Here is a 231,005-nt window from a genome sequence, read left to right as displayed (position 1 = left end):
GGCAATTGGAAAACAAATGATTTCTAACAAATGCAGGTGTACAGGTAGGATAGTGCCGCTAGTAAGGCAACACATTCAGCTTCTGTGTTCTCACACAACTCCTATACCACCTTTTTTGTAGAGCTTTCCAGTGCTCAAGGGTACTCCTAAACATGGGAGGCAACTGCACGTGTCTTCAGACCGGTTGAGAGCAGACAAGGAATAATCTGTGCTTTGTCTTGTGGCAGGCGGACATCTGAGTCTAAATATTTCTTTCATGAGAACCTAAAGAGTACATTGCCTTCCCCTGGAAATTCACAGGAACTGGCAAAGTGATTCAGGGCTTTAGGGTTGAGTAAGCTTTGTATAGATTGGAACAACTTTTCAGTTCTGATTGAATTGCTTTTTATATCATCTGCAACGGTTGTTATACAGGCAAAACTGGAATTATCGTGTGCTTCTTCCAGTTTACTTTGAAGTAATGCTCTTAAGACGTCCTTGAGTCTTAGGAGAAGAACACAGTGTCCAAGGAGTGAAGGGAACACTGTGCCGTTCCCTTGTTTCTGAAAAATAGTGTGGCTACATCTGTAATGTAGAGAGCTCTTTCTTCAGTGAAGACAAAGTTTTAACTCTTCAGTGTAAGAATGCATATGCTTATTGCAGTCCAAACTCTTACGAAGGCAAACTTATTAACCTGTACTGAAAGCTTAGTCACAATATTTTAAATATCTTAAATTCTCTGCCAGATGTTAGAGGTAGAACGGGAAGGGTTGTTTCCCTCATTTTCATGAGGATCAGAAACTTCTAGGTTTTCCCCGCAAATGTTTCAGAAACTAAATGTAATTTCAGTCTAGGTCAATATTGCTTTTTCTTGGCATCAGTAGATAATGTTGACTAATACTGCTTTAAAAAGCTGTACCTAAAAAAAACCTTGAGACTAGTTTTGGTATTACAAAGGTTTCCACTTGATCTCGAATTACATAAAAAAACTACGTAATTAGAACTTTCAGAAACCTGAAAATCTGCGCTGCTAGTTATATGCAGTTCTGTTGGACGTAGCAAATACAATAACCACTGCAGTTATTAACTTCTAATTATCCAGTGTATAAACACGATGTACTGTGATGATCACTAAGCAGAGAGATATTGCGGACTCAAAATGATCTGTAGATGCACTCCACATATACCAGAAAAAACTAAGTAGTTACAGCATTCCAGTGTCCATCTCTCTCCCTCTCTCTTGTTCTTGCTTTGGTTGGGGCCAAGTCTCTATACCAGTATTACAGCAGCAGTTTTGGACTTCATGTCCTATCGAGTTATGCCTACATTCAAGTATTGTCATGAAAACCTTCATATTAAGTAGAGCTTTATTTAATCTTCACAAAAATCTCTTAGCCTGGTTGCAAAATCAATTTTCCTGGGTGAGTTACTAGGAGGAAGGATTTTTTTTTTGGCCTGTCCAGGGCATTTCATGCACCTTCTTAAAAACAAACATCCCCACCCCTGCCCCTGTGCTTGTCTCTACTGAATTGGTAAGTATACTTTAGAAGGACTCAAGATGATAACTCTACCTGATGGAGCAGGGATTAGGACGCAGACTTCATTCTGGCTGGAGCAGGAAAAGTTAATGTCAGAAAACAATTTCTATAGTCATCACCTAGTACAGTCTAACTTAATGTTTTTTCCTACTCGGAAATAATGAAGACACTACTACAGCTACTAATACAGTTTATCAACTACTTGGTGCTACATTTCTCAAATATTTTTGCAGATAATATTTTTTATGCCTGCATGAAAGCATGTAAACTTTACTGTCACTATAAAAAGCACTTGTCTGACCTATTCTAAAGTACCAGAAAAGGGATAAATAACTGCAGCACTTTTTCTGTTACAATGCCAGAGTCTTAATTAAATCTGGTCTTCAGGTTATGAGATATTTTAAATGTACAATCTAGGATCATGAACGGCTTTTCAGGTCAGATCACAAGTTCTCTTGGGATACTAATCTGTCTTTTAAAGACTAGTACAACAAAATATTCTGAAGTTCAGGCAGGGGATGTATATATACATGCCTGGTATTTTTAACTAATCATTTCAATAGGCCATTTCAGGGCTTGACATTTGGAATCTGGGATGATGGGTAGGGAAAAGGAAGTTTCCCAAACTGAAAAATCATTTTGGACCATTGTTTAATGTTCAGTTCGAAAACTATATCACAAGAAAAATGGGTAGGGATTCTTTCTCCCTTACGCCTTCAGGGAATGAGTAGTATTTAGAATCTCTGGCTGAAATTCAAGCCTTTTTACCATGTAAATTTTTAATATAAACTCATTGACATGCTTTTTACATCTGAGGACTGAAAATGGATCTTAATGTTTAAGTTGTGGAATGGTATATTTCTTAAATGAAGGGGGAACATTTAAAAAAAAATAGATTAGAATACCAGCATTAGTGAGCTTAAGGAATTTTAGTATGTAATAGCAAAGTATAGCAAAGTATTTGATTAAAAAAATTAATCTTGAATTGCTAGTCTGTAACTAGGTGCATTCTAATTTAGCAGGTGAATATTCTTTACTTATCGATATATGATGGGCTTTTTGCAAATAGAAACCTTTATCTGAGTCCCATGTGTTGCTTGTACTGATGGGATGTATGCTTACAGCAGCTTACTGCTGCTTTAAAATGTATAAAATATGTTTTGAGTGTTTGCTCATAACTCTTTCTAACCTCCACTTGTTAAATTGTCAGACATTGGTATTTTATCAGTCCGCAATGTAAGTTTAAACTAATGTTCTTAGGAATCCAACTTGTACACACACTGTTTAAAAACCCTCAGGGACAGTTTACACACTATCCTCACTCAATTCAGGTACTTGTACTCTCTTCTTAAACCTAGCAGTGACTTGTATTTTGTTTTGCTTTTCTTTTGACGTGCTGATAGCACATCCTTGATGAATGTCAACTTAAAACTCAGTTCAGGTATCCAGGTATAACTCAGCCAAACGGATTTTAAAGCTGCATATTTACTCTCCAGCACACAGTGCCTCAGACACTTATAGTGGCATTCTGTATATTCAGTTATTACTACTGAGCAGATCGCGTGGGGGTTCCTGGTTATGTATTGTAAGAAATTCCTATGTATATTATATAATATGTATTATATTATATACATATATAGTATATATGTTATCTTAAACTTATATATTTTAAAATGCCACTACTAGCCAGCGCAGCTAAAAATGAAATACATTCCCAGCTGCTTCTGCGAACAGCAGAGGCAGCTTCTTAACGTGGCTCTTGCTTCTCTCTCACCATAACTACTTCTAACCTCAAGCACGGGTCCTTGGCTGTCTGACCTCTACACTCTAGTTATGCAATGTCCTTAGAGAATTCTGTGCACTGGCCACTGTGATGGAAACCAATGGGCCGGGAGTGCTTTGAGTTTATTAGTAATTGTTCTGCCAAAGTTGGTGTTTGTATGACAAGCGTGTAAACCCGTCAGGTAATCAGCAGAGGTCCAAGTCGGAAACCGTGTACGTAGTCGCGTCCACCTAACTGGTCGGACCAGAGGCTCAGCAGGTGTCTCCTCCGTAACGCTGAGCACCAATGCAGAATGCGTTGGCACTTAACATCTGTCGTGACGGGCCTCCGTGCTGCGCTCGCGGGGAGGCGAAACTTTAAAGTAAAATCTGCTGTTCTGCTCTCGCAGTGATCTGTTGGCAGTCGCAAGTCAGCAACACCTCTGCTTTATTATTTGACACTTTACATCTAAAAAGTCTTCTCTTTCTATTTATGTAACCCATAGTCTTTGAAGAGTATGGAAAAATGGCATTTCTCTCTGACCTCTAGAAGTTCAAGTGTCATGGGAAAAAAAAAAAAACAGGAACCCCCCCTTTACTCTTATGGACCTCATTTCAATATACTGTTTACAGTTTGACGGAATTGTATAATTTAATATTTCTCTTGTACTGTAGTTTATATTTATTTACAGATTTTTTTTGTACTGTGTGATTTGAATTTTTTGTTCCTTGCTATGATCAATGTTTTATGTAGTAGAGCACTTATGATCACAAATTAAGGTTTTTGGTTTGATTGCACTACATTAATTTTTTTAATGCAGTTCTGATTTTTTGACTGGACTAAATAAGCTGTGTCTTAATGTATGTGATAAGTACTTTTAAATTTTTATTTCATGTGGTCCATTTATTTTTTGCATTGTATGTCAAAGCGCTAATTCTCTTGTTGTGCATGTGTAAGATTTAATGGCTCCATTGTATTATTTGACCATGTCATTTTGGAAACACATTCCCAGCTGTAACGTTGTGTATGGTAGTTTTCACTGGATGCTAGACTTTTCAAAACCACTATTCTTCTAATAAATTTTGTTGTGAAAAACTTTAAGGGGTTCCAATTCTGTTGTTTCTAGTGTGCTTTCTAAATACCCGCACTGATCACCCGAGGTTATGAAATGCAAACTATCACAAATCGAGAGAAGCAGGGGAGGAAGTGAAAATAGAAGGTAAAGCAAATTCTGGCCGAAGGATCGAGCTTTGGAGTCTCCGTTCTCCCTTTGTTTCTTGTCCTAAATAGGATTGGCGATAAAGCTGCTTTAGCAGCTGGGTAGGGAATACGCGTGAAAGCTGAATCGCTGTCTCGTAGCAGCCTGGTCTCATGAACTCCTGTACTCTAATTTGCTCTTCCCTACTGGCCACCTGTATTTCTTTAATGGTAAATAATTTATCCGGTGAAGAACAAACAGTCTCTCGGGGTGGTGGGGGGGAAGTGGTGTAGGCTTGTTCGTTGAGCACTTAGTAATGAGTCAAGGTAGGAGCGGAGGTAATAAAAGCCGAGCTGGGGGCCCTGGCCGTTGCCTTGTGCGGTTCAGTTTGGCTTGCGTGCGCGGTCTTGTGCGTGCGTTGGGTTCGGTAGCAGGGCAGCGCGCCGTTCGGAGCGCGGGGCTGTGCGCCAGAGGAGCGGGGCCAGGCTGAGGGAGGTTCCGTAGCTGCCTGCGTGCACCAGTAGGCACTGGTGTTGCTTTCATTCTCTCTGCGGCCACCAGCTCTCTCTCTGCAGAGGGGCAGGTCCCCAGCTCCCGATTAACATACGGAAAGCTCCAGTGACAGTCTTGCTGTCCTCCTGCACAGGAGCACAAGGCAAACTCGGCAGTGACACCAGGCTTCAGCTGGTCCTTGTTTGAGACCCATGTTTGCTTTCTCACGCCCGTACTTCGGGTTGAACTACTTTTGACGTTATGCATTATTGATACAGAAATGCTGAATACTAAAAAGTAGGTTACAGTAAGTGATGTATAATGGAACCCACATGAGTGTAGGCATTTCTGCTAACCTTTGTGTTCAGTCCTAGGATGATTTTTGAGAGTGATGCATAGGGATTTCCTAGCTTTAGGAAAGTTTATAGTGCTGCACACTGTCTAGCCCAGGTTTCTTTTCTCCTGAGAAATTGCCTTTCTCAGCTTGTGCTATTGAAAAGTAGGTAATTTAGGGTTTGCATTTGCTAACATGATTTTTCAGTGCATTTTTTTTTAAGATCCTTAAATAACTGTTACATTGCAAACTAACTATTGTATTCCTTGTGTACTAATACTGGTATTAAAAACAAAAAGCAAAATGGAAAGGTAGCTGGGTGTTGTCATTGGTTTAGCTTTACTGGGCAAATCTCTTAAATAAAAAACTTGGTTTGACTAGAGACTACATCTTACACTTATGCGGGAATAGTAAGTCTTTACGTGTAAATAGCTTGAAAGCCTTGTGCTGTAAACTAGCATTTATCGTTTTTTTTTTCTGTATGTCTGAATACATCTGTCAAATTTATGAAAATAGCCTTTGAAAGTGATGAACCATATTCCCATCTGCCATTCTTTAGGATGTATTACACTCTGCAAGCTTTTCCCAGAACATTTTAAATCGACACTTTTAGTCCTGCGATTATCAGAAATACCAAGTTTTTCTGGTTTTCCTGGAGGACTTGCTGATGGTCTTGCACTGTTAAGCTGAAGTTGTTCAGACTTAAAGGAACACAGTTTCGAATTCTTCTTTTAAAGCTGTTTTCTGTAATACAAATGTGTATCATGATGAGAGTGCAGAATACGTTGCACCCAGTCCCAGAAAGAAGCATCCATGCTGTGTTGTAGAAGTAGAAAAGAAACATAATTAGCTCTGTTAGGCAGCTTAAAAAGTCTTCTAATTTGCCTCAGCTCCTTTTGACTCAGGATGGGTTTTGAGCTGCTCCAGTTTGTTACTGGAAGAGGCAGCTGCCTCTTCTGAACCTGCAGGAGCATATCTGGTCACCTTCTGAAGTAAAAGATCCTTTGTGGAGTAGCAGTGGACTGTATCCCCACATACACTTGGGTCACGTTCTGCAATCCAGATGCTCTAGCAGATGTGAAATGAGAGGCCCTGCTAATTGCTCTTCTGTGGGAACGTGTGCTGCTGTGAAGGGAAGGGCAGAAAGCTCCAGGTCGTACCTGCAAGTGTTGGGATTAATGCTAGACCTGAAAGTAGGCGACTCCCTGACCTCAGCGGGAGGGATCTGAAATGCTCTTGTGTTGGAAATCAACTGAAGTTTTGTGAATGGAACTGATTTAATTAAGGAAATTCCTGAGTATCACAATTTCATCTTCTTGTGCAACCAAAACCGAGTCCTCATTCCGTGGCTGCTCGGAGTCAAACAGCAGCAATGCAGAGCTTGCTCTGGTGTCCTCGCTGAGGCGGGTCACCTCGCTCAGGCTTTCCTGCCTGAGCCTGCTGAGCTCTCTAATTTCCTAGAGGCCCGACAAAAGTGGGTCTGGGGAGAGGGGGAGGATTTAAATCCCAATTCAGGAAGATACTTCAGCAAATCACTAATTTCTTAATCTGCAAACTCTGCTCTGGCAGATGCCCAGCCATGGGTACTTGCTGAATTGTGGTTTTAACTGGAAGTGAGTAGCAGGTTCTTGGACCTGTTTAGGAATGTGATTCATGTAGCAAGTAACAGGTACAGACCAGCAGCAATTTCAAAAACAGAGCTTGAAGTGTTAGGGGCAAATCCAGGAATAAGGAGTTTGATACAATGGAGATGGCAAAGAGATTAAAATAAAAGTTGATCTTTTTAATACAGTTATTCTCAAGACACTTTAATAGATGTTGCAGTGCTGGAAGGATCCCATATAACACCGTTCGTGGGAGTAATGTTTCCCCTGATCTGGTTCCTTTGATGCAGCCTCTGTGACTTAAAATCCAAGATGTTCTCAATTGTCAAGTAGGAAATTCAAGTAGGAAATTGTCAAGTAGTCAAGAAGAAATCTGAATGAGTTCACACTTGGGAACTATGAATTAATTAAGTTCCTTCTTGCCCGCCTCCCCAAAAACCCCAGACAACACAACCTTTAAAAGCTCTCTTTTAGTATCATGAAGAGGGAGTGCAAAACAAATGCATCTTATTTTTACAGGTTACTTTTAAAGTATCAGAATTTACAGGTTGTGTTTGAAGGAAAACTTCTGAAGTCTTCTCTTGCCTCCTCCTCCTCTGCAGGTGTCATGCAGCTCTGCAGGAGGTCTACTGAGTACACACTTGACTAAAAGGCAGATTTTTGTATGAGATGGCTACAGCTCAGATCTCCAGGCATTGTTTAAAAGCTCAGCTAAAATTAGGAGTGCTTAAAGTATATTTCAGAGCGTAGAAATATAAGCGCTGCTGCCTAAAAACGCAAAGGTCGCCTGTATGAAAATACAGCTGCATCTCCCCAGGGGACCGACCAGAGTCTCGGGCTGTAACCTACCGAGCGCCCGCAGTAACGCAGCGAAGGACAGGGCAGAGGCTTCAGCTGCAGCCTGTGCGAGCCTGCTGTGGATCCAGCAACTCGCTTCCCCCAGCCCGCCGAGGCTCCCGCCTTATCTCCCTTGCTGCTGCTGCCTCGTCAAAGCTTGCAAGCCTACCTTTGCTGGACTCCCGCCTCCAGGTGCAGATCAGACTGACTTGTGCTGACAGGAGTGGTTTGTCTGTGCAGGGTTATCAGCAAACTGTCTGTAAAGACTGTAGTGCTAAATAGGCGGTTTTGTTACACCTGCTAAGCTTGGTGGTTTTTTGTTTTGTTTTGTTTTGTTTTTTCTGACGTGCACCAAGATCCCATCATTGCGTGTCCCAGATCCCTCCTGCCCAGCTAACAAGGTGTAGGGCTTGCTTAACTCGTTTTAGAATGACATTCCTAACTTTGAAAGGGGCTTTTATGGTTTCCTTTCTTAAAGCCGAGCCTTTGACTGTGCTTTTCTTCTCGCTGAGCTTTAGAGGAAGGCTCTGACACTAATTTTGAAAGTTACTCTGGTTCTGCAGGGGAAAAACTGACGCTAGGAGAAGCTGAACAGCTTCCCCACACGTGAAGTGGTTTTCATACACACATCGGATGCCTGTGCTGGGACCCTTGCTGTAATCTAAGCCTGAGGTGCTTACTTGGAGAATCCAGTAGTTTCCACCATGTTCCCCTTTTAGGTGGTATATTTTTGGGTTTGTTTTTTTTTTTCCCCCAGATGATACGCTGTGGTCATATCTTCCTGAGATTCCTTTCAGGTCTTTAAAGCAAGTAGCTGTGTTTGAGGTCCTAACAGTGGTTTAAAACAACTCTTTGGTTTTGAAAGGAGACTAAAATAAGACACTCTAGGATTCTGGTTTTGCCTAAGAAGCTTTCATAACAAATGTGCTCTGCTTGTATGGAAATACAAGTGTTCTTCTGATGTCCAGCTATCAAACAGACCAAGATGTGAAAGCTAAACCAGCTTGCTCCACGGCTGAAGTGTGTTCGCCAAAAACAAAGTTCTCGTCGGACTGTGGTGGCAGCTACCCAACCTCACTGCTCGCTAGAGGTCTGCCAGGCTGTAATTCAGTGAGCTTTTCTGCTGATGCGTTAAAAAAAGTAGATTTTTGCTCCTGTTTCAGGACCTGTGTTGGCCTTTCTCTGATAGACACAAGTGTGTATGGTCAGGGTGACTGCTCGACTGCTCTTTAATTCTAGCCTTCTTGCCTATACCTGTCCTTATGTTGGTGCCTTTACTTTTGTGTGAGTGTAGACTGGATTGCTGATTGATAACAGCAAAAAGAACATAACCCTGGATTTAAAAGAAATACACCTTGCAGCTCCTTTAATGATCTTATTATTAAATTAGGAATAATAATTAGTAACAAAGCTTAAAGTCAGTGTAACCTAGCACCAAGTGACAAAGGTAGTGACTTAGTGCTGGCAAAGAGCAGGTTGGTGAGATTTGGGTATTGGCTATTTGGTCTGTTCTTTTATAGCTCCTGAGTGAAAAAAAGGACTTTCCGTGCGAGATTAATGAGAGTAGCGAGGCCTCAGCAGGACAAGAGGGAATCTGGCACTCAGCCTTTCGTGGGTCAAAAACCCCCACGGCATACATGGTTTGGGCTCTGGCATCGCTGTCTGAATGCGCGAGTCTCTGCGAGAAGGATTTTTCAGAGGTGGTTTTGCTGCGATTTCTGGGGATGGTGCCATTCTGTATTTCTCTGGTCATGTAAAGCACAGTAAAAATGCCAAGATCCCGTTAGTGCTGTGGTCCTGTTACCACCGCGTGGTTAAGCGTGAGTTCATTTCTCTGAGCTTTCAGGGTTTGCGTCGTGCACTTACTGTTAATACGATAAAAAACGTCTGCGGTAGAGGAGATCTGTGAGTGCTTGATGGGCAGCATGTGCTAATGGGTCATCATCGCTTCGGTTTCCTCTGCGGAGGTTAGGACTCATTTTCCTGCTGGTGGGAGCAGTGGGACCAGGGAGGTGCAGAAGTCAGAGGGAGGCAATCTGTGAAGGCATCTCGGGAGGGATCTGCCTGGCTGTGGGTGAGGAGTGATGAGTCACTTCTGCATTTTCCAAAGGATCTGTTCCTTTGCAGGCATAAGCTGTTGTTGATAATTTTTTTTCTTTTATTTTTCCCTTTATGGCAAACCAGCAATTGATGGGTTTTGTCCCCAGTATAAAGAAACAAACAATACCTATCATTATGCTGCAGGAAGGAAAATGGCACAGAGATAAAGTACATTTTAACTGCGGCATCCAATTATAAAGGGTAAACTGCCAAAATCGAGGAGGCTTTAAATATGGTAAATAACCCTAAAGAAAACTGGGTGAATTAGTGATGATGGCATGTTACATGCTAAGCAAGGTGTAGTTCCCTGCCGCAGTTTGCCACATAGCTGGACAAATACTTGATGCGTGGGGGAGATGGGACCTTTTTTAGTGGACATTAGCCGTGGTCAGATGAGGTTTGTATTTGTTAGTCTTCCTGTAGCATTGAGATGTGTGACAGTATAAACAAAGGAGAAAAATAATTGTAAGCCAGGATACCAAGGTGAATTTTTGAAAGGAGAATAGACTCTCTTAAGAGGGGGAGGAAGGACAATAGTGTGTAATGACAAGGGTTAAAAAAAAAAAAGAGATGATGTGAGGGATGTGCAGAAATGGAAGGATGAGAGGTTTGAGCTGAAGGGGAGGGCTGTGCATTAGTGCAGAGGAAACCTCTCCCCACTGGCACGCATAGAGACATTTCCTGCCTTATGTTTTGGTTTCTTAATAGTTATCTGACTATAAAATTAACCTACATCATTTAATGGTAGTTGAATGGCAGTTAAATTAACCCACTTTCAAAATAGAGCTTACCTAGCCCGTCAGCTCTGAGACAGCCTCGTCCCCAGGCATCCGGGGCTGCAATCCGCTTCTCTGCCTTAACCTATTTCCCAAGCAGCCAGCCAAAGCGGTGCATCAGGAACAGGCTTGCTGCTCAGCCTGGCAGTAGACAGAGAATACGGACACGTGTCAAACTGCTAATTCATATTTCACTAGGCATTTTCGTGCAAGGAGGTATAGCATCGGCACGTGGGGAACGCTGCCGTTAGGAGTTGTGATACTGTTTCTATTAACAGCATGGCCTTGATTATCTGAGGCCCAATTATCTGAATCTCCAGGTTATCTGAAATGGGGTCATATCCCCCAACGTCTGTTAATTACACCCAAGATACCCTCTGCTCTCCAAATGTCTTCCACTGGCCTCTCCCAAGCTTTGGCGATGGGGTTGTGCTGAGTGTGTTTAGCTCTAGCGAGCGCTCTACCTAATTGCTGCATTTGGTTTTTCATATCCGTGTTGGAAAAAAAAAAATCCAGGATGTTCGTAGGCTTTAAAATCCTTGAAGACTTCTAGAAGTAGACAGTGGCTGTGCGTGGCAATGTGCCTTTTGGAGCTGGGACCAGCAATGTCTGCAGAGAGGGCATCCGACGCATTTGGGTTCCCCCCCCCGCAGGTGCAGCCCTGCAGTGTAGGTGCAGCGTAGGAGGGGAAGGTGGGATTTATCACAGCGCAGCACATCCTGCTCACAAGCCTTAATTTACTGGAGACGAGTGCACCTTCCGTGGGGGGTTCGCCTGTTGTTGAACCTCTGCAGCTGTAGTGGCTCCATGCCCGTGTGCGTGCCCGAGGGCTGGGTAGGGAGGGGTTTGTCCCCAGTTTCCTGCAGGACAGACGGGGAGCCGACAGTGATGGGCTCGGGAGCGGGGAAGAGGCCATACACCTGCCTCCCCTCGGGTCCCGAGCCAGTGTGCGTTCCCAGCTCGTACCTGGGATAAAGATACTCAGGGCATCCCCCCCTACTCCATAGGACTGGTCCCTGTGGTTCGTTCTCCCTTGCCTTAACTGGGTGCTGCTTTTTTTAAAACATACGCAAAGCTGTGAAAATCATTGTAAGAACTTTTTTTTTTTGCTCTGAACGCTTTTGTTATCTGTCTTCTGGTGCTATCTGTTTTTCTATCTATTCTGGTCTTCTGGTACCATCTATTCTTTTGGAGCACCTAGCTCAGGGAAGATGCTGAGTACTGCCTCATAGAGAAACACTCATGGTAATTTATTTTTTTTTTTCCTTAAAGGGAAGATCCCAGATGTCCTTGATAATGAGAAAAATTAGCAAGGACAATTCTGGAAAGGCTTTGAAAGCTAATATGTAGAATAATGTTTCCAACGTGATAAATTTCCCTTGGTTTTAAAGGAATAGCTCAGTGGTAAGATTTTTAATTAGTCATTAAATATTGTATTAGAAGTATCACAAGTGATGATAAACTGCTGTAGAATACGGTTGGGTTAGTTACTTGGGGAAGGTGGGAGTGGAGGAAGCTATGACAGGAATATAAAAAAGATAAACTTATTTGAGGTTGCTATTGTTTTTTTTAATGTGAAACCAACTTTGGTTTGTTTGATTTTTATTTGGCTACAGGTGGGGAGAAGGTGATTTTTAATGTTTAAGTACTTTAAAAATAAATAAACAAATAAAAGACACTACTCTGAAGGGTTAAAAGCCTGAATCTGTAATGGATGTCTGTTGTTTATCCAGTCAGTTGGTTTATTGTACAACCTGGATACCTTGACAAATACATGCAGCTGACAAAAACCCCAACCAAACAAAACCCATCTATAACTTGTTTCTTCCTGCTTTTCAGTTGAAATGCAAGCTCAATCCATCCCCACGCGCGTCACCAAGGACGGCGTAAATTCAGGGGCCTTGAGAACCCAGCAGCAATATTTCCATAGTGATTTTGGCTGTGCTTTGCACAACTTCAGCTTTTAATTTAGAGAAGAAAAATGCTTCTTCTCCTTCCTAGCTGTTGTGTGGAGTCTCACTCTTTCTGTGCCGCTTTTCTATTTTTTGTCAGTGCAGCAAGAGAGAATTACTGTAGCACCCACAGAGGTGTGAAGGGACTCATTCATCTGTGTGGGGAGCGTTAGGTGCCAGGCATATTTCTGAGGATTGAAATACAGGCATTTAAACTGGTACATCCAGTGTCAGCCTTTAACTGGGGCTTTGAGAGATGAGCTCCAGAAAATCTTGCTGCAGTGGCTTACTTGGCTGTTTTGCCCATCCCCTGCAAGGGATCGCCGCATCCCAGAGCGGTGCGAGCAGAAGAAAACGTGTCCCCCCACCGCCACCTCTCAAAGCACGAGGTCTTTGCTGCAGCTGTGAGTGAAGATGGGTTTGAGCACGATACCGTGTGTCAAATGGGGCAGGGAAGACGGAACATGGGTTGCCTTTTGCTGCCCTAGGATAATAATTTCTGGTGGAGAACTGGCAGTAGCCATGGCTCTGGGTCCGCTGCAGTGACGTTGGTGTGGGCTGCTGCTGAAAGACGCGGTGCCACCTCCTGCCTCGGCCCGGTGCCTTTCCCCGCCGGTGTTTGCTTTCGCAGAGCCACTCCAGCAAGCCAAACTAGGGCTGGCAGAGAACTCCTTTCCTCCTTCCGCTGGGCGAGAGCCTCGTGTGGCTCTGCATGCAGCCCCCCTGGCACTGGGGAGAGCGAGCCCACCTTGGGCAACCCGCAGCCACAGCCGCTTTCAAGCGCACATTTAGCACGCAGGATTCACAACGCCCCCGGGGCTGGGGTCAGCTCACCTGACTGCCAGCAGTGAGCGAGCTCCTTTTAAGAGGCTCCTCCTTTGCAATCCCTCAAAATGACATTTCCACTCACCCTGAAAAATAAATGAAGTGGCTGAAGCCAGCAGGGCTGGAGCTACCACCCAAGGGCAGCGAAACGCGCTGCCTTGGACCTTGCGTCAAAGTGGGCATGGTCAATGCTTTGAGTTCAGCTGATGGAGAGCATCGCTCACCAGTTAGGCTTTCTCCTTAGTCATCCACGTTTCTCAAATCTCTGCTTTTAGCCAGGTTTCCAAGGCACCCTTTGCCTTGGTGGGGTACTCCAGTGGTACCTCTGGTTTTGGGTGGTGCGAGGCAGCGCTCCACCAACTGGCACGGAATCAGCTGTGTGGCAGCAGGAGAGGGAGGGGAGAGGTCATCCCCATAAAAATACTAAATTGGATTTTATAAGTTTATAGCTATGTGTTGTTTCTTTTACAGAACTATAATCCTGGTGCTTAGAGTGGTCTGAAAGGAACAGAAACACTTAGCCTTGAACTTTGGTTCTGCTGCTGCTTCTTGTGCCTCTGAGGTACAAAACATACCTGTAAACTTATAATCAATCAAACCAATGTTCAAGGGCTAGAAAAAGAAACCCAAAAAGGGCACAGGCTTCATGTTCAATAGTGAGAAACTTGGGGTGGGCAAACCAGAGGATTGCAGTTGGCAATCGGCAGGTTTTCGGAGACCAGTGTCCCAGGTAGGTTGGTATGAACCAGCTGATTTCTTTCTCCCTCTCTTTCTTCTCCCCCTTGCTCCCCCCGAAAATACACTCTTGAATCACAGGCAGGCTGGGCTGCCCGTAAAGCTCTGTTTCTGGCATTCACAAGCAGAACAAGCGCAGTGTCACCCCAGTTCATCTGGAAAAGGGGAGATGTGGCAACCCTACCAGCAGGTCAGGGGCACGGCAGGAGCTGGCTCCGCAAGGTGGGCAAAGCTCCTCGGGCTGCACAGGATGAAATCCAGATAACTCGTCCTTTCCCCCCATACTGTAAATCCTATACCTGTGCAGTCTATAGGTGTTACGAACAGACAAACCCCTGCCTTCCCCCAGCCCCATCATCCCCAACCGCGTGGCCTTTGTTGGAGGCCCCGGGTCCCCCCCCCAGCAAGAGCTGGGGGAGGGTTGACTTCAAACTCCACTAAACAGTAGAGGCACAATGCAAACAAATGTATTGCAGCACGCAGCTATGCAAATAGCTTTAGAGCACAGCACGTTTTCCCCAGCGTTAATTGCTGCACCGCCAGGGTTGCGTAGCAACAGCTCCGTTTGTGTCTCTGACAGCTCCTGCCCCTTGATGCCTCTGACACCTTCTGCGGCAGGCGGGGAAGGAGGAGAGAACAGGGCTGCCCTGGAAAAGCTAGAAGGGCCAGGAGGTAGCGAGGTGATAAGATTTGCTTGGGACGCCGGGGTGTCTTCTGCTGGCAGGGGACAGCATGTGCAGCGGGGCTGGAAGCGGGGCGCTGCGGTGCAGGGGCAGAGGAGCCCCCAGAGCCGCAGCCTTGCGTAGGCAGCTTTCCAGGCTGGTGGCCAGAAAGGGCAGACGTGCCATCTCCCAGGCTCTGCAGGAAAGCTCACTGGCAGGTGGGTTGTCTCTCCCATCGCAGTGAACCCATTCGGGTTTGTGTCCGTGCTTGCAGCTTGGCTGTAGGCAGAGTGTCCCCAGTAAGTCTCCTCTCCCAGCCACGGAGCTGCAGTAGGCTTGTGGCTTCTCCAGCCCTTGAGAGAGGTGACACGTTCCGCACGCACACCCGAAGCTAAGAGAGCCTCGGACCAAGCCCCGTGGGAAGGGGTGAGCACAGGTGCCGAGGAGAAGGCTGCAGATGGTTGGGGCGGCCCTGGGCTCCCTCACTTGTCTGCTGAGCCCAGAGGCTTCTGCAGGGCTGACCTGTGCCTCCCGAAAGGCAGGCTCTTCAGAAGACAGGGGTGTCTGCCTCCTGAGAACAATTTTTCCTCCTGTTTAAAACCGTGTTCCCAATTCCCATCCTCTGCATTTGCCAGTAGCTCTTCAGCTCCCGCTGCGCCTTTGCCAGCAGGGCCGAGGAACCTGTTAGTAGCCGACACCTCCCCCCAGCTCTGCGATCAGCTCTCCTCTCCTCTCTGATAAGCCACGTAAATAAATAGTTTCTCTGCAACGGTTTACACAGTCCATAAGCAACCCTGCCTGAAGCCACGCGGCACTTGAAATAAACTCTTCTAATACACCTGAGCATGAAACAAGCTCTTCTCCAAAACTGCCTTAAGTAGGAAGGATGCAGGCAACCCTGCGTCCATCGGCTGCCGGGCAAGAGAATGGCCATGGGCATGTTTTATTTAGTAGTAATAGCCAGAACAGACAGGAGTGGTGGGAAGCGCTGAGCAGCTACCAAGGCGCACAGATTAGCAGGTCCCAGGGAGCACAGGGCTGTGTCTGGGGATGGAGAGGCACGGGCTGCGGTTCAGCGCCCCGGGGAGACGGGGAGAGGAAGGACCGAGGTGGGATCCAGCCATGCTCAGAGCCTGGCTACAGGTGGCGGGGAGAGTTCTGCCTCAAGGTTATCCTTCAAAACTGAGAAAAAGGGGATACTGCCTGCAGCACCCGAACAGGAGCGGGCTGGGGAAGGAGCAGGTGAGCTCAAGGCGAGAAGTTGCAGCCTGTCTTTGAGCCAAAGTGATGTGAAAGCAGAGGACCCTGAACGCAACGCGCCCGCAGAAGCAGCGGAACTGTTTCGCTGAGTGTGAGATGGGTCTTCTAAGGACAAAGGGCATTGAGGCTGAATGGATTTATTTCCTTCGTCAAGCAGGAAAAATATTTATCTGGTTTTTAAATTTACAGCTTGACAAGCTGTGTGTATCTCAGATTGACTCCTTGGAGTACAGTGGGGCAAATAAGGTGAAGATGAGCACCATGGCCTCAGTCACACTTCAGAGGAAGAAACTAGGTGAAAGCAAGGCAGAAATGCCACCTGGAGCCTTTAGGACCAGGGAACCCGGGTCCCCTCTGCCATACGAGCAGGACATGGGTCTTTTCCAGCCCCGCACGCCCGTGCAAAGCAGGCGTGACCTGCGACTGGCTGCGTTCAGCTTCGCTACTGCAAGGCAAGGCAGGACCGTGCCCGGCCACTTTGGTCCCTTCTCTCAAAGTAGGGACTCGGTACACAGACCCACAATCTCCTCCCTCGCCAGGCATCGCCCAGCCGGTATCTCGTCTTTTCTTCCTCGCCACCCACCCGAACAACCACTTCGCCTATGCCATGGGCTCTTCCTTCACAACCGTTTGCGTGTAGCACCCGAAGGCTCCCCGACAAGAAGGCGTTTGGCTGCTTTGCCACCGTAACGGCTTCCCGAGGCTGCCTGGGGAGTGTGGTGGCCGGGTGGGCCGGGGCAGGGCCACACCTCTGCTGCCGCCGTTATAAATTCAGGCTCGCTGGGGGAAGATGGCTGCCGCTCTTACGAGCTGGGCTTGCGAGCAGGTAAGAAGAAAGCAACCGTCCTCTTTGCAAAGGTGGAAAAAAAGTTGTGCTGAGCTCTGCCTCTTCGCAAAGTCCCCCGCTCCAAGCCTTCCTCTTGCAGGGGGAGGCGAAAGGTTTTTTTATCCTCTTTGTTATTCAGCAGGGCAAGGGGAGGAGCTGGGCTGTGTAAGAGACCCTGGCTGACATAACTCTTCCCATGCAGGGCTCTGGAGAGGGGCCAGGTTGTACCTGAGCATTTTTATTTAAACTGATCCCAGGCATTGCAAATTGAAAGGTAGAACCAGTCGAGACGGTTGCTGGAGGGCGTTTTTCTTGCCCAGGTGTAGTAAAGCAGTCTCGAGGTATGTTGTTTATCGCTAACCCTGGGAGTATGTTCTGGAGGTGCTGGAGCGCATTCGGCGAGCCGAGCTCGCTCAGCCTTTCCGGGGGGTTTTGGGAAAACGTTGCCCGAGAAGCCTTTAAGGAAACTGAGTGGCTGTGATTGAGAGGTGAAGCCTTGTCATGCTTAAAAATTTGGGCAAACTGGAAAGCAAAGGGCTGGCTAGCAGATGCTCAGGGCAGGCTTGGCTGCAGCCTAGCACTTCTGGGTGAAGAGGAGACCAGGTGCCACCTGGGCAGCCTGGAGCCCAAAGCGGCCCCTGGGCGCCTTTCCCTGCCCTTTGCCGAGTTTGGGAGCAGACCCCATGAGCTGGGGGAAGCGGGTTGCTGGAGGTGCCTCCCCGGTGCTTGTCAGTTCAAAGAGAGCAGCAGCAAGCAGTGAGCAGCAGGCGGGGGCTGCCCGGGGCCGGCTCCGGCACGCCGGCTGCCACCAAGCACGGCCGGCTCCGGTCCCTGGCTTTCCCTCCTCCTCCTCTCCGCCGACGGCTCCTCCGAGCCGGGGCTCTTCCTCCCTGACTGCCTGTCGAGTCCTGCACCTGGCAGCGTGGGAAGGGAAAACCCACTCTAGATAAAGCTGCTTTTCCCCACCCTGGCCCCGAACCCTGCGAACCCCTGAACCCCATTGCCCCCCTTGACCCAGCCGAGCGAGCGAGGTCGGTGTCCGATGCTGAGGGGGGAGAGCAAGGCTGCAGCGGGGGGAAATGACTTTCACTCCTCTGGTACAAGGCCAGGAGGTGCAAAGTGCAACTGTTACTGCAAAGCAACCCGGCGTTGCTGGCAAAGATCCCGTGCCAAACAGCGTGGGTGCCAAGGCGCGCGGCCCCCTCGGCGTGGCAGGGACTGGGTGGGAATCGCCCACGCTGCCGTTGGGAACAGATACGGTCTCCATAACAGCGCCTGGCGTTGCACTGCTAACGAGTTCATGCAAACACTGGGTAATTACCCCTGAACCTCTCCACCAGTAAGTCCTTATTAATTGCCTCTGCCAAGCAGGTAAATGATAATCGCCTTGGTTTGCGAGCTAGCTAGTGGCAGTGATCCTGTGCTGCGAAGCACACCTTTCTGAGCGACCGCTGCACGTTGACAGTCAGCCCATCAGCTGCAGAGCCACTTTATTAAATGGCAGTAAATCAAAGGTCAGTGCGGTGCAAAAGGCAAGGCACCGCACCACGCAAGGGTGCATTGCTGCCTGCACCTCCTGCCAAAATGGATGGGAACTCACCAAAATTTCTGCACCCATTACAGAGGAGGCTCGGATCTGCTCAGTTTGCTCTAGACCCATCTTCTGCCACCAAGATGTAAGCAGAATGTGAAGACTTACAGTAGTTCAAGATTTCTGGCATCTGGCTGCCTAGCTGGGCCGCTGCTCTGCTCCCACCCAGCCTGGCTGTGCAGATCGAGCACGCAGAGGTGTGCAACCGTCCTGGTGGGTCCCAGAAGTGCTGGGCCTTCTACACCGGGCACCGTGCAGATACTAAATGTGACTCTTACTGGGAAATTTAGGTTTGCTTTGAACATGTCACATGGTGCTTACACAGGCAGAAGCGTAATTATGGGTGCTCTGGCAGTGGGAGACAAACAAAAGTGCAGTCCGTGTCCTGCCAGCAATATGCATATGTAAGTGTGCACGCTGGGGACTGACGGGATACCTGCCAGCCGCGGGACAGCAGGATGCTTGGTCTCACCTGGAGGTCAGGCAAGCGATTCGCCTGAGTGGGAGGAGAAGGGTTATTCCAGTTTTGCAGCATAAACTTTTATTCCCTGGGACATTCCCTGGTTACTGATTGCTTCTCTCTTTGTCTCTCTAGTGAGGATGCAGCAGAGACAATAGCAATAGACTCTAACAATCAGCCGAAGTCTCCACTGGAAAAGTTTATGGTCAGACTGTGTACACATCACCAGAAGCAATTCATTCGTGTGCTAAACGACATATACACTGAAGTACAACCAGACTCTGAAGGCCAGCAGTTGTCTGAATCCGAGAGCATGGAGGCCTCTACTTGTGGCTCTGGTTGTAGCCAGCGAAGCACTGAAAATCAGGATAAGGGTGCTACTTGTACTGAATCAAAGCCCCCTTCTTCCTCGGACCCAGGACAGTCGGGGTGCGATGGCCCCCTGCATGTTACAGGACAAGCCCCGAAGCAGCCGGTGGAGCTGAAGTCTCTGGACAGAGCAGAGAGCTCCAGCCCTGCTGTGAGAAGGGACTTCTCCGAGCTCCCCGTCACCAGGCTTCGTTCTGCTAGTCCAAAGGATAGCTCCACCCAAGGATACCTCAGCACATTGAACTCTTCCTCTTTGAATTTCCATCATGCCGCAAAGAGCCTGGAAGGGCAGCAAGCTGCTGGACACGAGCAAGAAGCCGATGTCAGAAAGTGTGAGGACAATAAAGAGCAGCTAGCAGGTAAGACTCTCATGGAAGGTTATATCTCGGTCAAAGTGGCAAATGTGAATGGCAGCGAGGACAGCTTAGACGGCTGTCTGGGGTCCCAAAAGAGCTCTTTCAGAGCTCTGCCGGAAGACTCCTGGGATCCTGGCTTTGCGGTGACCCCCCCTCGCAGAGCCGACAAAGAGAACACTTTGCAATGCAGCTCGAAAGCATCTTTGCACCAGGACTTCGACGCAAAAGAACAAGATGCGAGACCAAAGCAAGAAAACCACCTGCACGCCATGGCCAAGGGCAAGGCAGGCTGCCACCTGCACCCGGCCGACAAGGGCCCGCTCGACAAGTCCAAAGAGGGCTGGCTGCCCGCCGGCGCTGCGCCAGCCGCCCATCGGACCCCCGGCGGGCACCCCCGCGCCAAGGCAGCCTCCCTCAGATCCACTCGGAAGAGCAAGAAGGCATCGGGGCTTAGGATCAACGACTACGACAACCAGTGCGACGTGGTCTACATCAGCCAGCCCATCACCGAGTGCCATTTCGAGAGTCAGCGGTCGGTGTCGTCCCGCAAGACGGCGAGGAAGAGCACGCGGGGGTACTACTTCAACGGGGAGTGCTGCGAGCTCCCGACTGTCCGCACGCTGGTTAAGAGCTCCCGGGCGGAGGAGAGGGGGAGCAGCCCGGCACTACGAACAGAGACCCTCGTAAGCGCTAAGCCGCCCCTGGTGCTCTCGGTGGGGGGGTCTGTGGGGGCAGGACGGGAAGGTGAGAAGAGGGTTTCCCTGAGGCTCCTGGCTAAAGGGGCACCAACCAGCCGAGAAACGAAAGAGAGAGCTGAGCTGGGCTCCGTGCAGCCCCGGGATACCCGGGCGCTGCGGTCGAGGGAAGCCACTGTGGCCGTGCCCTTCTTCTCCCTCTCTGCTCCACCCAGCCCCCAGAAAGAGGACAGCTCGGCCGGCTCGCCACCCCCCCGCTCCCCTCCCGCCGAAGGTGGGGGGATGAGAGTGGGGGATACCGTCCCCTGGGAGGCTGGCAGCAGCCTGGGCTCCTCTGGGGATGGCGGTGGGCAGGCTGCTGATTTTGCTGCCCTTCCCATCTCAGAAGCACCAGACGGGGAGAAAGGTTGCCCAGGCTCTGACGTACAGACTGATCTGGACCTCTCCACCAGCCTGGAGCCAAAGTCCCCCTTGCAGCCCTCCGCCGCCGTGGACACAGAACCCCTGGCCCATGATGGTGCCAGGGATCCTGCCCAGCTTCCAGGCGCGGGAGACGCGGAGCCCTGCGGGCTGTGTCCGGCAGAGCCCTCCCCACGCTCTCCAGGCTGGCAGGCTCCTGATGAGCCCCTTGCCACCGTGGACGGGGGGAGCCCCCCAGAGCCCCCTGCCATCTTGCAGTGTGTGGATGTGAACAAAAGCATCGATGCTGAACCAGAAGCCGAATTATCAGGCATGGCGGGTGACGGCTCCCTTGAGCAAGAGGAGGCTGTGCTGGCCAGCACAGCCCTCCCCAAAATCTCAGAAGGGGAGGCAGAGCCGAATAACAGCCCAGCAGGTGAAAAAGAGCCCACTGAAGGGGAAACGCCACCTGAACCCGACGGCTCAGACACTGCAGAGAAAGACTCTGTCTCTTCCAAAGACAGTCTAGACAAGAAGCGAAAGAAGGGCAGGAGAGCGCTTGTGGCATCGGACCGGTGTCTCCGAAGCCAGCAATCCCAGTCACCCGCCGAGGGCAGTGCTGAAGACGCTGGCTCTTCCAGCTCTGTGCAGCTTCCTTGCCTTCAGATCAAACTCTCCAAGGGCCCTGGCGCTAAGCGATTCAAGAGAGAAGTGCACCTGGATGAGGCAGCATCCACGCACTTCCCAAACGACTGCTTCCCCAACGCGCTGCTCAAAACCAGCGAGGGGCTGGGCACCGGCCAGGCTCCAGAGAGCATCGCTGAGCAGCGGCCAGGCGAGGAGAATGGTGTCACTACCAGACAAACCTATAAAAGCATCTTGGCGAAAGAGACTGCGGCAGCGGGAGAAAATTCCTCTAAAGATGACCCCTCTGCTAACAGCAGCCAAAGTCAATCGGGTGAGGTGCTGGAAACCAGTGTCCAGGCTGATTCTGAGAAGCGAAGCATTCTCCTCCCTCTGGAGAGCAGCATGCCTGCAAATGATGCCGAGCAAGTGGATGTGAAACCAGGCGATGCCAGTGCAAAGGACGAGGAGAGCTCTGACAGTGCCATGGACAGGGGCAAGCTGGAGAGCTATGAGCCGGTGGCCAATTCGCCTCCGTGTCCCAGCAGCAGAGGTGGAAGCAAGCATCTTCCAGCAAAGGCTGCGAAGCATAAAAAGGTCGCCCTGCAGTTTTATAACTTAAGACACGCACACGCACCTGTAGACACCGCAAAAAAGAGCACACCAGGGAAGGAGTCTATGCAAGCGATCCCCAAACCGAGGGACGAATGCAGTTCAGGGAATGACGACTCCCCGGCGTTGGAGGACATAGACACGGCTGACAGCAAACCAAAGTTCATGGAGTGGTGTGCTGAAGAGGAGAACCAGGAACTCATTGCCGAGTTCAACACCCAGTACATGAAAGTTCAGAAGGGCTGGATTCAGCTGGAGAAGGAGGTGCAGCCAACCCCCAAGGTAAAGAACAAAGCCGACAAACTGAAAGAGATTTGGAAAAGCAAGAAAAGGACACGGAAAAGTAGAGGCTCGCTGGAAGTGCAGAAGCTTTCTCCTGTTCAGATGCTGTTTATGAAGGCCTTTAAGCTGTCCGACATCTGCCAGTGGTTTCTGGAGACGACTGAAACCAGGTCTCTAGTGATCGTGAAGAAACTCAACACCCGTCTCCCGGGGGAGATCCCCCCCATCAAAGTCCCTATGCAGAAATATTCCTCTTCCAGTCTCTACCCCAGCTCACTGCAAGCCGAACGTTTGAAAAAACACCTCAAGAAGTTCGCTGCCACTACCCCGGCTCGGAATAACCTGAAGAACCAAAAGCTTTGGGCCAAAATTCGGGAGAATGCTGATAAAGCGGAGGCTGAAGAAGCCACCACTCCCAGCCAGACGTCTCCCACCGACGCCGGCACCGAGGACCTGAGCGAAGACAAAACCATCCAGCCTGCCCCCAGCTTACCCACGCAGGCCAGCACCAGGATCCTGCGCAAGTACTCCAACCTGCGGGGCAAGCTGCGAGCCCAGCACCGCGTGGTGAGGGCAGAGAAGAAGAGCGATGGCCCGGGGGACCACCCGTCCCTGGAGAGCAAGCAGAGTCGGAAAAGTGTGTGCATCAACCCGCTGATGTCTCCAAAGTTGGCCTTGCAGATCAAAGCAGATGCCTTTCCTGCTAAATCTCCATCAGTGGATGGGACGGGGAAGGGGCGGAAGGGGAAGAGCAGGTCCCACGAGGACCCCTCGCCCAAAGCTGATCTCCAGCTCAGCAGGAAGAAGAGGACGCTGAAGGAGAGCGGGAGCACCCAGGAGCGGTCAGGCTCCTCCACCAAGGACAAGCTGCCTGCCAAGAAGGCCAGTAAAATAAAGCATTCGGAGGTCAGCGCGAAAGCTCCCGCCACCCGAAAGCAGGCTGCCATGGAGAGGAGCAATAAGCTGGCTAGAAAAATGTCTTTGAAAGAGAAGAGAGCTCCGAAAAGGCAGCTGGAGAAGGTGCGGCTCCCCATGCGGAAGGGCAAGGAGAACACAAGCAGACGGGCCGTGCTGCCCCCCGGCCACGAAGAGCTGGCCAAGTCCCCAAAGCAGAAGCCCCTGGGGGAGTCCTCCACACGGTCACAGAAGATGGCCAACAAGAAGCCCAGCGGTGGGAAGACCCTGACGAGGTCCATGAAGAAGATGCAGGAGAGCAGCGGGTCGCAGGGCAAGAGGAAGCTGAGGGCAAAAGTGGACTGTTCGCACAGCAAGCGCTCGCGACTGGATCCGAAATAGCGAAGAACCAGTAGCCATGTACAAAACTGATGTATAGTAGTAACCCTTTACCATGCATTAACTAAAGCTGCTTTTATAAGCTGTAGCAAGCCTTTAAAAATCCGCAGTTAAAGGATAACGCCCGTGATTTTAGGCATCGGCAGATGTGTCTTGGACAGAGAAGAGGTCGGCCTGTCTGGCTCTGCTGTTCAGAAGGAAGTTTCTGCAGTTTGAACGTTCCTTGGGTTTTTTTTTAAACTTGGAACCAGGCAGTTTTAGTTAAAAGTACAGTGCCTTATTTATCACTTTAAAAATAAAAATAAGAAGCTCGTCTGTGTGATTTGGAGGCTTGCGTTTTATACTTGAGGCACAAGCACTTGTACTGTAGCAGAAAGAAAACCACCTTCGTGCACATGAAGTAGCTTTCGGCAGCCTTTGGGTGCACGCAAACATTTCCCTTTCCTTCGGAGTGCTCCTCCTGTCTGTCTTCTTAGTGGCATTTAAAGCAAAACCAAAACCATTTCCCATCACTGAGGGAGAGAAAGGCGAATCTGTCCTTTGTCGGTTCGTTAGTAGCAGCTGCTGGTGTCCCATACTGTTACCTGCATGAAAGTATTAATTAGCTACTGGTGTGTGTACTGCTGATGGCTGCCTCGCTCCCCCGTTGCACAGCCCGTGGGGTGGGAGGTCCCGCTCAGGTGGAGGCAGTGGAGGAGATGCTGTGGGTACCAGGCTGCCGCATCCACTGCTGCCGGGCGGGCGCGCTGGGCTGTATCCGTCTTTATTTCTTGCTGGCTTCAGGGATGAATCGGTCCTGCTGTGCCCTGCTTTTGGACAGACCTCCTTCTCCCATTTTGCTGCACTCGTGGTGATTTCTGTAGTCTCTGCTGGCAAAGCAGTTTCTGCAGCACTTTTTGCTGAAGGTTGAATCTCTCCTTTTTTATGGGCTTGAGCTCCTTCTGATGTTGGTGGTCTGCAGCAGGGGAGACCTGGCCCTCACCCTGTGCTCTTGTGCACATCTTGCCTGGCACCCCCTAAGCCGGGATTTGCAGTTGGAATAGGGTTGGGATAAGGGACTGACTTAAGTTTATTTTTTACCGTAATTTGCATTTCATCCTTTTACTAGCAAGGTGCGGTTGGCTTGTCCTTGCTTGTGTCTGTGGAGTCTGAAAGCGGCCAAGCCTCTGCCCTGTCCTGCCCGACACCTTTGCAGGGCTCCTCTGCAAGCCTCTGCAGCACGTTAAAAAGCTGGCTGGGGGTCTGCAGCGGCAGAACAGGGTCACAGTGCCCAGCACCTCTGAGAAAAACCTGTTAGAAGTGCACAGAGCGTGTGGCTGTGCTGGCTCTGCCGGGCAGAGATGATCAGTGGCTGAGAAGTGGCTGCTGTGGTCTGTGCTGGGGGAGAGGACCCTGCTCAGCCATTGCATCTCCACGGCTTCACTTTCGCATTGCTGCGCAAAGTCCATTTGCATGAATGCAAGCCTCCTCCTGCGCAGAAAGCAGCAACGCCCGAGAGGGCACCGCGCGGGCTCTGGGGTCGCCCGACCTTTAACAGCCGCTTGCTGGTCCTTGCGCAGCTCCTTGTCCCTGCTGAGAGCCAGGCTCTGGTGCAGGCCACGCATTCAAGAGACGCCTGCCCCGGGGCAGAGGCTAGAGAGGGCTCGGCGGCAATGGGAATCGCTTTTCACGGTTGGCATTGAACCCTAGGTCCCAAAGCCCGTGGACCGGAGGTGGAAGGCAGATAGTCGCCTTTAAATCTTTCATTGTACCCGTCTAGAGGATGAAACAAGGCGTTTGAGATTTGCACGCCCCTTGCAGAGCACCTCTGGCTCTCCTGCAGGTATTCCCTTCCCCCAGCGCTGACGCACACGAGGCTGCGGCACATTTTTCTCTTACTATGAAATGGCTGATTTAAAAAAAATAAATCCTGTACCTTTCCTTTGAATCATGCTAGAATAAGTTAACTCTCTGAACAGCTAGGAAGTGATTAAATCTAGCCTGTCAGTCCCTGTACAGATTAATACGAAGTTATCTATAACTTTAATTTTTACCGCATGCATTAAATATGTCAAACATTCCATCAGAAAAGAATTTAAAACGTTTCAGGAGAGGTGTGAGGCAGGAGGGCACTGATGGCAGTTAAATGACTGATCTGTACCTTTCTTACAGGTTGCCTTTCCCTCTTGCTTCTCCACCCGTACTTAGGGTCCTCCTCTTCCCTCCGCCTGGGGCAGCCTCTCCGCAGGCACCTGGGCCCGGGATTTCCCCTCCTTCCCCTGGGCCAGGCGTGCGTGTGAGCACCCCTCTTACCTCCGCTCCTCGCCCCGCTCCCCTGCAGCAAACCCCCCTTTCCCCATCCTTCACCATCGCTCCTGAGGCGCCGGCGCCGGGCTGCGCGTGCAGAGCCATGCCGGGCGCCGGGCTGCGCGTGCAGAGCCATGCCGGGCGCCGGGCTGCACATGCAGAGCCATGCCGGGCACCGGGCTGCGCGTGCAGAGCCATGCCGGGCGCCGGGCTGCGCGTGCAGAGCCATGCCGGGCGCCGGGCTGCGCCTGCAGAGCCATGCCAGGCACCACGCGCCGAGCGCTCCTCGGGGCTTTCCCTCTCCTTGCTCTCTCTCATTTTTTAGCTGCTGGTAAAGGCAGGCTGTCCTGCTCCCCATCGTCTCTGCTTCCGGGACTGGGAACCTCATTAGGATAAAAACCTCGACAAAGCAAGTGGGGAGAGGTTTTCTAGATGGAGCCTGCGCCCTGGGGCTTCACCAGCACCAGTTGGCTCGAGCGTGGCAAGGCTGGGAGATGACAGGCGTCACACTGGTGCGGGAGCGTCTGTCCCGGTTCGGTGTGCGCTGCTTGGCTTAGGCGGTGGTGGGGTCAGCGCACCGAGCTTCCCGGCAGCGTCCCTGCCAGGAGTTGGCTCTGGAGAGGAATGGCCAGGACCTTTTGCATGGAGAAATCAGGGATGCCAAAAGGAAAACGGCATTCCTCCCACCCCTTTGAACTTCCAGTCTTGGTCTGTAGTCTTCTGTTGTATTGCTGTGTTTCGGCTTGGTTGGATGGAGATTTCGCATGCCGAGGGCAGGGAGTCACAGGACTCTGGGGGGGAGCGAGGTGGGCTTGGCTGGGCTGGGCAGCGTGCAGGCAACGTGGCCCGAGGCCCAAAGCGCCTGCAGCTTGTCCCAGGCTCCCATCGCCTTCAACCAGCAGCTCTGTCCATCCCTGGGGGATGCCAGGGCCGTTCAGCAAGCCCTGGCTTTCCCATGTCAGATCCAGCATGTCCTGCACAAAGAGTAACATTCATGAAATCTGTGCAAAGATCCTACTGACTTTTAACAGGAGCTGGGCTGTGCCTCGTAGGTGTAAATCTGAATTTCTCTCCCTTTAATGAGGAAAGGTAGAGGGTGTGTTTTGTGTCAGGATGGGGCTGAAAAGAGGGTCCTGGGCTGGGCTGTGGATTGTTATTCTTGTCTTCAGAAAATGAATTCAGAGAAAGCAAATAATTCTGAGTTTTTACAAAGAAAACCATTTTTAAATACAATTGCCCCAGCCTGCTGCTGGGGACCAGCCCAGCCCGGGCGTGCGCTGCATGTCCCTCGTGGGCACCTGGCTCAGGTGGGCAGACGGCAGAGCAGCACCTTGGGCATCTGCAGGGACAGGGAGCAGCGGGTCTGCAGGACGTGCCGAGCCGCGCTGTCCCGGGGGGTGAGAGGGTCTGGGGGCTTGTCAGCAGGGACCCCCGTGGCTCCCTGCTCCACTGCCCTTGGGTCCGATCCCTGGCGCCGCAACCTCTGCAGCGGTCGGGCGCATAAACCCTGCTCGGAGCTGCTCTGCTCTCTGCCTCCTCCTTTCCTCCCGACAACTCCCCCTTATTTAAAAATTACAATTTTGAGGAAAACTGGAGTGATTCTTCTCTACATCGTGCTGTTTGTGAGGAGCAGGAGCGTTTCCTCCCACAGCTGCTGCGCTGGGTGGTGGGTTTAACAGCCCGTGCAGGTAATTTTTACGGAGAGCAGGCTTGTTTGCCAAGGGATGGGTAGGGTGAAGCCATCGCCTGTGGCTGAGTTATCGCAGCAAGCACTTGGGGCGTATTCCCACCTCGAGGTGGGAATATTGGTGCTTTAGTACAAGTTCTCCGAATTACAGATTTGTGCAATCCTTTGGGTTACCCCAGGGGAGGGTGCCCCAGGTAGGCCAGGGCTGGGCATCATCTCTAGAAAAGCATCAAGGCTTTCTGCTCTGATGAAGCCCCCAGCTCCTTGCCGGCCTCCTTTCCTTGCTGCCAGTGCTCCGGGAGATGCCGTCTTTGGCCCCTCTGCCTCTTCTCTGTGCGTTCCCCACGTGACACCAGCAGTAGCTTCCAGGTCTTGCTGACTACAAGATCTGCTTTTAATGTGCTTCGCACTTGCTTTTGTGAGTGCTTTATTTTGGGGCAGGAAGGAAGAATGATGTAATTTGCTAGAAAATAAGATCTCATTTTAATTTGCTAGCAAATTAAAGGGTCTGCATGTGAGGTGACTGCCTGGCAGGGTGGCATTGGTTGGGTAGCTCCATTTTCTTTATCAATGCTCAGGTGTTTGAATTTTTTTCTCCTTTTCTTTTTTCCTGATCAGTCCTTGCGTTGCATTTTTCTCTTCCCAATTTACTTCCTGATTTCCTTTCTCCACGCAGCCATGTTTCAGCTATAATGGTGCACAGGAGAGAAAAAAATAAGTAGAAGTAATACCATATATATAACCTGTTGCTCTTTGTTAATGACTTGGGACATGCACTACGCGTTTCTCTTCGTTCTGCAGCGAGGCGGCGGTGGTGCGCTGCTGAGGCACGGCCCCTGCTTTAGAGCAGCCTGTTTCCAATAAATGCAGCTTCTACACAATGCAAGGGATGCACAGGGAGCTGCAGACGATCTTAATGAATGGAAGGAGATAAGCAACATGATTTATTGCCTTATTCCACACAGGCATCGAGTGCGTTTCCGTTTGCTGCGGTGCAGAGCTGCCCACTGGCACTACCACAGTGCCATCCTCAGCTCCGCAGCCTCATTGCGCTCCTCCTCCTCTGGGCCACCCCGCAGCTCCCTCCTCTGCGTCCGCAGCCCCGATTTCGGCACAAGTGCTGTGTCCCACAAAACAGATCCCTCCTCTTTCTGTTACTTTGGCTTTCCTCGCTGGCCACTTTCTCATCCTAGTCTTGAAACTAGTCTCCATCCCAGCTCCCCAGTCCATGTAGCAGGAGCAGCGTCATCTTAGCTCTGCGCCCCCACAGATGTCCCTGCTGTCCCTCTGCTGCCAGCCCCCCTCTCTCATTTGTGTGGTACCTTTTCCTCTCGCCTTGTCGTCGGCATCTCCGGGTCTTCACACTTCACATAGTCAGGAACTCACCATCCTCCGGGAGGGGCTGGGTTTGCCAAGCTCAGAGTCAAAATTTATCTGTCGGGGGGTTGAGGGCTGCATCAAGAGCAGTTTGAGCCCAGGATGGCTCCTTCTATCTGTAGCTGTTAGGGTATTGTCTAGCAATGCTAGCCCTGGAATGGGTTTCTCTGCTGCCGGGGTGTGTGCAGTATATCCAAGGCGTGCACATGTTTATATTCATCGCTAATTCATCACTAATGAGGTCCTTTTTGCTCGTGTTTGCTGCCTGCAGTGATGTTTCTGTGTTTGACTGCCAACATGTCAGTGAGACGCATTTGCAGCAAACCTTCTCCAAAGAGCTGTTTAGCCGGCGCCGGTGCTTTCAGCAAACTTTCCGCCGCGTTGCTGGTCATCCTCTGTGAGCTGGGAGAGGGGGATGAACTCGTCCCCGCTGCTCTCCGCGTCCCCGTCCCCCCCGAGCCGGGGGGAGCCGCGCGGTGCTGGACGGAGCGGGCAGGCGGGCTGCTGAGCCGCTTTTTACCGGCGTGCGGATGAGCGAAGCTGCAGCCCAGCTCGTGTCCCAGCCGCTCGCGTGGCACCTCTGGAAATAGCGGTGTTTCCAAAAGCTCTGCCAGCCCCTAGTGACCCCCTGGGAAATAGAGGCGCAATCTCAGAAGGACACGGATGTACTGCTGCCCTACTTTAACTGATGGACAGTTTCTCTCTCCAGCTCGTATTCTTTCAGCCTGACAACTGCATTCCCAGTTGAAGGTGACCAGGAAAGCCGCGGTTCCCAGCCTCCCGTAGGCACGGGCAGTGCCTGGGCAGCAGGGAGGTGCGTGCTGCCGTCCAGCTCGGGCTCTCGCCCTTCCACCGCCGGCAGTCGTGCTGGGGGAAGAGGGCTGAGCCCCAGCCAAGGCATCCTCGGGTCCGCATCCTGGGGCTGTACGCCTGGACGGCCCGGGAGCAAGGCGGGGGTAGGCTCCCCCTGGCCAGGGAACGCAGCTTTTCTTGTAGCAGAAGGTTTTTTGAGAAAACCACGAGGCTACAATGTCCCCGCATCGCGCGCGTCCCCCCCCCGTGTGTCGTAGCGTCCGTTCGGCCCATCCTTTAGCTTGGTGGTTGTGAAATGAATCCATCTGTTCTAAGATGTTCTCAGGAGTTCTTGTTTGTATTAAGCTCGCCCCTAGGCTTAGCAGAAATCACAGTCCCCATCCTTCCTCCTCCCCTCCCCGCGGACAAGCCCTCTCCTTCGCGAGCACTTCCACCCCTCCCCGAGGGGCGGCAGGGGGGCAGCTGGCGGTTTTGATTCAGGGCACGTTGGCAGCTTGGGGGCAGCCGGGGGAGCTGGGATGCAGCCGGCCGGCGTTCGCCTCATGGGTCTGGAGGCCGGGTGGTCCCTCGGGCTGTGTTGCTAGCCAATGTTTTCTAAGTCTGTTTGTAAGAGTACCTAATTTTAAAATGAAATGTGAATATATATTATGTGTAGGTGCCATGTAAGATAGTGTTGTGCTAGACGGCAGGATGCTAACCTACTTTTTAAGCTTTTTTGGGGCAGGAAAAAGCATTTTTCTCTCACTTCATGCTCACAGATCTAATATTGTAAATAGTTTTTTTTAATATTTATTTCATGGGCTTTCCACAGGTTCTTGTTCTGACTGGTGTGTCGGTTGGTGGGGCTGTATCGCCCAGCGTGCCGCAACCAAAGGGCTGGCTATTGCGTGGGGGGACGGGACGGGACGGGGTGGGGTGGGTGGTGGTGGTGTTTGGTTTGGTTTTTTTTATGTCACATCAAAGTTGAAGCATTAACTCTTTCTCTTCATCTCGTTTTGATGATGTCAGACCTGGTCAATGGCCACGGTCCCTGGCGGGGGTGGTGAGCTCCCGTGGCCGGCTGGGATGGCCGTTCCCCGGGTTGGGGGGCACCGCAAGCAATAAGATTTGTAGTAATAATGTCTGCTTCGATGGCAGGGGCTCTCGGGGCTCAGGGCCGGGTGGGAAGAACCCCGCTCCCCGCAGGGGCTCGGTCCAGCGCGGGATTGGGGGGGGTCTCTTGGCCTGGGGATGCCCAAGGACGTGTCCACAGGGATGCGGGAGGTGGGGGATGCCGTCACCCCCAGGCAACCCCCCCCAGAAGGGTTTGGGTAGGGTAGGTAGCTACCGATAGCAAACTCCCGCTAGCGAATTACTGCAGTGAGCAGCTGCCTTTGGGGCTCCTGCGCTTTCTGCGGGTATGGGTGACCCAAGGGAGCGCACCGCTGTCGCCGTTACAATCCCAGTGCCGGCTCCAGAAGGTCATTTGCTTATTTGCTTGCCATTCTGCATTTTTTATTCTCCTTCTAGGGGGTTCCAGGTCATTTGGTTGTTTTTTCCTAAGTGGGTTTGGATTTTCCTTCTTTTTTTTTTTTTTTCTAACCCCTTTTTGCTTGGAAGTGTTTGCTGGCTGCGCCCCCCAGCCCGGCTGTCCATGTGGGGCAGCGTCAGCAGGATCCTTGTTGCTTTCATGGTGATGGGTCCCTGACTTCGGAGGGTGGAGCGGGGAGTGCTGCCGGGTCCTGTCCCTGCAGGACCCCTCACCAGCCCCACGCTTCCTTCGACTTTGGAACAGGTGTGTATAAAAAAAGAAAAAAGAAAGAAAAGGCAAAAAAGGCAACAACAACCCAGTAATTTTTTTCTTAAGATACTCAATGTTTAAATATTATCTCCACCCTGATGGCAAATGTTTTTCCTTCATCTGCGTCTGCTTCCCTGGGAGAGAGTTTTGTTTCTCTGTTTGTTTCTATATGAATTTTAGACACTGAGCTGAAAAGTCCTCCTGTCCGGTACTGTATGTTTGAGCCTAAGCAATGTGAACTGTACAGACCAGCGGTGGGAAATGGGAGCCGGTGACTGTGCCTGGGAGAGCCGTGGCTTGGGATGGCATTCCCGGTTGCTCTGGGGAGCGGGAAATACTGTGTTGGGAAAATGAACTGTCTGCTGTGAATTCTCGGTTGGAAATGTGGAGAGGGGTTTCCATTAGATAATGTTTACATACCTCACCTGACGAACCTTTGAAAGTGTATATAAAAAAAAAGAAAATAAAATTATATTAAGTTGCTTTAAATCAATATGTATAGCTGTAAGAGCTGGGTCATTTGAACTTTGACTATGTATCGACTTCTAAATGTTGACATTTTGTGAACTCTGTGCTCCTGTCTTTTATTTCATCCTAGCCTATGGAAGAAGTTGTGTTCTTGTTCCAGGTAAAAGGTCCCTGACTCAGATCTGAACTCCTCAAGGATTCCCACCACCTTGTTTTCTTTTCTTCCTCCATTGTCGATATTCACCCTATGAGCTTTCTAAAGGTCCGTATTTTATTGCAGCTTATTAAACGTTTCTTTGATATCAATGTTTGTTTGGTGTGATAACTGAGGAAGGGTGAAGGTGAGTGAGTGCACAGGGTGGCAGCAGCCTGGCACCCTCCGGATGGGACCCCCCTCTCTGGAGGCGGGGTATAAATGCCCGGGTGGGATTTGAGTGCTCCCACGCGGGTATCCGAGCTGGTGGTGCCGCTTTCTGCGGCAGATTTGTGTTTGTAGCACGAACGGTGCAACCCCTCGGTGCTCCCAGGGACTGCTGCCCAGGCCCCCTCTCCCCTTCCCCAAAGAGTTACAGGTGCCCAGTTTCCCCCGCAGCCCCTCCATCCCCGCAGCAGGCACCGGGCCCTTCGGCTTCTCACGCTGCCCCACGCACGACCCAGGCAGTGATGGCTCCTTTTGCAAGGCGTTGAACCCTGGCTCTCCCCAGCGATGAGCCCTCAGCCCGGGGCTGCATGTCCCTGCACCATGTGGGTGATGCTCCGGCCAGAAGAGGTGGCCAGGGCTGCTCCAGGAGTAGCAAATCATCACCCGTGGCAGGACCAACTCTCCCCAGCCTGTGCCACCTCCTCGTGCGCCCAGCAGCTCCCGAGCACCAGCTGCCCGCTTCGCCCCTCCAGGAAAGAAGAGGCCAAGCCTCTGGATGAATAAATGTCATGTTCACATGGAAGACAACATAGACAATACCAAACATCTCCTAAAACAATACAGCCTCTGCCAGCGGAAGGATGCTCAGCGCCTCCATCGCCAGCCTAGTACAAACCAGCGTCTTCAACAGTGACACACACAAACCCCACGGGCCAAACAAAGCCACCGTCATTTTCCTGCCCAGTAGCATCTGTAAACAAAAAGAAAACATCATTTGTTGACCCCGAACATATAAAAATACTATAACAAAATGAAATACAAATATATATTAGAATCTGTAAGTATTCTGTATAAAGAGATACTTTAGCGGTTAGCTTACAGCAAGAACAGAAACACAACACAACCAAGCCCTGGCCGGGCCATGGGCAAAATGAGACGTGTCCCGGCTCCTCTGTGGGGCAGAGGGGGCTCCCGCGGAGAGGGCGTTTGTGGCAGAAACACGTCCCTGTGGTGGTGGGAACGTCCTGGATGCCGGTGATGAGCAGGGATGGTGACGGTGCCCACGGAGCTGGCTGCACCCAGTGGAGATGCCCAGGGCCCGGCCGCAGGCGGTGGTGCAGACCTGAAGCCGATGTGCTGGAGCGGTGCCATGGAGGGACCCGGGGCTGCAGCGCTGGGATGGGTTTGTTCACCCGGGTGATGTGGTGATGCAGTGTCCAGCCGCGTGCGGTGTCCCAGGTCAGGCCCCCACCGTTCTTCGCCCCCATGGGCGTAGAAGCAATGCTGCTGCGGAGGTCGGGTGCGCGTGGTACCCCGGCACAGGCGCCCCGTGCTGCACTGGCAGCAGCGCTGCCCCTGCTCCCATGCCAGCCCAGCACATCCCCCGGCACTGCGGGCTTTGGAGAGGCTGCCCGGGCACCGGTGCCCCTGCGTCCAGGAGCTGGTGGGACCTGCCTTAGCAGCGGTGTTAGCTCACAGGCTTGGGCATCTTCAGCCTCTTCAACCGGCCCTGGCACCTGCAAGACTGAAGCCCCGGTGATGGGCATGGCAAACCCGCACCCTGGCTGTCCCAGCAGCTTCCTGCCCTGGCTGGCTGGGCCAGTGGGACATGGGGCACCTCTGCCCAGCTGCAGAGCCCCTCTAGGGCTGAGCCTGGAGGAAAGGGCTTCCCGTGCTGCCCCACACAGCTCCCACCTCTGAGCAGAGCCGCCTGGCTCGGCCGGGGGTATCTGGGGCCCCCTCTGCATTAACGGCACAGTGCTGGCCCCGCGGCACAGGGCAGGGCTGGTGCTGGGACCCTCACAGACATCTGCACCCTGCTGCCCGTGACCCACTCAGCGTGCCTGGGACCACCCTGGTCCTGCTCTACCCAGCATGGCCCCAATGCCACTGCAATGGGCTGGAGCTGTGTCCCATCTCTGGGCACCGTGGGGTGCACCCCAGAGCCCGGCCAGCAAGCACAGCCCGGGGGTGCCACCAGCGGGTCAGGCTACGGCCATGGAGCTGGTGACATTATTTGGGGCACTTTGGGCTCCAGCACCCCAGCCACAGCACCAAGGAGCTGCTCGCTGCAGCTGCCACCGGGGCGATGGCAAGTCCTCAGCAGGGAGCCCGGGGCTGGCGGAGGAGAGGATGGGGAGCTGGGCTCCAGGCTCACTGGGACCATGGGATGCCGGCTGCACCACGCAGCCCTCTGCCAGCTTGCCACAGCCCATGAGGGTCTACCATGTCAGGCCCTTCTGCTCCAGCCTCAGGTGATGGAAAAGCCCCTGGCTCACCCAGCTGGATGGAAGGAACAGGGCTGCTGGGGAGGGGACAGACGGGGGACATAGGTGCTGCCCTCCGGGGCTGGGGGGCTGCGCTGGGGGGAGGCAGAGCACCGCAGGGAGCAGACAGGGAGCAGCTGGGCAGAGCGCCCACCCCGTATCCACACATCTGTGTAGCTGCAGTTCTTAAAAAAATCTCTATCTACACATTTGCTTTGTTTGTGGGGTTTTGTTTTTTTTTTTTTTTCTTTTCTTTTTTTTCCCCCCAACCCTCTAGATGCAACAGCTCTACCCTCCGCCGGGCTGCTCCGATGCAGCTGCAGTTCAGGAGCGCTTGGATGGCAGTGCCGCGGCCGCAGGGCAAAGCGAGGTCCTTGGCTCGAGGGGGAGTTCCCTGCTGGCCCCCCGGCCCTCCGGGGCCGGTGGCCGCTCACAGGCACTGGCTGCAGCCGCACTTGCTGGGCTTCTCCACCTCTTCCACAAAGGTCGCGCCATTGCTGCACTCGAAGGCATATTTCCTGCGCCGGAGCCTCAGTCCGGTGCAGCAGCCGGCACCGGGACCGCCGCAGGTCCCCCGGCACTCCACCCAGGCCACCGGCCGTGTTGTCTGGCAGATGGCGTAGCCCCGCTGCACCTGGTGGTAGTCCCGCACTGGCTCCCCGTGGCACTCCGGCTCTGCGGGACAGGGATGCTCAGCCCGGCGTCCCGGCGTGGGGCTGCCCCGCCAGGCATCCACTTCCCCGGTGCCTACCTTGGTCGCAGAGGGCTCCAGCATAGCCGCTGTGGCACTCGCAGGCGGGCTGGCCGCCCGGGGTAAGGCGGCAGTGGCCGTGGACGCAGGGCTGGCGGCGGCAGGGGTCGGGTGGCTCGGTGGGCTGGTTGCAGAGGGCGCCCTGGTAGCCCTCGCGGCACTGGCAGCTGTAGGAGAGGGCGTCGAGGGGCAGGCACAGCCCGTGCACGCACCTGCGGGCAGCCGGCGCCGTCAGGCACCTGCTGGCACGGGACGGCACGGCACCAGCATGCATGGCCCACCAGCACAGAGCATGGCATGGCTCAGCACCGGCATGGCACTAGCACCAGCACAGTATCGCACAGGGAATGACACGGCACTGCCACGGCACGGCACTGGTATGGCACAGGCATTGTGGCACGGCACTGCCACAGCACTGGTGTGGCTCTGGCACGGCACCACCGGCACAGTAGAGCCCTGGCACGACTCAGTGCTAGCGGCACGGCACGGCACCGCCACGGCACGGCACCGCCACGGCACGGCACCGCCACGGCACGGCACCGCCACGGCACGGCACCACGCGCACGACCCAGTCCCAGGGGAGGGCGACCGGCAGCCAATGGGAGGCGTGGGCAGGGCAGGCAGTGAGGAGGGACAGCCAATGGAGAGGGCAGGGATGAGAGGGGTGGCTATTGAAGGGCAGCCAATGACAAGGCAGCAATGAGGAAGGGGCAGCCAATGAGCCAATGGGGTGGGGCAGTTGTGGTGGGACAGCCAACGAAGCGGAGTGGCCAAAGACCCAATAGGGCAGGCGGGTCACTGGGGGGCAGCCAATGGGGCAGAGCCATCGCTGTGGGGCAGCCAATGGGGCGGGGGCACTCACTTGTGCCCCTGGCAGGGGCCGCCGCGGGGCTGGTCGCAGTGGGGCCCGTCCCAGCCGGGCTCGCAGTGGCAGACGGGGCCCTGGGCGCCGGCGGGCTGGCAGATGCCGTGCAGGCAGTAGAGCTTGCGGCAGGGCTCGCAGCCCGGCACCACCCCCGGCGTCATCCGCGTCTTGGTGAAGTCCTGCAGCTCGTTGTTGATGTAGAGGTTGCGGATGCACCCGTGGAAGCTGGTGCCGTTGAGGAGCTGCCAGAGGCGGAAGGCGGCCGAGTTGACGTCCACGGGCATCCCTGGGGAGAACAGGGCTGTCAACATGCCTGGCTGCCCCCCACCGCCCCCCAGCCCCTCTCCTACCTCCCACGTAGAGGGGGGCCTCGCTGTTCAGCGTGTAGTGCTTGCCCGAGTTGTCCATGGTCATGGGGCTGCCACCGTCGATGGAGAGGTTCACCATCTGGTCGAAGGTTACCAGCTCCACGGTGTGGAACTGCCCATCATTGATGGTCTCGGCGCTGGCAGGGAGGGCTGGGTCACCGGGGACGCCCCCAGGCCTGTGCAATGGGGGTGGTGGTCCCCGGCGAGCAGGGAAGGGGTGGCAGGTACCTGTAGATGGCCGAGCTGGGGTGGGTGCCGGGGTCGTAGCTGACCCTGACGTGGCCCTGGTACAGCTCCACGGCCATGTGGTCGCTGTCGCCATTGTACAGCAGGATGCCGTTGCCTTCAGCCGTGGAGACCTGGCAGGGTGAGAGGTGGGAGCCGACATCCCTGGGACAGCACCCCCAATGCCACCCCCCGATGTCCCCGCGTCCCCCCCAGCCCTCACCTGCAGGGTGATGTTGGCCCGGGGCCAGTCCTGCAGGTCGGTGAACTGCAGGTACGTGTCGCGGTCCACAAAGTTGACGCTCAGCAGCTTCTCGCATTTGGGGCCGCCGAAGCCGGGCAGGCACTGGCAGAGGGCACGGGCGCCCCGCTCCACGCATGGGGCCCCATTCTGGCACTCGGCTCGCTCGCAGAGGCCGGGCTGGCCGGCGGCGTGGGGCGGCATCTCACAGAGCTGGCCGCTGCGGGGCCAAGGGTGCTGCTGGGCACAGGGCTGGGAAAGCGCCCTACCCCCTGCCCACCGCCCCATGGGGCTCTGACAGCACCCCCCTATTTTGGGGTCCTCGAGGAAGCTCTCCATCCAGTGGCGTCAGAGGGATGCCTGGATGCTGAGCCCTGCCCAAGGGTCTCTGCCCAGGGACGCTGGCTCCCTTCAGCCTCCATCCATGGGGACCCACACCCCCAGCCCCGCTCCTTCTTCATGAAGGAACCTCATAAGGTTCAACAAGGCCAACTGCAAGGTCCTGCACCTGGGTCGGGGCAACCCCCGGTGTCAATACAGGCTGGGGGATGAAGAGATTGAGAGCAGCCCTGCAGAGAAGGACTTGGGGGTACTAGTGGATGAAAAGCTGGACATGAGCCGACAATGTGCGCTCACAGCCCAGAAGGCCAACTGTATCCTGGGCTGCATCACAAGAAGCGTGGCCAGCAGGTTGAGGGAGGTGATCCTGCCCCTCTACTCTGCTCTGGTGAGACCCCACCTGCAGTTCTGCATCCAGCTCTGGAGCCCTCAGCACAGGAAAGACGTGGACCTGTTGGAGCAGGTCCAGAGGAGGGCCACGAAAATGATCGGGGTGGGGGAATGCCTCTCCAATGAAAAAAGGCTGAGAGTTGGGGTTATTCAGCCCGGAGAAGAGAAGGCTTCGGGGAGACCTTATTGCGGCCTTTGAGTACATAAAGGGGGCTTATAAGAAAGATGGGGACAAACTTTTTAGCAGGGCCTGTTGCAACAGGACAAGGGGGAATGGTTTTAAACTAAAAGAGGGTAGATTCAGACTAGATATAAGGAAGAAATTTTTTATGATGAGGGTGGTGGAACACTGGAACAGGTTGCCCAGAGGTGGTAGATACCCCATCCCTGGAAACATTGAAGGTCAGGTTGGACGGGGCTCTGAGCAACCTGATCCAGTTGAAGATGTCCCTGTCCACCGCAGGAGGGTTGGACTAGATGACCTTTAAAGGTCCTTTCCGATCCAAACTATTCTATGATTCTATGATTCTTGCACTGGGATGGATGGATGGATATGGTAGCCAGGACCCGTCCCTCCTGCGCAGTGATACGTAACCATCCCCGTTATCCCCCAGTGCCCCCCCGTCTCCCCAGCAGTACCTGTAGCCCTCGGTGCAGAGGCAGGAGTAGCCGTTCACCTCGTCCAGGCAGCGGGCATTGTTCTGGCACCGGTGGTCCTGGCAGTCGTCGAAGTCCTCGCTGCAGTTGCTCCCCACATAGCCGGGCGCGCACTCGCACCTGGGGCAGGCGGGGGGCTCACGGCCGCCCCTTCCTTCCCCCCTGTGCCAGTGGGCTCCTGCTGCTCCTGGCATCCCCTTCCCCATGTCCCCTCGCCAGCCCACGAGCTGCAGTCCCCCAAAAATTCATCTCCCCCGCCAGGCACCTGGGAGAAAGCAGTTTGGGGAGGGGGGGCTCACCTGGGTCCCTGGCTGGTGGAAACACAGGTGGAGCCGTGCTGGCACGGGCTGAGCTCGGCTGAGCAGAAATCTGGCGGCTGCTCACAGAAATCCCCTGCCGGGCAGAAGAGGGGGTGTCACGGGGTGCCCAGCAGCTCCAGGACTGGAGGGGCAGCCCCAGACCCCACAGGGCAGGGGGAGCCCACGGGGGGCTCAGCTCAAGGCAAGGAGCTGCCGAGCCCGCAGCTCGCACCGCCACGGGTGCAGGGCTCTGCTCTGCCGGAGGCAGCTCTCGCCCCAGCCAGGGCATCCCAGGGTATGGGGGCTCAGCAGGGCATACCCAAATTTGAGGTGGCTGGGCTTGGGCCCAGAGGAGCCCAGAGACCATGGTGATGGGCACTGGGACAGCAGGCAGAGGAGCTATTAGCCCTTGTTGGTGGGAAGGGAGAAGCACTGGGCACATCCCCCTGCCAGGCCCGTGAGGTTTGGGGCCAGCCAGCCCTTATGCCGGGTACCTGTGTAGCGAGCAGGGCACAGGCAGGTGTAGTTGGTGGCACTGGGCACGCAGGAGCCCCCATTCTCGCAGCTGTGCTCCTTGCAGGGGTCACTGGCGGTGCGGCAGCTCGGGCCCTCCAAGCCCACCGGGCACAGGCACCTGCCATGGGGCACGGGGCAGCATCAGGGGGCAGGAAACAGAGTGTTTTGGGGTGTTCCCCCAGAAACACCAGCACTGGATCTCGGCCGCGGAGCACGCATGCACGCCAAGAGGCTCCAGGGAGCCGGGTTCAGTGCCCCCCTGCCGAACACCGGGCGCAGGGGAGCGTGGCAGCAGGAGCGCACAGCGAGGATGCTGAGTTGCCACGACAACGGGCTGAGAGGCCACTCAGCGCGGGGGGGCCGGGCGGCTGCGCAGCTCACCTCCTCGCCCCCGGCCTGCCATCTATTTTCAGCCGCTAATTGCACCCCAGTTCCTGGAATGGCCTGAAGCGTTCGGGGTAGCGAGGGTTGCGCAGGGGCACAGCAGCTCTGCAGGGAGCAGCAGCGACCCCAGGGCCGCATCCTGCCCCATCCCACAGTCAGCCCTGCTGTAGCAGCCGGACCCCAGCCCCAAATCCCGCTGCCCTTTGCCTCCCCATACCTCCCGTGGTGGCGGGACGCCCTCTCCCCCTCCATGCCCTCAGTCCAGGAGCCTGCAAGGGCTGGGGGGCACGGGGAAGCGGCACCAGCGCTCAAGCCCTGCTGGTGCTGTGCTGGCAGGAGGCACAGGCAGGGCTGCAGAGGAAGGCAGCATGGGCTGGAGCTGCTGCGTGAGTGCAATATCCCAGCTATAAGCCCAAGGGAGTACGCAGGAGGGGAAGGAAGCATCAGACTTTATCTCCGTGGGATGTCGGAGCTCCATGCCGCTGCCCAAACACCCATCTTTTGTGGGTCCTTGTCCAGCACTCACCTGAACCCGGCTCCTTCCCCCTCCTGAGGCTGGCAGGTCCCCCCATTGGCGCAGGGGTTGGAGGAGCAGCCGCCGAGTGCCACCTCGCAGTCCCTGCCCTGGGAAAGGAGAGAGAGGTGGGAGCGAGGAGGGTGCCACAGCACCGTGCCCAGCTCTCCCTGCCCCATCCCACTCGGCAGGGCACTGCCGTGTGCAGAGAAGGGGAACGGTCCTGCAGGCAGTGAGCCCTGGGGGCACAGCAGAGCCCCCACGCTGCCCTCTTTCCCTCTGCAGGGACATGTCCCCCTGCGCTGGGACCCCCGTGACCAGCATACCTTGTAGCCGCTGGGACAGGCGCAGCGGTAAAAGCCGAGGGGGTCATTGTGGCAGGTGCCCTGGTTACGGCAGGGGCTGGAGATGCAGGGGTTGCACTTGGCCTGGACGCTTAGGGCAGGCGGGCCTGCGGGATGGGAGACATGGAGATGACCGTCAGTGCGGGGAGTGATGGGGAGGTGTCTGTGGGCACCCACGTGGCGGGCAGAGTCCCAGCAATGGGACAGCCACGTGCTTGCTCGGTCACCAGAGACGTGCCACCAGTCAGGTCAGGGGACAGAAGCATCCTGGTCCCCCTCCTCCTCCACCAGGCAGATCAACAGATGAAATGCTGGAGTCTCCCAGACTCACAGAGCATCACTCTGCCGGGCGCGGGGCAGAGGCAGCCCGTCTCCCCGTGACGCCTGCTGTCCTGCCTGCGGATGGCATGGATGGACAGACGGATGACGCGGGCACCTCTCACCTTGGCACTCGAACTTCTTGGCAGGGGTGGTGAGCAGCAGCTTGCCTTCCATGTCAGGGGGCCCAGCGCAGCGGGCGATGCCTGGCTCCTTGTACCCCGTCTTGACCCAGCTGGAGAGCCAGCGCAGGTTGCAGCTGCAGTACAGGGGGTTGGCCCCAATGGCTCTGCAGGGGGAGGAAGAGCAAAACTGCACCCACTGCCCTCGGCAAGGAACTGGGCTCAGAGACCTTGGGACGGGACAGGACTTGGTCGCTTGGCTGGGCTGCCACGTGATGGGGAGACCCAGTGCTCCTCCATTTCCAGACCAACCAGAGATACTGCCCGCAGTGGGAGGACTGGGGCGCACGCTCAGCCCCGCACTGCTGCCCAGGTAGGTGACCCTCCTGCCACCCCCACAGCCCACACAGTGCCCCATGGCTCCGTGCTGGGGCTCTCCTCTGGCTGCCCACACAGAAATCCTCGGGGATCCCTCTCCAGCACTCAGGCAAAGCTGCCTGGGCCCAGCACAAACCGGGCAAAGCATCTTGAGGCTGTGCAGAAACAACAGGACGCTTGCACTGGAGCTGCAGGACCAGCCTGGGCTCTGCCGCACAAGCCTGCGGGGCAGGGACACGGGAGCGGGCTGCTGGGGACAAGCAGTGGGTCACGGTCGGAGCTCGTGGGGACAGCATCGGAGGAGAGCAAGGAATTGCTCTGAGAGAGGAGGAGGAGGAGTGAGGGTTGCTCTGCTCCACAGCAGAGTAGGGCAGGGAGCAGCAGATGACGTGGGAGGCTCCTTCACTGCAAAGGTCAGCGGTGATGGAGGGCCGGTGCGACCAACACCTGTGACAAAGGAAGGAGACGGCAGCCCAGAAGGCAGGCGGTAGGGACAGCAGATCCGCTGGGGCTGACAAACCTGATCCTACAGCACCGACAGCGCCGGCTGGTGACAACAGTTCAGCCCTGCGGGAACCGGCAGCACCGGCTGGCAAAGGCAGCGCTGTGCTTCAGCATGGGAAATCGGTGAAGAGCCAGGGAAGACCAGACCAAGCAGCGCTGCTGCTCCCAAAAAACACAGGGAGGCCAGGATTGGAAATCAAGATGCTCTCCACAGGCTGAAGGAACAGCCTGAGACCCCCAGTATGCCAGGAGCAGGACTGGCCACTGGCAGGTGGGTGGGAATGGTTTAGCAGGGACAGGGAAGGGACCGAAAAGTCACCATGAGCAAAGCTGAACCCCTGCCCCAGGTGGTGGGTATAGAACTGTGCTCTCCTGGGGTACAGGCTCCCCAAAGAGGGGCTGAAACACTGCCACAGGCAGGAGGATGTTCGATGACAGATTTGGGGGGCTGCTGCAGGGAAGCACCCGGGCAGGAGGCTAACAACACGCTGGCATGGGTCAGAGCAGCCCCCCCCAACCCACAGCCATGCCAGCACCTTGCATGGCTTGACCTGCGTGTTAGGGGACCCTGGGGACCTCCAGCAAGGACCATAGGGCCATCCCAGCAGCACTGGGAGGCTCAGCTGCACACCCAGACCTGGGGGCTGAGCGTGAGGAGGGCAGGCACCGCACAGCACTGCCCCACAAATGCTGTCCCAAGTACCAGCCCAGAGAAGAGGAGAGGAGGCAGCTCAGCCCCCAGAGAAGCTGGGCTCAGCCCCCAGAGAAGCTGGGCTCAGCCCCCAGAGAAGCTGGGCTCAGCCCCGTGGTTTTTAAAGGTCTCCTGAGCCTGCGTCCAGCCCTGCACCCTGTGGAGCGGGAGATACTCACAGGTGGGACAGGGAGGTGACATCTGCGAAGATTCCCTCAGGGAGGCTGGAGATGTCATTGCCGTGGAGAGACCTGCAGAGAACAGAGGGTCCTACGATCCCCGCGGCTCCAGGGTGGGCAGCAAGGACTGTGGGGCTGCCCCCACCCCACAGGTCCAGGCGTGGGTGGCAGAGCCGGACCCCACCACACTGTCACTGTTGCAAATCCAGCATCTGCTCCGAGAGGCTGATGCATCTCCCCTTGCTCCTCCTGCAGCCTGTACCCTGCCCGCCTGCCTACACCCACCTCCAAGCGGGCACAGGGGACATGGGGACAGGGCCAGCAGCAAAGGAGCTGAGCGGGGCTGTGAGCAGGGCTATGGGCAGGTACTTACAGCAGCCGGAGGGAGCGGAGGCCCTCGAAGGCCAGCGGAGGGATGCACTGCAGGGAGTTGTAGCTGAGGATCCTGCGGAAGGGAAGGAGGAGGTAACGCAGCACCGTGGGCATCACTGCATGCTCCCCCCAGCCACCCCACATGTCAGCTCCAGCTCAAACCATGGCTTCACCCAGGCGGAGGGGGGAGACCCTGGTGTCCCCAGCAACCCCCATCTTCAGGGTCCCCTAGGAACAACACCGCAGGGACCGCACTTACAGGGTGGTGAGCTGGCTCATGTTGGTGAAGGAGGAGTTGCCCAGGGAGCTGATCTTGTTGTTGCTCAGATCGCTGGAAAACAGAAGCCCCAGGGGTTGGAGCCAGCTGGGTCCCGTCCCCCCTCACTGCTCCCCCACCTGCTCAGCTGCAATGGGGTGCAAACAGCAGCACGGCACGGCCTCCAAGGGAGCAGCAGGGCTGTCACACAGGGTGCTGGCAGCAATGCTGCTGTCACCCCTCTGCCCCATGCCCAGCCCCAGCAGAGGCTGTGAGCACCCAGGGGCTGAGCATCGCTGCCAGCCAGCTGTGTCCCAGGGCAGAGGGGGGACACAGAGGGCTGTTGGGGGTCCCTGCACACCGCCAGGCCCCTCCTCAGGATCACGCACCATAGGGACAGCCCCTGTCCTCGCCCACAGGTCCCAGCAGTGGGACTGGCTGCCTGGGCTCCTGCTCCTGGCTACTTACACAAGCTGCAGGTACTTGAAGGTGGAGAGCTGCCCCGGAACCTGAGTGAACTGGTTTCCATCCAGGTAGCTGCAGAAGAGAACAAAAGCACCTCGGAGTGGTGAAGAAGCAGGAGGTCCTTCTCTCCACCCTCCCGTTTCTCCTGTGCAGATACCCCTAGGGACTTAGGGCTGCGAGGAGCATCTCCAGCGCCACCTCCCACCTTGGCAGCCCCGCGGGGCTCTCGGGGTACCCCTGGGCTGGCGGTGGAGATGGCGTGCGAGCACATTAGCGTCTGCACGCGGGTCCCCGGGGGCAGCCTCCCAGCAGCCTGCGTGTGCAAGCACAGCCAGCCATGTGCTGCATTTACACATCCGATGTGAGCGTGGGCGGCCGAAACTGTTCCCAAGGCATGTGTGAGAGAGAGCGGAGGATGGGGACGGAGAAGGGATGTGCGAGACAGCGCCAGGGTGTGAGGGGGTGGTATACATATGCATGTGCACAACCAGCGCCTACACCCCCCATACGCAGGACTTGCTGCATCCTAGATGGGTACAGAGCCCAGGTGCAATGAGCATCACGATCCCTGCACACCCAGACCTGGCACGGCTGCCTGGGTATCTCCCTGACACCCACGCTGATGGGTGGCTGGCCCCAGGCAAACCGCATCCCTGTGTGTTTGGAGCTGGTGTTGCCAAGAGCATCACAGGGAGAGGTGACGGCAGAGAGGGACCGGGGAGCTGGCAGAGGCAGGGTGGCCCCATCCCTGTCGCTGATGGCAGGCTGCTGGGGACCGCAGAGCCCTGGGCTTCACGGCTGCAGGGGGTGGCTGTCCCACGCTGCCCCCTCCCAAGGGCCAAATAGCAGGGACCTGGCTGCTGTGACAACACCTCTTGCACATCACCTTTGGTAGCCCTGAGTCAGCAGAGAGGCTGAGCCCCTCACTGGGGTTGGGGCTGGACAGGGTTCCTTGGCTGGGTGGGGGTCCTGCTCCCACTACTGGGCCAGGATGGGGATGTGGGAGGGAGCATCTCTGCCCCAACACCTACAACCCCACAGCAGAGACCCCCCCCACCCAGAGCCACAAAGTCACTGAAGGTCGGGGGGAGAGCCTGGGCACTCGCCCACCACTCACAGCTCCGTGACGTTCTTGGGGATCCCCTTGGGCAGGGCCTTGAGGTGCTTGTTGCTGCAGCGGACGACGGTGTCGAGGCAGGTGCACTCCTGTGGGCACTGGGGCCGGGGGATGCAGCTGGTCTCCTCCTGACCTGCACCGGGCACAGAGAGCCGCAAAGTCACCGGGGCCCAGCCTTCGGGCACCGCGTGAGGCTGGACTTGGTGCCTTGTGCCTGCCTAGGACTGCTCCCCTGCCGTGCCCCATCTCCCCTTGCCCCCAAAGCAGGGTGCTGCAGGCAGCCTCCTTGCGGGGAATAGCCCCAGCCCGGCTGAGAGGCAGTGGCACAGGAATCGCTCCTGCGCCCAGAAACCACCTGCCCCACCAGGATGGATGCAACCAGCCAGCTCAAAGCTGTTCTGATTTTCACCATTTTCAGGCAAAAATGCAATCTCAGAAACAGCAGAGAGGAGGGCACAGAGGAAGGCCCTACAAATCCTCATGAAATAACCTTCACCATCTCCCAGACGCAGGCTAGAGGGAGAGGTGCCTGCACCGAGCAGCCGGAGTTGCTGGCATTGCTCCCCCTTCCCCGCGGCGGCGCTGGGCTCCTGCGGGAGAGGCATCCCCAGGACAACCGTATGTTATCTCACACCACTAGGAAAGGCGCAGGATGCAACCACTCAGTCTTTGACGTGGTGGAGGAGGGAAAGCAGAAGAAATGATGATTTGTTTGTAAATATTTTCCAGAGGGCTCAAAAAGCTGTTCTAAATTTAAAAAATAAATTAGAAAAGGCTTTTCTGTCGACATGCACCCTCTCCGCCTGCTCTGTCTGCCCGGCTCCGGCATGTGTGCACGGCTGGGAGAGGAAGGAGCAGGATGAATCCCGCTGGACTTCGCCTACGCATCTGCTCCTGCCAGCACCCAGAGCACAGCATTTGCCAGCACGGACCTGCCTACGGGCAAGGGCCACGTGGTTCAGGGGGTGCAAACTCCTCTCTGGCTTCAGAGCAGCCCATGGGTATTTGAGTGCAGCCCTAAGGGCTGGGCACCAGGGAGGGAAACGCGTGCATCATTAGGGGAGGGTGTTAACGGGCTGAGGGACCCCTCAAGCTACCAGCTTGCCACGGGGCACTGCCGGACATCCCGGGAGCAGGGACGGTGCTGGGACGGGGAGTGTGGTGCCAGCCCGGGAGGAGCAGCCCGGTCCCCCCTCTCCCCCAGCGCCGCGGGGCCCGTGAGTTACCTTCCTCACACCTGAAGTCGGGGAAAGCCACGTCCTGGAGCGGGATCTGCCGGAGGAAGTCGGGGTTTTGGCACCGCGGGTTCCCCGTCACGATCTTCCTCTTGCGCAGCCAGTCCCCCAGCCAGGCCAGCTGGCAGTTGCAGTTGAAGGGGTTGGCGAGCAGGTTCCTGCACACGGGAGGGAGCGCGAGGGCATCACCTGAGCAGCCGCCAGGCAAGGGGACCCGCTGCAGCCCCCTGCTACAATGGGGACAGCCTGGGAGCATCCTCCCGGGGCCCGAGACGTACAGCGTGGAGAGGGACTGCAGCGTGTCGAAGGCGCCCGGCGCAATGGTGCTGATCTGGTTGTCATACAGGGAGAGCAGGCGGACGTTGCGCAGCCCCGTGAAGCTGTCGTTGTGGATGCAGCTGATCCGGTTGTTCCTCAGCATCCTGCGGAGGGAAGGGGATGAGGGCACCTAACGAACCGGGCGGGTGCCACGGGGGAAACCCACCTCGGCAGTGCCCAGGCTGTGCCCACCTCGCTGCCAGGGAGCAGGACGAGCCTGGGCCAGTCCCTGAGCAGCAAAAACCTGGATACGGCCAGAGGATGGGTAAGGTGCTCCTGAGCTGGCCTCGCAGTGATGCGGGCAGCACCAGCCCGGCAGCGTGGGCAGGGCAAGGGAGCAAGGAGCAGGGACGTCCCCATCCCTGTGCCCACGGTGAAAGGGGGACTCACAGGGTCCTCAGCCCGTCCAGGCCCCTGAACATGCCGCTCCGCACCGACTCCAGCTGGTTGACGGTGAGGTGCAGCTCACTGACAGAAGATGCCCCCTCGAACGCCCCATCCTCAATCTCCGACACCTTGTTGTTGCTGAGGTTGCTGCAGAGAGGGGAAAGCAGGCTGGGACGGGGGGCTCTGCCCCGTCCTCATCCTGAACCTGCCTCCCCCAGGTCCCACCAAGCACCACGTGATGCCCAGACCCTTGGGGGACTCTTGGGTCGGGACGTGCCCCCCATTTCATGCCCCAGGCTGCCCTGGCAACACAACCCAATGGTGCTGTGCCTGCCCAAATCTCACATTTTCTTCAGATGTGGGAGTTTCTTGAAGATGCCGGTGGCCTCCAGGACGGAGATTTCGTTGTTGTTCAGGCGCCTGGGGTGGGTGGCAGGGAAAAGAGCTCAGGAGATGGCTGCAAAGGGCCTGGCACAAACCAAACCCTGAGCCAAACACCGGCACCAGCAATGCTCCAGTTGCAGGAGGGAAAGCGGGGTGGGAGGGAGGAGGCTCTTACAGCTCGGCCGTGGACTGTGGGATGCGCTCCGGGATCTTGGTGAGCTTCAGGTTGGAGCACTCAACCACGCTGGATTCACAGCGGCACTTTGGGGGGCAGATCACGTCGCTGTTGCACTCGCTGTTCAGCTGGTAATCCTCCGTCCCTGCATGCCGGCGAGGGCAGCGTGGGGTCCCACAGGCAGAGGTACGGGGGGCTGTGCCTGCCCTCCCCTCCTCTGATCCTCCCACACCCCTAGCTGGTCTCGGTCTCTTCCTCACCTACCCTCATCCCAGCCGCATTACCCCTCTGGGTACCCAAAGCAGCTTATCTGCAGGGATATTTATCCTTGGTACACGGGGCACTGCGCTGCCCTCCACCCTCTCCCCTCCTACAACCAGAGCTGGACCCCAGGGACGCCTCTGTGCCCATCCGGATGACGGCACGATGGGAGATGCTGCAACACATCCCGGTACCCAGCGCTTTTGTTACTGCAGCACCTGGGAACTCAGCAACCAGAAATGATGGGAAATGCAGCGTGGTCCTGCCGGGGTCTGGCACCACCACACCCGCAGGCAGCCTGGCCAGAAAGGCACCGCGCACGCACCCACGCACACATGCGTATGGCTCTTCCTCTTACCTGGGATGAAATACTGCTCTTTGGCTGCGGAGACAAAAGCACATCAGCACCCTAAGCACATGGACACCAGGCTGGGGCAGGGCTGAGGACAGCTGTGCCGCAGGGCACCTGTGGCGGGGACGGGGACAGCTCTCACCCGAGCAGCGAAACTTCTTGCTCTTGATCTGGCCGATGCGCTTGTTGGCCAGGCGCCGGGGGCTGGCGCAGCGGGCACCGCTGGTCTCGATGGGGTTGGCGCGGAGGAAGTCTGCCAGCCACTTCAGGTTGCAGTCGCAGACAAAGGGGTTCTGGGCCAGGTGCCTAGGCCGGGGACAGCGGGTGACCGGCAGCTCCAGCCCCGGCTACCCGCTGAGATGCTTCCCCCCAGGTGCCCGCCCGCCCAGGCATCGGAGCTGGCGCAGGCACTCACAGGGTCTGGATGGCCCGCAGGGAGATGAAGGTGCCCTTGGCCAGGCTCTGGATCTTGTTGTCGTAGAGCGAGAGCAGCGAGAGGTTCTGCAGGTCCTGGAAGGCGTCTGCCCGCACGCAGTTGATCTTGTTGGCATTGAGGAGCCTGGCAGGGAGGGAGGGAGGTGAGGCTGGGGATCGCCTTCACTGCACCACGGGCATTGGGGACGTCAGCCCCGCTTCCCGGTGTCCCCACAGAGCATCCCACCCAGCCACCAGTGCCTTACAGCAGCTGCAGGGTGAAAAGTCCCCCGAAAACGCCCTTGGGGAGGTCTGTGATCTTGTTGCCGTACAGCACCCTGGGAGAGGAAGGCTGGTGTGAGAGGGATGGGGGAGCGGTGTGGGGCACGGTTCAGCGGGCACAGCATCGCCCCACCTCACCCCACACACCCCGGTGCGGGCACTTACAGGGAGTTCAGTGAGCGCAGGCCCTGGAAGGCGTCGGGGGCGATCTCTGAGATCTGGTTGTTGCTCAGGTCTCTGAAACCCAAAGGGAGAAGGTGGCCTGGACCCCTCTTCTCTTGCCCCATGCCCCCATTCTCCTGCTGGGTCCAGAGGACCACCCTCAGCACCCTATATACAGAGCTGGGGGTATCCCAGTGCTGCCATGTGGGGCACTCATGTCACGGCAAGTGCCCCATGCCCATCGGAGTGAGGGGCTGCGGGCTCACGGCAGCAGACAGCGGGGCGAAGGGTGCTGGGTTTCCCAGTGAGCTGGGAGAGGCTGCACACTTACATCCTCCGCAGCTTCTTGTAGGGGGAGAAGGCGCCTGGGGGGATGGACTTGATGCCGTTGAGCTCCAGGCGTCTGCAAAGAGAAGGGGGAGAGATGAGGGCTGTAGGGCTGGCCGAGCCCCAGCACCCCATTGACAGGGTGGGGGGGCTGCAAGACCCTCAGGCTTGCAGCAAGTTACCCCACCGGAGTGGCACCATTCAACCCAGGGACAACTTGCAGCCTGTGGTCGGGGCTTTCTCCCTCAGGGAGGGGTACTATGGGTGGGGGGACCGTGCTGGCTGGGGTGGGGGGAGCACCTCCTCCCCCCCAGCACCCTGGGTCTGGGGGCACCTGCTGCCTCCCATGTGCTTTGTGCGCCGTCCCAGCAGGGGCTTTGCACTATAATTGGATCCCCCTAAGGAGATTATTTCTTTATTTACATTTTAAATGCAGCTAAATCCAGGGCTAAATCTGGGCAGCATGGGAGAAGGGCAAGGAAGGCCTGCTGCCCCGTGGGGTGGCTGAGCCGTAGGGCTTGCCCCCGTGTCCCCGCTGCCTCGAGCCACCCAGAGCCCGGCAGTGTCGGTGTGGGGCCATACTCACATCTCCGTCATGGTCTCGGGCAGGTTGGCAGGGATGGCCGTCAGCCCCTTGCCCCGACAGTCCACAATGCCGTTGCTGCAAGTGCACATGGCTGGGCAGGAGCCAGAGGACAAGCTGCAGAGCTGGGCACGTGCCGGGTCCGTTTGTCCTGCCAGGGAAGCAGCCAGCATGGGAGTCGCAAAGAGCTGGGCCAGGTGGGTGGATGGCAGCACCCCGAGGAAGGGACCCTGGTGACAGCTTGGTGTGCTGGGACAGCTCATGGCACCCTTGAGTGGGTGCACAAGGTCCTGGTGCACCCCAACACCATGCAAAAGGCACGCAGCTCCAAGGGCAGACACTGATGCACCCTTTGTCACACTGATAGGGTGGCATTGTCCCCATGTTGTCCCTGCACCAGGGTCAGTGCTGGCCTGAGCCGAGCCCATGGGGCACACGGCAGGGAGCAGAGGTGGGGTGCATCAACGGGACGGGCTTTGTCCCCCCAAACTGTGTTCCTGCCCTGGCACCCACTGCCTCCCCTGTCCGCTCACCGGAGCAGCTGAACTCGTTCTTCTGGATCTCGGCCACGTTGAGGCCGCGGAGCTGGGCCGGAGCGGCACACTGGGTGAAGAGCCCGATGGTGGGGCGCTGGCGCAGCCACTGCGAGAGCCAGGCCAGGTGGCAGTCACAGAAGAGGTGGTTGGAGTGCAGGCGGCTGCGGGCGGACAGGGCGGTCAGCGGCCACGAGACAGCTCCTGCCCACCACCCCCTGCTCTCCGGCTGCTCCCACGTGGCTCACCCCAAAGGTCAGGGGCATACAGAGGGGGACAGGGAGGAGCCTGAGAGCATTTGCACCTTGCTTGGCAGTGCTCGGGGACGCACTGCAGGGGTGTCTCCTCCATCCCCTCCCCACGGTGCTGTCCCGGCACTGCTGAGCTGCCGGCACCGGCAGCAGAGCTGGGGACATCCCGCTCTAGCCCAGGGGGTCTCTCCCACCCCCACAGCCCCGGCACTCACAACGTCCGCAGCTTGGGCATGTGGTTGAAGCTGGACACAGGAATGGAAGTGATATTGTTGTTATTCAGGGTCCTGCGGGAAGGCAGAGGGGGGCAGGTCAGGGCAGCCAGGCCGTAAATGGGAACGTGAGAGGGTCCAGGTGGCACCAAACCCCTGGAAGCAACAGCACCCACCCACCCCCCAGCACAGGGTGGATGGACAGAGAGGCGAGGGATGGGGTCAGCCCAAACCCCCGGCAGGGCTTGCTGCCATTTCCAGGCTTCTCCCCTCCACAGCCAGCTGCAGGCAGGTGGACCCCCTGGGGCAGGATCAGGCCCTGGAGCACAACTCCACAGCAGCGGTACCAGACCCCTGCTCAGCCCCTCCTCGGGGCCAGGAGAGATGGCACCCTGGGGATGTCCATGCAGTGCCTTGGTGAGCAGGGAGCACCAAGGGACACCCTCACCCCGCATGGGGCTTGTGGGCTGGAGGCTCCAGCCGGCCCCTGGCCACTTACAGGACCTCTAGCCCCCGCAGGGCACGGAAAGCCCCATCCTCGATGCAGCTGATCTGGTTCTTGTCCAGTTGCCTATGGGAGAAAGACGGAGGGAGCGTTGCTGGGACAGCCCAGGCAGAGAGTGACCAGCAGCTCCTGATGCCTCCTGCCACCAGACCCGACCCCAAACCCCCCGTGCCCCGCCGGGACTCACAGATTCTTGAGGTCAGTGGCCCCGCGGAAAGCTTTCCTGGGGATGGCCTGGATGAAGTTCTCGCTCAGGTCCCTGCAGAAGAAAGAGGCAGGAAGGAAAATGAGCAGTGCCTGCAAAGCACGATGCCCTGTGGGACCAGGGCGTCCACAGGCGGGGGCACGCCCCGGCACTCAGTGATCCCCGAGGGGCTCTGGGAAGCTGTAATTTGGCAACCAGGGACTTGCAGCCCACTGCCCTGCTGGCTGTTCCAAGGGAGTCTGGCTCCATCCATGGTGGCAGCAAGTGGCTGGGGCTCCCTAGGCACCGGCATCCCCGGCTCTGATAAGCAGAGCAGCAGGGCACAGCTCTGGGAAAACCCTCTGTACTTAAATACCTTGTGACTGCTATAATTACAGGTCCCTGCTGATTAACTGCTAATTACACTTAGTGGCTCCAGCAGGCATTCCCATGGAGCCTGCCCTGCACTTTAGAGGGCACAAATAATCGGGTCATTAATTACTTCATCACTACACAGCCCTGTCCGTGTAATCACCCACTCTGCATTGCCGGGGCGTGCCGGGCCGGCACGGGCTCTGTGTTTGCAGGGTTGGCAGCGGGTCGGATCCCCCGCAGTGCCTGGGCTGGCTTTTAACAACCATGAAGACCAAAAATCTCACTGCAAAGTAGGGTCTGGGTGGACCGGCTCAGCTCACCCCATCCTTGGGGGACCTGCCTATTGTATTTGTGCCTCACAGCTCCCATGCTGCCATTCCCTCTCTCACCCCAAAGGCCAGGAGCTCCTCCAAGCTCGGCAGGCGCCTGCATTGCCTGCCCCCAGCCCCATGCCAGCACAGCCCCGCTCCAGCCATCCATGGGGCAGGAGGCCGAGTCCCCAGCTCCCTCCTGGCACAGGGAAACTGAGGCACAGCACAGCATTTGTCCTATGCAGCAAGTCCATGGGTGAGTGAGGAGCAGGACCAGGGCAACCCGCATGGATTAAGCAACCCGCAGCATCACATAGGCCACGTAGACACCTCCATCCCAGCCCCGAGAGGTGGTTCGGGGTGTCCCTGGATGCCAAGTATTTCACACTCCAGTGCTCACCAGCTCTGCTTCAACATAACGAAGCCTGTTCACTACTGATATCCCAGGGCAGTTGGGCTGGGTCAGGATGGAGGCACAGCATCCACACTCCTCCCCGTGCCACCATTTCCTCCAGAAAATGGGCTCAGCATGGCCCACAAGCTGCTTGCAGAAGACATGGAGGTCTCCAAATCGGGACTTCACCCCAGCCAAAAGCTTCACTGCCACAATGGGGAAACGTTCCCAGAGGGAAGCACCAGCATCGCTTGCACAGATGCACGAGAAGGAAAACCCAAGGACAGTGGGCTTGCCCAGCCCTCCGGTGAGATGCCCAGTCACCAAGAAGCTGCCATACGGTGCCAGAGCGATGCACCAGCCCCTGCCCCCTGCACACTTTGTGCTGGTGCATCGCTCTGGCACCATACGCAGGGCGCAGGGGCTGGTGCATCACTCTGGGTCGTTCCTGGGGAACCAAACCCGGCTGGCAAGGCACCATTGCTGGGGCAGAGGAAGAGAGATGCCACCCCTGAAAGGTTGCAGGCTCCTGTGGAGTGTAAATCCCAGCTCCCCCGCCAGCAGCCGGGTGCGCAGTAGGCGCAGTTTCACCGCTACCCGCGCGGCGGCACTGCCAGGCTGCCCTGCCCGGGCTGCCTGCGCTGCCTGCGCTGCCTGCGCTGCCTGCGCTGCCTCGCCCCGCTCAGGCTGCTCCAGCCCTTCCCAGGGCTCTGGGCTGAGCCCTCCCGGAGGGATCGGGGTCGCCTCGCACTCTCCAAAGAGGAAGGACCCGATACCTGCAGCAACACCCGACACAACCTTCAGAGGCAAATGCCTTCTTCCCATCCTCTGCTGGGGACACGATGAGCCCGGGGACTCAGGAACTGCAATGACCTTTCAGAAAAATGCAGCATTGCCCCAAATCCCCTTTTCCCCTTTGGCTCCTAGAAGAAGGAATCCTCTGGAAACCCCCAAACAAAGTTCACCGCTCTTCCTAGCAATGCATTCGATGCATCGCACTCCCTCTTGGCAGCTGCCCGTCCTCCAACATTAAACTGGTTGCAGCGGGGCCAAGCATGGGAGCACCCACCACGCTTCCATGCTCTCCCAGCTCCAGCGCTGCCTGCCCAGGCAGCCCCTGCCTGCAGTTTGTTTGGTTCCCCCATGGAAACCTTGCGCATATTCCTCTGCTTACAGCACATGGGAGTCCCAGCGCACCCGGGGAGTAAACCCAAGCATCTGTCTGCAAGCTGCTCACTTACAGCTCGCGAGGGAAACGCTGCTAGAAGGTTGCAACTGACTTTGCGAGGCTTCTCCCCTTCAACAGCTTTTTGTGACAGTCACCAATGAAGTGCTGCCTTTGGGGGTACCAAAGCCAAGAGGGACAGATGCTGGATGCGAGGGTTTCAGCAAGGCCCCGGCGCCGGGCTTACATTGCCGGTTTGGTCACACAGTTGACGACACCAGGACAAACACATGCTTTCCCCGTGGGATCCTCGGGCCCCGGCGTTGGAACAAGGCACGGCCCCTTCCCTCCTGGTGTTTCATAGCTCCCAGCTATGTTTGCTTTACACTTTAGCGCCGAAGAAACAGCAGATGGCACGGCTTCTCCTCGCTCCGCCGCATGGCTTGCGGCACTCTCGGTGGCTGTGCTGGTGCCACCTTGCACCCCGCCAAATACTAGTGTGTCGCTGTCATCACGTGCAGCATGCCAGCAGCAACCACGAGTGCCGACATGTCCGACAGCTCCGACGGGCACTGGCCGGCGGATGGGCACAGACAGAGAAGGGGGGAAGGAAGCAGCCCCCGCCCATTGTCACAGCCGCCCTTTCTGCCTTTTCTTGTTGCACTTCCAGATATTTTCCTAAAGCTCCAAGTTTAAGGGTTCCTGGTTATTGAATCCAGAGGATGCCCAAGCCACCGGCCCATCCACAGCGCCGCTGTGCTCCCATCCCCGCGCCGCGGGGACCATGCAGCTGGAGTTTCTCCCGGCACGGCACAGGGTGCAGAGGGCTCCAGTAATCCGGGGGGTGCAAAGGAGGAAGGATGATGAGGGGTGAGCAGGTGATGGGGGACACCCAGCCTCCACCCTGTGAGTGCCGGAGGACGGAGTCAGACGTCTGCACTCGGGCAGACCCTGCGGGGAGGCTGTAGCACACGTGCATGCCCCAATGGGAAGCTCTCAGCAGCCTGTCTGCAAGCAGGGCCCCCGCTTGCTCCCCGGGAACCCACTGTATTTCCACCCCTTCCCAGCCCAGCCCCATCCCAGACCCCTTCTGTCCCCAGGCTCACCTCCCACAGGGGCTTCTGACCCAGCAGATGCCTGTTAATCAGCAGCAGCCAGCCCCAGCCCATGGCTGGGCCATGGGGAGAAGGAGGGCGCCCGCTTTGCTTCCACGGCCCCAACAACCTTACGGCCAAGCTACGTCCACACAATCCCCCCTGGCTGGGCAGGGTGGAGGATGGCGGTGGTCACTGGGATTTTGGAGACTTCCCTGCTCAGATCGTATACCCCGCCGCCCTGCCCCACTGTGTGCACGATGGTTGCCGGTGCAATAGGGGCGGCGGGTCAGGAGGTGTCCCCGGCGCTGGCTGTCCCGGCAGCCAGCAGCCCCTGCCCCACCGCCGCTGGTCCCTGAGGAGCCTCGGCAAGGAGCCAGGCGCGGGGGCACGGCTCCCTCGGGGCTGGCAGGGGCTCGGCGGCGGGAGCCAACCCCCCAGCGCGCCGCCCTGCCCAGCACTTAGCGGGGCACCCGAGCAAAACTGTTCGACATCGCTTCCCAGTGGGGAGCCCACTCAGGCAAACAAACCCCGGCAGCCTTAATCTCCCCGGCAAGAGCCCGGCGGGCCGGAGGGCGGGCGGGAGGGAGGGGGCCGCAGCGGGGCTGCGGCGGCCAGGCGGGGAGGCCGGGGCTATTACCACGCTCTCATTCTTTCGGTTAATCCTGACTTCACACTTTAACCTGATTGAGCCTTGTTTGGCGAGCCGGCTCTTCGCGCGCCGTGTGAGGGGATTAGGGCCGGACGCAGCGGGGAGGTAATTGCTTCCCAGCAGCACTGGCCCCGCGTCCTCCGAGCCCCCCGCTGCCTGCCAAGAGCGCTGGGGCGGCCTGGCAGCCCTCTGGCATGGCGCTCCCCTCGCCAGGCAGCCCGGCTTGGCAGCGTCCGCCGGGGCTGGCTCTGCCCATGGAGGTCCATCTCGCCTGGCGCCAGCAGCCACTGGGGCACCTCCGTCCAGGCGAAAGTTCCAGCCCGCGTCGTGTCCCAGCCATGCCGGAGAGGGCTGCGGAGACACGCCGCGGCAGGCGAGCAGCTTTCTGCCCCGGCAGCACCCACACACCCAGAACTGGCTGCTGGCTCCAGGCAGGTGAAGCGCAGGGGGTTGCTCTTCTCTTTAATTTGTTTCCTCTCCAGCTTCCACACTGGAAATTCGTTAGCATCCAGCGGTCTCCCAGACCCTCTCTGGCTCACTGGGGCAGATCAAAGGCATTAACCCTTCAGCTGCTGCCAGGCTGCTGCTCCCACGATGAAAATGCATGACAAGTCCCTGCTGACGGGCCGGGCGCTTCCCCCAGCAGCTCCGCTCCACCAGCACTGGGACCAGCCACTGCAGGCACCAGCTTGGCCACAGCAACCGTTCACCAAGTCTTGAGCAGACAAGGCAGCTGCCCTCGCAACCAAAGCCACGCAGCCCTCGGTGGCACCAGCATTTCGGGATAGGTGCTCCCCGGATCCCAGCCTCGCCTCGCTGGCGCTGTGCCGGAGGAGGCTGTGCCAGGGTGCAGCCGGCATTTCCCCAAGCGAAAGGGCCTGCCAGGGACTAACCAGCAAGGACCACGGCACCAGCAGCTATTAAGCAGCCCGGTGTCCCTCGGGTCACCCCACACATGCTGTTTGTCCCAGCACAGCCTGCCCGGGGCAGAGGGACGGGCAGAGCCAGGGCTGCCCCGCCGGCACGGCTGTTTACACCAGCCTCCACCACCTGACAGGTGACAAGGGCGAGCGTGAAGGGACAGAAAGACTCCCGCATTACGCAAGATCGATAGACTAATCAGCGCTCCCATTAGTGCCCGACAGCCCAGAGTCCCCCCGGGGGTTTTGCACTCCCATTTCTTGCTGCAGCGGAGGAGCGGCTGCACCCGCTGCTTGTGACGGCATCAGCACCCACAGCCCCGCGCTGGGGGAAACAAGTGTCACCCACGTGTCCCAGCTGCACAACCCACTCGAGGTGATGGACACGAGTCCCCAGTGCTGCAAGGACCCAGCGCCCAAGGAGGGGTGTCCCAGGGAGGAGCTGCTTGCTGGAGGTTGGGGGCAGCTGCCCCGCTGCTGCATTAGCAGGGTGCCGGGGTAACAAGGAAGGGTTTTGTTCACCGTGTCACCTGCCCCGGTCCCCAGCACCGGTGTGAGCGGTGGCCCGCAGCCCCGTCTCAGGTTCAGGCTCCCACGGCGTGCCCCCAGCATTACGTCAGGCTGTTTGATTTTTAATGGGCTCCGCTGGCCCAGCTGCCGGCACCGCTCCATCCTGGCTGAGGGGGACGAGACAGACCTCCCACCCCCTCCACCCCTGCCTCCCTCCGCCATCCCCAAGGTCACGGGGAGCCTGCGCGCTGCCTGCTGCTGCCTGCTACCCGCTGCGACCCCGGCCCCTGCGGCTGATGGTGTTTGCACAGGACAAAGTGGGATGGCAGAGCCTGATGCATGGGTGCCAACAAGCCAGGGTGCAGCATGGTGGGCTCAGCATGAGCCCCTGCCACTCAGGAAAGAGATCGTGGGGTCTCTGGAAAAGGCACCTTGATAGGGGCCAGAAAAAGAAATGGGAGGGGATGGGACAGGGTCCAGCACAGCACGGCGAGGGGGAAAGGGAACATCATTTGCTGCTTTTCACAACACCAGAACAAGGCATGACCGGCACAATCACAAAGCCAGGCTTAAAATCACAGCTAAGAGTGACTCCTCCAAAGCAGGCGTTGTTAGTCCCTGGGACTCCCAGCCACAACCAGCTCGAAAGGGAAACGAATCAAAGAAAAGTGCAGAGATGCACCTGCAATGCCGTGCTGCCGCGAGGAACACCTGCAGGTGGATGCTCAGGAGCTGGCTTCTGCTGCCAGGAGACCAGCTGGGCACACCTCTGGTGGGCACCACATTGCCCGGTGCAGGTTGCCAGGCACGGCCGATGGCTCAGCCGCCGCTCAGCTGGCAGGGACTGTCACCCGGCAGGAGTCACTTCTCCTGTCTGCCTGTTTTCGTGGGAGGCGGAGATGTACAACCCTTCTGCTCCCCAGAGCAGCGTGGGGGACGTCAACCTGGGGTCAGCCCGATGCTGGCACCCCCCGTCCAGCCAGGGCAGGGTGCCAGGGTCCCTGCTCCAGTCTCTGCCTGTCACTCTTGTCCCTGCCCCTCCTGGAGGGGGGCAGCGAGGCGGGGGGGGCTGCTCCTACGGCAGTTCAAGGGGGAACAGCTGGTTGCTGCGAGGAGCATCGCAGGCTGGGCAGCGCGGCACAGCCCTCCCCGCTGGCAGCCGGAGCGAGTGCTTCATCAGGCAGCCCCAGCCGCCAACAATTACGTGCTGAGTAAATCGATGGGATATAATTGGACTATTAAGATCTCATTATCCTCCTGGCTCCCGGTGCCGCAGCCCTCAGCGTGCTGGGGGAGGCCGCAACCTGCAGCCACAGAAACTGCCTCCTGACCCAGACAGCCTTAATGGGTACTGGGGACAGGGTGCACGAAGCAGGGACGGTACAGCCAGAGGGGACAAGGGTGGCGGCAGCAACCTGTATTCAGCACAGAAGACATCTCTGTGGCACAGAGAAGCACTGTGCAAAGGCAGGGAGGTGTCCCTACAGGGGCCCTGGAGATGAGGAGGTCCAGGCATCCTTCTTCTAGCCACCACAGCAGCCTGAAAGCCACCGCTGGCCTGTCCTGCCCTGTGCAGGGCTCACTTCTCCTGGGTTGCATGGGGAGTTTGGTCCCTATATGCATTCATGCGTGCCTCTACCCCAGCCCAGCTGGAAAGCGGGGCTCATGTCCCCACCTGTGTGTTGCAGGGTCCCTGGTGTCGCACAGGCTGCCCGGCCCTGGGGGCCCCCTCCCCTGTGCAAGGGCCACGTACCTGTCATGTCCATCACCTGCACACACATCACCTGTGGGCCGTGGGACGGTCCTCCCAAAGGGACCAGAGCCCAGCCTTCTCGGCGGGCAGGATGACACACCAGGTCACATCCACCAAGCTCCAAGCAACAATAAATAATCACTTCCCTTAGGAGAGCTGCCCCCATCCCCACCTGAGGTTTTTTGCAGTAATATTTCTTGTTATCTCAGCACCAGCGAAAGCAATGGATCAGAGCTCATCCTTACCAGGCCCATATGTATAAGGACAAAACAATACTTTGCTGGAGCAAGGCAACACACTGCTAGACATCATGATGTCATGCTGAGCGTCTCAGACCACAGACCTCAGCGACATGAGCCCAATCAACAAATTTTGCCTGTCCACCACAAACACACAGCAAAGAGTAAAGGTGAACGCTGCCAGACTGGGGAGCAATGCTTCACGCCGCTCCCCTGCCAGGAAAGGCTTCCCAAAGTGCCATGCTGACCCCAGCCCCTTCCCTCTCGGGAGATGTAGATGCTTCCCAAAACATTAAAGCTGGAGAGGTTTGTTGCTTGGACAGCCGAGCAGAGCATGTGTAAAATGCAACATATGCTTATGGCAACAGTTAGTGAGAAGAGTCCCAGCCCCAGCGCAGTGGTGCTGATTTAGCAAAACACGTCAGGGCGTGCATAAATCTCAGTGGCTTCAAAGGGACACTGCTGACCCGTACCATGACCCGGGCCGCTGTCCTTACCGGAGCACCAGCGACTGACACCAGCTGCTATCACCCGGCGGTGCCGCCACAGTGTCTGTGTATGCCGAGGGGGTGCACCGGGGATGCCGAGGTGCGTCGTGCATGCACTGCGGGTGACACCAGCAGCCCTGTGTTTGAGCACAGGGGAAGTCGGGGACATGCAATGTCCATCGTGAGCGGGATGATCTGCACAGGGAAGGCATTTGCGTGAGCCAGGCTTTGCCGAGCAGCTCTCTGCGCAGGGCAGTGCCTGTGCGGTGGTTCCGGTCCAGCTCTGGCAAGGAGCGGCTCCCGCGTGGGCTGCGCTGCAAAGCCAGAGCCGCGGGACTCGGCCTCCACGGGGAGGGGGATGCTATGGGAACAAGGGGAGCTGGCCAAGGAAAAGAGGGGAGGGCGGGAGGGAGGGGGAATAAAGCATCTGCCACCCACCCTGGAGCCTCTTCAGAGATTGAAACAAGTTAAAAGCAGCAGCTTTAATGGAAACACAAGTGAAATAACAAGCTGCAAACCCTGCGTGCCTGTCACCGCCCCCTCCCCACACTGTCCCTTTGTTCCTGCAACCTCGTTATCTGCGGGAACGGGAGCCAACGCGAGGCTAAGGCATGGCCACCAACTCCCCGGCATCCCGAAGTGCCTCAAGAGAGCCACAGCACCCACTGTGCCCAGTGCCCCGTGGTCTGGCAGAAGCCAGGGTGGGCAGGGGGGTGCCCTGCAGCACACACCCAGGAGCAGCCAACCTGCCGCTGTCTGCAAAGGGACCTGCTGTGTGGCTGACGCGTCTCCCCTGGCTCCCACTGACCACTGGATGAGGGCTCATCCCCTCCAGCAAGTGTCTGGCTGGACACCGGGTGTTAAAACTGCACCTGCCCGGCTCACAGCCTCCATGTCCCACTGCCACCGGGAGCCGAGGCACCCAGCCGCACCCAGCCGGTGGCCCCATCGCTGCATGGCCTCCTGCTTCTCTCCACCCCTGCTTTTTACCACTTCCAAGTCCCCTCTGCCCTGGTGTTCAGCAAGCTTGTTTTCTCCCTCCTTTCATTTTTTGCTTCTGTCTCACCCTCTAGTAGCGGGAAATCCCTGTGGAACCCTCCACCAAAGTGTGTTTTCTTTCCAGCTCCCATGCTACCCTCCAGCCTGCACACCTACCTGCTTCACATTTGCATCGTCCAGCTCATTTCCAGCATGTTCCCAACACGCTGCAAATCAAAGGCACGGAGCCGTCCCTTTCCCCGGGGCTGCATGGCCCCACCAGCCTCCCCCCGAACCCGCCCTTGGCTCACCGCCCCACTGCTCTTCTGTTGCAGAGGGAAACCACTGCCCGTGACAGAGCATCATCCCAGCGCTCACGGACCCAGCACGTCCCGGGGTGCCCGGCAAATCAGGGAACCGCAGCCCAGCAGCTCCAGAGCTTGGGGCAGAGCGAGCTGGGGGTTAGTGGTGGGGATTTGCTGGACCACATATGGCTCTACCTCCAGCAGACGGCAGCGTGCTACAGCGAGACCCTCCATGACCCCATGCACGGAGTGCCCTGCTGGGTGACGGTGCTGTGCCATGCCAGGAGAGGTGCCAGGCTCCAGCCCTGCGCGCTGGGAAACCTTGCACCTTCCAGCACGCAGTGTGTGCTCCCTGCCTGGCAGCTCGCGCCCAAGAAGAAACCCCGAACTCCACGCAGCAACACTCATCTAAGGTGTAAATGAAAAAGCAAATAGCTCTTCTGGTGAGCCAGCCCCGAGCCCTGTGGGGAGCTGGCTGTGGCTCTCGTTAGCAGGCTCATCCCCTGGGTTTGCAGCACTGCTGAGCTCAGAGCTAATTGACTCCCAGGCTCTGAGGCTTTTAATTGCTAATAAGTGTGAAGCCAGCCCTGCCGGCCCTCCTGGATTCCTCCGAGGTGTGAATGAGGCTGAGCCAAGCTGAGAATTGCATCCCGGCTGTCCCAGATCTGGTGCAGGCTGGTGAAGCCGAGGAGTGATGCTGCGGATCTGCAGTGCTGCTCCTCAGCTTTGCAGGTCCTGGGATAGCAACTCTAAACCCTGGTCCCAGCTTTGAGAAGGGCTAAAGCAAACTCCCTCTGGCCTGGAGCATGCTCTGAAACTGATGCTGAACCTTGCAAGACCCAGCTGGAGTTACTTGGCGAGATGCCCTGGCATGACCAAGGGTCCTTCAGGCTCCTCACGCTCAGCCCTGGCACTAAGACAGGCAAAACTCTTGCCCCAGCAGCGGCTGCATCTCATAGCCTGGCTTCCTGAAAGCACCTGGGAGCGACCACAGAGCCGGCGGTGGGATGTGAGGTGGGAGATGCATTGCAGGGTGAAAAGCATCAGCCCCCGTTGGCAGCCAGGGTGGAGCCAGCGGGACATCTCAAATCCGGCCCAGCAGCTGGAAAAAGAGATGTGATTTTACACAGGGCTGGGAGGAAACAGTCCTGATAGGAGAAGGGTCCGACGGGAAAGGAGGGTGGGAAACGGGGCAGAGCGAGCACGAGGCTGCGAGAGGGCCTGAGCATGGGAACCAAGCGCAGGGGCACACAGCAGGGAAAACCCAACAGGCAAATAAAGAGACTCCATCCCGTGTGGCACACATCAAAGCCAGGATAAAAACTGCTGGCAGGGCAGCAAAGCCAGCAGCACCCTTGCCCCAGTGACATCGCTCCCGAGAGGCTTTGGGAGAGCAGCACCCAGTCATGGCCATGCCACAGGGGACAGGGAGCTGCAGCCCAGCCCACGGGGCTTCCCTCCACGGAGCAGCTCTTTGAAGAGCCCCCGGCACAAAACCACACCGCGAGTCGGGGGAAGCCTCTGCCTGCAGGCAGGCAGTACAGCTGCGGGCCCCCGGTCGTAAAACACTGCCGCCCACGGACCTCGCCTGTGCTGGGGATCAACAGCTCCTCCTTGTTTTGGGGAGGCAGAAATGAGTTGCCGGAGGCACATCTGGGTGCTCCTCCTGCCTTTCCCCGATCCACGCATGCATGGAGCCTCGGAGGAGCGGCGAGCCTGGCAGCAGCGCCCGACCGCAAGGCACAGACTGGGGAGCCCCGGCCCCGAGCCTGCAGGTGGCTGGGGGTCTCGCACAGACCTTCAGCCTCCACATTAAAGCTTAAGTGATGGAGCAGCCCCACATCCCTTTGCAAGCTGCCCCGAGGTTAATTATCTTTGAGGTTAACAATGCAACTCCTGTCTCTGCTCCAAGCCCATCTCACTTCAGGTGGGGACACCGGCTCTGTGACCCCAAGAGCCCACAGCTGACTCTGCCCTGCGGACGTGCTTGAATAGCTGGGGGCTGTGTTACCTGCGTGTCCACATCTCCCGCCACAGCCCGACTGAGCGGGGAAGGGAAGGCTGTGCGTTTCCAGGAGGCAGCTACAGTCAGAGGTGTTTTCACAAAGGTTGAGCATCTCACCGCCATCACACATGCTACTCCAGAGCACGCAGCTCGTGGGGATCCCTAAGAAAAAACACGCACGCCAGGAGCAGCTCACCTCCGTGCCCCTCTCTCACGCTACACTCTTCCATTTAAAACTCAGCTCAAGCCCAGCTGGGATTGCAGTGGGGATTCCCGCTAAGGGGAGAGCCAGGGTGCGTCCGGGGAGAGGGGATGGGACCCTGCGCCCCGGCCGGCTCCTCCAAGGGAGCTGCTGGCCGGGGCTGGATCTGCCAACGTTGCAGCCAGCCTCCAGCGCGGCTGCTCGGGTGGCCCGGCACCGCTCGGTACGGCTGCGGCTTGTGCTCCAGGACCCGGGGAGAGGAGCCGCCGAGGCTGATTACCGCTGCCGCAGCAGGCCTGGCTGGTTTCCTGCTGACATTTACACTCCTTCATCATTATCAGCTCCCCGGCTTCCAACCGCCAAGATTAAAGGGGGGATGAAATCTCCCGAACAAGTGGGGTCCTGGCTGCAAACCCCGCAGAGGGGGAGAGACCCACGCTGGCGCAGCAGGGCAGATATCAGCCCCCTCAGAGGGAGGTGGGTGGCCAGGGAGCCCCGTCTCACAGTGGGGGCATCGTGGGCTGGGACCCCACCACAGGATGCAGCGGGAACCATCTCAGGGAGCCTGGGGAAGGATACGGGCCGTCCGTCGCCAGCATGTGTGCAAGGACACACAGCATGGCCGGGCTAGAGGGGCAACTTTGGCTGCTGGTGTCCCCAGAGACACCCACGCTCCTGGGAGTGCCCCAGCCGTGACCAGCTCCAGGTGTTGCTACACCGAGCCACGGCTGCTGGCCTGGGCCAGCAGAAGGGCAAGCAGCCAACCCCCGGTTGCGTGCATGTGCCCATGCCAGCGCCCCTGAGCTCCCGGCAGTGGGCATAGGGCAGGGCTCGGACCCCCAGTGCGGTCCTTTGCGATGCGAGAGGCGAGCGGGGGCTGTGCAGCACAGCCTGACCCTCGTCCTCCTTCCCACGCTGCCATAAACCTTTATTTGCAAGGCTGGCAGTGCAATGCGGGGCCGGTAGCAGGGCTCCCAGCACGGCCAGCGCTAGGCACTCAGATCTGATTTTTTTCCTTAAGAAACAGTCAAATTCCAACACGTGTGGGCTAAAAATACACCCCAGTCTGCCAGGGACTCTGCCCGCTCTTACATCTCTTGGATGATTCATATTTTGTCAGATTCCAGCTCGTTTCAAAATTAAAAATACCAGGTTTGGGAGACAAGCACGTCACGGGCCCAAGAAGGTGTCAGAGCCCTGCCGGAGGGGGCTGGAGACCCGACCGTGGTGGGAGATGTCCTGCCCCACGGAGGGGGACAGCCCAGCAGCAGCCCTGCATGGGTACACACCGCTCTGAGGCCAGACAACCAGCATCGACCCCGCTGCATCCCAGAGCAGCCCCAAAATGGGGCGGATGCGTGCAGGGGAGCTTGCCTCCAGCTTTTACTTAACTTAATTACCTTCACGGGTATGAAATCGCCAATAACTAATTAGACAGCCCTGTTCCTGCCTAATACGCCAAAAGCTGCCTCCTAATTAAATATTATAGGGATTTAAAAGCATTTCTGACAACATATTAGATATGTAAAATACTGCAAATTAGCCGGCTCCCCCACTGAAATCCTGCCTGGGAACAATGCAGGGTCCTGGCTAGGGAGAAATCCGGGACATCTTTTCAAGTAAATTGGGAGAAGGGCCCATTCTTCTGGCAAAGAGGGTTTTTTTCCTGAGGGTTGGAGATTCCCAGAACACAAAGAAGACAGCCCAGAAATGCCTCTGCTGGTCCTGCCGCCCCCACGAGCTGTGTGAGCCTCCCCAGCAAAGGCAGTTGGGATGTAAGAGGGCTCCCGGTTAGTTAAGTAAACATTAATGCAAATTGTCAGCGAGCCTGGGGATGAGATCCCAGCCACTACGGCTTGGAGGGGAGCAGGCGCTTCCTCACGTTATCAGCCCATCCACCCGCCGAGGGGGGAGCAGGAGCGGGGAGCTGCTCGGTGCCAGAAGAAAGGAGCTCCCAGAGCCAATTTCCATCTGACTGCAGCGCATTTGATGTCTTGTGAAGTCGAGTTCACACGCACCGTCTTGCCTCTGCAAGGGGAAGGGGCTGGATCTTCCCCACGCACGCACAGCCCCAGCTCCAGCCGAGCACGCGAGCATCCTGCAGCACCCTGGGATCCAGCATGGGATGAGCCATCCCCATTGCACCCCTCTAGCCAGAAAGCAGCTGGAGAGAAAAGGGCTTGGGTTTGGTCTCGTCCTCGTGTGTCAGCTCTGAATGAGGCCAAAGCACCTCTGCCTTGCTTAGCTCCCTGCACAGAAAGCTTCTGTGCCTTGATCCTCAACGCCGGCTCCGTGTGAGCCCAATTCAGCACTGAGGTGGAGCTGTGGGGACCATGGGATGGGACACAGGAGGGCTGCAGCATCCCCCACCGTGACCTGCAGGCAGGAGCCCAGCCCGATGCAGCTCGTATCTGCTCTGGTGCCAGGCTCTTCCCCTAAAAGCAAAGCAGAGAGCAGGCGGTTTGCAAGGAAAAAGGCCGGGAGGGAAGGCAGGGAACACCACTGGATAATTGCCTGCAAACTTAACTCAGCTTGCAAGTGGGAGCCGCAGTGCCAGGCTTTGAACGGGGCTGTTTCATGTGCCTGGTGCTCCTGCCGCTCTCCGCGCCTCCCATCAGACACCAGAGAGGGGGTGAGGACGGAGGGAGCGTTTGAAATCCACTCTTCAAAGTTGATATCCGAGTGGCCTGGCCTGTATTTGCTGCACGACTGGAGGCAAGTCAGGGAGCAGGAGGGTGAGCGGGGAGACGAGGGCTCACGCTCCCAGAGCCTTTAATGCTGGGATCAATCACCTTCTCGGGGATGCTCTGCCGCAGCAGGAGCGAGGAGCCGTACTCGGCCCCTTCCTTGCTACAGCTCCCATGCTGCAGCTTGTACTCAGGGGAACAAGCCTGATGCTGGAGCACCCTTGGACCAGGGGCTTTCTGCACACTCCATCACGCCCACACACCCACCAGCATGCAGACAGGCTGTACACGCATGTGCTCTCTTAATCACTCCTTAATTATCCCTTTCAAGCCTTTGCCCCAGCAGTGTCATTTTTCACCCACCCTTGCACCAGCACACCTGGAAAAGCAGCACCCTGGGGAGCAGAGGGGGGGACATGGCCCCTCCAGGAGTCCAGCCCATCTTTTGAGGCTGGTGGAAAGACCAGTGCAACGCTCCTCACCCAGAAATGCTTTCTGGGGCACACAACCCAAGGAGCACTCTGGGGAGGTTAGGCAGGGAGGAAGACAGAAACTGGAGGCTGGGAGCAATTCTGCTACTGCAGTGTGCAATTAAAAGCAGTACCCAAACCATTCAGGCCAGACAGAAAGGGACAGTGGCAGTGCCAATGCTGAGGAACAGCATGAGACATCCACCTCCCCCCACAGCGCTCCCAAGCACCCCACACCTCCACCTTCCCCCAGGAGACCCAGCGAGGGAGCCACAGAGGCGGGCGGCTCATGGGAATCCTCCCAGCCCCATAGCCACTACTGGGAGCTACAAATGGGGCAGGGGGTGAGGAGCAGTGCTGCCCGGGTGGCCCCCGGCTGCGGCCCAGGCTGCGGCAGGTGATGGGCAGGGGCTGCTCTGCCTCCCAGGCACTCCTGCATCTTCAGAAATAACAGCACATCCTGCACCCCTGGAGTCCGGGACACCGGATTCAGACACATTCCTGGGAAAGCAACACCTGATGTCGGTGCACGGCAGGTCTGGGCAGCCCCTTCCTGGGCAGGGGGGGTGCTGCCGGAGCGCGGCGGGGGGCTCTGTGCAGGGGAAGAGGGTGCCTCATCTCCGCTGTGCTCCCCCCAGACCCTCATTGTCCCTGGGGTGGGTGCAGCACCCTGATGCCCCGTCACCCAGCCCAGGGACGCAGATGTGTGACCCCAGATCAGGCCAGGCTCTGCACGCTAATGCCCTGACTCTCCTGCTAATGCTCTCCCTGCAAAACGCAGCAGGATTGAGGGTCTAAGTACATCAAAGCCAGGCTTTGAACTGGCTTAAAGAGGCACCCTGATTTTAATCGGACTGCCCACACCACCGACGACAAGATCCCCCTGAGCCATCTGCACCCTCCCACGTGGCACCCCAGAGCCTCGCAAAGCGCAGGGAAGCCCAGACCTGCCAGAGCTGGTGGACCCGGGAGGTCTCCGGAACAGGCTCTCACCTCCACAGCTCAGGGGACAGATGTGCTGAGTTCAGCTCCCAGCTACAGGAGAGCCCTAAGCTGGGGAACCCCCTTCCAGGGCTGCCACCTGCTTTCCAGGGACTCAGCAGCCCCATTCCCCTTTTCCAGGGACAGATTATGGCTCAGGGACAGCGCACATCGGTGGCCATAAAGCCAAGGACCGAGGACCGTTCTCCCTCCTCCAACCCCTGGAGACCTCCCAAGTCCTCCAGCCCTGCCAGCTGAAAGGCTCTCCCAGGCTAAACCCCATCTGCTCGCTGGAGCCACGGCATCTGCGGGGCCGGGCGATACCTGCCCCTTCCCCGCCGAGGCATCGCAGGGCGGGCAGCCGACCCGCGGAGCTGGGACATCCCCACTCACCTCCGCGACCCGCAGGCAGCTGCCTGAGCGAGCATCCCCCAGCTCGCGGGAGGCTGCAGGCAGCGTGGGGCTGGGGAGGTCGGGCAGCTGCCCACCTCCCCCGGGGAAGGCAGCGGGCAGGCAGGAGGGGACAGGCGCCAGCCAGACCCACGCCGAGAGAGGAGCCGCCGTGCACAAAGGCAGCCCGGTGCCGGCTGCACGCTGCTAAGGGCCGGCACGGTCAGCTGGCGGACGGGGCCCGGCAGGAATGGGGTCCCACCGCCCATTTTGCCCCCGGAGAAGAGGGTTTGCAGCAGTGCCGGCCCCGCCAGGCTGCAAGCAGTCTCTCCCCCTCGTTATTTTTTCACCGCAAGAACTATCTTATACCTTATCAATAATTCACAGGTACAAACGATAACGTTCGCTGTCATGGTCTGGGAGCCACATGTTCCTGGTGAGGGGGAAGGGGCCGGTTGCGATCGCTATTGTTAATGCCTGCGGAGTCGGGGGGAGGCGGGGAGGATAAATATTTAACACTGTGTCTCTGAGCAAATGTCCATGACCGAGGGCTGAACATGGGTTTTACACAGAGCTGCTCCTGCCCTTGAGAGGGTCATTAGCATGTTAAAAGCCGTCAGAGCGGGGCTGATGGAAGGGCTCTGCTGGAGGGACTCCCCCAGTGCTCTGCCCAGGGGCTGGTGGGGATGCGAGGGGGCTTTATGCTGCTGCGGGAACATGGCGATCTCCACCCTGCCCAAATTTCCCCTCTCCCGAGCACAAAGGCTGTGCTCTCGGCCACCCGGCGAGGAGCATCCCCAGCTCTGCCCGCTGCCGCATCGAAGGGGCACGGCGGACGGGGCACCTGGGGGTACCCCTGGGCTGGTGGGTGGCCGGGGCAGTTCATTGTGCAGAGGAATTACAAAGGGGACACAAAGAGCCACACACCGCATTTTGTGTGAGCTTCCTCTCCCGGGCCGCCCGGGCCTTTCTTTTGCTGTGTTGAGGGTGAGCTTTCTGTGTAAATCCCCAGGGCGCGGGGGGAGAATAGGTGTCTTTGTGAAAGGGGCTGGAAAAAAAAGGAAAAAAAAGAAGCAAAAGCATAAAACCCAGGCCAGGCAGTGGCAGGCTGCAAGGACAGGAGCACAAAGATTCCCAGAGCATGTAAAGACATTCCTACAACCGGGGGATCAGGGGTCGGCAGGCTGCGAGGGCACACGGGCGTTTGCACACCCCGCCCTGCTCACGGGGGGCACCGATGGCTCCCCGCTGCATCCCGCCACTCTGCACGCCCCGGTGGCACTTTCCCAGAGTCACATCCCCAGCTACAGCCAGCTTTCGCCTTCTCACTGTCCCAGGCACAATTTTGGGGGACCGGCAGCCAGGAAAACCCCACAGCCGGACAACCCGGGAGCGCTCCGTTTTGGCCTCACTGTCATGGTCACCGCTGGCATCTCTCTGCAAAGGGATGGGAAGAGGAGAGGAGCAGATCCTGCCCGGCTCTGCGGAGGTGGGGGCACTGGAGGAAGACCAGTTGTGAAGGGCAAGGGAGCGGCGTAGGGGAGAGACGGCATCTTCAACCACCGCCGCTATTTGCCCTGTGAACTCCGAGCCAGAGCCCACGCAAAGCTCAGCCAGTACCTAACCAGGCAAGGTACTTTGTAGCTCATAAAATTAAAGCAAAGCTGTCTTTCCCTTTTATCGTGCTGGTAAAATATAACTCCGCCTAAGATGCTCAGACAGGATTGCAGCGCAGGGGTCAGGAAGGCCGCGGCTGAGCATCCCCCGGGGAGAGCGTGGGAAGACTGGCGCCAGCGGATCTCCCCTGGCCCGGCTGAGAGCAGGGGGGGCGGCCTGGGAGCACCCCCCCAGCAGCCCCCCGGCTGCGGCAGCCCGGTCCCTACCAGCAGATGTGCCCGCTCAGTCGTCACTTCACATTGTCCCTGACGGAGAAGAGCCGTCACAGCCGGCTTTGCTCAACCAGCCTGGCAAAGCAGGGATGCTCGGGGGCTTTGCGAGCAACTAAGGTCCTGGCCTGGGATGGAGGCGCTGGATTGATGTTCCCACAGCCCAGAAAAGGACAGCGGATGGGGTGCCATCCATCACCCAGAAGGGGACATTTTATCACTGGGATGCCTCCGTGCACCCAGCCCAGACGCAGAGCTCTTCCTGGGATTCCTGCTCCAACCCTGTCCCTTCCCATTTTCACCACCGGCGAAAGAAGTATGGTCTCCTTTGCAACTTTAAAGGACATCCAATTCACCGCGTCCCAGCTGAGCGTTCAATGGTTAACTGCTCTCCGTGGTGAAAAAGCCAAATTTAATTCTAGTCTGAATTTGTCTGGTTTCAGCCCCTAGCTATTGAATGATTTTATGCTTTTTCTCTTTTTCTTTTTCTTTTTTTACAAAATTAATGAGGTGCCTACAACCAGGCTTCTCCCCATGCAGGTACGCAGAGACAGGGATAAAATCCCCTCCTAACCTCTTCTTGCATACACTAAATAGGCTGAGCTTTTTAATTCTTTTCACTGAAAGGCAGGTTTTCCAGACCTCCAATTATCCTGCACTTCATCTCTGAGCACTTTCTAATTTCCCAACATCTCTCTAAACCGTGGGCCCCGAAGCAGGAATGATGCTCAGCGAAGGCCTCCCCGCTGCCCCCCAAAACGGCACCCACCCCCAGCCCCCGGTACCCAGAGCTGCTCTGCTCATCCATCACTCCCCACTGCAGCGCTGGAAGCCCGCATCCCAAAGCAGGCTGCCGCGACGACTGCTAAGTCCTTTTCAGTGTAACCACGTCCCCAGACACTGTTCCCCATCTTGTAGCTGTGACCTACATTTTTTTTTTCCCCAGCTGCGTAACCTTGCACGAGGATGTTTTCCAGCGCAGGAGTTTCAGGCGGAGCATCCCGCCGGATCGGCATCCCTCCGGCAGCACCAGCCCTGCTGCTTTCACCTATCAGTTCGTGTTTCCTTCCAAACCAAGCTCCACAATGCTGCAGGTGGCTTTTTCCCCAGCTACATCACCTACTGCCCAGCTCACCCTCGGCTGGCGCCGGGCAGGAGGAGGACGCAACGAGAGGCCAGGAGACGCAGGCGGAGGTTGGCAAAAGTCAGTGTTGCCACCGAAGATCCCAAGACCACCGCAGCTCTGCAGAGATGGTGAACATCAGGTCATCATCACCAGAGCCCCGCTGCACCCTGCCAGAAAGGCGATCGCTGCAATTCCCCTGGGAAGTCTACTAGTGAAGCACATTGTCAGAAATGCTACACTGATTTTTGCAGAATATTAATGTTTTCATCGCAATATCCTCCAGGCAAGAGTAAAATGACTTGCAGAAGTCTCGGTATATCATGTCAGCACAGTCGCTACTTATCAACCCAATTTGTCAGCTCATCAAAAAAAATGATATCAGGTTTGTTTGACGAGAGCAATTTTCCATGTGGATTGGCATTAATTATCCTTTAATTCCTCCCTGATTGCCGCCCTTATCATTATTGTAGCGGGGATCAGTGTCAAGCTGGAGGCAGAGCAGCCGGCTGCTACCCGGGCGGAGGCGTCGCAGGGATGCTCTATCATCCCTCCCCATGCCTCGGCCCAACCAGTGCCGTGGGGGCTAACGACCTCGCGGTCACTCTCGAGGTGGCAAAGTGACTGATGCATGGAAAGTGTCACATCCCTCCCTGCACAGCCCGGGTCCTGGCCAGGGGCAGCTGCTAAGAGACAAGACCGGGATGGAGGGAGTGAAGAAGGATGGGGGAGAAGGAGGATACGCTTTGCTGGATCCCACCGAGGCCAGATCCTGCCCCGGGGAGCAGGGGGCTTGCAAAGACTCCTGGCATCAACATGGGTCCCATGCTTCATGGAGCAACCCTTGAGCCACAAAACCATGCACACGGCCGAAGGGTGACAGGAGGCGCCAGCCGAGAGGGGCAGGCAGTGGCAGTGGGAGCTCGCAGCGCTGGGCTCGTGCTAGCGGCACTGCACGCACGAGCTCCCCGCGGGGCGGCCGCAAGTCTTTTCCAGTCGCGTGCCTTCAATTCCCGAGGCACAGAAGCACGTCCCGGGTGCAGATGCCGCGATAGGCAGAGGGGCAGGCAGCCCTGGCAGCACACCAGCCATGCACCCAGCCCACTGCAGCCAGTGCCTGGCACAGGCTGACCCTCCAGCTCGTCACCCACATGGCTTCGCCAGTCCCCGCCGTGCCGGGGCACCTCCTGCCCCGAGGAGTGGGCTCAGACCACGGCGGGGACCTCGCGCTACCCAGATGAAGAGCCAGGTTTATGCAACCACCCCTGCCAGGGATGGGGACCTGTCCGCTCCGCGAGACTCCTTCCTCAGGCAAGAGGCAGCCCTGGCCACGGGCACGGGCTGGGGCGGCCCCTGGAGAAGCCAATATTTGCTTTCTCTCCAGTTAACCCTTGGGCCGAGGAATGCGGGGTCACCACCTGCGTGGCTCCCTGGGGAGGCGGTTGTGTGCGGAGGGACGCGGGGACGTCCCCTTTCGGCCACGCTATTTATTTTCTCAATATTTGTGGAAGGAAATGAAAGCCGGGGGCAAACATGGGGCCAAGGAGGGCCAGGAGGGCTGGCAGACAGCGCGTCAGCCGAGGGTCAGCTGGTGAGGGAGGCCGGCCAGCGCTCCCCAACTGCCCCGCGTGCCCCCCTGCCACCCTGCCTGGTCCCTCCTCAGCCCCCATCTTCTGCCGCAGCCCTTCTGGATCTGGAGCACTGCCATGGGGCTCCTCTCCTGTGCCTTGCCTCATCCCCCAGCTCGGCCATCTGCTTGAATGCAGCCGGACACACCGGAGCAAACCTTCACAAAAAGCCATTGCAGGGTGAGTGGGCTCCTTCCCCCCAGGAACAGGGCTTTTCCAGCTTTCAATGGCAAAAGGTACCACTGGATGCTCCCTCCCATTAAACCTGATGGGCTCTTCTGCAGCCCGCTCCCCTAAGAAGCTTAAATCCCCCGCGAAATGATGAGCCGTCCTACAGCACGGTTGATATTCCCAGCAGCCAGCCAGCTCACAGCTGATGTCCCGCTCTCAGCCATTAATAAAACTCAAAAGCAATGACCCTGCAGTCCCCGCCAGGGTCACCGCTCCCCAGCAGCCCTTCACTCCTGCACACTTCATCTTGCTTGGGACTGACGTGCTTCCAAGCTAGGCACTGCCACCGGGCAGGCTGTGAACACGCAGCCCTGGCACCATGTAGTGCGTCTGGAGGAGAAATCTGGCCATGGGTGGGAGGCACAGCCCTTGGAGAGCCGGGGAGGGCTGTCACCATGTCTCTAAATCCTACAGGTCTGGGAAATGCAACTGGCAGGGCCACGCAAGCCGTTTTGCTCCTATCTCTGGGACTCAGTTTTCCATCTATAAATAAGAAAAAATACGCTGATGTCTGCAGCGGCAGGATCGTCAGACTGAGCGAGCGCCCCGAGGTACCCTAGAGCCCAGGGGGAAGGCGTCAAAGACTAAATATTATCATTCCTCACATTGCAACCAAGACTGCTGAGCAGAAACGGCTGCTCCAGTGGTGCTGCCGCGGCAGGCTGTATTTGCAATGTCAGCTAACGATGGAGCTGAGGCACCTCCGAAAGCCGGACTCGCACGCAGCGGCTGTCCCCAGCCCCACGTCCTCAGAGCCCGCAGCAGGGAGAACAGAGCCTGCTGCACCCCGTGCTCCGGGCCAGCCAGGGAAGGTGCCTCCTGCGGTGCATCTGCCTGCTTGCCCCAGGCACAGCTGGGCAGCACAGAGGTAGCCAGCACCCTGAGAGCCTCAGGGCACCCTGGTCCCGTGGGCACACGCTCGGAGCAGCTGCCCTGCTGCGGAAAAGCCAGGCAGCCACCCGCTGTAGCATCCCAGCTCCCAGCCCCGAGCTCCTTGCCAGCAGCCCCTGGCTGGGGTTGGGGTTGTGGGGGTGTTTCCCAGTCCGGGATGCCCATCTGGAACCCATTAGGCACCTTTAATCCCCCTCATCCATTCTGGTGCTGTCTGAGCTCCCCCCCACCAACACACACAAACGCTGCCATTCAAGCAGTTAATTTAAACAAATTCTGCCCAGCCGCCACGTCGAGAAGCGATGAAAAAGCCAAACGAAGCAGCTCAAAGCCAAGGGGGGAGTAAAAAAAAAAAAAGAAAGAAAGAAAAGAAAAGAAAGAAAACCACTCAGCACGGCGGGACCGATACCCAGAGAGACCAGCTGCATCCTCCCATCCCAGCCAGCCCCAGTCCTCCCCTCTCGCAGGCAATCAGATACCATGCGGGCTGTGTAATTGGATGGCAAAGGATAGAGAGAGACATCTTAAAGCTTGGGTCTAATCTCATTAACACCCGGCTGCGGGGATGCTGTGAAATTGTAGGATGCAGGAATGAGCAACACGCTGCGCCCGTGGGGAAGAGAACAAGCGAGCTGGAGCGGGACGGCAACGCCGGGAGGTAGAAATGCCTCTGGTCGGACAGCAAGAGCTGGAAACGCCACCGAGTCCCGGGAATGCAGCCAGCCCCCCTGTTTGCTCCTCGCTTGCTTGCTCCCGTTTACCGCACACGGACAGATCCCCTCCCCACTACACCGCCTTGACTTTGTCCCCATGATTAGTAATTAATAGCGCCGGCGGTAATTGCCGGGCAGTAATAGCCTGGCTGTGCAATGGAGAGGAGCTGCAATGGAGCATCCCTGGGGTGAAACCCCAATGCCAGGTACCTGCACCCTGACCCTGCACGCACCAGCACTGCGTGCAGTGATTTTGCATTTCCACCATGCTTGCCACGGACCGGCACGTACCCAGCAAAACGCACGGCCGTGCGTTTTGCTGGGTACGTGCCGGTCCGCGGCAAGCAGGAACACCAGCTCCCAGGCAAACATCCCAAAAGGGTCCCATGATGGGGTCGACCCCCAACCCGCATCCCCAGGCTCCCGTTGCCGAGGTGACCCGCAAGCCTGCGTCGCGTAGCGACGGGCCAAAGGCGGCCCCTGGGAAAAAGCATCCCAGCCCAGGGGTAAAAGGGGGGGATGAAGCGCCCACCCACCTGTGGGGCTCGGAGCTGGACAAAAGCGCCTTTGAGTGCCGTACCGGGGATGGGAAGGCGGGGGGGATGCAGGGCCAGGACTCCTGGGTCCCCTTCCCAGTTCTGCCATGGGAGGCGTCTGGGGCTGGAGGACTTCCCAGCTCCAGGGTGAGGGGCACTTTTTGGGAGCTCTTCCTGTGCTTTCCACATTTAATACTCTGTCCATGCAACGGGGCTAACACCTCTCATTCCTCCTCCGTAGGATCCCAAAATTATAATTTCCCAAACACTCAAGAGGATAGTCGAGCTCTTCCCACCTGCACCTCCCGGAGAAACCTCTCTCCTCCAGCCCCAGGGCCTGCAAAAAGTCTGAGCGACTTTATTTCTCTCCAAGCAGCTCTGCCCCAAACGCCATCCCCCATCGGAGGGGCGGCGAGGGCCAGACAGGGAGAAGGGGGCTGGGGGGCGAGGAAACTATTTTAAACCATCCCTACGGTTTCCTGCCTCCCGGTTTACAGAAAACAAGACAGCGAGGCGTCTTTGGTTACCAACAGCTCCCTTGGGAGCGCTAAAAATTAATCCAGCTTTTCCTGTCCAGAAGGGAAATACAGACACAAATGGGGACCAAAGCCTCCGCGGGCAAAGGGGGGTGCAAGAACCACGGAGGGGCCGGGGGAGGCAGCCGGTAAGACTCCCTAATCCATATGCTGCTTAGCTCTGGCGGGGCGGTGGGGGTCCCAACCACAGACGTCTGCGTCTTGCTGGTTAAGTGAGGATAAGCCTGGGATGATAATTAATTTAACACAGATGAGAATCTGGGAGATGAATCCCCACCTCCCCAAACCCACCCCCAACACACTGCCGGCGGGGTTCCTTGGCGCAGGCAGCTGCCCTGCGCTTGTGCCTGGATCCCGATCGGCACGCACGGGGAAACGGGCTCTCCAAACCGGGATGCCCCCAGCCCATCCCTGCAGGCGGGGGACAGCTTCCCCCTGGCAATGCCTACAAGCCCTCCTGCACCAGGAAACCCCCCGGGCGTGAGAAGGGGCATCTTCCCCACTCATTCATGTTTGGTCTTTACGGCACTTTAGCTCAGGGAAAATGACTCACCTACCGCAGTGGGTAAAGCATGCCGGTGGCCCAGGCAGCCTGCTTGGGCAAGAAGCTGGTGCCGGTGACCACCAAGCCGAGCTGCTGGGGTCAGGGCTGCGTGGTCCAGCACCGATGCCGACAGCACCACGGGCCCCTGGGGAGCAGCAGAGAAGGGACGCGGCACAGGCACCCTTGCAGGCAGCTGTCGGAAGCAGTGCTGGAAGCTGCTGACGGCTTATTTGCATGGCATTCCCAGCAGGAGAGACAAGGGGGTCCAGCACCCACCCGCGGGAGAATCAACCAGCAAACGAGGGTTAATTATCTGGCTCTGCACATTAACACGTCTGTGGGATACACGTGCAGGGGTACCAAGTTATAACTTACCCTAAAATCACCGCATAAGACTTTTTACTTCCACATCCTGGAAGTCAAATTACCAGAGGCTAATTCTGCTCATGATTCTTTAAAATTACTTTGAACCTTTCTACTATCTGAGCTGTGAAAACTGGGGGAAGGAAAAGCCTTTATTCTGCTCCCAAAACATATGGACAAAGGGATCAGCTCCTCTGAGTGCTCTTTTAACTCTTTCAGGGGACCAAAGGTGGCCGAGGCGTGTATGGGGCACAATGCAGGCGATGAGCTGCGAGGTGGGGAGGAAATAAATAATTCCCCTGTGTTTTAATAGCTGTGTAATTAGCACTGCTGCCCAGCATTAGGAAGACTTGATTTTCCATCATTTTTTTCCTGCGGGTTGCAAATTCTCGTTTGCCGGCGTGGTAGGGATCACCAAGAGGTGGGCAGGGATGCTCCACACAGGGTGATAGCACGTGGAGGGGGACTCTTTGCCGAAAGGGGCAGGGGGTTGGAAGCTGCATCTCACTACAGACCCAGACCTCTTTGCTTTCATAATGTTAAGAAAGCCAAACCCGAGCCTGCACCCAAAGCAAGACCGAGGGTGCGCCCGGTGGAGCCAGCGGCTCAAGGAGGGAGCCCTGGGAGCAGGGCTCGACCCCGCGCATTGCCAGGGAAACCTTGGAAGCAGCTCAACACCCCGAAATCCAGAGTTGGCCACGAGTCAGGAGCACAACGGGGTGCATGGAGGGAGGGGGCAGATTATCTCCAGGCAGCCGGCTGGCAATGCCTGCTCCTGGCAGCCCCGTCTCGCCGGCAAGGTAATGGCACAGAAAAGAGTCGGGGGCCAGGGCACCCCTGAGCAGGGTCTGCACCATCACCCCGGTGGGAGGAGGCCCAGGCTGGTGGGAAGCGAAGGAGGAGGCTGCTCGGCGGCAGGTCAGGGCATGGCAGTGACCCTCACCCTGGCACTCCTGTACCTCCACAGACCGTGAATCAGGTCCCAAAAAGCTTATGGAAGCGCTTAAATATAAAAAGGTCTTAAACAAGTGTTTAATTCGTGAGGCTTTGAGGCTTGGCTGTACTCAGGATCCCCCAGGGAGTCTTTCTGGGGCCCCAAAAAAAAGCTGAGGTCTGTGGCACGTTAACGATGGAGGAAGAAGGGGGAGAGCAAACAGGCAGCGAGCAGCTCCCTGCACAACGGTGCCGCTTCTCCAGCAGGGACACCCAGCACAAAAACCCAGAGATGTCCTTACTGCGCCCCTAAGGATGCTGTCCCCAAGGGGACAGCAGCACGAGGACACATTGCGCCAGGCATGGACCACAAACCTGCCTTGGCTTGGCCCCACTGCAGCCCCCCAAACGCCCCTGAGCCCGGGGGTGCCAGCCCCAGCCCCTTGCTGCCTGCCAGCCCACCGGGGAGGGGGCTGGCCGCCCGCCCGCCTGGCAGCATCTTTTCCTAGGTAACCTCCCCACCTATTAGTGACACATTTGTTTCCCCGCGTTTCCTTAGAGCTGTCACAAGCCACACTGACTCTTTGTTCCCAGGGGCTGTGGCGAGGCCTCCCTTCCCCCTCCCCGTCCCCCCGGCTGGTGCGGGGGTCTTGCAGCCGCCCCCCAGCTACCAGTGTAAACACGCTCCCCCTCCTGATTGGTATTCGGGGGGACACATCCCAGCCCGGCCCCCCCAGCCCCGCTCTGTCCCCGACAGAAGGGGCTTTGTTGGGGAGCGCAAGGGGGTACAGCACCCGGAGTCGAGGGGACAACGGCTGAAACGTGGGCACGGTGACAGTGGGGACGCTTGGCCCTCAGCCGGTGAGGGGAGGGGGATGCTGCCGGGGGGGGGAGCTGGGACAGAAACAGGGGATGCTGGGGAAGGGGAGGTTTGCTCCGGGGGGAGCTGCTCTCTGCTCCCGACCTCGGCACCTTGCTCTTGGACCACGGACCTCTGCGCAGAGACACCAAGCAGCAGCATGCACTCATCTGCGCAAAGAGCAAGGCAGCAAAGGAGCACGCACCCGGGGAGCCGAAGCGACTGCGCTCCGGCACGGAAAGATGAAAACACAACGCCGTGCCCGCAGGCCCCTTCCCACGCAGCGGCTGCAGGCTCCCAGGCGCACGCCGAGCTCACCGGCTGCACAACGAGCACAAAACCTCGCTGGAGGTAGCGAACCTCAGCCAAAACCCCCACAGGAGCGGCCGTGGGAGGACGGGGCGGGTGTCTGGCACAGGAGAGCCAGCGTGCAGCCAGAGCCAGCCCACCCCCGCGGCAGGATTTCCAGGGAGCCAACACACAGGCAGGCACCGAAAATCCCCCGCCAGATCGAAACCGGGGCTCAGGCAGGCGAGTCCCCCTGGCTGGGAGGGGAGCAGAGCTGCAGCACCCACATCCCCTGGCCAGCATCCCCCCAACACCCACCAGCACCGGCACGGCCACCCGCCACGGGGGCACAGAACCACTCCTCTACCCAGCCGCCACCAAGCACGCGGTTTTTGTCCCGACGTTTCTCCATCTCTCTCTTTCCTATCCGGGGGTTTTCCCGGTGCAGCGCCAAGAGGAACGGTCACTGGTACAGTCTCGCAAGCAACACCTCCCACGCGCAGCCAGCCCCATCCGAGCGGGGCCTGTTTTGTTATTCCTTTCTCCGACAGCTCCTTTTTCACTTGTCACCCTGTTTTGCTACTACTCAGCTCACAGCTTCCTCCCGCGTGGTTGTGGTCCTCTCCTTCTTGAAGGATGTCATTTGCATTTTCTCAAGTTATTTAGCACCGCTCCATTTTTCTCTGCCTGCTTTTCTAAAGGCAGTTAGGGCTGGGTTTGGCCAGATGCAGGGATGGTGTGAGGAACCTGCCCCAGAGCTCGCCAGAATGTAACCTCTCCTGCCCGGGCAGTGCATCCAGCTGCGGTGCTCTCTGCGACTCAGCTCCCTCGTCACCCAGATCTTTAAATACCCCTGGTCCAGAGGGGGTCTGGATCAGCCCCCAGTCTCTGTCTCAGCTCCCAGACAGAAGCAAGTGTAGAGCATCGCTACTCCTCTGCCGGCTCCGGCCGCATGAGGAGAGTCTCACAGGAGTGTGACAATCCCCCCAGCTCCTACAGCATTTCACATGTCCCCGGCTCAGAAAGCCACCGGTCCCGACTGAGATGTTAATGCTGTTTCCAGGGAGGCCCTGCCCTTAGACGGGAGAGCAGCACCGCCAGCCCTTACCCCTGGGCTTGGCTGCCAGCTCGGACGCGGCACCATCCCCTCCACCGTTTTTCCTGGCATGGGTCCGACAGGAACCGATGGGCCACAGCCCATGTCCTAAATCTTCCTCCTTCTGGAGACAAGACCTTTTTTCCCTATTCTCTGCTCATCCCCTCTCAGCTCCCACTCTATCGAGCGCAGAGTGGCTGCTGCGGCTTTCGGCAAGGGAAACCGCTGGGCAGCCGCTCCCGGGGAATACATCCAGCCGGGACTGCGGCTCCCCTGCGGGAGCATCTCCCCAGAGCTCCCCACGGTTGAGCACCCACTTCCCTTGCGCCAGCTCAGCCTCCCTTGGAGAAAACCATTTATTTATAGCCATCCTGGCTGCCTTTAGCACATTTCGACAGCCCACGTCTTTGCCTCCCTGACGATGCACCCGCAGCGTTTCTGTTCTCACCCTGCTGCTATGGCCATCCCAGCCTCCTCTCTCCTCCTCACATCCCCCACCCAGGACCCCCAAAGGGGCTTAGAAAGAGCTTCAGGGCTACAAAACTCCTCTCCCATCCTTCCCCCATCCCTCCCAAGGGAGCAGAGAGAAACTCGGTCCCCCCTCCCAAGGGAATCCAAGGGGAAAAAAAACCTCCTGCCAGCTCAGGAGAGATGCTGAAGTGAGGTCTGCTGGCACCGGTGCTGAGCCAAGATGTGCACGGCTGCGGGGCACCGGGAACCAGCACTGGGCAGTGCAATAGCAGAGGTCACCTTCTTGCATGGGCAATTTTCCTCGATGGAAGGAAAGACCCATTTTTTATCAGCTCTCCAGCTCGCAGGAGACCCGCTCTTCCCCAGCTGTGGGGGGGACCCCAGCCCCCCCAAGCCCACGACGCTTTGTTCTTCCGTCCAGTGCTGACAGTTTAATTAAACCCAGTTTGAGATGGGGTCGCTGGGGTCAGGCGCTCTCCAGCGAAACCTCAGATCAGCACCATTTCCAGCCACCGGGACTGCTTAATGAGTTATCCGCTCATTGCGGCGGATATAAATAAGGGAGGCCATGCGGAGAGTCCTCCTGCCTCCCGGCCCTGCTGCCGAAGCGCTGGCACAGCCCCCCCACCCCACCATCTCAGACTGAGACGGGCTCCGGGCAGGCGTCAGCTCAATATTCCCAAGTACGGAGGGGAAAACATTCCTCTCCAGGCGTCTCACCTCCCCCATGCCCTCATTTGAGGTTTGCTTTCCGCTGGCCCTTTCCTGCCATTCCCCAGTTTATTTAAGCCCTGACGGATCAGGTTTAACTCGAACCCATTCCATTATCCCGATGCACAAATGCTCTTTATAGCCCAGCTCTGAGTAACTAATTGCGGCTCAAGCCGGGCTTGGAGACCACAAAGCACCACCGACATGGATTAGGCTTTGACACTCAGACCCAGGAGGCGGACGAACAGCTCTCCACGCCGACCCGAGCCTCAGGTCCCCCTATCTGTGTTTGTGAGATACTTCCATGAGGTGTGAAGTACAGTGGAAAACTGCTCTATGGGTATCACATACCCCACATTCAACAGACTTGCCTTAGCCTGCTGCCGTGTTACTGCTGTGTTGCTGAAGATGCATCAAGACTAAGGCTAGAAGAGGCTGGACCATCCAGGCCAGCACCCAGGTACCCATCTAAGCAACTCCCACTGGTTCCTGCATCCACCCCTGCCCTTCTACCTTAGCTGCCACCTTCCTGGCAACCTCATTTCCCAGCTAAACAGATCTCAGCCCGACTCGTTCAGCCAGTTTCTGCCAATTCAAGACCCTCCAGTACCAAGGTGCGAGGACATGATGAGCTACAGGTACCCGGGAGCTTGAGGAGCACGTCGTGGATGGCCACAGCAGGCAGGGCATGGGGAAACCTGCACAGGCACTGTTTGCTGGAAATGGTCTGGAGACCAGGATCTGCAAGAGCACAGTGCTGGTAAGAGCCCTCTCTTCCCGTCCCATCTCATCCCATCCTGACCAGCACGGGTCCCAGCCTGCCTCCAGGGCAGCGAGGGGACACTGAGCCGCAGGGCCACCCCAGATCCATTTCAACAGTTAAATAAGCGCAAAGCCTGGTGGAGAGGCTCCGGTTTCAGTTCAAGGTGAGCTGATTTCAATTTAGCTTAAATCTGCTCCCCAACGACTCATATGCCTGTAGCCTGAGCCAGGTTTGCCGCAATTTAAGAGTGTCCTTATGACCTCCCGCACTGGCCAGACTAGCACCAGTCCAGATCCCACCTCCTGCTAAGCCAGCAGTGACGGTGTGTCTAGACAAGCTCTGCCCGGGGTCCCCCGCAAACCATCCTTGGGCATCTCAGCAATGGGCAGCCACAAGGAGAGGGAGCAGCAGGTTCTCCGGCACGCAGGGTTTTGCTGCCCAAATGCAACACTCGAGGCTCTTCCAGGGCAGCAGCTCCTGATGCGCTCCCCGGGCAGACCCCAGCACTGCATCCCTGCCCTCGCTAACGTGGCAGCGTGTGGGGTAACATGCTGCAGAGAGGAACAGCAGGCGGCTCAGCGCATCGCCCCTCCCTGATCCCGCAGCACCTCACGGGAACCCTCTGCTCCGAGTGTGCATCAAAGCTCCCCAAGACATGGCACTGCCTATAGCTGAGGGGCTCTAAAAATCTGAGCCCACTCACACAGCCCCAGATTGCACAAGAAAAGCTCCGGGTGCTGGTGTCCAGGCAGCGGTTGTCACAGCAGAGATGGTCAGAAAACAGCTTCAAGGCAGGCAGGAGGGAATAGGTTCGAAAAAACCATCACATCATGGGAAGCAACAGTAAAGCAACAGGCAGAGGCTGTTGCACATGGGGTGGCTGCAAGGAGCATCTTGCACACCCCTCCTCACCCATGGCAGTGCGTACAGCCTCGTGCACACCGTGCGAGGGTGCGTACAGCCCCATGCACACCGTGGCATAGCCCCGGCTCCACGCGAGCCTGGGGGCCATGGCGGGGCACACCGCACAGCCCGCCTGGGAGGCTGCCCTTCTGCATCTCCCCAATGAATTGTTGGGGTTTGCTTTTTGAAAGAGCCTGGTATTAAAATCTAGAGAAGATTAAAAGGGAAACATTAATGTTTGTAAAACAATTCTCTCGACCGTGTTTTTGTTATGCAATGGGCGGCTGGAGGAGGATGGGCCCTTGCTGGCGCCACGATACGGCACAGCTGAGCTCAACAAATGCCATTTGATAATTAATTGAACGCCTGTGCTATCAGCTGCCATTACCTAGGCCCATCTTTGGCACAGGTCCACCATTTCACACATCCCACGCTGGCAATGCACACGGCGTTTTAACCCTTCATTACACTGCCTCCGGCTGGACTCCGGGACTGACTCCCTGGCACTGTTGGAAGAAATCGGCATCGCCGCTGAGCAAAACGGCTCAGCTGCAGCCTGCCTGCGCCGGCAGGGCTGCCTGGCTCTGGACGCAGCCGTGCCTGTCCTGGCAATGTCTCAGCCCATTCAGATATTTCATCCACTCCTACCTTGCCCCGGCAGGGACCTGGCATCCTCATTTCACAGCTGAGAAATGGAGATACAAGATGCAGTAAGCAGAGAGCTCATGTCCCAGCCATAACTGCCCTGCTCCTACGCACTGCAAATCAGCCACGGGGTGTAAGCATCTTCTCCAAGTGATGGAGAGCACCCAGCCCCAGTTTGGCATGCACCCTCTCCTCCTCACAGCCCCCTTCCCAATGTACATGGTGCCTGACATCGCTGAGAGCTGGTAAATGCTTTGTTAAGACGATTTCCTGCAGTTTGAACAATGCTGGCACTGCGGAGGGCACCGTTGCCCAAGCAAAACAGCCCTAGGCAAGGGAAAGCCCATATGGAAAAGAGAATATTTATCAAAACCCCAGCAGCCCTCCCCAGGCAGCCTGCTGCTGCACGGAGGGAGGAGGAACAGAGGGGTCTGCAGAGCTGGGTCTTGCCCGACAAGAGACAGTCCCTGGGGGTGTTCCTGCAGGTGCAGAGGGACAGGCAGGGATGGGGGCAGGCAGGGCTGTGCGGGGAGGGGGCAGCAGGCACGAGGGGCTGGATCTGCCCCGGGCAGGGCTTCCCCTTCCTTCCCCAGGCTGCTCCGGACACCAGCAGAAAGGCAGCTCTTGAGCAGGGCTGTGGGGCTCTCTGTGCTCTCTGGAGGTCTCTGGGCAGGATGCAACCCCCTTGGGGACATCTTCTTTCACCCTCCCTTCATGACAACCCGGTCTAGGACGTAAGGGCACCCCACTCCAGAGCCTGTGATCCGCACCCAGAGAAGAGGCTGCAGGGCTCGCAGCACCTCTGCAACTGGCACAGCCCAGCTCGGTGATGCCAGCCCGAACTGCCAGCATCTCCTTCCACATCTCCATGCACTGCAAGGACGTTTAATGCAGTCTTTAACAGGTCTCAGGTGTTCTGCAAGGCAAAGCCGATTCCCTGCCATGCAGCATGCTCGGGTCACTCAGAAACAGGGTGCATTCCCCTGCCACGCGCTGGGCACTCACTGGGACAAGACACCAGTAACCACCAGCACAACCCCCCAGAAGCAGCACCCTCTTGGGACATCAATGCCGCTCCAAACCCCACGGCAGCCCCGAGCAGCCCCGCAAGCGAGCCTATACCATGGTCGGGCAGAGGAGCCCCACCGGCATGGAGGGTACTTACAGCCGCGACAGCGCCTGGTTGTTCTGGAAGAGGAGCTCGGGCAGGGTGTGCAGCTGGTTGCGGTTCAGCCGTCTGGAGGGGAGGAGGAAAGGGTCAAAGTTTCGGGGGCAAAACAATCACCCCCCCTGCAACCCAGCTGGCAGCTCCGGGCACAGCTGGGGTGCTTTGGTTCATTCAGAGGGGCCATTAGAGCAGAGCATCCCACCTGGCGAGGACACCCCCGTCCCACTCATGGCACTCCCAGACGGGGGCAACCAACGGGGCATTAATAGCTTACTCACAATATTGTAATTACATGCAGACAGGACTCCAAGCTGTTAACTGCTGATTGCTGCTTAACTGCACTGTTAACCTGCTGCTTGCTCAGCTCCTCATATTCGCTCGAGCAGCTCAGGATTTTTAAACTGCTGAGCTATTTTACTGAGTACTGGACTGGAACTTACGGCTCCCTCACTAACACACAGGACACAGCTGATAACAGTGAGAGTGATTTGTGTTTAACCTGCCCCTCACCTCAAAAGTGTCAGAAAGGACTTTAAGATCTATAGAAACAGAAACAGGTTTGCTTCCCACACTGTAAAATACCGCCGCCACGCAGCAGAGAAGCTGTTTGAAGTCAGGTGGCACTGATATATTATGGTTTAAGGCAAAAAGGAAAGGATGCTCTCTGCGACTAAACCCAGCGGCCCCTCGCCGACCCGCCTCCGCGCCTGGGCACTCACAGCCGCTCCAGCTCCTTCATGTCATCGAATGCCCCACGCTCCACCGTGCTGATCTGGTTTTCCATCAGCTGCCTGCGGAGAGAAAGGGTCGGCTTTCCAGAAAGGTGGTCCCACCAGCGGGGTCCCCGATGCTCCTCCGGACCCAGGGCCACCTCGCTCCCACCATCCCTTCAACACAACCCGGCCTCTCTCTCCCCACTCCCTCCTGGCTGGAAGCCCACCATGCTCAGCCCAACACGGACACCCTCCAGCCCCGCCAGCAGATGCCCACGAAAGGGCTCAGCATCATCTCTACCAGCCCCAGGAGGGGTCACAAGCCAAGCACGGCACCCACCAAGGCCGGCACAGCCGGCCCCTCGACAGGAACTCACAGGACACGGAGCTGCTTCAGCCCAGCAAAGTCATTCTTGTTGATCCGTGTGATGTTGTTGCCGTTGAGCTCCCTGTGGAGAGAAGAGGCAGAGGTCAGCAGGGAAGCACTCAGGAGGCGGCCAGGCACTGGGACTCCCCAGTGGCTCCCCAAAAAGGGCAGGGAAGACCCAAAGGACAGCAGTGGCCGCTGCATTTATGTGCTTCCTGCTGGGAATGGCAGGGCTGGCCACTGGCTCCAGAGAGGACCCTCATCCTCATCGGCCAGCAGTGCTGGGCGCACAGATGCCTGGCTGGCCAGGAGTGTGTAAGCTTGCATCTTTCATAAAGCAGCAATGGGCAGGGGCTGTCCAGCTCCCCCCACCTCCCTGTCCCCACACTGGATGCCCCCCTTGGGACAGAAGCCCCAGAGCCATCAGCAATGCAATAAGCAGCCCAATAACGCCAGCAGCCACCTGGCTGGATGTACATCACCCCACTATGGAAATATAGCAAACACCTGGTAGGGTCATCCCAAACACACAGAGTGGCTTAGAGAGGGCAGGAGTAATAACGAAGTGAACAACCGTCCCCCAGAAAAGCAGGACCCCTCCAAATATCCAGCTGCAGGTCACCCACATGCATCACAACTGGTGCAGTGCTCAACACCTCACACCTTCCTCTGCCCTGTGCCATCTCTGAAAGATCTGCCCAGAGAATAAGCCACACTTCAGGTGTCAACTGCCAAGAGATACTTGCAAGGGATGGCTGCTTCTCCTGGCATCGCTCCCTTGTGCAAAAGCCCTGGGTGAGCGCAGGGACAGACACCCCAGCCAGAGGGGAGACACTATCCTGGCTTCCTCGCCCTGCTGGTGGAAAAAAGGGGAGGGGGTGGCCCGTGGGGTGCCTGCACCCACCCCATGGCTCCTGCCCTACCCAGGCTCTGCTCAGCACACGGGCAAGGTATGCCCCACTGCCAGACCCACACGTGGCAGGGCTCTGCTCCCAGACTGCCAGCTACACCTCCCCAGTTCTCCCCTGCCACGCTCTCCAGTTGCCCCTGCTATCATTATTCTGCTTTAAAATATATTGAGCCTGGAACTGCAGAGTTTTGTGCCTCGCAGTCTTAGCTTTGCAGTGTGTTTTTGCATTACGGGCTGTGAGCACTGCAGGGAGAGACAGGGACTGCCACCCCTGGGACCCACAGCCTGCAGAGCTGGGGGTCCCTGTGCAGCACCCCAAGGGCAGGAGAGAGCCTCCCCCCTCGGCAGCGCAGAGCACGGCAGTGTTTGCTCCTCACCAGGAGGCCGATCCGCCCATGGCATGCCCTGGGGACGGAGGATACCCACGCGAACACACGGCTCGGGGAGGGCTCCCACGCTGGAGATCCACTGCCTGCACTGAATACAGACGTGGAAATAAAGAGGAAACAAATAAACTACAAGAGGGCGAGGCAGTCAAGGGAAGGGCGAGCTGCTGGAGCCAGGGCAGGGGAGAGGCAGGAGGGTGCCACCCCAGAGCAGGTTGCAGTGCCCCGGACAGGACCCCAGGACCCAGGGCTCTATAACCCCCCAGCCCCGGCAGCGGGACCAGGGAGCAGGGATGCTCTATGCCACACGAGGAGCTGAATACAAAGTCCATCATTTCCATCCAGAGCCAAAGCCTCCCTCCACCGGGCTCTGCGGCCATGCGAGGGGCCGAGGTCAGCGCCGGGCTGGCCCCGGAGCCGCCGAGCAGCGTGTACGGCCGCCGGGTACAGCCAGCGCAGCCGCGCACCCCGGGGTGCTGCCATTGTCCTGCTGAAACGGCTGATAATGGCTAATGAGTTCCAGCTCGCCATTATAGCCTCATAATTACACCGCTATTCAGCGCCCGAGATTGCCGGGCTCCTGCCATTATCCAGCCGTGTGTGCCTGTGTTGGGAAGGAGGTGGGGAGAGCACGTTACTAGGACACAGATGAATGCAAGCGGGGAATGAATAGAGGTTTCCCAGCCCCGGCGATTAAACCGAAACCCACGCTCGGGCCGTGCAGCCCCCCGGCTCGCCCGGCTCCCCTCCGGCCAGCGCACAGCACGCATATCTGGCTCCCCGGGACCGGGTCCAACCCGCGAGGCTGCACCCTGCAGGGCTCAGTCTTGCCCCTCTCCCAGAAGCAAAACCCACGGACAGGCTGTAAGTCCCAGGCACGAGGCGCTGGGGTGGGTCATGCGATTTAGGGACATCTGTCACCGCAGGAGGGGTGGCTCGGTACGTGCAGATGTGTGTGCCCACCTCCTGAAGGACTCAGCTTTGGGACCAGCTAAGGGCAGGGAGAAACCCGGGCTTCAGGAGTGGTTTTCTCCAGTGTCCTAAAGGGTCCTTGCCAAAGCAGATTGCCTGGGAAGCTCCCTGGGCCAGGCTGGACGCCAAGCTGAAGGTAACGGCACCCGTCCAAGCTCCTGGTGAGGGAGGGTCCCCGGCAGCACTCCCGTGTCACCTTCTTTTAAACATACCTAACATTACTCTGGCTGCAATGCGTAAGTGGAAGTTAGAAAATCTCCAGTACAGCAGAGAGAGCAGAGAGGCTTGATTTTAAAACTGCTCAATCTGAAAGCCAAGACTTACACCTCAGCCTGCAAAGACCAAGGAGGGCTTGGACACCGCTGGGGTCCTCTGAGCACCAGCACCCCAGAGCCTTAGCCAGAGGCAGAGCACAGGCAGAGCAGCGCGGAGACATGCAGAAACACCAAAGAGCCAAGGACTGGACACGGCCAGTCCCTCCGCATGCCCAAACCAGGCTCTGCCCTTTCACCCAGGCACTTTCTGGGATAGCGCAGCCTGAACCCAAAGACTTTTCAACACAAGGAGACAGAGGCAGGATGCACTGCCCTGTGGCAGTGCCTGGGGACGGGCCACCCTGGGGGGCAACTGTGCTGCCCACCCAGCCCACACCAGCCTCCGCTCCCTGCGTGCTCGCTGAGCATTCTCAGGGTGCTCCAGGACTGGGGCTGGTGGCGGTCCCTGAGCAGGGCAGTGTCCCAGGGCCCCTTCATAGCCCTGCTCTGTCGGGGACTGGCCCTGTGTGCTCCCTGACAACTGTTCTCAGCATCCCCCCTTGCCTTTGTTCGGGTAAATGATGGCCTTTGCAAGCAAGATGGGAACGAACAGCAGGTAAAGCTTATTTGTAAGGACGCCGAGGCAACACTGCTATTTAACTTCATGCCATTTTTTCCCCTCTAAATCCCCTTCAGTTCCTCATGGAGATAAATTACAGTCTGCTGTGCCCAGAAAGCCGGATCCCCGCTGCTCAGCTGCTCACCCGCTGCCTCCATGCCCTTTCCTAGTGAAGCGAAACACCCTGCCCTGCCCCGTGCAGCAGAGCTTCGATAAGGACTGATGTGTCTGGGGAGCTGCCTGGCAGATTGGTTGCATTTCTGGACTGTGATTTGAAAGCAGAGATGCAGGGCGTGTTCTTTTGCAATTAATCCATAGGGTTTAATGCCAGAAAGCATTATCACGTTCATCCAGGCTGCTCTCCTCTGCCTCCCAGCACCCCAAATCTCACACTGCCATGAGAGGCAGCAAATTTTTATTTGCAACCTTCAAGTTACAGAACCCCCTTCTCATTTCTCCCTGGGAAGAGGAAAGTCATTAAAACAAGCAGTCCCTTTGCTATGTTGCTTGTGGATCATCCCACTCCCAGATGGGATGTCTGTGTTGCAGCAGGGTTCCTTAGACTGGATTTGCATAGTCTGGGTTTATATTTGGTTTCTAGCTTTGGATGGCTTATTCCACTCCCAGGGGGTTTGATGCGTCTTTTCCCTTTTGCAGGGTTTGGAGCTACACTAACTCAGTAACAACCTCAGAGAGTGCAAATGCTGAGAGGTAATTTATTAAATACAGCCAACATGAGTGATATTTCCCTGGGCACTGATTTATCAGGAGCGGGAAGGGGAAGGAGCAGACAGCGCAATCCCACTATCCATACTCCACTGCAAAGTGTCAGCTATTCGGCACACATGTGACTCCTGTCCTTGTGCTCAGCTCAGCTCTGCTTTCCCACCGAGGCAGAAATCCTAACTGCTGCACTCCCCAGACTCCCGCTTTTAAGAAGGCAGAGGGAAAACCTGCGACACGAAACCCTGCATTTGTACCCCCAAGCGGAGAAATGTGTCCCAGCCCTGTCGGTGCCAGCACAGAGTGGGCACGCACAGTGCCCGGGCGGTGACTGCAGGGGCTGGCAGAGAGGGGTCCGTGCCAGCAACGCCTGCAGCCAGCTGTGCTCCTGCGGTCCCCGCTCCGAGGGCCACCACTGCCCCGCTGCCCGGTGGGGCCAGCAGTTGCTTCGTTGGTGTGATGCATCCGTGGTCCTCATCGCCTGCCATTTCTGCCCTGAGGGACTCGGCTCCCCTCCCAGCAGCTCCGTAGCCCTCATCCCAGAGCCCTGACCCCAGCTGGAGTCAGCAGTGCCAGATAATAATCAGGGAAGCGCAGAAGCAAAGGCTGCAAGGTCATGCACCCCACAGCAGTATCTCTACAGCCCTCCATCAATCCTGACAGACGTGTACGCGGCTCCTTCAGGGACGGGGACTGACGCTCCCCAGTGCCCTATTCCAGCAAGTCACCACTCCTGCCTCAAGGACCATTTCCAAAACTCTGACCTGAACCCCTCTCGCTGCAGATGAACCCCATCCCTGCCTGCCCCAGCCACCACGGTGCGGAGCCCAGGCCACTCCCTTGCCCATGCAGGTCCCCGCTCCCAGCCCCATTCCTCCCAACAAGCCCCCAGCCCCAGCCCTCCCTCAGGGCCTCTCTGCCTTGCAGGGACAGGACCCGCTCAGCTCGTGCTCCCATCCCATATCTCTGCTGTTGGTGATTCCCTCCCACCAAACACCTTCCTTGAGTCACCAGGCAACAGCGTCCTTTTTGTCAGCCCATTCCTCCTGTTCACCAAGCCCACTTGGAAATCTCAGCCTGCCCTCCAGCCCTCCTGCATCTCTCCCAGCCCAGTGGCACCTGCAAATGTCATAAGCAGCTCATGTCCCATCACGCAGACTGCTAATGGAAACACGGACGAGGCTCAGACCCTGGACTGACCCCTGCGCTCAGCTCTGCAGGACAGAGCAGCTGCAACCTTTCATCCTATACTTTTATTGCATTTTTCAAGTCTCAAGATTTCACCCAGCTGCTTGAATGTAATTGAGTCCCAGCACAGGTTCGCTGAGCTGCCCAAGCCACGAAAGGCAGGGCAGAGCCTTCCCAATCCTGGGAGAGCTGGAGGGATGGAGGGATCCCATGGAGGGATGCTCACTGCATCTGCCAGCTCCCTGCGGCCCATGGGGGCATGGCTGGGTGCTAACCCCATCCCCTCCAAGGTGCAAGAGGGGTTCGGGGTGCTGCTGCCTGCTGCTCAGGGAGGGGCCACGGGACACCCACGCCCTGGGCTGACACAGCTATACAAGGGGCTCAGCACCTTCTCCTCACTTTCCTTTCCATCCCTGCCCTGACCAGACCCCTCAAGGAAGAACAAGGGTGCCCACAGGGTTCATCAAAGTCCCTTTAAGGGTACCATACACCCCAGGGCGAACGCCTTGCCCACCCCCCTCTACCAGATTCCTGGGTGATGTGCTCAAGAGCAGCTATGTGCTATTTGGGCTCATCTCAGAATAACTGCCCTTAGCTGAAAGGGAACCCAACCCCAAGCACGGTGTTGGCCCCCAGATTACAGGAGGTTCTGTAAGCTTTTACGAGATATTAAAGCAGGTTAGCATCACAATAAATTTTTAAGTGTTACAAACAGCATCGATTGTGCGAGTAACGGTGAGGATCCGGAAGGCTTTCTGCTATTCCTAACTTCTCTCTGGGGTTTTCATGCCACAGCCATTAGCTGCTCACAGTCAGGGAGTGCTTTACACTCGCGCAGCATCGTGGTGTGTCACCTCCAGGTTAAAAATAAATAAATAACCTCGCTCAATCCCAGTGTGAGAGAGAAAAGGCAGCAGGTCGGTTTTGTTTCATAAACGGGGAAACTGAGGCTCAGATTTACCTGTGTACCCTCAAAATTGGGCTTTTTGTGCCGTGCTGACTAGCCTGGTGAGGAGCATTGCTGCTCCCATGGCTCCTCTGCTTCCCAGGGCAGGGGAGGCAGCCCAGCCCTCAGGCTCCGTCCTGCCACTCAGCAGATCAAGGTCCAATCCACCCTGCATCTTCCTCTGGAAACCCCCTTTGCTCATCCCTCCTGCAGCAGCTCACAGCAGGGACAGGAGGACAAGTGCACCCACAGGGACAGGAGGACAAGTGCACCCAAACTGCTTGGTTATGGGTGCCTGCTCAACCCCAGACCAGCTGGGTCTCCTGGAGCATCCCAGTTTGGAGCTGGGGCTTCCTCCTACTAAGAAATATCCAGGGCCAGGAGCTTGCATCTCTCCCACTCTTGGTGCCCAGGGCTGCTCCTCGGCTGCATCGCTTGAAAAATTAATCTTCTCTTTTTTCTGATCTTCCTCCTCCTAGCAGCCTCTCTCCCCCACAGGACACTTGCCTCTGCTATTTTGAGCAGCAAACGCATCCAAAATGCACGCCAGGAAAGCAGACACTCAGCACAGCTTCAGAGCCTGGATGTGGCCGGGAGGCCTGAGACGGTCCTGGAGGGGACAGCCTGGCACCGACCCTGCACCAACGCCACGGAGAGGTTGCCCCCGTCCCACTTCATTCCCTTCCAGCTTCCAGCAGCGCCACGACCCTAATGACCAGGATGCAAACCATCCCCTCTCGCTGTCCACATTGCTAATTGCAGCCTGGCGCTGTACAGCAGGAAAACCTCCCCTCGCTGCTGCTGCCACTGCAGCCGTCCCTGGCTGTCCCCCGAGCGGGGACAGAGGACAGGGGCCAGCCACTGGAGCTGGCCTTGGAGCTACTCGTGCTGGAAGCCTGCTGGGGAGCAGTGATCTGGGTCTGACATCCCCCGGGATGGGGCCATTTGCTAACGCATAACTGGTTTTTACTGCGTTTCAGAAAAACACACACAGAAACATCGTTTTGCCTTTCAGGTTTTATGAAAGGTTATTTCGGTAGCAATAAAGATAAAGGGGATGCGTTCGCGGCACTAAGTACCTCTGGAGCGGGCAGGGAACCATGAAGGACTCAGATGCGAGACAAAGACAGGCTCCTTGGTTGCCCACCTCACCCTCCTGTGCATGCACACACGCACTCGTCCTGCTCCAGCGCTCGCCTCACCCGCCCACACCGGCTCCCTGGGGAGCAAACCAGAGCAAGGACGGAGGAAAAGCCCCTCTTAACATCGGCTCATGGGCTCGTACACCTTCTCCCGGATGGGACACCCTTTCCCTGCCCGCACCATCTTGGTGGCACCCCAAATCCCCTCTGTTCCCCCGGGCTGCGGGCTCTGCTCCCCTGCAGGGGTCTCTCGAGCATCCTTTGCATTTTATAGCTGCCTCGCTCTTCTGCTGGCCGGAGGTTCGGTAGGAAACAATGAAGTAGGGGAGCATGAAACTCAAAGCAAATGCACATCCCGTAATGAGCCAGCTAGATGGTTTCTGTGCGTGCGTGTGCACGGGGTGTTACCCTGCACCGGCACCGCTGCCGCCGTGCCGAGCACACAGCAGCAGCAGCAACGGCGTTTGAAGGTGCACACAAGAGACCCACAATTAAAGCCAGGAACAATTCCCCCTCCTTGCTCCCACCTCAAGCAGCGAGGAATTGCCAGCGGCACAATGCATCACCCCGGAGGAGCAGAGTGGCAGCACATTTAAGGCAAAAATATCTATTTTAAAGGATGCAATAAAACAGAGCCAGGGAAAGGTTTATAGGGAAGCAATTGCCGTGCGGGGTGAGAAGTGGCCACCAGAGGCCAATCAGCCTGGCTTTATTGCCTGTTACCAGTGACTTTTCCCAACCAGGGGACAATAGATCCTCCACTATCAGCCTCAGCTCCAGTCAATACAAACACGACATAGTTTTTTAAACTAATATTTTTCCAGCATGCAATTCCATGGAGAGCGAGAACGCAGCGTTACCATGGTGATATATAGACAGCATCTGCCTTGGACGTAGCTGAAGGGAGAAATTGGAATAGAATTGCAAATTTCCTCTGTCCGGGAAGGCTCCCAAGGAAGCCACCACAGCGGGCTGAGCGGGCTGAACAGGCTGCCTTCTCCAGCCAGCCCGCATCCTCCCCGTGCCCAGCACTGGCTCTCCCGAGAGCCGAGGGCAGCAAGGCCGGCCGAGCACTGCCCTGGCTGGAAATCGGTCCTGCATCCCACCCCCAAGCTCTGCAGAGCCTGCGCCCTCCCTCGCTGCCCCTGCAACCAGCCTGCTCAGCTGCAACACCAAAAACTTGCGCGGGCACCCCAGGAAAGGGAGCGGTTGACCCCCCCAAGGTGCTACCTAAGAATTAACGTTCCCCAAAGCACCCCAAGGAGACACAGCACAACGACTGGTGTCGAATACCCGAGCGCTGCTGCGATACACCGGCCTTGCCGCTGCAAGACATTTTGATTAACCGGCTAGAGGGAGGCGCGCGTGCGTGAATTAAACACGCACTGAACAAGAGCTCGTGCTGTGATTTTGGCAGGGGATGGTTAGGCAGTGTACGAGCGTGCCTCAGGTGTGGCCGCCCTGGCATCAAGCTCCTGTAGCCAAGGGCTGGAGCTCAGCACCCCTCCCTGCCGCCAACAAGCTGGGTGGAAGAGCCCGCAGACAGGGGAGACGGCAGCGCTGGCTGCAGTCTGGATGGGGCCCATTTCAGCACAGGCGAATCCCAAGTTGGGGATCAAGGCAAATGGGAGCCCCATGCAATGCTGAGGCCAGGGATCCTGGGAGGGAGAAGAGGGAGCCAAGGGGAAGCAGTGATGGGGACCCCCAAACCCAGCTCTGCTGCCCCCCACATTGGGGGAGAGGGGCACAGCACAGCCGACAGTGAGATGGGGTGCATTCAGCCCATCAGAGAGGAGGCGAAAGGGGTGAGTGGGGCAATTCTCAGCTGTCAGCTGAAAACTTCAAAAGCAGGAGCGAGTGCAACGCCATGAGGCTCAATTCAAACCCCACGAGCAAAGAGCTGGGCTGGAAGCAGCCATTTGACAGCAGCAAATTTGCACTGATCCTGCTGGCACAGGGAGAGTGACCCAGCTCCCCCACAGGGCAGTCGCTTCTTCAGAGGCGCTTTCAAGGCAAGAAAGAAAGAAAAGCAAGCAAACGGGGAAGGGAACCGTGCCCTTCTCCCACAGCTCTCCTCTGGCAGTTGAGACCTGAGGGACTCCTGGGAGCAGATAATACGGTAGTGCTGGAGGATTATCGCCCCGTCCAGCCTATGATGCTTCCTGCTCTATCATGCTTGCCAGCGGCGTAGACAGGAGCACAGGCAGCCGTGCAAAGCACCCAGAGATTTTGTTGCTTCCCCCCTTGTTGCAGCATAAGCCTCCCCGCTCGGTGCCTGCTCCAGGCGGGGTGAGAGGGAGGCACCGCTTGACGGTTACATCGGGTTGCAGACTAGAAGGCCACTTAGGGAGCAATGTGCTGTGCCCTGGTGCAAGAAAAGAAGGGTCCTGTGTCCCCCCATGCAGCCACCACTCATGCTCCTTCCTGGACACGACTCCAGCCCTTACCCTGCACCAACAGCATGGCACTGCCACTGGGCAGACATCACGGGAAACCTTCAAGCAGCAGACAAGACTATTTCTCCCCAGCCCGTGATTCCCCAAAGTTGCAGTGACTCTGTGAGGCAAATTCCCTCTTCTTCAAAGGAAAAGGGTGTGTTTCAAAAGCGAAGGAGCTCAGACTTTACCACAGGACACTGCTGTTTGAGTCCCCATGACGGCTTTGGCAGTGCCAGCACACATGGCTGCAGTAGCAGCACTACCCTGTCCAGAGGTTTGACCCGTGCCACCATGGGTCTTAGCCAGTTGGGAGGCTGGAAAAAGCCTGGAGCCTCCAAACACCACGCTGGGCTGCCCTGCAAGGCTGTGGGCATGCAACAGGCAGGCAACACAACAGCAGAGACACCACTGCTCAGCAGCACTGTAGGACGCATGGCGAGGTCGGCATGGCTCACGCTGCGTGCCCCGGGGTTTGGGAAAAGAAGCAGGCAGTGGAGGGCACCAGTAAGGAGTTGCTGGCTTCCCAAAGAAAACTAGCCCTTGGAGACAGCGAGTCCCGAGCACAGACCCTGCCGTTGCTAGCTGACCCCGCTCCATCAAGCGGTGAGAAGTTGGAGCCTGTGAGGTTGCAGCCTCTTTACAGGGAACTCGAACTCACTTATGATCTGTAACAGCAGGAATTCACTGCTCGGAGATAGACCTGCTCTGCACAGACACCCTCAAGCACCTGCAAGGGCGTGCAACAGAGTGGGAAGTAGTTATCCAGCAGACAACACCCACGAGAGAGCAGCATGTCTAGCGCAACCCAGCCAGCTGATCCAGCACCAGCAGCTGCATGAATATACAGAAAACCCAATGTTGCCGAGCAGCGACTGCCACGGAGGACTGGGTCAGTGGAGGCAGAACAGGACACAGCAAGCAGGACCCGCTGCCAGAGCGGAGGCGAGATGCCCTGCAGGGCAGGAGCAAGACACCCACCCAAGGGCATCCTCCGTCGGCCCACTCCAGCATTGTCTTGTCTGAGTGGTAGAGGCAGGGGCTCGCTGCCTGGTGGGTAGAGGCAGGGGCTCGCTGCCTGCATTCCTCCAGCACCCTGCACCCGGGTGCGTGGAGAGCAGATGCTGCGGAGCCCACTGAGCTCCCCGAGGGGCGGAAAGGGCTGGTGCAGGCAGGAGCGGCTGTGCGCAAACCTTCCCCTCCGCGCTGGGCACGAAGGAAAGGAGGATCCTGCCTCGGAGCTCACAAACTGGCTTTATGGGACTGCAGCTCACAGCAGCCTGGTTGCTGTGCTGGGTAATAATCATTTGTATGAGGGTAATTACGGTGGGAGAAGAGAAAACTCCACTGAAGCAGCGTCCCGCAGAGCTCCCAGCGCCGCACGCTGGGTGCAGCCCTGGCGGCTGCCAGGCTGCCTGCAGTCCTGCCTGCGGGGTCTCTCCCCAGCTGCAGGCAAAGGGCACATTCACACTCCAGTAACCGGAGGCAGCACAGCACAGGGGCAGGAGGAGCCCCGGGTGCGTGGCTGTCCCGGGACGCATCCTGCCCTGAGGAGGCGGCAGCCCGACGCTTCCCTGCGCTGCAAGGGGGATGTCGGGGCAGGCTGGCCCCACGGCTGGAGCTGTGGGGAGGGCTCCTGTACTACCAGGCTTCACCGCAGCCCCTGGAACGGGGCACCCGCTGCCCCCAGTGGAGGGGAGAGGCTGGGGACAGCCCTGCTCTCCTGCCGAGACTGGGGACACCTTCACGCTGGGAACCTGCCACCAGCAGCGGGTTGGACACATTCAGCTCATGTCCCGCTCCCCGGAGCGGGGACCCGCTGCAGCCGCACAGAGACCTGCCCAGCCGGGCGCAGCGGCCAAGGGACTGCTCAGGGGAGCTCAGCGGGCGCTGCAGGATCCCCGCAGCCGGCTGGACTGTGACTATGCTCCATGGAAGAAAAGCGTCCCTTATGGGGTCCAGCCGAGAGAGACAGGGACCGGCCCCGGCGCCCCTGGGGATGTGGCAGGGGCTTTGATGAGCAGGGAGATGCGGACACAGGGGACTGGCAGGGCTGGGTGAGCTGTGTGCACGGCTGTAGGCTGGTCACTCCACGGGGGCCCAAGAGGAGATCAGGGGAACGGGGCTGATCCGCAGCACAACTTCCCCAGGAGGGCTCCCCGGGGACAAAGCGGTGCCCAGCACGGGTGGGAGCTCGGGGTAGAGGGGACCTGCAGGCAACCCCTCCGGCTGTGTGGGTGCCTCATGACAAGTCACAGCAGGAGCGGCCACACGCCTGCATGTGGGTGCCATGGGGCGTGTAGCCCCACACATGCAGCCCATTCCAGGCTGCCCCAGTGCAAATGTCCCCCTGGAGCAACTCACCCCCTCAGGCACAGCTGTAATTCCAACCCCGCTCTGCGTGCTTGCATACACACTGGCACACGCAGGCTCTTGCACATGCAGGACCCCTTGCACATCCCTCCCATAGACGAAGGGTTGCACACGCACCCTACCCCAGCAGGCTCTTGCACACACATCGTTCCCCACCTCGACAGGCTATTGCACCCCCCTCATGGAGGGGATGATGCACATGCACCCACCCGACAGGCTCTTGCACACGCATCCCCCGGACAGGCACTTTTACACACAGACCACCCCCCCGCTGAACGGGACGCTGCGCCCACCCCACCAGGTTCTTGCACACGCACCTTTTGGGCAGGCGTTTGCACGTGCCCCCCCGGGCATTTGCACAAGTACTCCCCTTAACAGACATATGCACCCCCCTTATATAGGCACTTGCGCACCCCCCCCCAGGCAGGCTGTTGCACACACACCCCACGGACAGAATCCTGCACATGCATCCCCCGACGGGCTCCTGCACACACTCCTGACAGGCTCTTAAACGTGTATCCCCCCCACTGGGCTCTAGCACGCACTCCCCACACGCTTTTGAACGCGCACCTCCCCAGGACAAGCACTTGGCCCCAGCACCCTGCCGGGCTCTCACGAACGCCCGCACCCCGACACGGGCCGTTGCGCACCCACCCGCGACGGCCGCTCCCACCCGCGCCGGGCCGGACAAAGCCCGGCGGTACTCACAGGCGCTCGGTGCCGCGGGGGATGCTCTTGGGCACGGCGCGCAGGGCCGTGCCGTGGCAGTCCACCGTGGTGCCGCTGCAGGCGCAGAGCGGCGGGCAGGCGGCGGCGCGGCCCCGGCACAGCGCGGCGAACGCCAGCAGCCAGGCGGCGGCCCGCAGCCCCGCCGGGACCCCCGCCGCCTCCCCGGGGGTCGGGGCCGCCATGGCAGCGGGCAGCGGGGTTAAGCGGCGGGGCCGCTGCGCATCACCGGGGAGCGGGGTTAGGCTGGGCTCGGCACGGCTTGGCACGGCTCGGCTCCGGGGCGAGAGCCCCCGTCGGCGCACACCCGCCCGCCCTCACTGCCGCCCCATCCCGCAGCCCAGGCACAGCCTCCGCGCTGGCTCCTCCCTCCCGCCCTGCCCGCCCCGACGGGCCCCCCCGCCGCCGCCCCTCCCCGCGCCCCGGCACCGGCGGGGGTGGGAGCGGTTCCTGGCCAGGCAGGGCACCGGCACCCGCAGCCGTCGGGGCTCTGCACCGCCCCGGCCGTGCAGCAAGGTGGGCTCCGGCTCGGTCCCCCCACCCGGGACAGCGGGATTGGCCCGCGGGGCAGCCGACCTCCCCGTGAGATGCTGCGGGATGCCGGGGTGCAGCAAGGCGAGCGGGCAGAGGCACCTCGGGGGCTGGCAGAGACCGGAGAAGCAGCCTGCGAACCGAGCGGCGGCACGCAGGGCATTCCCACCTCCCCTGTGGGGGTGCCAAAAGCTTTCGCATCCCCCGGTGTGCTCCAGGCACCCCTGGCCTGTCTCCCACCCGGCAGCCCGGAGCCCCATCCCCATCATCCAGAGCCCATGTGAGGCGCAGGGACCCGGCAGCCCACGGGGACCACACGGCAGGCTGGTGCTCATCAGCCAGGATGGGACCCGCTCTGCTCGTGGGAACCCAGTGGCCAAGGACCCCAGCACGCAGGGGGGACTTGGGCATGCATCTCCACTTTGCTCTTGGCCCCACACACAGACAGCAAATCTTAAAGTCCTGGCTGTGGCATTATCTATGTCCTTTCCCACTCCAGGGGGAAATCTTAAGAAATAAAGTAACCGCAATATCTTTGTGGCCAATCCACCAGGAAGAAAGAGGCAATATATACCTCTTTCAATGCAAAAAGAAGTGAAGCTGAGAAATCCTATGAGCTTGGCCCCAAATGGTTGACACCTCAGAAATAGGAGCATTGCATTCAATTTATTACCTTCCATTTTCTTCCCTGAGGTCTGCAAATGCAAAGCAGGAGGGTGTAACCAGGAGGGCTGGTCACCTGTTTTATTAATGACACCTGAAAGACTTGTAACCCCATGGCTCCAAGAGCTGAGTCCTTAAGAAAAACAACAGGCATTTTGAGATGCCCAACAGAGCCCTGGCTGCTGGCAGCAACCACTGCATATGTCCTCCTCGGAGAGGAAACCCATGGAAGGAGGGGAGGTGGGAGCCTGTCACGTTGCTCCAGCAGCTGGAGGAGAGGTGTGTGAGAATGGACACCTCACCACACACTCCCCAGTCAGCAGGATATTTGCAGGGACTGTGGCAGGTCCCAGGGGCAGGAGTGCCTCTTAAATCAATGCTTTCTGCATATGGAGCTCCACAACCTCCTTAATCAGGGCGAGAGGGAGGTGTCTGCACGGGGTCTCACTCCAGTGAGGGCCACCTCACACACACACAGGGTTGCACCAGCTTGGCCCAGATGAGCAGCCCTTTCCCATCCCGAATGCAGGCTCCCATCATCTGTCTGCATTTTCGTGACATCTCCTTCCTCTGGCCCCAATCCCGGGAGGAAGCTGTGCCTGAGATGGATGAAAGGGGTTTGTTCCTCGTTGCTACCCAGCAGCCCTGACTGCGAGGAAGATGAGCTGCTTCCCAGGACTCTGGGAGCCGACCCCTCGCTGGCACGGTTTCAGCAGAGGTGGCCCTGCAGCCCGCCCTGGGGCTCCCGGGGACACCCTGGTGGCAGTGGCACCACAGAGCATCTGAAGGGGCCCAGTGCCGAACACTTCAGCTGGATTTCTGGGGGTGAAGGTTGTTTCCTAGCGGCTCGGCGCTCCCCAAAGCTGGCTGCTACTGGTGTGATGCCGGTGACCCCCTTCTTTCCCTCCCGAACTCCCCCTCACCCCTTGGCCGGCAAAGCAGAGCCGGGTCTTCCTAACCTGCCCTTTACCTCTGACGCTGGCAGGAAGGCAGGAGCGGGAGAGGGATCTTGTTTCTTCCCTTTTGCAGGCACTTGCCCCAGGCAAATCCTCGTGATCTGCAGAATAAATAGGCTCCCTCCGTCTCTGTGTCCAGCTGCAGCAACACTGGGTCGCTTTACAGCCGGGCCGTGGTCTCGGCAGACGGAGTAGCTGGCGGGGGCCTGCCTGGAGGCCACCATCACCTGCCCCAGTTCCAGTGGGAGTATGGGGCTGGGATGCTGAAAACGCCATTTCAGGCCAACATCCACATTTTCTCCTGTGGATACTTCAACTCCTGCTCTCCTGTGGGAGCTTATTGCCACCGCCTGCCACGCAGCCAGCGCCCCATGCCCCGGCACCACGGAGCATCCCACTGAGCTGGGCTGCCAGCCGTGGCCGACCCCTCTGCAAAAGCAACCCCCTTCCAGGGCTGCCAACATGGCAAGGACCGAGCGAGCCTGGCGAGGCGGGAGGGCAAGGTGGGGGGACGGGCTGTGCACTGAGACCCCACCTCCCACACCTCTGCCCCTGGTGCATTTGGGTGATCCCAAATTGCCCAGGCACCCTGTATGGGGCGGCGTGAGACTCAGAGAGCAGCAGCTGCCCGGGAAAGGCCCAGGATGCCTCTGAATATGGATGAGGAGCAGGGAGAAAAATAAAACCCAAACTTTTCTTTATCGGGGGAGGCCTGGTCCTGCCGTCTGCCACTGGGATTTGGGCCAAACTGCATGATAGAGAGAGAGACCATCTGGATTGTCTGATGGGCTCTGGGTTTGGTTAAAATGAAGCAGAAGCTTTTTTTGCAGGAGAGGAGTTTTCATAGGAAGATCCAGGGAAGGATTCCAGGGTACGCGCCAGACCTGTCGTGCAAAGAAATGCGAAGCAGCTACAAAGCTTCAAACAAAAATTGCTGCCAGTTTTAAGCCAAGCCCCCCAAGGCAGCATCCGGGCACTTCCACCCACCCCGGGACAGGCTGCAGCCCGCCCCCGTTAGCTCTCCCGCGGTCTGGGCTGGTGCTGGGTCCCTGCCGGAGCCACCGGCGGCCGTTAGCACCTTCCAGCACGCCTGGGCTTCAAGGCAGCCATGCTGCACCGCTGCACCCTGCGTCTCGGCACGCAGGGGAGGAGGCGGCATGTCCCAGCCCGTGCTTTCTGCAGCATTTATGCTATGCTTCGAAGCCATGCCACGGCTGTCACTAGCGCACAGCAGTGCTCAGCCCTTCTCAGGGTAGGACCAAGCACTGGTGCAGAGCAGAAGCGTTTAAAAAGCAGGCAATAGCGTGCATGCACGGTGCCCGCTCCAACTCCCCTGCCGAGGAGCATTGCCAACAGCAGGATCCGGCTCCCCTTGCACCAGGGCTGTGCTTCGAACCCTTCCTCCCACCAGCAACACCGCTAAAACACACCTGGTTTGGGAGCGGTGGCCACAAGACCCAGCTGGAGATGTGCCAGGGCAGAGTGGCCGTGACCTCCAGCTGCCCGGCATCCCCCAGAGACCCTGCGTGGGGTGGGCTGCCGGGCTGCCCCTTCACTTGCTGGGGCCACATCTGTCACGCCTGGCCGGCTCGGCTCGTGCTGGGAGGCCAGGCTGCCTTTGTCCCGCCGGACACGCTCAGCTTCTGAGAGTGAGGCATTGTGTGGGAGCGGGCCGGCGTGTCGGCCCCGTTAGGGCACCTGTTGGGCTTGTGCAGCACGACAATGCCCTTGATGGGTCTATTATGGAGTGGTGCGGGCAGCCGGGGGCCGTCTGGGATCACAGTAAATCTCGCCCAGTTAGCAGCAGCGGCAGGCAGGGCTGGGATGCGCTCTTTCTGGCATCTCTCCAGGGACAAGCCCTACCTCACTGGCAAACAGCAAAAGCATCGCCCTGCAAATGTGGCCAGCATCGCACTGTGAACGTGGCCAGCATCGCCCTGCAGACTGCCAGCATCGCCCTGCAAACGCTGCCAGTGTTGCCCTGCGAACATGGCCAGCATCACTCTCTAGACACCGCCAACATTGCCCTGCAAACGCTGCCAGCATTGCCCTGTGAACACAGCCAGCATCACCCTCTGAATACTGCCAGCATCGCCCTGCAAACGCTGCCAGTGTTGCTCTGCGAACACCGCCAGCATCACCCTCTGAACATGGCCAGCATCATCCTGTGCCAGCACCACCCTGCAAACACAGCCTGCGTCGCTCTGTGAACGTGGCCCCACTGACTGCAGGAAAGGGGGGCAGCTCTGCTGCCTGGGGACCTCCCCACTGGGGACCGAGTGAAGGGAACAGCATCCATCGGGTCCTCTGGGATGATGTGGGAGATGCTGAGGCTCCCAAGCAGGTGGATTTGGCCCCAGCCTCACACAACAGGGACTGTCCGAGCAGGGGGGAGCCCAGCCTGTCCCGCTGCCTTGAACAATTGCAGAACAGCAGGAGGGGGACAGCCTGCAAGGCACCACGTCCCTGCTTCACGGCGTGGCTGAGCAGAGGGGCTGAGCCCGGCACCCTGGGTTCCCAAAACCAGCTCTAGTCCACAAGGAAAACATTTGCGCTGAGCAGCCCAGATGCAGATGGAGAGATGCTGTTCCCAGCGCGGCTGGACACACCAACTGCCTGGGAGCTCTGCGGCACAGCACAAGCTGGTTTGAATAAACCACATGCGAGGAGGTGTTTGTGAAGCGCCTCGCACATGGAAACGCTATTGTTGGTGCAGCGTGGGATCGGGGACTTGGGGGTCCCCAGATGTAGCAATTGTTCCACATCCGTGCTGCGCGTACACACACACACTTTTCCCCGCTCGCTCTGCCTGGAGCCACTCATTAACCCTCCTCAATGAAGATGCATTGGAGGGATAATTTACTGTTTAATAGACTAACTTTCCATTTGCTGTTGCCAAGCGCATCCAACATATTTCTCCACGGTGCCATAAACTGCAGCTCCTCTGCTATAAAACCCTGCCTCCCAGTAGGAGCAGGTGGGTTTTCAGGATTCAGCTGATGACCTTGGCCATGGGGCGAGCAGAGACACTGGGCTTTGTTTTTGGAGGAACAGGGCTTGTTCCCACCAACCCCTTCTGCCTTATTGCAATCCCTGTTGCACTGACATCCCTGAGCTGGGAAGCCATCTAACCTGAGAAATAAGGAGCGTCTCAGCCTGATGAATGAGGGAGGCAGCGGCTCTGTCCTGATTTTATTAGTGAAGATGCTCTGGGTGCAGACGAGCTTGCCTCTGCTCCATATTCATGGCTAGCTGGCAGCCGATCCCACGCTGGGCTGTAATCAATAAGCTGCATGCCCGCTTGGGCTCATTGTGCTTCCACAGTCACGGGCAGCTTTTCTGCGCCTTGCCGGTCCCACAGTTGTGAGTGCGTGTCTCCGCAGCCTCGCTCCTCCTCCCCCAGCCCTTAGAGAGCTACAAGCTACTGCTGGCTGGAAGAAAGTCAGATCCTGCGCAACGTGGGATGGGGGACCTGGTGCCAGCCCCACTTTTCTTCCATTACCCAAATTCCCACAGTAGAGAGGAGGCACTTTCAGGATGCAGGTGCTGCAGAAAGGAGAAACAGCCCTAGAGGCATGAGCCCGAGTGACTGGCTACCAAGGTCTGGCTCTGAAAGAGGGTGCCAGTAGCCAAAAATAACCTGAAAAGGAGAGGGAAAGGGTTTAGCTTGCCTTGTGACAGCTCTGCTTAGCCCCATATGTGGGCAGGGACTCTCACTGGAGCTGGAAGACCATGCTAGGAGCTACCTGCAGAGCTGATTTTTGTCCTCTGTAAGAGGGCATCCCACCCCAGCCCCTTCCAAGGGGCACAGCCTTCTCTGTGCTCTTGTTCACCTTATTTATAACCCCAGCTTCCCACCCCTTCCATTCCCCAAATGCAGCCAGGGAGGAAGAACCAGGCATCGCCAAGCCTGGCCCCCCCGGCACATCTGGCCCCCCCAGCACTGAGGGATGGGCAGGGGGTCCGGTCCCAGAGCACGTGCTGCCAGCCCCCTCTTGCGCTGCTGCTGCAGAACGACCTTGGCGAGGCACAATGGAATCGGAGGCTTTTGTGCAAGAGGTTGCTGAGATCCTGCTCCCCTGGGGCCGCCTGCCTGTCCTCCTGCCCCAGGAGAGCAAGGCTTAAGCTTTGTAAACGAAAAGCTTGGAAGAAACAAACCCTAAAACAACCTCAGGCCAACACAGACACTCCCACATCATAGACCTGTGCATCCACCCAGTTACACACAGCCACGATGGCTAAGGCGGGTTTGCACCTCCATTCATCCCAATTCTCAGCCCCAGCAGCACAGGAACTTCAGCCAGAAGCAGAGGATGAAGTGGGACCCAGTCCTCTTCTCTGGTGCAGAAGGAGCCAGGCTTAAAATCATGTAAGGCACCCCACGGGAGGGCTGGGTGTGCATTTGTCAATCCTTCCCAGCAGCAAAGCAGGGGAGGCTGGTTTAGCCTGGGAGAGGAGCCTGGTTTAATCCGGGAGAGGTGGGACTGAGGAGGAGAGCACAGTAATGCCCACTCCAGCTGGGACTCAGCAGGGAAAGAAAAGCTCTGTTCCTCCCAACCCAGAATGAAATCAGCATCTCAAAGATTGGTGCTGGGAAGTATCTGAACCTCTCCCCGTGATGTAGAGCTGGGGACAGCTTCTCCTTGCATCAAGACACAGGAGCCCAGAAACAACCCCATCGCATACCTCATGCGTGGGCACTTCTCAGGAACAAAGCTGCTCTGGAGCAGGATGGGGCTGGAGAGCTGGTGCCAGTGGTGATCCCACCCTGGTCCACTGCACAAGCGGGAGGTCAGTGTGGGACCCAGCACAGAGATCTTGGCATCTACGTGCCTGCACAATTTATGAGCTACAGCATGAAACCCTCGCTGAAGGGATGAGCAAACAGAACTAAACATGGTAATTTATTCACTCCATGAAAAAATATTAGTTAATCCAAGCCAATGAGATTGTAAAGCATGATAACTGGTCTGGCTGGTGCCAACATCTATCGCTAGCAGTACTCATGTTTTTTGTCTACGCTGTTGCCCTAGGCAGTGAGATGCAGCAGCAGCATGACAGCTCACAGCCACACATGATAATTTAAGAGAGAAAAAATATCTTATTTCAACTCCGAACCAGGGCAGAACAGTTTAAAAAAAAAAATCAAGACAACTTGCAAAAATTGATTTAGATAGCAGTGACACTCTGCAGAACTTATTTGCAAGTCTGTGCTATGCAATTTGAGATAAAAACTGTTTAATGAAATGAAGGATGAGCGCTGCTTGTTTGCTTTGTAACGCCACTGCTGCGCAGGAATACCAACAGGCCAAAGCAAACACGCTGAAAGCTGAGCGATCCCCCTCTAAATATGTACCTTCACCCAGTGTTTGGTCCCAATGACTGCTGCCCCTTCACTTGCAGCCAAGCGTTAAGTGCTTGAGTTGTAGCTTCAGGGACTAAAAGCTATTCATTTTTTAAAATATGTAAACCATATAAAGCTGTCACTTTGAATCACAGCTTATCAGGGAGGTGATATTTGGGTTTGCAGTATTCAAAATAGCTATTGTGAGTTTTTGCATTTCTTTGTTCAACATTTTCAAGAACAGAAACGTCTCTCTGGACTCCCATGCCCACTTTCAAGTGCACAGAGGCCCATCCCCTCCCGCTCCCGGAGCTCCGGGGAGATGGGGCGCTCCAGTCCCATGACACCCGACTGACACCCGCTTGAAGCTCACCCTGCAGGAAGGCAGCTCTGGTTTCAAACGTACTGTGCCGCTTGCTTCTCCTGCTTGTTTTTCAATTGCATGGCGAGGATGTTAATGAGTGTCTGAGCCACGGCAGGCAAGCCCAGGGCATTTCAAACGTGGAAGAACTTCACAGAGAAATAATCTGCATAAAATCTGAGACGCCATTATTAAGGAGGAAAAGAAAATGCAAGCAGAAACCATCCTCCCTCGGCAGCCAAGAGTGGCAAGAGAAGAATGGCTCTACAGAAAAAATGTATTCATTTGATCCATTATTTATATAAAGTGCTCTTTGTAAACCTGATTTCCCATCACCCTGGATGACAGCAGGGGGAAGACAGGAAAAGAAGAGGTCCAACTTCATACCTCCAAGGGAAAGACAGCCTGTCTGGGCACCCTGCATCACACCAGAATCCAGAAAAGGAACAAGCAAGCCCTAGTGCCATGGGAGGCCGGTGCCGTCCCTGCAGGTGGGCAGCACCTCACCAAGCACCCTGCACTTAAGGGTAGGAGCTCTGGGGTTCTGAGCAGACGTTTCCTTCCTTTTGAAGGTGGATGCACCACCAAGTCCTTGGTGTCCCAATGAAACTGCTTAAGCCACTGAGCAAAACCACTAAAAATAAAAGCATTTAATATGGGGTTTTCACATGAACACACAGAAAGGCAACAGTCTGAAACAGTACATACATAGCATATATAAATAAGGACAAAGATTAAAAATACTTTGGAAACGACAGACTCTGGGAACAGTTAGTGGCTGCTCTGGGAGGAAGCATGCTTGTGAGTCATTGCACAGGGCAAACAAATGAGACACATCCAAGCATGACTAAAACTCCCCCTCGCCTGTGAGACAGTGTGAACACACTGGGACTGCAATAGCCAAGGGTCCTAGTGGCCGAATCTGTTAGCCACCACCATCCTCAGCACAGGGAGGACAGCACCATGGGCACCGAACCCCTCCTGGGACTGCCCTATTTGGAGACTGCACCCACCCCTTTGGCAGGGAAGGCATCTGAGACATGCAGAACACTAGGCTGATGCCCCATAGATAATTTTTCTTAGAGCTAAGCAAATCTCAGCTGTGCCAAAAGCCAGACAGAGTCCCTGAGCTAGAGCCATCAGTAAGGAGAGACAGTGGAGAGAAGAGTTACGTTCCTCTCATCCTAAGACTAAATAGGAACAAGACTGCCTTGCCAAGCAGACACCCATACAGAGATGTTGCCCAAGTAAGCTAGGGGCAATGAGGAGAGGAGGGGTGGGACAAACAAATGCTTCACCCAGCAACCGCCCCCGATGCAAGTAAGAGCAGACGTAGCAGGACCAGACCCAGCTCTCCGTGTGCTGCTGCTGCTTGACCTTCGGCTCTGCCTCATCTCTGTTCAGAGGCAAAGTCAAGATCCCCAGGTCTCCACTAACAGTGGACTGCAGGGGCAGGGTAAAAGTGCAGTCAGCAAAACACACCGTGCCCTTCAGAGAAGAGCACATAGACAGCTTCAGCCTCCAGAGAGAATGATTATAGACACATCCAAAAAGCACATACTACTACTACAGCAAACAGCCTCTGCCCTTCCTCACAGCATCCTTGCCCGCCCTGTCCCTGAAGAACCAGAGCTCTCTTTGCTGTGACAGAGGCTCCTAACACCAGCAACTCCCAACTCACACATCTACAGTCCCACTACCCCCTACATTTTCAAGGCAGTTCCTCCAGTTTTGGGTCAGACTGGGGACAGGCACCCCCGATAAAGTACCAGGAACATCCCTTTAGACAGAGCAGCATGAGGCACATAGCTTTGTATCCCCCCCAAAAAAAATCACAGTAAAACAGTGACAAATTCCAGCTAAGCTGCACAGGGCTCCAATGCCCTGTTTTGACAGCTCTAGCCAGACCCTGCTCACATCCCGATATTCACACCTCCTGCCACAAGTTGTCTCAGAAAGCTGTCAAGGACAGAGCTCTAACTCCTCCCAGCTGCTGGTTCTTAAAGATTAGAAGACAATTTTAATTGGATTCCAGAGATTATTTTCTTCACTGAGAAGGGCTGAGAAGTGTTTAGATGGTTCCCCAGCTGATTAAATCTTTATTTCACAGTAGCGACCCTGTGTGTTTCCTACCCCAGAGTGCTTGCAGACAGGTACTTGGCAAGATTGGCTTATTGGAGCACTTTAGCTTAACAAGGCAGCTGACACTGGCCAGCTGCAATGGGAGTTTATCCTGTATCTAGATGGTTTCATCTCATTTCTGCAGCTCAGGCCAAAGAGCTGAACCCAGCTCCAGTCCTTTCCCCCCAGCTTAATGACTAATCAGCCAGTTGCCTGACCAGCCATCCAGATATTGAGCCAAAGCCTTTGGCGCCATTTGCAGCAGATCACAAATGGCTGGAGCCCTCCCTCATCTCTCACTCTGCTGATGCTGTTCCTATGCTGCACACACAGCTGCCAGGCTCTGCCTGCCCCAAACACTCTAGCTTCCAAAGACTGGGCTGTCCTGCCCCAGACAGCCTTTGCCAGCCTCCTGCCCCACTCAGCTTAGCCTCCCTGGGGGAATACAAAGCAGAGGCACTTCTTGCTCACCAGGCAGAGCTGTGCCACGGAAACATGAAGGCAGTGAGCAAGGGCTGCCTCCAGCTCAAGCTGAAACAGAGGGATGAGTTTATTGGGGAAGCTGCTTTCCCCTGGCCCTACTTGAAATGATGGCACCCAGAACCTCTCTTCTTCTCCCAGGCCCATCCTGTGCTCTGTACCGTTTGTGCACTCCAGCCCTCAGGGACAGCAGAGGAAGCAGAGGAGCGCATGGCTCCAGAGGAGGCCTGGAGGTAAGGTTAGCTGTCAGGATGCGGGTGAAGTCCATCGTTCTCGCTGCTAACAGAGGGGAGGGAGCAAAAACAAGCCAAGGCGTTAAAAACTCAGAGCAGAAAAGCAAAAAAAATACAGCTTAGCAACATTGCAGAGAAAGCTGGGAGTGCACAGAGGGCCCCGCAATGCACAGGGCTCTCCTTGTAAGCAAGCACTCCAGCTCTTCCCAGAGCCAGCAGGTCAGACATGCTGCACAAGTTTTGGTTAGATAGTGGTTTGCCCCATAGTAGAATTAATTATAATTTATATACAGAAAGAAACAAGTCCCTGCAGTCTTTGCAAAGGTCCAGTTTCAAGAGCGCTGCCATGTTGGTGAGGGTTGCCGTGAGCCTGCAGCACTCCCCTCTCAGTGCAGCACATTATTCACAGCTTGCGAGGCTGGGCATTCCCCACCCATGGTTGGTGCGAGGTGATTCAGAGGGATGACGAATCCTTGGAAAGCAGATGGGCTCGCATGCGTCTACAGGATTCCTGGAACAGAGAATTAGAGCAATTGAATGCTTGAGACACAGAATGCCATGCAAGAGAAGGTTGACGTGCTGTCCTCCCCCTGCAAGGACTCCCCCCCGGAGTCTGCCTCCCACGCCTTTTACCAAAGCAGAGCACTAGACAAGAGGCAGTGGGCAGACGGGGACAAACACAGCAGCCGGCCGTGGGCTGTACCAACCTCTGGTCCCACTGCCACCCTGACAGGCTGTTAGCACTACCCCGTGCTGCCAGCTTCCCCCTGCTTCCTCTGACAGCCGGCCTGCCAGCTCACAGGTAGAAGGGCTGTACACACCTGCTTGGCCCGGCTTCCAGCGTGCCAACTACCTGCAGCTCGGCGTGGAGCAGGCTGCTACAAGCCAGGGGGTCGCAGCTGTCACAGAGCCTTGCCTGCACGCCATCACCTCTGCAGGTGTCAGAGCCCAGCAGGCCAGGTTCCCCACGGGAAGGAGAATGAGCGTGTGTGTGTGTCTTACCTCCTTCCGGCCCTCCAAAGATTTCAGCTTCGCTTGGGACATGTGAGCTGGAGATCCACATTTCTGTAACTGGACAAGAGAGGGGAATAGGAGTAGAGAGCTGGGGAATGAAGTGGCATCTACAGCCTTCCCTGGGAGCAGCCTGTACCACCAGAGAGCAGCTACCACCCAAATCCACTCTGGGTCTGTCTGGGCCATGGGACGGCCCTACTACCCATAGGCAGGCTCTGTACAACTTGTGGAGGATGGGAGAGAGGGAAGGGGGCACAAGCCAATGCCCCAGGGCAGGAACACAGCCAGAGGGACAAGACGGGAGTGGAGGCCCAGTGCAGCCACCCCTGTCCCGATGCTGCCCTCGCCATCTGCTCTGCTCTCCTCACAGCAGCTTCCTAAGACCTTATTTGATCATATAGAAGAAACTTGGAAACCTTCTCCTGGGCAGAGAACAGCAAGCAGACCCTCAAGGATCGCTGAAATGAGTGCCCAAGTTGCACTCAAACTCCCCTCACACGCTCCCCCACCAGCAGCTTCAGCGGTGCTGGGAGCAGCTCTTACCAGGTGGACATTCTCTTTGCTGACTCGCTCAGGCTCCGGCGTGGCATCCCTGCTCTTCCTCTCCAGGATAACAGGGGTTCCCAAAACTTTCCGCTGCCATAAGAAGAGAGGGCTGTTGGCTAGTGCTTAGAGTGCAAAGTGAAAAAGAAAGGGAAGGAGCAGGATGCATTGCTGGTAAGCAGTTGGATGCTGGGAAAGAAAAAAGGAAGCCAAGCTGGGACAAAGATTGCAAAGCAGAACCACCTGAAATACTATGCCACTAGGCTGACCCTGCCTGATTGTAAAGGGTTTAGGAGCTGACCTGAGGCCCGGCCAGGAGCCCAGCCTGTCAGAAGCAGGTACATGCTGCTGTGGGGCAGCCTACAGGGTGCTAATACCTGTGCTAACAGGCTAGACTACATGACCAGCTCCCTGTCAGTCCTCATCTCATCCTGGGAAGCAAACAATCCTTCAGAAAGAGGCATAGATCCTACAGCCATGCATTTCACAGATAATTACACTTTATACTAACAAAGCTTATTGTCATTGTGCTGCCTTTTCTGTCCTCAGTGGATCTGCGTTCTTTGGCAGCCAATACTTTGAACAGCCCCTACCCTTTGAGGGCCTCATTCAAGCCAGGGCAAGGCAGAAGCAGACAGCAATATCAGAAACTCACAGCAGAGAGCATAGGTCAGAGGCTGCCTTTACCTTAATGAGGCCGCTGAAGGAGCGCGAACGGGTACGTCGCGGTGCTGGGGATGTGGGTACATCAGAGCCAGGAGTGAGAGCTGTAGGATGCTTATTAAACTAGGAAGAAACATGAGGGCAGTACATTAGCACAGTTACTGTTACAGTTACACCAGTCCCTTGCTGCTGTGTGCTGCTCTACCTGCTGCCCTCTGCCTAGAACTCAGTTTGTCTCTTCTGCACCCCAAACTGGAGGAGCAGCTCAGACCTGCAGGGATAAGAAAGCAGAGGAAGGCCACATCTCCCACCCAGGATTACAAGGATCTTGGATGTGAGGTTGCTTTGTGCTGGCTACCAGGTTAGCCAAAAGCAACAGCTGTTGGACCAGAAATGGGTTTGGGCAGCAGCTGGAGGTTGGCAGGCAGGACTGGTGCTGACTGTGCCGCCCAGTCTCTCTGGAGCAGCAGGTTGGCTGGGAACGCTCACTGGGCTGAGAGGAGACCAGTTTGTCCACTCTCCGCAGGCAAGAGGGGACAGGACTTTTCTCTTTCTGTGGGAGGAAGCTCAACAAGGCCATGATCAGGACTGGGGCACTGCTGGCTGGCAAGTCCCTTGGAAAACTTGGAAAACAGAGAGCTCAAAGCACAGCTTGGTACAGCAAGCTCCACCATCAGCCACATCCAGGACAGGCCTCCTCCTCCCCTGCCTTCTTACAATTCTGCCCCTTACACAGCCCAAAGCCCACTCTCCCCAGCCTGCCCGGGACTAGGAGCAGCTCACAAGCAGGCCCTGCCTTTAGCCCTGTGCACAGCATTGTGCTGAAAAGCATGCCCCAAAGATATCTTTTCTCCCCACACTACCTGCCGGATAAGCTTCTTTTTCTTTGCAGAGTCAGGCATATTGTGGACGTGGCGGAAGAGCTCCTTCAGTGCCTCCTCCGTGCGCTGCTGGGTCTCCTCCTGATGGCAAGTGTCCAGCCGGCTTCGCTTCTGAGACTTGAGGGGCTGCAGCTCCTTGGAGCCAGGAGACGTCAGCAAATCCAGGTCGTCCTGGGAAAGTGGAGACAGCAGTCGCTTGCCATGCTTTAATCCAAACGAGCCACCCATCTGAGCCAGGCTGGGAAGAATCTCGTGAGCTGCCTCAACCCCAGTGAATGCACAGGGCTGTGTTTTCCCTACCCCTCTGCAGCAGCACTGCACCAGCAGGCCCTGTGCCAGGAAGAGGAGACAGCAATACAAAGGTGACCCCATTGCTTCTTCCTTCCCCTCCTGGATGGCAGCTGCAGAAGCCCTTCCAGGCTTGAGAAGGGTCAGTGCAGCTCCTTGCAATGCATCTTCCCTCTTCTGCAGCTATACGATGCAGGGAAGCATTTGCTGGCAAGACAGACAAATCTTGTCCCAGTGGCAGCAAGTAGCCTTTATCCCAGCCCCTCTTCCAAGCAGCCTGGCCATGGCAGCAGGCGCGTCTGTCTGTTTGGAAGGCACAACCCCATGAAGGAGCAGGTGCTGCATGTATTGGGCCCAGGGAGCAGGTTTGCTGCTAAACAGGGGCTGGTAGCTTTCCCTGTGCTTTTGATTAACAGATGCTTCAACTCTGCCCAATTTCCCTAATGCAGCCGCCTGCACTACCACACCATATGGTCCCTCACTCCTGCTCTCTGACAGATCCTCTTTCATGACTTGGTTTGTTTTCAGCTTCTTTCACTCACAAGGATCCCTTCATAGTACCACAGCCTCTGCCCTTTCACGCAGGGCAGGCGCTGCATTCGCTGGCCTTACCTTTGATGTGTGGGCTCTGGATCCCAGGTAGTGCAGCCTGGCACACTCCCGGATGTACGCTGGGGCCTGTGACAATGAGCAGAGAAAAGGCCAAACCTATGTTTAGTATTTTTGGCCCTGGGGCAAGAGTGGCCCCAGCAAGAGCTGCTCTTCAACAAGGCACTTCCTTCAAGACTCAGCCATTTAGGGCAGACAAAGCAATGGGATTTCATGTCCCCAGCGCAGTCCCTGTTCCCAGTTTCCTTTCGATGCAGGCAACCAGCACAAGTGGAACGCAGAGTAAGAGCAGGGTTCCACAGGAACTTTTTCCAAGCAATTCCCCCAGCTCTGAGCTGGGCAAACAGGGGCCTGACAAAGAGGGGAGAAGGGGAGCTTTCTATGGGAGGACTCTTTGCAGAGAGCAGATGCCTGCAGTGACCAGGAAGATCCTGAGAAGTCAAGAGATTGCCTGTTGCAGAAACACTTCCTTGGAGGAACCTGCAGACAGCCCCACACTCCTGACAGCACCCCACTCTGAGCTAGACGGAGGCCCAAGACAGCGGGCTGTGCTTGTAACAGCCATGGGTTGACTACCACTTGCAGAGAAGTTCACAATAAAACGACCCGCTGTATTAGGGATTCAGCTTTTGGCAGCACTCATCCAGGAGAAGCCCCTTCAGCTTCCTTACCCTGCCAGAACCTGAGAGGAGCCCGCTCGCTACCTGCCCCCAGGAACCAGGTCTCCCAGCCGGGCAGCGGGTGCTGGGTGTCCAGCAGAGGGTGGTATTACACTGCACCGTGCTTCTGACCTGCCCAGGCACAAAGCCACCTCCGGGGCTGTCTTCCTCCTCCTGGGCTGCCTGCCCAGCAAAGACCTCCTCCCTAGTCACTAAAGGAACGGTTTCTTGTAGAAATCCTCCTTCTCCTACCGCAGAAGGGAGCGCCCAGAATATACACTTGACACCTGGGATCTGTCTGGACAAGGGGCATTCAGTCTCCTGCTGAAGGGCCAGGGAGAGCAAGACCCCAAAGCGCACTTACCTTGAAGAGTTTCTGAGAGTGTTTGATCATGAAGGTCACGCCATTGTTTAGCTTCGTGATATTCTCCTGAAGGTCATTTGCTGTCACCTGGCAAGGGGACACAGCCAAAGGCACAGCAGTTAGAAGGGGAAGGGGAAGAGGAAGGGTCTCTGCTGCCCTTGCTGTTTCTGGGACATAGGCACACACAGTGCCTCAGCAGGAGACCTGCTCTGAGGACATCGGCAGGCAGGGCTCACAGCACACCAACAAGCAGAGCTCACAGAGCCAAAGCTGCTCTGAGAGGAGGAGAACTAGACAACTCTGGAGCCAAACAGTTCACCAGCAGCACAAGAAACCTTGCAGAGAGATCTGCAAGGTTTGTTTAGAGTTGTCATTCTTAAAAGAAGCAGGACTGTGCTCTGCTTTCAATTTTACTGAAAAAGATGAAGCATCAGTTGCAAACGAGACCTACTGCAGGTCGGGACTGAACACGAGGACTGAGTCCTGCCAGGAAGCTCTACCTCACCATCCCAGCCTCCAACCCTCACATCACTGTATTGATACTTAATCTTCTCATCCTGGTTCTTCCCCTGTAGCCCTGCCAAGCCTCTGCTTTCTACTTTGCAATATCCCACCCGCAGATACTGAGGCATTGCTCACATTTCTGGGCCATAGGATGTGGGGTGCAAACATGAGGGCAAGATTGTGGGCAGACATCTTGTTCTTGTCCTGCTTCTTGGCGGTCTGGTAGAGCAAGTCCAGCAGCAGTTTGAGCAGACTGCGGTTGGGTGCGGGAAGGATCAAAAACAGCAGCTGAAGGGCTTCAATTTGGCGTTCTTTGTCTGGAGTGCTGGTCTTATTCCCCTTCTCATCAAACAGCGTCAAGTCTGCCAAATCACAAGGCAGAACATGAAGGACATCACATTACCTTCCCTAACAGCAGGCCTATTGCAACCGCTTACCCTTCCCTCTTCACATGCAGATCTCCTCCATCCTCCTGCACAGTTCTTTGCCCTCCGTCTCTCTCCCCCCAGCTCCCAAGCTCCCCACCTGATGTGTTAATCTGTGGTACTCCTCCACAGGACCATACAGTTGCTAAGAGTTGTGATGGGTTGAAGGCAAGATGGAGGAAGTTCACATAAGGTAGTTTGATAACAGTTATTAAGTACATAGAAAGCACACCTTGCTTAGGAGACCCCCAGACTTAAAACAGATGGAGACCCAGATTACCAATGTGGGCTCTGCTACGGTAGAGTATCTGTTTACTGCTGGAGAGAGAAGACTGGGCTAGATAGACTTGGTCTGATTCCTTAGGATTTTCAGTTCCAGTCTTTCCACCATTAGGCTGAGATGGCAGGAAGATTTCTTCTTACCCTGCCTTTAAGGATTACACTTCCGCAGCCTAGTGTGCAGCTCTGTAGCATTACCAGCTTTCTAGGAGGCTGGCTCCATTCCCTCTGCTCATCATTGCCTCTTGTTGCTCACTCACCGGCGATTTTGAGATGGGCATGGAAGTGCTTGTGTGTCAGCAGCGGCTCTGGTAATTCACCCAGGAACATCTTAAGCAGGGTGGCCACATCGTTGGAATGAAACTCCCCAGAGTCCAGGTCAATATCTGTACCACTGTTCAGAGCATCCTTTAGGATCTGTTGCCTGATGCTGTTGCCTGGCACCCGAAACAAGCCTTCTGCTCTTAAATCTGCTCAGCAGAGGGGAGAAAAAAGGCCACTGATTAATCAGAGGCTGACTTCCATCTTCTTACTAAAGCAGTTCCCTCCCCTTTCCAGAGCTGGACAGCAAACCTCAGTGAGCTGCATTCAGAGACATGACTTCAAGCTGCCTCCCATCAGTAGAAAAAGTCCGTGCACAGAGGGAAAGAGATTAACATATCTGCTAGGCAATTCTGGGGAACAGTCATCTAGTCCAGTCCCAAACTCCTGCTGCTGCAGAGCTCAGAGCTTTTCTCTCTGTCTGCACCAGAGACCTGAGGTGGGCCAGACAGATACCCCTTGGGATAGGAAGACAGCAAGACAGAGTCACTTACTTTTGTGCAGATACTCAATTAGCTGGGAGACCTGTGCAATGCCTTCTTCTGTCAGCGGTGAGCCAAACACCACCCCTTTCTCTGCAGAACAGAAGACAACGTGTTCAGAAGCTCAAACCCCAACAGCCACAGAGATGAGTGGTCCCCAAAGAACAGGATCTCAGCATGCAAAGACCAGTGCCCCAAAACGCTAAGGGTGAAGGTCACAAGGACTCCCACAGATGTGAGATATCACAAGCACTCCCAAATAAGTCACTTCGTCTCACCATGCTGTACTTACAAAGGCTTCATCATCCTGCTTCTTACCTCAGCTTAATTACAGTTTTTATCAGCTAAAGCAAACATTCTTTAGCTCCTGAAAAGAAAACAACACCAGAACAGACGCTTCAGTTTTAAAGGGCATATCAGCTGCAAGCCTGGACCTTATGGAAACAGCAAAGTGGGAAGGGCAGATGTGACAGCCTGGACTGCCCAGGTGCCTGCCACATTTGCACACTCCACACCTAGCGCCCTAAGCACCACTTCTTCCCTCAGATGCATGTAGGTTTTGACTGCAGCTAGAGACAAGATGCTGGATAGACCATACCACAACATGCTGACTGGGACTGAGAACTGGAACCAGGTACAGAACTGGTTTGTCCTGCCCTTGCACTTAGGCTTCAAAGAGCCAACAGATTTAAGAAAAGAACATTTCTCCCTTCTCCATGACCAGACTGCCAGGAGCATGGGCCACTTCTGAGGGCAAGCTGGGCATTTGCACCCCAGCTGTCTGTGGCTGAAGATTTGCCTCCTTATTGTTACAGCTGATAGTCCAGCAATCCAAGCAGTGCATTGGCTGGTTTAATAAAAGTTATCTCCCCCACAAGCTTTCTCTTGCTTTTTTTTTCCCCTCCCTCATAGCACATTTTGATTTTACTAGCTTTTGGTCTGTTGTACTACGGATCTTACTGTTCTGCGGTGTTGATGCTCACAGCATGTGGGAAAGACCTGGTTAACTCTGTGCACTTCTCTAGCAGCCTTCCTGCGCAACTAAATTTATTCCATCTGAAGAATGTTCCACTTTCTTCCAGGACTTCTGAAATACATGGTAAGCCACCAGGAACTCCAGCCTCCCGTTAAATCAAGAACTTTCTGATCTCCCTCTGATAAAGTGCATGCTTCAGTCTTGCGGGAGAAAGGAGGGCAATGTGACCTCTTGATCCACATGTAAGGTCTGAAAGGCTTGAGTGCAAAGGGAGACAACGGTTGGCAAAAGATTCTTGTCCTTGAAGAAAATTAAACTCATTAGACATTCAACAGATAGAATCAATAGTGGCCAGGAAGGGAAGAGGAAAATACATCTTCTTGAGACATGCAGGGCCTGACAAATTCGATTTACTTTTGAAGTCAGAAGTTGATATCTGAATGAGAATTTGATTCTCAAAGAAACTTGAAAGAAGTGTCTGGAGAATGGATGCTGAGTTACAAAGGCTTAGATGTTATTGTACGATTGCTTCTGAAACTAAGAAGCAGCATGAGATTGAGTTTCCTAATGCTCAAAGGAGTTGTAAGTATTTGCAGTTTGATCAGCTCCGAGCTCTACGGACCTTGGTCTCCGGCTTTGAAGAAATAAAACCTGTTTGTTCTAGCTGGTCTATAACATGAAGAAAAACAAATGATGGCTCCAAGATGAAACACGCAGTACATGAAGCTGATTTTCTCTGTAGGCACAAACTACTTTTTCTCAGAGTTTGGCCAAGGAATTCACAGACAGTGCCTGTCAATGCAGGGAGACACCGCCATTGCAGCCTGGGAGTGCAGCCAGCAGACTTGGAAACATCTGCTAGCTATAGCTGTAGTGAGACACACGGCCATGGAGACATCTGAATGGGGGAAGGCGGGCTCTTGGGGAAGAGAGCTAGCGGGAGACATCAGGCCTGATAAGAGCAGTGCTCCAGCAGAGTATAGATAATTTAAAAAAACGAGCTAGAGGAGGCTCACAAGCCCCTGCTAGAAGGTTTTGACAAGAACAGGGAAGTTTCCAAACATGCTAAGAAAACACTTTCAACTTGGTTACTCACTCACTTCTGTTTGTCAAGTGGCAAGTGTCTGAATTTAAGGTGTCCCGCTACTCTCCTGGAACAGAGGCAAGTGCAGTAACAGATATGAGCACAGCCTAACTGCAGTTTGGGGACAGTGTGAAGACCTGTTATTATGGAACAGCAAGGTAAGTCATCGCAATATTGAGTAATTCTCACCTAAGGATGCTAAAGGACTTGATTTGCAGTATTTGATTTTCCCTGCAGTGCTGTCCAGCCCAGGTGAGTGTATCTACCAGGGTTCCCACGGAGTGAGCCAGAAGGGGAGGGCTGAAGCGAGCACCAGAAAATTCAGCCTGAGCAGTGGGGCTGCAGAGCTTGTCCTTATGAAACACAGTGGAGGAATAGGTTTGGTAGAATCAAAAACACTTAGAGAAATTATATAAAGGTTGAAGGAAAAAAAAAAGCCATACTCGGACATAGTGATAGCTCCCTTCTCAGAGGTACTCACAATAGAATTGCTCAAAGGAAGGGGAAGACTAATTAGAAGTGTTCAACCTCAGGCTGCCAACATCTGAAGGCAGCTACCCACAGCTTCTCTGCCAGCAGACAGCCAGTCTAGCTAGGACACCAGAGCTGATGAGGGATGTGAGAGGTGCCCAGATGGAGGCAGTTTCTGTCTAGATGAGTGAGAAGGTTTAACTGAACTTCTCAGGAAAACCAGGCTCCTCTTGAGTGTGGGCAGAGGTGGGAGAAGGCACACACACTTAAAACACCCTTTTAGTTACAACAAAACAGAGTGGTAAATGCCAGGCAGTGAAGAGGAGAGGATCTGAACACAACTGTGCTTAAAAGCAAATCTCAGACTTCTGAGAAGGGGCCTGGGGCTAATGTTTCATAACCAAGAGAGCTGAACATGAAAGAGAAGAATAGTCAGTCTACCAGAAGAAAACTCCAGCTGAATGCTTGTCTCAAAGAGAAATATGTCATCTCCTGGGGTTGAATCTGTGCTTGAGCAGAGTCAGTCTGCGGAGCTTTGTCACTGACTCACCGGATTGGGAAGCGGATCAGAGCGGCACTGGCATTTGGATAGGAGGTGCTTACAGATTTCTGACTGCACAGACAAGACCTTCCAGAGAGCTGGGACAGCAACTGAAGGAGACACTGGGCCCTGAGTGAAGTCAGTGGCCTGGAAAACCTGGGCGTTATTGTTCTTCATGGAACCTGAGGCTCTCAGCCCTTACTGATATTCCACCACTAACGAGGAAAGCTAATGAGCTAAGGAAAACAGAGCATGGACTACCATGGACACAAACAAGCAGAGAGACAACAACACCTTCCTGTACTGGAAGAACCTGCAGCTTGTTCAGGAACCCCTCTCCAGCTCAGCGCTATCCACAGAGCCAGACCACAAACACTCAGGGACCAAAGCTGTGGTTTGTGCTGCACTGAGCACAGCAAGCAGCAGACCCCCCGAGGCCAACCTGACATAAACCACAGCAATCATCCCAGAAGAAGGGTGGTCTAGAAGTGGCAGGGCATTTCTGGGATGAACCTCCTGGCCTCTGTTTTGCTCCCTTCTAGAGTAATCCCCAGAGATTACAAACCTACAGGATTAAACATTCAGCACAAGCTCAAAACAACAGGCCTACGTATGAAAGTTTTGTAAACTATGTAAAACAGATGATGACAGTCAGCACCACCCTAAAGGTGGGCACCAGACCTCATGCCATACTCACCCTTGCGCTTCAGAGACATCAGGGAACGAAAAAATCCAGAGGCTGTGCTGTTTGCCCCAGGCAGCTTTGGGTCTTCCTCTCCCATTAGCTGGGCCAGCTCTGCCCCAGGCAAGTCAATGAGCCTGGTAATGTTGCTGACAACGAGCTCTGTGAACACCTCTGGTTTTTCATGGCGCAGCTTTTCCACAAAGAAGTCAGGATTGAAGATGATCGGCTGGTTGCGGAGGGAGGAGTCATTGCAAATGACAAAACTGCAGATGGCATCACTGGAAAAAAGGGAAGGAGAAAAAAATACAGTAACTCCTCATTGCTTTGTTTTTTACAGCCAGCTGGTCTGCCCTGAAGGAGACATCTGCTGACACAGGAGCTACCAGTCTACACCATCAGCACTTGTCTGTCTTTGGTGAGTGTTCAGCACAGCGCAGTTACATTTCCCTTTGGAGCAAAAACATTTCTGGCCTGTTTGTACAACACAGCCCCAGACTAGCACTCCATAACGTGATGGTAACATATGCAACACATGACAACACCCAACCGAAACTTTCACTGTTATCTACATCCTACTAGCTCAGGCAGCTATGACATCCAATATTTTACGTTAACTTACCACTCTCAGCCATAAATATGTTTGGTTCTGTCTCCTTTCCTCCCCAGAAATTCACTCCCTGTGGCCTTAAAGTCTAAATCCCAATCTTTTTTTCATGGCCAGCTTATACTCATCAGTTCCTATTGCTGTTCCATCATCACTACCTTCCTATCAACAAATAGAAAATTCCCATGCCCTGGGACTTTGTTAAGATCATAAGCATGCAACAACACTGACCCGCAGTTCTCCTAGGGATGCAGTCAAACGCTCTCAGGTGACAAGCTGCCAGCTCTTGGTTACTGCTCTCTGCCAGCTACGGTAACTGCCCAGCTGTGCATTCTGAGTCTGGAGCGAGTGGGGACTCATCAGTATTAGCAGAAGCCACGCAAGATCAGTCCTTGAGGAACCCTTAGTAACCTTCCTCCTAGTACATCTCTTTTTGGCTCATCCAATTCTTGCCTCTTCTTCAGGCTGCCCTTTATCCGACCTCCCTACTCTCTGCTGACGCCTACTTTCTCCAGTTCATAGCTTCTCATGTGGCATGGGAAAAGGGATGCATCTGAGACACTGCCCTGCTAAGGGTTATCTGTAACAGATACTTAGCCCCACCAGAGGTTAGGTAAGCTACATTTACCATGTCTAAAATAAAAACAAAGAGTTATCAAAGAGAGACCTCAGGTTAATCAGTGCTCTTAATGCTCACACTTAAAGCTTATCCCAATTTCCATCTACCCCTAGGTCTTCCATTACCATCTTCCCACCACTGTTTCAAACACTTGCATGCTTCTGAAGTCAAGCTCACAGGCTAGAGTTGCCTAGCTTGCTTCTCCTGCCCCTCTTTTACTTAAATGTGAAGATTAGTGTCATTCTCCACTCACAAGCCACTGCCCGATGTCATACTTTGCTATAAAGTGCTAGCCTGGCCCTGTGCGTTGGTTTGCCAGTTCTTCCAGGGCTCTGGGTGGAAGCTGCCTACCCACCCAGCTTGCACACACTACGTGCTTTCACTGCGTGACATTCCCCAGTCCTTTAATCATTCTTGGGCTCTTAGATAATACTGTCCTTTCCACTGTTTCAACTGTAAGCACTTACTGAACACCATTTTCCAACAGCAGCTGCCAAGTGCACAGGTAATAGAAATGCTGTGTTTGTGCACCAGGGATCGCGTCAGTCCCTTAGGTGCGGTGTGGCACCCAGGGGGAAGCACGTGCTCTGCCGATCACCCCCGAGGCCACCAAAGGCTTTACCTCCAAAGCAGGCTCTCCCACAGAAGACCAGAGCACCCTGCCCTTCCTCTTGTTTCTGCTGAGAAGCGGAGGCCATGTCACCGTGTTCGGACCACGCTGGGCATCTCTGCTCGCTGCTCAGCATGCCTGCCGCCGAAAGGGAGGGCGTTGCAACCCCCGGTACCTTACATCCATTGGTTCAAGCAACCGAGCACTTCAGCTACTAGTTCAGAAGTCTGAGTAACTTATTGTTCTGACGTAAAGCGACAGTAGCTAACGAGGGGGAGGATATCAAAGAACACACTGGCAAGTCACCTAACTCCAGCCCACCTCCATGCATTATCTGTGAACCCAACAGTTATCTGTAGGGTGTACATCTGTACATATACTGCTGTACATCTTTGACCTGAAAGACCATCTTGGTGTGACTTAGGATGCACGATCAGAATAAGAGAATAAAAGCTGGGACTCAGGCTACACAAGGAGAAGGATACTTGCTGAAATCAGAGGAAACCAGGCTCTCAGCAACACTTGCGTCGTGAGAATCCGTATGAAACCCTCTCCCCTTGCCACTGCTCTCCACGGATGTCAAAGACTCCTTCAAGAGGATGGAGAAGAGGAAGGTCTGCAAGGCAGACTGCAAGGCAATCTGCCAAGTCATCTAAAATTTTAGAAAGCTCTTAAAGGCTCCCAGCTGCATCGTTCAGAGTGGCCTAGCGAGCATGCTGCCGACTCCAAATGGGCGCCATATTTTTCTGAGTACCTCCCAGTCTGTTTTTCAGCAGTTTGTTATCTGCAATAAATCAAGACCGAAACACAACAACTCGGTATTAGCTGCCAAAAAGCAACTGCCAATCGATCTGATCATATTCGTATTTCATCGCACAGGGCTACAAATGCTCAAACAAGTGCCAGCTCTGCCCATAATGTGGAGCAAGCCCTTTGCCTGAAACCCATGACAACTCATTCTGTGGCAATACAGATCCTGAGAAGGGTTAATAGCAAGTGTATAGGCCCAGTGACCCTGCCTGCAATGATCCGTGCACTGTTATTCACTCACTAGCAGTTTTGTTTCCCCACAGAGAAGATATGCAAATACTTTGCAGCAGTTACATCAAGCATCACAGATTATCTGCTCCCTCTGACAATTAGATATCTAGATTCAGAGAAAGAAAATTAAACAATTTTGTCAACTAGAACTGACTGACATGACTTCTCCGCACAGCCAGGCTTACAAGTTGCACAAAGTTTAACAACATTTAATGCAAAAATAAATAGAAAAAAGTAAATTTCTTACATGAGTGCTGAGAGCTTTTGGAGAGGCATTAGGAAGCAGAGACAGGGAAAAGAACTTGCTCCTTGTTTCCAGCAACAAAAGAAACCTGCCTGTCCCAGCACAGCCTATGCAAATTCCACGCATGCTACGAGACACAAGGGCGCATTATTGGGTCTGAAAGGCCCCCTTGGCACACACTGGGCATCAGCCTTCACACAGAGACAAAACAGAAAAGAAAAGCTGGACAAATTGATTCATGTCTCTTGCCAAAGGCTGCGTAGCTGGAGTTTAACGGCAAATAATTCCTACATAGAAACCGGGGTTTTGAATTAGGACCAGCGTGGTATCAAGGGCTCTCCACCTGTATCCAAGAGGAATCCACAAAATAGCCCCAAATCTACCCCATGTTTACCATGAGTAAAGCCACGCAAACACATTCCCAATGGCATCCGAGCACAACCGATGTTATGGCACTGGCAGGACAATAATCAAGTCCTTTAACTGCACAACCCCATCCCCAGAAACCTTGCTAGAAACACTCTCTGCCCCTGCCTTTCACACTTTTAGATCCTTTCAAAGACAAAGCACGCAGATCGGCCTCTCCAGAGCTGGAAACAGCACCTGGCCACTGCTCTTTGCTACCATTACTGTGCCACCACATACCGTTCATCCACTTCAGGTTTCCCATTCCACGTTTCTCTGGATTCCCATCCAGTTTCCCTGCCTGCCGCAGCTGGGACCAGCCTTGTATACTCTTATTGTGGTATGGCACTTCAATGAGCTACTTAATTTTGAAAGGTCACTTTATTAGCACAGAAAATTTGCCTTTGTATCATTATTGCTAATCAAAATGGAAATGTGAAGCAAACCTCTATTTCTGAGCAAAGATAAAGCCCCCACTGGCTTTACACACAATAACCCTGCCAATCCTCACTGCTGCACACACTAACCTTCAGAAAAAGCCATGTGCCCCATCTGCTGTTTTCATGTTAAAAAAGGAAGATGGATGTGCTCTACCTACACCCACAGTTTATATAACAGCAGCAAAGGGGAGACAAATATGTATTCAGGGAGTTTATTGCTTTTTTTTTGCTTTGCTTGCAATTACAGAGTTATATTTTCTATATGCTGTGATCTCAGATCTCTTTACGACACATCAAAAGATGATAAAATAAAGGAATAAATAGCTTCCTCTCCGATCCCATGAATAAAATCAAATCCCAATGAATAATAAAACCTTGTACTAATAGGGTTGTGATTACGACAGCAGATTAAAAAAAATGGGTCCTATATTGTGCTGAGATTCTTGCCATTCTAGTATCTTTTAGGAGCAAAGCCTGTGATCCCAGCCAAGTCACAAAGCAAGCTGTCTGTCACACGCAACGTTCTTGCTTCGGGCATGACAGCCCCATCATTTCATGGGGAGTGGATGGTGCAGGAGGTCAAAATCATGATGGATCAATTAATCCCTAAGGTAACTAGATCCAGGCCAGGGAAATGCCTTGGAAACTAGGGCAAAAATGAGACTTTAACTGGCAAAACCTGGTGATTGAACCTGTGGTGCAAGAGCTGCAAGCAGGCAGATTAGCTCATGTGGCAGCAAGCTTGCATTCAGATAGGTGAGACCTAACTGTTTTAGGGGCTTTTACAGATTTTATATTGTTCTAACTCCATCCATGTGAAGGCAGAACAGGTTCAAGCAACATGAAATAGAGCATAAGGAGAACACAAGTAAGCCAAGAAAGAGAAGGAAGAGGTACCTTTGGGGCAAGGCACTAACGGTGTTTGTCTAGCTGGGAAAGTGGAAAAGCTGGAAGCTGCAGATTTCAGAGCAGCCTGATGTACCTAATTCAGTGGGCAAAATCCATCTCTGGTGCCATTTTGTGCACTTCGTGTGTTGTCACTAGAGAGCTAACACTTCAGACACACCACAGTAGATGAGTCTTACTATACAGGAGTAAAAGGATTAAAGAGCTTTTGAAAATAAGGCAGATAATGGAAGAAAATCTCCCTCTATAATAACAAAATCTTTAGACTGTGAGAAACAGCCAGGCTACTACCAAATACTGAGAGCAGGGCGATAAGCAGGCAGTGCTAAAGAACACAAAACATGAGCAATTCTTTGCCTGGCCAAGCACAAAGGGAGACGGGACAGATGCGCACAGGCTCGTATTTCCCCAGGGAGAGAGAAGTAGCATCGTTTCCTATGTTGCGCCAGAGTAAGGAATCAATTAATGCGGATGTCTGAAGACAGTATTTCCAGAGCCAGATAGGAGCCATCCCAGATTTTGCAAAGAGATGAAAGAACCGTACTGGAATTATGTGGAATCATTTTAAGTACAAAAGGACTAAAAGACAAATTATTTCCTAGATTAAAAAAAAAAAAAAAGAAGATTTAACAGAATTCTAATGGGAATGGACTGTAGAGACATTGGAAGTGACTTCACAGTTAAGGTTGCTTTGAGGACTGTACTTCAGGCTGACATTCTTGTAAGACAGCGTAACAAAGATCACATTCAGGCCTCAGATTTAGCACAGTAACTCTTCATAGGATGACTGACTTGCCTCTGAAAAATGTCAAGAAAAACACGCAGCAATTTTTGCCTAGGGTTATACTCATAAGGTCTTTAGGGGCAGAGAAAGTCTTTTTGTGATGAGTACACAGTGCATAGCACAGTGGGTGCCGATCCTTGACCAGTGTCTCTAGACTTAATACAAGTAAGCCATGCTAGACAACACTGCCTTTTTAATTTTTGCTTTGCTTTCTTCACATTTAAATAGCTAACATGGAGTGATTCAGCCTTTTGGCTATGGGAACCAGATAATAATATACAATTTAAACAGCAAGGAGCTGGGGAAGAAAGCTGCTATCATGTGATGGCAGCCTGTGCTGGACAACCTGGAACTAACCTAACACCTGGCCATCTTTTGGACCTGGCCATCTTTTGGGTAAACTGGATATCCAAGTCACTGCTATAATCTATGAATTCAAATTCTGTCTCAGGAAAGGACTCAAAGCAGAAGACCTTGGCAACAGCAGCTACACATCTGTGATGTGAACCTGGAGACGGACCTATCTGGGAAGATAAAAGGGTTGGAAGAGGCTGGGCGGAAAGTGTGCTTTGGAAGAAACACAAAATGGAACATATTACCAGTGTCAAAGAAAACTGCAGTAGCAAGACAGCTTGATATATGTGAAACATCAAGAAATTTGCATTTCAGCATGAAATTTCTCAAGTGAGAAGACCTCAATAATTCTTTTGCGATATCTTTAATAATAGCCACTGGAATATTTTAAAGTCAACAAAGCAGTACTTCAAACAGCCATCACGACAACATCAGAGTATCCAGATGCCTTCTAGTGCGAGGAGGAGGAAAGAACTAAGAGGTGCCTTAGAGAGGAACCACGTGTTCACTGTGGTGCTCCTCACCGAGTCCCCTTACCAGTGCCACCACCACAGCTCTGGATGATCCCACGCTGTGTGATGGCTCAGCCTCCTACCCAAGGTTCTGTAAAAAATGCAGAAACACAGCTACTACCAGAAACCCACTAATTTTACATTAAAGATCTGCAAGCTCATATGCCTGCCTTAACATCAGAATAACACAGTCTAACAGCATTAAATAGCAATGCCGCTCTGATTTTCATGACTTTCAATGCAGTCTAAAGTTTGTGTCTTTATTTTAATATAAACCCCTACTGGGAGCAGCAATAGAAGAGGAGCCTTAGATCCAATCCTGATTTCACTGAAACCAGCACCAAAACTGAATCTTTTTAGATGGCAGCAGCTGCCTCTTCTCATTACTGATCTATTCACTTTTATCACTGTGGCATTGGGAACCTTGGTCACAGCTGGGGACTCCAATGTGCTCCATGCTGTACAAACACAGAACAAAGGCAATACCCTGTCTTTAGAGGACTGATAGCTAAATCTGAAATGAATGCTGGAGGGACAGAAAAGAGGAGGAATCCCAAGAGAAGAGGCAGCACTATCAGTCAGCATGACTGATATAACTGAACTCTGCCAGCTTTTCTGTAGACACTATTAAAAAGGAGGGCGAGGAAGGACAGGAAAAATAATCAGGTCACACTGCAGACATTTAGAAGAAATCCAGCTCCTGCACGAGGGGCGACATGGGACTGAGCACAAAGGAGCTGGTTTGAAAGCTATCAGGCAGGGATGGCGGGGACGTGGGGCTGAGGAGGCAAGAGCTGAGCTCCAGGCACTGGCCAGGAGCCGCTGGCGAGGCAGAGACAACAGGCCAGCAGCGCCGGGGAGTCGGAGGAGCCTGGCAGCACCACAGGGCACTGCGTGGCCACATCCAGATCCCGGCAGCAGGGTGAGAGGGTCGCAACCTGAGGAAGCCCTGCAGCCACTTCCCACCACCCAGAACATGCCAGGCAGGCATGCTGCCCACCTCGGGAGAAGGTCACCAGGGCCTGGAGCTAGTCTGTATAGAAAATGTATTGATGTAGTTTTCCCTGCCCCAGTCATACAGTCATAATCATGACAAAACAATACATCTTTTTTACTTTATTTTACTAATTTAAGCCATTTGCTTTGTGAATAACGTACCATAGATCTGAGGTACCCTGTGGGGCCAGGTGGTATCTGCCCTGAATGCTGTCCCCCATGTCTAGGACAGGGATTCTGGGCCTTTTCTCCCTGTGCAGTGCAGAATTACCCACCACAACCTTTGACTACGAGTCAAACTAACAAACTGCAAGGACACCTCCTCTTTCCATGAACCGTAACACCTTTCTTGTGTAACCTATAATTTGTTACTGAACGTCTGTCCATGGACTCTCACCAACTAACTGCTCTTCAGCTTCGTTCATATCCCAGGTAGGAAGTTTCTTCTCACTTTTGTCTGTTTGGTCCTTAGCTGGGTGGACTGCAAGGTCCACGTCTGCTGTATCCTCAGAGTGTGCATGGGTACTTTCCAGTTGCCAACAATGATAGCATTCCCTTACTCCCCTCATTTTAAAATGTCTTTAACCTCTTTACTTCCCCATTTTGAGTGTGCTAGAAGTCAAAGAGGCATGGCTCAGTCCTACCTTTACCACCTCCGTCTCTAGCACTCAAATTGCTGCATGCACCTCTGATTGTCACCCTTACACTTGAAGATAAGAGCCCTAAGGCATCCTTCAGAAGCAGGGAAAAATGCAGTTCAGAGACTAGCAAAGATACACCATGTAGATGCTTTTCAGTCTAGTAGCTCCAAGCTAGTGTCCCGGTCAGAGCAGAATTAGCATCTATAAAGAGGAGCCCCACAACAATCAGGTTTACTTCTGATATGAAAAATTCAAGCAATCACACAAAAACAGCACAGCAAAATTAACAAGCTATTGTAGCAACTAGTCTGGAAACTCAGAGCAACCCAGCAAGGAAGGAAGCTCCTCCAGCCCTCCCACAAGATGATAGCCCACCCAAAATTGATAGCACCAACTGGCACCCAGAACACATTTGGGAATCCCATCCCACCATCAACTGTCAGCGCTCGAGCAAAGCATCGCAATTTGAGTACAGTGTGCTGTAGCACTCGCAGGTTCGCTTGACTCCTGTTGTTTTTCCTGGACCAAGGGGATACCAAGACCTGGGTCAGGACCCACAGCCAGCCCCCAGCAGTGCTGTTGGGTGAGATTTTGTGGTCATAGCCTGACAAATACAGAGAACAAAGGTACTCGGGAAGTCACAGCTCTTGTTTTTGTTCGTTACATTTTTGTAGCTCCACAACGCTTTTTAGCTCTGGAGGTGCAATGGGCAAGCCGCATGCTTCCATCTGTAATTTGTATCATGGTGGCGTCTGCAAAGGATGAGAGCACATCAAACCCCTTCTCACCAGCAATCCTCTGCAGACACCACTAAGTATGTCAGAGGCCACATCCCATGTTCCAGATGTGTAAACTCTCACAAGCTGGAATTGCAATGAGGCACACCTGGATGCATGCCAGCATTTAAATAAGCTGGTGACATCTGGTCAGGGCTGCCAAGGCACACAGATAAACAGGCTAGGCCAGCCGCAGAGCAGCACAGCATGCAGTACCAGAGAGACGGAGACGCACAAAGCAGCCCAATTAACTCACCAAATTGAACAGAATGGAGGCCTAGTGCTTTTGAAGGGGATTTGGGCAAGCTAGGATGTCAAAAACTGGAATATTGTTCACAGATACCAGAATTCATATGACAATAACCTATACTATCACTTTATGCAACTCTCCCATACTGATCAGAAACTGCTTCTCTTCCCATCCTGCCTGACAGGTCATCTCTGTCTGGATTCACCCGGTTTCTCTGCAGAGCCCAGGGAGCAGTGATATATTTATGTGCTGCTCCGCGGGCTGCTCCGGAGGATGCGGAGTGACACATGCGTGAGAGGAGAGCTCCAGGCACCCCTGAGAGCTTGTGAAGGATGTTCCCTAAAAGGCTTCCCACTCTCCAACGCACAGCCATGCTTGTGTCCTACTATATGACAGCTCACGGGGCTATAGGAATGCCCATATGGAACTCCCAAACCATAAAGCTACGTTTCAACATTGAGTCTGAAATCCAGCAAAACAAAAAGGGAAACTAATGCCGGCTCCCCCGAGAACTTCCTGCCTCTGAAAATCAGAGCTGCCACATTACCACTCAAGAAGAAAGGATGTTTTGGCCGGACTCCAAATTGTTAGAGCTTTATAGGCCAAAGGCAAACACATTAAAAGTTCTCGTAAGCCAGCTGGCAGGCAATTATTTAAGCAGCTTATCACATTCCCCACTATCTACAGTTTCTGAAAAAATTTATGAAGAAACTCTAGATAGCTTAATTGCAATTACCTAGCATAGAGGTGAGAAAGGCCAAGAGCCAGGGAGGGAGGCTGTTGCACCTCGAAGAAAAGGGCCCAATGCTCTTGTCAGACACAACAGTAAGTGTAATGCATCACCGGGATGAGAGGCTGGGAACATACCAGACCTGTGAAGCTCTGAAACAAAGGGTCGGCCAAATTTATCACACCGTGGGGCCGCGTTCCCCATTTCTCCCATTTCTCTCCCCAAGGGGGCTCCAAGCCTCCTGTGACTTGGGACCACAGGAACCCACAGTGCCAGTCCCCAGGATCACGGCGCAGGTTTGGTGAGAGCCTGCTACTTCTGCACAAAAGAGCTCAGCAGGTCCGTGCCTGAACCTGGCAGAGCACAGGCTAAAGAAAGGGCCTCGGCTCCCTGTTCTTGCCTCCAGCCAGGGAACAAGTGAAAATGAGATCCTACAGAAAGAGCTAACTCTGAAACAAGTGGAAAATACAAGGTCTCAGCTGTGACCAGGAGCCCAATGCAGCTTACAGAGGGACAGTATTTCCAAGAGGAACTTGACTTCCGTGCAATCATTAGATATTAGCCAACATTTCCATGCTGCCCTGTCTCCTTCCCATCTGTTCATGCCACTTATTAAATCAACGCACACTGAAGACTGTTGACCTTTAGGACAAGGAATTTGATTTCCCAGCAGAGTGTCCAGCACTCAGCTCTTCAGTTTCAGACTGAACTGAGTGCCCAGGCACCTTTAAAAGAGCGTTAACAAAGGCCGGTGACATTTTCATATGCATGTAAATGTGCACACAGCAACAAGGCAATGACTAGTCTGGCAAGGAGACCCAGACGCTGCTTTGGGCTATGTGGGCAAGCAATGCTCCCCCTTCATGCAAACAGACAATAAACTGAAGCGTAGCAGAACAAGGATCCTGTTGTCCAAGCCCATTCCAGGCCCTCGATGAGAACAGGACAGGGTGTTACGTGCAAACATACAAAAATACTGCAAATGCAACACAGCCTTGAGTTTGGGTCTGGATGTGCGCCTGACAGGGCTTGGACTGAGTAGGGGGTTAAACACAAGTCTAGGTCTCAAAGATTTTAGCGAGAGCTGTGGAGAAAGGAATGTTTGAATAAGATTGTCCCCTGCTCCAGGCTATCTTCAGAGAAAAGTAGCCATGCGTTCAGACTTGGCTTTAACTGTCAAATTAACCTTTTTTTCTGCATGACCCTCAGCAAGTCACTTTGACTTTTTGCCATTAACTCATGTTTACAGTGAACGTTTTCCTATTTGCAGTAAAACATAGATGGCAATTGTGTCTCCTTTCATTGCCTGTTTACGATGTGAGCTCTTGATGTCCAGTTGTGCAGTGACACTCTATGAAGCCATTTTAGCAAGATGCCTTATGCCTTTTTTCAGCTCATCCTGCCTTCCAGGCCCATGGCTTTTTCCTTTCCACTCATCCCACCCTGCCGTATCAAATGGCCGACATGAACACTGAGTGCCTGGCAAAGCGTTTAGGCACTGCTTGAATCGAACATTAAATGCATTCATTAAACAGACAGATGTTTCTCTTTTGAAATTGAGCACTCGGGCACACTGCAATCATCATTCTCAGTTATGAAGAGCCAGGCAGAGGTTAGAGAGACCACAAACAGAAGAGAGACCCACACAAATCATCTTTTGTCATGTTCAGTAACATTTGGTAAGGAGGTTAAGACAACCAGCTTTCATTTCCAATCTTTAAGTCAGCATGCTATAAGACCACACGCACAGCATGCAAGCTTTACTAGCTAACTTACACTTCGCTCCAGATGAAATAGGGGCAAAAGCTTGGTTGTGGAGCACACTTAAAAAAAAAAGCAGTGGGGTGGGTAAAGAGCTGGGAGATTACATCCTAAGGACCACTGTCAACATATAACAAATAAATTCAGTCATTTGGACGGATCCAGGCCACATTTAAAATGCTTTATTCAAAAGTGTGTTGCACAGAGCATACTCATCCCTTTACCAACTCCAGCATTTTAGGCACTCCCTGCTCAAACGTGCCACACTAAGTACCATCTCTTCATCCCTCCTTCCAGAACAACGCTCTGCCCCAACGCAGGCACCACAGCAGTTCCCCCAGATAAGCACAACAAGTGCCAAGAGGATGGGTCCCACTCAGCAGAGAATGGGACAGCACCACTGTGAATCAGGGTGGGTACGAGGCATCAGCCCTCAACTGTATTTATTCTGCAAGTCCACAAGAATCACCACTCAAAGGATACTCAGTGTGCAGCTCCACACCATACATGCGGGGGGGGGGGAAGAGGAAGAGATACTACAGTTTTTTAGCAGTAGTCCAAAAACACTGTTCCAGTGAGATGCTCATACAGTCTCCACTATTTTATTGGCAGCAGTCACAGAACGGTTATGCATATAAAAGTATGTGCTAAAGATTAATTATATGAAGTTTACAGTGTACGCATATTTAGAAAGCAAGAATAACGCATGTAGAGTGGACAAAGCAAGGGAGAAAGGGTTGGACGCAAAGCAAGTCTATATAGTGCCATCACCCTACCAAACCCTGCAACTGCCAAGTGCTCGGTATTAGGTCTCACTCTGCGGCTGCGGGAGAAGTGAGCCAGCCTAGCCACAGCACGCCTCGTACCTCTGCAGGCAGCGAGCGGCTGCGCCAGAGCAGGGGCAGAACCGCAAGGCGAGCGCTTATCTTTGCTAACTTGAGTGCAGGGACACGCTTCCCTACGGAATAGTCCCCCTGCCCGAGGGCGGGTGGTTAAGAGCTGGATCTCTCCCCTTGCAGGAGGAGCGGGCGGTGCTTCCCCTGCAATGCAGCACAGGGACGCTGCAGGAAGCTGAACCCAGGGGGACGGGGGTACCGCAGCAAACCCGCAGGGTGCCACCTCCATCCCCCCTGTCCCGCGGGGCTGCCCGGCGGCACGGCCGAGCTCCGTGGGGCTGCCTGGCGGGCAGGGGCTCAGGGACCCCGGCCGGGGGAGCTGCTGCCCCGCCGCAGCAGGGACGGCGAGAGCCCGGCCCGCAACGGAGGCACCGCAATGGGCGGGCCGAGGCCGAGCTGCGCCGGCCGGCGCCTGCCCGCCAGCAGCGCGCTGCGGGGTGCCTGCTGCGGGGTGCCTGCAGCGGACGCGACCGGCCGGGCAGCGAGCCGTAAAGCGGCGGGGGGCCGGGGAGGGGGTGAGGGGGTGCCGGCCCCCAGGGAGCCCCGCTCCTACCTGCCGCCGCGCCGCCCGCCGGGCACCGGTGCTCCCGCCGCCATCTCATACCTGCCGCTCCGCCTCCCCATTGGTCCTCCGCACCACCCCTCCTCGGCCCCGCCCCGCCCGGGACGCGCATGGCCATTGGCTGCAGCCGGCACCACCCCGTCGCCATTGGCCGGTTCGAACGGGCAACTGCCGATCCGCGCGCACGACGGCCGGTGGTGGGGAACGGCCGCCCATGCCGCGCGCGGCATGCTGGGAGTTGTAGGCCGGCGGTGGGCTCGGCGGGGCCCGGTTGCCGGGGCAGGGCCCGGCCTGCAGACCCCTTCGGTGCGCGGGGAGACCCCGCAACGGGCCCGAGGCACGCCGGCGGCCGTCCAGGCTGCCCCAGCCGTCCCCGGCGTCGGCTGCCCGTGAGCTGTGGCAGCGGCCCAGGAGCCAGCAGCATGTGGGGCCTGGTTGGCAAGCTCCCACTGCTGGGGGGCGAAGGGGGCAAGAAGGCGCCTGTGCCATTTTTCCTACGCTTGAGCATCCTTCACGTGGTGGGAGCCACCGCAGCTCCCGGTAGGGGAGAGGAGAACAGCCAACACCTGCATGACCAGCATACGTGGGCCTGTGGGCAGCACCAGCTGTGGAGGTTCTTGTGGCGCTGTCTTTCAGTCTTGTGCACACCTGACACCCCAAGGCTTAATCTTCAGTAGAAGAATAAAAGTGGCAGCCATTTTATTTCAAGGAAACTTTTAAAATGTGGCTTATGTGTAACTGATACAGCAGGGTCTGCCTGAGCCTGCAGAGACCACACAAAGTGCTCCAAGAAGCATGAGTTACACCATAAACCCCAAATCACATCTCTGCTTGAATATTTTTTATCTTTGCTCACCAGCAAGGAGAAATTAGAGGAACAGAGACACTAGAAAAGCAGTTTTATTTCTTTGTTTATTTGTTTTTTTCCTTTGTGTGTCTGCCATAGCTGTCCCTGTGCCCCTGCACACTTGCTGCACCTAGGTTTGCATGGAGCTTTCAGGTAGCAACCGAGAAAAGAAAGACAACTTTTTAGAAACAATAAGTGAAACTGTAGATCAGAATGCTGAGGGGACTAGGAATTAATCTGACTTTTTTTAATTGACTAGATTTCAGCTGGAGTGGTCTCTTGGCATTTTAAACCTCAACACTTAATTATCTTACTGCAAATCATTTTAGCATAATCACCAAGGGTCCTCTTATACTGCTGCCCCCAGGAGGGTTTTCCCATCCCTGCACCTGGTGTGCGCCGAATCCTGACTTTGAACTGGGGAGACCCAGGTGTGCCTGTGGGGACCCCCAACAGCGCTGCAGCGTGCTTGGAGGAGGTGGTGGTCCAGCTGCCTGGGCACAGCCCCACGGGGCACATCTGTCCCTCTCAGCAGCATACTACAGTGGACACAACCCAGGCAGGTAGCTTCTAGGGTAAGGAAATGATGATGCTTTCCTTCTCTTCTTGATTTGAAGCCTTAAAACTCAATGTGGCCATCTGCAACTGTCCCGGGCCAGTCCAGGGGCTACTCAGCCAGTGCCGGCGGCAGCCCATGAGTCCTGTCAGCCTCTCCTCAAGTGTGCCTAGTATGCCTGCAGCCCACAACTCTGAGACCTCCCAGCTTTGCAGCTGGTATCTGCAAGGTTAAGAACCCTTCATGACAATTTCCTGCACAAGCATAGCGGAACACAGGCACACTGTCGGTGCCCGCTGTAGCCTGCGGAAAGGAGTTGCATGGTTTAACAGTATGCTGGGTGAAGAAATAGCTTCCAGCCACCTCCCAGCTCGAGCAACGAATGCCAAGCATCACTCCAGGTCCCCATCTTGCGCTTCTCTGCAAGTAACTGCAAAATATTTGTGGCTGGCATCTGCAGGAGGCAGGACCCCACATCACCCTCACTGTGCCCCATAGCAGAGAGCTGCGCTCAGCCTCCTGCAGGCCCCTGAGACACAGCTCTGCTCCTGCCAGGGACAGCTGCTGGTGGGGAGCAGGCTTGACTCGCAGCCAGCCTCCCCGGGCAGGATGACGTCTCCTCTCCAAGGGTTTCTATTGCGTTACATGATTAATTAGCTGATTAACAAGATGTTGTTGCAGAAGAATCTGTTCTCTGGACACCAGCACAGACAAACACCATCCTCTGTGCTAATGAAACTCTTCTGTTCCACGCAGGCATGCGCTAATTTAAGCAACAACATGCAAATGAAGAACAATACAGTTAGAATTTTGGAGCTTTTAAACAAACTAGCTACAGCTTTCTCCAGGCCCTGTCTCCAAAGAGAGAAAGCAGAAAGACAGATAGCTCTGGTGGGCCTGGAGCCACATGTTACAGGTGTTGAGGGCTTGGGAAGTGACTGCTGCCTGTCTCCCCCATCCTGCCCTCAGGGGAGGGAGGGCATCAGGCCAAGGCTACAGGCAGCAGAGGAAGATAGATGTAGCTCCTGTTGACTGAACATGGTCAGGAGGTGCTGCTGGAGATGCCTGTCCCATAAGCCAGGCTGTGGGCTCCCTTCTGGCAGGATTAGAGCAGCAGCACCTCAACGTGGCCCTGGGGCTCAAGGGTCCAAGTGAGAGCCCTGGGAGGGGAAGCAGGACGGGGACAGTCCTCCTGACAATGCAGGACCAATACCAGTACAAGAGCTCCTCCTCCACCTCCAGGCTTTTAAAAGGATCTCAGAAAAAAACAAAAAGCACATAAGAGAGCCACAAAACTGGATTTGTAGCCTCCAGAAAGAAGCCTGCAGTAAAAGGCTGAACAAGCACAATCCCTTTAGCTTATTAGGAGACTGAGAAGCGTTGCAATTCCAGCATGTAAGCTACCACGGTAGGAAATGACAAAGGACTAAAGGCTTTTTAATATATAAGAAGAAGGGAAAGCCAGCTATGTTCACTAATAAGTGTTCTTTGAAGTGTGAGCAATGGGACCTATATCCATACCCTCAGCTCCATTCCCTTCAGCATGCTTTGGCCAAACACCATCTTTTGGGCTCAGTGCAGAAGTAACTGGGCAAAAACAGATGCTCAGGCCAACCTGAGATAGCTGGGCAGCTAAAAACATTGAGGATTTTTTGTGCTGCTCAGGCCTAGCTGGCAGGAGGTGGTCAGAGCAGAGGAAAGGGCTTTTCTCAGCTCTCATGGATAAGGGAAAGGGCAAGGCACAGACGTTTGCAGTAGCAGTTTTCCAGCCAATTTGAAGAAATTTGCAGCAAACTGTTCTGCCCCACAACCAGGCATGGCTGATACAAGAAAAGCAAGAGGCAGGACTGAAAACAGTGGCAGCCAAATGGCAGACACTCCCCCCATGGCACAGATCCCCAGGCTGAGATCCTGTTCATCCCGGAGAAGATGCTGCCAAGAGGGAGTTTGTATAAGGAAGCTGGTTGTAGCAAAGGACTTTTCACCATCTGGCTTCTCTCTTTGGCCAACCCCACGACTCAGCCCTACTGCATGTCTGCCAGGAGGGCACAGGACACGGGCAGTGCCTCGCTGCTCTGTACCGCAGCGTTGCTCCTGGCAGCCCCGAAGCAAGCCCCCTGCGGGGCAGAGGGCTCCGGCCCCAGGTCCCAGGCTGATGCAGGCGTGAGCCCCGTGGGGCGCAGTGCTGCAGCGGCAGAAGGACCTGCTGCACCGGGGCAGCAGGCAGAGCACAGGGGACGTGGTGTGCACAGATCTTAAGGGAAGGAGAGGAGGAATCTGGGCTGGGTAGGAACAGTGGGTATTTATCAATATAGAGAATTCATTACACGTTACTTGCTCTCACACACACACACACACACACATACCCCTGCACCAGGCACCCAGCACCTTCCTCCAGGCACAGGAGGGCAGAGCTTAGGCCAAGAGTCCGTAATACGATGGAGTGGCTTCCCAGCGAGTTTCTGACAGATGCAGGCCATCTCCTGCAGAGGCGTCCCCCCTGCTCCACTCCCCGTCCCCCGGTGCCCAGAGGCCACAGGGTGTTGTCCGTCCTTAGGCAGGTGCAGGCAGAGCACCCGAGGCTCCTCAGGGGCGCTGGGCCTTCAGACGGTTCCTGCGGCCGGCCTTGGCTCCACGCTGGGCACCCTTCATCAGGCCCTTGAACTGGCCCTGCATTTTTGCCCGCTTCCTGGAGGGAGGAAAGAGCAGGAGGCTGGGTTAGCACGGGCACTGGGCACAGCCGATGCACAGGGATGCTCCAAGCTCCGCAAGGAGCGGTGCAGTGGCTGGCAGGGAGTTACCAGACCCTCAAAAAAATGTAACAACAAAAAGCAGGATCAAACCCGTGTTTTGACCCCATTCCCCACCCTGTCCCCTTCCCGGCTAGTCTCACCTTCTGTTGAGTCTAGCTCTGTTCAGGGGGATGTAGGCGTAGGGGTCGAGCTGGCCCTTCTTCTTCACATCGCCTTTGCCTTTCTGTGGGAGATAGTGACAAGGGAGAAGATGCAGCACCAGGGGAGATGCATGTGTCCTGTTCTGGTGCAACCCTGGCACCTGGCCACTCCAAAGACTATGTTGCAGTGGGGTGCCAGCTAAGCACACGGCCCTTGGAGCTGATTTCCCACCCAGATGATGCTACAGACACCTGCTTTGAGCAGTGAGCAGCAACTGGCCACGGCAAGGGCAGGACCAGGACTCGAAAATGGGCTGGAAATGTTCACAGGTACTGAGTGTTTGGCAGCTCCTCTTGAAGCAGAGATTTACCCCCCTCAACCTTAGCACTGCTGGACCAGACCCTCAGCAAACACGCGGTGCTTCCTGCCCCCCAGGCCAGCAGCAACCTGCCCCTGCAGAGCCCCAGGCATCTCCCCATCCAAACCCTCCGACCCCCCAGGTCCCTCACCTTGGATCTGTACTCCGCACCGAAGGCTGGCTCCTTGTCCAGCTGCCGGTGGATCCCAGAGCCTCCAGCTAGAAAACAGGGAATGTGTGTTTAAATGGGGTCCCGGGGCTCCCCCTTCCCATTTCCTATGCTAGCATGCACCAGGGCTGGGGAAGCTCTTCCTGTTTTTGCCTCTAGCTCTTGGGCGTGAGGACAGCAGAGAAGGGTGACCATTTCCCACGAGCAAAGATCTCTGCTCCAGCTGCCCTGCAGCAGCCCAGTAAGCCGGGTACGTGGTTCTGGCCCCCTGGGGAGCCCCACACCAGGCACAGGCAAAGGACTTACCTCTGTACTGAGGGTAGGTCCCGGCTTCGGGTTCCTCATCATCTGGCTCCTCCCTGAACCGACGCTTCTGGCTTTTCTTCTGCAGAAGAAGGCAGCAGGGACCCTGCAGCTGGCTCGTCCCTACAGTTCTGCCCTCCCATGGACCCCTGACCTCCTGCTTCCTCCCATGGGGGCCCAGAGACCTTCCAGACTGCCTGCGCACGTCCCCGGCCCCAGCCAGTCTCCCACACCCCTCCAAGCAGCTGGCGCATGCCCGGTGTCCCCACTGGCCTCTTGGGCAGAGCTGCAGCTGCCGCGGCACAGGCAGGGGTTTGGCACAGCCGAGTTCCCCCAGCATCTCCTCAGGATCCTGAGCCCCATACTCACACTGCGGAGACCCACATCTTGCAGCACATCTGCCATCTCCTCGTCCACTCCTACAGCACAGGACAAGAGGGTCAGTGCAGGATGCGGGCGCAGGAGAGCCCCTGTACTGTGCTAGCCCCCAGAGCGGGCTGCAGGAGCAGGGTGCCCCTGCTGAACTGGCACTGGTGGCCATGTCCCCTTCCAGCCCCCCTCCCCTGGGTGGCAGTGGCCCAGTAGAGAGCCACGGGGTGTGACACGGCCACACCAACCCCTGCTGCTTCCACCCACATCCCTCCCCAAGCTCCCACATACAGGTGGCAGGAAGAAAACCATTCAGGGTACCAAAGCAAGTCTAGCGTGGCCCCCTGCCAGCCCAGCCCATACCTTTGGCTTCATCATCATCCACCTCCTCCTCTTCTTCATGGATGATCAGGCGCCCATCCTCGGACACCTGGAAGTTGTGGCTCACTCCTCTGGACCGCTTGGGGCCTGGCTTGGTGGCTGCTCACAGAGAGGTGGGTCAGGGCCTGGGGAAGGACCCACTCCCGGGAGCACCCGTACGCCCAGGGCCTCTATGCATCACACCAGCTCCCACCCCGTCCATCCCATCCCAGCCACATCCGAAGCTCCGCCTCTCACCCAGCACCCGCTGGGACACGTTGGGGTCCAGGAAGTTGAGGGGCTCATCCTCTTCCCCTTCCTTCAGCCAGGCCTGGCCCTTCTGCCGTGCTTGCTTCCTCCACTCCTTGCTCTGCTGCCGTTCCTCCTCTTCCTCCTCCTCATCCTCAGAGTCAGCCAGAATCTCCTCCATGCTGGTCAAAAGGCAGAGAGGATGATGGAAATGGAGTAAGCCCAAGGGTGCAGACCCCAGCCTGCCCCACAGCACACAGCAACCCCAGTGCTGGAGATGTCCCCATCCCCAGATCCAACGGGGCTGCTCCTTCTTCACCCCGGCCCGTCTTTACCTGTCTCCTCTGGGCTGTGCCGGTGGTGCCTCCTCTTCATCCGTATCTGCAGCCGCCTGTCTCAGGGCACGCTGCTTGCGGTTCCGAGCTTCTGCCTTACGGATATTCACCAGCACCTTGTGGTACTCGTCTGGCAGCAGCCCCTTCACCAGCTCGAAGCTGAAGAGCGCACAGAGAGCGGTCAGTGCCCACCTCCTCCCGCACCGCTTCCCAGGGAGCTCCCTCGCTGCCCCAGCGCAGCTCCAGCGCGACCCAGGCTCACCCGAACTTGCGGATGAACTTGGTGAAGAGGTTTCGCAGCTTCATACGGAAGTGGCGTCTCATGTCATCCGAAAGGTTCCCCACGGCCTCCAGCTGCCAGGACAGAGACCCTCAAGACCAAAGCACCCCTGCCCTGGGCACCCAACCTCCCACCCTTCCCTTGCACGGCCACCTCGCTCACCCTGCTGCTGTCTCCCCACGCCCGCCCCAGGCAGGACCATGGGGAGGTCTCCCAGCTTGGCAGGGCCTGGTTCATAGGCATTCTCTGGCAGGCCCATGCCAGCATTCAGGAGAGGGACCTCCTCACTGCCTTCTCAGCCACCGAGATCAAAATTGTGCCCCTGGCTCCTGGGCAGAAGGAGGGTGCAGCTGGAGATGCCCCTGGCTGCCCAAGGCAGCCCCAGCTCTGCCCCGCCACCCTCCTCGAGGCACCCCGCACAGGATCTCACCATCGCCTGGACGTGCTTGGCCAGCAGCTTGGTGTCCACCAGCAGCAGTGTGACTTTGAGGAAGCCCAGGGCTGCCTTCACCACGTCCCGCGTGCGGGAGGCCAGCAGCAGGCAGACGTTCTGCAGGAGCTGCTCCACCACACTCAGCTCCAGGTGATCTGCAACCGTGGCAGGGCTCAGCCACAGCCGGCCTCCTCCCAGCACCCGCCTTCACCAGAGGGTGCTGCCTCGTCCCCCTGTGCTGCCCCCGTCCCCCCAGCCCTCCTGCTCCGGCTCACCTTTGAACTCGAAGAACAGGCGGGTCAGCGCCAGCACAGTGCAGCTGATCATGGTGACCGAGCCCGTGAGCCCCGCGTAGACCAGGAGCAGGAACCGCTGCATGGCCTCTGCAGGAGGGGAATGACTCAGGCCCCCACTCGCCCCCTGCCCAGCAGCATCCCTGGCCCGTTTCAGAGGGCATGGGTCCGATCCCCCTGGGGCCGGAGCAGCCGTAGGGCTGAGTAAGCGGAGCAGGAACTCACCTTGGGGGGTGGGCCCGAAGCGGATGAAGGCATGCCCCATCTCCACGAGAAGCACGAAGGCGTTCTTGCGGGCACCCACCGACACCTCCTTGGTGCAGAGGATGACCTGGAGGCACACGGGCATGTCACAACCCTGCTGTCCCCTCCACAGCCAGAATCAGCTGGGTCCCCCTGGGGACCACGCTTACCTCTGGGACCAGGGCGGTGACGAAAGGCTCGTGCTCCACCGAGAGCTGCTTCACGATGTGGAACAGGCACTTCAGCCGGGGCTGGGGAAAGAAACAGCCCAGCGCTGGTACACCCAGGGACGCACACCTGCCTGCCCCCACCCCGTCCCCTCCTGGCAGGGGCCGAGCTCGGCTGCCGCAGCCCTTGCTCTCACCCTTTTGGCCGGGGACGCCGCGCTCTTGAGCGAGTCCAGCAGCGCTGCCTGCAGATCCTGCAGGTGGGAGCGGACGAAGGCCTGGCAGGGGGCATGGGGAGCGGCACACACTTCCTCCAGCACGCGGTACGCCTTCTTCTGCATGCTGTGCTCCTTGCTCTGCAGGGACAGCCAACACACCCCCGCCGTCAGGGCAGCCCCTCGCCACGGTGTCTGAAGGGACCCTCACAGCACCCCACACCACCCAGCAGAGAGCTGTCCCCTATAGCAGCTGCTCAGCTCCCCAGAGTGTGGGTCCAAGCTGGCAGCAAGCAGAAGGTGCCCCACTGCACCCCCTGCGCCTGTTGGAGCTGGGGGCCGACTCACCTGGAGGGAAGGCTGGATGGTGCGGTACAGGGAGCCCAGGGACTGCTCATCAGCGTAGGGTGCCATTGCCACCACCAGGTCCAGGATGGAGAGTCTGCAGCAGAGAAGGACACGCAGGTGGGTGACTGCAGCGTCACTAACACTGCTCGACCAAGCTGGGACTCTGGCTGCGAGTCTTATCGGATGCATGAGAGTAGCACATCCCACACAGGACAGTATGAGCGCCCTAGCGCAGCTCACCAGGAGGAAGCTGGCAGCATTACCCATTACCACCAGCCCCTGTGTATTACCTGGCAAACTCAGAGCTCTCGGGACTGGTCAGCTTCTCGCTGGCTTTCTGCAGGAACCCGCACACCATCTGCAAAGCAGGCACACAGAGCAGGATCAGAACTGACTGAAGGAAGCGCTTTTTCAGGAGTTTGCAATCCACCTGGCAAACGCCTTGCCACAGGACTTTATGGAGACCAGAAGCACCAGCAGGTCCAAAAAGAGCTGAGCAAATTCCCAAAGGGCTCACACACGATGCACCAGGTGTGGCTGCAGGATTAGGAAATCCCAGACTGCTGGCTGGGAAGGGCTCCCTCCCCACGAAGGTAGGGAAGGGCTGCTCTCTGCCCAGCTTCTCTCTTCCTGTCCTCTCCAGTTAGGCACCTACCACAGCCCCATCAAACTGGGCCCAGCTGGGAGATGCTGGCCCGAGCCAGCACAGTCTGCCCCACTGCCCCAGGCTCCCCTCACCTGGGGCTCGGTGATGGTCAGGTAAGCACGGACAGTGTCCAGCACAGAGCGGCGCTGAGCACTGCTGCCCCCGTCCTCCTCAGGCTGGCTGTACACGTTGAATAGGATGGGCAAGAAATTTTTGGCAAAGCGACCCACTTCTGCCCGCTCTGCATCTAGGGAGAGGATGACAAAGGGGTGTGGATCAGCATCTCCCCTCTCCGGGTTACCGCAGGGGACAGGGACTTATCACGAGAATCTGTCCCCCCCGCAACCTGTCTCGCATCCTTTGTGGATGAGGGTGCGCAAGGCCTGGCACACGGTGGGGCGCAGATCCGGGCGCTCGCTGATGGCCATGCCCAGGGTGCGGGCCAGCCCCTTGAAGGCCCCCAGCACATCCGTGGGGTGGGTGCAGAAGCCGGGCAGCAGGGTCCAGACCTGGAAGGCAAAGGGAGAGGTGGGAAGCCAGCACCTTTCGCCCAAGTCACCACTCCCCAGCCTGGCACCGCAGATACGCCACGGCAGGGCTCCCGGGCACTCCTCGTTACCTGCCACTGCAGCGTGTCATAGATCTTGGCCTCCGCGCTCTTCCCAGCCTGGGTAAACTCCACGGCTGCAGAAGAGAAGGGGGAGATGAGCAGAGCAGCAGAGGTGGCAAAGCCCAGCTCCACCCCAGGGGAGGGAAGGGAGGTGGTCCCAGGAGCCCGGGACCGCACCCGCTGGGACTCCTGCCATGCCACCCTCCTCACCTCTGCTTTTCAGGGCGGCTGCCAAGGGCAAAAAGTAGCTGGTGAAGAAGCCGAGCCGCGCGCCCTGCACGTAGTCCCGCAGCACTGGCAGGAGCCAGCTACGGGGGAAATCCAGCGTCTCCCTGCGGAGGGAAGGCACGGGTCAGGGGAGCGCAGGGCACTGCTGGCATCAGCCCCTGGGCACGGGGCACCTCCGCCCAGCCCCAAAGCTGGGCACAGGGAGGCTCTGCAGAGCCAAACACCTCCAGCACCGCGTGGAGACTGAACAGGAATGTAACAAACAGCTGCAAAATTGCCACCATCAAGGACAGACTGGCAGCTGGTCATCTCCCAGTACAAGAACTGGGGAGAAACAAAGCCAAAGAAAGCAAAGGGATAGCACTCCGCTAAGGGTGCTGGGAGCACCGGTCATTTGTACTGGCTCATGGAGAGGTTAAGAGAAGGTGCAGAGGAGAAAGGTGCAAGAGAAAAATGGGTTCTCAGCTGGAGACCCGTGTCCTCCGCTGCTGGGAGTGGGCGCAGGACCCGCTACTCCACGGCTGCGCTCACTCCTTGCCGTCGATCTCCAGTGGCACAGCTTCCAGCAGCACCTCGGGGCCCATGGCACTCACGGCAGCTCCCACCGCCTGGTCCACTTCAGCGGTGTAGGGGAAGTGTGGGGAGAGACGTAGGTCACACAGGGACCGGAGACACTGCGGGGACAGGGCAGGATGGTCACAGAGGAGCCATGGAGGCAGGTCCAGCACATGTCACTCACTATTCCTGCCCAGGGATGCCAGCTGCCCTGCATGTCCCCATGCTGAGTCCCAGAGCTGCACAGACCCTGCCCACGCACAGGGCACTGGGATGGCCCCGCTCTGCAGCTGGAGAGGGCAACACAGCCCAGGCAGCAGCATGGCCACCCCACCTGCCTCCGTGGATCAGCCTGACACCCTCCCAGCCTGGCTCACCTTCCTCATGATGGGGTGGCACTGCTTCCCACACGTCTCGAAGAAAACCTCCAGCACCCGCAGCACCTCGTCCCACGCCGCATGGAAACGATAGGTCAGGCCCTCCTCCACCGATCTGCAGAGGAGAGAGGAGACGGTCATGCTGGCAGGGACCAACCCAGAGTGTGGGCTGAGCTCAGAGCTCAGCCAGACCCATGGGGACAGCCTACCCACACCACCGCTCCTCACCTGAACATCTTGCACAGGTAGGCAGCAGGGGCTGGGGCAGACGCAGAGACGGTGCCCAGGTCATCCATGTGAGGAGCGACGCATTCGCTCAGGAGGGTCTGCAAGGACAAATAGGGAAAATAGGGCAGCAGTGGACCTTGGACCCCCCGCCCTGGCAGGTGCAGGGGGGCACCCAGCAAGCCCCAAATCCCCAGGCAGAGCCCTCCATGAGGACCAGGGCAGCCAAGCAGGGAGACGCACCCATGCACAGTACCTCCAGGGTCTGCGCTGCTGCTGCCACCACCTGGGAGTGCGGGGAGAGGAAGCAGTTCATGGCGGCCGAGAAGAGCCGGGGCAGGTGAGCCCAGCACAGATCCTTCTGCAGCCTGGAGAAGGGAGACCGGACGGGTAAGAGACTGACCCACTGCCTCTCCCCCTGCCCAGCCGTGGCCCCTGCCCACACCTGCCCAGGTTGACATGTGCCCGCTCCATGGTGGACAGCCAGGTCAGTAGCGGCTGCAGGTCACTCGTGCTGGGCACGTAGTCATAGAGGGCCTGGGGAAACAGAGGGGGGGTGGGTGGGTGCCACAGCACTGCCAGCCCTGTCCCTCCCCACACCGGCACCCCACACTCACGGTGATGATTTGGGCATTGAGCTCGGCCGGCAGGCAGGCCACACTGGCCTGGGCGCTGAAGAGGCTGTGGAAGGCTTGCATGGCACACGCCGTCACCAGCTGCAAAGGACACGACATCAGGATGGGGGCTCCACGGCAGGTGGCACCCCTTCACACCCTCTGCCCCCCTACCCCAAAACAGGCTCTGCCTGGGGAGGCCCAGCACTGCTATGACTGCTCCCCGTCTTTAGCCTCCCTCTTCCACAGCAGGCAGGACAGCAAGCACCAGCTGCCCCATCTCCTCTGCGTTTGCATCCTGCATTTCCAGGCTCCCGAGGGGGTTTTAGCCCTTCCAGGGCGCAGCCGAGGGGGAAAGGGGCTGCCCTCGCCATTCCCGGCACAGGGACACTCACCACATGGCTGAGGGTCATGACTCGGAGCAAGGTCTCGCAGCAGGTCTTCACCACGGCCGCAGGGAAGCAGGGCAGCAGGTCCCGCAGCAGGGCGAGGACGTGCAGGGTGGTGGTCGCCTCCTTGGCACCTGCAGGAGCAGAGCAGTGCCTGAGCCTGTGGCAACCCACGGCAAAGCCCCCGTGACCGCACTGGGGCTGACCCATGGAGCTGGGGTGAATACCCCCCCCCGACCTCTGGGAAGAGCAGAGCAACTGGCTGGGGGCCCTCTAAAATGCTTAAGGTGCCCCAGCAGTGCCTCATACCCTCCCCTTTTCCCTTCAAGTCCTTATTCTCCCACGGCTGCAGGGTCCCCCGCACTCAGCTGCATATCCCTTGCTCCAGCGCCCCACACCTCCAGCTTTTTCGATCTCCTGCACGCAGAACTTGGCAGTGGAGGGTGCTGCTGGATGATGGTCAGGGGCCGCATCTCCAAACATGAACTCGCTGCCCCTCAGGACAGAGCACACGCCGTACTGTGCTGCTTTCCGCACCTGGGGGAAGGAAAGCCTGGGTGGGTAGGACCCACGTACCCCAGGGGCGCAGCCAGCCCCAGAAACGAGACCCAGAGGCAGCGTCATCCTTCGTCAGGGGCACTGGGCGCTTACCTTGGGCTTGGTATGAACGCAGAAGCTCAGCAAGCCGTGATAGACCTGGAGGGTGACAGGGTAGCTCCAGGCTGCAAAGTCCTGCTTCCGCAGCAGCGTGGCCAAGCAAGAGAGGATCTACAAAAAGGAAGCAGCAGGGACGTTAGCATCACCCCAGAGAGACCCCCCTCATTGCAGCAGCCTCAGGCTGAGCACCCAGCACCACCCTAAGCAGCAGCTTGACCCCAGCTCTCAGCAGACCCCTGGCCAGAGCTGGCACCACCGGCTGCCTCTCGGCTACTCACCCATCGCAGGGCAGAGGTGGAGCTGCTGCAGGCCTGCGACGAGACGATACCCATGAAGGCTTTTGAGGCGTCTGAGAACTTTTTTATGAGCACAGGACTTGGGACCCTGCCAGGAGAAGGGGGTGCGTTGGCGGTGCGAGGAGCAGGCAGCCAACGGCAGTCTCGCAGGGAACCGCATCCGCAGCCCGCCCTGGTTGGGTCATTTCCCCAGCCCGGTGTGGGAGACAGTGCCAGCCCCTCTTCTATGACGGGCCTGGACAGCTCTCCCTGCTCCTCTACCAGCCACTCACCGCTTTAGGACAAGGTTGAGCAGGTAGGCGACAGCAGCCAGTGACTCGGGGGACTCCACCGCCTCCAGTGTGGTCATCTGGGAACAGAGGAGGGGTGAGTGAGGGGGAGCGGGGGTTCACACCAGGCCAGCCCTTCCCCAACCCCAACCGTTGGGGGCAGGGGCAGAGAAACCAGGAGCAGCCCAACAGCATCTCTGCTGAAGAAGGACATCCAGGGCCTCGGCTATGAGCACAGCACCTTCCACCACCACTCCTCCCGAGAACCCACCCATGCTGCCAACAGCAGCTGCCTCTTGCCTTCTCCCCATGACCATCACTCACCAGCGCAGCAAAGTACTCCGTCTCGCTCTCCTTGCCCCCCCGTGAGCGGATCACCTCCGTCACGGCCGCCAGCACGGCACAGATCTACGAGCAGCAAGCGGAGCAGGTCAGGACCCTCAGCCTGACATCTGGGGGGGCCATGCCCACCGGACGCCCCCCCAGCCCTGCTCCTGCCCGTACCTCTTTGTGAGCGGCAGAATTGGACTCCCAGAAGCGCTGCACCTTGCTGAAGGTGACGTTGGTGCAGTCGCTCAGCCCGCTCAGGAAGGTGCCGGAGGACTTCTCTGTGGCGGTATCCCCAGCATCGTCCTCCTCCATACGGAGCTGAGCGCTGTCACTCAGCTGCTCCAAACGCAGGGACCCTGACTGCAGCTCATTGTGCAGCTTCACTGCATCCACCGTCAAGTTGCTTTTCTCTGCCGAGGTGAACAGGTACGCTCAGAACCATGAAGTCGCATTGCTCTGCCATTCACCCTGAAACCCCCTACACCCCCCCTCTTTCCCCTCCCAGCCAGACCAGCTTGGCCGGAGCTCATCTCCAGCACGTGGGACATGGATACTGCTTCCTCCTGGTGGGAGAAAGCAAAGTGATAACTGGAGAGAGCTCGTAACTCCTGTGAAAACAAACCAGGGCACAGTCCAGCCATCTCCTCTGATGGAAAGCATGAAAGCATCATGCCCTCACAAACGCATCTTGGTGTACCAGGACTTTCATGCTGAGGTGCTCTGTGTACTCTGCCCCATTTATCTTCTTCCGCCCGAAGCCTCGGTGACCAGACAGCCAAGGCACAGCCTTCACATCCCTCTGAGTCATAGATACCAGCTTGCAACCAGCTGCAAGGGGACAGTGCGTGCTGCAAGAGGTGTTTCTTCATCGGCAGGAGAAAGATCTCCTTGGCCAACAGCAGCCGAGGCTGTGAACCTCCAGCCCCTCGCAGACGGTGATGCTCTGGGGCTTGTCTTCTCCATCACACAGCCTTCTGAGCGGGAGTCTCTGTCGCGTTGCTCTCTGTGCCAGACACCACAGCAGCACTTACAGGCGCGGCCGTGAGCTTTTGGGAGCCCGAGTCGCTCCTGCCATGAGCCTGCCGGGAGGTCATGTATCCTGCCGGCCACGGGCAGGGCCTCGCACCGGGCCCCGGCAGGGTGACAGGCATTGCTGTAGGCCGTGCCCCTATTCACAGCCACAGGCCCGGTGTCACGGTGAAGGCAACGAGGACAGACTTGTTACGCCGCGGGGGCGGTTCTCCTCCCCGGTTTGCTGCCTCCGCCTCCCGGGACTGCAGCTCGGGAGTCAGCAGCCCCGGGCCCTCCTGCCCCCGCCTCGGCTCTCAGGAGCCGGGGATCCAAAGGCTCGCCCCGCAGCCCCCCCGCGCCCCTGCAGCCCCCGCCGGGAAGGGCCGGGCACAGGCAGGGAGCTGCCCGCTCCGCGCCCGTGCCCGTGCCCGTGCCCGTGCCCGCACCGGGGGCCCCCGTCTCCCTGCCCGCCTCCCTGCCCGCCTCCCTGCCCTCACCCGCGGGCCGGCTGCAGAAGCGGCTGCGGGCGGCCAGGCGGTGCTGGCGGGTCTCAGGGTTGCAGTCGCTGCTGTGGCCCTTCCGCCACCGCTTCAGCTTGGCGGCGGCGCCCGAGCGGAGCCTCCCGCTCCGCGCCATGCTGGAACCGGCTCCACGTGCCGCCGCGCAACCCCCCCTTCCGCTTCCGGCGCCCGCCGCCATCTTGAGTGAGGGCATCGCTGCCCTCAGGGCTGGCCGCCTCCCAGCGGGGCGGGTGGGGGGCGGTGTCGGGGAAGCTAAGCGGGGTCGCGCCCGGTTGGGGCTTGGATGGGAGACCCGAGAGGCAGCCGCCAGCAGGAGAGGCTGGCTGACATCCCCCTGCAGGGGGAGAAGGCACCGCCGGTGCCGCACCCGCGTGGAACCGTTCACACGGATCCCGCAGCCGGGTCGGCGCCCGGCATGGGTGAGCAGCCACGACGGGTTACTGCGTGTGCATTACGGGGCGGTGACGTCACGGCCCTGAAGGTCGCACCGCCCTTCGCGGCCGCGCCATGTGCTACGTGCGCCTCCGCCCGCCCGCCGCTTTGCGCATGCGCACCAGCCCCCCCCTTGCCGCGCGGGGAGGGGCGGGGCAGCGCCGGCAGCGTCAGTCGCGCGCGGCAGCAGCGGCGGCAGCGTGAGGAGGGAGCGCGCGCGCACCGATATCCCCTCAGCTCCGCTCCTCCGCCATGGCCGCCTACCGCCTCGTCCTCGTCCGCCACGGCGAGAGCGCCTGGAACCTGGAGAACCGCTTCAGCGGTTGGTACGATGCCGATCTCAGCCCCGCCGGTCAGCAAGAGGCGCGGCGCGGCGGCGAGGCCCTCCGAGGTACCGGTGACCGGTAAAAGGGGCGGGGGGGGGGGGGGAGGATAGGGGGTAGGCCATGAGGAAGGAGGGTGAGGCCTAGTGAGGCCGTCTCGGGCCTAATGGGGGTGGTTTGGGGGCCTTCCGATGCGGGGGGAGGGGGCCTCCAGTGCCGGGGGTAGGGCCTCCAGTACCGAGGGGAGAGCCTTGGGTACGGGGGGGCGGGGTTCTCCGGTACCGGTTGCGTCCCCGTAAGGGCGGGCCGGCGGCGGCGGGGACGCGACCGGTACCGGCGCAGTAAAGCCGCCGCCCTTGGCCCTTCACCGGTTGCGTAAGGCGCGGCACTCACCTCCCCGGTGTCCCCTCCCACCCCCCTTTCCCCGGTCTTTTCCAGATGCCGGCTATGAGTTCGACATTTGCTTCACCTCGGTACAGAAACGGGCCATCCGTACCCTCTGGACCGTCCTGGATGCCATCGATCAGATGTGGTTACCCGTTATCCGAACCTGGCGCCTGAATGAGAGGCACTATGGGGCCCTCACCGGTTTAAACAAGGCTGAGACGGCGGCGAAGCACGGCGAGGCGCAGGTGAAGATCTGGAGGCGCTCGTATGACATCCCTCCACCTCCCATGCAGTCCGATCACCCTTTCTACAGCACCATCAGCAAGGTAAGACCCGTTGCTCTCCGTCCGCCTGGCCAGGAGGCTCCTAAAAGCTACCTTAGGTCCCTGCGACATGGACTGGCTTCCTGCACAAGGTCTCCTCTGCCTTTGTTGCAGCAGCCAGGACTGTTGTGCATGGTGCTGGCTGGCGTTGGGCTGAGTTTGTCCCACTCCCTCCTTGGGGAGTTGAACCCCTGGGCATTGTACGGACAGATTCAAAGCAGAAGGGACGATACCTCTGTTAATCATTAGTCCCGTGACCTGTGCATGGATGTTTGCTGTGGTCTCTTTGCCCAGAGCAAGCAATGTGTGGCTTTCCCTAGGAGAGGCTCAGAGCCCTGACCATAGCTGAGCTCAGCCTCAAACCTCAAAGGCGCTTCCTTTCTTCCAAGCCTGGCTTTGCCTACATGTAGTAGGTCCCCAGGCAGAGAATTTGGGGTGGGGGGATGAAAGCCCTGCTGCTGCCTTTCTACGCTGTGTGGGGCTGCTGCATGAGCGTGGCTGTTCCCCCAGGACCGTCGCTACGCTGACCTGACAGAGGACCAGCTGCCAACGTGCGAGAGCCTGAAGGACACCATCGCTCGGGCTCTGCCTTTCTGGAATGAGGAAATTGTTCCGCAGATCAAAGAGGGAAAGCGAGTCCTTATTGCTGCCCATGGCAATAGCCTGCGTGGGATTGTCAAGCACCTGGAAGGTACGTCAGCCCTGCAAGGGTATTGGGGGGGTTTCCCCGCTGCCCCAGCTGGCACTGTGCAAGCAGGGCCATGAGTGACAGTGCCTCTGTCTTCGCAGGCATGTCGGAAGAGGCTATTATGGAGCTGAACCTGCCCACTGGCATCCCTATTGTCTATGAGCTGGATAAGAACCTGAAACCTGTCAAGCCCATGCAGTTCCTGGGGGATGAGGAGACGGTGCGCAAGGCCATGGAGGCCGTCGCTGCTCAGGGCAAGGTCAAGAAGTGAGGGCGGGCAGCAGGCTAGCACGTAGTAGAGCCCCCCGCCGTCCCCCACCCCTCTGTGCACACCCCCCACAGCCGTAGGAACTTGAGGCTGCGCAGCTGGAGCAGCTCCCCAGGATTAGGCCCGTTCCTTTGGGACCAGGCTCCCCTCTGCAGACAGCCTGGGGCCCGGGAGCGAGGGGCGGCGCGCGCGGAGGTCTGGTGTGAAGGGGAGCTCTGGCTCTGCCAGGCAGCGACCGCACGCCTCTCCGTGCCGAGATCCCAGCCCTCGGGCCCTGTCTGCAGGGGGACGCGCCGAGCGATCCCTCACCATGCCAGGCTCCTCCTCTGCTTTGCTTCCCCGGCAGCTCTCGTCACCCGGTTACTGTAGTTTTATTGCTTGATTTAGTCATCCCGGGAGCAGTGGGGCGAGCGCAGCGCAGGCAGCAACCAAGGTGGGTACCCCATCCCCTCGTGAGTGTGCGGCACAAGGATCGGGATGCGTCGGCACTGAAAGGGTTGTATTTTGGTGCATGTGGTACAGCACTGAAGGGCAGTACTCGCGACTCTGGACCTAGCTCTGCCAGCCCCTGCTTTAACTTATTGCCTTTGGACAAGGGCGAGGGAGGGAGCGGGTCGTCTGGAGGTCCATGTCTGCCATGTGTTTCCCCCAGCCGCAGCCCATCTTAGTCCTGCTGGTGAAGCAGGTGCCGTTGTGCCCCATCCCACATGTGTGTACGTGGCCCTGTTGCTGTGGCCTCCCCCTCTGCTGGTGCCGTGAGCCTGGGCTTGCACGGGGTCAGTGTAACTGTCTGATAATAGCAGCTGTCTTGTTCCAGTTCAATAAAGAGTAATGCGCAGTATCGAGGTGTAGGTGCTTTCCTCTGCCACGTGCTCCCGGGCGCTTGGGGCTCCCTGCCCCGCACCTCCCTCCGGCTCCTGCCACGTGCGTGAGGCAGCAGTGGCGGCTGGGCGCAGACGGGGGTGCAGAAGGCACGCTGGGCTCAGGGGAACAAAGCGCAGCTCCGCAATCCCCGCCGGAGAGGGCGACGCCCTGCCGCGCTGTGGTTTACTGGCTCTGGGTGCAGCACGCCCTCGTCCCCAGGGCGGGCAGGGCACGTGTGGCCAGAGGAGATGCGGCGCCCCAGGGTCGAGCCGCAGCCTGTACCCGTTATCAGTACAGGGGCAGGGAGACAAGCTGTTCTCCATGCTTGACACCAATATGGGGAAACCAGCCTGGCGAGGCGAGTGCCTGGAGCCAGCACCGCTCAGCCGCAAACCAAAGCTCTGCCGTTCGCCTCACTGTGGCAAAGCCACTGGCTGGGTTGTTCCCCTTCCCCGGCAGCGGGCTGGGAACACGTGCTTCCTCCCAGCCACGGTGCTGGGGAACCTGTCCCCTCAACAGCCCTGCTATGGGAGCCAGACCAACAGGCTGCAGGCAGCCCTGGCCCCCCCCTCTGGGCCATAACTGAGCGGAGTACAGAGCTCTCAAAAAATATTTATTATCCACAAATAGAAAATCCATCCGGCCAGCGAGGGCCTGGCTGGCCGTTCCAGCCTCTTGCACACATGGAGGAGGCTGGAGCCCAGGGGCTGCTCTGGCCCCACCAACCCCAGCCCGGCAGCCCCTCGCCCTGCAGGGTCCCTGCAGCTCCTCAGGGGCTGCTAGGTCTGCAGGAACTGGGGCTGCACGCGGGCCACCTTACGGAAGTCCTTGGTATGCGTCCGCGGGCACTGCATCTCACACCAACTGATGGGCACCATCTGTACCCCTAAGGACACCACATGTCAGGGGTTCCTCTTCCCGAAATGGCGTTCCTCCGTGTGGAAAGGGAGGAGGCTGCATCAGCTGCCCCTCAGGCAGGGAGGAGGCAGAACTGCCCGAGCCCGGGCCCCGTCCCTACCTGCCTCGCTGCGCGCCACCACCACGCCCAGCTCGTTCTCCGCCGTGCTCAGCAGGTAGTTGGACTGCGCGTCCCCCAGCGAGATCTGGTTAGACAGGGGTTAAGGGAAAGGCCTCCCCGAGGGGACTTGAGCAAACCCCCTGACCCCAGCGGCCCTCCTGGTGCAAGGGAAAGGATACGACTTTGGCCAGGACTATGTCACCGGGGCGGAAACTCTTGTACACTTCCACCTGCACAGGAGAGAGCAGGCAAAACCGCACAGCCTGTCGGAGCGCTCGTCAGCGCCGGGACAAGTGCCCCCCACCAGCAGAAAGGAGGAGCAGGGGTGGCTGCAGTAGCAGAGTCACTGGCAGAGCCTCACTGACCTTATCTTTCTCCGTGGCTCGAATATCTTCTCTCCTGAAAAAGGAGACGGAGGGATCTGAGCGCCAGCGAGCGAAGGCGACTCTCCAGCCTGCGGCAGGAGCTGCCCCGGCCTCCCTGGGCGCTCGCCAGAACTTGCTGGACACCTGCCCGGTGCTCAGGGCAGAGGTCCTGCCAGGGCAGCCGGCTGTGCCGCCCAGAAAAGCCTTCCTCCCCCCTTGAGGATGGGGCGCTTGGGCACCCTGTCCCATGGGGAACCCAGCCCTCTCCCTACCGTATGGTCCCCCGGAAGGTGGACTTCAGAGGCGTGGAGCCGACATACAGGATGTGCACCTTGGCGAAGCGAGAGTTAATGCTGCAGACCTGCCCGGAGGAAAAGGGGAATCAGTGCCAGGACCGGCCTGCTCTCACCCCAGTGCACCCTGCTCCAGGCAGGGAAAGGGCAGGGTGCAGGCAGGGAAAGGGCAGGGTGCAGGCAGGGAAAGGGCAGGGTGCAGGCAGGGAAAGGGCTCTATGCGGGGAGCTCGTGTCTCACTCGGCCTCCTCCTCCTTGTGACCAAAGAAGTGGCGGCGGAGGTGGGACACCCGGCAGCAAGCCAGGCGAGGAAGAGGATACTCGTGCAACTCAAGACACACAAATAAGGCTGAGACCCACTATGACCCCAATCCCTCTCCCACCATCAGGACCATACGGAAACCAATCTGGTCTGTGCCACCCTTCCTCCAAGGCACTGCCGCAGGCACTGCCCTCCACACACCCTGCCCCAGAAAGAGTTCTGGAAGGGAGAGCAAAGAAAAACCTCTCCTCAGCCCACCTCAGCTTCGGGGCAGGCAGCAAGGGCAGGGAAGAGAGGCTGGTGTTCCCCATGCCAGTATCTGGCTTCTTTGTGAGCAAGGGACCCAAGGGAGCCACTGGGCTGCCTCTGCCCTGCTGGGAGCCATACAGAGGATAGTAACGAGCCCAGGGGCTCCTCGTTCCACCCCATACGTGCGCAGGAACAAAGGTCCGCACAGGGCAGAGAGAGCAAAGGCTGTGCAGTTTGCCATTGCAGTGCACTCCGGCACCCTACCTTGCATGTCACCACAGCCCCCACGTCGGGCAGGAGCTGGGACTCGGCGTCTCTCACCACCGAGACAACGGGCAGCTGCAGGGCAGCAGACAGGAGGGTTAGCTTGGGGCACGGCCCGTGCACAGGATCACACAGGACCAGGCTCGCAGCAGGCACCGGCCGAACCCCATCAGAGCCCAATTTCCCAGCTGGGAAGAGGCTGCACAGCCGCGGCGCCCGGCAGCCGGCTCTGGGGAAAGGCAGCGCGTGCCGCGGCCGTGCTCACCCCGCTCTCCTCGCCCCTCTTCTCCAGGCAGCCAGCCAGCGAGGAGAAGATGAAGCCGTGCCGGGTGTAAGTCCCGCTGCCAGCCGTGGCCTCCTCCGCGCTGCACAGCCGCTCGCCTAAGGGACGGGTGCGCAGGGGCCGTCGCTGCCAGGGCGCCGAGCGTCCCGCTCCCGCTCCGAGGGTCCCAGGCTCCGCACCGCCCCGGGCATTGTGCCCGCCCCTGGCCGGCCCAATGCGGCGCGACGGCCCCCCCGGGTCAGCCCGTTCCCGCACCCCCCGGGGCAAACCCCCGCCACACAGCCCCCTCCAGCCGCCCCTCGGCTTCAGGCCGCCGCTCCCGTGCTCCTCGCCCGGGCCGCCCCCTCCTCTACACCGGGCACCCCCAGCTCCAGGAGCCCCCTCTCCTGCCCCGGGCACCCAGCCTCCGCCTCCGCCTCCTCCCCGAGCCGCCCGGGCCCGTACTCACCAGGGACACAATACCGAGCGGGAGGCGCCATGTTGGCTGCCGGGAGTGCGCCCGCAGAAGCCCTCATCCTATTGGACCCTGACAGCAAGACCGCGCTGTAAGCGGCGCGGCTATTGGTTCTCCCCAATATGGCACGGAGCGTGGGCGCGTTGCCCGCTGGGAGTTGTAGTCCGGCGCCGGCAGAGGGAGCTTCCCGGCATGCTCTGCGCGGCCGGCACGCAGGCGCAGTGCGGCGGGCGCTGCCCGTGGGGCCGTGAGAGCGGCGGGCCGCCGGGCATGGAGGCGGCGGGCGGCGGGGCGCGGGCGGCAGGTCTGCAACGCCGGACGGGGCTGTTGCTGTGGGGTGTCGTGGGCCTGGGAGGGGCCGTGGGCCTCCAGGGGGCTGGGGGTGCTGTGGGGCTGGGAGGCGATGGGGGGATGCTGTGGGCCAGGACGGGCGGGGAGGCGATATAGGGGTGCTGTGGGCCTCGAGGGGCTTGGGGTGCTGTGGGGCTGGGAGGCAGTGGGGGTGTGCTGTGGGCCTGGAGAGGCTGAGGGTGTTGTGGGGCAGGAGGTGCTGTGGGGCTGGGAGGCAGTGGGTGGTGTGCTGTTGCCCTGGGGGTGCTATGGGGTTGGGAGGCAATGGGGGCCTGGAGCGGCCGGGGGTGCTGCGGAGCAGGGGATCCCGGGTGTGATGGGGCTGGATGCAGTGGGGCTGAGGGCTTTTTGCTGTTGGTGTGGGCAGCCTGCATGTGATGGGGCTGGGTGCCGGAGAGTTGTCTTGGTGCTGTGGGGCTGGGTGCCAGAGAGTTGTCTTGGTGCTGTGGGGCTGGGTGCTACTGAACTGGGGGAGCTGGGCATTGTGGAGCTGGGCGCCACTGGAGGGTGCCACAGGGCTGGGTCTGGGCGGCTGGACCCGGCAGGAGCGGAGCCCTGGGGGAGGCCCAAATCTAAGGTTCCCCCCCTCACCCCGGGCTCTGATGTTGCCTGTGGTTTTGGCTGTGCTGATGGTTGCTGTCCCACCCCAGTGCCCCACTGGGATGTGGGGAGGGCCATGGGCAGGGCGAGAGCTGGAGCCCCAGTGCCTGACGGCCAGGGAGGGTGCATGGCTCTGCTGGACCTTCATGCCTGTGGCTGTGCAGGCAGGTGCCTGGGGACAGAGGGAGGTCCTGCCCTGGGGCAGGCTGGCTGCCTCCCCTGTGGGCTGCCTGCTCAGTAGCTGCCAGCTTTGTAGGTGAGGAAACCTCTCTGAGGGGCAGGTGGGTGCCGTGTGTTTGGAGGGGAGGGCTGACCCCAAGACCTGTTGCTGGCTGCAGCATTTTGTCTCTTAGGACACTGAAAACACAGAGACAGGTGCCACACAAAGGCTGCACAGCAGGAAGTTGTTGCTCCACTTTGCATCTGATGTGTTTCAGAGGAAAGATCTTGACAGAGTCAAGGGGAAATGTGAGGAAGGGGGTGGCACTGGGGGTTACATATCCCACCTCTCCCTTACCAGAGTACAGGAAGCCTGGGCAGGACACAGGACCCCTGCGACCTGGGGCAGGCTGGTGAGTCTGGTGTCCTCGTGTCCAGCTGCTCCCAGCCTTGGGGTCAGTCCCGGCTCATCTGGCAGGGGAGAGGGGAGCCCCTGGCTCCTTTGGACAGCCCACTTGGATGCTGCAGCTCCTGCCCTTACCCTCCCTGCTGCTCCTCGAGGGCTGTGCAGCGGGCACGGCAGCTCGGGGAGCCGGTCCCTGCTGGACAGGCTCTGCAGCGTGGCAGCATCACCTGGCACCATGCCGAGGCAAGCGCTTGGCCCAGGCTCAGAATGTGCCTTGGCAGGACCCCGGGGCAGCCTTGCTGCTTAATATTGATGAGCTCTGCCTGCGTGGAGGCCTGGGGGCCCCAACCCTGCAGATCATTTTCCCAGCTGTTGGGCCAGCTCGGGTTCCTCCTCGCTCCCAGCATGGCTCTCAGGTGGGATGAGGGGCTCAGCGGGCAGGGGAGCACTTCACAGCATCGCCTCGGCCTGGGACTGCCCCTGGGCCGCTCCTTTGCTGGCACATGGCGTTGTCCAAGGTGAATCCAAGCGAGGGAAAGGGGAAAAGTGTTGGGACTTTTGGAGTCGGGCTGTGAGGTTGGGAAGGGTGCAGGGTGGCCTCTGCGGCTTGGTGCAGAGGTTGAGGTGAAGGGAAGTAGCATCCAGGCCCTGCTTTTTGGGGGTGAGGAGAGGGACTAGGGGAGGAGGGGTAGTCCTGGCCCAGCTCCTCCACATACATCTTGTGTGGGTTCCCCTGTTCCTGAACCTAATGGGAAGGGCTGGGCCTGGGATCGTCCCTGGAACTGGCCCAGCATCCTGCATTCTCGTGCCTTCTCTGGTTTCCTCTGAGTCAGACTCTCCATGTCGCTCCCCCGGCCCCCTCCCCGCCAGGAAAGACGAGATGGGACCAGAGAGCATCTGAGCCCAGATGCTGAGGGGCCTGTGCCCCCTGCTCCATGCAGAGAGCTGTCCCAGCGACAGTGGCCTACAGCCTCCGGGAGTGTGGGCTCAGCTCCCCCTGCTCTGCACCCTTGTGCAGGGCGAAGGAGAGGCCCCTCTCCCTCCGGTGCAGGGAGCTGCACGATCGGCATCAGCACGTCCGGGAGGGGAGACGCTTCCTGAGGGACAGCCAGGCAGCAGAGTGGCCTGCCCACGCCGAGCTCCTCTCCCCCCAGGCGTGGTGTGGCAGGGATGAGGAGCCGGCAGCGGATGTTTGCGGCGGTGATGCGCCTGCTCCTCAAGTGCCTGCGGCTGGGCCGGCGGCGGCGGTTTAAGCTGGTGCGGCAGGTGGAGCAGCTGTGGCAGTACGGGCACCTCTGCCTCCGCTCTCTGCTCTACAACTCCTTCACCAACGGCGACGTGGTGCTTGACTCCCTCTTCGAGCCCGTCTACTGGCTGGTGGACCACGTTACCCGGTGGTTCGGCGTGGTGAGTACCCTTGGCGTGGTGAGTACTCTCACCAGGCAGAGGGGCACCCGGCTCTGGCTCTGGGGCTGGGGCAAGCGTGCTGCTGGGGCAACTAAGTCTCAGGACTGCCTGTGCTCTAGGCAGGAAGGGAGTGGGGACCTCAGTGTGTGGTTCAGATTGGTTTCCTGTAGCTGTATCCCGCCTGTGCCTCTCCCCAGGCACTGAGGGGCAGGTGCTGCCCGCTCCGGTGACCCAGGCCCCTTTCCTGTAGGTGTTTGTGGCACTGGTGATCGGGCTGACGAGCTCCATCGTGGCCATCGTGTACATCTGCCTGCTGCCCCTCATCTTGCAGACCTACACGCCTGCCTGGATCTGCTGGCACCTCGCCTACGGACACTGGAACCTCATCATGATCGTCTTCCACTACTACATGGCCATCACCACCTCGCCCGGACACCCACCGCAGGTGAGGCACTGACTGGCAGTGCAGCCTCTCCCAGCTGGTCACTGGGGACCAGCTACAGACGGTCACTGGGAACAGCTAAACCAGCTGATGGCGTCGTTGCAGGAGGCCTCCTCCAGATCGGGGCAGCTGGGCTGGGCAGTGCGGGGAGGGGAGGCGGGGGGGTCACAGGGGAGGTGAGGAGCGTGGGGAGCAGGGGACGGGTGCAGGGCTTGGGTGCACAAATCTCTTCTGACCTGTGCGCAGGCCAAGGACGATCTCACCGGCGTCTCCATCTGCAGGAAATGCATTGCCCCCAAGCCGGCTCGCACCCACCACTGCAGCATCTGCAACAGGTAGGGCTCCCTCCCTCTGCCCACCACAGCACTCAGGGCAGCCTCCGGGACCCCTCTCCTTGCCCCCCGCCACGCTGCAAGACCAGGGCCCCTTCCCCTCTGCTCTGCTGGCTTCTTGCCTCATCTCTAGCAAAGCACGCAGGGGTGGGGGTCTGCCTGCCCCCTCCCAAACACGGTGCTTGCGCTGGCACTCAGACTGGCGCTGCTCTCCTCCCTCACAGGTGCGTGCTGAAGATGGACCACCACTGCCGTATCCTTCTGCAGTACTAACCCACGGCACCCACCCTCCAGGGAGGAGCTGGCCCTGCTTCCCTCTTCTCTCCCTGTCCCATTCCTCCCGAGTCAGCCAGCACGGGGAAGGGTGCTGTGGGCCAGGCCCAGAAGAACCGCCCTGGTTCCTGGGGTGGGTTTGGACCCATGGCCCATCACGGTTACACACCTTTAACCCCAGAGGCAGCCTGGCTAAACAACTGCGTGGGACACTACAACCACCGCTACTTCTTCTCCTTCTGCTTGTTCATGACCATGGGCTGCATCTACTGCAGCATCAGCGGCTGGGAGATGTTCCGGGACGCCTACGCAGCCATCGAGGTGAGCAGGCAGGCCCTGGCCCTTGCCCTGCCGTGCTCTGAGGCTGCCTGGGCTCCCCAGGCTGTGCTTGCAGAACAAGGCTGGGCCCGGCCTGGCCTTGTAGTGACTTTGCTTCCCCTCTCCCTTCTCCGGCAAGGCCCCCAGCTGCCCTGGTCCTGCGGGGGGTGAGGGGGAAGGGCCCCCTCCTCTGAGACACGTAACTGGTGCCCTGTTTTCCATCCCCCTAGAGAATGAAACTGCTTGACAAGGAGAGACTGCAGGTGGCTGCCAACCAGGTGGGACATCCCTGCCCCCCAGCTGCTCCAGGCAGTGTGGAGCAGAGCTGCCCTGCAGGCTGGGTCCTGCTTGGGGCCCTGCTCTCAAGGAGCACCCCACAGCCAGAAATGGCCCCCATGCTCGTCTCATGTGTCAGAGAGCTGGGACTGGCTGGGCAGGTCTGCTACAGGCACTGCCTCCAGCAGCTTGGGGTCTGCTTCGCCGTGCACTCAGCTTCCAGGAGCTTTAGCTGGTGGCAGCTGCTTGGCATGTGCTGCTCAGGCCCTGCTCTCCTGGGGAAGCTGCAGCAGCACGTACCCATCTCGCCCTGAGCATCAGCTGCGGTGTGGTGCGGTGTCCTGGCCACGGCTGCTCCCCGCCCCCTTACCTCCAGCCCACTGCTTCTCACCCGTGTGCCGGCTCTCAGGTGTCTGTCTGTCTCCTGGCTGCCTCCCCATCACCCTGGCTGTTGTGTCGGTTCCAGCCACAGTCCTTTCTAGCTGTCCAAGTTCCGCATCAGTGAGGGGTGCAGCAGTCCCCCTGTCTGGCTTCAAGCTATAAAGCAGCTTGGGTAATCCCGTCCCCCTCTGGTCCTTTTTCAGACATACTACCAGACCCCACCGCCCACCTTCTCCTTCCACCAGCGAGCTTTCCACAAGAGCGTGGTCTACCTCTGGGTCCTGTGCAGGTAACGGGTCCCAGGGGCTGGGAGCGAGGGTGCTGGGGGAAGCAGCGTGCAGTCCCCTGACCTGTGACATTGCTTTACCTCCCCGGGGCTGGGCTGGCTTGCTCTAGCACAGATATCCCTGCCCTGCCAGCTCTCGGGCCACAGAGGAGAGATTTCGGTGCTCTGTCACAGGGGTTAGACCAGCCCACCCCACCCACCTACGCAGTCGTGGGTGCGGGGAGACAGCCTCAGCCCCCCACAGCTGCGGCACCAGGGAAGGAAGACCTGTGTGCAACCTGTGCTGTCCCTTGCTGTCCCTAGCTCGGTTGCATTGGCCCTGGGTGCCCTCACGCTGTGGCACGCTGCCCTCATCACCCGTGGGGAAACCAGCATCGAGCGGCACATCAACAAGAAGGAGAGGCAGAGACTGCAGAAGAAGGGCAAGGTGAGCGCAGCCTGCGGAGCAGGAAGGCTGGCTGGGGCAGAGCTGGATGTGACGTGCGTCTCCCCGGCCTGCAGGTCTTCAGGAACCCCTACAGTTATGGCGGCTGGGATAACTGGAAGGTGTTCTTGGGCGTGGACATGCCAAGGTAAAGCCCCGGAGAAGCCCCTGCCTGGGAAGGTGGTGGCTCAGCAGCGCGTGGGGGTGCTGGGACACTGGGGCTCTCCTTGGGTAGCTGGGGCAGAGCAGGACAGCGAGCATCCCATGCTGTGCTCTGCTCTGGGCTTTGCAAGGCAGGGAGGACCCAGGCATCTACTGCCTTGTGGCTTCTCAGCCCTCCCGGTGGCAAACTCTGGCCTACCCAGCACCCCTTTGCCGAGAGAGTCCTGGCTGAGGAGCTCAGCCATCGTGGCAGCTCGGGGACACGGGCTCACAGCCCTGGCTTGGCTCTGCAGAGCTGAGAAGCGCTGAGACTTCAGCTTTTTGCTGTGGCCTCGCTCCTCTCCCCACAGGCACTGGCTCACCCGCGTCCTGCTGCCCTCTCCTCACCGGCCCCACGGGACGGGCCTGAGCTGGGACCTGCCTCCCTGCGTGACCGAGCAGCGCACGCCGCTCCTGGCCATCTGAGGCCCGGGTGCTGCAGACATCCTCCCCGCAGGCAGGGGAGCGCACAGAGGACCCACTCTGCCACCGCGGCTCCCTTTGGCCCAAGCGCCTGGTGGAAGGGGGGTGCTGGCACACACTGCTGACTGGAGCCAGAGCCACGGGAAAGGGCTTGGACAGTGTCAGTGCCTGGACGTTTGCGCTCTCAGCTCCTTGGGGGCTGCAGGCAGCCCCGGGGGGAAGGCGGCAGAGCTGCTGCTCCCGGCTCTAGCTGAAGGTGCTGCCCTCGCTAGCACAGGTACAGGCCAGGACGTGGCCCAGCTCGGCTCTCCGGCAGGGCTGGGCACAGAGGATGGCACCCCTGCTCCCCAGGCACTCCCCAGGGAGCCTTTTTAAGACCACCCAATAAATGTATTTTTTTTTTTAAGGGAGTCTGGCTCTCTTCCCTGGTGGGGGGTGCAGACTTCTGGGGGCAGGGGAAGAGAGGGACACCCATGATTCCCGAGTGTGGAAAGAGGATTAAGGGCCTGTAACGAGCAGCACCTTTAGCTGCTCAAAATACGAAAGGGCACTGGAGTCGCAGCCTGGGCTGCACAGAGACCCGCTGCAGCATTACCAAAACAGATATATTTATTCCTCTGGCATGTGGGTTGCCACACACCGCACGCGTGTGCACAGGCCTGCCCTCTGCACTCACACGTGGCGATTCTGTCCATCACTGTCCCTGGCTGCAGCAGAAGCTGGGCAAGCCACGAGCGGCGCAGCTCCTTCCCTCCTGCAGGTGCTGGGAAGAGAGGGCGGGGGTGCCAGGAAGGTGCTGCAGAGGGGTGCTGTCTGCCGGCCCCCACGCTCCAGCCCCAGCACTCGGGGCATTACTGGGCTCCGAGGGTCCGTGGCATCAGCTGGATGGCTTGGCAGCTTAGCGGGGGCCCGGTCAGATTGTCGGTCAGCACAGGGAGGGAAGACAGGGCGCTCACCTGCCCGGGCTCCCCAGCAGGAACCTGTGGGGACAGAGATGGTGCCATCAGCCATGTCCCCAACACGCCAGCGCCCCAGCAGCTCCAGCCACATGCACTCACCATTCCCCCCGTGCTGCCACCGCTTCCTTCCGCACCAGCCTCTTCTTATCATCCAAAGGCTTGGCCAGTGCCCGGATAACTCTGGCCTTGTACGGGAGCAGCTTTAGGACAGAAAGGGCTCTTAGTGAGAGACCTGGGTGCTGGCTGCCCCCCAGGAGGAGGTTTGGGACCCCCTTGCCCCTCTATATGCAGAGGCAGGCAGCAGGATGCTGCAGGAGCACTTACCACTGTTGTGGGCAGGCTGGTAAGTGCGTGGGCACAGCGCAGGGCGGCAATACGGACAGCCTGGAACAGACAGACGGGGGCAAGGGCAGCGGAAGGGGCAGGGGCGGAGGAGAGGGGCGTGAAGGTGGAAGGAGGGGGCACACGCACCATGGTGGGGCTGGAGGTGAGGCTGAGGAACTTGGTGACCAGTGTGTCGACGTGCAGGCTCATGATCTGGGGAGCTTCGAGCAGCAGCGGTTGGAGGCAGCCCAGCGTGGAGAGCTGCACCACACGGTCCGAGCAGGACAAAGCCTCAAGCAGGAGGGAAAGCAGCTGTGTGTGGGGAGGACACAGGAGACATGAGTAACTCCCAGCCGTGCACTCTGCGCTGCCACAATCCCTCCTTGCCAAGGCTGGCTCTCACCGTGGGCAGCTCTGTCACCAGCACGGGCTTGGGGAGGTGGTTGAGCACATGGGACAGGCCCTTCAGGTAATTGGCCTTCACGTCTGTGGAGAGCAGAGACAGTTACAGGCAGCCAGGGGAAGGAGGGGACACCGGCTCAGGTCCCCTGGGTAAGGGGTCACGGGGTGGCGAGGCCGAGCTGGGGGTGGCCACCCACCAGGGCCAGCCCCGTGGAAGCCCTGCACCAGCTTGGGGATGTTGTCGGTGAAGAAGCGCTGGCGGAACATGATGCGCACGTCAGCGTGGCAGCCCTTGTGCAGCACGTCTGGGGACTCGGCCATCAGCAGGGAGAAGCCGTCGGCCGCGGCAGGGCCCAGCTCCGTGTCACCCAGCAGGCCCAGTAGCTGCGAGGGAGAGAGCCCTGAGACAGGGCGCCCTGCTGCTGGGGGTTCCCAGCGGCCCCGGGGGAGCGGGCAGGCTCCTTGGACATCGCCCAGCCCCACTGCCGCTTACCTTGTCCGTCAGCCAGGAGCTCAGGGGGTGGTAGCGCAGCACCAGGGCTTTGGTCACCTGTGCAGGCAGAGCAGAGTCAGCGCCAGGCCGGCCCCCCCCCGCTTCTCCCCTGCTCCCGCATCCAGGGCAGGCCTTACCCAGAGCAGCAGGGTGAGCGCCTGCGTTCGGCGGGGCCCCTCCGCAAGGCCAGGTTCCATCCTGTTCACTGCAAGCTGCAGGATCTCATCCAGCTGCTGCCCTGGGGACACAGAAGGGACAGGCTGAGCCATTCCCATGCCAGCAGTGGGCAGGGACCCACAGCGTCCTGCCCAGCCCCCTTACCCGCCGGGTGCTTGTTCACCAGCCCTGCGAAGCACTTGGCAGCTGTGGTGGCTGTGAAGGGGCAGTTGCAGGAGCAGCTCAGCGCCAGCAGCTCCCGGAGCAGCCGCTCCTGTTGAGGAATTGCCACCTGGAAGAGATACAGAGCGTGTTACAGCCTGGGGCCACAGCCGCTCCCTTCTTCTGCCCAAGGAGCTTGCTGTGGACCCAGGCAGGAGGGTGCTCGGTCAGGGCCCCTTCTCCATCTTGCTCCCCACCAACTTACATCGCGGGGCAAGGAGCAGACGAAGGCCATGAGGAGGACGACCAGGCGTCTCTGTGCCTCCAAGCACTCCCCATCCTGAGGGGGAAGAACAGCGCCCATGTCATCACGGTCCTTGCTGCCAGCCTGTGCAGACATCCTCATTCCCTGTACCTGTTCCAGCACCCCAGCCCCAAGCACCCAACACACCTCGAAGGGCTGGAAGGAGCAGGGAAAACTGTTCTGGGGCAGGAAGGAGACCTCTCCCTCCAGGAAGAGGGGCACCACGTGAGACACGCTCTGGGCAGCCAGCCTAGGAGAAAAGAGACGTCGCAATGTGCTGTTCTGGGAGGGTCACCAGAGAGCTCCTGGGTACCTCCCAAGAGGTGCAGGGTCCGTGTGTACAGACAGCAGCAGAGGGGATGCGGCCTGCCCCCTCCCCACGATGGAGTGAGTGCCCGTCCCACCCCAGCATCACTCACTCAGGGCTCAGGTGAGTGGTGGCAGCGCTGATGACTGGGACCATGGCAGCCAGCACCTCTTCCTTCAGCAGTGCCTTGCCCAGCAGTGGGTGGGCGCTCTCTGCAGGCAGCGGGAGGAAAGGGACTCGCTGGAGCTTGCTGCCCGGAGGGAGGAGGGAGGCACAGCCCCCTGACCCACACCTGCCGTGGGGCAGGGCTGCTCTGCCTCTGGCGGGGGGGCAGCAGTGCCCGCGGTTGCCGGATGGCGGCAGCAGCAGCGCTGGCTGCAGGAGCAGGGACCCCAGAGAGCCCGGGGAACTGCCTGCTCTCCCCTCTCCCGCTCCAGCCCCGCACCTACCTTGCATGGCAGCCTGCACAGCCATGGCCAGCAGGCAGGGCACCACTGTCTGGTGGTAGTACCAGCAGCCCTCCGCATCCCGCTGGCACTGCAGGGCCACACGGTGCAGGCTCTGGCACACAGAGACCATGTCCTGGGCGTTCCCGGCCTCGCTCCCTGCAGGGAACAGTCATCGTCACTAAAACAGCCGTAGGACCCACCCCCCAATCTTCACTGGGATCCCAGTGCAATGCAGCCCTCCCTAGTCCGCCTCACCAGTGGGATTCACAGCCCAGCCCTGGGCTCCTCGCCCCACTGCCATCCCCACTCTCTCCCAGCCATCCCTGGTAATGGAGGCAGCTCCTGCCCCGATGTGCTCCGTGGAGCTGCTTGTCGTGAGCTGCGTTACCTTTCTGCACCTTCCGGAGATGCTGCAGCAGGACAGGGACAGTCTCCCTCACGATGCTGGTGTGGATGGACACGGCTGCCAGGGCCTGCAGGCAGCGCTGCCGCAAGGAGCGGTGGTCACGGGGACTCTCTCCCTCCCGCTCTGAAGAGGAATCACACCTCAGAGGGGTGTTGGGGTTACCCCAGGCCCCCCTCACCCAAGGGCATTCAGGGCCCAGACCCTGCCAGGGTGGATGGGGTGAAGCAGCACAGCAGAATGAGCCCGTGCCAGGCCCAAGGCACTCTGCCTGCTCTATGGCTGGGCAGCTCCTCACCGCAAGGGTGATCCCGGCCGCCGCAGGCTGGTTGCCAGCACCAGGCAGGGCCCTCCCTGTGCCAGCACCACAGTGCCTGTGCCGGGAATCCCCCAAGAAGGAGAGCCACCGACCTACGCCATGTGGCACAGCCCTGCTGCCTGGTAGGAGCCAAACGGGGATGGGACAGGCTTCACCCCAACACCAGACATGACTCCCTTCCCAAGGCCGTCAGCCCTACCTGACTGCAGCTCCTCTTCAAGCCTGGGTACCATGCGTCCAGAGAAAACCTTTGGGTAGTTGGGGGCCAGAGATCCGGCTGCCTCCATTGCTGCTTTGCTGCCAGGGGGAAGAGAGTAGGAGGGGTGATGTGAGCACTGCAAACCCTGGGCTGCTTGTACACCAGGTGCAAAGATCTGGGCCAGAAGATGCCTCCAGAAACCCATTTCTCAGCAATCTGCCTTTTTCACCCTACTGGCAGGCAGAGCAGAGCCCCCTACTTTGACAGGCCTAGACTTTCTAATTTCCAGCCCAGAAATCGCCTGGTTTATCCCTTTACTCTTACACCCACGTGGTCTTTTAGTTCAGACAGTTCCTGTGCCTTCCCACAGACTACAGCCCCTCTCTGCAGCAAAGCCAGGCTTTGCTCCTCTCCCCAGAGCGTGGGTGACTGCAGTGGCGCCAGCCTGCTCCTCACCTGCTCTGGGAATCCTCCTCATGAAGAGCGAGACGGATGAGGTGATCCACAACCAGCTCCAGGTCAGAGGGAGACAGGAAGCCTGCAACAAGAGCCATAGAGGAATCCTGCCCTCGGCCAAAGGCAAGGATGCCGGTGTTCTGGCCAGCATCTTTCCCCCTTGCCCAGGCTAGCAGCAAGGCAGCAGCATGCCAAATGCCAGAGATACAAGGTGCCCAGCACAAACAGGCAGGAGAGAGACCACGTATCCCTCGAGCTCATGGTCTGGGTAGGAAGTGCTGCCACTGCTCCTGTGCACCTACAGGCAGCAGGCAAGGACATCCCAGCAGCCACGTGGCACTGTGTCTCCCAGAACAGGGTGACACTTCCCTCTGCCTCCCCAAGGAAAACAAGGCACCAACCTTGCAGGGAGCCCAGGACAGTCAGTGCCCTGATCCCAACCAGCTGCAGCTGCACGCTGGGATCCGTCAGCGCTGAGAACACCACAGAGCAAACCGGGGCTCGGAGTGACAGCAGAGTGCTCTCATCTGGAGAGAGAGGCACGGAGTCACTGCCTGTGTCTGGCTGTCACCACACAGCCACCACCACGGCACCTGACAGACCCTTTCTGGGGCCCTGCCAGTTGACACCTAACCATGCAGGGTCCCTGGGACATGGCAGGGGGCTGCACATGCAGCCGCCCAGGTCAGTGAGCTTTCCTTCTCTATCAGCACATGGGAAGGTGAGGTCAGAGCCAGCAGCCCCCTGGGACACTGGTGCCTCCAGAGGGACCAGCCAGCCTCACCTTCTTCCACATGTCCCCACTTCTGCTGCAACTCCAGGAAGCCCAGCAGCATTTCCAAGATTGTCCTCCTCTGGCTACTCTGCAGGGACACAAAAGCGTAACCCAGATCACCGTCACTGCTGGGACACAGCTGCGCCTCAGCCCAGTGCTGCGAGGGCAGAGTTGCCCACAGTCAGGGAAGGACATCCACTTTGACACCCTGCTCCCACCACGCCCTGCAGAGCCAGCAGGTGCACTCAGCCCTGCTGTCTGTGACCACAGAGCCCGGGGTGCCCCTCACCTGCGGGTGCTTGGTGTACTGCTCCAGCAGCAGGGGCAGGACGCTGCTGGTAACGCGGTGGTAGGTGCGGAGGGAGGCACCCGCTGCTGCCTGCAGGAGTTTGGCACTTGGCCACACCAGCTTCATGTCGGGCTCGCACAGGTGGTGCCTGCAATCTGAGATAGGCTGGGCGGCGTCAGCTGCACCGGCAGAGCTTCTCTGCCTTGCGTGCGGGGATGCAGCTGGTATCTGGGCTGGGATGTGCTGCCGGGGCGCAGCTCTGAGCTGCCGCACAGCCTCCCTAACAGAGCTGCTTCCCCCAGCTCCAAGCGCACAGCCCAGCCTTGGACGCCCCAATCCCAGCAGAGAGGAAAGCAACTCAATCCAATAGGCATTTCCTACTGCGCCCCCTTCTCCTCCCTTCCTGCAGCCTTGGAGAAACCAACAGTGGCTGTGAGAGCTAGAAAGAGAAGAAAGAGGCTTCAAAGAGAACAGGAGGGCAGATCTCTAGCTAGGAGGATGCTTGCAGGCCTGGCTGCTTGGGGCAGGGTAGTTCTCTCTGCTAGCTACCTTGCAGGATGCTGCTGAGGAAGGAATCCAGCAGGTCCTCGGTGTCAGAGCTGAGCACGGAGCAGGAGAGGCAGGCAGAGAGGGCATGCAGCGCGGCCAGGCACTCCGCCTCGACCTTCTCGCTTGCTGTCTGGAACACCTGCAGGAGAGGCTGCAGGATGAGCTAAGCTCTGTGCTGACCCCAGCCGCAGGCTTCACACTCCCAACGCCGGCTGAAGGGCTCAGGCTCCCGCCTTGCTTCCCACATGCAGTGTGGCACATCCAAGCCCCAGGGACACGCTGATAGGGCTGGCCTGTCCCCCCACTTTCCAGCTGGGGCTGTCCAAGGTGGGGGCTGCTGGGGGATATGGGGCCCACCTGGTCTGGCTATGAACTCCTGCTCAGCAGGAGCCCAACCGTGGTGGAGCATTTGTAAGGGGCCCTGTGGTACTCACCTCCCTGCGCAGGGATGACCAGAGGCTGGGGAGGAATTCCTGCAGCTCCTTCTGCCCGTAGATGGCACAGCAGGCAGTCTGCAAGAGGGAGCCAGGAGAAAGCATGAGAGAGAAGCCAGTACCAGGAGGACACAGAGCGGAGACACTGCCCAATCTGACAGGCTCATGCTGAACTGCACGAACCGCTCAAGGAAGACAAAAAGAAGAAAGAGTGATGCAGGCCAAACTAGGACCCTGGAAATTGTGGCTCTGCAGGGGACAGTCTCTGGCTGGCAGGGAGAAGGGCTCAGAGGTGGTTGACTGCCGCTGCCACAGGCCAGGTATGGGCTGAAGAGAGTAGGGAATCCCCACTTACCAGAGTCTGCAGGGAGTCAAGCTTGGCACTTTGCAGGTCTGAGTCCATCTTCTCAATGAGCAGAGGGAGCAGGAACTGCAGAGAGAAGCACTTAGACTCAGCCCACCTTTGCACCACCTTGTCTGTGGCCCTGCAGGGCTGCAAGCTCAGCCTCTGTCAGGAGAGCAGAGCTGGAGGGATACCTGCAACAGGCAGCCCCTTCCCAGGGTGTCAGCACCCTCCCGATGCCCAGCCCCAGCAGGAGACAGGGCTGCCCTAGTGCAGGCTCCTGGTCCCAGTTGTTCCCATCCCACAGAGCCACAGCGGGAGCTGCAGCACTATAAAATGCAGCCTGTGCTCAGGGAACAGGGGGGTGCTGAAGAACCCCCTAAGAGCTTCCTACCTCAGCAAATTGGGGCGTGGAGGCCAGTACAGCCCGGAGGCTGAGGATCAGGTCTTCTCTCTGGATGCCATGAGGGTCATTGGGGGGCTGGAAGGGAAGCACAGAGAGCAGGTCACCAGTCAGGAAACCTGCCAACCCAGCCATCAGCCGAGGCTGCATCACCTCATCTCCAGCAAGGCAGCAGCGATGTCAGTCACTGCAGCCAGCTTGGCACCAGCCTGTCAGCCTGGGTACCACAGCTCGCAGCTCAACACTGCCCAGCCAAGACTCTTGCCCACCCTCTCCTCCCATTCCCTGGAGGGGACACGACCCCCTGAGAAAACACCAGAAGGAATAGACTGTGGCACAGGGCAGACTCACTCACTGGAGTAAAATCAATGGGGAAGTAGCAGGACGTCACTTCAAACAGCTCCTCCACAAAGGGACCTGCAGGGTGAGGAGAGAGGGAGTGAGCAGAGATGCTGGGCAAAAGAGGCACAGCAGCCATGCCTAGCACCCATGGCAGGCTGGCTCTGCAGCTCCTAAAGCATGTCAGGGACAACCTCAGCCCTGGTCAGACCCAAGAGCCATCCCTCCAACAGCTCAAAGAAAAGCGACATGTTCTCTGATCAGCTCCGCACGGCAGGCACAGGCTCACCCAGGGCATAGTTCTTGGTAATGAGATCATGCACGATCTGGAAGGCCACCAGCAGGTTGCGGGGATCCTTCTCCCCGTCCATCACCTGGATAAAGCCGAAGGTGAAGTCGGCACCCAGGCCCTTCAGCTCTGCAGAAAGAAGGAGCATGAGCAAGTGCAGGACACCAGACCTCACCAACATGGCATGAAACCAGCCTGGCCTCCCCAGCCCCACAGCCCTTCCAGCTCTCCCCAGGCAGAGCCACAGAGCCCTTGGAGAAGGCGAAAGCGAGCCATTTTCCCAGCCTGGACAACCCCAGAGTGGTTCTGGCATCTGCCCCCTCACCTTCCTCCCTGGTGCCCATGAAGTTGGTGATGATGCTGTAGACTGTGTGGCGGTCCAGCTGCAGCAGGGACTGGAGGGAGGAGCAGAGCGATTAAAAACAAGCCTCCGCACGTGGCAGCACTGCTACCCACCACCCAAGGGCAGTGCATGCCCTTGAGAAGAGGGCAGGATGCCCAGCAGCTCAGCTGCTGCTTCCTGGCACGCAGATCCCATTTACCGCATGCAAAGCGTGCACATGCCTATGCAATGGCACCTGAACATGACTGTGTCCATCACTGCATGAATGCACCACCCCAGTCACACCAGGGCCACACACGCTGCCCAAGGCCCTGCCAGCATAAACAATCTTAAATTGCAGGAGAATTTGGGGGCTGGGGGCACTTAAACATGGCCTGGAGAACAGAGCAAAGGAAATAACTCTCCCAGGGCTGAGAGAAGAGAGGACAAGGGCCAAACTGTTGTCTGCCTCTTGCTCTGCAGTGAGACGCTGTTTCTAAGCTCCACAGGAGCACTGTACTGCTGCTGAAGGATGTGCCACACTGCACTGCTACTGATTGCCCTCAGTCCTCAGGGCAGGCAGGCCATCCCCAGACACCCGGAGAGCGGGAACAGGAGGATGGAAAATCACATTGCTCACCTGCACGTGTACCTCCTGGAAGATAGCTTTGAGCACAGAAACCGCTAACCCTGGGGACAGCACCTCACACATGCTCTGGGGACAGGAAAAGAGAAAAGCAAGAAGAGAAAACTGTGATGGCAGAGATAAAACAGAGCTCCTGCTTCTGTACAGCAGCCACCTGCAGCATCCTCTTTACCCAGGGGAGAGCTCACCACCCCCACAGGACAGGATACCCATCACCTACGCTGCTCCCCAGGGTGGCCAGGGAATCCTTGCCCCGATACCAGCATGGGGCAGGAAATCAAGGCAGTCTCCTCCCTCCTGCCCCTCTGCAAGGGGCACAGCAGGAGCACTGAGGAGACAGAGCAATGCCACCGGGCAGGAGCTGACAGCCCAGCCGGGCCCCGCTTGATGTGCTGCTCCAACTTGTACCCAGGTGTTGCATCTCCCTGGCACCACTCGAGCACATCCCGACGCTGCGGGCTGGGGGCGCAAGCTCACCAGCGCTCGGAGTCCCTGGAGCACCGAGGGGATCACGAGGTGATGATCTTGCAGCCGATTCTCATAGAACAGGACCAGATGCAGCACTGTCAGAAACAGACAGCAACGTGCGTTAGTCCCGAGAAATGCAGCTGCTGGGCGCCGGACCCAGCTCTGCCAAAAGCAGCTGCCGGATGACCAGCAAGCATATCTTGCCCTGGTGAATGGGATTAACTGCCACTGTTGGGTGCACCCACCTGGCTCCAACGCCTTCGCCCTCCCCCCCGTGAGCAACCCACGTCTGACTGCAGCGGGGCAGCACCCACCTCTGGCTGCTGCAGAGGGGCTGGAGCTACCTGAGAGGCGTTTGCCCTGGCCTGTCCAGACATGTGGGTGCAGACACGAGCAGTGAAGCGGCAGACGCCTGCTCAGCCGAGGCTGGAGGATGTCGTGGGGTGGGGCGCAGGGCTGGAGCAGGAGCTCCGGTTTCCCTGCGCTGGCTCCACAACACGTTCCCGGCCCCTGAGTCACGGCCACGGGCGCCTGCACACCCCGGCCCTGGGGAGAGGCAGCAGGAAGCAGACTGGAAGAGCCGGCTAGCAGCATCCTGCGCCCACAGCTGCTGCAGAAACTCACCCCCCCAGGAGGCAGCCTGACGCAGCGCTTGAGAAATGAACTGGGTAAGGAGGGACAGGAAGGGAGATGGGGCCAGCTGGGGGTGTCACAGCAGCTGCCTGTGCCCTCCCGGGAAAGTGGCTCTGCCCACCCTCCTCCAGAGCTCCTGGTGACTTGGCTCTAACCCAGCTCGCTCCCCTCACCCAGCTGCCCTGACTCTGCCAGGCCTCCCCACTGAACCTCCCCATCCCCAGCTGTCCCCCCGAAGCACCCTAGTCCCCATCACAGTCATCACACCTGACTCCAGCTACACCAGTAGCTAGTCTGCACTCTCTCTGCACGGCTGCTCTTGGCCCTGCCTGGCACCAGGCTGAAACTTAGAGAGCCAAGCACCAAGGACTAAGCACCTTTTACTTCCATCCTTCCCTTCCTCCACCTCACTTACTAGCTGGGCCCCCCTGCCTTGCCAGCCTGCTGGCACAGGTTCAGCTACCCATCAGCAAGGCCCCCAGTCCAAGTCAAAGTTTGGCAGCACTTACTGGCTTCCCCTGCTGCCAGCCAGTTGCTATGGGGCATTTAACACTGCCAAACCTTCTCCTTGCCTCCTCAAATGGGGCATCTTCCTCTCTCCGCTCCGGTCCTCCACTCTACTCTCATCCTTATGCCAATCTCCCCTCCTCCCCAGGCCCCAGGGTTCCCCCAGAGTTAACCTGGGCAGGCGCAGGGCTGCGGCGTGACTCGCTTTGTGAAGGATGGTTTTCCTGCACGGAATCACCACCCAAGGATTTTGACATGCAGATGTGTCCCTAAGGCGTCCCACGTGGCGCTGAGCACACCTGGGTGTGCAACGCCCACACACTGCCAGGGGCACCAGCTGCAGCACCAGGGCTTTGGCGTGTTCAGGGAGTGACCCGAATTGTGTGGTGAGGTTGGCAAAAAGGCTGCAGCGTGAGGCCCTATGCCCTCCTTGGACTTTGACTCTTGAGAGACACGTACGAAGTTGTCACGGTGCTAAATCAATCCCTTTGCCAACTGCAGGACAGACACTTGAGTGATACAGGCTTTGCCCCGAACCTGCCAGCAGCCACTCAATGGCCCAGAGCAGCCCCTACCTTCCTTCTCCTGGAGCAGGGAGTAACACTGGAGCAGGACTTGTGACAGCAGCTGGATGCCTCGCCCTCGCGTCCGAGGATCTGTGTTCTCCAGGCAAGACCTAGCCCAAGTCGGGAGAAAGCCCAAGAGGCCTGTTGTGAGCAGGGACACCCAAGCAGGAAGCACATCCTGAGCAGACACATTATAAAAACAAAGAGGTGCCGCTCCCTGGGCAGGGGGCGGTGGCTCAGTCCTGCCTGACTTGCCGGCAGGATGGAAGCAGACTCCTCTTCCCCTGACTATGCTGCATGCATGCATCTGGCCCCAGAGCCATGCAGCAATAAATCCAAGTTCTCAAGTCAGACCAAAGAAATTGCTCTTGCACCATGCTCTGCACCTGAAACTCAGGCTCCCAAGATCACAAGGGCCAAAAAATGGCAAAGCCTCTTACAATGAGGCAAACCCAGCCTCCAGCTTTGGAGAAACAAGCCTCCCTGAGTCCCAGGCCACAAGAGCTCGGAGACAGAAGCAAAAGCTGAGTGCCAGCCAACTCATGACATGGTGATGTGCAGCTGTGTACTCGGGCAGCTCCTGCTGGGGACAGTCCCAACTGAGAAGTGCCCTGCGGCTCGCTGCCTGGCACAACACCTCTCCTCAGTCCTGGGAGAGCATCAAGAGCAGCTCTGGCCTTGCTCTTTCCCAAACAGCTCCCAAGTCCTGGGAGGGCAAAGCACCGCTCAGGCGCCGTGCTGTGAGCGGACAACATACTTGCAAGGCCTGTGTGCTGTGGTGTGTCTACCAGTGCTGAAGCCAGCTCGTCCTGGACGAGCCTGCACGCTTCTCCTTCTCACTGTCCCTCCTTGCAGGAATTTCCCCTGCAAGGCCCTTAGGCGATGTATAAAGCTTTTCTTACCCCAGGGCTTCCACAAGCTGCAGCACAGTCCAGCTTCCATCTTTCACCCCTGGAGAAAGGAGGTAAAGAGAGTGAACCAAAGAGACCCCCGGACCGTCAGTCAGGCATGGCGCTGGAGACAGATGCTGGGAAGGGCCCTGGCGGGAAAGGCTAGCTGGGTGCCGGCACCTCGCTAAGCACTGAAGGAGCCACGTGCACTCAGTTGGTGGAGCTGCCTCCAGCCCTGCCTGCAAACACATCTGGGACCGAGAGCTGCCTCGACTGGATCAGAGCAGAGAGCAGGCAGCAACGGGTGATCTTGCCTGCACTTTGCCTCTACCCTCTCCCCGCAGCCTGGCTGCATCCGTGACCAACGCGTGGCTCCCGAGAGAAGCAGCCTTGCTGTCCTCCACTTCGCTGAGATGCCAAAAAACCCTTCTCTAATGTGAGCAAGCCAGGAGGAGACAGAGGGCAGCTCCCCAGGTGCTTCCCAAGGGAAAACTGGCCAAGAAAACAGCTCAGACACTAGCAATCACCCAGCTTCCCACCTTGGCTCTGCCACCTCCACGCTATGCTGAACAAGACCTGCACAAACTTCCTCCAAGATGGAGGGCAGGGAGAAAGGCAGCTTTGTGGTCAGAGGAAGATGAAGCATTGGGACTCCTGGAGTCTATTTCCAGCTCTGACTCAGACACCCCGCCAGGTTGCCTCACTCACCTCCTGCCTCAATATTCTTGCAACTCAACTGGGGGAAGAGTCATTCCTTGGGAGGCTTTGGTAAGGACCTGCTGCATCCTACAAGAGCCTTGGCAGAAGGGCAGGTTCTCCACTCCCGCCACCCACTGCCAACATGACACCTTCCCAGTAGGAAAGCGCTGTGTGTGCCCTGTGGTCAGACATGGGGTGGGAGGCAAGGGACTGCCTTACCTTCAGCCCTGTAACCTGTAGCTCGGGTAACAAGGGACATTGCTGGGAAACAAGCAGCACCCCTCACTCTCCACCTGGACAAAGCAGCTTTCCTCCACAAAAAAAGCACCTTCCAGTCACCGAGTCTCATTGTCTTTGCCCAGGAGCACTTCTGGGCACTCCAGAGGGCCCTGTTCATCCCTCTGCCCTGTTCATCCCTCTGCCCTCTGCCCCCCTGAAGTCTTGCCTACACAACTGACAGGGCACCCACCCCATCAGAAGCCTAAAGGTTTCATTCTGGGCTTTCCCAGGCCTTGTCTCAGCTAGCGTCTCCTGCTGTTGCAAGCATTTACTGGCTCTTCCTAAGCAGTTAGTTCCAGTATTGAGTCATGCTGTTCATCAGAGAGAGGTCTCTGGGGATGGGAGAAGGGATGACAGTGTTTTCTGACAGCAGGCAGCCCTGGCTCCAGAGATAGAGCTTCCAATCCCGCCTGGCACAGCAAGGAGAGGGAGCCTGGACTGAGGGATAGAACAGATAAGGGGAGCTGTGAGGAAGAAGAAGAGCCCAGCAGAGTCGACAGGTCCAGACTGAACAGGGGGTGCCTTGAGTGACAGCGGTATGGTGCTGGCAAAATTTCTTGCAGAAGAACAACAGTGCAACAGCAAGCGGGTGCTGTGCACAGGCACAAAGCAGAGCGGGCCGCCGGGAGAGCTCGTACGGTCCCTTCACACCCAGCATCCCAATATCCCACTCTGCAAGCTCACAAAAAACCCTTGTGCCTCTGAACCACTGTGGAGAAGGTCCGAGACAAACACTGTCTCCACAGCCAAGCACTCTGCCTCTCTGCCTTTTCAGAGACAGAAAGCAGCACCTAAGAAAGCTGCTGGTTTCCCAATCAACAGGAAAGAGCTGAAGTGTAAAGATCAAACCACAATCGGCTACTGATGCTCCCCGCGGTTAGCAGCCCCTTCACTTGTCTACGGCGAGAGAACTCGCTCTGTCCTCAGGGACCCGGGGGTGCGACCAGCTTCACCTCATGTGGAGTGACCACACCAGTCCCGACAGCGCGACCTGCAAGCGCTGCCTCCTGCTCGCAGGCAGAGCCGCGCAGGCCACGGCTTAAGCGCAAGCACAGCTATAACTGGACCTGCCTCATCAGCACGGCAGGCACAGTGGCGAGCCTGTGAAACTTCGGCCTCCACATCTGGCAGCAGCAAGTTCCCAAGGTTAATTAAGCACCTTGAATCTCAGCACTCCCTTTATCAGGAGGGGCTGCCTTCCTATTCTGGCGTTCCTGTAGTCCGAGAGGCTAAACAGAAGCAAGCCATTTACCCTTTGCTGCATTATCACTCGGAATCCATCTGCTCCCTTTCCTGACACCTCTTCCCTCCTTTCACGCAGTGTCCTTCTAGACATTAATCACTCCTGCACACTTTCCATTCTTGCCTCCCCCACACCCTCAAAACGTAAGCACAGCATTCACGGGGAGTGTGTGATGGATTTCTGTAACAGCAGTACCCTTCTCTCCCCATCTTTTAATAAAAACGAGTTCAGCCTCCTTCTGCCACCCACTGACCCGTGCAGCCCGAGCTGCCTGTGGCAGCACCGAGGTCTTTCTTCCACTTGCCAAGTTACACTCAATTTAGTACTCAGCAACACATGGGAGAAGCCCAATGCGTTTCTTCCAACAATTGCACAATGGCCACAACGTCAGAAAAAACCTCTCCTTTCGCTCAAGGATACGTGATGCAATTTAATACTTTCTGATGTGTGATTCTATACCAGGTCAGAGGGGCCAAAGAACACTTGCCGGCTCCCTCGCTTGTCAAGGTAGGTTTGTCACAAGTGCCATATGGCAGATGAGATCGGGGAGGGGGTGTGGGGGCGGCTCTTCGCTTTGTGCATTTTCGAAGAGATAAAGCTTTCTGCGGGCACTTCTGTAACATGACCATAGATGACAACAGTAGTTGTAAGGTTATCTTTCCCCCCTCTATCCCAAACACATCGGAGCCTTGTGCAACTCTTTTGCAACATCTTGAATGTCACACAGTTTAGTGAATTCCTCCAAATTTCCTTGGCATTTTCGTCACTCTGCATTACACGGACCACCAGGTTATCTTCCCGTTTTGCCAGCTCATCTCATCACTAAGATACCACGGATCAGTTCACAATCCATCAGTCGTGGGAAAGGTCTATAAGCTACCCCTCCATACCCCTTCTTTGCTCTCTCAACTCCTTTCCAAAACATGCTGAAGCCACTGCCTAGAAACACAAATGTGCTGCCTTATCCTTAAAAAGCCACGTTCCTGAAGCTGCAAATTCCCTAAAGTAACGAAGTCACTAAATCGCTGCTCCAAGCAGAAAGACAAATTATCCAAGGAAACCAAATGCCTCAAGCCCTGACAGGAAAGGAGGAGAAACCACACAGAGGGCAGTCAGAGCCTGGGCCCCAGAAGCAGGGGCCAGCGAAGCCAGAGCATCGGTCATCTCCCACAGCATCTTGACAAGGCCAGGAGCTCCCTTCCCACTGTCACCTTCTCTGCCACCCAGCCATGGCCACCTCCCAGCCAGTCATACCCAGTACCACCCATAGCAGCTCCCACTGCACCCCAAGCCTCCAGTGCCAGGGCCTGCAGCCTCGTGCTCCTGTCAGCTCGCACATCCCATGCCACATCCCCCACCCCAAAGCTCCATTCCCTGCTCCAGGCCAGCCCCTGGCCCAACACCTTCAATCCCACTCCATGCCCTTGACCAGCCCTGCAAAATCCTGACCCACTCCACAGACCCTGCGACTCTGCCTTCACCCCAGCTCCCAACAGCCCTGCATCTACCCACACCCGCCACTGCCTCTCCCCTAGAGCCCCTCACCCTAGCTGCTACCCCACACCTACCCCACAGCCCCTAGTCCTCATTCCCCCTTTCAATGCCCAACTCATAGCTGCAGGCCCTACCCATTCCCCCATGCCCTGCCCCATAGCCATGCTCCGCACCGCAGCCTCATGCCCCAGCCCCACAAGCCGTGGCCAGGCTCTGTCCCACACCCTGCCGTGCCCTGCCCCACAGCAGGGCCTGTGCCCTGCCCCACAGCGTACCTCATGCCCTGCCCCACAGCCTACCTCATGCCCTGCCCCATTCTGCACCCTAAGGCCTACGCCCCAGCCGTGCCTGTGTCCAGCCCCATACCCTGCCCCACGTCCCCACGTCCCGCTCCGCAGCCCCACGCTCACCCTCAAAGCCCACCCCGCACCCCCACGTCCCGCCCCACCGCCCCCCAGCCATGCCCACGCCCGCCCCAGGCCCGGCCCCGCCGCCGCGCCCACGCTCGGCCCCGCCCCGCAGCCGCGCCCGCCCGCTACCTGCCGCCACCTCCGCGGCGCGGCCGTCCTGCTGCCCGGCCACGAAGTCCTGGACGGAGGTGGCGAGCGCCGCAGCCCCCTCCCCGGCCCCGGCCCCGGCCGCCGCCATGACACCCCGCGCCCAGGGCAGCGGCCGCCGGCCCTCCCGCCGTGCGCATGCGCCGGGCCCTCGCGCCGCGGGCGGTGACAGCGCGCGCACGCGCGCGGCGGGAGCGCCCCCTCCTCACCGCCCCCCGCCCCTGGCGGGGGGGGAACGGCGCGGTACGGCGGGGCGGAGGGGACAAAAGCGCTGGGGGAGCGGGCGCGCGCGCGTGGGCGGTGCCGGTGGCGGTGCCGGTGCGGGCGGTCACATGCGCACCTGGGGGGGCGGGGCGCGGCGCGGGGTGTCTCCGGCGGCGGGGCGGCCCCGGCGCTCAGAGCCGGGCGGCGCGGCTGCACGGCGCCGGGCCCCGCGGTCGGGCGCAGCGCGGAGCCGGCCCGGCCCCATGCCGAGCGCCGCCGCCGTTGAGCCCCGCCATGGGCGGCTGCGTGGGGCGGCAGCGCCGGGAGCGGCCCGCCGCCGGGAACCCTCGCAAGCGAGCAGGTGAGCGGGGCCGGGCCCGCCGCGGCCGTCCCGCCTGGGCACCCCCGGGATCGCGGGGACCGGGGCGGGTCCCGTGTACCCCTGGGGGTGGCGGGCGCGCGGGGGAGCGTGGGCACCGGAGGGGCGTAGTCCGTGGGCGCGGGGGGGGGCTGTCCCGTGCACACTCCCGGGAGCCGTTCTGTGCCCCCGGGGGTCGCCGGGCACCGGGGGTTCCGGTTCGGTGCGCGGCCCCGGGAGCGGGCAGGCGCCGCGGCTCCCGGCACCCGGGGGAGGTTTGCAGGGTCAGGGCTGGGGTGCACGGCGCGTCCTGCCCGGGCCCGCCGGTCCCCGGTTCCTCCCGGGGAGAGGGTGTGCTGGGGGCCTGCAGGGTGGCGGGTGCCCCCAGTTTGAGCTCGGCAGTGTCCTCCGGCACGCCGCGTCCTGCAGACTGCCGAGTCCCTGCCCGGCACCGGTGCTGCCCGTACACCGGGCTGCTGCCGACGGGGACTGCCCCGTCCCCTCTCCCCCGGGGTTTCGGCGGGTGCCGGGGACTCAGCGGCCAGGGAGCGGCTGCGCGGGTCCGGAGAGCGGTGGCGGCGCGGGGGGGCGGGCGGGTGCAGCCCCGCGGCTCCCCGCAGTTACCGGCAGCCGAATACCTGGGTGCCATGAGGCACCTCCCCGGGATTCTGCCCCAGAGGGTCCCGGAGGCCACGGGGATGGGCACGGCTACCTGCCGGCGGAGGGGACGTGGGCCGGCGGGGTGAATCACGCCTGCCTTCCCCTCGCCCGCCTCCCCGGCCGGTGCAATCGCAGCCGGTAATTACCGTGTTTATGGCAAAGCGGTGGTAGGCGGCGGGAGAGGAGGAGCAGGAAGCTGTGCCCGGGGACGGGGCGCCCCGGCCCTCGCCTGCCGCTGGGATGCAGGCGGGAGGGAGGGATATTTTCCCGTGGGATGGTGCTCCGCCAACACGTGTGGGGTGCCGGGTCCAGCTGTGTCCGCTGCCCGTGGGGACCCGTCCCCACCGTGCAGGGGTCCAGGTGTGCCAGCCTGCCCGGGGGATGCGCTGCTGGCTCGGGGTAGGGTGATGGCCCCCTCATGGAGCCAGCAGCCCTGCTCCCCCTGCAGGCACAGCCCCCCGCCCTGGCACGCTCTGGCCCCCGGGGGTGCAGGTGCCTTCTTGCTGGGTCCCCGGCTGACCGTTCACTCAGCTCAGTGGGGGTGTGGGGCCATTGCCTCGTAACTCGGGGCTGCTGTGGCTGGGGGCATCGGATCCCAATGTCTGGGTCCGTGTACTCCCCTCCTGTGCCAGGCAACAGCTGGCTGCAGAGCCTGTGTCTCCATCACCACTACTCACTCCCTGCTAGGCCCTCCTGGGATGGGTCTCGGTCCCCTCCTGGTGCCCTTGTGCCCCTGGCAGCTGCTGCCGCTTTCTTGCAGCACGTCCCTTCCCAGGGCAACGGGGCTGTCCCCAGTGCTGGGGAGCCCAGGCTGACTCCTGCCCTCACTTCCATGGTGCCACCAGCCCATGGGAGCTGCTCAGCAGATGGTGGAGGATGAAGCAAGGATGCAGCTGCCGTCACCCGCAGTATGGGGACACTGCCGCAGGTCAGGAGGGGTGCTCTGCCTGCCCACCTCTGCTGCCGCAGGGGCCCTGCTGAGCAGCCCTTCTACCCTGGTGGGGGCTCGCTGTGATCCCTGCAGAGGGGTCCTGCCAGGACACCCACAGCAAGTGACAAGTGTTGTCCATGGGGTGGCCAGCTTGCCGCAGCTAGAGGAGCAGGGGATGCCGGTGGCACGCAGCATCCCAACTCTGCCTGGCCCAGGAGGGGACCAGCCAGCGCTGCTGGAAGCGGTGTTGTGTGCCATCTGTCTGGCATCTCTTCTGGGGCTGAGCCGGCCTCCAGGACCTGCCGGCTGGGGCTGCCCGGCTCTCCCCAGGGCTCCAGCCGGGCAGGGGGCGAGCCCTGGCACAGGGGGGCCTCCGGGGCACAGCCTCCTGCCTGGGGGTCCCCACACCGGGGCATCACGAGGCGGGGCTGAGCTGCAGGCAGGGCGCTGCAGGCACAGGGCAGGAGGCAGGCAGGCTGCCGGCCAGATCCTGTTGGCTCGAGTCCGGGCGCAGCGAGCGGCCGGACCTGTCCGGCAGTGCTGCCACGGCGGGCAGGGGCGGAGGGTTGCACAAGGGGCCAGAAATAGAGTGGCAGGAGGTGATTAGAGTCTGAGGAGCCCGGCTGGGTGGCAGCAATAAATAGACAAGGCTTAGCCCCTGCCTAGCTGGGCAAGGCTGCCGGGCACGCCTGCCCGTGTGGGGTGGCCGCAACCAGGCCCTGCAGCTCTGATCCTGCTGCCTCGCCTGGGCCAGCCTCTTCCCTTTGCCTTCAGTGAAGCTGGGGGGACAGTGCCAGCGGGAGTCCTGCCGTGCGTGATGGTCCCAGCTGTGAGGATGTGTGCCTTGGCCCAGAGGCCACAGCAGCGTGGAGATGCGGTCCCGGCCATGTCCTTCAGGCTGGCCGTGACCACTGCTCCTCCGCCCTCCCGGGGCAGGGGCCGCCTCTGACCTTGCTCTGTCCTGTGGTGCTGCAAATCCCTCCTGCCCGGCACCGTGACTGCTGAATCGGCAGCGCTGGCTGCAGCCGGCTGCCCTTGCTCCTCTGGGGATGCGGGTGCAGGCAGGATGCTGCCCATCAGGGATGCTCAGCGTTCAGCCCCAGGGTAGCTGTGCCCCATGGGGACTCCCGGGGTGGGTGCCACATGATGTGTCCAGCTCTGGGCTGGCTGCTTGCTGGGAAAGCAGATGCTGTGCTGGTTCCAGTGGTCTTGGATGGGGTGGGACAGGACTGGTTCAAAAAAAGGTCATATAGCGCCTTGTGTCACCACACGCTTGCCCAGGAAAGGCTGCCTGGGGCATGTGGCTCAGCCCACAGCTGGCGGTGGTGGCTGTCCCCAGCAGCTGGGGTTGTGGCATCGCCTTGCCTGGCAGGTTGCTGTGCGGGCACAGGCATCCTTCCTGCTTGGCTGGGGCTCCACATCCCCCATGTCCCGTCCCTGCAGGAAGGGTGCCGGCTGGCCGCCCCAGGGAGAGGGGAGGCAGGAAGGAGCTGTTGTCACTTATTGTCGCCTGCTCAGCTGGGAGTGACAACAGCTCCTTCCTGCCCCATGCTTCCGGCCCAGCTGTGGGGCCGATGGGACAGGGCTGTTCCCACGGGGCCACAGACTGGTATGGGGAGGGCAGGGTGGTGTGGGACTGGCATGGGGGGTGGCCCAGACCCCTGCCGCTGTGCCCTGGGCAGTGTCGGCTGCTGGGGGTCCCTGGGGACGTGGCTGGGGGCTGTTTCATGGAGAGCCTGTTCGGTTCAGCCTATTGCTGGGACTGCTGCAGGCTGGCAGCCCCCCACCCTGGTGATGCCCTCTGCCCTCCTGATGCCCTGGACACTGTGTGCCTACTGTCTTGTCCAGAGCTGGTCCCTGCCACCCTGGGGTGGGCAGAGAGGATGGAGAAGTCCTGCCTCGCCCTGCCAGGGCTGCAGCTCAGCCCCCGTAATCCCCTTCCTGCTCCGACTCACCGGCTTATTTCCTGGCTAATTCCCCAAGCTATAAATACTGCTCTGCCTCAAAGAGCCCTAAGGCCCTGCAGCCACCCTGCGGGCCAGGGGCTGGTCCCCCTAGCATGGGGACAAGAGTGTGTCCCTCCTGGGGGCAAACAATGTCGCTTGGGGGGGCAGCTGCTGCAGGGCCAGTGGGGCCTTGGGCAGGGCGAGCTTTAGTCAAGTTCCCCCTGGCTGTGTTAGGGACTGTCCTGTGCTGGGCAGGGCGGTCCCTCGGACACTACTGTGCATGGTGCCAGGGGAGCCCGGGAGCCCATGGGGACAGGGAGGTGGGTGGCTTGGGGCCCAAGGGGGAGCCCCATCTCTTGGCTGAGCATCCCCCCCCCTCCCCAGGCCGCAATGAGCCCCTGAAGAAGGAGCGTCCCAAGTGGAAGAGCGACTACCCCATGACAGACGGGCAGCTGCGCAGCAAGCGGGATGAGTTTTGGGACACGGCACCCGCTTTCGAGGGCCGCAAGGAGATCTGGGATGCCCTGAAGGCAGCTGCCTACGCTGTGGAGGCCAATGACCACAGCCTGGCCCAGGCCATCCTCGATGGAGCCAGCATTACCCTGCCCCACGGTGAGGGACGGCACCGGGGGTGCGGGTGGGGTGGGTGCTGAGTATCCCACGTCCAAGCACATCGGGGTCCCAGGCTGGAGAGGAGAGGGGTTCCCAGCTGTCGTCTACGCAGCTCAGCCCAGCCAAGGGAGGCAAGGTGGGCTCTGCCTCGCTGCCTGGGGCGGCCCCATCCCCATTTGGGGGGTCCATGGGGATGCTCACCCACAGCATCTCACCCTGCCATCCCCAGGGTCCCTGACGGAGTGCTACGATGAGCTGGGCAACCGGTACCAGCTGCCCGTCTACTGCCTGGCACCTCCCGTCAACCTGATCCTGGAGCGGAGCGAGGAGGAGGCAGCGGAGCCGGCAGAGCCCCTGCCCAACCCCCGGCGGGAGTTTGCCCTCAAGGTGCGGCTCTCCACCGGCAAGGACCTGCGGCTCAGTGCCAGTATGGGCGACACCATCGGGCAGCTGAAGAAGCAGCTGCAGGCGCAGGAAGGCATCGACCTGGCCTGGCAGCGCTGGTTCTTCTCGGGCAAGCTGCTCACCGACCGCACGCGGCTGCAGGAGACCAAGATCCAGAAGGATTTTGTCGTGCAAGTGATCATCAACCAGCCCCTGCCGCCCAGGAACTGAGCCCCTGCCACTGGCTGTGGGGAGAAGGCAGAGGGCTGGGGGGCAATGGCACCTCTGGGGATGCATCGGGCCGTGTCCCAGCCCTGCTGGAGCGGGGGCAGCCCCTGCTCCCCCCGCAGGCTGCCCCCCACCCGGGTGACTCCCCAGGAAGGGCTGCATGGGTTCTGTGCTGCCACAGTAGCCCCTCTCGGCTGGGGACATGGGCACACGCTGCGTTTGCTGCAGGAGGTTGGAGACCAAATGTCTCTGGGGGGGTCGGCACGGCCAGGGCTCTACTGCCGGGCTGTGCCGGCAGGGAGAGGCCGTGACCTGCTGGGCTCCAGCTCCCCCTGGCCAGGAGGCCCCAGGGTGCTGGGCTGAGTGGAGATGTCTCCCCTCTGTACATAGTCTGTATTTATCAATAAAGCCTTTTCATCCTTCCTCTGTCCCCTGGGGCAGGCTGGGGGGGCTGTCACCCACAGCCATGGGAGGTCCCTATGCCTGTCCTACATCTACTCCCATGTTGGGGTGGGCACAGGGTGGCCAGGTGCCCCAGCTCTGCTCCCCAATGCCATTCTGACCCTGTCCCACCAGCCCCGGCTCTTTGCCTGCCTGGACCCTTCCCCAGTGCTGCTGCCATTGTCCCATTGCCATCCCGGCTGCTCGCTGGCATGGGGCCACCGCCTCCTTTTCCCAGTGTTCTCCTCCGGGCTTTCAGCCTGTGCCTGCCCCAGGACCAGGCGGGACAGTCCACGGAGGGGAATGGTCCCAGGACCACCTCCGCAGCCACCATCACCTGTCCTGGTGAAAATGGTGCCTTTCTGCAGCCAGAGGCTGTGGCACCCATGGGACAGGGCACCCAAGGGTGTCCCTGGGAACTGTCCGGGAGGGTGACAGTGACGTGTCCCCATCTGTCCTTCCCCTGGGTCCTGTGCCAGGGGCCAGTGCCCAGCGCATTAACTGTCCCGGCACAGGGCAGCGCCAGCCTCATCTTACAAAGGGGAGACCAAAGCCCAGGGGGGCTGAACAATGTCCCTGCTGCCAGGAATAGCTGCCGGCTCTGCCCGCCGGCCCCACGTAAGGCCGGCCCCACTGCCAGGCTGCCCGTGCGCAGCGGGGGAGGGTGGGCAGCCCCCGGGATCCTGGCAGGGCTGCTCGGGACGCTCCGCACCTGAGGTCATCCTCCAAAGCGGCACGGAGGGGCTGTGGCTCCTGGCATCACATGCTGCCTGCTGCTGGCTGAGAGGTTTGGGGGGGCCAATCGCCTCCTTTCATGGTGGGCGGCACCCCCCCTGGGTGCCAGGGAGCCCTGGGAGATGCTGGTGGGTGCCGCAGCATCTGGTTGCATGGGGATAGGGTGACGGGAGCCATAGGGAGCATCCCAGCCACCCAGGGTGGGTGGCACAGGACCCGCGGGGCAACGCCAGACCGTGTCCCTGCTCTGCCAAGCCTCTCTGGACCAGCTGCCACGGGCTGTGCGCACCCCAGCTCCCGGCACCCAGCATGGGGGCCCCGGGCAGCCCATGGGGGGGCAATGGGTCTCTTTAAGAGGATGCGAGGCTGGGGAGGTGAGCCAGGGCCACCAGAAAGCAGGAGGGTGAGCTCATGGCAAAGCTGCCCCAGTCATGTGGAGCAGCCACAGCTGTTGGTGCCCTTGGGCCGCGGGACAGAGGGGCCAGCGGCATAAAGCCCCGCAGCCAGAGGAGCCGCCAGCAGCGCCGGGAGCCAGGGCCGGCCATTCCCTGCCCGTGGTGGCGAGGAGGAGAGGCTGCATCCTGAACGGGGCTGTGCACCGTGGGCAGACATGGAGCTGGACGTGCAACGGGCCAAGGAGCTCATTGATCAGAAGCTGGCGGAGGAGGAGGAGGCAGAGAAGGTGGGTCCATAGGGCAGGGGGACCTGCCTGGGCTGCAGCAGGGACCTGCCTTGCGCTGTGTCCATCTTTAGGGACTCGGATGTGAGGAGGTTGGCACCGACCCTGCCATCCCGGGGGATGCAGCAAGGTGGCCAAGGGCTCTCAGGGGCATCAGGTTCCCAACCCGGGAGCTGTTGCCCATGGGGCAGAGCCAAGTAGCAGGCAGGTGCCCAGCTTGCCAAGTAGGGCAGGTGGGCAAGCAGAAGCCCAAGGGCTGCTGGGCATCCTGTAGACCTCAGCAGTGAGCTGTGAGCTGTGCCCAGAGCCACCTCCACCAGTGGGCTGGGGACAGAGGTGGTGGGGCTGCTCCATGCCCAGCCAGGACCATGCAGCCCCCCCATGCCCATGCAGCAACTCAAAGGGGATGGCGTACGGGAGCCGCTGGCTGTGGAGCGGATGAGCACGCCTGAGCTGGAGGAGGAGAAACGCTGTGGTCCCAGGAACCGGGGTCTTGAGGCCATCAAGGTGAGGGGGGTCGGGGCGCAGGCGGGCTGGGGGATGGCTGGGCACAGAGAAGGCAAACGGGCTGCTGTGTGTTGCCCCAAGGGCCAGGAGCGGGTGCGGAAGAGCTCGGTGGACCTGCGGCGGGAGATCATTGACGTGGGGAGCATCCAGCGCCTCATCGAGCTCCGCAAACAGCGCCGGCAACGCCGGGAGGAGCGGGCGGCCACCCCCGAGCCCACACCACCACCTGAGCCCCTGGAGATTGTATGTCAGCGGGGTCCTGGGGTGCGGGAGAGGGACTGCTGGGACAGGGGCTGGAGCCCCCACGGGCCAGCCCCCAGGTCACCCTGCCAGCCAGGGATGTCCCCAGGGAAGCAGGGCAGGGGGGCTCCCCGTGTTGTCCCCTCTCCTGCACCCCTGCAATGCCCCAGCCCTGAGCCTGTCCTGCTGCCAGGAGGGTCCCGTGGAGCCAGAGACCTTCCTGCGAGCCGCCGTCCAGGGCAAGTTGCACGTCATCGAGAAGTTTCTGGCAGACGGTGGCCCCCCCGATACATGTGATGAGGTAGCGTCCCCCATGGCTGCTGGCCGCCCCCCGCCTGCGCCCTGGCGCCATGTCCCACCGTGCCCGCTGGCAGGGGCTGGGACCCCCGGGATGGGGCTGGGGGTACAGCTGGGCTGGGGGCATGAATCCAGCCACCAACGTGGCACCTCATCCCCACAGTTCCACCGCACGGCCCTGCACCGCTCCTCGCTGGAGGGACACACGGACATCCTGCAGAAGCTGCTGGACAGCGGGGCCACCGTCGACTTCAGGGACCGGGTGAGGGACTGAGCCTCCGGGCACGGTGCAGCCAGAGCAACAGTGGGGTTGGGGTCCTCGCAGTGGGGCAGTGCTGTCCCCACCGCCAAGGTGGCCACGGGCAGAGCTCTGCCGGCCCAGCCTGGGCACGGGGAGAGACACGGGCTGGGGGTGTCCCCCGCCATGATGTGGCTTTGTGCGCCCAGCTGGACAGCACTGCCGTGCACTGGGCCTGCCGGGGTGGGCACCTGGACGCCGTCAAGCTGCTGCAGGACCGTGGGGCAGACCTCAACCTGAAGGACAAGGTGTGTGGGGCAGAGCCGGGGGCACAGTGCTGGGTTAGCAGGAGTGGGTGCTGATCCTCTCTGGTGTCCATCTCCTCTCCCACCCAAGCTGCTCAGCACCCCCCTCCATGTGGCCACACGGACTGGGCACCCCGACATCGTGGAGCACCTCATCCACTGCGGGGTGGACATCAACTCCCCTGACAGGGTGAGTGCCATGGCCATGCAGCCAGCACTGGGGGGGCAACACTGATCCCTCATCCCTCTGCTGACCCCTCCAGGGGCTCCCAGCACCCACAGCAGGGCACGTCCCTGCCCCGAGGTGCCGGCACCTGCAGCCGGGGCTGCGGTGAGCACTGTGCCCCTTGTCCCTGTGGGGAGGTGGGTGTGCGGGGAGTGGAGGGGGACGGGGGGGGTCCCTCTCCCCGGAGCTGGGCCACGATCCCCAGCCAGGCTGCGCCTCTCACAGGAAGGCGACACGGCGCTGCACGACGCCACACGGCTCAGCCGCTACAAAATCATCAAAATGCTGATCCTGCACGGGGCTGACATGATGGCAAAGAACCAGGTGAGCTGGGGGGCCAGCGCCAGGGCCGTTTGCTGCCCCACAATGTCACACCACCCCAGCCCCAGCCTCTGCCCGCTCTCACAGGCTGGCAAGACCCCGACGGACCTGGTGCAGCAGTGGCAGGTGGACACGCGCCAGGCGCTGGAGACCAAGGAGCAGCCGCAGGGGGAGATGGAGGTCCCCGCATGACGGCGCTGGGCAGGGACCTGGGACATGGTTTGGCTCTGAGGAGCAGGATCCAGCTGAGACTTGTCCGTGTCAATAAAAGCCAGCAAAAAGGAGCGTTAGGCTCCAGCCAGCAAAGAGCAGCGTTCGGCTCCAGGGGGCTGCAGGGCTGGGCAGTCTGCGCCAGGGGCGATGGGACCCGGGGAGCTGGGTTATCTGGGGAGCTGGGTTTTCCGGCAGCACGGATGTGCCCTGCCTCCTAGCACAGGGACTTGGGTGTTGGTGACACCGCCGGGCGAGGACACCAGTGGTTCAAGGGTGGGACTCCTCACTGGGGGATGCCACAGCTGCTTGCAGTGCTTCAAAGTTCCACCTGCGCAAGCTCAGGGAGGAAAACTCGGGAGAGGGTGGCTCAACCCGGGGCTGCGCTGTGCTGGAGGCTGGGGTTGTGCCGGGGAGCAGAAGTCACACCCCTACCGGGCAGCCACTCCCCGGGGCTGGATGGCTGCTTGTTCTCTTGCCTTCCCCGCTGGAGCCATCCCTGAGGGGATACGGCGGCCCCTTTGCAGGATGGGTCACTTCTGCCAAGCACAGTGCTCGTTGCTTCCTACCCACCAATGCTCCCGCTCGCCTGTTTAAAGGAGACCCTACACCAACACCCAGAGCAGGTGAACCCTGCTCAAGTCCTGGTCCCTCCCTGGCCCTGCAGCCCGGCCCCATAGGTGGCAGAGGGATGGCTGCCAGGGCTAGCAAGCAGAAGGGAAAGCACAGCTGGGGCTCACCCGAAGGGGTGCTGAGCTCCTGCGGCCAGCTCCTGAGTGGCGGAGAGCACCCTGAGCTCACCTGGTACCACCCCCTTTGTTGTCCGCCCAGCTGGGCTGTGGGTCTCTCACGTGCCCCGTCAAACATTAACAGCACCTCTGCCGGGCGGGCGCACGGCTGGCAGCAGCACCCATCCACCATGGCGCTCAGCACCCGCCTTGCTTCGCCCCTCCGGCCTGCCCTGGCAGCTCTGCACCGGGCAGCCTCCAGACAATGCCGGGGGCTTAGCACCCCCTCGGGACCGAGGCACACACTCGACCTCGGGGGCATCTTCCCACCCCTCGCCACCCCCTTCTCGCCCACGCAGGAGGTGGACTATGCCCGGCTGGAGGGGAACCTGCACCGCTACGCCAGCATCCCCTTCCGAGGTAAGCGCTGCCTGCTGCCCCTCTCCATGCAGGCTCCTGCCAGACCCCTGCCTACTGCAGGGGCTGTGTGGCAGCATACAGGCAGCCTGCCAGCTTCCCAAGGGTGCTCAGCCTCCAGCCGGACTTTGCTCCAGGGCTGGAGCCCCTCGGGTGACCCACCTGGGGCCTTTTGCACAGCACGTGCCCAGGCACACGCGTGTCCTTGCACACCCCCGCCACACCCCAGTGCGTGCTTGCATGCACGCTCCACACGTGTGCGGGCTTGCACATAATCTCCACAAGTAGCTGCAAGCTTGCACCTACCCTCTGCCCCATAGGTGTGCTTGCACATCCATGCACACTCACGCAGATTCAGTGCCACAGGATGTGCATCTGTTGATTGCCCAGCATGGATGGATGGGAGGAGAGGGGCTGCAGGAAGAGGCTGGGGGTCGCAGGGATATGCCCCGGGGTCTCCCCTCTTCTGACCAGGTTGTGAGTCCAGGGCTGAGGGGATGGAGACAGGAGAGGGCACACTGCAGGCTGCAGAGCCCTGCCTGGGTGCCCAGCAGCGAGGAAGGGAGGGAGGGTGATGGGGGCACCTGGCACTCCCGGCACCCTGGGGCCCCTGGATGCCGCGGCAGAGCCCAGCAGCACCAGGCTGGAGCTTGCCTGCTCATGTCCATGGCTCTGGCAGGGTCCCAAGGAAGGGGTCTGTGTGCCCCAGCCAGGGACAGGGCAGCACAGCCTGGCTGCGGGCACCAATGCATGCCTTGCTAGTGGTGCTGTGTGGGGCAGTTTCTGGGGAGGGAGGCGGGCAGGCGGTGTGTTCAGCCCACAGGTGCATGCATGGCACACACAAGGGTGCCTGGGTAGAAGATGGCACCGCCTGTGCTCAGTGTGGTGCAGGTGGGCACTGCCATCTGGGGGGCACATATCCACATGTGCCCTTTGTGGGGCAGCCCAGGGCTTTGCGGGGCACCGGCGGGAGCCTCCTGGCCCAAGGGGGCTGCTGGATTCAGGCATCAGGCTGCTCCGGGTGCCTGGTGCCCACCTGAGAGTGGGGTGCGGAGAGGGCAGGGATGGCCGCCCTGTGGGCACCGTGCTCCTGTGCCCAAGCCCTGCCGTCCCCACGCTTGTATTTCAGGGCTGGTGGTGCTGGGCTCCAACGGGGAGTACCCCTACTTGGCACCCCGCGAGCGGGTGGAGGTGGTGAGCTGTGTGCGCCGGGCTCTGCCCAGGGACCGCCTGCTGCTGGCTGGCTCAGGCTGCGAATGTGAGTGCCTGCGTGGGTAGCGCAGGGGCCATGTGTCCCTCGCTGGGGCATCCCTCACCCCTCTGCCTCCTCCCCAGCGACCCAGGCCACCATTGAGCTGACGGTCAGCATGGCAGAGGCGGGGGCTGACGTGGCGCTGGTCGTGACACCCTGCTACTACCGGGGGGACATGACCAGCGCTGCCCTGATCCGGCACTACACGGAGGTGAGCCGTGCCTGGTGCCCACCGGCAGCCCCAGCTGGGGCAGCGGGATGGGGAGTGTGTCCTGCCTGTCTCCAACCCACTCCAGCTGCTGAGCTCTGCCTGGCTGCCTGCAGGTCGCCGATGCGTCCCCCATCCCCGTGGTGCTCTACAGCGTCCCCGCCAACACTGTCCTGGACCTGCCCCTGGAGGCTGTCCTCACCCTGGCTCAGCACCCCAACATCCTCGGGATCAAGGACAGCGGTGGGGACGTGAGTGGGGCAGGACTTTCCTGGGGCTGGCTGCCTGGCCCCAAGCTGGGAATGGGGAGCTGGGACTTGCAGCCCTTCCCCGGACCCTGGGGGTGCCGGCAGGAGCCCTGCGGCAGGGGGACAGGGGGATGCCTGCCCCAGGGCACGGCATATCTCTTCTCAGATCACCCGCATGGGGCTGATGGTCCACAAGACACGGCAGGAGGATTTCCAGGTGCTGGCAGGATCAGCTGGCTTCCTGCTGGCAAGCTACGCCCTGGGTAGGTGCTGCTGCCCCTGCTTGGCTGGGGGCATGGGGTGCTGCCCTGGGGGCACTGGCAGGGACTGTCAGCCGGACAGGGGGAGGCAGGTGAGGGTCAGTGATGCCTCGGAGGTGCTGGCTAGGCACGGAATGCCAAGCTGGCTGCCAACATGTCCTGGTGTCCCCAGGTGCCTCTGGGGGGGTCTGTGCCCTCGCCAACGTCCTGGGGGCCCCGCTGTGCCAGCTGGACCGCCTGTGCCGTGAGGGCTGCTGGCAGGAGGCGCGCGACCTGCAGCACCGGCTCATCGAGCCCAATGTGGCGGTGAGAGGGCATCACCCCTTGGGATGCTGAAGGGTGGGGGTGCTGGGCCATGGCAGAACCAGAGGGTGGCAAAGGATGTGGGTCCCTGAGGCTGCAGAGAATGGAGAGGTGGTCCAGGGAGCACAGCACCCAGCTGGCGAGCCAAGCTGGGCTGGAGGCGGTGGGGTGGGAAATGCCAGCCTTGCCATGCCAGGAACAGCGTGTTCACTGGCAGCGGGCATCTGCCTGACCCCCCGTGGGAGCCTTGCCGGCTATTTATAGGCAGTGACGGGGGCAAGAGCTGCTCCTCCACGGGCCCCCCACCCCACTGCAGGGTGGCCCGACCCTGCCGCAAAGAGCCGCCATGCCACAGGGATGCTCCCCTGCATGGCTGTGCTCTGCAGCCCCACCCTACGGTGGGTGCTTCATGGGGGGGCTGCAGCCACCCTGCACCCTGCCCAGCCTTGCAGCCCCTCGTGGGGGAGGGCAGGAGCGATGGCGAGCAAGGTGCAGGGTCGGCAGGAACAGGACCCACGGAGCACGCCGCCCTGTCCCATGGGAGCTGGCAAGCCCCCGTGCCCTCCCTCCCACAGGTCACCCGCCGGTTTGGGATCCCAGGGCTGAAGAAGGCCATGGAGTGGTTTGGCTACTATGGGGGTCCCTGCCGTGCACCCCTAGCCCCGCTGACCTCCCCCCAAGTTGAGGAGCTGAGGGGCACCTTCAGCGCCAACGGCTGGTTGTGAGGGGTCCCGCCTCTGCCCCTTCCTGCACCGGGAAGGCACGGGAGCCAGGGACCCCAGGAGCTGTGGACAGGAGTGGTGGGGACACTGGGACATGGCCAGGAGAAAGCAACCCATCTCGCTCCTTCCTGCTGGACACGGCTGCCCTGGGCAGAGTGGGCAGGGGGGACACCCAGCATCCCCTGGCCACCCTTGCATCCCCGCCAGGCCCCAGGGTCCTGCCGTCCCCACCTGGGAAGGGATGGATCCCCGCGCCATGAGCCGGGAATAAACCCGCTGGCCGCCCTCTGTGTCTGCAGTCCTGCCCGTGCAAACAGCCCTCTGCCCGGTCCCTGATCCCGGCAAAAAGGACACGGCCCGAACGTTTGGCAACGTGGTTTACTGAGCTGAGGCCCGTGCAGGCAGCAGCACAAGGCAGGGTCACGGCAAGGCACGGGACCAGTGTGGGCAGAGACCGGCAGGGAGGGCACGGCCCCCGCAGCCCACCACCGGGCTGCGAGGGCTGCCGGGACCCCCGCTCCGTGGCCAGCCAGACCGCACCGGGGGTGAAGGTGAGCACACAGGGGAGAGATGAAGGATGCATGCGGGGGCCAAGACGGGGAGCTGGGTGCCCCCTGACCACCCTGCCTGCCCCTTCGCCATGCCCCTATCCTCACCCGTCCTGCCCAGGCCCCCTGCTCCAGCCCTGGCACCCCACGCAGCCCTGCCCGTGCCCCTCATCCCAGGCTCCGGCTGACCCTGCCACTGCTCCTGCCCTCCCCCAGCATGCAGCAGACATGGGCCAGGCTGGGGGTCCCCCGGTCCCCCTTGGTGGGGATGCTGCTGCAGATGTCCCCAAGGCAGTGGTTGGGCTGGATTGGCACAGGGATGAGGGGGGCACAGCCCACCGGCTGGCCCCGAGAGCAGGCTGGGTCCTTCAGGGGCACCATGTCACCCTGTCCAGGGCACGCGGGGGGATGGCCGGTCACCCAGAGCTGAGGGCGCAGGCCACAGGGTGCCTGGGGTGCCCACCCTGCCTTGGGACCAGGGTAGTGAAGCAGGCCAGGAGTTCCCCCTCTGCGGGCGCGTGGTCCAGCCAGCAGCCCACGGCCAAGGCACCCTGGCAGTGGGGTCGGGGCCCAGCCCCAGCCCGTACACCCCTGCTCCGCGGCAGGCTGGCAGCCCGGTGGTCTGCAGCCTTCCCGAGGGGGCAGAAGGGCTGGGCCCTGGCTGCTCTGGTGGGTGCCAGGGCTACAGCCAGAGAGAGAAGGCACCACGGCCGCCATGGGGCACTTGGGTGGAGAGCGGGGGGCCCCGTCCCCCCCCACTGGCAGGGATTCAGCACAGGGGCTTGGTGCAGACCCCCGGCCCTGCCAAGGCTGGGCGGCCGGCGAGTGGAGGGCAGGAGGGCCACCCAGCAGTGCTGCATCCCTGCTCTGCGGACAGCGGGGCCAGCCAGTGCCCGGTGGGGGGGACCCCACCACGGTGGGAGGGGGGCGCAGGACACCGTCACGCCGTCAGGTTATGGGCAGACTTGGAGGCGCCCTGGGCCCTCTGGATGACGGCCGGACACTTCTCCCGCCGCAGCAGCTTGTTGTTCTCGAAGAAGCCCTCGTTGCGGGGCACCCCGTGGGAGCCGTCGGGGAAGGTCAGGAGACCTGGGGAGGGGAAGGAAGGGCCGGGAGTGATGGGGCAGGGAGCAGCACGCACCGGGGCCGGGGCTGGGGCTGGAGGGACGGAGCGGGAGATGCCGGATGGGGCCATGCTGAGCTGGGGCCATGCGGGGCTGCGGCTGCCCGCACCATGCCACTGGGCACTCACCGAAGCCGTACACACGCCCGCCTTTGAACTCGCCCTCAAAGGTCATGTTGTCGCAGCGGGTGAAGACGCCGACGCCGTTGAACTTGCCCTGCACAAACTCCCCCTCATACCTGTGCAGGAGGAGCTCCTGAGGCAGCAGCTCCCCGCAGCAAGCAGGGATGCCCGGGGGGTGTACATGGGGGTGCCATGCTCACCTGGAGCCGTCGGGGAAGGTGAGCACGCCACAGCCATGGAAGAGCCCGTTCTCGAAGTGCCCCACGTAAGCGGTGCCGTCGGCAAATGTCAGCTGCCCAACGCCATGCCTGCGACCTAGGCGAGGGCAGAAACAGGCAGTGCTGGATGGATGCAGGCAGGACCTGCACCAGCGTGGTGCTGGGCAGGGACACGGGGGCTGCTCAGCCCCCGGCGCAGGCAGCACCATCCCCTCCCGCCTCATCTCACCTTCCTTCCACTCGCCGCGGTACTCCTCCCCGTTGGAGTAGGTGAAGGAGCCTTTGGTGAGGGTCATGGCGACAGCCTCCGGCAGTGCAGGGCAGGAGCTGGCAGGGAGAGGCGCGGAGGGTGGCTGCTGGGTGGGGGGAACAGCCTGGCTCACCCAGAGCCCCCCACCCTCTCGGCTCATGGAGAGGCACGCATCTGCCCCAGGGACAGCTCTGCTGGGGCATGCCGCAGATGAGGAGGTGACTCCAGATCGGCCACCCTGCCCTGCCTCTGAAAGCCAGCCGCCAAGTTCAGGTTGCTGCCCACCCCGCTGCAGAGCTCGGGGCAATGTGAGCCCACGGGGGTCACAGCCCCGTGAAACGTGAGTGAGCAACAGGAAGAGGAGCCCGGCAGGAGCTGGTGGCCTCTGGCACAGCTCCTGGAGGGACCCGAGGGGGTCCTGCACCGCGGCAGGCTCAGGCCAGGGGCCACCCCCAGCTCTGCTAGGGTAGCCTGGGGAAGAAACAGGCATTTGGAGAGGAGACGCTTGCTGGGTTGTGCACGGTGCCAGCTCTTCAGGGGAGGGAGCAGAGAGCTTACGGGGTTTCCAGCTCAAGTGTGGAGGACAGGCAGATCCGGCTCACCCCCCAGGGATGGAGTGGCCACTCCTCCTAAGAGGGACAGTGGAGAGAAGACCCTGGGGCTCCAGAGCCTTGCTCAGGTACTGAGGGTTTGCAAACCCGCCTGCTGACAGCAAGCAGCCCCCAGAGCCCTGCACACTCCCAGAGCCGCTGCTGCACAGCACAGCTCTCCCCAGCACCCGGGGAAGGCACTGGCATGGAGCTGGCCCCACAGGTGGGCTGGGCACTGCCTCTCCAGTGCTTCCTGGTGCAGCTCAGGCAGTGCCTGTGATGGGAAGGGGCTCCCCGCTTCCAAAGCGGGTATCCCTGCTTGCATCAGGCTGCGCATCCCTGGAGAGACGGGTGCTGAGCCACGCTAACCGGGCAGACGTGGCACCCGGGAGCACCGCGGGGAACTTGCAAGGGCTTTGTATCCAGAGAAGAAATGGCCCCCAGCCAAGCCGAGCAGCGACTGAACAGTGCTCTCTGCCGATGGCAGAGACCAGGAGCTCAGCGCCAGCTCCCCAGCCTGCAGCCTGCCCAGCACCTCTGGGGACGCATCCGGCGGTGCCAGGGGGAGGAGAGGGTGCTGCCGCGGGCCTGTCAGTGCCTGCTGCAGGGAAGGGCTCCTGCCGCCAGCACGGCCTGTGCCTCGACCTGCGACTTAATTCAGGGAACGGGCAGCGTTTGCCCCGTGAGCAACTGGATGTCTCCCCAGCAGCTGGATGTCCCCCCACTGGCACCTACCCACGCCGGAGTGCCAGAGCAAGCAGGGGCGATGCCGTGCACACCTCGGCTCCGAGCACACCACCTGCCCGGGCCACACACCCACGGGCTGGAGCCACGCACAGGGGTGAGGCGTGCATGACCCAGCTGGGCCACGCACCCCTGGGCACTGCAGGCACATCCTGCCCGTGCCACGCACCCACGGGGGACACATGCACGCCCCCCCTGGGTAGTGTGCCCAAGAGGCGGTGACTGCACCCACGGCTGATGCATGCAAGCCCCGCTGTGTCCATGCACCCACGGCTGATGCATCCACGGCCCACTGTGTCCATGCACCCACGGCTGATGCATGCATACCCCACCGGGTCCATGCACCCACGGGCGGTGCACGCACGCCCCACCGGGGCACCCGTGGCGATGCCCGCAGGCCCGATGCCTGCCCAGGGGCGGTGCGGGCGGCGCAGGAACCCGCGGCCCGCGCTCACCTGGCTCCGCGCTCGCCGCCCGCACCGCTCCCCACGGGGGTCCCGCCGAGGGGCGGTGGCGCGCCCACCTCCCCTGCCAGCCCCCCGCCCCACCGGGCGGTGCCGCGCCGCCAGCGTCCATTCCCGCCCGTCGTTGGCTGTCTCTACAGCAACCGCTAGCAACGCGGCTGCTCATTGGCCAGATTCGCAGCACGCCCTCGCCAGCCGCCATCTTTGTGTGGGGCAAGGCGTCCGCCTTCCCGGGCGTGCCGGCAGCGGGGCAGCGCCCCCGCCCTGCCGCCATCTTTGCGAAGGGCAGCGGGGCCCGCTACCGCTCCCGAGCAGCCATCTTTGTGTGGGGCACTGGCGCCAGCTCCCACGGCGGGGGCGTGGGGCCAGCGGACCCCCACGGCCCCCACGGACGAGCGGTGCGAGGCGTGGGGGCCTCCAGGCCCGCCTCATCCGGCACCACGGCCGCAGCCGCCCCCGCGGCGGGCGCCCTTCCCACGGCAACGCCCGGGCAGGGCGGGACGGGGCGGGGGCAGAGCAGCCAATGGGGCGTGGCGGCGCGGTGACGCGAGCGGAAGCGGCGGGCGCGGGCAGCGCGGCGGGGCCGGGCGGGCGCGATGGACGAGACGAGCCCGCTGGTGTCGCCGGAGCGGGCGCAGGCCCCCGACTACGGGCTGCCGGGGGGCGCCGTGCGCGCCCCCCCGCCCGCCGCCCCCCCGCCGCCTTCCCCTCCCGGCTCTCCCGGCGGCCGCGACCGCGAGCGGCAGCCGCTGCTGGAGCGCGGGGCGCGGGGCCCGGCGGCGGCGGCGGCGCAGGCCCAGGCGCAGGCCCAGGCGGCGGCGCAGGCCCAGGCGGCGGCGGCGGCGGCGCAGCGGGAGCGTAATGACTTCCCCGAGGACCCCGAGTTCGCCGAGGTGGTGCGGCGGGCCGAGCTGGCCAGCGAGCGCGGCATCTTCCCCGAGCGCATCTCGCAGGGCTCCAGCGGCAGCTACTTCGTCAAGGACCCGCAGGGGGTGAGCCCGTCCCGGCCCCGTGTCCGTCCCGGGGGTGGCCGGCCGCTCCCCGAGGCCTGCGGGCTGAGCGGCGCTGGCCGGGAGGAGGGCGCTCCCGGGGGAAGTGGTGATGCTGGCCCAGGTGACCGGCCCTGGGGGGCTGGTAGGAGCGGCTGGAGCCGCCCTGGGCTTCCCGGGGAGAAGTGCAGTGGAACCAGCAGCAAGAGTGGGGGGCAGCTGTGTCCAAGTGCTGCTTCAGCCTCTTCTGTGGCTCTTCTGCCCGGAGGGGAAGGGTCACCCTCTCCCCCAGGCCTGTGCATCAGCATCTCCTGACCGCGGTGACTCCAGCCCTAGGGCTGCGACCCTGAGAGCTGAGCTGGTTTTTCGCCTGTGAGACTGGAGCAAGATATCTCCTCTGTGGTTGCGTGGTTGATACAATCGAGGCAAAGTCCTTGGCGTATAGCTGGTCCCTTATAGATCTGGTCAGCTGTGTGGCAGCCGTCTCCACGCCACTGACTGGATGTGCACACAGCACAGGGCGGCTTGTCTTGTGACCTGCAGCGTCCAGCCCAATTACTCGAGCTGTTGCTGCTTCCCGTGACTCCTTCGCCACGTGTGTGCCAGGATGCTTCCTGGGAAGCAGGACTAGGCTTGCGGTCTCTGGTGTGCCCTACTTTTCCTGCCCTGAATGGAGCCTGGCTCCTGGGAGCTGTGGCAGGCAGGTCGCAGCTGAGCTGGTGGGCTGTGGGGCAATACACACTTCCTCCTGCTGCCCTCCCGCTCCCTCCCGTTGCCCAATACGAGATGTGGTGTCGCTGGTGTGGGTGGCTGGACGAGCTGCCTGGGGGTGGTAGGGCGGAGGCTGCCTGGCCGTAGGAGACCAGAGTTTGGTGAGGGCTGGTGGAGGATGCGCGCGAGGAGCCAAAGTCTGTGTACTCCTGGCCATGTCACCTGGCAGGTCCCCCGGACTGCCCTGCTGTCAGCGAATGTGGTGTGTGTCTGGTTTCTGTGGCTTTCTGCCCAGGGTCACCAAAACCTCCCTGCTGCTGGCACGGGAGAGAGTGCAGCACGCTGCTGTTGCGGGCAGGGGGGAGGGCATCGGGTGAAAAACTTTTCTCTTGTGTCTGCTTCCCAGCTGCTGGGGCCTGAGCTGTCCCAGCCGGGATGTGCTTTCCCAGCCCCGGTGGCTGCGGTTACCCCAACTGCTGGCTGCGCCTCTGGGCTGGCCCGGCTCCCTCTGCCCTGCTGCTGGCGCCAGGCAGATCTGTTTTCACTGCCAGCACTGCTCCCGACACGGGTCTGTCTAGAAGGCGACACTGTGGTGCCAGGCCTCTGGTCTCTGCTCTCACACTGTCCCTGCCCAGCTGGGCCTTGCTCTACTGGACTGGCTCCATGGAGCACAGGGCTCCATGCTGCCAGAGCTCCCAACAAGCCTCTTGTAGGCTCAAATTCAAGGACACGTTGGCAGTTGTGTGCCTTCACGTGGGGCTGAGGAGGGGATTGCCCTCCTGCCTGCTCAGAGGAAGTGGCTCCTCTGTGTGATCTGGGGATGGCTGAAGTGCTCCTGTTCCCTCAAACCCTTCCTCTGCCTCTTCCTGGTGGACAAAACCTTGCTCCCGCCTGCCCTGGGTTGGGGTCTGGCCCCTGGCAAACTAGGATTGCACTGGGGTTTCCCACTGAAGTGCTGGGACGCATGTCCCACTTCCACATTGTGGCAGGAGGTCAGCTTGGGGAAGTGCCACCCACTCAGGCTGGGGCTGGTGCCAGCCACGGGGAGGAGGGCTGGTCGTGTGTGCTGCTGAGTCACCCCGGAGCAGGGGCTGCCAGCCTGGAGCTGCTGCACAGCCCCCCAGGGGTGCCTGGCCTGTGGGGGCAGGTGGCCTTGCTCCTGGCCCTTGTCTCAGCTGTGTGGCTTGGCAACGCTGGCTTGGTGATGGTGCAGTGCCCAGCATGAGGCCGCCGTGCCCTCTGCAGCGGTGGGTACCTGTGCTGCTGTCCTCGCTGTGGGGTCAATGTCTGCGGAGCTGGATTGAGGGGCTGGGGGTGCTGCTGGTACCAGCTGGTGGCCAGTTTGGAGCTGCCTGTGCCCTCTTGCCCACAGTGTACCCAGAGGGCTAGCCCCTCTGCTGTCCCCAGCCGGGTGCCACAGCACAGAGCCCTGGGCTCCTCGGAGGTCCTCCAGCCACTCGGCTGCTTTGGCCCCAGTTTGGGATAAGTCCCGTTCAATGGGTTTTGGAGCCAGGGCAGGGATCGCTATACCCCTCCCTTTCCTGCATGGAGGTAACGAGGAACTGCGAGCAGTAGCTCTCGCCAGCCATGCAAAGGTCACTGGAATTGGGCTGGGATGTTTACCAGGGGACAGCATCATCGCTGCTGTCTTTTGGGACAAGGAGAGTGGTTTCCAGGTGTGTGAGCTGGGTATGGAGGTCTTTGGGCAGCTCCTTGCTCTCATGGGATAGGGTGCTGGCTGGGGAAGGGTCCCTCCCAGCCCCTGCCTGCCTCCTTCCCGGGAGGTGCGGGGTCTGCCTGATCGCAGGGGCTAGTTATTGCCCCGGTGAGGGACTGTTCTGGGCATGTTCCTGAGTGTCCCCACCACAGGCTAGCTCAGAGGTGAGCGTCCCGACTCTGCCAATACCTTGAGTCAGCCCTCCTCTTTCCCGCTCACAGAAAATCATTGGCGTCTTCAAGCCCAAGAACGAGGAGCCGTACGGGCAGCTGAACCCCAAGTGGACCAAGTGGCTGCAGAAGTTGTGCTGCCCGTGCTGCTTTGGGAGAGACTGCCTTGTCCTCAACCAGGGCTACCTGTCAGAGGCAGGCGCCAGCCTGGTGGACCAGAAACTGGAACTCAACATTGTTCCCCGCACGAAGGTGAGAGGACAGCTGCTGGAATCTTGTTCCAGGGAGGCTTTCATGTGTTTCTGCACAGCTCTGCTTGCGCCTTGTCTTGTGGCACTGCTGACCTCGGAGATGTTGTGTTGAGAGCTCTGGACTGGGACTGCTCCTGCTCAAACCGTGGGGATCCTCGTGCTGGGCAGAGCCACGGGAAATGCTGTGTCTTGGTTTTATCAGCCAGTCCTGTGACAATTGCCAGGTGCCCCTGCTGATGTCTGCGCTCCTGTGCCCCCCAGGTGGTGTATCTGGCCAGCGAGACCTTTAACTACAGTGCCATCGACAGGGTGAAGTCCCGAGGAAAGAGGCTGGCCCTGGAGAAGGTGCCGAAAGTCGGTCAACGCTTCAACCGCATTGGTCTGCCGCCCAAGGTACAGCTGCCAGCCTCCACGCCTGCCCGTCGCCGCTTCTCTGTCCTCCACGGCCTCCTGTAACGCAGCCTCTCCTTGCTTCAGGTGGGCTCCTTCCAGCTCTTTGTGGAAGGCTACAAGGATGCTGACTACTGGCTGCGGCGGTTTGAAGCTGAGCCGCTCCCGGAGAACACCAACAGGCAGCTGCTGCTGCAGTTCGAGCGGCTGGTGGTCCTGGACTACATCATCAGGAACACAGGTAGGACTGGCTGCCTGGCGTGGGACACTGCCTGCTCCTTCATGTCCTGCCAGTTGGAGAAAGGGGAGGGGGACAGGGGCTTGGCATCTCTTCCCAGCATCCAAAACTCCTCTCAACACCACTTGGTTGCTGCCAGGTGGCAGCTGCCTCTGGGTAGAGTGCAGCTGCTGTGGCTGCCCACCACCGTGGCCATGCTCTGGCTGCTGACCTACATTCTTGGAGATCTGCATCCACCACGGTGCTGGGGTGAAAGTTTGCCAGCTGCAGGGATCCAGGGACATCCGGAGAACCAGCACCTGACTGTACCCCTATATCCCATCTCATGCTGGGCTTCTGAGTTCCTGCCAAGCTGGAAGGAGTCGGGGTAGCACTCCGTGGTTTGCAGGCTGACCTTTCTCTTGTGAGCTGGGGATATGTGGACCTCTCCAGTCTCCAGTGCTGGTTGTGTGGGGGTTGATGTGGCTTCCCAGGCCTGCAGCAAGCTCGAGGGCTCTGGGGTGGATTTTGGGCCTAAAACTGGTCTGTCTCACTTCCGGGTCGGAGGAGGAGTAATCTTCTGCCTGGTGTGGTGCAGGCAGGCCCTGGTGCTGACACAGCTGGTTTTACCTCCCTGCAGATCGGGGCAATGACAACTGGCTCATCAAGTACGACTGTCCCCTGGACAGCGCGGGCGTGCGGGTGAGCGGCTCTTCCCGGGCAGGGGCTCCGCGGGGGGCTCTGCTCCTGCAAGCTGCCTGCCTGGCAGGCGGGCCGGGGATTACCCAGCTGGCTTGGGTTTCTCAGCGTGTGGAGGCCTGATCTTGTCTCCTGGGCCTTTTGTTGCCCTCTGCAGCGGTGGTTTGTGGCCTAGTGGGACTTTGTGAGGATGCAGCTGGGCTCTGTGGGGGAAACTGATATTGCTGGACATGTGCATCCTTGGGGGCGGGGGGAGCAGCTTTGTCCCCCTCCCACCCGAAGCAGACAGTGTTTCCCTGTGGGCAAGGGGCCATGCTGCGGGCGAGAGGCTGCTGTGCCTCTGTGGTAGCCAGGGCAAAGATCCTGGCTGCAGGGAGTGGGAGAGGAACTGTTCCTGCTGGGGGGGCCTCCTTGTGACATGCTCCGCTTCCTTCCAGGACAGCGACTGGGTGGTGGTGAAGGAGCCCATCATCAAGCTGGCTGCTATAGACAATGGTTTGGCCTTTCCCTTGAAACACCCGGACTCCTGGAGAGCATGTGAGTCCGTCAGGCTGTGCCAGGGCACCCTGGTGAGCCATACAACCCCACACTGGGGCATCGTCCTCAAGGCTGGAGAGGAGAGGGCTAGGGCTGTCCCTCTGCAAACCTTCTGGGTTCATGGGCAGCTCCGCCTCAGCAGAGGCTGTAGGAAGCGGGTGCTGGACCCTGTATCCCAGATGCAGGTGATCTGGGGGCATGTGGCACCATCCTTTGCCTTCCCCAGCTCTAATGTCTCCTGCTTCCTCCCACAGACCCATTCTACTGGGCATGGCTACCCCAGGCCAAAATCCCCTTTTCACAGGAGATCAAGGACCTGATTCTTCCCAAGATCTCGGACCCCAACTTTGTCAAGGACCTGGAGGAAGATCTGTATGAGCTCTTCAAGGTAAGCTGGGGGAACAGGTGAGGATGGCTTGGAAGGAAGAAAAGTGGGGGTGGGTTGTCAAAGCTGCAGGGGATGGAAAGGTGGCCAAGCTTCTGATTGTTTCTGGGCTGAGGCATAGCAGGGTTATCCCTCTGCCAGGAGCTGAAGATTCAGTGTGGGGAGAAGCAGGAAACCCGTGCGACAGAAGGAGAGAGGCTTGCTTGGGGAATAGACATCTCTTGCAGTGTGGGGCAGCAGGTGGATCCCACTGTGTTCTCTGCTCTCTCTCTTGCAGAAAGACCCTGGCTTTGACAGGGGACAGTTTCACAAGCAGATTGCTGTCATGAGAGGCCAGGTGAGCTGTGTGTAGGGAAGGCAGATGGGTGAGGTGCAGAGCCTCGTCCTGCCTGTGTGGCAGGAAGGGTGCCGGGGTGGATGCTCTCTGTTGCTCTGGCGGGGCAGCTCAGGCATTGCTCTGCTGTGCCATACAGATCCTGAACCTGACTCAGGCGCTGAAAGACGGGAAGAGCCCCCTGCACCTCGTTCAGATGCCGCCTGTGATTGTGGAAACGGCACGTTCCCATCAGCGCACTGCCAGCGAGTCTTACACGCAGAGCTTCCAGAGCCGGAAGCCTTTCTTCTCATGGTGGTAGCTGTGGGAGCCGCGGGCAGGGCTTTGCTGCCTCGGACTAGCACTGCGAGAGGAGCCGGGCCACTGCTGGCTCCTGTGGCTGAGACTCGACCTTCTGGGTAGAGCGAGCAGGTGCAGCTGGAGGAACCTGCAGCTGAACTGGAGGAGCCAGGCAGGTCGGGCATGGTCCCTCCCCAGCTCTGTCAGAGCTCAGTGCCCTGCCTGGGGCAGAGCCCAGGGGGAGGTGTGGGAATCCGCTGGGAGCCGTGGCGTAGCTGGGACCCTGCCTCCCTTCCTTGGCCTGCATGCTGTTCTGAGCACCCCTGCTTGGGGCTGGGATGAGCAGGCTGCCCGGGCCAGGATCCGTCCAGCCCTTTACACCAGCCACTGGCCCTTTTCTTCCCCGCCGTGCCAGCTGCCAGGCTGGGAAGGCCTGTAGCGGGTTATACCCCCTCCCTTTCCCCGAGAGTGTGCTGTACTCCTCCACTGTCCCTCCTCTGTCCCAACCCCGTGCACGCTGCTTTCCTCAGGGGGAGTTCCTGCTGCCTGCTGGTGCAGTGGGGACCGCAATGAACGGCTGTTCTCTGGCTGGGGGCTCGAGGAGGGGACGTGTGAGGGACAACTCATGGGGCTGGCTTGGGTGCAGTTAGACACTAAGGGGAAAGAGGTGCTGGCTTGTCCTTGTGAATAGCAGGCGGCTCTGGGAGAGGCTGTAGCTTAGTGCCCCCCTGTTGGAGCCCCTCCAGCTGGAGAGGGCCGAGGGTGGGTGTGAGCAGCCTCTCCCCCTCTGCTGCCCCAGTCTATGCCTCCTGCCAGGTCTCCACAGCTGCTCTTGCTTGGCTTTTGCCCCTGCTCCCAGCAAGCTCCCTGGCTGCTGTGCAGCCAGCATGGTGCCAGCCTTGTCTGTGCCTAGGGCCCCCTCGAGGGGCGGGGGGCTGCTGGGGAAGGTCTGGAGGGGCTCTTCTGCTGCATGGGTGGGAGGTGTGATGGGAGTACGGGGGGCCAGCATGGGCTCCTGGCTGCCCCGGTGCTGACAGTCTCACAGGCCTGCTGTGGGTGGGTGAGGCAGCGAGCCCCTCTCTCCCCAGAAGCTGCTGAGCTTGTGTTGTTTAAAACGGTACCAGGGCTGCTGCCTGCATCCGCCTGCCTTGAGCTGCGGCTTCTGCTGCTGGGGGAAGTGCTGGGTCTCCCTGTCCTGTTAGCCCATCTTTAGGGGGTGGGGGGGAATGAAGGCTCATTGGGGCTCTGCTGCTCGAGCCTGGGAGGGGAGAGCAGCTCCCTTGTCTCCTGCATGGGGAGGGGGCTCAGCACTGGCTGTGCAAGCACAGGGTGGGCAGCAGTGACCCCAGCTCCCCGGCCAGGCCCAGCTGCATCTCCGACTGACCCAAAATGTATTGTTCTAATGCACTGTAGAAATGTATGTAATGTATTTAAACCATGCAACCGTCTGAATAACAGAGCTGCCGTTCAGCTGGCTGCCTCCGTCTCTCCGCAGCACCCTAGAGCAGGTCAGGGCTGTTCCCTGAACACCAGGTCCAGTACAATGGCCTGGACCAAGGTCCTGCCGCCCTGGGGGAAGGCCGGGGGTTGGCAGGACACAGCCAGAGCCTCACGCAGCCACCGCTGTCCACCTTTTATTAACTACTGCACCCTGTCCAGTACACTTAGTGTCCTTGGAGAGCCCGGTGGTCCCGGCACCTGCTGTCCAGCAGCCCCACTCCTCCACGGCCTGGCTGCTCAGTGCTGCTACATGGACCCCGAGGGCGCCTCGGCCCCGCGGCTGCCCTCTGGCTCCTTCTCCACGATCCTGCGGGGAAGAGGTGTGTGTTAGCGGCGCGGCCCGGCCGCGCTTCCCCCGTTCCCCCGCCGCCCCGGCCCGCACCTACCGCAGGCGGCCGAAGCGCCGCAGCGCCGCTATCCCGCCGCCGGGCTGGGCCGGCCGCCGCCGGAGCCGCCGCAGGGCCCGCGCCATGCGCCGCTGGCCCGCGTACCGCCAGACGAGACGGGCGCGCTCCTCGGGCCGCTCGGCCCCGCCGCTCTGGAACAGGCTCCGCAGCTCCGGCAGCCCCACGCCCTGGAAGATGTTGGCCGAGGCCCGCTTGCGGCCCCGGGCTGCGGGCGCCGCCCGCCCCGGAGGGTCGCTCGCCACCGAGGCCGGCGTGCCCATGGCCTCGGCCGCTGCGTGCACCGGAGAGACGGCGTCAGGCTCTGCTCCGCTCCCGCCGCCAGGCCCGGCCCGCCTCACCCGGGAGCCGGCGCGGACGCCCGGTGAGGAAGGGCGGGCAGCGAGGGAAGGACGCGCCGCGGTCGCAGAGAGAGGGCGGGCCGGGGCGCCGGGCAGGTGGCCAGCGGCGCGGGCGGGGCCGGCCGGGAACGCGGGAGGTGCCCGGCTCGGGCTGGCGCACGCAGGTCCTGTCCCGCCCCGCCGGTGCCCGGGGCGCTGGGCCCCGCCGTGACCCACTTTCCCTCCGCCGCCGCCCCGCGCCCGCCGGCCCCTCGCACAGACCTGGGGGGGGGGTGGCGGCCGGCGCGGGTCTGCCGGGTGGCCGCTGCACTCCCGGGGCCGCTCCGCGCCGCCGCACCGGGGTCCCGCCGCTGCCCCGCGCCGCGCGCCCCGTTCATTCACCCGCCCCGCCCCGCCCCGCCCCGCCCCGCGCCACGCCGCCAATCCGCACCCGCCTCCCGCCGCCAGGGCCAATCGGCGCCGAGGGGCGCGGCCTCACCGCCTTTCGGATGGGGGACACGTGGCGCAAGTGACGTCATAGGCGGGGAGGTGCGGCGGGCGCGGCCCGCCCCCGGGCGGAGCCCCGGTGCGCGTCACACCGAGGGGGAATCCCGGGTGACGTAGCGGGGAGCCCCGGCGAGCGCCCCCCGCCGGCCGCCGCGCGGGGCCCCGGCGCGCTCCCCCCCGATCCCGCCGCCGGCACCAGCCGCCTCCCGCCACCTCCTCCAGCCGCCTCCCGCGCCCCGCGGCGCGGCCACCCCCGCGGCGGCGGGACGGGAAGGGCGCGGCGGCCCCCGCCCGACGGTGGCGGCAGGCATCCGCGGTCGCCCGCGGGTGTCCGGCGGGAGGCGCGGCGGGGCGCAGAGGCGGGGCGGGGCGGGGCGGAGAGGAGAGGCCCCGCGCGGGGAGGACCGTTAGGCGCCAGATGTTTGGCAGCGGTCGGGGGAGGAAGTCGCTCCCGGGGCCCTGAGTCCCGCCCGAGCCGCGCCGGAGCAGGCAGGGCCGCGCCATGGCCCGCACGGCTCCCCCGGCAGTGCCACCGCCCCCGGGGCCACCGGCCCGCGGCTCCCTCAGCCTCCACCGCGCCTACCTGCGGAGCCCGCTGGGCCTGCTGCGCCTGGGGCAGCTGGTGCTGGGCGCTGCCTTCTGGGTGACGGTGGCGGCCCACAAGTACGAGGGGGCGGCCCACTTCGCCCTCTTCGCTGCCGTCCTGGTCTGGCTCCTCACCCTGGTCCTCTTCGGGCTGAGCCTGCTGGGGCGCTGGGCGCTGGTGCCCTGGCTGGGCTCCCGCTGGCTCCTCACCAACCTGGTGCACGACCTGGCGCTGGGCGTGGGGCTCTACGCAGCTGCCACCGGCATCATGGGCTACAAGGCCGGGCGGAGAAGCTATTGCAACCTGCCAGGCTACAGCCAGCACTGCCTCTACGGCGCCTACCTGAGCGCCTCCGTCTGCGGGGGCATCGCTGCCTGCCTGTACCTGTTCTCCGGGCTCTACTGCTTGTCACGGCGCTGCCGGGACCAGCGCGACATCATCTGAGACCCCGCGGCACTCAGCTCCCCTTCTCCTCGCCCATGGACAGAGAGCAGCCCCGCTTCGGGACGAAGTGACCCTGCCACCCCATCCCCTCCCGGCTGACTGCACCGCGCTTCCTCCGGAGACTCCTGCGCAGACGGATGGACAGACAGAGGCCTTCCCTGAGCACGGCTTCCCCTGCATCCCGCCGAGACAGCATGGACATCCAGCCGCTGCACAGGCCCCTCTCCCACCCCCGGACAGATGTAGGCTATTGCAAGTGGAAGGACCCAAGTGGAAAGCCCCTAAGAGGGACCCCAATTTCTGGGAGCCCCCCAGGGCCCCTGACCAATTCCCCTGCCCCTGGCCTTGCAGATGCTGCGTGCTCAGGTGGGTGCTGACCCGTCCCTGGGGCGGAGGGTGACTGACCTGGGGGAGCTGAGCAGGGGGCAGTGGTGTGTAGTGGGGTTGGGTGGGCATAAATCCCCCCAACCCGCTGGCAGCCTGCTCCTGCCGTTCCCGACTGCGCGGTGCCTCCACAGTTCCCTAACGGAGGCTCTGATCTCGGCTTCCCCAGCCCGGGCCCCTCCTCCTGTCTGGCCTGAAAACGTCCGCCGTCTTGCCGGAGCCCCACGGGGCTCAGCCCCTCCCTGCCCTGCGCTCTGGGGGTGTGGAGACACCCAGGTCCTGCACAGCCTGACCTGGCGTCACCCCGGCCCCCCGGACACGCTGTCCTGTTTGGGGGCTGAGCCCGCACAGAGCAGCAAGGCCTCTGTCGCTGCAGGGCAAGGGGAAGGGTGAGCGGGGCCATAGCCTGGTCCTATGACCCTGGGCGGGGGGTAAATTTCTCCAGCCTTGGGGTTCGTACTGCCCTGGGATGTGGCCAGGTACCCCTGGGGTTGAAGGGAGCAGGGCACTGGGTTGTTCTCTCCCCCTGCCCTCCTGCAGCGAGGTTCGTGGCTCTGAGCCATCCAGAGCCACCGAGCCTGTCCCAGGGCCCGGCTGCTCCGACAGGGACAGGCACGGCCTCGCCAGCGGCACTGGAGACTGGCCCACAGCCCTGCCTGGCTCTGCGGCGCTTGGTTTATCGTCCCGGAAAACTCTCGTCTCGGGACTCTCTGGCTCCATCTCGGGGCCCTGCGCTGCCTGGAGACCGTGGTGAGGCAGAAGGGAAGGGTGAGCACAGCAGCACAGCAGTGCTGGGCTGCCGCTGGCACCGTGCCCACAGGGGAGCTGGGGCCAGGCGTTGCGGGGACACAGGCTGTCTTGGGGAACGGGAGAACACCGGCAGCGGGGCCAGCCCAGCCCTGGATCAGCCTCCACAGCCCACCAGATGCCAAGTCCTGAGGAGAACCTGTAGGGCCGACTGGAGCAACGGGCTGCCAGAGACTGGGAATTTTTGGAGGAGCACCCCACCGGGGCTGCCCTGCCACAAGCTCTCCTCGCCTTGCCCGGAGGCAGGTCCTCTCTGTCGCTCCCGGTGTGAGGGAGGGTCTGCCCCAGGCTCTGTGTGGGCTCGGATTGGCGAGATGGGTGTTCCTAGCAGCTGACCACGGGCTCTGGCTGTTGCCTGGGGTTCCTTGGTGCCTTTTTTGGTGTGGAGAGCAGCAGCCGTGATCCCCCTGGGGCTTGGAGGGGGCACTGGGTCACTGCTTCCGTCATGAGGTGCTGTCCCAGCCGATCCCCCCTCGTGCTCGGGCGCCCTGCCAGCCCCCGGGCCATCTACCCCTTCCCTGGGCAGGACGTGCTGTCCCTACCCTGTGTCAGGGCTGGTCTCTGACACCGCCTGCCCCCGCGTGCTCTGGTGCAGCCCCTGTCCCAGGCTGCCCGAGATGCCCAGCGGGGCTTCTGCTGCCACAAGTGCCTTTCCCTGGCTTTCTGCAACACTGCCTGTCGCGCCGGCTCTGTCCCCCTCCAGCCACCTCTCCGGTGCCTATGGATTCACCTTCCAAATAAAGCAACGTTGGCGCTCACCGGGTGTCTGGGGCTTTGTGCCAGGGCTGGGACCTGCTGGGGACGGGGTCTGAGCTGAGATCACACCCGGCTCTGTAGCCCTGCACCCTGGGGCTCCCTGCCTGGAGCCTTTGGCCATGGTCACAACGTCCTGGTGTGCTCTGGGGTCACAGGCAGGCTCCCTGTTGCTGAGCCACTGCTCCTGGTAGAGAGGCTTAAACCTCTGCCCTTGGGGTCAGGGGCTGTCCCCAGCCCCACTGCCCCCTCCAGAGGCAGGGCACTAGTGCTCATCTGGTGCTGGGTGCGGGCACCTCCCGCCGCCCAGCGGTGCAGAGGGAAGCCAAGTCCCCGGGGCTGTGTGGCCGCAGGGACGCGCTGGGGACAGGATGGAGCTGCATTCCTATGGGCTTCGTCACTCTGGGCTGAAAGGGCTCTCTGTTCCAGGGCTGGGGCACTGCTGGGCAGTCGTGCCCATGCTGCTGGGCCTCTTGAGAGCCAGGGGCAGGCTGGGGGCAGCCAGCATCTCCCAGGGCTGGCTCTGGTCCTGGGCCACACTCTTGGGATGGGGATCAGCCTTGGACCACACTCTTGGGACGGGGATCAGCTGGGGTATCTCTGGGACCCCCAGCCCTCTTCCTGCGGGACACGTACCCTGCTCACCGGAGGCTGTGGGCAGCTGGCAGCAGCGTTGAGCCCTGTGCTGCCCTCATAATCCGAGAGCTGGTATAGGGCTAACAAGGTTGCATGGAGTATTATAGGATGGAATCCCCCCTTTTGGCATTGGATGCAGCCCGGGGTCCCCAGAGCATCCCTGGGAGCCAGCAGCCCTGCCCTACTGCAAGCACCTGGCAGGACAGCCTGTGGTGCCCAAGGCAGTGGGAGCAGGGCTGCAGGCTGCTCTGGGGGCATGGAGGGGCAGCAGATGAGCCAGCCATGCTCACAGGCCTGGGGGGAGCCCCCCACTCCTTTCCAGGGACCCCCAGTGCCAGGCTGGTCTCTGGCCTCTCCCCGTGGAGAGGTGCCCCAGCAATGGAGCCCATGGGGACAAACCCACAGGGCCCCGACACGGCTGGGAGCAGGCCGTGCCGAGACCCAGACTTGGCCTGAGCCCTGGATCAGGATTAGTCCCGGATCAGGGTCAGACCCAGACTGCGACTGAGCCCCAGGTCAGGGTCAGACCGGGATCAGTGCCCAGCCCTGGACTGGGACTGGACCCAGACTGGGACTGAGTCCTAGACCAGACCAGACCCTGATCGCGACCGGGCCAGGGCCGAGATCAGCCCCAGGTCGGAGCCGTGCCCCATATCTAGACCGGACCCACCGGCCCCGAGTCCCGGCCCCAGGTCGGCACCGAGCCCCACGCCTCGACCGGTCGCAAGACTCAGAGCACACCCACGGCCCCGAGCCCCAGCCCCACCCGGCCCCGCCGACCGATGGGCCCCCGCGGGCCGGGGCCGAACCGCCGTCGCTTCCGGGGCCGAGGCCTCTTCCGCCCCTTTGCCCGCGCAGGGGCGGGGCTTCTGCCTGCGCTTTCTAGCCCGGCTCTTCTGATTGGCTGCGTGCCAGCGCCGCGGGTGAGGTCACGGCGCACCTGGCCGCTTCCCGGAAGCGGAGTGCAGCCTAGGGCCGAGCTCAGCGGCGGCGGCGGGCCCAGCCCGGCCTGTTCCGGTCCCGCTCCCCCGGCCCGGCCCGGCCCGTCATGCAGGCGGTGGAGCGGGACGGGGTGGCAGGCGGCCCTGAAGGGGCGGCGGGGGCTGGTGAGGCCCCGCCGGAGCCGTCGCCACCCAAGGCCGCCGCCGCTTTCGATCTGCTCGAGCTGGTGCGGAGCTACCGGCGGCTGGAGCTCTACCTGGAGCCGCTGCGGGACGCCGCCGAGGGCGTCCGCTCCCTCCTCCGGTACGTGCGGGCTGGGCCGGGACCGAGACCGTCCCGGGGCATCACGGCCCTCACCCTCTCTCCTCTCCGCAGGTGGCAGCGGCCCATGTGCTCCCTCCTCGTCTGCCTCGGCCTCAACTTCCTCCTGCTCACCCTCGGCCAAGGTGCGTGTGGGGGCGACAGGGCCGGGCCCCTCCCCAGACCCCCGGGCTGACGCTGTCCCGCCTCTTCCAGCCGCCTGGTACTCGGTGCTCGCCCTGTTGGTTCTGGTGCCGGCCCTGCTGGGCTACCTGCAGGAGACGTGCCGGGCCCGGCCCTCGGAGCCGGAGCTGGTGCGCAGCAGGTACCACAGTGTCCGCCGGGAGGACCTGCGCAGGGTGCAGCTCTCGCGGCAGGAGGCCATCGCCCAGGTCAAGAGCTTGTGAGTCTCTGGAGCCCTCCTGGCTGTGGGGCTCCTGGGGCCTCTGCAGCCAGGAAGGCTTCTCTGTGGCTGCGGAGGGCCTGGGTTCATGCCAGCCTGGCCACCGTAAAGCGTATGAGTGTCGGGGAGCTAGGGTGTGTGTTTGTGGGATCTTTTTGTGACTGTGAGGTCTCATTTGCAGCCTGATCCAGCTGGAGGGGTTCCTGAGCGGGATGTGCTGCAGCTGCGAGGCAGTGTACCGTGTACTGTACTGGGAGAACCCCACTGTCTCTTCCCAGTGAGTAGTACCGGGTCAGGCATCCTGCGGCAGGCTCAGTGGGGAGAGGGGCCTGGCCAGGCGTGTGGAGCTGCGTTTGATGTATTTGGTACTTGGAGAGAGCAGGTGGAGGACCAGATGAAGGAAGGGGGCTTGTGCTGTGGTATGAGTTGCTCTGTCTTGAGCGCAGTGTCCTGCTACTCCTTCCCCAGGTTTTATGGGGCACTGCTGGGGTCTGTCTGCGTCCTTTACGTGCTGCCCCTCTGCTGGGTCCTGGCCATCCTCAACAGCACCCTATTCCTGGGAAACACCCAGTTCTACCAAGGTAAGAGACCTCCCTGGAAGTGGCCTCTGTGGGTGGGTTGGGGAAAGGCCTTCTGAAGCCAGGAATCCTGCCCTGGACCTCTCCCAGCACCCTCATGTGAGCCCGGTGTCCTGTGTTGGGCTCTGTCATGGGACTTGAACCCCCCCGAGGGCAACGATGTCCTAGAGATGGTGCTCAGCAGCCCAGGTTGGGTGGTGGGGTCCTGGGGTCCGGCTGTGAGAGACAAGAGCCTCTCCTGCTGTGTGTCCTGGCCTGGGTGCTGTTTCCTGCTCTCCTCTGCGCTGTGGCAAACGGGGGCCTGGCAACGCAGCCTGCGCGTGAGCATCGCCACCCCTCTCAGTCCCTGACCCTGCTTTGCAGGACTTGAAATACTCTCGGTGCCTGTGGCAATGTATGACACAGGCTTGAAAACGTGCCGTCAGAGGGGAGGAGAAGAGCTGGAGGCGCTCCCTGTTCTGTGGCACGTGCTGGAGGAGAGTTGGATGAGATCTGTGTGGCTGAGCCGTGACTAAGGCCCCTGCTGTTCCCTATCCTGAGCTGGGGCAGGTGGTGGGGGGTTCCTTGCTACCCTAACTTTGATGTGTGAGCAGAGGAGGGCTCAGGGTACCTGACGGGTGAAGGTCATATGTGCCAATGTCCCACGGTGAGCCCTGGAGATCGGCTCTTGCAGCCGGCTTTGTGGTGGGGCTGGGAAAAGGGAAGTGCCACCCTGCTCCAGCCACGTTCCCCTCTTACCAGTGATAATGGAGCTCAAGGCCTCGATCGAGCAGTGTGTGGGCACCAAACCCCTCGAGAGCACTCCAGAGCCTGCCGAACCCCTGCCAACTGCTGCCCCCCTGGATCGGACCCCCACACCCACCAGCACAGAGGTGAGATAGGGGCAGGGCTGGCAGTTGTGGGGTGGGAGCTGCGGGGTCAGCCCTTTGGTCTGGCTGTGCCTGTGTTCCTCTACCCACAAATTCCTTCCAGCTGCCAGCTTTGCTGGAAGCCTGTGAGCCCCTCCTGAGTTACTGGGGGCTGCCCTGCTGCACTGGGGGCTTGGCTCAGACCTTTTGCTGCATGTAAGGATGCAGTCTGGGAAGGCAGGGGCTCGCCGCACCTTCTGGGACTCATGTCTTCTCGTGGGGCTGCCTGGTCCTTTGTCATGGAACCTGCTGCAGAAACGTGGGCACAGCAGGACTAGCTCTGTGAATCTCTCGCAGGACCTTACCCCTGGCAGTGTGGAGGAGGCGGAGGAGGCAGAGCCTGATGAAGAGTTCAAAGATGCTATTGAGGTTTGAGGCTGGTGGGGGTGGGCTGTGCCTGCAGGGCAGCTGAGGTGGGAAGGGGTGAGGGCCTTGGTGGGCAAGCTTGGGTGTTCAGGGAGGGTGGCTGTGGGGCTGGGTGCCTCTGACTCCATCTGTACCACGTCTCCTCTCTGTCCCATGCTTCGGGAGAAGGAGAACCAGCTGCTGGTCATGGTGAGTACTGCCATGCCAAGGTGTGCAAGAGGGGCATCTCCTCCGAGCTGGAGCTGGCAGCCTTTGCCTGGTTTGCCGGGTGGGCTTGTGCGATGCACAGGTGGAGCATCCTGCTTGTTGGGTGCCCATCTCTGGGGTGGGCTGCCCTGCAGCCCTCGACCGTGTCCCCCAGCCACCCCTCCGTGCTCAGCTGGCTCTGCTCTCTGCAGGAGGATGATGAGAGCTCTCAGTGCTCAGCAGATTTTGACCTCAGCCTCCCGGACAACGGTTTTATGAGCAAAAATGAGGTGATCCGCAGCAAGGTGTCACGCCTGACTGAGCGCCTGCGCAAGCGCTACCCCAGCAACAACTTCGGTAAGGCTGGGAGCAGATGCTGCTTGGGGGAGCTCAGTAGAGCGGGGTCTGTGCTGCTCCCAGTGGTGACCACAGAACTGGGAGTGGACAGAGTGGTGTGGTGCCTGCTAGGGCTGTGCTGACACCTCCAATGACCTCCCCCATCCATGGGGAGGATGTTACCAGCCCTCCTAGGAAAGGCAAGGGTGGGAAGGTGCAGCAATGTCGTCTCCGAGCTGAGCCTTTACAACAGCCATGGGTGTTCGTGTACCTCTCACAGTCCCAGGCAGCAGAGCCCTGCCTGACCTCTGCTCTCTTTCTTCCAGGGAGCTGCACGGGCTGTGCAGCCACCTTCTCTGTGCTCAAGAAAAGGGTGAGTCTTCTGCTTCTATCCCAGCTTGCTGTCTGCACCTGGGGCAGAGGTGGCTTGCCCTGGCTTCCTCTGGCAGCTCGGGTGGCTGGCCTCAGTCACAGCCCAGCAGCAGATGACCTCAGCTAAGTGCTGGGTGTTGTCGCATGCCTAATGGTGTCAGGGATCCCTTGTGCTGTGGAGCCTTTGTCTATTTGCTCCTTTGGAAGCTGCCTCAGACCAAACCCGCGTGTGCTGATGTTGAAGGCACCTGCTCTGTGCCCTGGTTTAGCCCATTTCCTGTGGCCTGAGAGCTTTCCGGTGAAGCAGAGCATGGGTCTGCTTGTGGGAACTAGAGGAGCAAAGGCCACCCCTGTTGTCTTATCTGAGCCCCTGCGCATGATGCTTGGCGCTCAGTCCCCTGGGCAGTTCTGGGAAGGATGTATCTCTTCCCTCCAGACACATTGCTGTCTTCCTGCTGCCTCCCCTTCTCCAGACTCGTGGCCCCCTCCCCTTACTCCTGGGTTAGTCTGATATATGTCTGGGACTCTCTGGAGCTTGCGTCCCTCCAGGGTTACAGCATAGGAAGTGATATAGTGTCCTTAAACCTCCTGGAGCCTGTGCTCCCAGTGCTTTCTCAGGCTGGGCACAGGCTGCCTGTGATGTTAGAGCACACTTGAATGCAGATCCAGCGTTAGGCCTGGGCGGTTTGTCCAGGTGTTGTTGGCAGATGACCCCTCTGCTGTTGCTGTCGGGGCTCAGGGCTTGCACCCACTCCCCTTCAGCAGGGCATGCTGTTAGCAGTGCTCTGGCACTGGTGTTTGCCAGGGAGGGCCGGGAGTGGGCCCAGAGTAGTGTCTCACCTCCATCTCTCTCCACAGCGGAGCTGCAGTAACTGTGGGAACAGCTTCTGCTCCAGGTGTTGTTCCTTCAAAGTCCCCAAGGCTGTGATGGGAGCCACGGGTGAGTGGAAAGGTGGAGGAGGGCAGAGCTCCTGCTCCCACCTGTGCTGTCTGCTGCAGGGATTTGCCCCAGCCCTGGTGGGGAGGGTAGACAGGGCCTGCCCAGCGCAGCCTGGCTCGGGACAGAGCGGTGATGGGTTTGCAGCTCTCGGAGCAGCTCCGTGGCTGGGGTGCCTAGCCCGTGGTGGGGAAGGGGAGCATCTCTGACACCTGCTTTCCTTTCCAGCCCCGGAGGCTCAGAGGGAGACGGTGTTCGTGTGTGCTCTGTGCAACCAGGTGCTCATCAAGTGACTGAAACAGGCCCAGCCAGCTCCTGGGTCCTGCACTGCCTGACACCTGGGACAGCGGGAGCCCTTGCAGCCGGGAGCCTGGGCCGCTTGGTTCCCAGCGTGGTGTCACCCTGCCAGAGGACGCTTGCGCTCGCTGCTCCTCCTGCCAGCGCCAGGCTGGGGGCAGACCAGCCCTCCCAGCCACGCAGCATCTGCCACCCCGGCTGGGTCCCTGCGGTGGAGCGTTGCCCACAGCTGTGCCCCCATCCCTGCGGCTGCCCCCAGGCAGCTGCTCCAAGCCCTGGGCGCTCCCTGGCACTCACTGTGCCCTACCACGTACTTGCCCAGGCCCTGTGGCCTGGCTCAGTGGTGGAGGAGCCATCCTTCCCACTTGTGGTCCTACCTCCACCTCCAGGGTGGGGCAGAACAACCTCAGGGCTCTGTCCCTGCCTTTCCCAGCACTGTGCTAGGTGACTGTATTTTTGGGATCAAGTCAGAGCTCTACCTGTACCCCAGGAGACACGGTCTTTGCTCCTGGCTCAGCTGAGACCCTGCTGGTCACTCCTGTGTTCCTCGGCCGCACTGCCTGCAGGTTTAGTCTTTCCCCCCCGTATTTGGCTGTAGCACAGAGGGTAAGTTTGGGCTGGGCTGTGTGGCCAGGTCTCCAGCTGCAGTGTGAGAAGAGGCACGAGTTGGTGCTGCTCTGTGCACTTAGCGACTGCTGCTTTCTACTACAGATTAATATATAAGTGTATATAAAGAATGACCAATAAATCTCTTGCCCTCAGCTGGCTCGTCTTGCCCAGTGAAAGCTGTCCCAGCCCTGGGTCACCCCGGCACCTCTATGGCCTTGGCCCCGCTGTCCTGCGGGTGGTCACGGAGAAATGGTGTGTCTCTGCCACCAGCTCTCCTTGCTTACTGGGGTTTCCATCTTCTGTCGTGCTGTGGCCTTGTTTGCCCCCTGCTCAGGGCTGTGTGCAGCTGCCCCCCCTCGGCTGTGCCAGGGCTGGATCCTGCTGGGCTGGAGCCAGGGAGAAGCTCAGCCCTGGCAGGAGCTGCTGGGCTTCCTCTCTGCCCCCCGGGGCTGCTCCTTCCCCTGCCCTGCCCAGGCGGTGGTCCCGGCAGCTGCCTGCGCGTACAAGGGTGACCTTTCCCTGCGTGAACAGCAAAGCTCCCAGCTATCCCAGGAATGTGACTCTGGCTGCTGTGCAGCTGGGAACGGCCATGGCCTGGGTCCCTGCCAGCCAGCTGCAGCTCCCCCTGGCTGGGGGGGCCTGGGGGGGCTGGTGCTCTTGGGCTGGCATTGCCCGATGTCCCCCGGGCCACGGCACCCGCTAGCCTGGGAAGACACAGGGGGCCCAGATCTCGCTGCTGACGGTACGCTCTTCCAGCATGGTAGCTCGCGTGGGGCAGCCCTGGGTGCAGCCTGAGCCCTCCTCTCAGCCGTGGGCTCATAAACCCCTTCCTCAAACTGCGCCCTATGGAAACTTGGGGAAAAGCTGGACTTGGCAGTGATGATGAGGGTGGCTGAGTGTGCTGGGTGTGCTCCAAGGCCAGGGTCGGGGGGGGGCTGGCACGCAGAGGGCTCAGCAGTTACTGGGGGCAGTGGAGCAGCTGTAATGTTGGGGAGGGGGCTGTGTAGCACCTCAAGAGCTGTGGGTTGTGTTTGTGGGTGAGGGTGTGTCTGCAATGGGGCGAGTACTGGTCTGCGAGAGGCTGGGGGCATGAGCTGTAGGGCTCGGACGGCCGATGGTGGGAGGCAGAGAAAAGTTACTTGTCTTTCTAGAGAAAACACTTGGAGCGACGAGTGCGATGGCCATGTATGTCTAAACGCTCCCTGGAAAGATGCTAATGATGCAAAATACAGAGGGCTACAGATAAACTTGGGCTGTGGGAGATGGGGTTTTATTTGCGCACTTTAAGTTTTGCAGTAAAATGACATAATTGACGATGTTTATTCCTGCGTGCTCAACAGCCTTGCTCTGAACATTGGCCAGGGTGGAGGCAGTAACCGCCTGCCCCCGGTGTGAGGCTGTGGCAGGGGCTGGCTGCCCCATGTCCCTGGCCAGCTGCGGGACGGGGGCACGTCCCCCTGGCTGGAGCAGGATGCCCCTTTGGAGCTCTGGGAGGTGGGGGGTGGCCACTGGGGCCGAGGCCGTGCCCAAGGGGGGCAGAGGGAGCGGGCATCACCCCGGCGCGGGGCGGGTGCCTGGTGGCCTCATCAGCCAGGAGGAGGGTGGGCTCAGGCGTCCTGCAGCCTCAATTCCCCTCTTGTCCCGGGAGGCTCCTCTGCGATGGGGCCAGCTCCGGTGAGAAGCCGCAGTGTCAGGCAGCCAGGCGCTGGGTAAATATCCCAGTGGCCACCTTCGTGCCTCCCTCACCCAGCCTGACGGGCGGGCGCAAGAATGCGCAGTGTAAACAGGGCTGGAGTGGGACAGGGGCAGGCGGGCTGCACCCCTCGCCTGCTGGGACTGGGGGGCTGCTGGGGCAGAGGCAGCCCCTGCTCTGGGGCTGGGGGAGACAAGCTGAGGGGCAGCACCCTGCTGCCATTGGAGGGGCCAGGCTGAGGACTGCCCTGGTCCTGGTGCTGCTGGGGGGATCCCGGCTAGTGCAGGTGGGTGTCCCCAGAGAACCTTTTGGGAGGAGGAGGCTGGAGGTTGTGGGGTGGGAGCTCTGGCAGCCGGGCAGGGCTGGCTGGGAGCTGCAGACAGGGCTATCAGGTGGTGTGAAGATGGGGTGTCCAGGGATGGAGGCAGAGATCCTGGCTCAGGATGTGCCCCCCGCTGTGCTCAGTGCCGGGCTCCCCACATGTGCTGCCAACTCCCAGCCTGTGGATCTGTCCCCCGGGGGTGATGGAGGGAGAAACCTCTGGTAAACAGCCTCAGATCCAGCTGTGGAGCTCAGCAGCAGTGATGCCCCTGTCCCACCCCAACCTCCCCATCTCACCACCCTCCCAGGCTCCCTGGGGTGGTGCAGAGGTGGCAGGGATGCCTGAGTCTCCAGCGATGCCTGTGACCATTGGGAACCTTGTCCTTTGGCTTGGCTGAGCTGCCCAGCCTCGGGGCCTGGGCACGATGCCTGGAGCAGGGCTAGAGCCAGAGCCCAGGGTGACCCTGCTCCCCCAGGCTGCCCCACTCAGTAAGCAGGACTGGGAGCCCCCTCCCATCCTTCCCGGGGTCTCTCAGGGAGCCCCAAGGAGCAGTTGCCCATGAACCCTAGGGAGCTGGACACAGGCTTCTCCGAGGCAGAATAATTTACTGCGGTGTGGTCGTGTAAGGGGTGCCTGGGCTGGGTCTTGGTGTGGGTGGGGGATGCAGCAAGGCTGCTGTAGGGGGCTGGAGGTGGACCCCTGCATTGAGCCATCTGGGATCGAAAGGATGGGGGAGCCCAGGCAAGGGACATGCTGCTCCGAGCATTTGGTCTTGGTGGAGGCAGTCTGTGGGGACAGCGGGGCAGGAGCCTCGGCTGGGGTGGGTCCCTGCGCAGGTGGGATGATCCAGGGATGGGGCACAAGGGTGGGGGCATGGGATGATCTGGGGGGCTGAGGGTCTGGGACATGTCATCAGGGAGCTGGGCAGGGGACACAAGGCTGCAGGGTAGGGGTCTGAGGTGCAGCCAAGGGGTCCCAAGAGGGCCAAGCAGAGATCCTAAGTGCAGGCAAGGGTCTCCGGGGTGCCGGGCAGGGGGCTTGGGGGTAGCCGAGGCTCTCTGGTGCAGAGCAGGGCTCATAAGCATGCAGAGCAAGGGTCCTGGGTGCAGCCCAGGCTCCTAGGCATAGGCAGGGGTCCTGGGAGCAGGACAGGAGACCCAGGGGTGCAGAGCAGGGCTCTCAGGATGGGGCTTGGGTCCTGGCTGTTGATCAAGGCTCCTACAAATGCAGCTGGGAATCCTGGGGGTGCAGAGCAGGGTCCTGGGGCACAGCCAGGGGCTGGGGGGTGCAGAGCAGGGTCATGTGGCACAGCCAAGGGGCTGAGGGGAGCAGAGCTGGGGTCCTGGGGTGCAACCAGGGATGCCAGTGCAGGAGTCCTGGGCCAGGGCAGGGTGGGCAGAGCCCTAGTGCTGCCCTGCCCCATAGAGCAGGGGGTGGTAGAGGGGGCAGGGGTAGGAGAACATGAACTTGACGGCAAACTTCATCTCCTTGTTGTGCTTCTGCCAGGGGTAGACGGCGAGGAGGAGCAGGCGGCCGCCCACCTTGCGGCCCATCACCAGGAAGCTTCCGCTGAGGCTGTCGAGCTGGGGGCAGGGGCAGGCGCCCGCGTTCCTCATGTGCAGCACCATCTTCTTGGTGTCCTTGCGCTTGAGTGGGCCGAGCTTCAGCACCTTCTTCTTCTGGGCGGCCACCAGCCGCCGCTCCCCATTCTCCTCCTTCATCTCCTTGATGCGCATCTTCAGCACTGTGTGGGGCAGCAGCATGATTGGGTGGGGGGACTGCCTTGGGGCACTGCTGGGGTGCTCTTGGGGATGTCTGGGCTAGGCACCTGTGCAGAACAGGGTGCAGCCCATCCCTGGGGTGGGACCCAGAAGAAGGGTCTCTGGGGAAGTTACTGTGTGGGGAGGGGAAGGGGCTGTTGGGCAGGGTTCAGCAGAGGCCCCAGTGACCCTCCCAAATGCTCCATTCTGCCTATGCCCTCACTGATGTCTTCTCCTGTGGTGCACCCATCCATGCATACAGGGTCCAAGGGAATGGTCCCTGGAAAACCGTGCCCTCCGGCTAACCCGTGCCTGGGCTTTCAGAGCTGGGGGAAGGCAGCCTCTTGTTCCTGGGGCCGGGAAAGGGAGCCCAGCACTCACCGAAGTCACTGGAGCACATCTGCTCCATCATGCCGTCCGCCTTGTGCTCCATCTCGCATTGGGTGCAGATCTTGGACACTGTGGTGAGAGACCAGCCACTGTCACAGCTCCCTGCTGCTGACACCTGTCACCTGGGCCAGCTCTGCGGGGACATGCTGGGACAGCCCCGGCAGCCCCTCTGTTCCCTGGGCAGCTGTGCCAGGGTGATGCTGAGGGCACAGAGCACCTTGCTGGCCAGCATTCCAGCACCCCCCCCAGGAGGGACAGGGTATGGGGACACCCCTCGTCCAGCTGCTGACGCTTTGGGGCACTTCAGCAGCAGCAGCGAGGGTGGCCCCAGTCCAAAGGGTGTCACAGCCCTGATCCTGACCCTGGGCTGCCTTTGAGTGATGTCCCCTCCCCTGCCAAGGGGACAGCCATCCCGCGGCAGTGGCATGGGGCTGATACCCACAGGTGCAGGATGCTGGATGCCCTTTGGTGCTGAGATGGGACCCAGCGGGAGGAAAGGGACACATTTCTGCCACGAGCCCCCCAGCAGCTCCCACCTTGTCCCACGTTCACCCCCAGCACTGCTCCCATTGCTGCTCTGCTTTCCCCTGCCTTGGGGCAGCTCTGTGCAGGCAGCTGGGTGCTTGGCTCCCCAGACAGCGAGGGGTGCCCAGCTTGTGCCCTGCTGCAGACAGAGGGTCCTTGGCCAGTGCCAGCGCCCGAGGCCCTGCTTCGAGAGATGCAGAGATGGGAGTGCCAGGGCTCTGCAGGGGGACCCTGCATGTGGGTCCCCAGCTGCATGGGGACATGCTGCCGGCTGGTGCCCTGCGTGCCTCCCCATACCATCGCAGTGCCCTTCCCGCTTACCTGGCGGTGGGGTGGCTTTGCTGTTCCCGAACTGGACAGCGATGCAGAGCTCGTGGTCAGAGGGGAACTTGCCACAGTGCAGCATCTCGGGCCAGGGGAAGCCATAGGACTCCATGACGGGGGCGCAGGAGTCGCGCACCACCTCGCAGAGGGAGCGGCAAGGGTAGACGGGCCGGTCGAGGCAGACGGGGGCGAAGAGGGAGCAGAGGAAGAGCTGGGTGTCGGTGTGGCACTGCTTGGCGAGCAGGGGCACCCAGCTGCTGGCCTGCTGCTTGGCCTCAGCCATGGTCTCGTGCTCCAGCAGGTTGGGTAGCCGCATGCGCTTGTAGCCCACGTCGCGGCAGAGCTGCATGTCGGGCGGGATGTCGAGGCACTGCGGCTCCCGCCCGTAGAAGCGCCCGTGGGGCAGGCTCTCGGGCTGCCAGCCGTAGTAGTCGTAGTGCTGCCCGCCGCACGGGGACCCCGCCAGCACCAGCGTCAGGGCCAGCAGCGCCGTGCCCCAGCCCCCTGGGGGGCTGCTCGCCCGCGGCATCGCCGCTGCCCGCCTGCCGCTGCCGGCTGTGCCTGCCAAGCGGGACGTGAGCGCGGCTCGGCGCGCTGCCTGCTCCCTTAGCGCCTCCCACGCTCGCCGCCCTTTCTAAGGAGCCCAGGGAGGCCTCGCCGGCAGCCAATCTGCTCTGGCTGCCGGGTCCCCCCCGGGCTGGCCCCCCGGCCCCACGCCAGCCTGCCCCACCGGCCACCCTGCTGCCGCTTGCCCTCCCACCCCGCTGCCCCAGCCCTCCCTCCTGGGGTGGCTGGGTGGGTGCACGGTGCTGCACGCCCCTTGCCCTCCCAGGGACCCCCCTGCACACAGCCCCCCCAGCCCACCCTGGCTCTGTGTGCCCCTGGGGCGATACCCTCTGGAAGGGCTGCCTCACCTGCCCCATGGGGATGTGTTGTGGGCGCAAGGTGCCCCCATTATCCACCAGCCCCTCTGCCCCTGTCCTGCCTGGCACCCCACAGGCATGCCCTGGCATGGGGCAGGGGACCCTGGTTCCTACCCTATGCCCCCCACCGTCTCCTGTGCCCCATGGGGTCTGGGATTGGGATGCAGGGGGTGGAGGAGCAGGACACTCCAGAGGCTTCATGCTGCAGCACTGGGAGCAGCTGGGGCAGGTGCCGTGTGTGGCATCGATGCCAAGCTGATGCCATGGGCATGGGGGTCCTTACTCCTCATGCATGGCCCTGGCAGCATGCATCCCGGGCAGCCCACGGTCTGCTCGGCACAAGCATAGCTGGGTTTACGCCTCTCAGCAAAGGGTTTGAATGCAGCTGCTGCCCAGGGCACAGGCAGAGCCGGGGTGAGGGAGGGCAGCGCTGCGGGTCCTGCCAGGACCACATTCCCCCATCCCCTTGGAGATGGGCTGGGCCGGGGGGTGCAAGGCTCAAGACCCCATTAGAAACCCATTTGTCTGCAGGGGTTATCTGGGGCACCCCCTCCCTTTCCCACGATCGATGCCCCTGCCTGGCCAACGGGCTCTGGGCCACCTCTGGCCCCTGCCCACCGGATAAGGCAGCTCTGTTAATGGGCGACAGAGCAAACAGCCTGGTGCAGGCAGGCGATAGCAGCTGCCCTTTGCCCTGGGCTGGGGGCAGGGACTGTCCCCCCAGCCCCAGTGGGATCCATCTGCTTTGGGGCTGTGCTGGGAACCTCACCCACCTGCCCTGCGCTTGCCTGCAGCCTGCCTGCCCTTCCCATGCCCTCCGTGCCAGGCGCAGCGCCCATCACTGCATCGCCCAGGGATGCTCACTGTTTGACCGAGGGTGAGCTGAGCTGATCCCGCCCCAGCCAAGCCCCGGAGATGGCACCATTAATGTGTAACTGCCGGGGAGCACGATAAGATAGAGCGGCCCTTTATCAGGGCTGCCCGGTAGCAGGAGGGAGGGTGCTGGCGGCATCGGGCTCTCGCAGGAGGAGTGAGATTGCCTGAAGATAAATGCTGGTAGAAAATAGCTAATCTGTGATGGATGGGCTGGGGCAGGGCAGCTGGGCAGCTCGGGTAATTGCCATGGGAGCTGGGCTGGGGCCGGCGAGGCCTGGGAGCCAGAGCAGGGAGGTGGAGGCAGAGGGAGCCTGCCTGTGCGGGATGGAGCTGCCGGTGTGCGGGACGCCGAGCACACCTTGCCCCGCGGGTGTGCGGTGTCCCCCGGCTGTCCCCGCGGCACTGCCAGCACTGGTGCTGCCCTGCTCTTGGCCACGGACCGGTTCCTGGCTCTCAGCCCGCCCTATCCCCCAGGCCGGTCCAGCCCCCAGCACCCATAGTCACTCCCAGGAGGGTGCTGGGGGTGCCGAGCACCCTGCGTCAGCTGGCACCCCCACCAGATGAAGGCAAGGGGGCTGGCGGGGCCGGGGGGCAGCAGGCGGAGCAAGGGGCTCCCTGCCAGCTGGCCTGGCCCCCCCCGTCTGTCACGATGCCTTCATTACAGCCACTGAGTCACCTCTTGGCAGCGTGGCCGTGCTGGGGGGAGCAGGGCTGGCCCCAGGAGAGGGGTGTCTGTCCCCTGCTCCCATCCTGGAAGCCTTGATCCTGAGCTGAGACTGTGCCTCTGCTCTGCGGGGGTCCATGCTGCACCCCTGTTGCTTCCTTAACCCTTCCCCACCCAGGCTGTCGCATGGCTGGGGGGACACATAGCCAGGGGAGGTGGATCTGGGCTGTACCCCAGGAACGGGATGGTCCCAGGGCAGCTGGACCTGTGTTCTGTCTGCGCAGGCTGCTCCGGTGCCCGCGTCCCCATCCTGTGCCCACGCAGCCGGCTGGGAGACTGGCACTTGTGCCTGTCACTCTGGGGAGCCGGCTGTGCCACTGCCTGTGTCACCTGTCATGGCAGCGAGACCGGAAGCGGGGCCATAGGGGCTGCCCCCTCCACAGTGGGGACCTCGGGGACGGCCAGCCAGGGTGGCATGGTAAGAGGACATCTCCTGGGGGTGCCCCCTCGCCACTCCGGGCCCTCCCCAGGCACAGGACCTGTGCCTGGCTGTAGCACAGAGCAGATCTGAGGCTCCCAGGAAATGAGATGCTGAGCAGGGTCCTGGTCACCTCTTCCCATCCTCTCCCATTGTGTCCCCGCTCACTCTCCTGCCACAGCTTTGGGTGCTGCTGTGGGCAGAGATGCATCCCCCAGGCTTGGACGGGCTCCCTCTCGTCCTCCTGTCCTCCCCAGCTGTTTGTCCTGTCCCAGCCCCATCCCAGGCTCCTGGGACTCGGCTTCTGGGCTGCATCAGCGCCAGGCATGGGCTGCAGCCGCTGAGCTGCAGGGACCCTGAGGAGGGAGCTGGCTGTGCAGGGCCAGGCGTCCCGGGGTGTCCGGCAGCACCGGGGAGAGAGCACCCCAGCTCGAGGGCAGTGCAGGGCTGGCAGCATGGCTCCGCAGGGGTGGCCCTGCCTGGGGGTGGCCGAGGGAGGTTGGGGCACGGCTGGGGCACCCTGGGGCCAGGCTGGCCGGGGACGTGGGATCGGCAGAGCGAGCAGCGGGCAGGAGCAGCGGTGGCCGTGCACTTGCCTTGCGCCCACACACGCTCCCGCTTGCCCGGCAGCCCCAGGAATGTGGCTGGCAGCGCTCCCAGCCCAGCTGCGGGGCCGAGGCTGCCCTGGCACCCTCCCAGCCCCTCGGCAGCTCCTGGCCCTGCCCAGCTCCTGCCAGCCTGCACACAGACCCCCTGTTCACTACTGGCCCCTGGCCCTGGCCCCCGGCCCCCCTCTGCGGGGCAGGGAGGGGGCACGTCCTGTGTGGGGACGCCTCTGGGGAAGAGCCCCTTTGCCTCGCAGCATGGCACTGTGCATGGGGATGCAGGGACATGGGGACATGGGGAACCTCTCTGCAGCGCTGCAGCACCGTCGGGGAGCTGGGAAAAGCCACCCACGTCTCCTCCCAGCACAGCCCCATCGCTGGCACGGGGGCAATCCTCCCACAGCCCTGGCTCCCTGGCACCTTTGCCAAAGCTGGACCTTGGTACCTCCCTCCGAAACTGCATCCCCCCCGCTCACCCCTTTGCAGGAGGGTGCTGCATCCACACCCTGTGCAGTCCTGTGGCGTGTGCTGGGGGGCTGCCCCCACCCTCTGTGGGGCCTCCCAGTGCAGCGGGGTCCTGGCACCACCCATTGGGAGGGACACAGCTGGACGTGGCGGTGCTGCAGGCGCTGCGGAGGGGTGCCCATCCTCAGGGCGCCTGTCCTCAGGGTGCCCAGGCTGTAGGGCTGGTTGGCCCCCATTTGGGGCAGTCTCCCCGTCCTGTGCGAAGGTGCAGACTGGGGCACTTGGAGCTGTTTTCCAGCGGGACGTGTCCCCCCCCCATACTGGTCTACACATCTGGCGTCTCCCAGGAAAGGTTATCAGCTAATCACCCTGCCCTGCTGTCTCTGCGCGCCTCCCAAATGTCACCGTTGTCCTCCCCGGGGCAGTAAGCTCATGCTCCCCCCCATCCTATTAATGAAAGCCCTCACTTCAGCGCCATGTGAAGCAGCTGCCAGGGCCTGGCCCTGCCGTTGCTCCTTTGAAGTGGAGCCGGAGCCGCTGACATTGCTGACAGGCTGGGGAGGGGGCTTGGCACGCAGCAGGTGCAGGATGGGGCCCCAGGGGTGGGCCCAGGCTGGTTGCAGGGCTCCAGCTGTCCTCCATGGTCCCCAGCTGCTGTGCCAGGACTGCAGGGAGGGTTGGGGTGCCGGGATGGGGTGCAGCGCCGTGCACTTGGGGACATGCTGGGGACACCCCCCAGTCCTGGCCTGGGAGCCAAGCACAGGGGCATTGCTGGGGCATGGCTGCTGCGGTGTGATGGGCATGGGCATGCTGGCTGCATGGGGCTGTCTGTAGGGGCACCAAGCGTACCCCACGCCTGTCCTGTGGGGCCAGGGACAGGGGCTCTGGGCTGTTAGCCAGAGCCAGGGCAAGGGGAGGTCTGCAGGGTCTGTCTGCGGGACAGGTCAGAGCCCCCTCGCTCCAGGAGCAGGGGAGTAAAGGCAGCTCTAGCAGCAGCCATGCGTGCAGTGCCTGCCCCCGCTGCCGGGCAGCCTAAAAATAGCCCCTCGGGGCTCAGCAGATGGAGCAGAAGGGCCAGAGCCCTGTTGCTGCAGGCACCCTGCCAGCCCCCCGCACAGTGCCAGGGGCTGGGGGGGCAGCAGGGCCACGCAGCGCTTTGGGGCTGCCCCAAGCCCCTGCTGCCCCTGGTCCTACTGCCTGGGATCCCGTCAGCTATGCCAGCCCCCCCTCCACCTCTGACTGCCCTGATGGGAGCGATGGCATGGCACAGCATGGCATAGCACGGCATGGCACGGCATGGCATAGCATGGCATAGCATGGCGGCAGCCTGTCCCCTCTGCATGGAAACCAGCAGGGTCTGCCCCTGCCCTGGTTAAAATTGTAAAGCCCACGATGGTGCATCCTGCATGGGGGGGCTGGCAGGCCCTAGTGGGCTCCAGAGATGCCGGATGGTGCCACAGGGAGGGCCAGGGTCTGTGTGGGGATGGGGAGCACTGTGGGGCAGGTCCAGGCTGTTTGTGTCCTGCCTGCCACTGGGCAAGACTTGCTCCTGGGTAGCATGGCTGGGGGAAGGTGGCTCCCCATGATGGAATGAAGATGTCCCACCAAAGGACACTCTTTGACACATGCTCTGGTCCTGCAGACAGCAGGTCTGTGGCTTGTGAGGCAGCTGGAGCCCAGGGCTGAGGGTTCAGCACCTGGGCTGGGTTGGTGCAGCCAGAGAAAGGACATCCCTGGGGCAGCACCGCAGGGTGCAGGCAGACGGGCAGAGCCTGGGGCGGCAGGGACAGCTGGGCCCCCCAGGCTGCTCTCGGCCCCTCGCCGCTGCGTGGGAGAGCAAACTTCATCTCCTGGCAGGCGCAGCATTGCCATGGCAACTGGCAGGGCGCTGCCAGGCGGGCAGGCGAGCCCTGACGTGGCGGTGACACGGATCTGGGTTGCAGGACCTGGTCTTGAGGGCATCTGGGGACACACTTGGGTGTGTGAGCATGCGCACGTGTGCCTGGGTGCGTGCCTGGGGGTGCACGGAGGGGTGGAGGCAGATGTGTGCATCTGAGTGCATGCACAAATACCTGCGCCTGTGTGCATGCACGTGTGTATGTACATGGGAGAGTACACCTCCCCCCCCGGGGGCCTTTGGCTCTGTGGCACTGGGCGTACCCCACTGCTCTGGGCTGTGGGCTGGCAGGGCTGCTCTGGACCCCAGGAACAGCAGGTTTCCCCCCCAAAAGCTATAGCATCTGTAGCTTTTTGTTTGGGGGAGCGACGTGCCCTCCGACTCGGGTCCCTGCCTGCACGTGTCCCTTGGTCCCCCAGGTGTCACAAACCCTGCCACACTGCAGCATGCAGGGGCCGCCCGCCAGCCACCCCAGGGCTCTGCCTCTGATTGCTCTGCCCGAAGCCTGGGCCGGTGCTCAGGGCAGGGAGCAGGAGTCTACTGGAGCTGCCCCTGTTTCATCAGGGCCCCTGTGCCGCAGGCAGCCGGCCGTGCTCTGTGAGCAGCCTGAGCAGACGGGCTGGCAGGGCCCCGCGCTGCCTTCAGCATTGCCCAGGTGTTGAGGGAAGGGCTGGCTGCTCTCCTGCCTGACGAGGGCCCTGTGCCCAGCCACCGCATCCCTCCCGCCTCACCCCGGCCCCAGCTGTGAGCACCCCCTCCTTCGCCTTTTGGGAGAGCCTCTGTTGCCCTCGTTTGGCATTTCTCCAGCTCTAATTGAGCTGTCAACGGGCAGAGATAACAGAGAATTCGTTAGCTCTCCACTTTGATGTCTGCCCGCGCTGCGATGGCAGCACCCACTCCAGAGCGCAGCACCAGCTGCAAATCCTTCACAAACAGCTTCAGAGGAGGCCCCGTGGCATGGCTGGCTGCCGGCGGCCAAACACCCCCCGGGCCACCGCCCCAGTTACCTCCAGCAACAGCCCCTCGGCAGCCAGTTCCCCCCAGGGATCTACAGCCTCATCCCCTCAGCAGCCGGACCCCGGGGCCGCGTCCTGCAGGGGCGCCGGTGCCGGTAGCGGCGGGCGCCCATCCCCGCCGCCTCGGGGCGGGCCGTGCCGGGGCGGGCGGCTGCGCACACGGGGCGGCCGGGCCCGCCTCCGCCGCTCGGCACAGCAGCACCGCGGACAGCGCCGGTGCCCCCGCGCGGCTCGGCACGGCCCCGGTGACAGCTCCGGTGCCCCCCCCGCCGCACAGCCCAGCCCCGCCCGGCCCGGCCCGGGCGCACGCCGCGCCATGGCCACGGAGGTGGGTGCGCGGCGGCACGGCGGGGGCCACCCCGGCAGCGGGCACCTCCCGGCGCCGGGCTGCGGCGGAGCCCCCCGGCTCTGCCCTCCCCTCCCCTCCCGCCGCCATCGGCTGGCTGGGAGCGGGGGAATGGGGTCCGCGGGGGTGCGCTGGTGTGGGAGGGCAGCGTGGGGCTGGGGTCCGCGTGGGGGATGCTGGATGGGGGTAGTGTGGGGCTGGGGGGCTGGGAGGGGTGCACCACGTGTGTGCACAGAAAGGCCGGTGTGTATGTGGGGTGCCTGGAGGGGTGGGGGGTGTGGAGTGCCCTTGCTGGAGGGAGCAGCGGGGGTCTGGGGTGGAGTGCCCCGGGAGGAGGGGTGGCTGTGGGGCTGGGGGTCCCTCTCCCAGGTGCCGTGAGTGGGACCTGGGACAGGGGCAGAGGGTCTGTGAGGCTCACAGGAGGAGGTGACCCCATGTCACCCAAGGGGAAGCACAGGGAGGAGTCTGACAGCTGCCCTTGGCACAGCCTGCCCCCTCCATCCTCGCATCCTCCTCTCCAGCCCTCCACCACTGCCCTGCGGCCCAGAGCCCAGGGGGCTGGCGTGGGACCTTGTACCCTGGGGAGTGCCAGGGCTGGCGGGGCTGCGCTGAGCGCCTGCCGCCGCCGGGGCTGCCGATCCCTTTTGTGCAGCCACCCCGCTGCAGCCTGCCCGCCCGCTGCGCTGCCGCTGCAGACCCGCTGCCCGGCCCCCTGCTCCTGCTCCGCTCGCTTCCCTCCTGCCTGGGAGCTGCTGGGGCGGCTGTATGCTGGGGCGCTGCTGGGGACAGAGGGCTGTCCCCTCCCCAGGCCCACCGGGGACACACACCTGAGCATGCAGCAGCTAGTGCAGGCGAGGCCAGGCACCAGCCTGGGGCAGGGAGCACACGCACTCACCCACCCCCTGCTCCAAGCAGGGGGCTGCCGCGACGTCCTCCCCTTGCCGCCATCCTCCCCTCAGCCTTGGCCTCTCACCTCCTGCACCAGGCTGAGGGCTCCCTGCCTCAGGGTGTGCGAGCCTGCAGCCCCTATGCCCTGACGCTAGGGGAATGGCATTGCTCCCGGGGTCCCCAGCCCCCAGCAGGGATGCCTGTCACCCCATGGCTGTGCCCCCTGGCTCATCCCACTACCCTCCAGGTGCACAGCCTGCAGGAGCTGCGGCGCAGTGCGTCCCTGGCCACCAAGGTCTTCGTGCAGCGGGATTACAGCGATGGGACCACGTGCCAGTTCCAGACGAAGTTCCCCCCCGAGCTGGAGAGCCGGGTAGGGAGCCTGGCAGGCTGACGGGGTGGGAGGTGACCTATGCCTGTGCCCTGTGGGGGCTCAGGGGGGAGAGGGGTCTGAAGTCATAGGGCCCCCATAGGGTATTGTATGGCCCTGGCCCAGCTGATGCTGCTGGGTGCATGCCATCATAGTCACCTTGCCCAGTGTGCAAGGGCTTGGGTGCTCCTGGGGACCAGGAGGCTCTGGTGAACTGCTGCAGGCTCAGCAGGTCTTGGCATGGGCGGGCAGTGGGCAGGGAGCTGAGGCATCATCTGGGCAGGGAGGAGAGGGTTAAGTGCTCCACAAGTCCCCCCAGGGATGGGGGCAGTGCAGGGGATCAGCCTCTGGCCAGACTCATCTTCACCCCGGTTTCTGCTCTAGATCGAGAGGCAGCTCTTTGAGGAAACTGTGAAAACCCTTAATGGCTTCTATGCCGAGGCGGAGAAAATTGGGGGCAGCTCGTACCTGGAGGGGTGCCTGGCTTGTGCCACTGCCTATTTCATCTTCCTCTGCATGGAGACGCACTACGAGAAGGTACTGAGGCCCAGGGGAGGGCTTGGGGATGGGCACGGCTGGCAGGGGTCACAGGGGTGGCACAGGGAGCAGGGGGGGCTGGAGGCCAGAGCAGGCATCAGGGCTCGCAGTGTGGGACATCAGGACTAGCAGGCCCTGAGTGCCCCTCCATGTGCTGGCAGGTCCTGAAGAAGATCTCCAAGTACATCCAGGAGCAGAACGAGAAGATCTATGCGCCGCGGGGGCTGCTGCTCACTGACCCCCTGGAGCGTGGCATGAGGGTCGTATCCTCTGGGCAGTGGGGTGCTGAGGGGGAGTACAAGGGTGAGGGGTGCGGGGGCACTGGGAGTGGGTGCTGGGCAATTGGATTTGCAGCTGGCACATCCCACAGATGATCCTTAGCAGGGCCCAGATCGAGATCTCCATCTATGAGGACCGGTGCAGCAGCGGCAGCTCCAGCAGCGGCAGCTCCAGCAGCAGCAGCGGTGGCGGCGGGGCGGGGGGCCGGTGACTGGCAGGGAGTCCCTGCAGGGACTCGTACTGCCGGGACAGTGGCCTCTCCGAGCTCCGCAGGCTGCACTACCAGAGCACCCGCTTCTGAGCCCAGGGCGGGCAGGAGGGGGAGGCTGGGGGCTGCCCACCGGGGCTGCCCACCCCCCTCTGCTCTATGCCCCCCACAGCGGCTCTGCCCCTGCTCAGACCCACTGCTGGCAGGGGCTGGTGCTGGGGCATCCCAGGTGCTTCCCACTGAGCCGAATTGGTGTCAAGGAGCTCCTGCAGCCCTCCGGGTGCTCTGCGCTGTTGCCCCTGCCCCAAGCGAAGGCGCTTGTCCTGCCGCAGGCAGCCCCAGTGCAGTGCTGGGCAGTGCCCTGCGTGCCATGCATCAGGGAACAGTGGGACTGGCAAAGCCCCAGGCAGCGCTAAGGGGAGGAGGGCTTAACCCCATGCCCACGGGCACTGCCAGCCCTTGCTGGACCCCCTTCCTGGGGCATCCCACTCTTGGTGCTGTGGGGTGGGCTCAGCCACTGTGTGCCCACTGTCCAGGGTGCCTGGCAGAGCCCTGGTGCTGCTTCATCTGCATGATGGTGCCATGCGTTTGCCCCAGCCGTGCCCCGCGTGCTGCCCGTTGCTAGTCCCCAGCCCTGGCCAGATGCGCTGACCCATCTGGCAGCAGCATCCTCGCCAGCAGCATCATCCAGCACTGCCCACGACACTGGGCACTTGCTTCTGCTCCCTGCCCAACCTGGTGCCACCCCCAGCTGGACCCAGAAAGTTCCCTGGCCCCGAGCCCTGTGCCCAGGGTGGGGACATGCAGTGTTGGGCAGGCTCCTGCCCTCGTGCCACACAGCCCGGGCTTGTGCATGGCCCAGCGTAGCCGAGGCTGAGCTGTGGCAAGGGCAAGCCAGGCTCCCTGCCCAGCCCTGGCAGAGCCTGCCCGCACCTGGCTGCCGGCAGCCCCCTGCCTGCTCTGCCCCGTGACCTGCCCCAATGCAGGCAGGGTGCCCGGTAGAGCAGGTCTACCAGGACCCTTCCTCTCCTGCTGCTGAGCCCTCCCCTGTCCACACGTCCTGCATGCGTCTGCCACCAGCACCCCAATTCTCAGCCTGGCCTGCAGTGGGGACCCCGAGGGGCACCTGGGCCCAGCTGCAAGGTGTGGGAGTTCACGGGCCAGGGTCAGATGGGGGGGAATAGGAGGGTCCCTGTGACATCCAGCGCCCCGAGGAGATGAGTCCCTGCCTGGGCGCAGGGTTGAATGGAGCCGGCGTCGCTCTCCTGGGGTCCTGGAGGGAGGACCCTGCCCTGTGGGACTCCCTTTGGCTCGGTCATGGCGTGTGTGCGGGGTGGCCCTGGCCCCGCCGTTCCCACTAGGGCCCCCCTGCATGGAGACCTTCCTCAATAAATCCCGTGCTTCATCCCCTGCCACCCGCCCCGTGTCCTCCTGCGTCGGAGGGGGGGAGTGGGGTGATGGTGGGGGGCACAGCGCGGGATGGGCTGGGCTGGGCATCCCCCAGCACACTGGTGTGCATGGAGCCCCACAAGGAGGGTGAGCATGGGGGAAATAAGGGGGACGGATGGAGCAGTCCACGGGGGGACGGGGACGGACCCGTGTAGCAGTCATGTGGCTCTGGTGACAGGGACCCACCGGGAAGCCAGTGCAGGAAAGGGTTTATTCAGTTGGCACCGAGTGCAACCGGCACGGGGCTGGGGGCGAGCAGGGGCACCTGGCTGTGCCAGGCCAGGCTAGTTGCGCCGGCAGCGCCCGCCCGCACCCAGGGAGAAGCCGTGGCGGCAGTGGCAGTGGAAGGAGCCGTGGCTGTTGTGGCAGATATGGTCGCAGGGGCCAGGCTGTGCCTGGCACTCATCTATGTCTGGAAAAGAAGGGGAGAGGGTCAGAGCTGCACCAAGGGCACGGGGCTCGTCTGGCATGGGCAGGGCAGGGGATGGAGGGGGCATGGTGGGTGGGCAGCTCTGGGGCTGCGTGAAGATAGGACACAAAGGCATCTCCAATGCCTGCAGCCACGGTCCTGCCACCACTTGTCCCCAAGGCTGTCAGGTGGCAGATGCCTCCTTACTCCATGAACTCCTGCACAGCCACCATCTGTCCATCCTGCCCCCCGTGTTTTGGATTGGCTGGGACCAGGGCTGTGAGCACAACAGGGCACCCCAGGAACCAGCGTCCCTGCTCCCACGGAACACGGCTGCGCCTGGCAGCGGCAGGTGGGTGAGCACCGAGGGCTGCCAGCCCTGCTGCTGGCAGGTACTCACCCAGGCACTGGCTGGCAGCAGGATCAAGGGGGCGGAAGCCCGGGCTGCAGTGGCAGGCGTGTGCCCCAGGGGTGTTGGTGCAGAGCTGACTGCAGTTGTGCAGGCCCTGGGCACACTCGTCGATGTCTGGTGGAGGGGAAGAGAGCGGCACAGGGTTACAGCACACAGTGGGAAGGCAGCACAGCCCTGTTGTTGCTGCGTGGGCAGGGCTGCCTGCTGCACCCTATCCCCTCCAGTGCTGCACATCTGGCTGTGCTCCCAGGCTGGGAGCAGGGATGGGCAGGGGCAGAGCTGCCCAGGGCCACCGTGCACCCTCCAGTTGGCTCCTGGCCCCAGGACAGGGAGAGCTGGGGGATGCTGGGGGTGCTCCCCACCCTAAGCCCCCTCCCCATGCAGCCCCAGGGCAGGGTGAGCAGAAGCATGGGCACAGCCCTGCCCCGCACAGCTCAGCAGGTCAGGCTAATAGACAGGATATAGTTTATTGGGGGGGGTTCTCCAGGAGAGAGGCTGGAAGACTGAGCAGGGTCCGACTCCAAACAGTGGGGTCAATACATTAAAAAACAGACCAGGAGAGTCCTTCCCCCACAGGGCTGGGAGGACCCTCCTCTGCCAGGGCTGGG

General features: G+C 59.7%; 18 protein-coding genes across 37 annotated transcripts; 10 read left to right on the top strand and 8 right to left on the bottom strand.

The window, feature by feature from the left end:
- Window positions 1-14,059: 14,059 nt before the first annotated feature.
- On the top strand, window positions 14,060-23,883 carry LOC142084320 (uncharacterized). Its single transcript, XM_075154848.1, has 2 exons — window positions 14,060-14,127; window positions 19,067-23,883. Exon 2 carries the CDS (start codon window positions 19,134-19,136, stop codon window positions 23,562-23,564), a length of 4,431 nt encoding a protein of 1,476 aa, XP_075010949.1. The 5' UTR covers window positions 14,060-14,127; window positions 19,067-19,133; the 3' UTR covers window positions 23,565-23,883.
- A 9,001-nt stretch (window positions 23,884-32,884) lies between these two features.
- Window positions 32,885-97,606, bottom strand: SLIT1 (slit guidance ligand 1). The gene is made up of 37 exons (XM_075155469.1): window positions 97,404-97,606; window positions 84,758-84,829; window positions 84,387-84,458; window positions 83,665-83,736; window positions 51,464-51,535; window positions 51,271-51,342; window positions 50,775-50,846; window positions 50,309-50,472; window positions 49,779-49,926; window positions 49,197-49,268; window positions 48,869-48,940; window positions 48,688-48,759; window positions 48,423-48,566; window positions 48,150-48,313; window positions 48,014-48,037; window positions 47,395-47,539; window positions 47,181-47,255; window positions 46,839-46,982; window positions 46,409-46,552; window positions 46,122-46,288; window positions 44,896-45,028; window positions 43,782-43,850; window positions 43,317-43,388; window positions 43,059-43,130; window positions 42,686-42,757; window positions 40,937-41,100; window positions 40,476-40,600; window positions 40,162-40,259; window positions 39,230-39,369; window positions 38,736-38,829; window positions 38,419-38,556; window positions 37,033-37,270; window positions 36,813-36,943; window positions 36,567-36,721; window positions 36,214-36,502; window positions 35,352-35,563; window positions 32,885-35,275 (listed from the first exon to the last, which is right to left on the bottom strand). Exons 1-37 carry the CDS (start codon window positions 97,604-97,606, stop codon window positions 35,031-35,033), a joined length of 4,617 nt encoding a protein of 1,538 aa, XP_075011570.1. The 3' UTR covers window positions 32,885-35,030.
- An 8,305-nt stretch (window positions 97,607-105,911) lies between these two features.
- On the bottom strand, window positions 105,912-132,082 carry ARHGAP19 (Rho GTPase activating protein 19). 2 transcript variants are annotated; one of them, XM_075154846.1, is made up of 12 exons: window positions 132,022-132,082; window positions 118,912-119,177; window positions 115,155-115,235; window positions 114,600-114,809; window positions 113,771-113,997; window positions 113,132-113,218; window positions 112,112-112,177; window positions 111,194-111,382; window positions 110,355-110,453; window positions 109,668-109,760; window positions 109,113-109,181; window positions 105,912-108,621 (listed from the first exon to the last, which is right to left on the bottom strand). In XM_075154846.1, the coding sequence occupies exons 1-12, from the start codon at window positions 132,063-132,065 to the stop codon at window positions 108,565-108,567; spliced, it is 1,488 nt and encodes a 495-aa protein (XP_075010947.1). In that variant the 5' UTR covers window positions 132,066-132,082; the 3' UTR covers window positions 105,912-108,564. The 2 variants fall into 2 exon arrangements, with proteins under 2 accessions (XP_075010947.1, XP_075010948.1); XM_075154847.1 differs by lacking the exon at window positions 132,022-132,082 and adding an exon at window positions 122,021-122,098.
- Window positions 132,083-135,717: 3,635 nt separating this feature from the next.
- On the bottom strand, window positions 135,718-147,609 carry RRP12 (ribosomal RNA processing 12 homolog). Of its 2 annotated transcripts, none has more exons than XM_075154840.1 (34): window positions 147,154-147,609; window positions 145,820-146,055; window positions 145,640-145,723; window positions 145,319-145,395; window positions 145,029-145,134; window positions 144,745-144,861; window positions 144,492-144,630; window positions 144,100-144,227; window positions 143,708-143,806; window positions 143,536-143,627; window positions 143,347-143,458; window positions 143,094-143,191; window positions 142,866-142,980; window positions 142,465-142,607; window positions 141,916-142,037; window positions 141,715-141,779; window positions 141,442-141,604; window positions 141,188-141,342; window positions 140,740-140,807; window positions 140,450-140,543; window positions 140,084-140,242; window positions 139,890-139,970; window positions 139,702-139,807; window positions 139,459-139,566; window positions 139,181-139,338; window positions 138,733-138,824; window positions 138,471-138,629; window positions 138,145-138,317; window positions 137,890-138,006; window positions 137,527-137,576; window positions 137,161-137,239; window positions 136,837-136,904; window positions 136,327-136,409; window positions 135,718-136,122 (listed from the first exon to the last, which is right to left on the bottom strand). In XM_075154840.1, exons 1-34 carry the CDS (start codon window positions 147,368-147,370, stop codon window positions 136,020-136,022), a joined length of 3,966 nt encoding a protein of 1,321 aa, XP_075010941.1. In that variant the 5' UTR covers window positions 147,371-147,609; the 3' UTR covers window positions 135,718-136,019. The 2 variants fall into 2 exon arrangements, with proteins under 2 accessions (XP_075010941.1, XP_075010942.1); XM_075154841.1 differs by lacking the exon at window positions 147,154-147,609 and adding an exon at window positions 146,268-146,602.
- Window positions 147,610-147,679: 70 nt separating this feature from the next.
- On the top strand, window positions 147,680-150,439 carry PGAM1 (phosphoglycerate mutase 1). The gene is made up of 4 exons (XM_075154842.1): window positions 147,680-148,000; window positions 148,371-148,645; window positions 149,153-149,333; window positions 149,432-150,439. Exons 1-4 carry the CDS (start codon window positions 147,862-147,864, stop codon window positions 149,599-149,601), a joined length of 765 nt encoding a protein of 254 aa, XP_075010943.1. The 5' UTR covers window positions 147,680-147,861; the 3' UTR covers window positions 149,602-150,439.
- A 623-nt stretch (window positions 150,440-151,062) lies between these two features.
- Window positions 151,063-153,727, bottom strand: EXOSC1 (exosome component 1). Of its 3 annotated transcripts, none has more exons than XM_075154844.1 (8): window positions 153,645-153,727; window positions 153,179-153,294; window positions 152,914-152,988; window positions 152,118-152,206; window positions 151,846-151,879; window positions 151,660-151,710; window positions 151,481-151,565; window positions 151,063-151,394 (listed from the first exon to the last, which is right to left on the bottom strand). In XM_075154844.1, the coding sequence occupies exons 1-8, from the start codon at window positions 153,709-153,711 to the stop codon at window positions 151,318-151,320; spliced, it is 594 nt and encodes a 197-aa protein (XP_075010945.1). In that variant the 5' UTR covers window positions 153,712-153,727; the 3' UTR covers window positions 151,063-151,317. The 3 variants fall into 3 exon arrangements, with proteins under 3 accessions (XP_075010945.1, XP_075010944.1, XP_075010946.1); XM_075154843.1 differs by having other exon boundaries at window positions 151,063-151,348; XM_075154845.1 differs by having other exon boundaries at window positions 151,063-151,340.
- A 129-nt stretch (window positions 153,728-153,856) lies between these two features.
- Window positions 153,857-160,335, top strand: ZDHHC16 (zDHHC palmitoyltransferase 16). 9 transcript variants are annotated; one of them, XM_075154833.1, is made up of 11 exons: window positions 153,858-153,954; window positions 156,321-156,573; window positions 156,824-157,018; window positions 157,262-157,350; window positions 157,572-157,600; window positions 157,808-157,941; window positions 158,169-158,216; window positions 158,799-158,884; window positions 159,185-159,308; window positions 159,383-159,453; window positions 159,818-160,335. In XM_075154833.1, exons 2-11 carry the CDS (start codon window positions 156,337-156,339, stop codon window positions 159,930-159,932), a joined length of 1,128 nt encoding a protein of 375 aa, XP_075010934.1. In that variant the 5' UTR covers window positions 153,858-153,954; window positions 156,321-156,336; the 3' UTR covers window positions 159,933-160,335. The 9 variants fall into 9 exon arrangements, with proteins under 9 accessions (XP_075010931.1, XP_075010929.1, XP_075010930.1 ...); XM_075154836.1 differs by lacking the exon at window positions 158,169-158,216; XM_075154830.1 differs by lacking the exon at window positions 159,818-160,335 and having other exon boundaries at window positions 153,857-153,954; window positions 156,905-157,018; window positions 159,185-159,811.
- A 185-nt stretch (window positions 160,336-160,520) lies between these two features.
- Window positions 160,521-176,737, bottom strand: MMS19 (MMS19 cytosolic iron-sulfur assembly component). 4 transcript variants are annotated; one of them, XM_075154823.1, is made up of 31 exons: window positions 176,570-176,726; window positions 172,328-172,376; window positions 171,435-171,535; window positions 169,729-169,814; window positions 169,246-169,320; window positions 168,609-168,678; window positions 168,284-168,412; window positions 168,011-168,072; window positions 167,647-167,733; window positions 167,265-167,339; window positions 166,910-166,987; window positions 166,476-166,626; window positions 165,927-166,081; window positions 165,647-165,725; window positions 165,264-165,389; window positions 164,863-164,944; window positions 164,407-164,504; window positions 163,874-164,014; window positions 163,486-163,641; window positions 163,149-163,248; window positions 162,877-162,979; window positions 162,691-162,765; window positions 162,429-162,555; window positions 162,245-162,345; window positions 162,108-162,164; window positions 161,812-161,998; window positions 161,616-161,698; window positions 161,360-161,524; window positions 161,213-161,272; window positions 160,988-161,088; window positions 160,521-160,909 (listed from the first exon to the last, which is right to left on the bottom strand). In XM_075154823.1, the coding sequence occupies exons 1-31, from the start codon at window positions 176,676-176,678 to the stop codon at window positions 160,882-160,884; spliced, it is 3,096 nt and encodes a 1,031-aa protein (XP_075010924.1). In that variant the 5' UTR covers window positions 176,679-176,726; the 3' UTR covers window positions 160,521-160,881. The 4 variants fall into 4 exon arrangements, with proteins under 4 accessions (XP_075010924.1, XP_075010926.1, XP_075010925.1 ...); XM_075154825.1 differs by having other exon boundaries at window positions 166,476-166,614; window positions 176,570-176,725; XM_075154824.1 differs by lacking the exon at window positions 172,328-172,376 and having other exon boundaries at window positions 176,570-176,737.
- Window positions 176,738-177,043: 306 nt separating this feature from the next.
- On the top strand, window positions 177,044-182,333 carry UBTD1 (ubiquitin domain containing 1). Its single transcript, XM_075154839.1, has 3 exons — window positions 177,044-177,152; window positions 181,071-181,298; window positions 181,528-182,333. Exons 1-3 carry the CDS (start codon window positions 177,086-177,088, stop codon window positions 181,911-181,913), a joined length of 681 nt encoding a protein of 226 aa, XP_075010940.1. The 5' UTR covers window positions 177,044-177,085; the 3' UTR covers window positions 181,914-182,333.
- A 271-nt stretch (window positions 182,334-182,604) lies between these two features.
- Window positions 182,605-186,429, top strand: ANKRD2 (ankyrin repeat domain 2). The gene is made up of 9 exons (XM_075154838.1): window positions 182,605-183,768; window positions 184,159-184,272; window positions 184,354-184,515; window positions 184,706-184,813; window positions 184,973-185,071; window positions 185,257-185,355; window positions 185,444-185,542; window positions 185,804-185,902; window positions 185,987-186,429. Exons 1-9 carry the CDS (start codon window positions 183,697-183,699, stop codon window positions 186,089-186,091), a joined length of 957 nt encoding a protein of 318 aa, XP_075010939.1. The 5' UTR covers window positions 182,605-183,696; the 3' UTR covers window positions 186,092-186,429.
- Window positions 186,430-187,013: 584 nt separating this feature from the next.
- Window positions 187,014-190,535, top strand: HOGA1 (4-hydroxy-2-oxoglutarate aldolase 1). The gene is made up of 7 exons (XM_075154821.1): window positions 187,014-187,257; window positions 188,384-188,512; window positions 188,590-188,717; window positions 188,831-188,965; window positions 189,129-189,225; window positions 189,395-189,528; window positions 190,101-190,535. Exons 1-7 carry the CDS (start codon window positions 187,029-187,031, stop codon window positions 190,248-190,250), a joined length of 1,002 nt encoding a protein of 333 aa, XP_075010922.1. The 5' UTR covers window positions 187,014-187,028; the 3' UTR covers window positions 190,251-190,535.
- Window positions 190,536-190,609: 74 nt separating this feature from the next.
- Window positions 190,610-194,422, bottom strand: MORN4 (MORN repeat containing 4). The gene is made up of 5 exons (XM_075154822.1): window positions 194,299-194,422; window positions 192,489-192,586; window positions 192,242-192,356; window positions 192,048-192,157; window positions 190,610-191,884 (listed from the first exon to the last, which is right to left on the bottom strand). Exons 2-5 carry the CDS (start codon window positions 192,553-192,555, stop codon window positions 191,736-191,738), a joined length of 441 nt encoding a protein of 146 aa, XP_075010923.1. The 5' UTR covers window positions 192,556-192,586; window positions 194,299-194,422; the 3' UTR covers window positions 190,610-191,735.
- Window positions 194,423-194,879: 457 nt separating this feature from the next.
- On the top strand, window positions 194,880-202,455 carry PI4K2A (phosphatidylinositol 4-kinase type 2 alpha). Its single transcript, XM_075154811.1, has 9 exons — window positions 194,880-195,299; window positions 197,946-198,146; window positions 198,407-198,538; window positions 198,623-198,776; window positions 199,393-199,454; window positions 199,889-199,988; window positions 200,243-200,376; window positions 200,651-200,710; window positions 200,847-202,455. The coding sequence occupies exons 1-9, from the start codon at window positions 194,904-194,906 to the stop codon at window positions 201,006-201,008; spliced, it is 1,401 nt and encodes a 466-aa protein (XP_075010912.1). The 5' UTR covers window positions 194,880-194,903; the 3' UTR covers window positions 201,009-202,455.
- Window positions 202,456-202,641: 186 nt separating this feature from the next.
- Window positions 202,642-203,835, bottom strand: AVPI1 (arginine vasopressin induced 1). The gene is made up of 3 exons (XM_075154820.1): window positions 203,662-203,835; window positions 202,873-203,164; window positions 202,642-202,793 (listed from the first exon to the last, which is right to left on the bottom strand). Exons 1-3 carry the CDS (start codon window positions 203,747-203,749, stop codon window positions 202,733-202,735), a joined length of 441 nt encoding a protein of 146 aa, XP_075010921.1. The 5' UTR covers window positions 203,750-203,835; the 3' UTR covers window positions 202,642-202,732.
- Window positions 203,836-204,103: 268 nt separating this feature from the next.
- Window positions 204,104-206,696, top strand: MARVELD1 (MARVEL domain containing 1). Its single transcript, XM_075154819.1, has one exon. The coding sequence runs from the start codon at window positions 204,220-204,222 to the stop codon at window positions 204,745-204,747; it is 528 nt and encodes a 175-aa protein (XP_075010920.1). The 5' UTR covers window positions 204,104-204,219; the 3' UTR covers window positions 204,748-206,696.
- ZFYVE27 (zinc finger FYVE-type containing 27) lies at window positions 204,885-213,713 on the top strand. Of its 4 annotated transcripts, none has more exons than XM_075154816.1 (11): window positions 205,031-205,113; window positions 208,645-208,715; window positions 208,786-208,972; window positions 209,154-209,249; window positions 209,441-209,553; window positions 210,292-210,422; window positions 210,756-210,827; window positions 211,223-211,367; window positions 211,673-211,719; window positions 212,577-212,658; window positions 212,884-213,713. In XM_075154816.1, exons 2-11 carry the CDS (start codon window positions 208,658-208,660, stop codon window positions 212,946-212,948), a joined length of 996 nt encoding a protein of 331 aa, XP_075010917.1. In that variant the 5' UTR covers window positions 205,031-205,113; window positions 208,645-208,657; the 3' UTR covers window positions 212,949-213,713. The 4 variants fall into 4 exon arrangements, with proteins under 4 accessions (XP_075010913.1, XP_075010917.1, XP_075010916.1 ...); XM_075154814.1 differs by lacking the exon at window positions 205,031-205,113 and adding an exon at window positions 208,276-208,572; XM_075154812.1 differs by having other exon boundaries at window positions 204,885-205,113; window positions 208,645-208,972.
- Window positions 213,714-216,163: 2,450 nt separating this feature from the next.
- Window positions 216,164-219,152, bottom strand: SFRP5 (secreted frizzled related protein 5). Its single transcript, XM_075154817.1, has 3 exons — window positions 218,573-219,152; window positions 217,718-217,795; window positions 216,164-217,320 (listed from the first exon to the last, which is right to left on the bottom strand). Exons 1-3 carry the CDS (start codon window positions 219,102-219,104, stop codon window positions 216,980-216,982), a joined length of 951 nt encoding a protein of 316 aa, XP_075010918.1. The 5' UTR covers window positions 219,105-219,152; the 3' UTR covers window positions 216,164-216,979.
- Window positions 219,153-221,244: 2,092 nt separating this feature from the next.
- Window positions 221,245-229,541, top strand: GOLGA7B (golgin A7 family member B). Of its 2 annotated transcripts, none has more exons than XM_075155468.1 (5): window positions 221,245-221,516; window positions 226,981-227,106; window positions 227,488-227,640; window positions 227,802-227,903; window positions 228,032-229,535. In XM_075155468.1, exons 1-5 carry the CDS (start codon window positions 221,283-221,285, stop codon window positions 228,128-228,130), a joined length of 714 nt encoding a protein of 237 aa, XP_075011569.1. In that variant the 5' UTR covers window positions 221,245-221,282; the 3' UTR covers window positions 228,131-229,535. The 2 variants fall into 2 exon arrangements, with proteins under 2 accessions (XP_075011569.1, XP_075011568.1); XM_075155467.1 differs by lacking the exon at window positions 221,245-221,516 and adding an exon at window positions 225,698-225,827 and having other exon boundaries at window positions 228,032-229,541.
- The last annotated feature ends 1,464 nt before the right edge of the window (window positions 229,542-231,005 follow it).

The sequence above is a fragment of the Calonectris borealis genome, chromosome 7, assembly GCF_964195595.1.
Source record: "Calonectris borealis chromosome 7, bCalBor7.hap1.2, whole genome shotgun sequence".
Lineage (NCBI taxonomy): Eukaryota > Metazoa > Chordata > Aves > Procellariiformes > Procellariidae > Calonectris > Calonectris borealis.
Note: the sequence above shows the minus strand (reverse complement) of the source record. Positions and strands in the feature narration are given on the sequence as shown.

Bases quoted from the DNA above. Each gene is read 5' to 3' on its own strand.
- ARHGAP19 (XM_075154846.1), bottom strand. From the start codon at position 132,065: ATGGCGGCGGGAGCACCGGTGCCCGGCGGGCGGCGCGGCGGCAG. The intron at 119,178-132,021 runs GTAGGAGCGGGG...CCTTTTTTCCAG, and splicing joins GGCGGGCGGCGCGGCGGCAG to TGATGCCATCTGCAGTTTTG. The intron at 112,178-113,131 runs GTAAGTGCGCTT...TCATTGTCACAG, and splicing joins ACTCTCAGAAACTCTTCAAG to GCCCCAGCGTACATCCGGGA.
- LOC142084320 (XM_075154848.1), top strand. From the start codon at position 19,134: ATGGTCAGACTGTGTACACATCACCAGAAGCAATTCATTCGTGTGCTA.
- AVPI1 (XM_075154820.1), bottom strand. From the start codon at position 203,749: ATGACGTCACTTGCGCCACGTGTCCCCCATCCGAAAGGCGGTGAGGCC. The intron at 203,165-203,661 runs GTGCGGATTGGC...CGGTGCACGCAG, and splicing joins GCCCTGGCGGCGGGAGGCGG to CGGCCGAGGCCATGGGCACG. The intron at 202,794-202,872 runs GTAGGTGCGGGC...TCTTCCCCGCAG, and splicing joins CGGCGCTTCGGCCGCCTGCG to GATCGTGGAGAAGGAGCCAG.
- PGAM1 (XM_075154842.1), top strand. From the start codon at position 147,862: ATGGCCGCCTACCGCCTCGTCCTCGTCCGCCACGGCGAGAGCGCCTGG. The intron at 148,646-149,152 runs GTAAGACCCGTT...CTGTTCCCCCAG, and splicing joins TCTACAGCACCATCAGCAAG to GACCGTCGCTACGCTGACCT. The intron at 149,334-149,431 runs GTACGTCAGCCC...CTGTCTTCGCAG, and splicing joins GATTGTCAAGCACCTGGAAG to GCATGTCGGAAGAGGCTATT.
- ANKRD2 (XM_075154838.1), top strand. From the start codon at position 183,697: ATGGAGCTGGACGTGCAACGGGCCAAGGAGCTCATTGATCAGAAGCTG. The intron at 183,769-184,158 runs GTGGGTCCATAG...ATGCCCATGCAG, and splicing joins AGGAGGAGGAGGCAGAGAAG to CAACTCAAAGGGGATGGCGT. The intron at 185,543-185,803 runs GTGAGTGCCATG...CGCCTCTCACAG, and splicing joins ACATCAACTCCCCTGACAGG to GAAGGCGACACGGCGCTGCA.
- ZDHHC16 (XM_075154828.1), top strand. From the start codon at position 156,337: ATGAGGAGCCGGCAGCGGATGTTTGCGGCGGTGATGCGCCTGCTCCTC. The intron at 157,019-157,261 runs GTGAGGCACTGA...ACCTGTGCGCAG, and splicing joins CGCCCGGACACCCACCGCAG to GCCAAGGACGATCTCACCGG. The intron at 158,217-158,798 runs GTGGGACATCCC...GTCCTTTTTCAG, and splicing joins TGCAGGTGGCTGCCAACCAG to ACATACTACCAGACCCCACC.
- RRP12 (XM_075154841.1), bottom strand. From the start codon at position 146,514: ATGAAGAAACACCTCTTGCAGCACGCACTGTCCCCTTGCAGCTGGTTG. The intron at 144,631-144,744 runs GTAAGCGCCCAG...TCCTTCCCCCAG, and splicing joins GCGTTCATACCAAGCCCAAG to GTGCGGAAAGCAGCACAGTA. The intron at 140,808-141,187 runs GTGAGGGGAGCC...CCTGCTTTGCAG, and splicing joins TGACCATCACCGAGCCCCAG to ATGGTGTGCGGGTTCCTGCA.
- UBTD1 (XM_075154839.1), top strand. From the start codon at position 177,086: ATGGGCGGCTGCGTGGGGCGGCAGCGCCGGGAGCGGCCCGCCGCCGGG. The intron at 177,153-181,070 runs GTGAGCGGGGCC...CCCCCTCCCCAG, and splicing joins GAACCCTCGCAAGCGAGCAG to GCCGCAATGAGCCCCTGAAG. The intron at 181,299-181,527 runs GTGAGGGACGGC...TGCCATCCCCAG, and splicing joins CAGCATTACCCTGCCCCACG to GGTCCCTGACGGAGTGCTAC.
- HOGA1 (XM_075154821.1), top strand. From the start codon at position 187,029: ATGGCGCTCAGCACCCGCCTTGCTTCGCCCCTCCGGCCTGCCCTGGCA. The intron at 188,513-188,589 runs GTGAGTGCCTGC...CCTCCTCCCCAG, and splicing joins GGCTGGCTCAGGCTGCGAAT to CGACCCAGGCCACCATTGAG. The intron at 189,529-190,100 runs GTGAGAGGGCAT...TCCCTCCCACAG, and splicing joins TCATCGAGCCCAATGTGGCG to GTCACCCGCCGGTTTGGGAT.
- MORN4 (XM_075154822.1), bottom strand. From the start codon at position 192,555: ATGACCCTCACCAAAGGCTCCTTCACCTACTCCAACGGGGAGGAGTAC. The intron at 192,158-192,241 runs GTGAGCATGGCA...CCTCCTGCACAG, and splicing joins ACCTTCCCCGACGGCTCCAG to GTATGAGGGGGAGTTTGTGC. The intron at 191,885-192,047 runs GTGAGTGCCCAG...TCCCCTCCCCAG, and splicing joins CGGGCGTGTGTACGGCTTCG to GTCTCCTGACCTTCCCCGAC.
- MARVELD1 (XM_075154819.1), top strand. From the start codon at position 204,220: ATGGCCCGCACGGCTCCCCCGGCAGTGCCACCGCCCCCGGGGCCACCG.
- SFRP5 (XM_075154817.1), bottom strand. From the start codon at position 219,104: ATGCCGCGGGCGAGCAGCCCCCCAGGGGGCTGGGGCACGGCGCTGCTG. The intron at 217,796-218,572 runs GTAAGCGGGAAG...CTCTCACCACAG, and splicing joins CAAAGCCACCCCACCGCCAG to TGTCCAAGATCTGCACCCAA. The intron at 217,321-217,717 runs GTGAGTGCTGGG...TGCCCCACACAG, and splicing joins GATGTGCTCCAGTGACTTCG to TGCTGAAGATGCGCATCAAG.
- ZFYVE27 (XM_075154815.1), top strand. From the start codon at position 208,110: ATGGGCCCCCGCGGGCCGGGGCCGAACCGCCGTCGCTTCCGGGGCCGA. The intron at 208,573-208,644 runs GTACGTGCGGGC...TCCTCTCCGCAG, and splicing joins GGCGTCCGCTCCCTCCTCCG to GTGGCAGCGGCCCATGTGCT. The intron at 210,828-211,222 runs GTTTGAGGCTGG...TGCTCTCTGCAG, and splicing joins AGTTCAAAGATGCTATTGAG to GAGGATGATGAGAGCTCTCA.
- EXOSC1 (XM_075154843.1), bottom strand. From the start codon at position 153,711: ATGAGGGCTTCTGCGGGCGCACTCCCGGCAGCCAACATGGCGCCTCCC. The intron at 152,989-153,178 runs GTGAGCACGGCC...GCTGCCCTGCAG, and splicing joins AGAGGGGCGAGGAGAGCGGG to CTGCCCGTTGTCTCGGTGGT. The intron at 151,349-151,480 runs GTAGGGACGGGG...TGGTGTCCTTAG, and splicing joins GGTGGCGCGCAGCGAGGCAG to GGGTACAGATGGTGCCCATC.
- MMS19 (XM_075154824.1), bottom strand. From the start codon at position 176,727: ATGCGCACGGCGGGAGGGCCGGCGGCCGCTGCCCTGGGCGCGGGGTGT. The intron at 168,679-169,245 runs GTGAGCAATGTG...TCCTCCCTCCAG, and splicing joins TCCAGGAGGTACACGTGCAG to TCCCTGCTGCAGCTGGACCG. The intron at 164,945-165,263 runs GTTGGTGCCTTG...CTCTTGTTGCAG, and splicing joins TGTCCTGGGCTCCCTGCAAG to GCTTCCTGTCTCCCTCTGAC.
- GOLGA7B (XM_075155468.1), top strand. From the start codon at position 221,283: ATGGTCCCAGGGCAGCTGGACCTGTGTTCTGTCTGCGCAGGCTGCTCC. The intron at 227,107-227,487 runs GTAGGGAGCCTG...TTTCTGCTCTAG, and splicing joins CCCCCGAGCTGGAGAGCCGG to ATCGAGAGGCAGCTCTTTGA. The intron at 227,904-228,031 runs GTATCCTCTGGG...AGCAGGGCCCAG, and splicing joins TGGAGCGTGGCATGAGGGTC to ATCGAGATCTCCATCTATGA.
- SLIT1 (XM_075155469.1), bottom strand. From the start codon at position 97,606: ATGGCGGCCCCGACCCCCGGGGAGGCGGCGGGGGTCCCGGCGGGGCTG. The intron at 48,941-49,196 runs GTAAGTGTGCAG...TTTGGGTTTCAG, and splicing joins TACAAGAAGCTGCGGAGGAT to AGACCTGAGCAACAACCAGA. The intron at 35,276-35,351 runs GTAGGCACCGGG...CCTGTCCCGCAG, and splicing joins TGGAGCCCTCTGCGACCAAG to AGCCGGAGTGCCACGGGGAG.
- PI4K2A (XM_075154811.1), top strand. From the start codon at position 194,904: ATGGACGAGACGAGCCCGCTGGTGTCGCCGGAGCGGGCGCAGGCCCCC. The intron at 195,300-197,945 runs GTGAGCCCGTCC...TCCCGCTCACAG, and splicing joins TCGTCAAGGACCCGCAGGGG to AAAATCATTGGCGTCTTCAA. The intron at 198,539-198,622 runs GTACAGCTGCCA...TCCTTGCTTCAG, and splicing joins GCATTGGTCTGCCGCCCAAG to GTGGGCTCCTTCCAGCTCTT.